We start from the raw sequence: 245,718 nt of genomic DNA, 5'->3' as shown, positions 1-245,718 counted from the left end.
GTCCAAGGGCGTAGTTTTGATTTGATTTGATCAGTGCAGGGTTTGAAGTGTGAAACGTTTAGCGGGGTCCCAGGGCATGGTCCCTCGTGAGATTTATTTGTTTTCTTAATTTATTTTTTGGTATCATCCACACATACAAAGTTGGCTGATAACAGAATGGCAATAAAGTAAAAAACGTATTAACAATTGTTTACATAGGATATATGATATATTTTATATTATTTAAGCACCTAAAACCTTATCAGTTTGACAGAATTTTATAAATACAAAAGTTTCATGGTAGGTCCAACTAACTAAAAATGTTAAATTAAAAATGTTCTTATACTGAAAATCCTCCTCATTACCATGCTAAGGCCAATGTTCATTAATTTTTTTATCAATAGCATATATGAAAAATAGCAACATATACATTTAGAAGCCATAGCTTCAACATGCCACAGTTGTAATATAAATCTTTTTTTTTTTTTTAATTTTTTTTATCTATTCTCTTAACAGATTATCTGTTATAAAATCTTCAAGTCAAAATTTACCACAGTAAATAAAATAGAACGTGATCAATTCTAGTAAAGGTGGTCATGAGTAGTTTACATGAGTAGTAGGATTAACCCCCAACCCCCTCAATAAACTATGTCTCCTGGTAAACAATTTAAATAATACTGTAAACGTGCCATGTTATGAAATATTCACAAATTTCAGCGATCACATTTTTTTAACTAATATTTTACAAACCACAGTGGACCATGCAGTGACAGAAATTGACTTTTCCATTAAGGGATGAAATTTGCTGGATTTTCATTAAAAAACACACAAAAAAAACACTTTATATATAGCCTATATTTTCTGTACTTATTAAATGCGTAATCTTTTATGTCAAATTATTTATTCAATACATTTAATTAGAATAATAAGAAACTATAGGTCTGTTATATTTGCACTGTAGATGTGGCATAGAAGTGGCATTTAGAGGTATTTACAGAGACTCAGAAGAAACTCATTTACACTGCATTACAACAGCATAAATCATTTTATGATTTACAATTTGAAAATAGAAATATGAAATGATGGGTCAAAATTAAAAGATTCTTTCCATTTGGAAACTAAAAATGGCCAGGTGACGGCAAGCCACTGTTCCAATGAGTCTTTGAATCATTCATTCAACCGAATAATTGAAAACGGCTGATTAATTCAGGAATGAAGATGCAAGTGACTGTCTTCATGAATCGTTTGCTCAACTTGTTCATTGAACACAGATTCATTCAGTAACAAAACACCACTGTATTGCTCAGAGATGCTTAAACGTTCTTTTATGCCTTTGTTTGGAGGAAAAACAGACAATATTATCAGATAAAATTGTGTCTAAACTGTAAGTCACTTAATTTTAGATTCTTGTTTATTTGACTATTTTATAAAATAATTTTGTGCTGATCATATTCAGGAAAAAACAGCATGTCCTTCTGTGATGCTTAACTACATGTTATAAATATAAAAAAGAAGAGCGTATACATTTTTCCCAACATAATTTTAGGGGCATTTTAATTCCTTTTGGTGGACCCCACAGCATAATAAATGCAGAGCATCTTCCTTACTTCCAGAAGAGAATAGCAGACATAGAGTATACTAGAGTCATAGTTTATTTCAATTCTATCAACTCTCAGGAAGATTTTTCGCATGGTAATGGATATGACAATGTTAATGTATTTGGTCTCGGCAGAATATATCTGCTACGCTGCTACTGTCGATTATTTCTGTTGTTGTAGATTGCTGCTGCTGCTGATTATTATTATCACTGCTGCTGCTGCAGAGGAAGTACAGTAACTTGCTACTGCCAACACATACACCACACACTGCTGTGAGCATGTAAGACATGCTGCTGCTGCTGCACAAATAACATATATCAATTATCCCATAGCAGATCTATACAGGTGGAGCTGGGGAAGGTGGAGGGTTTTAGATGAACTCTAGAGAATGGTAACCATCCATTTCAATGTTGAGCAGCAAGCTTATTGGCTGCAGATGCAACACGGACCAATCAGCTTGTGCCAAGTAGTTAACGTTGTAAATATCATTAGCTTGTGTTAAGCCTGCGCCATCTAGAGTTTCATGACAGAACTAGCCATTAAAACAGTAATATTGTGAAAGTTTTCTTTTTTTAATCCTGTAATGGTGAATCTGAATGTTCAGCATCATTAATCCAGTTTTCAGTGTCACATGATCCTTCAGAAATCATTCTAATATGCTGATTTGCTGCTCAAGAAACATTTCTTATTATAATCAATTTTGAAAACGGTGTTGCTGCTTAATACTTGTGGACAACTAGATTTTTTTTCAGGATTCTTTGATTAATCGAAAGAAAATCATTTATTTGAATTTTTTGTTACTCCAAAAAATTCTTTACTGTTCCACAAAAAAAGAAAAATAGTCTGAACTTAATCAGAAAAAAGATGTGCATTTAAATGTGGTCATTGGATTTAAGTGTCTAAATGAATAAATAAATGGTGATGCAATTTTAGTGCAAAGGCTAAATTAAAACTTCTTAACAATGCATTCCTGGGTGCTGACTATACTAGCAAACTACTATTAATCCATTCACTTTCCAACACGCACAATTTATTATGTCATTGCAAATGGAATGGATGACATAATTCATCATCTTCTCAACCCACCTCCTCACATCACACACGATCAGCATGATTCATACTTCAAGGTCTCCTGGGTTTTTGTCACAGGATGGAGTGTAATTATAAAGAGATATTAAGATGTATACAAGACCAGCTTCTCAGAAAAAAACGTTCAGAGCTTGATTGACATGGAGGTTTAAAGGTCGAGATGTGAATATAATTAGCTCATCAAGTGAAAACGTGAGGCCATGCCCTCTCCTGTTGTTTTGGCAGCTGCTATAAAGAGCAAGCGGATGTATTAATAATATAATTCTTCATGACTCGCCTGGTTTCCAGGTTACAGCGATATGTAAACTCTGAAAATAAAAACAAGAGAGATAAATCTAGGCTTTTTCTTGAGTCATGAAGCCAAAGTTAGAAGTCTTTGACAGATAGATACAAGAGAGCTTCAACTAATTCTTCTTCTGATCCTGTAATAATTTCGCAAAGGCAGCCAGAAACAGGTGTGGATTTTGAGACAAGAGGATTGGGCATGTATAGCCTTGGCCGATGACCTCACCTTATTGAGAGTGGTCTGCCACACACACACTCAATTTAGCGGATGATGCAACAACATGCACACACTCAAACACACAGAAACACTAAAAAGTGAACAAAACGTGATGTTCTAACGACTCCATTCAGGTGAACGCATAATAGAACATACAATGTAATTTCAGGCTTAGTGAGAGTGACATGCAACAAAAGGTATTTTCACCCAAAGCAACAGTTTGAAATATTAGTGTGTATTTGTAATGCTCATACAGCGTAAATGAACACAGTTGGAACCATTATTGATACGTTTCAAAAAAAAACAAACAGAATGCACAGAATGCTATTCAAAACCTTGAAAAAGACATAAAACAGCCTTTTCTTTAACAAAAACAGGTCGGAACTCCTTAAGTGTCAAGGAATGATGGTTTGAACTTTTTAATTAGCAGGACTCTTACGGAAGAACAGAGAGAAGGGAAACAGTGAGCTGTGAAAAGAGCAGGAAGAACATCAAGAAAACAATCTATTCTCGTAGTTTTCAATGTCATAACTTCTATTGTGTAGTGCAGAATTGACTGCAGATTTGAATGAATATGTAATTTAGGCCTGGTTTCACAGACAGGGCTTAGTTTAAGCCAGGATTAGGCCTTAGTTCAATTAGAACATGCTTTTATTTACATACCTTAGACGAACATATCTTGAGACAAAACAATGGCACTGACATATTTTAAGATATGCCAGTGCAAGTTGCTTTCAGTTAAAACAGCTCAAACTTGTATTTTAGTCATAATGTCAAAACGGACATTGTCATATTTCATATTTCGCTAGAGATTTCTTACCTGGCCATTCTAGTAATGATTCCAGTGTTCTGTCCAGTTGCTGAATTAGGGTCAGGATTGTGAGGGGCATCTAAACAAGGTGTTAGAAAGTCTATAATATTTAAAACCATTACATTTGAGTTCATAAACACTTATTATTTGTAACTAATTATAGACCAATATTGAACACAATTTTATCATGCTGAAATTATCAGCATTGCCCAGTAACTTGTTACATGTTCACCACTTTGTCAGTTACAGATTCTATTGACAGCTTTGTCAGTGCATAATAGTGGATAACAATTTCTGTTGTCATTTTTTTGGTGAATTTGGAGGAAATGTTGAGTGGCGTTGCTAGGTTTTCTGTGCCCCCTGTACATTGGCCCTCCTCGTGGGGCCCTCAGGGGAGATAATTTCCTCCATCTGTCATTGAAAGCCCATATCGGTCGACAACTAATTTTAACTGATTATTTGCTCCCCAAAAGGAGTAAGTAGCGCTTCGATGATGAATAAAAGAGAAAAGATGGGAAATCTAATGACAAAATTCTGCTTGCTTAGCCATTTACTAAATGCATAGGATTTTAAATAATCATTGAAAATTAATAAAGAAAAATTAAAGGGATAGTTCACCCAAAAGTGAAACTTCTGTCATTAATTACTCACCCTCATGTTGTTCCAAACCCACAAATTCATCTTCGGGAACACAAATTAAGATATTTTTGATGAAATCCGAGAGCTCTCTTGACCCCACATAGGCAACAATTTAATTAACACTATCAAAGTATGAAAAAGTTATGGAAGTTTAAATCTACTGTAAATGAAAAATACTGTACTAAATATTTTTTATTTCATATAAAATATATATATTTTACAAAAAAAATGTTTTACTCTAAAATTACTATAAAATCAAAGCCATATGTCTAACCAAGTTGTGTTCCAAATTTGAAGTTGATATCACAAAAATTGAAGTCCCCATGAGATTTTGTTTAGGCGCTATACCAAAAATAGCCACCGGGTGTCATTCAAATTCCATTGATTGTTTTTTTGATGCATTTTCCCGTAAATTTCTGTCCAAATATCACTTCCATCACAAAACAGTCACCAAATATGGACCCTTCCGACAATATGTGGTTTCTCAAGATTGGAAAAGATTTTAATTATAAAGTAGTTAAAATAATTGTTGTAATATGAAACATGACATTGCCCACTAGGGGAGGAGCCCGCTAGAAGAATTTAGAGTACCGTTTCCATGGTAACACAATGTCCGATTTCAAAACGGTTTTCACAGGATGAATTTTGAGTTTGTAAGCTTTCAAATGATACCTAATTTATGATAATTACTTAAATATAATATACGGAAAAAAAGAGCACCAGACGTCCCACCTGTGGGACGGTGACAGTTAAGGGGTGAACCCCTGTAGTCACATGGACTATTGTAACAATGTTTTCCTACCTTTCTGGGCCTTGAAAGTGGTAATTAAATTGCTGTCTATAGAGGGGTCAAAAAGATATAAAAAATATCTTAATTTGTGTTCCGGAGATGAACAAAGGTCTTGTGGGTTAATGACAGAATTTCCATTTTTGGGTGAACTAACCCTTTAATATTAGGAAAGACACTGATATATGCAATTTACCATTATACACATGTGGTGTTGGTAGACAATTGACATCTGAATCAGCATGAATCTACAACAGAAAAGAAACGAGAAAACGATGAAGAAAATACCAGTGATGGATGGTTTCACAAATGAAAAGTACCTGAAACAGGTATTTTATTTTTATCAGCTTCTATAATTAACATCATGGTGTAGTTATGCCACTTGAATGGGCTAATGTGTCAGATTGTGCACCCTGCAGGGACAATTAAAGATGATTAACAATTGAGACAGTGTGTGTGTGAGTGAGTGAGTGATGGACAGAAGAACTGTCTCCCTCCAACACACACATTCATACACTAACCTCACTGCCACAAAACATCGCTTCTGCACCATTGGCCGAGCAAGGGGACTCCCTGAAAAGGAAGACAGGGAGAGAAAGATCTATTGGTTCTCTTTTTTTGACATCTAATTCCTGTTCCCTTTTCCAGCACATTTAACATAAAAACAAAAGACCTGTTGTAGGCAAGTCTGTAAGCGTATCAGCTGGAGGGCTTGTGCACATACACACAAATTCCCAGTGAAAAGCCATCTATTTTCGACACCGCATTAGGTGAGTTGTGTAAACTCCACTGAATTATTGGAGTCCTCGCCAGAATGAACCAACCGTCATTTCCCCATCGCCCACCACAAACAAAATGAGGACACGATGGACTTAAAAGTACATGTCAAATTCTGTTCTCCGCTGGCTTATTGATTTGTGCATCTCCTCCTACGTGGAGGAATTGGATGAGGTGGGATGTTATTTTAACAGCTAAATTATTATGTTCTGCCTCCTGATTGAGTGACAGCCTCATTGAGATGGCGCCCCATGCTCAAGCTCCTCTGCTCTGCTGTTTCATAACTACTGCATCTGACTCAACACCTCATCACTCGGGTCAACAACCTTATTGGCTTATCAACCATCACCGAAAACAAAATGGAAAATCCCACAAATGTCTCCTTTGTTTGTGTCTGTCTGATAGCAAGATCCCATGAAAGGTAGCATACTTATAAACACCCTCCTATAATTGTATGTTATAAATTATCTATTGGTATCTATTTACTGTATGTGAGTCATGAGCTAAAGTTTAGCTCATGATGCTGTTCTGCCATTTTATTTCCATTTATGTCCTACAGTGACACTATGCATTCAGCAAAGACTTTGAGGAAGTACAGATATGAACGTACATGTGGTGTAATAAAAATGATTAAATACACTATGAGAGAGACAGATTTGATCGCCACATACAGCATGCAAAATGCAGCTCATCAACACACTTACTGAAAGCACTGAGAGTTTTCTGTGGTTAGTTTATTCTGCTTGTGTTGGCTCGTAGTGCCCTCTTCTGGATGATCCATTGCAGTGGTTTGGACTGTCCTCATTGGCTCACTAGCACACCGTGGACTTCTCGATATAGACTCCTGAGGGCATTTACATTTACTTTTGTCAGCTTGTGACAATTCTAAGGATTTGAACACCATGCACCATGACAAGAAATTATGTACATGCTCAATTAAGAAATGAACCACAAAATAAGCTCAATATAACTCAAGAAATGAATATTTAATGAGACACTCACCGAAGTGTTCCAGGACTTGGTATGTGTTACTGGTAAACAAGAGACAAAGTTAATTCAGAGCATATGTCAAAGTGTTCAGGAAGTGTACTGTAACTGAGATGCCGCCCACCTGCGCATTGAAAGGCTGGTTCACGATAGTCCACATACAGTGTGATGAGGAAGGGGTACGGAGACAGTTTTACACCCTCCTTCATGAACCTCATTTTGGACACTTGTTCCCATTTACTCTTGTCTGTAAGTGTTGTATGTTGTCAAGGGAATGAATGGTCCAATATTTGTAGAAATTACACTTATCACTTCTACTTTAACTGACCCTGAATGCAACATTTTATTCACAGCAGTTCAGTTTTTCTAATTAAAATAAGTTAAAAGTCAAGGCCCCCTGTAGGTTGAGCTCTTTAATATCTTTAAAGGGGCAGTTCACCCAAAATGAAAATTGTCATCACTAACTTGCATGACTTTCTCTGTTCTGTGGAACACACACAAAAAAGGTCTATTAAAAAAAGTGTTTTTTTAGTGATACAATGATTAGTCCCAAGTCAAAGGCAGTGTTGGGAAGGTTACTTTCGAAATGTAATAGGTTACAGATTGCAAGCTACCCTATTTGAAGTAGTGTAAATATTTAAATTACTTTATTAAAGTAATGTAACTGATTACATTGCATTACTTTTTTCTATTTCCAGCACTGGAACACATTTTTAACACTTGCCATGGTGGCAAGACAGGTTGTAGCCTAAAGCTTCCATCTGCAATGTGGATTGATGTAATTGGCACGTAGTGCGCTGCAAATTCAAACGAGAACCAATCAAAAGCATTAGAATAGCATCACTTTCCTAAACAGCCTTTAAATGGCAGGAGGCATCATGCGCGTCAAAGACAAATTAATATGATTCAACATATCCTAGCTTTTAACAGAAAATATTCAGATGTAATTCCTTTTGTAATCATTAACATTTTCACAAGTAACTAATTTAATTACGCATTTTTCTCAGTAAATGTCACGGATGTCTCTGTTAAATTACGTAATCTAGTTACATGTAACTTACTCCCCAACACAGGTCAATGGTTGCCAAAACTGTGTGGTTACTCACATTCTCCAAAATATCTTCACACAAGTTTGGGACAAAAATAAGGGTGAGTAAATGATGACAGAAGTTTCATTTCTGAGTGATCTATCCCTTTAAAGTTATGTTCAGAAAAGCATACAGGGGAAAATGGTGAAATGCTGGGTTGTGAAGGGGTGAAGACCATCCAGGTTCACAAGTACTGCACGCACAGCATTCTGTGAAGCAAAATCACATCAAGAATCAAATCTTCCCAAAGTTTATGAATCCAAAATTATAATCTTGATCTTAAAAAACCTCCAGCTCCTCAGTGACTAGCATCCCATTCAGCATGTCCTCCTCATCATCAATGCTGTGAATGGCAATATCCAAGTCAAATATTTCTTGAGAAACTATAATTTTCTGTCTGATATCAAGTTTAAATGTATTGTCAAAATAATACTACATACTTTAAACAAATAAAATAACCTTGCATGTTCTTACCTGCTCATTTCTCCCCGTCTTATCTTGAATTTGAAGACATGTTGTCCAGCCTGAAAAAATCTGGTCTCAGGTACAGGGAACGAAAAGGCCTGGATTGACATAGTTACTTGACATATATGAACAGAATCTTCACTGAAAAACAAAAACAAGATACATACAAAAGAAAGTATGTTATAACGTTAGTCTATTTTATAAATGCAATGTTTTATGTTTATGCTTGTTCATAAATGTATAGTGTCCAGAAATCCAACGTTTTACAAACAAAACCTCGAGCTAGCTAGAACAAATGATTAATAAAAGAGGTCCAGTAATTTATATAGCCTATTTAGCCTTTTTAAAATGTACTAAATGGAAATTATATGGTTAATAAACAGCCAGCGGCAAAAGTATAAGTTACCGTAACGCCTCAAGTATTCGGCGCCAAATATGACTGAAAGGCGCGGGACTGTCGAGCTGTCGCGTCCCGCCCCCCAGCTCACGACAACAAACTCTGATTGGTCAAAAGCGTCATCCAGTGAGGCGCGAATCAGCTGCTATCTCTACGGCTCTGGTGACGACGAGAGATCCACAGAAATATGTTCCGCCCCTTTATTGTCACATGATCATGTTAGGTTGAGCAGTTGTAAAACAGCAGCAGACGAAGATAAGACTGTTGCACAAAGTTTATCTCCTATTGTTTACAGATAGTACGTAGATAAATTAGCATTGTTATTGACATGGAACAGTGAGATCATTGGACCTTGACTGTGCTGAAGTCACTGGCGACTGTGTGTCTTCATTTTCAAAAAACCTGCAGGGTGAGTTTGTCTCTGTATCATTTTACCTTGACAGTGCATTTTTAATCTAATAGCTGTTTCATGGCTAATATTTATGCACTTCGGTTTCCATAGTCTCCAAAGCAAGGCTTCCTCCTCTCATAATGACTGACCCTCAGCCATCTGTGCTTCTCAACACTGGGACTCGAATGCCTCTATTGGGACTGGGTACTTTCCGTTTGCAGGGCCAAGAGGACACTTACAATGCTGTAGACACTGCTTTGGCAGCTGGTTACCGTGCCTTTGACACTGCTGCTGTGTACCGTAACGAGGCACATGTAGGTCACGCCCTCCGTTGCCTGCTGCCCAAGCATGGCCTCTCACGAGAAGACGTTTTCATTACTAGCAAACTGGGTCCCAAAGACCAGGGCTCCAAAGCTAGGGACGGTTGCCTGAGGAGCCTGGAGCAGTTGGGATTGGGCTACATTGACCTATATCTTATCCATTGGCCAGGTACGCAGGGGCTGCAAGTCGGGGATAAACAAAATCCTGAAAACCGTGCTGAAAGCTGGAGAGTTTTGGAGGATTTCTACTCAGAAGGAACATTTCGGGCCATTGGGGTGTCGAATTACACAGTAACACACATGCAGGAGCTGCTTAAGAGCTGTAAAGTGCCCCCAGCGGTTCTTCAGGTAGAGTTCCACCCAAAGCTGGTCCAAAAAGACCTGAGGGCACTTTGTAAAGAAAGTGGGGTGTGTTTTCAGGCATACTCCTCTCTTGGAACAGGGCTTCTGATATCAGACCACATGGTTCTGGATTTAGCTAAAGACTATGGGAGGACACCAGCCCAAGTGTTGCTGAGGTGGGCTGTACAACAGAACATTCCAGTGCTGCCCAAATCACGTCAACCAGACCGCGTGGAGGAGAACGGGCGTCTGTTTGACTTTGAGATTAGCGAGAAGGATATGGAGAGGCTCTCCGCACTTGATTGTGGGGAGAAGTTCTGCTGGGATCCAACACAAGTGTCTTAAAGACAACGATTCAGTGACATTCCAAGGTTGTTCAGGTGTAAAAATGTACAGCCCACAGCATAAGCTACATGTCTCTTTATTTAATGCTTAGTGCGACATTGAATTTTTTTGTTTGACAATTCAAAATGTAATTGTAAAAGATGTTCTGATGCAAACAGTATATTAAACCAGACTTGGAAACAAAGATACATAGTGCCAAATACTATTAACATGAAGTACAGTACTTATGTTTTACACTAGTGCTGCTAAGAGCAACCTTTGCTGAAAGTGGTTTATTAGAGTTTTGATTAGACTATACTTGTTACAAACAACAAAATAACATCACAATAATAATAAAAAAATCTAATTAAAAAAAAGTTACAAGGCATTGAAAATTTGTATTTTTCAAGTAATACCAGTTATGATGGTGTCCTCTGTTCTTGTTCTCATGGGTATTCAGACACAGTCTTGTTTTTATGGGCTCTTGTGCTAATTGGTTGAGATGATTCCAAGAGATTTTTATGACTCAGATGGTTATAAAACAGAAGGGCTCTTCTAAGTGGCCAAAGTCCCTTTAAATATTGCTAATCATTTCTTTAACAAATGATGCATTATAAAATATCTTTGACTATTTTTGATGTCCTTTGTTAAAAAGTATTTTATCTGAACCTAAAAGCCGATATGGCAGAGTGACAGAAAGTCTGTGTTTTGAACAAACAGATATCCAACTCACATTCATGGAATTTACTGCATATTATTCCCAGAGCTTAAGAAAAGTCAAAGGAGATTCTCCATTTTTGTCTTCTTTGTGGCATAGCACATGCCAGTGAGATACAGTTCATGCTTTTCAACAGTCAAGGGTCCCAGTGCAGTTCATGGAAAAGGTTTAAAACCAATCAATGGAATTTTTCCTTCTCTTCAAAGCAGTGCATCCTTTTCTCCTGCCATCAATTGTTATGTACAGTAGTCTTCTTTTCCCTCCTCTTCCATCATTCATTCACTGTCTGTCAATCACTCTGCAGGGCGCGACTCAGCTTCAGACTCTTTGTGACTCCAAAGGAAGGCCAACCAGCTGGGGGATTGTCGCATCTGACGTGCTGTTGCTGCACTCTTCGCCCTTTTCATCTGTAAGAGATGAGAAAAAGATTTTAACGATCCATTTTATGGTTAAATAAGTAGGTTTCAGTTTACTCTTTAATAGTCCAAAACCTCCTCTTCTCCTATTATGCCAAATAATTGTTTTCTTACCCCTTTATCAAGGAGGATGTCAAACTCATCACTCATTCTCCTTAGCTGTTGGCCATATTTCTTAGCTGCCCACAAAGCAGGAGGAGCAGAGCGAGATCTAGGCCTGAAATCGCCTTCATCTGCGGACTCGGTCTCCAGCAGATCCTCCTCATTCATTGAGAGATTCCTCTGTCTTCCCAGCTGCTCTCCTACAATGGCATATGATACTGAATGACCCTTGCCTGATCAGATCGGACATCATATTAGAATTACATTTAAAGTATTTCTTCATGTAAAGTGAAATTGTCTTAAAAGGATAGTTCACCCAAAAATTAAAATGACCTCATGATTTACTCACCCTCAAGCCATCCTAGGTTTATATTCTTCTTTCAGATGAATACAATCAAAGTTATATCAAAAAAATGTCCCGGCTAATCCAAGCATTATAATGGCAGCCCAAAATTTGAAGCCCCAAAAAATGCATCCATCCATTATAAAAGTAATCCACACGGCTCTGGGGGTTTATTAAAGGTCTTCTGAAGCGAATTTATGGGTTTTTGTAAGAAATATATCCATATTTAACATGTTATAAAGTAAAATATCTAGCTTTCGATGGGCCGCTTTATGTATTCAACTGAAAGTTTAGTGCCTGTAGTCCATGCTTACGCTACGTCGATGTCATCGCCGCGCCAGTTATGCTTCTTTTGTAAGTTGAATACGGAAGGCTGTCCGCTGGAAGTTAGATATTTTACTTTATAATGTGTTAAATATGTATATTTTTCTTACAAAAACCCATCGATTCGCTTCTTAATGAATGGATACACTATTTTGGGCTGCCATTCACATTATAAAGCTTGGAAGAGCCAGGACATATTTTAATATAAATCTGACTGTATTTGTCTGAAAGAACAATGCCATATACACCTAGGATGGCTTGAGGGTGAGTAAATCATGGGGTAACTTTCTTTTTTGGGTGACTTTCTTTACGTTTGTCTTGTAAATGTGCAGTGAGGTGTATCCAGGATACAGCAGAAATGACGTGTGTTCTTCTAACTATCCCACAGGCCCTTGAGACTGACTCACCTTTCAGCCTATCAGGCACAGTGAGGTGCTTCTTTCTCTGTGGTGATCCACTGTTATGTTTATGTTCTGTCTGTCCAGAGTCCTCACAGTCTTCTGACGTCTCTGACTCATTGTCAGAGATGCTGAACATTTGTGCCATGATTAAACTCTAAGTTAAAGAAAAGAAAAAAGTTGATTTTCATAAATACACGTTTAAGTGTTTTAGTAAATGGAGGCATTGGTTACTGTACTAACATTATTTGTCAAGAAGCCATGACTGTATTATGTGCTATCCCACGTTATGAATGGGGTCTCAAACAGATCAAATAAGAGCACGATTGCTCTTAAGAGTCTTCACGACTGATACAATCAACACTGTTGCGCAGCATCTCACTCACTCATGAGATATCATAAAAAAAAAACAGTGTTATGGTCTGAACTCAGCCAGGCTTTCCCGCCGCGATCGTTTATAGTGTAAACGGACACAGACACATTTCTCAGAGCTGACTTCAGAGAACTAACCTGCTTTATATTACACCTGACCGACAATAAACAACAGTATTATCAATTCCAAGCTTCACAAACACCAAACTAACGTTAGTTGTCGTGTTTGTCGAGTTTCTTACCATGATGGCAACCATAATTACATTTCAATTCCACACGTTCATATATATAAAAAAGGGGGGCCAACGGGAAACTTCTGTTTACATTTTTGAGGCTCAGTGCCACCCAAAACCCTTAAAATGAAGTTATACCGTCCAACGACGGTGAGTTAATAACTTTTTTAAGTTTCCGTTCTGCTTTATAGTAGTTTCAACATCGCTTCTTGCATTAATTAATTCTTAATATTTCAACTATCGAGTGTCTTACCGATTTCTGGCGTCTTACGTAGAGTCTTCCGGGTGATCTGGGTCTCTGGTGTTTGGACAGGCTCTGTTTGGACTCCTGCTTCTCTCCGACACCCGCCCGTGCTGTGCGGAATATAAGCGCAACAGGATTTCACTTTCGACTCAACATAGTGCTAAACACGCACTAAACAATGTAAACAACAATTAAGTCTATAACAAATCAAGGAAATACATAACAAATATATAACGTTGGCTACATAAAACGAACACGGGCATTGCTGTTGCTTAAATGAAAAAGTTTTAGCTATAGAGAAATAAATATGAATCGTTTTAAAATCACGTATAGTCTAGTCAGCCCGGGTCTTGATCACCCTGGGCTATATTTACCAAATAAAGGAATGGATATGAAATACTCTGATGAGTTGATGGTTGAATAATTAGTTTTTGATTCCCGGATGATTGGTCAATTATAGAGCGTTGCTATAGACAACAATCATTATTTATAAATGAATCACCACCGCAGAAACACTGATAATGCTATGGTAAGGATGCAATAAGTACATCAAAAAATAAATTATTACCATGTCATGTTTAATAACTTAATATCCATTAACACAGTGCTGGTTTGTTTGGTACATGAAGCACTAGATGTCACTGTCTTGCAATACAGTTTTTAGTTGACGCTAGAGTTGTAATAATTAGCATTCAAAGTATACAATAAATTCAGTCATTAATGTAAACGTTTTTTAGATACATTTCTCGCTTTATTTTTCTTTAACTATGACAAGTTAAAAAAGTTGTATTTAATTGTTGTATAATTAAAAACAATTACGTTTTAAATTACATGTCTCCTCATTGTCTCCTCATTAAACTATTACAGATAAATACGGATATTACAGATTTTTTGTTCACTCAACAACTTATTTCGCAGTAATTAATAGTTCCAGTACTACCGGAAGTAAAAGGTCCAGTATTTTCCCCCCTCTCTCACTCTGGGCGCTGTGTGTGTTTTCTCGAGCGCGTCGCGAGGATATGGAAGATGGCGAGCGCGGAGACAGCGGCGGAGCACGAGCGAATCCTGCGTGAGATTGAGAGCACAGACACGAACTGCATTGGACCAACGCTCCGGTAAGACTTAATTAACCGTAGAGGAGGCTACCGGGCTCGGGGTGTAATGTGACATTTTGGTTCAAAGGTGCCCGGAGAGCCTGTTCTCCTTGTTCGTTCAACTTCTCACTTCAGAGACTTGCCAGGAAATCTTCCATTCAAGTTGTCAGGCTGGGAAAGTAGGCGCTCAGTAGCGGTTTAGAGAAAGTTTTAGTTAGTATTCCTCTCACACGGTTCCCTGCAGGACTCCCGGAGAGAGCAAGCGGATATTGGACTATAATGAATAATGCTCTTTATTTGAAAACAAACCAAAAGAAGTGTTTACACTGTGTTCTTTTGTTGCTGTCCATTGTATTTAAGGAAGTAACCCAGGCTTTTAACTTCTCCTCAAAACACTGGCTTTTTATTTTTTCTTAAAATGTATTCCGCCAGAGCTTAATGACACATTTGTTTTTAGTAGACATTAGTAGTTATGGGAGAAATTAGTTAAAAGTTGCTTGTGAAGAACAAATTAAGTTGTCAGCAAATGAACAGTTATTTTTTCATGTGGACTTTCTACTTTTTATCCAGCTGGAGCTGAATTTGCAAACCACAGATTTCAGTTAAAGGTCAGCAATTCTCTGTCAGAAGTGGTTGACATTCTGGAAAAGGATGTGTTATGACAGTTTAATGAAATCAACAATCCAGCAGTATTTTCGGTTAGTTAGTTCAGCTTTAGTTTAGCTTTCATTGTGTATGTTTATTCTCATTTAGTTATTTTTAGCCTGTCATACAAATATGACAACATCATCTATGTTATGACTCAACTAAAGCTGTTTATGGTGAAGATCTGCAGTGAATTCAATTACAGTTAGGCTACTTAACCGTCATAATATTCACAATGTCTTGAGCAAGTACACACAATGTAGAGAGCATACTGTGCACAGTCATTTTTCCGCTTACTTTCCTCATAGTTAACCTACAGGTCCAGTACCAATCACCAATTGAATAAATTTCCTGTAACTTAGCGACCAGTTTGTGTTTTACATTGTTGTTTAGATAGTGGAACTGTGTGATGCTAATTTTGGTGCTAGCAGGGTGGTGTGTGGGGCACATTGATAATGGCTTCATATTCTCACACCCTCTGGTGGGACTTTCATTTACAGAATGGACATTGCGAGCACAGCCTAGCTTCCTGGCCGTGGTCATATTTGCATGTTTATTTATGACATTGAAAATCATTGTATGTGGTTCTTTTACACCAGTCCCATAAGACTGCACTTAAAAACACAAGGAGCTGTGTTCTTTAAAGCATGTACAAGACAGGAGAGCTAACCCTTGCTGGCCAACTAAAGAAAAACAGAGAAATGTAGCTTTTTGATTCTTCTTTTTGTGGTGAAAAATGCGCTCAGTGCATGGGCATGGTGAGCTTAATAAAAATGACAATTTTATGATTAAAGCCACAATGTAATGCAAGTAGCAATGCATCTTTTCTTACATATTTTGATGTATGTGTGTGCAAAATGGTTTATCGAAAAATGTAGGGTTCTATCCATCGGTTATTAATTGGATGGAAGCATATCTGAATGCGAGTTTGTATGAAAAAGGATGTTTAAACGAACTAAATTCGCCACCAGAGAAACGTCTGTTGTTTCACCTGGTTTGTCATTTTGATGAAAAAAAAAAAATCATTTTATACTGACTTTAATGTCCAATCCAATGTCAAAAACAAACACTGTCTTCGTTGAATATATCATATTGCTAGGACATTTTCTAGCAGGGAAGAATCAAAAGAAATTTGTTTTATTTTAAAGATTTAAAAAAAAAGAAAATTAAAACCAATTCTAATCCAGTCTACATAAAAATCAGATATTAAAATACTGTATCACAGACTTGAAGTAATATAAATCTAATGAGACAACATTGTAAATAATAGGAATTACAGACCTCTACTGCTGCACGTTATAGTAATGAGAATTTTGAGAGAAAATGTTATGAAAATAATGTCACTGTAAAAAACGGCTTTTTCTTATTTTTCCTCATATTTATTTCTCGTATTTTTCCTCCCATCCATGTCCCTTTAGAGTTTCCGTAGCCCCTCATGTGACCCACAACAAGAACAAACAAATATACATTCAATAAGGGATGCAGTTGTTGCTACTTTTTGACTGGTTAATTTCTGAAGCTTGTGCCAATGTAGTTTATACAGTGATTGTTTGATATGGACAGCTGATTGGGGGATTATTTTATGCTGCCAAATTATTATTTTTTTTTTTTAACTTTACTGTATTGAAAGGCTTAATATGTAGCCTACTGTCTTCTTCTTATTTATTACTTTAACAGTTAAACTAATCAAAAGTAAAATAGAAAAATATATATGCATGTATATATTAGATGATATACTAGGGATGCACCGATATGAACATTTTGGCCGATACCGATAACCGATAATTCTTAATATTTGAAAGCCGATAACCGATATATTGGCCGATAAATCTAAATACAAATTTTAATAAACTCTGAGAGCCTGATTACAAAAACAAAAGGCTCACCATTAAAAGCCATGTCCCAAACACTTCAACATAAATCAAACCTATACACTACAGTAGCCTATTTGAACCAGTGTAAGATTCCTTACCGTTTCAAATTAATTTTACACTCCTATGGCCAAAATTTTTTTTTTAACACTTTACAATAAGGTTTAATTTTTGTTAGTATTAGTTAACCAACAATGAATGAACAATACTTCAACAGGATTTATTAATTTTAGTTCATGTTAATCTCAACATATTCAGACCCAAAGTTGTGTCTTTTAACATTAGGTATGAACTGTGAATGGACTGTTACAAAACACAAACATTTTATTACTAAAAGAAACAAAGGTTATTGCTCTCTGTTTGTTCATGATAGTTAATGCATTAATAAAATGAGACCTTATTTGTAAAATGTTACCAAAAATTATATTGACTAAAAAATAAAAATAATATACCTAAATAATGCAAACAAGTAGCCTAATTGAACAGCATTACTTAGGCTGCATAATAAAGAATCAGAATGCAAGTGCATGAAATAACCTCCGCACAGACGATAAAGAAATGGTTTTAATCAAACCATATTGTTGATGGAAATGATACAAGAACAATAAAAGTGCTAATTATAAAAAATAATGCTTCTGTGTTTTTGAAAAAAAAAATATGTTTAATATTACAGTAATAGTAAACATCTGTAATATTAGTCTAGTCTATTAGGAATAATGTTGCTGTTTGAGAGCGCGCTGAAGCTGGAGAGAATGAACGAACAACCATAAACTGAAGCGCTTAGAAGTTTAATTAACAACTAAACGCATCATATATGAGAACAATCAGATATTTATACAAAATAAATATAATATTACAACATATATTAGCACAAAATCACGCATAGGTGAAGGATTATAACTCCTGTGGATGCTCTTCCCCTGTTTGAGAGCGTGCTGAAACTTAAGATGATCACCGGTACAGTGAAGCACTGCGGGTTATTGACTTAACGAAACACATCCTATATGACTTTAATCAGATGTTTATACTACAAAAACGTAATATTACGACTTACATATGCTTAAAATGACGCGAATGCACAAGCGAACTTGACTGTGCTGGTCAGAATGCGTTGTTGACGCTTCCCACAACAGCGCGCTGAAAAACAACTAAACCCAGAGAATTCACTACGTTTTATAACAGAAATATTCTCATTGCAGTGTTATGTATAGGACAGTCCCAGTAGTTATTAATGCTGTGCATTTCTGTTTGAAATGCGCGCGCCGGTACAATGAAGTGCTTTACTGCATCGTTAATTAACTCAACCAAACGCATCCTATATGGGATTATATACACAAAATAATAAATATAATATTACAACTTAAAATGGCACAAAAGGCTGTGAATGCACAAGCAAACTTTACTGTGCTCGTCATGAAGGTGCAACTCCGTGGGCGCGCGCTGAAGCTAAAGACCGGTACAATGAAGTGCTTTACTGCATCGTTTATTAACTCAACCAAACGCATCCTATATGATATTACATACACAGAATAATAATAAATATAATATTACAACTTACAATGGCACAAAAGGCTGTGAATGCACAAGCGAACTTGACTGTGCTCGTCATGAAGGTGTAACTCCGTGGGCGCGCTCTTCCCTCAACAAACGCGCTGAAACACAACACTCTTTTACAGCCTATTCTATTCTCATTATCATTTTATGTAGATTATAGAAGACTTGCGCTGCACATGTTGCACATAACTGTATTTTCCTTTTCGAAGTGATTCCAAACATATTTAGAGCAATTCAAACCCATCATGGTGGACAGCGCGTCCGTCTCAGCTGAAGGAAATAATACATTATCTATCGGCTTGACTATATCGGTCAAATTTTCTTATTGGACCGATAACGATAACATCAAAAATAATCATTTATCGGCCGATAACGATATGTTGCCGATATATCGTGCATCCCTATGATATACATGTTATATAAACTATAACATTTTAAATCGGATATAAACCAAGACTGGATTTTGAGATCTAATCATTTTGAACAACCCATTTTCAAGCTTTGAATCAATCCGATCAAATCTTGACAATATTCGATTACTTTTCAACAACTGGGCTCAGGTCTTTTTAAAAAAAAATCTATGTTAATCCAATATATACAACTAATATCTCTCCTGCACTGTTGCACTGCACATTAGAAGGACATCAAGTAATGCAGAGACTTCCCATGTATCATATTGTAAGGTCAAGTTGTGTAGTAAAGCATGGGTCACTAAATTTTGCTAGCTAATGTGACTGTGCAGATCTAATGGACTGTGTGTTCTTCTATCTTTGTTTCCTAGTGCTAATTCAAGGACAGTGGAAGGCCTCTCACATTCTGATGTGCTTTTAATGGATGGTATATACACATTATGAGACAACGCTCAATAAAATGTAAACAAGCTAATCGATGACAATTTTTTTTAATGGTTGGCTGAGATTGACTTACTGGCTCCGGAGCACTATCTCTGTCTTTTTTTTCTTCTCTCCTCAATTTAGATGTTTGCTTGAGTTTTTTTTATTGCCATTTTTAAATGCTCCTCATATTAAGCTCGGATGCAGTTGATGGTGTTTTACCTTTATTCTATTGACGTGAGCAGGTTTAAAATCCTTATATTTCTAAATTGGTACCTCTTTCCAAAGACTTCTGCTTTTTGTGGCACAGTTGTCAGCGAATGTGACTTGCTTTCACAAGAACAGTGTGTGTTTTGTTAGTAGATACAGCGTATGCTGGTGTCAGAATTTGTAGCATCCACAGCTGTCTGTGTTATCCATGTGATCTAGTTGATGTCTCATGCAACATGATTTCTTTCCAATGTGTGCAATCGCAGAAGCTTGTAATCAGATAGTATATTTAAATGAGAAGTGCTGACTCTTAAGTGTGTGAGAGAACTATATTTGGCCTTATGAAGATGCTTATAGCAAGACTTCTGGGGGCCTATGTCTGTAATTGTGTGTTTTTAAGAGAGAGAGAGAGAGAGTGAACGCTGAGACGGCCTGGGCTGGTGTGTTTTAGTGAGTCAGTTTCCCCAGACTGTGCTGCCTCCACTCCCACCCAACTCCAACTATAATTACTCGATTATTTTGGTCAGTCTCTTTATGTAAATGGACTGGTTATGGTTTGTATTTCAAATTGCATGATACGTGCCACTGCAGTATGTTATGTAGTGTGCTGTGCAAGTCGTTTTTATCGCTCCATAGAAGAAGTGATTGGCTTTTTCATAATATGCATACACGTCAGGACTTGTGATGACATTCCAATGGTTAAGCCCTGTAGCATAATTCACGCGCATAGAAGAAAAAAAAAAATCAGTCTGCCTTTCCTTGGTCTACTCATCCTTTCCAAGGTATCTAGAAGTTCTATTGTCAGCATGAAATGGAAATCATAAATTTCTAAATTCCTGTAATCAAGTAGTTAATTAATCAATCTTATTGTGAACGATTTATCCATTCATATGATTTTTTTGTAAGGTTGTAATTTTTAATTTTTAAATTTGATAACTTGATGACTTCTCTCTGGCGATGCTGCACTCCAATCATTTAGTCCACTTAATCCCGGCCCTTCATTACAAGCTCACATTCAGATCTGCCTCCAACCTAGGGCTGGGACGATACACCCGATTACTATACTTGAGTGCTGATATGATATGTATTGTGATGTTTAAAAATTGGGATTCCACAAGTATTGCGATTCGATATTGCGTTTTTAAAAAAAAAAATTGTTTTTAACTCCACGGGGCTGGACGTATATCAGTAGATGTTTTTCCGTCCTCCATTTTTCACTTTCTCGTGTCTAGTAAGTAGGGCTGCAACAACTAGTCGATAAAAAGATAATGAAAATCATCGACAACGATTCTTTCTCATTATCGATTAATCGGGTCTGCCCTCTGTGCATGGTAAGCTTCCACCAGTTGCACCAAATTACGTAACTCATTTCAATGGACAAAATGCCTCTAGAAATGGTGGAGTGGAAACAGAGTGAGCTTCTGTGGGAAAGGTACGTGATCCAAGCGCCCAAAACATGAGAATTCTTCATTTTAAGCCTCAAGCGTTTGAAAACGTTTAACATGGGCCTACCTGTCATGCGCTTTGACAGATGCGCCTGAGTCCTCAGTGCAAAACGTTAGATCTATAGAGAACAGTTATATACTTATCTGTAAATGCTGCTAATTCATGTGAGTATTTCGATTTAGCATAAAAGCACATCCTTACAGTCTGCATTAAGCTTCAAACTTCACTAAACAAGCGGCGGTGCGGAGGCCGTGCACATGCGCGTCAAACAGAACGCTGTAGAGAAGGTTTATTGTTGTAAAACCATGTTTTTTGGCATATTGATTACCATTTGTATAACCACACATACCATATAGTTAAACTATGGATTTGAAGCAAAACTATGTTCAATTTGTGGTGGTTACCATTGAATAACCAGTTACCCTGTTATTTATTAGGGGTTCAAGCCTGAAAGGCTGAATATAAGTCGTAAGTCGTAGAGACTTGTTTATTATTATTATTTTAGTTTGTTTTGTTCATTGTAAAACCATGGTTAATTTATGTAATGGTAGATATATTCACCATGTATGTTTCATAGCACTCAGCTGACATGTTTGTTTGAAGGACAGTATTGGGCAGGATGTGGAATAGTGTGTTTTATCAATTAAATAAAAACGGGCCATCTTTAAAAACTCATAGCCATCTTTACCATGCGAGCAAGTTTAGCTGAACTGTAATGTAACCAAACCATACAGTATATTCATAGTGTATTACACTTTCAATTACAACTTGGTAAAATAGTAGGCCTGCATTACTTTCTGTTCTACCCCATTCACTCTTAATCTACGTAAACATTTTTACCTCTGTTGCAGACGCCACAGCATACACTATCCACATGAAATCCCCAGTTAATTAAGTTATCCATATAAACACCCAGATACACCTAAGAACTAGGGGTTGAACGACATTTATGTGATGAAAATCGAGTCGACTAGTCGCTGATGACGTCATTAATGAACAAATGAGCCTGAACCTCAAGCTGAGACGCAGGTTTTTTTTTGTTGTGCACAGCTAATATGACACAGCGCTCCTACATAACAGCTTTTATTTTTAAATTCTTTTGTCTTTGGGTTGTTCTATTTCTCACAGATATCTGCTTGTTCTGAATCAGATACAGATAAAGTAGCACAGTAAAGATTAGGCTATCTATATGAATGCATTAGTGAGAGAGCGATTGCGTGTGAATTAATTCTACCTGGCTTGCTCTCTCTCCTAATAGAGAAGCTGTGAGTTTTAGTTATTAAGAAATATAGGCTAGAACTTTTCAGTTTCTAAGCTATTTTATTTATAAATCACAGAACAGTGTTGACAATACATTTATGTCCTACTGAATGATTTTGTGAGGCGTGCGGGATCTCCATGTGATGTGCGAGCTATATGTGTGCGCATTACAATGCAGCACCGCATTAGTTTAAAACGGTGATTAACTACAATAAGCTGTTGTAATAAGCATTCTGCCGATCAATCTTGAGCATCCAGGTGGCATAACAAAACATGTCTTGTGGAGAGCTCTCTGAGTATGCATTTATTTGTCATTTTAATTGTTGGAAACTCTTGCGCCCTCTATAGGCCAGCGACTAGTCAACGTCATGCTTAAAATGACGATTAGTACAACCCCTAGTAATAACACACTTGTTTAATGGGTATCTTATGAACATATATTGGTGAGTGGTTCCCCACTGACCTCGGTTTAAAAATAATTGAATCAGTTTTTTTAACATTTATAACAAGATGATTAATGTCACACCACTTCACAAAATTCTACCTCTGAATGATGCACAGAAAGATCAGTATTATCATACAAGTGGCTAAGCAAAGCTGTATCATCGGAATATTTCATTATGAGGTTACTAGGATCAGAACTTGTACATTAATTTGTATAGACCCGAATGTGAAGAGAATTGGGGAACTAACGTATGGTTAACCTTAACCTGCTGCGTTTTATTTGTTAATTGGATTAAAAACAGAGCTAAAATCGAGAAATAACAACTGTGCATAGGCTTTTGGATGGCTTTAATAGTGTTAATACCATCCACTGTACCACAACCTTGTCTGTAGGCAAACTGAAATGGGTCTAAAACTAATTTTACCTCTGTCTTCTTTAACAAGAGCACCTGATATCTTTCAAAGCACTTCATGACACATGATGTCAAAGCTAGGGGCCTATAATCATTATTCTTTGGCATCGGAATAACAATGGATTTCTTCCAAATATCAGGGACCTTATGACAATCCACAGATCGTTGGAAAATAGGACACCATGCATCTTGGGAGTACCAGGAATGAGTAGTCAGGTTTCTTATCACATGCTGGGTCACAGTGACTTGAATGCTAGACACTTGTCTGCTTGTTTTTGCAAATACCATCTCAGCTATCACAAACTCTTTCTCTCTGTCTGTCTGTTTGTCTCCTCTCTCTTCTTTCGGTTTATAAGTTTTGTGAAAAAGATATGTCCGTCTTCAGTGTCCTTGCTCTCCTGGACTCTGTGTGGGCAGTTGTTGTCTTGACCCCTGTAGAGTGATTACTACTTCAAAAAGGAAGAGAGGACTGCAGCTTTGGAAACACAGCTCTTTGTTCCAATTATGGCAAGAGGAATGTTGTAAATATTTTGGGCTCTTCTGCGTCCACCTGAGGAATTTCGAACAAACACTTCAGAGCACTTGAGCCAATTATTGTGTAGGAAGTAACGTTTCTCAAGGATTGATTATTTAAAGAACAGAGGCAAAGAATTGTATCAACGTTTCATAGGATTTCCATTTCCAATAATAGCAAAAAAGGCCCAATCCCATTTCTACCCCTTACCCCTTCCCTTTCCTCTACCCCTTCGTTTTGCACATTCGCGTGAAGGGGTAAGGTTTAGAGGTCTAAACGGGTCCAAAAATTCATACCCGAACCCGAAGAGACCCGTAATGTGCTACACGGAACTGACCCGGACCCGTCTATTATTTCAAAAGCTGGACCCGGCCCGTGCAGATCCGAAAAATGTAGTAACCGTAACTGACCTGGATCCATCTATTATTTGATAGCTGGGACCGAACCCGGCGGGAAGACACAGACCCGACTGGACCCGATTGTCTCATATTCCACAATAAACTGCTCTTACCAAGTCAATAAACAATTAAAAAAATATAACTTTTTGTCTCAGCCTACCTAAAGCTGTCGTCTCCCTTCCTTGTACCTGATTGTGATGCATTACAATCCTTGCCAAGAAAAAAGTTCTATCCATGTTATTCCTCTCTTGTTATTCCTAGCATGCTTAATTCACTCATCATTAGCTGTAAATGTCCACTTTATGTCACGGTGACAGATGACAAATGCGACTTTGCAGATTTGCATTTCGACTCGAGTTAACTTGCATAAAAACTTTGACTGTTTGCCCTTTTTAACTAATAACGATGGCTCGTTCGGTGCCATGGTCGCTGACGTTAGCATTATTTATTTGCTATAATCTCTATGAGCCGAGTCTGACCACCAAAACTTTAAGATTAAACAAGACGGTTCAGTCATATTATTTTTAAAGTCATTACAGTCACTGCGGAAGCTCGGGTTGCCATAGAAACATGACACGCGCTTGAGACCGCACATGCGCGTTAGCTGGAGCAACCTGAAATATGTGCGCTTGCATTAAATCTGAACGCTTTGCTTCTAACGGCTGAGAGCGAGGTCGCTCGTGTTTTTTCTCATTTCTCACACTTTTCTTATCCTAATTTTACAATTTGCAAGTTACACAAAACACACAAGCAGTGCTGACTGACTCTGATCACGGCCAGGTGTACTCCGAGTCTGATCGACTCCGGTATAACTCACAATGTTAAACAGACCCGGGACCCGAAGTAATAGATTGGGACCTGACCCGGACCTGGCTGACCATTTTAAAATATAGACCCAAACCCGTACGGGTCCCGGGGCGGGTCCCGGGTCCACAGGTCTCGGGTACTCCGTGAAGACCTCTACTAGGGGTGTCTCAGTTTCTCTTTTGGCTAGAGAGGTAGGGCTAAGGGGAAGAGCCAGATAGCCCTTCAAATTAAGATTTTTCGGGACCACACTTTGAACAAAGGGGAAATTTCCCTGCATACACTGACTACCGGTGCTGCTAGAATGTGTGTTTCCGTGTATGTTCTGTATAATTCTGATACAGTTCTTATCCTTGTAGGAAAGTCGAAGGCTCATATGTTTTCGAATTGAAAACAAGCCATTTTCTTAATTCCAAATACAGAGTAATCTCTTAATCGTGCTTGCACCTGATTTCTGTTAGTTGTGCACTTCATTGCTGTTCATACTGGTTAAATGTTACAGGACACTAATAAAAGAAACTGGATATGATGATGATGTGATGAAGTGTAATGGCGTAGTAGTGGTTACTCCCATTTCTTAGGGGAATATTTTCACCCCTACGCTTTGCCACTCTGTTTCAAGGGACAAGAGGTAGGTTTAGGCTAAGGGGTATAAAATATAATTGGGATTTGGCCTACGTCTAGAGGAATGGTCTGGTCTCTAGACATGACCTGGGTCCCACTTTGTTGGTCTATCATCCACAAAGCAAATAAAAAAAGTAAGTCATATATTGCTTACAACAGTAAAGGCACACATGAGTTGAGATAATTCATATGCAGAACACAATGGTGAGCATGAAAGTTGAGTATAGGGAGTCAGGGATTTAGAACAAAAGTAATATTAAGAGTGATGGTTGCCATAGTCATACATAATCTGGAAGCACAAAAGCACGCACAGTGGACGCAGTTGGAGGTGGGCAATCATTTCACAAACCTCCACCTTCTCCATTTTATTCCATGCACTTGCTGAACAGTGGGGAATCTTTAGATCGGCAACTTATGACCTTTAAAACAGAGCTGCAATCACACTGTTAACCTGCAAACAATACACTTGATGATGAAGGAAATAACTTGCGGACATCCACCTTCAGGGTGCCAGGACTGAGAGAGATGTAGAGATGAGAGCATTAGAATGAGCAGTTTTTCATTATTCTGTTTAGTTTTAATAACAGCTGCAACAATCAGGTACAGCTAAGCAGAGCAGAGTTTTCTGCTATTATTTCCTATGTGTGATATTTTTGCAGCCATAAACCTCAGCAGAGAAGCAGAGACCAACTCACCACAAAGGTGCAGCCAGGTCCACACCCAGCTGAGTCACTGCAAACACACACACACACACACACACACACACACACACACACACACACACACACACACACACACACACACACACACACACACACACACACACACACACACACACACACACACACACACACACACACACACGTTTGTTTTTGTGAAATGTGAGGACATTCCATAGGCGTAATGGTTTTTATACCGTACAAACCGTATTTTCTATCCCCTTACACTGCCCCTGCCCCTAAACCTAGCCCTCACAGGAGACTGTGCAGTTCACTTTCTGTGAAAAAAACCTAATTCTGTGTGATTTATAAGCATTTTGAAAAGTGAGGACATGGGGAACGTCCTCATATTTCACCCTCTTTTTGTAATACCTATGTCATACCCATGTCATTATACACATTTGTGTCCTGATATTTCACGAAAACATGCCCACACACACACATACACACACACACACACACACACACACACACACACGCAAGTTTGCTTACAGGCCCGATGGTACAACTCTTTTGGTTGAAAGATGTTCTTGTCTACACGTTTTGTTTGGTATTAGCAGGGAAGTGTTTCAAAATGTTTTTTTCCTTTTCTCTCCACAGTGGACTTGGTGGTTTACTAGATTAGATCTGTGATAAGCTCTTAATGGCTTCCTCTGTCTCAAAGACTATCATTCTGCCTGTTGTTTTTATTTAGTTGATTGGACTTCAAAAAAATTGAATGGCCTGTACCGGCAAATTAATTACATGTGCACACCAAGTCATTTTTTTTGCTTGTTTGTTTCACTCAATCACTAAATTTGTATTTATTTTTGTAGACATTTTAGCAGTGCTGTTTTAGAAATATTCTGTTCACAGGCATTTTTGTGACCCACAATCAAAAAAGGCTACTACTACCCCCATGAGATGGCAACCACCCCATGTAGAAAACATGTCTTCAACATTGTTTTCATCTCATCTGAGTGTACAACATTTTAGTCATATGTCATCGATGAAAGTTTCTTTGTGCACCTTTATATTCTGTCTCTATTATGACATTAATGTGCCTTTTGCATTGGTAAAATGTGAACAAAACTGCTGTCTAATCAGAATTTTTTTTAGATTTAATATTGACATTTTGAACTCTGCTGTGTGCAAGAAGTACTTGCGACATCTGTAATGTTTGAATTAGACGTTGGGCAACATTCTGTGTTGCTCAGTGCTTTACTTCTGCCATTGCACTGCTAGACACATCATTTATCAGTCTGTCTCAGTATGAGGGGTTTATTTGTCTCTTAGTCTCCAGCTGTTGCACTGTGGCCTGTCTCTGCCCTCACTCTCGCTGCCTTTATTCCCACAGAGGAATTTACTGTTTCTAGATTGCTGCTACCTTTCTCTTCTTTCACTTCCAGTCACTCCCACAAGACCACAGGTTTTTCTGTACCATGCCGTTACTGGTACATGTTTCTGGTTTAGCATATTTGCGTCTGTGTTTTCTCTTATCTGTGATGTTGCTTAGAACCAAGGGTCTTTAGCAATATAGTTTTGTTTAAACAAAATACAGTAAAACAAACTGTAGTATTGTGAAATATTATGGCATTACAACTTAAAAAAAATGTTTCTGTGTTACATTAATATATTTTAAAATGTAACAATGTGATGGCAAAGCTGAATTTTCAGCATCATTACTTCAGTCTTCAGGTCACATGATCCTGTGATGCTTTTTTAATAAAACTTGCTGCAAGCAAACTAAATTCATAAATATTTTTTTCTGAAAAATAATGGCATATTATGCAGAACATTTTAATAAATCACATTCTTACTGTTGTTTTTTTACTGTCACAAGTAATTTTTGCAAATTGATGAACCTTATCTCTGTTAGCCAGCTAAGATTACTTTGTTGCTGCAAATTTTGCTGATTTGTCACCAATGTAGAATATATAACAGACAACCAAACGTCTGCTTAAATGGATGTACAAGATCAATAAACATTTTTTGTGTGTGAATTTTTAGTAGCAATGCAGCAAGTGGCTCAAAACACTCACACTGGCCATGGGCTAGCTGGCCATCCTTATTTTTGAGGCCTGACCATGATATACACTGTATTGCCAAAAGTATTGGGACACCCCTCCAAATCATTGAACTCAGGTGTTCCAATCACTTATATAGCCACAGATAGAATCAAGCACCTAGGCATGCAGACGCTTCTACAAATATTTGTGAAAGAATGGATCGCTCTCAGGAGCATGCACTGAATTTTACCGTGATAGGTTGGCACCTGTGCAATTGAGTCCATTCAAAGACATTTTTATGCGCCCATTGTGTCAAGTGTAAAGTTTGGTGGAGGGGGATTATGGTGTGGGGGTTGTTTTTCAGGGGTTGGCCCCTTAGTTCCAGTGAAAGGAACTCTTAATGCTTCAGCATACCAAGACATTTTTATGCTCCCAACTGTGTGGGAATAGTTTGAGGATGGCCCATTCCTGTTCCAACATGACTGCTCACCAGTGCGCAAAGCAAGGTCCATAAAGACATTGATCAGCGAGTTTGGTGTGGAGGAACTTGACAGGCCTGCACAGAGTCCTGACCTCAACCCGATAGAATGCCTTTGGGATGAATTAGAGCAGAGACTGCGAGCCAGGCCTTCTCGTCCAACATCAGTGCCTGACCTCACAAATGCGCTTCTAGAAGAATGGTCAAAAATTCCCATAAACACACTCCTAAACCTTGTGGAAAGCCTTCCAAGAAGAGTTGAAGCTGTTATAGCTGCAAAGGGTGTGCCAACTCCATATTATACCCTACGGATTAAGAATGGGATGTCATTAAAGTTGACATGTCATTCATGTGCATGTAAAGGCAAGCGTCCCAAAACCTTTGGCAGTATAGCGTATGTAAAATTACCATCTGATAACATCACTGACTGTACCATCGTACTGCAACAGAGTTTGTCTTGGCTGAGCAGCACCATAAACTTGTTTTGTGCTTATCCTGGTGAATTAGAAGGGAATTTTGAGTATCTCGTGCCTTGCTGTCTTTTTTACAGCTAGTAATCACATGTGAACAGTTCGCTCCCATTTGAACAACACAACAGTGTTAGTATGCTAAGAATGATCATGCTAGAATTGTATTGTTAGGTGCTTTGTCATTTAACTTTAATGTCCATATTTCAAATAGTTGTCCTTTCAAATAAATCATAAAAGGTTAATCAAACGAAAGGTTTTTTGAGTACATTGACATGAGACAGTGATTTGAGTCATGAACTGATGTGACTGCAAACTCTTCCCTCTGTTAGACAGAGATCAGATTTCAGTGTTTAGCTAGCGTACTGCACTGAGGCTATTTCCTCTTTTAGAGCTTCTAATGTTACCTTAGAACCTCCAGATGGAGTTCAGCCCTTGCTGTCAGAGGAGGATCTAGTCCAGGGTCAATAAAGTAGGACTTGAGAGCCAAACTTTGTCCCAGACAGTGTTTGCTTTCACCGCCTGTAATATGCCAGCAGGCAGATGTCTCCTGAAATGCAGTTATTGTGCTACAATAAGTCCACGTTTGAGGTTATTTATACAATAAATTATAAATATCTAATTTTTTTTTATCCAGAGATCACCACTGAGATCATAATGGCCTAGTCTTGTTACATCTGTCATAAGAGTGGGCCATATACTGGCAGACATGATAAGCCAGTAGACTAGAAATTTGACAAGTATACATTTTGCTTTATTGTCTTTATTGCAGACCGTTATATACTTTCACAATGCATTTTACTCGCACACTCTTCTGACGTGCTTGTCACAATGCATGAATACTGAATTGAGTTCTTTTTCATGGCTTACAGCTTAAATTGTCAAATTCATGAAAGGTTATGCTAAAATACTGGTCTTGGCGAGTGTTTCTATAAACAGTTATTTGCTAATTGAACATGAACATTTGGAAGAATATTCGGATATGTGAATATATTGGATCTGTGCATTAGGCTTGATCTTAAAGTGACAGCAGCCTAATATTCAGTAATCACTGAAGCCCCGGGTATACTTCACTTTCCGTGCCCGGACACGGCACGCGCACAGCCCTGTCTGCTCGTCTTTCAAAGTATACTACACCACGGATGTGCGCGGATGACACATGCGCAGTACATTTTTTTTTCTATGCTCTACCAGACATTGGAGGGCAGCACTGAGTCCTGTCATCAATGGGACATTAGCTGGGCTGAACACTGTGCTCAATACTGTGCGTATTGCCACCTAGTGGACTCTTCTGTACTGTTGGCGCATGCGCTGTTGCACACGGACTGGGCTGCGCGCGGACGGGGTGTGCGGCCGGCCACGAGCCCTCCACATGACGAAAATTACGTCATGCGGATGGTGCACGAACGTATACCTGGGGCTTAATGGTGCGTTCACACCTGACGCGAATGAAGCAAATAAATCGCACTGTTCGCGCGTTGTTGGAGGCTTAAACATTTTGAGTTTACTCGCTTCATTCGCGTGTGACATTCACTACATAACAGATGCAAATTCGCGTCATGGGAGGGGTTTCTGCTAGCTGGCTCGTCTCGTTGCGAAATGGCTGACTTGGATTGTTTTAAAATATGGTGAATAAGCTCAATTTGCCGGCTTTAACTAGCTTGCAGTATCAAAAGGGTGAATTCAGGGGGATTGGGACACTTTTTACAAGTCATCTCAATGGCAAAAAGTGTCCCAATCAGCCTGAAATCACCCTATATATAGCTCAAATTGAGTAAAGAGCGTTTTTTACAACTTACCAGATTGTCCGACCTCCTCACTCACTTTCTTCCAAGCAAGATCCTTTTTATTCCTGTTTCTATAAAGTACGTAGGCCTACAGCTCCAGGTATCCACATATGATTTTGTGCTCATTGTTGTCACTACTAGAGCAAGTTCCTGATTCGCACTGCGTTAAAAAGTTAAGATTTTTCAACTTGCAGGCTTCGCTCCATTTGCGCAAATCAGACGCTCAATTCACGCCGCAGAATGTCTATTCGCATCTTTGCATTGAGTTAACATGTAAATCTCTTGCGCAAAACGCTTCATTAAATTTTCAGCTTAAATTGTCAAATTCATGAAAGGTTATGCTAAAATACCGGTCTTGGCAAGTGTTTCTATAAACAGTTATTTGCTAATTGTAAAAACGCATTGTAAATAGAAACCCTTGATGTTAAGAGAGCTCTCAAACACAAACCAGAGGCCTCATTTATAAAACTTTCCGTCCCAAAAGTGTATGTATGCACAAAAGCAAGATTTTGCGTATGCACACAAGTTTTCAGATTTATAAAACCATGCGTACGTCATAACCTGCTCAAAAATCCCTTTATAAATCCCAGTCAGCAGAAGATTGTGCGTACGTGCATCTCCACCCCGTCTCCTCCCCGAAATAACCATATATTGAGCTTAAAACGCCTAGTTTTACTATGCTTAACGTCATCTGCATATCATTTGCATACATATTCCCATTCACGTGATACTATGTTTAACACTGTCAAAGTATAAATGCCATTTGTGCCTTAAACATTACATTGCCACCCCTAATCTGCTGTGTATTTGTTGTAACTGTTGAACTACCTGGTACAGTAAGTTTCTAGACATAAATGTGTAGATCAGTAAGTGTGCTATTACATCATAGACAGAAAAAGTGTGCTGCTATTGTTGGTGCTAGGTACTGACGTGTGTTGGTGTGGTGTCTAAGTTTAGATCCTCTGCTCTATTTCCGATCCATTCTGTTTCCCAGCTGCCATTGAGCTATCTCTAGATTTCATTCAGCCAACGGGATATGACATCATAGCACACATAAGCATAGGTTTCCCTTAAGTGGGTTGAGGGTGATGACAGTTTGCAGAGGAAATGTTGTGAAATGGAATGCTGTGTAACAGGTACACACACACACACACACACACACACACACACACACACACACACACACACACACACACACACACAGCTCAAAGCAATGTTGTAATTTCTTCAGACGGGAATAAAGGAATAGATCACCCAAAAATGGAAATTTGCTGTGAATTTACTTGTACCCTCAGGCCATCCAAGAACAGTTGCCAGTAAAGAAAACAGTGGCTAAACCAATGGCTACCATCACATTAAGTGTCAAAAAACATATACAGGAAAAACAAAAGTAATACCTATGGCTCCTGCCTATACACTATAACATTTATATTTAATATTAGTATTATAATATTATAACTTTTTTCTTTTATAATATAATTTTAAAATATAATTTATTCTTATACTGCTCAATAATTTTATGGAAATGTGAATTTTTTATGATTCTTTGATGAATAGAAAGTTCAAAAGAGCAGCATATATCCAAAATGGAAATCTTTTGTAATCTTTGTCACTTTATCAATTTCATGCATCTGTGCATAACAAAAGTATTAATTTCTTTAAAAAAAATGTTTTTGTATATATAAAATTGACCCAAACTTTTGAAGAGTTTTTTTTTGTTTTGTTTTTAGAAATGGCCCTGATGTCTGATTTTCTTTTATGTGACACCTCTGGAGTTAATCTCAGAGCAGTAAAGCACAGTAATTGCAGAGTAATGATCCTTTGATGTTGTGCGACACATTCCTGGACATTATGGCTTTTCAGTTTAGTGGTAGGCATGTTCATCTATTCTCATAATTAAGATTTTTTTTTTCCCAAATGTTAGAGTGTGTGTGTGTGTGAGCTTTTTTTTTCTATCTATTTTTTTTCTCTCTCTCTGTCTCTTATCCTTTATCTGCTTCTTTAGTCTAGGGAGTATTGGGAAATTGTCAGGCGGCAGTTTTTCTCAAGGAGGATATCACATTTCAGTTTTGGGATCTTCAGCATTTGCAAATAGTACTTGTGACTATATGAGAGCCAAAAATGAGGGTCAATCAAGTAAGATTACTTCATGGTTGACCCTTGCTGTGAGTCTTATTTTTTTTTTTAACCTTTTTTTAAAATGTGATTATTCATAAGGAAGAGTCTGCTTATTTATAAAACATTTTTTTTCTGATTAACTGTTTAAAAAGGTGTTCTTGAGTCAGATGCTGTACAGGCTCACACAGCTGGACCACTGCAGCTGTGCTCTTTTCAATTTGTTCAGCTTTTTGTTCCCATCCCTGCACTTGTTTTTGTGACTCTTAGGGAGTTGTGCAACACAGATTAGTGAAGATGACCCTTACTTCCATGATAATTATATATATGTGTATATATTAGGGCTGGGTATTGACATAAATTTCATAATTCCGATTCGATTTGATTCAGTATCGATTATTTTGGATATATCAGGTACAATACATTACAATACATGGCAATTTTCTCAAGGAAAACAAATCATAATGCTGTAAACTATGGGAGTCAGTTGTAGCCTACTGTAATATTGAAAAAACTGATTTGTATACAAACACTTAAATTACACTCAAATATTTTTTTTTATAATAATAATAGTTATATGAAATATTTCTACAAAAATGTTTCTTTAAATCGTGGCTGTCATAAAAACGTGCCAGATTTAATCAAACATAAATATTGAAGAACATTAAAAATGATAATGAATATTTAATATGGTGCATATATTTAGCAAAATACTCCTCTAGAATAAATTTTTCTAGCTGACTAACGAGTTTATGGACACAAAATATGGTTTTTCTGAGGTAAATGTGACCTTACTTACAAGCTGTTTTATTGATGTCTTTCCGCGATTGAAACACTGATTCCATGTGACATGATGCGGATTTCGGTAAGTTGTGCTCATTTGTTTCCTTTATAATAGTAGCAAAGCATAAAGATTACTGCGATTTATTGGATGGGAGGCGCGCTACAATTTCCTGTACAGCCGTTCATTAACTGTAAACAGGATGACTAATCGATTCTTGGGATTTAAGAATCAATATTGTTTCGTAAAAATGAGAATCGATTAAAATCGAGAAATCAATGTTTTTTTACCCAGCCCTAATATATATGTGTGTATGTGTGTATGTGTGTGTGTATGTATGTGTGTTTTTGCCTTTATTTCATAAAACGGTGTTAGCAGTAGGAGGGCGAGCGATATTCAAACTTGGGTCATCTGAAGCATTGTGAGTCCAACATCAAGTCCCCATGAAATCAAAATGGACAGTTCTTATCTTTTTATGGAATGTTGAAGTGTTTATCATAAATTATTCATCTGTGCACATGTTCCCTTATAAATACTCTAAATGTTGGTCAGTATAGAGTATTTTAGGCATTGCATGACTAAATGGAGCATGTCCGCTCATTTGTCTGTCACAGTGTTCACTTTTTCCTGTACACGTCTTGCATTTCCTTCCAGCATCTTCCTCTTACTACAGATCAAAATCCTAATTTCAGTTTGGGAAGTGCTTCTTTCACCTTGCAGCCTTGGATTTGAGGTGTTTACTGTGTTCGAGTGTTTGTTGAAGAAGCGATCAGTGACGTCAAGACTGTGCTAATGGAAAGAGGACATTTCCTGAGCCACAGGAAGGCTGTGCTCAGGTGAAGCCATGTGCTGCTGTGTTTGTGTCCTGAATTAGTCTGTATTTCACTGAACAGGACATCACATGCTTCCCTGACAGTCCTCACTGTGGCTCAGTCTATTAATCAGGGTTAGTTTATATATGATGATGTGATGACATCTATCAGTCAGGGGAATGTGAATTCTAAGCCAATCAGTGGAGTGGATGTCCTGATTCACCCCCAAACCTGCTTCCCTTACTATCTTAAAAGTAAAAAAAATGTATTGTCAATTATCATATTGGCTTACTCACAGGAGGTAAAATTGCTTTGTCAGCATCTGTACTGAACACTATAGAATCGAATTGAATCTAATCTAATTGAATCGTGTGTTGTATTGTCACATGTTCTGGGCATTATTTTTTAACGTAGATACCGTACTTAATTTTACGCAAAAGAAAATGTTATAAAACATTTAGTTTTTTGACAATCTGAATGAAAAAGAAAAAATGAAGGAGTGTTTTTCATGTCTTCTACTGCCATCTAGTGGAGAACACCTAGCGTCAGTGACAATGGATGAAGATTGATTGGCCTTTCCTTCACTCAATTTTAAAGTTGTTTATTATATTAGATAATTTCAAAACAATTAGAGATCACCAAGACACTTCATATATCTCTTGAAAATCTTTTCAATTGTTCGGTTTCATGTATAAATGAGCAGTAATTATATATTTTGTATTTAGCATCAATGTAATGTAGCCTTAGCCTATATCTATTTTTATATAACGTAATTTTGACACTGTTCTTTTATGTTTTCCTGGAAGGTCTGTTTATGATGGACAGGAACATGGACTCTTCATGGAGAAACTGGAGGGGCGGATCCGCAACCACGACCGCGAAATTGAGAAGATGTGCAACCATCACTTCCAGGGCTTTGTGGACTCCATTACGGAGCTGCTCAAAGTGCGCGGGGAAGCCCAGAAACTCAAGGTGCAGAAAGGAAGATGATGGTTTGAGGAAATCCTATAAAACCAGAGAGAAGAAGCATTATAGGGCTAAACTGAAATGATATGAACCACTTATGTGTCATATGCCAGGAAAATCCAGACGTATAGAGTTCCTTTCTGTTTTACTTTCTATATTACTCACTCTCAGATAATTGGTTGTCTTATCTTTCTCAGGGTCAGGTGACTGAGACCAATCAGAAGTTACAAAATGATGGCAAGGAGGTGTGTGTCATGCTTGCTTAGTTTAGTCTTTGGTTCAGAACATGTAACATTTTTAAAGTGACTAATATCAGTAACAAGCATGACTGAAATCAGTGGTTACCTCCCCTGTAGCTCCTGACCTCAATGGATGAACTGAGACAGTGCCGTCTGCAGCAGAGGAATATCGCCACCACCATTGACAAACTCACACACTGCTTACCAGGTACAAACATCAGACCTCTGTTTGAGCTTTTTACATTTTTACTATTTGCTATATTTACACTACCATTCAAAAGCTTGGGGTCAGTGACAATAAAGATATATAATGGAACTAAAGATATCTATTTCAACCTGTGTTTTACTTAAAATTTGCAATCTGGCAACCATGCAATCTCTCTTACTCGCACGGATGATCTGAAAACACCAATAAACAAGCTAAGCTGCATTTTAGAGATCTCATTTGAGATATTTTGATTGTCATTCAGTCATCTGTGTTCTGTTGTGACTCACGAGCAGCTTGTGCTGTTTGTGCGACTACATCTACCATCAAACCTTCTCAGTGATAAACTGTAATAAATCCAAGCATGGATCTCTCTTTATTGAATAACTGCACTTATGCTCTGTGTGACAATACATTAGTTTTTTTGCTGTTGTTTTAATAGAAAAAATTAAAGTAATGTGGAATTTCACTGTTAAATTGTTTTAAAGAAGTCTCTTATTTTTCCATAAGGCCTATATGATAAATGGTCTATAATAAATCATTAAACTAGATGAGGTAAAATAAACCATGCATATGGGTCGACATTCTCTTGATTTGTGCTTAGCCTATAGGTGAAAGTGCAACGATTCTGGTGAAATGTAAAAATTAATTTCTCAAATGACAACAATCGTGAGGTTATAATTTTGAGCAAAATAATCAGGATTATCAATGCAGCATGACGAAAACTAGACGAAAATGCAAGAGGCATTTAGTTGACTAAAACTTGACTAAACAAAAACAGAATATATATATAAGAACTAGGACTTTTTCCTAGTTCTAAGAACTTTTTCACTATTTTGAACTTTCTATTCATCAAAGAGTCTTTAAAAAAAGTATCATGGTTTACCAAAAAAGTTTTCAACTGCGATTTAATAAGAAGTATATTAAAACAGAAACCAGTTATTTTACATTTTAATAATATTTTACAATATTATTTTAATAGCATTTTAATGTGTAACATTAAAAAAAATTAAACCTACCCTAAACTTTTGAAAATTTTTTGTTTTGTTTTGCAAGTGCTTGGAAGCTCACATGCTGTGCTCTTGACTGTATTCCCACAATTCCACATGCTTTTTCCTTGCAGTGTTGGAGATGTACAGCAAACTGCAGGAACAGATGAAGGCTAAAAGGTATGAAGTTTATTCAGATTTCTTTTTGTGTGTGTGTACGCTGCACACAAAAATACCAGCACTAGGTGGCAGTAGAAGTAAACTTATACAGATTGAGCTTAAACAGTTCAGTGCCCACAATTTTTAACACCTTTACTTAAAAAAAGTTAATTTGAGAACAGGACATTGTCAGCTGGGAAAGGGAGAGCAAGGTGTTGATGATTTAAACAGGCCCTTGATCACTGGACGACTGGAGTATCTCATCCAGTCTGATGTGTCTGTGACCAGACAAAGAGAAAGAGAGTTTTTCAGATGTCTGAGATGTCCAAAGCAGCATTTGGCAGCTGTCAGGAGTCGGAGACACAGAGGACACATTTGGACTGGATTTTCTTCGTTTTAGCAGCTGCATACATTGAACCATCCCAAATCTCAGCATTATCAGACATCTTTTCTTATTTATGGGATTTTTGTTTTCATAGTCAAGGATAGTAGACATCTGACAGGAAGATGGAGGGAGAGAGGGGGAACTGGGTGGAGATGCTACAGGATTTTAACCTGCGTCCTCATGAGCACACAGCTCTTACAAGCACATTGCAACCCTCAGGGGGATGTAAGAGGCTTCTGGGGGGGTCTGTAAAAAATCAGAGAGAGAAGTCAACTTAACTGTTAATAAAGTTAATTTGAATGGAAAATGTTTATGCATTTATCATCACTCTAGTAGTGGGTACGAAAGAGATACTTAATAAATAACCAATAATTTGCTTCAATACATCAATAGTATAGGAATAATGAATTTTGCATTGTAAAGTTCTTACAAAATATAAATTAATAGCACAAAGAAAATATATAGCTGCTTTTATATTTTAGAAAGGGGGTTCCCTAACAAATAGTGGAAACCCCTGAAAAAGATAGTCCACCTAAATTCTATTTGAAAGTGGCTATCTAAAGTGCCTGTTTTTGAAGCATAGGTTTTGCTGTCTTGTCATGTCCTTTGTGTGACCTGAAGTTCGGCATGGGTCTGCAACTTTTCCATCCATTTTGTTTTTTATTTATCTCTGCTCTCCGTGTTTCCCTGTCTCTCTCGTGTGCTTGGTTTTGCCATTAGCCTGAAGGTAGCGGCAGGGTCGGCCAAGAGAGACTCTCTCCCCGGCGTCGGGTCTGCTGTGTAATGTTGCGTGACTGTGATGCTGTATAGAGTGTGTGTGTGTGTGTGTGTGTGTGCGATGAGCATAGCTCATCTCTGAGATCATCTTGATTGCGTTAAATTGTTATCATGCTGAGATCTAAGTCTTTTACATGTGCAAGGCTCAACAATTAGGATGTCCTGGGGAGAGCTTTTAGAGTTTTGGGTCAGTTGACGAGACTGTCATTTGCCTTCCAGTTTGGAGCAACTATAAATTATATTTTAAATTGATTAATTTTAAATGTCTTTACATTCAAAAAAAAGTTTTTGCTTTGTGGCCATTGAAAACGGTGACAGTAAAACTCTGAACTTCTGTCTAAAGTTTGCCAGCAGAAAAAAAGTGTATTGTTGAGCCCTTGCATTTGTGCTCATTAATAGTGGGAAAGTTTTTGAAGTAGCAGATATATGCAACATTTCCTGTATCCATCATTTCTGACCCTGTCGTATGCTACCCAGATACTACCCAGCTTTACGAACTCTGGAACAGTTGGAGGAGAGCTGTTTGCCTCAAGCGGGATCATATCGTTTCTGCACCATCATGGCAGAGAATATCCCACGCCTACGCACGCTCATCAGAGACGTCTCCATGTCTGACCTCAAAGACTTCCTGGAGAGCATCCGCAAGCATTCGGATAAGATCGGAGAGACTGCCATGAAACAGGTGTGTGTGCTTGAGAGAGAGCAAACGAGCGCTCATGTCTGAATAATGCCTGGAGGTGTATCCAAACTATTCTTTGACAGCTGCCTCATGTGCTCACCTCTGACCTGACGGTCACAGCGGAGTTTCAACATGAGGTCACAGAGGGAAGGACAAGGGCCTTGTTCTTTTGTGCTTTTCCCCATTTTTCCTTTCTTCTTATCTCTGACCATCTAGTCATCTAGTCTGGAGGAAAGAGAGCCACCAATCTGTTCTGAATCAAAGATCATTTTAGGTCGCTTTTGTTTATGCCAGAGGAGTCGTGGAACACTGTGTATGGACACTGCTTCAAGGACAGTGCACGGAGACACGGAGAAGACTCAGGGAACACATATGAGAGAAATTGAGTGGATTTTTTCGTTGGAATGCAGAAAAGTCCTCTGCTTTCTTTTACAGTTATTAGACCAAGATGGGGTGAGGAGTGCATTAGAATATGAAACGCCAAGTAGACATTAAGATCTCCCAAGCACCATAAAAATCTGGCCTCACTTTTTTCCCTCTCTTTAACATATTTTTCTTTACTTTCTTCCTTGTCCTTATTCATAGACGAATGAAACTGATCATGATTGAGGTTATTGTGCGAAAGCTTCATTGGAGATGTTTTCTAAGGCATCACTATTGCACATACTTACTAAGTTTGTGACATTTTCGTATTTATAAGTATTAAAATGTTCGTGCAACTCATCCTGCACTGTTTGTGCTACAGACATGAATGACATTTCAAATGTGGTGGCTTGAAGTAATAATTTTCTAAGCAATCAGACTTTTAGAGTAAAAACACACTTACAATGGTGACCATATCTTGGTACCATTATATTATAGAGCAGTTGGCCATATTCAAAATAAGATAAAACAAGCATTACAATAAGCTCAAATCTAGATATTTCTTATTTTAATTAACTTCTTCAACAAATGTTTTTTTTCTTCTATGAAGATCCAGGATTCCCACTGTCTAGATATGGCTATTGATATGATTTTTTTTATTTTTATTATTATTATTTTTTTTTACAAATTGTAATCCTTAATACAGTAAATCACAAACAAAAGTCATGAGGTTTTTGAATGTTGTTAGGACAGTAGTGGAACTTGGAGAGGTTGAGAACGCTTCGGTTACTAACGTAACCTCGGTTCCCTGAGAAGAGGGAACGAGTATTGCGTTTGCTAAACGCTATGGGGGAATTCCTTTCCTCGAGATATTGAAGCAAATTTTTATCCTAAAAATACCATATAACACGCAGTGCAGCTGCACAGCTCTCAGCAAGAAGCTGCTGCGTGCTGATTGGCTGTGCCGCTGCAACTGCAGCAACCTATGGCGAGACCACTGGGCGGGACGGACCAATCAGGTCTTTCTATATTCCCGCCACAAGGGGCAACAGAATTTGCATAGCCAAGGGTATATAAGACCCTGTCTCGCCAGGTTAGTCAGGTTAATCGACTGAAGCGACTTCTGAGCAAGCGAAGCACGGCAAGCAAATGCAATACTCGTTCCCTCTTCTCAGGGAACCGAGGTTACGTTAGTAACCGAAGCGTTCCCTTTCGAGAGTACTCTCGTATTGCGTTTGCTAAACGCTATGGGGGACCAATGCAAAACGCTGTGCTTGCTTAACGGCTCTGAAGCCCGGAGACACCATACCCAAGCCGACCTAAGTGGGCCCGTAATATGACATCATGAAGTCCCAATATGAGCCAGACCTGAGTCGGGCCATTTAATGAGAATAACACACAAGATACATATATATATATATATATATATATATATACACGCACGCACGCACGCACACACACCAGACATAGTCGGGCCAAAGAATAATGAATGACCAGATAATTTGAGTCGTATAAGGAATGTGCTTATGACTTATACAAATACTTAACCCAGACCAGACTATCGAGCCTTAAGGGGTTAAATGTATTACACAGCAAGAAGCCCAGCCTGTAAGGCAGGAACGTCTAAATTTTAAAACCTGATAAAAGTGGACGGGGAGGCCCAGCCTGCCGCCGCACAGATATCATTCAGAGAAATGCCAGTAGACCAAGCCCACGAAGAGGCCATGCCTCTAGTAGAATGGGCTTTGACGCCTATAGGGCAGCTGAGATCTTTAGACTCATAAGCCAGCGAGATAGCATCCACTATCCATCGTGGGTGCAGCTGCCAAATAGCTGTTCAGTTTGCCTAAAAGCAGCGTAACACACTATGTATATTCTCAGCGCTCTGACAGGACAGAGCAAATTAGCATTTTCTTCATCTGACGATGATGAAAGTGCTGAAAGTGAAATGACCTGTGCTCTGAACGGAGTTGAAAGTACTTTAGGTACATATCCATGTCTTGGTTTGAGGACGACTTTAGAATCGTTTGGCCCAAATTCCTGACAAGAGGCGTGACTCACTGAGAGCACGTGCAGGTCACCCACTCGCTTAACTGATGCAATCGCTAGCAGAAAAGCGGTCTTTAGTAACAGGAGCTTTAAGCTCACCGAATGCAGAGGCTCAAATGTAGAGCCTTTCATGGCATCCAGGACCGTGGACAGGTCCCATATAGGGACTGAAGGGGGGCAAGGTGGGGGAAGCCTTCTAGCCCCTTTAAGGAAGCGCACGATAAGATCGTTCTTTCCCAGTGACAGTCCATTCACTTGAATGTGGTGCGCTGCTATAGCGGCCACATAAACTTTGAGCGTGGAGGGGGAACGACCCGCATCCAGCAGCTCTTGTAAAAAAGTGAGCACTTCTGACACTTCACAATTATGTGGGGTCAGGCTTCGTGCTTTACACCAGTCCGTAAAGACTGACCATTTGCCTGAATAGAGCCGCCTGGTTGCGGGGGCTCTAGCTTCAGAAATGGTGTTTTAATACATTTTCAGAGAGGTTCTCATGTACCCGTTGATGGGCCAGACATGAAGCGCCCATAGATCGGAATGGGGATGCCAGATCTGCCGTTTCGCCTGCATGAGGAGGTCTCTCCTCAGCGGAATCGGCCACGGAGCTGTATCTGACATCTGACTCAGTAGTGAGAACCATGGTTGATTTCTCCTAAGCGGGGCTATTAAAAGCACAGCGCACTTGCTCTCCCTGATCCTCTCTATGACCTGAGGTAACATTGAGATTGGGGGAAAAGCATAAAGAGGAAGGTTGGGCCATTCATGGGCCAACGCATCCTTGTGCTTGGAGAAATCTATTCGGCATTGAGCATTGTCTTGTGAGGCGAAAAGATCCAATTTTGCCTCTCCAAACCTGCCCCAAATTGTCTGAATCGTATGTGGGTGAAGAGACCACTCTGCTGGGGACACTTTGCCCCTGGACATCATGTCCGGACCCAAATTCAGAATGCCTGGCACATGAGTCGCTCTCAGCGAACTCAGATTGTGCTCTGCCCATATTAGGATTTTTCCCACCATTGTGTGCAGATCGATAGATCTTAGACGCCCTGGCGATTTATATAGGCTACCACTGACCTGCTGTCCGTTCGGACCAGGACATGGTGGTGCTTTATGTACGGAAGGAAAGCTCTTAACGATAGCGTGACCGCTTTCATCTCTAGACAGTTTATGTGAAGGCTCTTCTCAGAGTCTGGCCAGAGGCCGGAGACTGGCCTGCCCTCGTGAAGGACTCCCCAACCTAGGTTGGATGCATCTGTCGAGATAACTTTCCACTTTGTAACAGTGCCCAAGCTCACACCCATCTGATACCAGACGGGATTTTTCCAAGGAGCCAGAGCCAACACACAGCTGTGGTCTACCTTGATTTGTAATCGGCCCGAGAGCATAGTTGCCAAGTCCGCGTATAACACGTGACTTTGGGCTTCTTTTTTTGGCAAGTCGCGTTCAAAAATCACGAGTCGCGGGTTGCGGTTTTTTGGGCTTATTTTAAAAAATGTGGTTGCTTGTTAGGAAAATATAAGCAACTTCGTTTCTTTACATTTATGGTCACTGTTTTGTCCAAAACATTGCCTGACACGGTCTTCTCACAGCTAATAGCCATTCAGTGCAACGATACAAGTGCTATAGTAATCAGTCCTCATACATCCCGCCTCCTTCTCCCCCTCATTGAAGAGAAATCGCGTTCAACGTGCAGGCATGTGACGTTAGAAATGCACGTAATGATAGTTAGTAGACTTAAATAGACGTATACATTTTTACAAACCATGCCACCAGCAGAGATGTACAGAGATGGAGAGGAAACAGGGAGCACCTAATTTAATTTTAAAAAATATTTTTGTAATGTATTTAAAATTACAGGCTATTATTAAAAAAACAAGTATACTAATAATAACAGTAGGTAGTCTATGGTTCGAATTTATTTTATTATAAATATGTGGCTATATTGCAGCGCTCCCTTAGTGCTTGTCTGTGTCCCAGTGTGCATAATATCAAACGTATAGTAATAAATAGTATGTGTCATTAGTAATTTTCAATACTATTTAGGGCAGATAGTATATGCACATTGAGATGTAGGGCTTATCTTTTACAAGGTTTTGCAGTGTGTGTTCACTATTTACTGCCCATAATATGTGTGCACTTACTCCGACTATGGGTTACCATAATTGGCCTTCTTGTCACTTTTTCTCTTTTTCCATCACCAAACCTCTTCTGTTCACAGCTGATCGGAGGATATTGAGTGTCCTTATTGCAATTTGATATTTTTTGTAAAATAACATCTGTTTTTGCTTTTCAAACTCCGAAAGGTTTCAGTGTAATATGTTGCAGGCCCATTTATTGATAAAAAAATATTTATTATAAATAATATTGATGATAATGAATAATTTAATAATTTTGGGCTTGTTCTTGAAGCTGCGGTTGCTTATTTGTCTCGCGAGAGTTGGCAACACTGCCCGAGAGCCATGCGTGAGCTGGAACACGGCGATTCAGCCAGCGCTGTAGGGGGCGCATGTGTAACAGACGTAGTCTGAGAACTGGCGCCGCCGAGGCCATGAGACCCAACATCCTCTGAAAGTGTTTGAGAGGAGTGTATGCACCGGAGTGGTGGTCTGCGAGCAAACTGTAGCGAGTAACCTTGTTCTATTATGTTCAACACCCATTTTGAAATGCCTGGAATGGCCTGCCAGGCCTCGGCCTTTGAAGCCAGGGGCTGAATTAATTTGTGGGGCGAGTTGCTGAGTAACAGGGACTCGGTGGCCCGATTAATGGTGCGTTAAGGTGGCGCTTATGAGGGAATTGTTTCCCGCCGCCTGAGTGCAGGGGGCCGGGGGACATAGAATATTGGTGCTTGTGTACAGGCGAGCGCGTTTGAGCACGGCTCTCTGACTGTGAGGATAGTGTTTCCAGCCACCTGAGTGCAGGGGGCTGGGGAACATGGGGGAGTGATTGAGTCTAGGGGTACATGCTTTAATGCTGGCACACTGCCTACAGAGAAAAAACTCTTTTTGTGACTCATATGGGTCGCTGTGAAAACGGCGTTTGTGTACAGGCGAGCGCGCTTGCTTGCGGGCTTGTTGGCTGTGTATGTGATGTTCCCAACCACCTGATTGAAGGGAGCTGGGGAACGTTTTGGAAGAGAGCGAGGTTGTAAACCGGCCGGAGCAGGTGTTATACACCTTCTCTTTGTGCCTCTGGCTAGGATGGCTTCGGCGGCTCAGGTATCGACACATTGCTGGGTCGGGGACCTCGACGCTCCGGCGGTCTACTGCGGCCCGTAGAGCGGGAACGCTGTCCGGGCTTAGAAGCCGCTCGAGGCTGGTGAGCTGGTGGCGCCGCCTTGGTGGGCTGGGCTGGTCCAGCTTTAGCGTGACGGCTAGCAGAAGAGCTGGAACGCTTGGGCAGGAAATGTCGCATTGCCTGCGAAGCCTTTTGCGCCTCGGTGAAGCGTTCCGTGAACCCAACCATGGAGGGACCGAATAGTCCTGAAGGCGACATGGGCGCGTCCAGGAAAGCGGTCTTGTCCGAGTCTTTCATTTCAGTTAGGTTGAGCCACAAATGGCACTCCAACACTGTCAAGTTGGCCATGCATCTGCCGATCGCCTGAGCATTGGCCTTGGTGGCGCGCAGGGCCAGGTCAGTGGCGCCGCGCAGATCCTTCAGAGCCTCGTTATCAGGGACAGACTCATCCAGGGAACGGAGGAGTTTGGCCTGGAAGACCTGATGCACCGCCATGGAGTGTAGCGCTGAGGCCGCCGGAGACGTATGCTCGACCGGCGAGGCTGGAAGTGGTGCGGCAGGCCTTGGAAGCGTGCACAGCTTTTGACTGCCATCCTCTGGCGGAGGGCGGGCAAAAGTGTGCAGCGACGGCTTCCTCGAGGGGAGGAAGAGCTTGGTATCCTTTTTTCTGGGGGCCATCGACCACCGAGAGCGCTGGAGAAAAAGAGGATTTGGCGCGAGACGAAAATGGCGCCTTCCACGATTTAGCTAGTTCCTCGTGGACTTCTGGGAAGAAGGGAGCGGGCTTTTGAGCGGTCGGTTGGCGACGGTTCTCGAAAAACCACTCGTCCAGTCTGCTTCTCGTGGGCTCCTCGGGTTGAGACCAGTCAATGCCGAGGTCGTCCACGGCCTTCGTGAGCAGGCGCATAAGCTCAGCGTCCACTGAGGTTTTGCCGCCGCTGACAGTCCGCGTCAAAGTTGCGTGCTCCGAGACGGTATCCGACCACCCGCTTTCGGATGCAGCAAGAGAAAGGCTGTCATCCTCCTCCTCCTCCGGTCCGCCGAAGGAAACTGTAGCAGCCGCCAGACGAGGGGAGCTGTGCTGTTCCTCGGCGAACGTGACAGGCGATGGCGAGGCACGCGGGGAAATGCCCGGCATGTGCTTGTCAGAGCGCTCCGAGGGCCTCTGGTCGCGACGTTTCTTTTTCCGTGGCTCGAGAGGCTGAGAGCAAGGGACGGGATTCGGGTCGAAACTGGCGAGCCGAGCCCGAAGGGTCTGCAGCGTCAGTTCGTCGCACTCCGGGCAGCCGCCCTGATTGAGTGCAGCCTGCGCGTGGTCTCGTCTGAGACATGAGACGCAGAGGATGTGCCGATCCTCGTCCGAGAGAAAACCTCTACACGAGGCACAGGAACGAGACATTGGAAACAACGTCTCGGCTCTGTGTAAGCAAACACACGGAATGGTAATATAAAGGATATGTGCCGGATGGCGCATCTGGAAGGCAGGCTGAAGGCGGAGAGTCTGGCGTCCTCAGGCTGCAGAGTTCCGCTGGGTGCGTGTCGACGGCAGGCTTCGATCCAGAGCTCAGCGAGGTGAGTCGCTGAAGAATAATTAATCTGACTAACCTGGGGAGACAGGGTCTTATATACCCTTGGCTATGCAAATTCTGTTGCCCCTTGTGGCGGGAATATAGAAGGACCTGATTGGTCCGTCCCGTCCTGCGGTCTCGCCATAGGTTGCTGCAGTTGCAGAGGCACAGCCAATCAGCACGCAGCAGCTTCCTGCTGAGAGCTGTGCAGCTGCACTGCGTGTTATATGGTATTTTTAGGATAAAAATTTGCTTCAATATCTCGAGGAAAGGAATTTCCCCATAGCGTTTAGCAAACGCAATACGAGAGTACTCTCGAAAGGGAACCACTGTCATAGACACTTGGCCAGTAAGCAACCACCAGAACACCCTAACGTCATTAAGTATAATTTTGCAGTCGTCACCATCCCATTGTCTTCAGAAAGTTCTCCACTCTTCTAATCACTTCCAGTTCCTCTCAATACGGATCAGTTGCTGATCCTAATTAAGAAACAGTGGAGAGCAAAAGTAGCCAAAAGAGATGTCATGGAAGAGTTCAGATATTCCTCCCTGAAAAAGACAAAAGCCATGCGTGGGTGTGTGCATGTGATGGTGTGCTAGAACGTGTTCTTTTTTTACTGTGCGAAAATTTTTTTGTTACATCCAGACACTTTCAAGAACACAAACGTAGTGAAACTACTAACTTAACATTTATCAGTAGTTCAAAGTTTTTTTCCAAATAGTGTATAGCTTTTCCAGGTGTAGCGCAACAATACATGGCTGGTTTTTATGTCACGTTTTATTGTGCATGCAGCTTTACAGTCAAGCAAGCTGAGGAGCTCTCCTAAACGGTCATTTCTCTTATATGAAGCATTGGAAATTTGATCTATTCTTCTTTTTGTCCAGGCGGTTTAAATTAAATGATTCAAGAAATGATTCACCCGTTTGAGTCGCATTGCAGAAGTGTGGCATTTTTTAGTTTTTTTGTTCATTGAAATATTTAGTTAAATGCTGCTGATGTTTCCAGCTAAATACTTAGATGCATTCTATTTTTAAGGAGAGTGCAAATTTTAAGATGCATTCAAGTTCATAAACCCATTTTTTTAAATAAAAATTTCAATATACTTTTATGAAATGTTTAATTACTGTATATAGTCATGTAGTTTTATATATAAAGACCGATATTTTTTCCCCAGCTTCAATGTAATAATGAATGTGGCTGCTTTTTTGCTTTTAAGTCTTGTAATTTACTTTTTCTCAAAAGAAGCTTTACTGTAATTGAATCACTTTCAATTATGAGTAGCGTGTAGCTTGGAAAGCTAGAGTTTCAAAGTTACTTCAATTACGCTGGTTCTTGGAAAGTTAATTTTGTCTCTGACCATGTTGAAGAAGAGAAGTTGGACAATGAAACAATATGTGTATTCATTCAGGTAGGCAGAACTGAGGTAGATGTGTATTCTACCAGCAGGTTTTAATGCATTCGCTGTCTGACATGAGCAAATGCATGTGGACACCATGAGCTGTAATCAGAGATACCCATTTCTTCTGTTGCTGGTCTGCTTCCAGTTGCCCCAGCCCAGCCTTTCGTTCCACTTTGTCCCTTTTCCCCTCTCCTCATCAGCCTGTGCCCTTGTCCATAGTTTGAACAAACTGTTGGCTCCTGGAGCTCCAGAACTTGGTGAGTTTCCACCAGTCCAATCTGGATGATGGGACTGTTTGGTTTGAACTCTCTGCTGGTCTGCTTTGAGTCTGATCTTCTGCTTTGTTTATCAAAGGGCATACACGTCTATTAGATTGTGTTATCATTCGTTGGGTTATTAATTTAATGAATAACATTGTTACTCGTTACACATGAAAAGCAGTTTATCCATAAATGTAAAGTTTATCCTTTTTCTATTTTGGTTTGGTAAGTATTATTACAATAGCTGAATATCACACATTGCACTACAGGGAGTCACATTTCTGTAAAGTGATGATTTAATTTGACTTATCTGAGTGAAGAAAAATTGTTTCAGTAACATGCAGAGCAGTAGGCGAGCGCAGGGCACAACCAAACGCGGGGTTAGTTGTAACACGCATTTTTAACCCTTTCCACAAATGCCAGGATGATGAAACTTAGTGTATTTACTAGTTGCCACATCAACATTATTTAGAGAAAAAATAGCGCCAAAATTAAAAAATCTCTGGAATATATTACTGAACATGTATTTAACCAAAGCAAAAGTAAATTTCTTACTTAAGTATAGTTGTCATCTCAGTTTTTTGTGTTTATTTAAAATAAGACAAATCCGATATTATTTTAATCTTATATCTGTTATTTAACAGTTGAGATTGTTCTTTAATGCTGATCTTACCAGCAGAAGACACGAGCCAAGATTTAAATCCCAGTTGCGCAGGTGGGGTGCGTTGTAACTGCGTTACAATGAGCCCCTATTAGAAATATGCCATTATATTCTATACTTTTATTAATTCTTCTGAGAAACCATAAGAAAAGGGTGAATAATGACAGAGTCAGTGTTCAGAAATTATTAATTATGTTTTTAACTATGCTGTTTAGCTGTATTTAGCGACGTGTTTGTTGTCAAACTCAAAAATGTGCATATTTTTAATTATAAATTATATATATTGTATTTTATTGACACAATATTTTAGTTTGTCTTGGATATTTTTTTGTTTATATCAGATAACATTTTAAGCTGTCGTTTGGTCATGTTACAATGTACCACACCTATGGGGCATGTTGTCACATTTCACTTCCATTCTTTCGGGGTAAATCAAGAAAAAAGTATACACTGTATTAATGAAACAAAACCACATAATTGTACTAGAAATGTGTGCAATTAATGTGGGAAAAAAGAAATACTGTCTGAACGCCAAGTGGATTTACACAAACTGAGAAAGTCAAAAAGCGTTAGGTTGTGCCCCGCTCTCCCCTATACTAGATTTAGAGGAGTTGTCCTGAAAAGCTCTACACATACAATAACTGTATAACTTTAACAGTAGTAGTTTAAACTGTAGTGTATGTAGTTTAGGTTAAAATGGTGAAAACACTTGTATTTGTTGCAACTCTTCAACTAGCCCACCTCTTGGGCCTCTTGGTGATTGGATTTTGAGACCTCCTGGTGTAGTTGGTCATCTGTATTCAGTATTGGGATTTATTGAAGGGATTCTGGGAATAGAGAAGAAGGGAATCATGTAACCGGGTGAAAGGTATATTGCACAAGATGAAGTCAAATTGGGAACAATCAGTGAATATCCCTCTTTTTGTCTGCAAATTTCTACTGACCGTAACAAAACCCCATAGAGGGCCATGCAGATGCGCAAATACGCTCTTGTGCCATTTTAAACCATTTACATAAGCTGTAAGGATTAATCCCTGTGTGTAATATTGGTTGGATGTAAGGTGGACGAGATTGCCAAAAAGATAATGAAACACACTGGCTCATGTGATTTTGGTTATGTGTTTTCTTGGGTGCCTGTCCTACCCTTCCAGTGGCCTCTGGCGTAGAACAGCTAATTGTACTGAACGGTGTTCAAACTCTTGAACCACACAATTTGCAGCATGCACAACCATCCAGGAAAATGCACACACACTTATGTCAACATCACCATGTGGTGTCCTAACCATGCGTGGCTGTTTGGGTTCAAAACGTGGTTAACTGCTCTTCCTCCTACCCTAGCGTCCTCTCATCTTCCATCATCTCCTATCACAAACTTCCTTTTGACCCAGATTCTGCTCATGCTTACGCGATCCATGTCTGACCCAGTCTTGGCCACTGACTTCAGCTACTGCTTGAGTCTTTGAGATAAACCTTGATCCGGGGCACGGCTGGAGCTGATCTTCAGCGACTCCCTTTTGGGAACACACTGTTTGAATGAATCAATCTTCCCTGGAGCCTGACTTTGTATCCCCAGGTTTATCTTCTAATAAAAGAGAGAAAGGAAGTGTGTTTTAAAAGTTTTGGTGGAAAATAAAAAGGAACCTTGAATGGGGGAAATATTTTTTTTTTTTGCTGTGGTACTTGATAAGGTTAGTCTCACGTAGTCAGACCTTCAGACTCTGGACTCTATCGCAGCTTTCATTGGTAAAGGATAGCCCAAGAGGACGTTTGACTAACATGTAACACAACCAATCCCAGTTCGTTTTGTTCCGTGTCATGTTTAGGGGCGGTAAAATTCGAAGTCGATGTCCCTGCAACAACAGACTGGCATGCATCTATAAATTATTCATTCAAGAACGTTGTGCAAGTTTACTGCAACAATGGAGTCGTAAGCTTCACATATGTTTTGAAAATCTAGTGTTTAGTTGTTCCTGGCAAGCGCTCATTGTCACAGTTGTAGATACAACAGCTTTCTTCCATGAGGGAGTTTGGCGTCACGGCATTTGTTTCTAGGCGGACTGTAAAAGAACGCAACTCACACGTCTCACAGACATCCTGTAGAATTCAACCAATCAGATGACTACTTTGAAACTCCTGAAGTGTTTCCAGATAAGTGTACCATATGCATCAGACGTTCAGCCACCGGTCCGTGGGCATGACATCTGCGGCTGAGACTATTGTTGTTCAAAACCACACATACCAACATTTTGGCATTGTGTAAGCAGGTTTTGCATCACTTGCTTTTTTCTTCAGAAAATGTCAACATTTTCCCCCTTAATTATCGGCTTGTAAACCAGCCAAAACACTTTTAATCTCATGTAATTTTTCCAGCAGTGCTCTCCATCATGTAGTTCCATTTGAATCCACCAGGTGGCAGCAGAGGTCATCTCTGATTCTGCCCATCTCCGCCGCTCTGTAACATCTCCTGCAGAAGTGGAATGTTGGTGTAGAGTTAAACCAATATTCAAACTTCAGTAACCTTTGAACAAAGTGACCGTCCAGCCAGCACTTGCCAAAGCCTCACATTCCTCCTATTAAAGTTTGTTTTCTTGCATGTCTTTAAGTCCTGTAAGATTTGTCTTCTTGGCGCGCGTTCATGTGCGTGTGTGTTTTGGCTGTAACCCGGCAGGCCGGCACGTGCTGATTAGAGTAAAGCTATGGAGTTGTTCCTCAAAAGTAAACCAAGTGAACGATAAATCAAGCTCTAATGTCACCTTGCACAAGCTTTCTGTTAACTCGGAGAATCAATCTGTAACACTCTCTTATTCTTGATTGCTGACACAGACGCTGGCTCCTGGTTCTGACCTGCGACTTCTCGCTAGCAGATGTGACTGCTCTGCTTACATGTTGGCGCTCGTTGTGGCCTTTTTGCTGCTTCAGTAGTGGTTTCTGCTGTTAAATACAGAAGGGTGCCGTCGCTCTTTCTACTTTTTTGTGGGTTTCTGTTCCAGTGGTTTTGTGGTCGAGTGACGTTGGAGACATTCTGACTGTAGAAGCTGGAGAAGAATGGATCGGTTGCTCTTTGCTGACTGATGAAGAACAGAGTGCCTTTTCCACCCATCTTTTATATTTCTCTTCTGTTCAGGGATTTCATTTTTTTCTCTTTTGACCCTGGATTTGCCCACTTCTTAGTCATTTTTGCCCGTCCATCTCTGCATATTATGGTCACATTGTTAATGTTGTATGGAGAAATACTTGAAGTTTCCACATTCTTTAGGCTGACGTCACAAGACCGATGGCATCACTACCACCGCCAAATACCTTTGGGCAATAAATCGGTTGTTTCAGGGTAAGACCCTCAACCTCAAGTGGATCCACTTCCATTTCCACAGCAGAGATGGCTTCTCTTGAGCTTTGGATGTCTCTCATTCCCTCCTTCCCGCTCCATTCTTCCATCCCCAACTCCAGAGGAGCGAGAAGGCTCACGAGCGAACCACTAATAACAGCAGGCTATTTGTCTAGGGGCTCTGTGATCCAGACTTGCAGACTGGTTCCAATTCCACTGGAAATTAGGCCCAGTCTCTGTGAGCCTGTGATTGTTTTAATTCCACTAACAAATTATCTGAAAATAAATATATTGGGAGATCCAGTGCTGTAATAATGGCTCCATTGTAAGCAGTCGAGCACAGAGTCTGTGTGTATGTTGAGTAGAGAAGCGGTTAGTCAAAGATTTTGTTATAGACCTCAAGCTTGAATTAGAATTTTCTTTTGAACCCCCACCCCCTGCCACTTTTGTTCTGTCAGTCACTTCTATTTCATAGCCTAATTTTATTTCAGTTTTGTTACATTTTACTCCTCTTTGTGTATTTTCTCTGAAGGAGCAGGTTTGTACAATGAAATTACATCTTCAGAATCACTCTGACGTCTGCTTTTGTTGTCTTCTGCTTTGTATTTTAGGAAGAGGTTGGTTATATCTAGTTATTTGGAAATCACCTTTTACCAAACACCATTGTTCGCCACAGACAATCATACGAATGTTAAAAACTCTGGTCAGGACTATTAGTAAATTGTGAATGATTGAACCTTTAACAAAGCTTCAGTGTTTGGGAAACCTGCTTAAAATAGTCCTGTTTTAGCAGTCTTGGCTTCTTAAAGGTAGGGTAGGCAATTTCAGAAAAGGCTAGCAATAGCAAGCTAGCTTTGAAAATATTAGATCACACCCTCCATTCAGAGCACTTCTCAAAGCCACACCTCCTCAAAAACACATGAAGGCATGCAGCCAGAGCAGAGCGTTACTTTGCCTCATGTCTCAAAGCACATAACTTACTGTGCTCTGACTTGTACCACCTTGCTGCTTCAGATTAAATTTGGTGTTGATAGTGTTGCCATAGAAAGGCATAAATCCGAGTCTGAGGACGTGAACAGCTCCGGGTAGAACGTCACAGGTTGCCATCTTGTAATTACGGTGGTTATGGCGTGAACGCAGCATATAGCATATTGTAACATAGTTTGTTCGTGTGGGAAGAAGGAGGCGGGAACCGGCGAACATTAAAAAGACTTTAATAAAATAAATAACATAACTGGCGGCAGCCCCTCACGGACGACTGCCTACGTACAAACAAACATAAACAAAACACAACATAAAATCCAGGCCTGGTCCTCTCGTCGCTCCTCCTTTATACTCCCGTCACTCCTCTGTGAGACACCGGGCTGATTCGGCACACAGCTGGCGCTCATCATCTTAAATTACCCATTTAGGGGAGGAGCCTCGTCCCGCTCTCACGGTCCCTCAGCCTCGCTGCTCACCACATACACTCAACGCCCTTCGCAGGCCAGGGGGTACTCCCACCTGGGGGTAAGGACAGAGAGGTGAGAGAACGGAGCCGGAAGCACAAGGAGCAACAGAGACGAGAGAGTGGAGAGAGGAGAAAAGAAAAATAATTCTGGTCCGGTTCCCGGACACACTGCCGCTCACTCCTCAGCCAGCCGCGAGGCTCTTCCTCGCGGTGCCATGCGATGGCACTGGACGCTTGGTGGACGGCTCGATCCTCCTCCGCCCCCTGGCGGCTGGCGGTGAATCCTCCTACTGAGGGAGCCGGCAGCGAGTCCCGTGCTCCCTGCTCCTCCCCTAAATGGCAGACTGCAAACGCCGGCGACTCCTTCGCTCCCTCTCGGACGGCAGCCACCCCATCTCGACCCAGGGGCACGGCAGCGAGCTCTCCGTCCCACCGGATCTTCACTCGCTCCAGCACCACCACCTCGGGCAGCCCCTCGCGGTCTTCATCTATCCGCGCTGCCCGACCTCCTCAGCACCGCAATCCCCCTCAGCAGCATGGGCTCTTCAACAGCATGTCCCTCCTTCCTCCCGGGTTTCGGCACCAATGTAACGTAGTTAGTTCGTGTGGGAAGAAGGAGGCAGGAACCGGCGTACGTTTAACAACTTTTAATCAAATAACAAACACAAAATGAAAGTAAAAGCAGCAGCCCCTCACGTACGACTGCCGCACACACACATAACCAAACGTAAACAAAATACAACATAAATTCCAGGCCTGGTCCTCTCTCGTCCTTCACCGGTGTCGCTCATCCTTATATGCCTCTGTGCTCCCTCATGAGAGGACTCGAGACTGGTGTGCCTCACAGGTGACGCTCATTCTCAATCACGCACACCGATCTCGCTCGCTCCCCCCATGTCTCTCGCTCATCCACCTTGTCACACATATATCAACCAGTATAATAAAAAAGTGTTTATGAGAAACATTGCCTACCCGACCTTAAGTTTTTCATTCTTTTACTCCAACGGAATATTCATTGAAAACCGAAGAAAAAGGTACCAGCACTGTGTAGGTTTTGGACTATACAGATGGGCTGTATAGTCCAAAACCTACACAGTGCTGGTACCTTGTTGGTAAGCAAATTACTTAACTGAATGAAAATACAATCGTACAACATAAAGCTACTGATGTATAGATATTCATTATAAGTATAATAATCTGTTTGAGGTAGTTTAAAAAAAATAAAAAATGTATGTTTTTTACAGAAAGCAGTAGCAAAAGTAAAAATATTAATCGCAAAATAATCAAATTATTATTTCAAGTTGTTTGAGACTATAGACCGATTTGATTTACATAATTTGCAATGCTTCATGGGAGTGGGAGTTCGTGGGAAGTTCTACAGAAGCATAGGTCACTTAACAATTTGAAAGCTCATGCTAAGTGGATGGGATTTTTACTTCTGTTACACTCTATTCACAATTACAAATATTTCTGTAGGGAACAAGTGCTGTACAACATACTTGCATAACATCTTATCAACTAATGAGCTTTTTATATTTCATTTTTCAAAAGGAATAATCTTTTTCCTCTCTTATTTGGTCTGTTCCTTCACTGCATTAACAAAGTCACTGCACTGCAGCTGTGGCTAACTAATGACATATGTCTTTCATTGTAAAAATTCAGAAGTTCTTAATAATGGAGCCCTTCAGGTGGCTCCTGAAGGAAAGGAATTTTTCAGTGTTTGTTTGTTTCTTTTTGTTTGCGATCCCATACCCCATCACTCTGACGCTAATGCCTCTACTTAAGATGAGAGGACCGACCTGGACGAGTGGGACGTAACAGCCAATGAAGCACAATAGACAACACACTACTGTAGCCTGCTGCATCCGATACACCCTCGCTATGACGCACATGCCTCTACTAGAGATTAGAAGAGGACTAGAACTTCAGACATGTCTAAAGAAATAAGTGGAGCACAATTCTATGATGAATACAATGACAACGCTCAATCTTTACATAGTCCAATTAGTGCGTTTAGACCCATCTCGTTCTCAGAGAAGAAGAATTAGAATTAACAGTGTTGTCTTGAATCCTTTTTGTGAAAATATCAAGCAGCCACAACATCCACCTTGCATCATATTATCACTATTTGGTTTCAATTCTTTTGTTCTCGTGGTGTTGAAGTTTTTTCTCTATTGCCTTTTTGCTTTTTGTCTATAAATAGGCCTCGTTTTGTCTGCTTAAAGAGACTGGATTTAAATGTTCACAACATTTCCTGTAACAGTCCTTTAATTCTGCTCTTAATGGGAAGAAATTCTTGAGTTGCAAAGGTCTCTTCATGTGCCATCGTCCGATACATCCTCGCTATGACGCACGACTACTAGAGAGCTCAATCTTTGCGTAGTCCAATAAGTGCATTTGGAACTTCCTTTTTGTGGAGCCACCATGCAGACAACATCCCCCTTTGTATCCCATTGTTGCTGCTTGGTTTCTGTTCTCTTGTCCTCATGGTGTTTTGGAGTTCTGGAATTTTCTCTCATTCCCTTTTTGTTTAGTTTTTTCTTCAATAAAGAGGCAGTTTTTGTTGTCTGCTTCAAGAGCCCTCCATGCCCGAATCTTGCTCCCCACTAAATAACTTGAGAGGCCTGTAAGGAGAAGGTTGCACGAGCATTGAACTTAGTCTTGACGTCAGACGCTGTTAGTTAAAGAAAAGTGTTCTATTGAGGAAATCTCATCTGAACTGCTTATGGGAAATCCTTTTTCACAGGTGCCTTTTCCTTTGTTGGTACTAATGGGAAAAGACGTACTTTGTCAGTAGCACAGTATCGCTATTGAGTTAGAATGTCACAGGGAAAATGATTGACATAAGTTTTTCCTTTTTCCATCAGTCTTTGTTCCTTCTTGAATACATGTGGGATACTAATATACTCGTTCTCGCTCTCTCGCTCTCTCGCTCTCTCTCTCGCTCTCTCGCTCTCTCTCTCTCGCTTCAATTCAATTCAATTGTGCTTTATTGGCATGACAATTGTTACAATGTATTGCCAAAGCATTTATAATTTTACAAATAATCAACATACATGTACATACATTAAATAAAAGAATTATAAAAAAGATAAAATCCAAAAAAATAAATAAATAATAATAATAGCAATAAGTTGATTATTGCTCTCTCTCTCTCTTTCTCCCCCATGGTTTATTGGATTGGTTGTATAAATTTAGTTTTTCATTGTTATATAATTAAGTATTTTAAAGTAGTTTTGCAGAAATTGGTATGGTCACAAGAATTTATTTTTTTATGTATAGAATCAGTGTTTTTTTATTTGTAATTTAATTTAAAATGTATTCAAATTTCACTTGGCTTGTTTTAAAATCCAAACAATTGTTATCCATCCTATCCAGTCGTCCTATTCATCATTCCATCGATCGATCGTTCTATCTTTTTTTAGGCCAAAAAAATGAAAGTCCTTCCATATGTTCCTGTTCATGTGTAGCTGTGTGTTTGTTTTCCAGGCACAAGTGCAGATCGCTCGTGACAATGCCGTGACATCACAGCAGCGGTCAGCAAGTGGACGGAGGATATGGAAGGAGGCTTGCTCGGGCACAGAGGTGGACAGAACTGAAAACAACCCCTTCACTGAACAGGATTCTGGGATATTGGATGTGGAGGATGAAGAGGAAGAGGTGAGCGAGGAAAGATTCACCTCAGCAGTCAAGCATTTAAAATAATTTTAAGCCTTTAGCAATTTGTTTTTAGTCTATTTTTTTTGTGCACAGGTGCCTTATGAACCCAGAAAAAAGAGAAATCTTCTTTTTAAATGTAACTTTGGGTATTATTTTCTTTTTTCTTGCTCTTTTTTTCCTTCTGTGTCAGTCCTTCTTGTTGGTGGGAATTATAAGAAATCTTACTATTCTTATTCTGGTTTTGATTCCTATTAGTGATTCCGCTAATTCTTTGAATAGGTTTGATATGGATATTTTTTATTAAAAATTTTTTTTTTTTTTTTTTTTTAACACGCTTTCAAATTAACCACGTGATGAAATTAATCACTCAATAAGTGAGTCAGGTTCATTCAGTAACCACTCCTACTGATTCAGTATTTTTTTTATCAATAACAGACTTGGTATCTGGAATCTGGAAAACGCTGTCACAGTTTTTAGCACAGTGTTCTGTCCACATTGAAAATCATTTAGTTCATGATTTAATTTTTTTTTTTTTAATGGAACCATTTCTGAATATTGACTTTAAATCCCAGTTTCTCTGTCTGTTTCCATCCCTCTCCATCAGTCCCTTTCTCCTGCTTTACTTTAATATCCCCATGGACTTGCTGTTGGGCCGCCTGCCCAGTCCAGGATCTCCACCCTTTCTTAATGGAGCGTCTCAGCTCTGCAGTCGTTTAGTGTCATTAGGGCTGCCCTGCTCCTCTGAGGCAGCAATGTGAGACGTGTGGGGCATGCAAGACGTGCTTCCCAGCTGTAGCTACCAGCATGGAGCGAAAGGATGATCCTCACTTAGTTCCTGAGAGACAAATTAAGCTGACGCAGTCAAGACCGTCAGCGTTCGTTCTGTTGTTCACGTTGATTTTATTTTGACGTGCTCAGATAAGCGTTGTTTGTATTGTGTGACTTCTTTGCTTGTTTTGACATGGTGTTTTCCCTTGCTCAAACTGAAGCAACGCAAGATTGACACTTGTTGTGTTTGTACCAAAGCACTGGTGATGGACTGTTGTTTTCTGTTTGCGTTATGCTAAGCAGATACTTTCGTATCAAAGCAGCTAACAAAAAGTTACTTGCTAAATAAACGTTAATGTAATTTTTGAAGTTACCATCTTTAAATAACGTCTTCTCCAATTCTATGATGGTGCAACATTGTTAACTATACTATTTTGAAGTCTTTTTGATCAGCATCAAAATTTCCACAATAGTTCCATAATAAGTGAAAATCTTACCTTCAACTGACCCTTGTAAGGTTATTGCTTTTTGCCCTCTTATTTGACCTTTCCCCCTTCCCTTCCCTCCATGCTTCAATCAGTCTGTGCGTCATCATGTTTTCCTCTTCTGGGTCCTGGCTCCTAAGAAGAACTGCTTGTGCCAGGCTTTAATCTGCTTGAATCTCTGTGCTCAGGGGCTTCCTGAGAAACGGTCGTATCCAAAGATGCAGATCAGTGCCCGTTTAATGACCCCTTGCCACCTGAGCGATGTCCCCTTGCGCTCCTTTGTCCTGTCTGTACACTGTTTGTAGGGGAGAATGTTGGTGTGAACACGCCATCCTTGAACCGGGCAGACATTTCCAGCACTGTCCCAGTGGTGCATCAAGACTGAATTGTTTTTTCCACATTCTCTGGGTTATTGTTGGTGGTGCCACGAAGTAGTCGGGTTTGAATGTCCCTGGTTGCTAATTTGCGGGCACCAGATCAAAGCTGGTATTGTTTAGTTGGCCATTTGGCACTTACGTTGGGGAAAAAGAGTCTTTCCTATACTGGTAAGGTCAAGGGTGGCTTAAGTTAAAGGGAAATAAAGAGAATGTGATGTTAAATCTTGTGTGATGTTAAACACTACATTCATTTTCCATGACCCTTTGAAAAATAAATTCTAGTTGAAAAATATCTTGTTGACTTTCCCTATTGACATCCAGCTTTAGTTCTGCTTATCTGTATTAGTGATGTGTCTCTCATTGACTCGTATTTTATTGCAGATTCCTGGTGCGCATGACTTGGTGGACTTCTCTCCTGTGTATCGCTGTTTACACATCTACACTGTATTGGTGAGTTTTCATTCTGTTTTATTTCAGATTTGACTTGTCTGATATTTTTAATCAGAATATGATCTCTATGTTGGCCCTCACGCTTGCACATTTAACCCTCGCTTCGTTCCCCAAGGTCTTTTTTTTTCTCCAATGTGTAATTCTCAGGGAGAGAATGTCTTGTGTGTTTTTAGCATATGTTTCCTGGAAATGTGTGTGTATTTTAGTTTGTGTAAGAGAGGTTGGTCTACAATTTCATGTTAATGTTATCGAGTGAGTGTTTTATACTACCGTTCAAAAGTTAGGGGTCAGCAAGAATGCATACATAATTATCCATTTTTATGACAGTAAAGACTTCTATGTTGTTACAAAAATCCTATTTCAAATAAATATTGCTCTTTTTAACTTTCTATTCATCAAATAATCTTAAAAAATGTATCACCGTTTCCAACTGTTTTCAACGTTGATAATAAGAAATGTTTCTAGAGCACAAAATCAGCATATGAGAATATTTTTAAATACATTATAATAGAAAACAGTCATTTTAAACTGTACTAATATTTTACAATATTACCGTTTTTACAGTTGTTGTTCAAATAAGTTCAACCTTGATGAGAACCCTCTTTTGAAAGCATTAAAAAACATTACTGACCCCAAACTTTTGAATGATAATGTATAAATATTTTTGATTTGTTGTACAGTATAGCTGCATGATTAAGTGAAATACAATTTAAATCCCAAGGGTTAAAACATAACTCAATATGAAGTCAAAAAAGATCACTTTCACATGTGTAGTTCTTGTTAAACCTGGCAAATTACTTTCATTGTGAAGGTTTAATTGCTGTAATATCTTGATAGATGTTTATAATATCACAAAATCACAGTATTTGTCAAAATAATCTCAATATTTATTTTCAAAATCATACAGCCCTACATTGATTTATATATGTTTTTTTATAAATGCATCTGTTAATCCGTGGCTAGTCATTTTGAAACTAAGCGACTAGCACCAGTTGTTTGTTGATGACTTGCGGAAATATGCCAGTGGAAACGGCTCCATAGTTTACCAGCAAAAGTATCCTGGAATATTTCCTGCACAAACAAATATTTAATTTGACGCAGTCACAAGTAATAAAAAAAAAAATGCATGTGTTTGTTTATTTTACTTTTAACTTGCTAGACACGTATTTATGGAGTCAAGAGTCTTTAAACTATTTGCTTGTAGCTTCAAAATATGATCAAGAATTTGGTGTAGGTCTACGTGCTTTGGGTGGGTACGTCTGTTTTGTTTTTTTTACACAAGTACGCACGTGTTTGTTTTCGGAGTGTACGTGCTGACAGCTCCTCATGAAGACTCTTGAATTGTTTGAGTTGGTGGAATGTCACTTTTATGACCCTCCGGCCTGTAAATTTCATGTGCAAGCAGATGGACTGTCATTACTACAATAGTCTTTGTAATGGAAGCTGGGGAAAATGGCATGCTGGGGATTTGGGATAGAGAGGAAACTTTTAGAGTTCACATCTTGCCCTTTTTTTGACCAGTCCAAAGCTGATCTGGAGACCAGGTCTAGGAGCCGTCTGAGGACGCAAAGGAAAGGGAGGAAAAGTAAAGGACGAGATTTGTTTTAAAGTGACCAGGGAGTTATAGACGGAAGGTACACACTGTTTTAAGGTTATAGAAAAAAAAGCAAACAAATGATTTCTGTTTTAAAGAGGAATGTTCAAGTTTTTGTGTTTCCTTTCCCTGGTGACCCTTGAGTCACCTCAGACCCTGGGAAATCACACTGCTTACTTATACAAAAACAATCAGAATTGCACTTTATATGTCCCTGAAGGACTTTTTTTGTTTAAATGTTGAGCTAACTCATGAACACCGTGTTTCAATGCGCCTATGGCAGATACTTCCCATTCACTGTATATTCAGTGTCCTGAACGCGCCTACAGGAAGGAAGTTGTTGAGACTGTTGTATGTTTATATGGCGATTGGCCTTAGTGACATCACTCCAGATAATTTAAACAAACATCATGTAAACACCGCTACACGCTACTGTAAAGAGTGAGAGGGACAGAGAAACGTGTATGAAGGGAGGGTCAAATATAGAATCTGTTCGTGACTTTGGTCCTGTAGATGTACAATGGTGCTTTTTTTGGTTCTGCTCTGACTCCTGAGCTGGCTGCACTCCAGATGGCAGGAGACGCTGAGTGGGTTCACCTGGGTTTCCTTCATACCAGGGGGTCGTGACCCGGCCACGGTATCCCTCCGCTTTTTTTTGCGCATGTGTGCGAGACCGAATGGCTGTTGGGCCTGGAACTATAAGTGTGGAGCTGCTGCGGAGGGAAAGGAAGTTGAACTCTGGTTAGAAAGTCAAGCCGAGGGATGGAAAGAATAAGGATGTTGAAAGACAAAGAGGTCAGAGTGCCCGTTGGAGGGTACAGCCTTTTGTCAAGTTTGGCTGAAAGCCTTAAATGGAAGACAATGTGTTTTAAGTTTTTCTTCACACTGCCATCAAACAATTGACATTTTTATGAATCCGAAGAAAATAAAGTTCAAACGGACTGAGGAAAAAGATTATCCCTCTGGAGTGGTAGAATTAAAAGAGAACAGCGGACTGCAATAGAATGGAAAGCAGAGAAAAGAGGAAGTGTGATACTTGAGTTTAGCTGTTGAAAGTGTGACCTCTCTGCCTTAAGGTCTTGCACTTACCATAAACTCTTATTGTTTTTACATTGCCAGAACACAGTCAAAATGAATTGGCATTTTTCTCCTTTAAACCCGTATGACCTCAATTGCAGACATTGAGCTTTAGTGGTGCTACTGTGAGAGATCAGAGGCTGGTGTTACCTCTGTTTGCTCCATATTTCTTTTGAATTCTTTCTGTCATCTATTATTTCATTTTGGGATCATTTTTAATAGAATGTATTGGTTGATGTAGCATAGACATGAAATTTGTACATGTATAAAAGAAGGTGATTTTTAGATGGTTTATTAAAAACATTTTAGAATATAATAGATTCTACAGTACTCTGAATTTTTTCTAGCAATCTCAAAACAAACAAATAATAAAAACAAAAAGTTAACTACTCCCAGTGTTTTTTCCCGTTATACATTACCGTTCAACATTTTGGGGTCAGTGTACAATATTTTAATTAATTTAGTTTTTCAAGCGTTGATCAAAAATGAAATTAAATACTTTTATAATGTAATGAAAAAAATATATTTCAAGTAAATGCTGCTTATTTGATCTGTCTGTTCATCAAAGAATCCTAAAATAAATGTTTCATGGTTTTCAAAAGAAATATTAATGATCAACATTGATAATAATAAGAAATGTTATTAGAATGATTTTTGAAGGATCATGTGACGGTATTGGCTGCTGAAAATTCAGCTTTGAAATCACAGGAATAAATAAAATAAATATTTAAATATACTAAAATAAAAAAGTTATTTTAAATTGTGAAATAACATTTTACAGTTTTTACTGTATTTTGATTAAATAAATGCAGCCTTGGTGAGCATCTTTCAAAAACCTTCTGTTAAATCTTACCAACCCCAAATTTTTGAACTGTAGCGTAAAATGGTCATAGATCTATTCTATTCTATTCGGCTTTTGTCCTGTTACTCTCCTGTACTGACTTCCAGCTCAAACCCCTCCTCTTTGCTCCTGATGGAACTCAAAGTCTGAACAGTGTCTCAGTTCTCTGACAGTTCTGGTCTGTGTTCAGATCAGTAAAAACACACACTGGTTGAGATGGGCCAGCTGCAGCGGGAAACCCTTGAGATGGAGAACCGCAGAGCAGGCCTCCATCCTACTTCTCTGACCCAGAGAACCACACCCAGGCATCTGAGGCACTAGACCTTTGTGTAGGGAAGTTCTGCAGTACTTTAGCGTGAATCTTTCCACGATGGCTGCTGTTGGCACTGTTCTCCTTTTGATTTTGACTGTTTAGGTTAAGGAACATCGATATGAGATGGAGCGTTTGGACGCGATTAACTGGGTTTAGACTGTAGTTGGTAGACCTGCTCTTCTCAGTCTAGTAACCACACAAGAGTTTGTATTGCCAACAGGATGGACACACTCAGTTAAATTCCCTTCACACAGAACACAGCATCCTTCCCTAACATCCTTTTTTCCTTCTCCAAAATTTCTTTTTAAGGATTCCGAGGTAATATACATCCTGTTCCAAAGAGTCTGTGTGTCATCAATGACTATATATTGTGCAGGAGTCATTTGCCCCAGGAGTCATTTGTCATTTGGACTGTTCAGTTTTGGGGAAGCTACTTTGAACCTGCAGCTTGTCAAACTGTAAGCTGCTCATAATTTAAAGCGAGTGGTTATGAATCATTGAATCCATATTATTTTAAATAAGTTGATGAATGAACCAACTTAGTAAAATGAATCAGACTTCCCAACACTTTTTGTGAGTGAAAAGGGTTTTTGTGTGTGTCGTTGCACTTTATGTTGAGCAAGTTACTTTATACTTTCTTTTCGTGTTCCTCACTAAATTGTTCCAACTTCTGTCTTTCATCGTACTCTGAAGGCCTTTGTGGTCAAAGCAGAGTATCTGTTTGATCCCTGCTGTTATTAAAGCTTTAAGGTTGTTCTGAAGTAATTTGAAATTTGTATAATGATTTTCCATTTCTGTGCTTCTCCTTCAATTCTTATTTCTCAAACCTTATTCTTCCCCACACATCATTACATCTGGGTGGTCTTGGGGTGGTGTAGCCTAGTTGTAAACTATTTGGTCTTGGTAACCGAATGATTGCAAGTTCAAACCCTCAAGGGTCTCAGTATCACTATTGTGCCCTTAGTCAAGACTCTGTCATTTAGCTCATGCTTCGATCTACAGCATACTTATTTTGTCAAAGTTGTAGTAGCCCAGTGAGCTTTTTTCATAGACTACATTTTAGTCGTCATAAGCTCTCCCATATGAAGGCCTGTCCAAAGATTGGGACAGATGAATTGTAATACATTATTTTGGCCACAATTGAAGTTAGCATCGCTGAATAAAGTCCTGGCTAATCCAAGCATTATAATGGCAGTTGTATTTAAAGTCCATAAAAGTGCATCAGTCTGTCATATTACTGCTCCACACGGCCCTGGGGGGTTAATAAAGGCCTTCTGAAGCGAATCGATGCGTTTGTGTAAGAAAAATATCCATATTTATATTTACTTTATAAAGTAAATTACCTAGCATCCGGCCGATCACCTTCCGTATTCCACTTACAGAAAAAGTGTAGCGCCTCTGGCAGTTCAAAATGTCTGACGACATTGCACACCAGTTACACTCATCAGATGTAGCGCAAGCATTTTTTAAGCAGTGCACAGGGTCATACACAGAAAGACAAAACACCATCAGGGTGAAATGCATGACACTAAAATAATAACTAAATAACAAAAAAATATACCACAAAACACCCTAATGCACATTACAGATAACAAAAATAATAAGAAACCAAATTATTGTGACATATTTCATGTCACACAATGATTTTTTGGAATGTCCTTTGACTGTTTTACACTGTAGTATTTCCTTGCATAAAACAAACTTAGTAATTTATAGTAAAACATTTCTGTGTGGTCAAGTCTTGTCCTGTTGTTATCCTTTTATAAAAGTTCCAGTCACCCGCTCTGCCTAGATAAATTCAGAGGCACTTGACCGGGAGTAGTGATAAGTCCGACCGTACTGCCTCTGTTCTTCTGTCTTTATCTCTGTCTCTCTGTGCTTTCTGTGTTGTTCTGCTCTCTTTTCTGACTGGGACGTGTGTCCTTATAGACTTTGATATAGCAGCCTGTGTGAGGTGGACAGGAACTGCGCTCTGGGACTCTGGGAAAAGGGTCAAGTCTTTAAGCGCTGAATGAGGGCCTTTGTTTTTAGACCACAAGCCTCTGCTGCACTGTATTCTGAGTCGTACTTTGAGATTAGAAGAGAGAGTACCTGATATGATCTTTTTTGATGTTTAGCTCGGTCTCTACAAGTGGGAATCTGTTTTCCTGTGTCAACTGCTTCTCTCAGTCATCACCTTCCCGCTCTTGTTTCTTTTGCTGGTCATCTTCAGCTTTTATGGTATAAACGCAAGTCTTAAATGACTGATGCTCATTGGTCACAGAGCAGTTTACACAAATTGAGAGCCATATTCTCACTCAGGTGCTTAGAATGTGTATCTGCCTTACCCAGGGTGCCCGGGACACGTTTGAAAACTACTACAGGAAGCAGCGGCGGAAACAGGCCAGACTTGTGCTGCAACCTCACTCTAACATGGTACGCCCTTACACCGCCTGAGCACATGCCTTGTCGGACACCCTCCAATCATATTCACTGCACCACCCCAATCACTAACATCACTTGACAAACTCTCAGGAACTGTGAGGTGGTAAGTCATAAGTGCTATATAACATACAGATGTATGCTTAGATGACATGGATGCATACAAGGAACTAGACACCAAGGTATAGTTTTTTTAGGGCCTGAAAATTCATATGTAGCGAAGCTGAATTGGACATATTTTCCAAATTTCATTAATTTCAGTTTTTTTTATATTACTGTGCAAAATAATGTTGATGTCATTTCAAAATACTTAAGGTATACACTACCATTCAAGAGATTGAGGTTAGTAAGATTTTTGTTGTTGCTAGGAAATTCATAATTGTATTCAGCAAGGACCAATATGAATTGATCAAAAGTGAAAGTAAAGACATGTTTATGGTAATGTAACAAAAGATTTCTGTTTAGAATAAATTCTGTCCTTTTGAACTTTCTATTCAAAGAATCTTCAAAAAAAAAAAAAAAAAGATTCTTCAAATAAATGTGTCACGGTTTTCTAAAAAATAGGAAGCGGTTATATTAAGCGACTGTTTTTAACATTGCTAATAAGAAAAAAATGTTTCTTGAGCACCAAATCAGCATATTGAAAGGATTTCTGAAGGATCATGTGACACCTGAAGACTGGAGAAATGATGCTGAAAATTCAGTTAGATTTTAAAATAAATAAAAATGGAAAACTGTTCTGTTTTACTGTATTTTTGAATCTGTGAGCATAAGAGATTTCTTTCAAAAACATAAAAAAAAAATCTTACTAACCCCAAATTTGACTGGTAGTGTTGCTGAATGTGATTGTACAGGTATGTTATTTGATCAAAAAATATAACTTATTATTGAGGTAATAGAGGTAACATTCTTTCAAAGAAATAACAAATTCTGAGGTAAATTAAATCTAGGTTATTTCATGAATAATATAAAATAAAAACTGTTATAGTACACTGTTTAATTGACTGATGTTCATAAACTCTTCTTCCTCTCTCCTTTGGTCTCCAGCACGAAACGTTAGAGGGATACAGACGCTACTTCAATCAAATTGTTGGGTAAGTGCAGTGCACATTTTATTTTGAATGGCCAAATTAACTGAAAATCAATTATACAGGCTTACGACGTTAATTTTTAATATAGGAGAGAATAAAAACAGCTGAATCCTTTTTTGGCTCAGCGTTCAGACCCTTCCTTTAGCCAAATGCTCCCCTTCCTCTGGCCCTTCCTGATTCTCCATCCCAGTGCTGCTGAAAAACACTGAGCTTTAGAATTTATGGTTTTGGAGATGTGGAGTGGCAGATTGGTGTTTTTCTGAGTGTCTGAATGGGAATATCGGGATGGCTGGTGTCTGGATTGGAGTCTTTTGCAAACATCCGAAATGGCACAAAAAAGGCTCAGGGCACTCACACAGTGGGATGTCTGGGATTTTTGGGGCAATATTGTTGGGATGTTTGATGACTTTGGGTGCTGGAAAGCTTCGGTGTGACCATTTGGGATATTACTGATGTAGTTTAATTAAATGTTTTCATATAATGTTGTCAAGTACTCCATGTTTCTCTTTCATACCCTTTCCAACATTCATTGATTTGTTCCTGTATTTCTTTGTATATGTCCTATAGTTTTTTTGTAGTGGAGGACCATATCTTGCACACAACGCAGGGCCTGGTAAACAGGGCTTATGTGGAAGAATTGTGGGAGCTGGCTCTTTCCAAGACCATTGCAGCCTTGCGTACACATTCAGTATGTCTGCACACTACACTCTCAACACACACTGAGCAAGACAAGCCAACAGACAAGTAGTAAAGCTGTTCAGTCCGGGCATCAATTTGAAGGCTAATTCACCACGAATTCCCTCTGGAATTTCTGATGGGTTCTTAGGATATTGGTTTTCTAGTACAATAAGGTGGTTACCATTACTTGAAGACACTGTACTTTCACATTTTGTTGTACAACATAGACTACCACTCAAAAGTTTGCAGAGTAGAAATGTAGACGAGTACTCTGAAGTGACTCCCATCGTTCATTAAAACAGTGATCACTAGAGTGAATGCACATACATGATGCATTCACTCTAGCTGGAGCTAGCGAGGCAGCACACACAGATACAGGGCGTATTCACTCTAGAGAGAGTGCAAAAAGACAGAGCGCAAATGAATGGAAAAGACCGCTGCCTCATCTTGAGACAGGCTCGTTTAATAACTAATAACTCATTTAAAATAACTATTGTAACTTTACACTTTGCACTGAGTGATTAACTCCCTTCAAGCCAGTCATAAAAATATATATACTGCATGCTTGTAATGATAACTACGTTAATAAATGAGCTTTGAGGTGTTTTTCATTCTTTGAGGTGTTTTTCAACAAGCGAGTCTTTAGCAATACCTGCCTTTCATTTTATTCTTAAGCAAATATTTGAGAACTTCTTAAGAATAGCACTTAGGAACATTTAAAAAATTCCGAATTTCTTAACTTCTTTCCATGAAGATTTTTGTGAATCTGGCTCCTGTTTTCTATTTTAGTATATTTAAAAAAAAAAAAATGTCCCTGTGATTTCTTCCTGAATTTTCAGCAGCCATTACGCTAGTGTTCAGTGTTGCATGATCCATCAGAAATATTTTTTTTTCATGAATCTTTTATGAATAGTAACTTCAAAATAACTTTTTAACTAATTAATTTTACGAACCCGATGAATAAAAGTAATAATTTCTCCCCTACCCATAAGAATCCTACTGACTCCAAACTTTTGAACAGAGTAAATCACCTCAAATGTGCTTTAAAAATGTAAGTTGCAAGTTCCTGCAAAAGGACTGCCATGGTTGTCCTCGTAAGTTTACTCTTATTCTTGTAGTATTTTTTGACCTTAGGTAGTTAGAAAACTACAGACCTTATTTTACTCATAAATTGATGTAAAGCACTTTTCTAAAACATATTAAAATTCTGAGGGAACCTATGGCTCAAAAAGACCAACTCTCCTTTGGGGTTTAAGACTACAAACCGAAAAGCTCTAATGCCAGATACTCTTAGCAATCGTCAGATACTATGTTAGCATTTATATGAAGTAATCTAAATCCCTGTGCCTTTCTTCCTCTGCTTCTGCTGTAATCCATCACTCTCTCTTGTGTCTCCGTAGTCTTATTGTACTGATCCAGACCTGGTTTTAGATCTGAAGAATCTCATAGTGCTGTTTGCAGACACACTGCAGGTGAGATGGGATAGTACCCGACCCGATAGTACATCAAGACAGCTGTTGTGGTCTTGTTTAGATGGACCACGTCTAAGAACTAGGGGTGTCAAATGATTCAAAATTTTTTTTTAAATCAAGTTAAAAAATATTTTTTTTTAAATAATCATATATAACAATACTTTTTTTGTGAAAAGAAAATAATTTAAAGACAATATTTTGACAAACAAATACAGCATTGACTAAACATTATTCAGTATATCGTTTTTTCCATTGATTTCATGTATCATGTCACTAGCCTACAGTCCATGCAATGCAGTGTCAAGTTAAAAGTAATGTGTCGAGATCCATGCGTTTTCATTGTCTTTTGAATGCAAGTATGTGTTCTGAGTGAACGACAAAAACAAATACCTTTAGGTACGTTTTCAAGCTTGAATTATTTAGATGATAGGAGAATATCTTTATGTATTTATTAATTGACACTCTTCATGTGTTTTGGGGATATGATTAAATGCGTTCTTTTGTTGTTGCAAGAAATAAGTTGGGACAAATGCAAATGTATAAACACCATTTCATTCTGATTTCTGCTGAGACTTGCATGCATTGCTTTTCTTCCTGTTTTCAACTGAGATGGGTATTACCCCCCCCCCCCCCTCTCTCTCTTTGCAGGGTTATGGATTTCCAGTAAACCAGTTGTTTGACATGTTGCTGGAGATGAGGGATCAATATGGGGAGATACTGCTGAAAAAGTGGAACCAGTCCTTCAGGTGCTTTCTGCCTCTCTTTTTCTCTCTCCCTTTCCTCTGTTTTCTTCATCCCAATCTCTTGTTTTTTCATTTGAGTAAGGATAATGATGATTTGGTTATCACCTTATGACCCTTGAGAAATCCATACTGAAGGAATTACACTAATAGGGTTATGCCCAAATGTAAGGCGTGTTCAACTTAAATCAGATTATGTTTACTGTACATCATTTTGTCTGTTCTGCAATTCAATACTTGGTAACCGTACATCAATTTTTTTTTATGAAATATACATTTTTAATGCTGTGTATCAAAGTACCATTTAAGGAAATTGCCTGAATCTGATACCTGTAATGCTCAGAGATTTATGTTTGCAGAGGCTGTGCATTACAAGACAGTTGAAGGACAGGGAAATTTTGTCAGGCCAAACTAATAAACTAAAATCACTGATCAAATTACACCCATATGACTAAATCATATTGCTTCAAGGAAAAATAGTTTCTTTTTTGTGCTGGGGTTTCTTTTAAAGAGCATTTAATACAAAAAATGTCAATTCGTTGTTGAAAAGAATTGTGTAGAGGCTCCTTGGAGGGGATAGTTACGATTTGTTCGGCTGAATCTTGAGAGCTGATGACATGGAAAGGTTGTTGTAACCTTGCTGGAGTCGTTTTTCGATCCCTGTCAGAGACACTTGACTCACTCCATAAAAGAATGATGCTCTGGAGTCTTTGAATGACTTTTACTGTGGGAACAGGCATTCAAAGAGATGTGTTGTGTGTGTGTGTGTGTGTTAGCCTTGACTGAGTTACACAAATACACACTCAGACAGACACACTGCTCATGAGTCCAGTTAATGGTTTTTAGATTATTTAGTCTTCTTAAATATCCTGCTGTTGTCCTATGATCAGTTCATCTGTGAAGTCGGGTCTTTTTTCCCTCACACTTATTCTGTTGTTTAGGCAAATCTTGGATCAGGACAACTACAGCCCCATTCCCGTGGCGTCCCCTGAGGAGTACCAGCAGATCGCAGGCCAATTCCCCTTCCAGGATCCAGAGCTCGACAAGGTGAGCATTAGGCACATAAGAAAGCTTTTATCCTAGAGATTTTTCTCACAGATTCGATCGGTTACACACCCTCCAGTCTCCACAAATGCATAAATATCCTCCTGCTGTCCAAGAAGTTGATTACTAACATGCGCATCCTCTGAAGCACTTGAACTAAACCATACATTTGAATTCTCCCTTTGACGTCAACAAGAACTACTGCCCAATACTGTTGTAGTAATCAAAGGATGCTACCATTCTTGGTGATGCATGCACTTGCAGCTGTTCTTTTTCATGCAGTTAGACTGCCTTTGGGTTCTCTTTATAAAGGGAAATTCCTGGTGTGCTCTATCAACAGCATTAGTTTCAAATTGTCAATATTTTTTTTTATTTCGAGCACAAATTATGATTATTTAAAGCACTTACAATGGAAGTACACAATGCAAGGCAGCTGTTAAAATACATCCCAGGGCCTGTATTAAAGAAATCTTAATTCTTGACTTCTTGACTATTTCTTAAGTGAAACTACCATGGTTTTTAAAGAGATATGATTGGATTAAAACATTTTGTTATACAGCCCAAGAACCAGAAATGTCCACATAGAAAAGCAGTCCCAAATCAAATGAATTATTTAGACAACTTTATAGCTCAAATAAACATTTAAAGAATACTTTTAGTTCACATTTCTGTCCTCCAGAACAATTGCTCTATGTACTGGGATTTTTTTTGTGATTTATTCATTTACTCATTGTTTTTTATTTTTATAAACAGATGCCTTTTCCGAAGAAGCTGCCATTTTCTGAATTTGTGCCTAAAGTATACTCACAACTCAAAGAATTCATCTACGCCTGCCTGAAATACTCCGAGGACTTGCACCTTAGGTACGAGCGTGCAAACACACTTTAATCTGTTTTACACCTGCATATATAACCCCTCCGTCCAAATGTTCTCATTAGCAAATCATGCTGCCTGGATGCCAGTTTACATACCTATTTTTGAACTGCCTTTTTGTTTCACCTTTCATTCTTCTGTTATATCACCAAACCCACCCCATTGTCTTTGTCTATCCCCTAGAGTAGCCGCTGAACCTCAGAGAGGAAGTTCTGTCTGCACCAAACAGTTTCTGTGTGTTTTCCTAATTAATTGCGTGCCTGGTGCTAGTGGGTGTTATTTCAAGGAATTTCTCCCAGTGTTGACTGATCTCTGGTCAGTTTATGAGTTCTTAGAATTACTGATGAGGTTGCCAGATGCGCCGAGCTGTTTAGTGTGGCCTACCCTGAATTCCCAGTCTGCAGACTGTTGGACAGAATAAATGGCTCTGTGAAATGTTGTTTCGGTATGATCTCCCTTTATGATATTTCTCAGAAGAGAAATGGAGAAGTCCATTTCACAAGTGTAGAAAACAAACAGTTGTGAAAACAGCAGCACTTGTGGATTTCCTAATAAAAGACCTGCTTAGCAACTTGTTATATAATGTTCGAGTAAGTTTATGGCAAATTATTGATCATAATACTTAGGAAACCCTATGTATTAAACTTGACTTGCTCATTCCAATCAATTTGTGCTATGGAGATGAATGATGCGTCAAATAGTGTGGTGATTTTGACTACGTGATCAGACTTACAATTTTCATCCGGTGGGGGACAAACAGTGAAAATGTATAATTGAATATGGGATTCAGAGTGTATTTAGGGAGCAGACTTTGGGACTTGCACCAGTGTAATCTAGTTATTCAATTATCAGTTAAGGCTCGTTCACACCAAGAACAAAACCTGTATCCATTACATTTTTAAAATGCTCTAACTCTTAGGATAGTGGAGTCCACAATTATAACTGCATAGCCAATCAAAATCCATCCAACTTTAAAGCATGCGCTGCAATTACTCTACCATATTTTTGTTTTGTTTTGAAATAAGTTAATATTTTTTATTCAGTAAGGACACATTAAGTTGATCAAATGTGCCATTAAAGACACATTTCTATTTCAAATAAATGCTGTTCTTTGAACTTTCTATTAATCAAAGAAATGATAATGTAACAATGAAGACTAGAGTAATGGCTTCTGAAAATGTTGCTTTTCTATCACATAAATAAATTGCATTTTAAAATGTATTCAAATAATAGAAAAGAGTTATTTTAAATTGTAATAATATTAGACAATATTACAATGTGTACTGTATTTTTGATAGACACCCAAAAACAGTAAATAAAAACATTTAAAAATCAAAAACAATCAAAAAAATCTTACGAACCCCAAACATTTAAACAATAGTGTATGTTTAGAGAGTATTTAGAATAAACACAAGATCTATCGTCTGTTGGTGTGGGCATGGCTGTAACCAGGGTTTGAAAATTAGTGAGGTTAAGGGTGGGGTTTTAAGAATTGTGCTATAACAAACACACTAATGTATTTCGTCAGAGCCTTTTTGCCATTCTACACATTCTACACTCTCTCTGTTCTGTCTGTGTTGGGGGATGGACATTGTTAAATTACACCTAGTTCATTGCTTCACAATTTGTTAATACTTTACTATAGGCTAGGTAATTGTATTATTTGTTTATTATTCATGCAACAATACTTATTACTGTAATAGTTTTCATTAATAAGCAGCATTGCTGTATGAATAAGTAATAAGAACTTTATGTGCTCTTACAGTATGAATGGTTTTAGTATGACTTTGTGAAAGTTTAAATAGCATATTGTAAAATAGCATATAGCATTCTTCATGGCCAGTGTTTGCATATTTGGCATATTTCATTCTTTAACCTTCTTGTTCTACAGTTCTGTTTATTAGTGTTATGACGCTACTGTTTTTGATAGCGTTGATACCGTTTATTACAGATAATATCATGATGATCATTGCATTTGTCTTACCGGATGTGGTATCCTGTCACCAATATCCTGCCCACACCGATGTTTGGAATTCAGTGGCCTCACAGCTGGCTATGGCCAAGGGTGTGGACACTAATATAGTTATCATTGTAGTTATCGTTATAATATTTGTTCGTGGGCCTTCATTTCACAAATTATTTTAGACATGTCTTTATGTTGGACATATAGTTTACATCACCTTTGACGCTATTATCCAATTTTTTTTTTTTTCCATAGTGCACCTTAAGATAGTAAAAAATGTAATACTTCCTTTTTTAGCCCCCTTTTGCCCCTTATGTAAGTGCTTTACTCAAGCAGATTTCATTGCCTGGTCACCTCTGTTTAGGATCAAACTTTTGACCTTTTGTATTAAAATCTTTAAGCATTCATCTCCCAACCACCCCCTAACCTCAGTCACGTTGTGTTGCGATCTGATATCTCATCCCTTCTCCTAATCTCCTGAACGGAACAGTAGGTTAAGGGGTCAAGGCTAAAGGTCACTGTCTGTAGAGCTATCGTTGGCATTTCCGTCTGCCTCCTTCTGATTGAGCTATGTACTAAGACGAGTCCTCTCAATTGTGATCGTTTGATGTTCCCTGTCTCTGGCTCTTTCTTTGAGCGCCTCGTCAGGTCTGGTTACTTTAGAAGCGGATGTCTCTGTTGGGTATCCTAATCCTTGTGTGCATGTTTGTGTAGTTGTTGCAGTTTAGAGGTTTTCTAAAGGAAATGAGGGAACATGTTTCAGGACAGAGAACACGTAGAAGCCTGCATCCTACCAAATTACTACTCCATTATCATCATTAGTGATTAGTGTCTGAGACACTGTCTAGCCAACCAGACACTCTTAACAGTGTCGCTTGTGTAGTGGTCCAATAGAAGATGCCCATTATAACAGTAGAAAAGACTTAAGTGAATGTATTTCCCGGCTCATTGGCTTAATTTCAAGCAATGATTGCCTGTCCAGGACTACCTGTGCTGTGAAAGTATTGTTTTTGGAGATACATTCTACAATCACTGCAAGAATGACTTTAAATGAGCAATAATACCCTTTTCCTGTCTGATGGAGTCTGTGCATGCTAAATTCTTCTAGACTGTCCAGATCCTGTAGAGAATGTAGCTGCTCTGGACATTGAGGGTAACTGCTTGGTTTATGTCAGAGGTGTCAAAGTATTTGGCCTAGTCCATTCCTGCCTGCAGGATGATTTAAGAGAAAAAATATGCTAAAAACATTTGCCTCTATTAATTATATGAGTATTATTCTCATATATTATTATTATTATTCTATTTTAGGGTGTTTTCAGACCTGTAGATTGTTTGCTTAGTTACGAAACAGGGACTTAATTTGTTACAATGTTGCATTTTCTTCTTCTTCTTCAATGTCGCTTTCATAAAGAAACATTTCAAAGCCTACCAAATGTGTTTATGCAAGTCACATACGAGTAAAACTGTCCTCTTATTGAGTTAACCTGTTTTTGTTCCTCTGCGTCAAGATGGATTGACAAGTTTGCTCTGCGGTTTTAATGCGACTTTTATCTGTATCTGTTGAGAGCCAAAGCGTTTTGATCGCCCCCAAGTGACTGGATGCAGTATAGGTCATAAACGCCGTCCTCTCCATGAAATGTTATAGGACAATGACAAACTAAACAATCAAATTACACTTCAAATAAATTTTTTCCAACGATGCTTTGTCATTTTAGGCTGTTTTTATTACGCTGATGTTAGATCAAGTGTTAGTTCTTTAAATAAGTTTGGTTTTAGTTAGTTATTTGATGCTATATATATATATATATATATATATATATATATATACAGTGGGGAGAACAAGTATTTGATACACTGCCGATTTTGCCGGTTTTCCTATTTACAAAGCATGTAGAGGTCTGTCATTTTTATCATAGGTACACTTCAACTGTGAGAGACGGAATCTAAAAAATCCAGAAAATCACATTGTATGATTTTTAAATAATTAATTTGCATTTTATTGCATGACATAAGTATTTGATCACCTACCAACCAGGAATTCTGCTCTCACAGACCTGTTAGTTTTTCTTTAAGAAGCCCTCCTGTTCTCCACTCATTACCTGTATTAACTGCACCTGTTTGAACACTCGTCCACTCGTTACCTGTATAAAAGACACCTGTCCACACACTCAATCAAACAGACTCCAACCTCTCCACAATGGCCAAGACCAGAGAGCTGTGTAAGGACATCAGGGATAAAATTGTAGACCTGCACAAGGCTGGGATGGGCTACAGGACAATAGGCAAGCAGCTTGGTGAGAAGGCAACAACTTTTGGCGCAATTATTAGAAAATGGAAGAAGTTCAAGATGATGGTCAATCCTCCTCGGTCTGGGGCACCATGCAAGATCTCACCTCGTGGGGCATCAATGATCATGAGGAAGGTGAGGGATCAGCCCAGAACTACACGGCAGGACCTGGTCAATGACCTGAAGAGAGCTGGGACCACAGTCTCAAAGAAAACTATTAGTATCACACTACGCCGTCATGGATTAAAATCCTGCAGCGCACGCAAGGTCCCCTGCTAAAGCCAGTGCATGTCCAGGCCCGTCTGAAGTTTGCCAATGACCATCTGGATGATCCAGAGGAGTCATGGGAGAAAGTCATGTGGTCAGATGAGACCAAAATAGAACTTTTTGGTCATAATTCCACTAAACGTGTTTGGAGGAAGAAGAATGATGAGTACCATCCCAAGAACACCATCCCTACTGTGAAGCATGGAGGTGGTAGCATCATGCTTTGGGGGTGGTTTTCTGCACATCACATGGGACAGGGCGACTGCACTGTATTAAGGAGAGGATGACCGGGGCCATGTATTGCGAGATTTTGGGGAACAACCTCCTTCCCTCAGTGGCAGGCCAGAAACCTGACTGATCTGGAGAAGGTCTGTATGCAGGAGTGGGCCAAAATCCCTCCTGCAGTGTGTGCAAACCTGGTGAAAAACTACAGGAAACGTTTGACCTCTGTAATTGCAAACAAAGGCGACTGTACCAAATATTAGATTTTCTCAGGTGTTCAAATACTTATTTGCAGCTGTATCATACAAATAAATAGTTAAAAAATCATGCATTGTGATTTCTGGATTCTTTTTTTTTAGATTATTTCTCTCACAGTGGACATGCACCTACGATGACAATTTCAGACCCCTCCATGATTCCTAAGTGGGAGAACTTGCAAAATAGCAGGGTGTTCAAATACTTATTTTCCTCACTGTATATATATATATATTAGATTGGAGCTTTAACTTTAAAATCTACACATTTCCATAACTGTTTATTTCACAAAAAGTTATTGATTAGGCAGGAGTGTGGGCGGGACCTTTTTATCGCGGCTCAACTTCGCGCTCACTACTGCAGACTCAGGCTCAAAGTTGCTACTGTGCAGACTCAAGACCCAAGATGTCAGCGCCATATTTAAACACTGGCGGCTTCACTTAGGTCAATGGAAGAGCGTGAATGGCGCGTCGTCCATCTTTTTTTTTTACAGTCTATGGTTGACACACGTACAAACACTTATATGAATGTCGCCTTGATTCCCGCTCTGAATGATAAATTATATATGTTTAATTATATTTATATACTGTATTTGTATTTCCAGTTATAAATTATGAAATTATGAAACATACCGCTTGGTTCGTTGGTCTGTTGGGTCGGATTGCTTTCTCACCTCAACCAAATCACTGCAGAGTTTGTTTTCAATCGGGCCGAGACCACGATTGAGTGATTGTTTTGGTGCGGATCCAAGCGTGATTGCCGTGTTCATATATGCCTTAACGAATCGAACTAAGGGAGAAAACGTGCCAGGTTCCAAAACAAACGCTCCAAACGAGCCCTTAGTGTTATTCTATGTTTAGTGGTATTATTCTATTTTTAGTACAGCAGAGCAGATTAACTTTATTTGTTGTGTTGCATGTTAAAACTTGCATCGGAAAGTGGTAGAACCTTTCTTTTAATTATGTACAGCATTGGCACAATGTTTGAATGTAATCTAAATGTAAGTTTATGATTATAGGCATGTACAAGTAAAAATATTAGAAGTAATTAGGAGTTATGTTCAATTTTTGTTAATAATCAGAAATAGGTTATTAAGTATAGCGTTATTCAGCCAAGAGCAGTGGTATTCTCTTTTTCTTGTCAATATTAATTGTTTGGTTAAATCTCCTAATTACTAATTTCATGTAATTAGTTAATCTACAGTTATTCACACTGGTAAGTGAAATTAGTAAATCACTAAGTTCCGTAAGCTTGCCTGCACACAGTAAGGCATAATTTTGTCCAATCTGGTCCTCGGTTATAAATGATACACCCTTGAATTAGATGGAAAAATATACAGAACATAATCAAGAATAATTTATTACACGGTTCTCTAGAATGTCTGATCAGTTTTGGCATTCTCCAGTCAAATATTTTTGTATAATGATCCCTTACTTAGTGGTAAAATCCAAACATTGGCTTTTAAACACTGTGGGAATAGTACTCAAAAAGGAGCATTTTTGGATTTAGCATTTGTATTGTGTTTTAAAGGTGTCTGTGTCACATATAATACTGTATGTATGTTCCTTGGCAGAGAAAGCTGTCTCACTTTTATTGGGACCCCTGTCAAGACTTTGGCTACTCACTGCCTCCTCACATCCACCAGTCATGTCCTATGTGGTTTTAAGAACGTGGCCGGTCCCCACGCTCAAATGTCAGTTAAAATTCAACAATAAACATTTGACCTCTTTTGGCTGCGCTCGCAGGAGTCCGTGCCTCGGCGTGTGGGGTCCAAGGGCTCCAGATCAAGCCAAAATCCCCCATACACACAGCTAATTTTCGAATACTGTCAAATAATGGCTCGACTCGCTGGATCTTTTCGTATTTGACACATTTATATAAATGGATCCCTATTAGCACAAGTGCGATTGAGTAAGAGGGCAAGAGGCGGCCAGATGGCGTTCAACCAGAGGTCTTAGATGGCGGGGTCAGGATGCTGGGTATGTGTGTAGTGTATGTATTTATGGTAGGGTGTAGAGAAAAAAAAGCCTGTTGCTATTGGTAACGAAAACCTTTGATTGGCACACCAAAGGAGCAAAGGAACAACTCTGCATATTACCCAGACTAGTCCACCGGAGGCAATTAGTCCTTGTGGTCTCCCTCCACTAATATTGAGATGAGATGTGGTCAGAGGGGGAGGTAAGGGGCTCAAGTCCATGTGCAGGTGCCTGGAGACCAGACGTCAGGAATGCATGTGACTCCCCCAATGCATGTCCGGCAAACAAAAAAAGACCTCCCTCTTGAGAGCCGCTTTACAAATGCGCATTTACCTTATTAACCTGAAGTTACCCTTGAGTTAAACCTAGCCGTAACGTTACTCTTTGTGATGGTTGAATAGCTAATAAACATACGTTCTGTGCTAACCGATGGGAGCCGTATCTGTCTTGCGTTCTTCTTCTGTTTAGTTTCTCTTTTTCCAATGAAGTTAATTGGACATTTTCAGTCTCCGTTGGTTCCCTTCTCATCTGTTTCTCTCAGATCATTGTTTATCAGACCAAACCCCCACCCTAATTTTCACTGAATAAGTGAGAGAGTTGAATGGATGAATAAATCAAACGTAAATGCCAGTAAAACGTCTGTGTTTAATCAGACTACAATTTCTCTTTCTGTATTGCAGCCCCCTCCCTCTTAAAATGAGGAATAGCCAGAGGCCTTTGGATTCATCCAGACACTGTCAGTTTCCAGATCGTCACAAAAGACCAATGCCTTGCTTTCAGTCCTCAATTTTAAGCCAGACCTTTCTCTAGTTGAGGTTCAACACTATATTAGGAACCTTTCCATATTGTAATGTTCTGGATCAGAGCTGTTTTATGCTATTCAACATCCGTAAACTGATGAATGTAACCTAACTTGCCTTTTGCTGAAATGTGAAAATAATTCAAACAGAACCAACACTAAAAATATCCATGCTTTTGCAGCTACACAATCTGATGCTAATATTATAATCTGTATGTTGGTCTGTAAGCAACTTCTTATCATCTTGTGGTTGAATAGCACCTCCTTTTCTCCCTTTTTTTTTTGTCCTCCATCGCTCTGCTCCGTTCAGCTCTCCTGTTTGCCAAGTCAGCGGAGAGAGCTCAGAGTTTTTTCCCCCGCTGAGAAGACGAACGTTTTTCAAATTCCTCCTCTGCTTTTCTCAGCACAATGAGAGACGATTTAGTAATTTGCAGGAATGCGTTTGTTGCCCAGATCGGGGGGGAAAACTATTGCACCCTGGGCCTCGGCTTATATTGATGGACACGTTTGAGACGCATTGTCCCTTTCTTTTTACTCTCTTTTTAATTATTTGCGAACCAGTCTGTGGGGGAAGTGGAGGTAGATGCAGCTGCAGCCGTACTAACGAGCACAGGGCCACTGGCTGACAAAATTAGCCCCTTTACTCCTCCCCACCCCCATCGTTGAAAAGAAGAATAAAGAAAAGTGATATCCCCCTTTTTCCCTCATGTTGATTTAAACCGTAATATCTCTGTGTGGTTGTTCTCTGGTTTTTGGAACATGCGTTACTGAAACCCAGAGGGTGTTATTGGGCCCTGATGAGTGGTTTTAAATCCCGCCCATGTCTGTGAGTGTTCATGTGTGTCTTGCATCTATTTGGTTCCATATTGTGCCTTTTCTCTCTCAGAGGAGGTGGAGTGGAGCACAAGGCTGAGATTAGAGCACATAGGACACTCACAAACATCTTGCTTGTGATTTTGCGCTCCTTATGTTGGGTAAGAAAGAAAATCGTTCACACTGCTACACAAGAGTTCAATAGCCGCGTTTCCACTGTCGGGCCAAAAGCAGATGTGCTGCGTTTTCACTGTCACTTCCGGTGAAAGAGGTCTCTTATGCTCACCAAGGCTACATTCATTTGATAAAAATACAGGAAAAAATTATATTATTACAAATTTAAAATGCCTATTTTCTATTTTAATGTACTGTTAAGTGTAATTTTCTGATTTCAAAGCCGAATTTTCACCAGCCATTACATGGTCCTTTAGAAGTCATTTTAATATGCTTATTTTGTTAATTTCCTATCGTTTTGTGGGAAAAGTGAGACATTTTTTTGGGATTGTTTTATAATTACAAATTTCTAAAGAACAGCGTTTATTTGAAATGGGAAAACTTCTGTAACAGTAAAACAATGTCTTTACTTAGTTTCCTGATCAATTTGCATTCTTGCTGATTAAAAAAATCCCTACTGACCCCAAACTTTTGAACAGTAGTGTATGTAATTTAAGTTCCATATGCACTTTAGACATGTTTCAGGTACTTAAGAAAAAAAGTAAGATATTGTGTATCATATATATAAAAAAAAAAGGATATAAGGTATGGTGTTGGTGGGGCAAGACACAACCCCATAATGTTACACTTGGTACACACTGGTCCACTTTGTCTACATTGTCCCTCCAATCCTGAAAATGTGATAATGGATTTGCATTATAGACATAAATATGCACTTATAATTGTATTCCTAATTAGATGAATTTTCATGTTCAGCTCCACAGAAATTGATGATATGATCCGTAAATCTACAAATCTCTTGCTCACACGAACCCTTAGCCACTGTCTACAGTATGCCATCAAGAAGAAAAACGTAGGACTGGCAGAGGTGAGCTTCTTTAATTTTTCTTCCATTTGTGTCTGTGTTTATTTGCACACATCCATGTTGTTCTTCATTGATGTCCTTTGCTGTCTCTGTATCAATCGAACCTCAACAGAGAGTCTCTGTCTGAACTCTTTGTTTTCAAGATGCTAGACCGTACTGGAAATCTATTCTTGAATGATAAGATTATATCACTCTCCACGTCTTGTAAATAGACCCCTTTAGTACCATTCCTCTCTCACTCAGGATGGGAAACAACTGTAAAGTTTTGGTGCATACCATATATATATATATATATATATATATATATATATATATATATATATATATATATATATATATATATATATATATATATATATATATATATATATATATATATATAATAAAAAATAATATAAAATAAAAATAATAATAATATAATATAAATAATAATATAAATAATAATAATATAAAATCCGAAGGACAAGCGTGTGAACAGGCTTAATGTCGAGTCCTGAGATAGATATATATATATATTTCATGTTTATGGAAATTAAATCAGTGTCATTTTCAGTCGTGATGGTATTCAGGAAAACAACACTCTTGTTAGTGTAATGTTGCTTAACTGTATCATATGTTATAAATATAAAAACTACACAATTTTAACCGTGTATGTTAACGGAGTTTCTTTGTATGAGTGGTGCTCATTTGTTTTCGATTTTCTCCTCGAGAGGCTGCGCGAGCCTCAACAGCCCAACCTTGTCAGTTCGTTTTATATTATTATCCACTATCGATCTCCACTTACACTAACTGAATGCAGAATCATTATTGCACTTTGGTGATTCCCTAGTTATTTTTTGTTTTGACGTTTTAACCAGGACACTTGTCCGTCGGGCAAGTAAAATTATTTTTCACTTGCCCCTTCAAAAAATCCACTTGTTAATGTCGAGCCCTGGATATATATATATAAAATCTCTTTAATTTCCCAACTGGGATCAATAAAGTAGTAGTACTACTACTACTACGACGACTACTACTACTACTAAATAGAAGCATTACATTTTACTCTTTGCAAGCTATAGCATGTTATTCTCTTATCCAGACTATTGACTGCCTGAAAAGAAACGCTCACAAATAAGACCAACTACAATGACGATCCGAATCAGCAGCTTTTCATTATTAGCATTATTTCTTTGTTATATCTAAGCACCATTTCATGTCAAAGCCCAATCTGAGATGGATTGTTCGCTACAGGGACAGGCAGATAAAATTACCTGCCACTGGCTGGTAGCATGTCATTTTTTTCCCCCCACTTTGCTCTCACTCCATCCCTGCTTTACTCTCCAAGTATTTGTCACTCAAATGTGGTTAGTTTCTCTGATCTGCTGATTCTGCTTGCAGTCAGGTCTGTGTATAACACCTCAAATCCAGATGTGTTCTGTTCAGATCAGTGCCACTGATGAGAAAATGATGAAAGAATAGCAGAGTAAGAAAGAAAGACATTCAGTGTTGTATTTTGAAAAAGCAAAGGCTTTATTATTGGTTTCAGGTAGTCAAAGTCTAGTCTTACTATTACCAATTACGTACGTACATCACACACACACACACACACACACACACACACACACACACACACACACACACACACACACACACACACACACACACACACACACACGATCAGATATCAAGCTCCTTCCTCCCCCTCTCCTACCCCGGATCTGGTGGAGGTGCGGAAGTGTGACCGGGGCTCTGCATCAGGCTTCCCTCCCTGCGCGGTGCACCATGACTGGAGAGAGGGAGGGAAGAGAGGGTCCAAGCTAAAGGTCTGGGCTCAATTAGCACCAATGTGCATCAGCGCCTTGCTGCTGACAGCCCTGCCCTGCCTGTGGACCTCGAACTCTGCACCACAGACCAGCTAACTGAACGTAGAGCAGCTCCAGGTCTGCTTCCCACAGACAAACCCTCTCTGTCCCTTTAACCATACCCTTGGCTTCCTCTTTGTACCCTTTCCCCTTTAGAATTACTCCCACTTGGTGTTTTTGCTAGTTATTACTTATACCTCTATAATCTTTTCCCCAAACACTGCTTTTCTTTTTGATGACTATATGCGATTTTACAAAGTTCAGATGAAAAAGTTGCATTATTACTAAAAGAAAAAAGCTCTTTGATGTAAAAATTTTAATATATCAATGTAACTGTTTAAATTGTTTACAAAGTGATACCACTCAAAAGTTTGGACGTTTTTGAAAGGAGTCTCTTAAGCTCACCAACGCTGCATTTATTTTAACAAAAAAATACAGTAAAAACAGTAATATCTTGAAAACTTTTTAATATATATTAATATAATTAATTTGTCATTTATAATACAAGTAATTTATTGCTGTAATGGCAAAGCTGAATTTTCAGCAGCCATTACTCAAATCAAGTCGTGTTACATGATCCTTGATTAGAATAATCTTCAAATTTCATTTGTCACTAATGATACATTTAATGCATCTTTGCTGAAATTTTTTTTCAATTTCCTTCCCCAAAAAAAGGTACTTACCTAAACTTTTAAAACGGTAATGTACACTGTACAATGTTTTTTTTTGGAGGATGTAAATGGAGGGTATGCACATGATGTCACTGCGGTTACACCTACTGAGTGGCAGCATTGCTGTTCAACTTGAGTTTTGTATTTCATTTAATTAATTTTTTTAGAGCTTCTCAGTACACTTTGTTTCCAAGCACCTTTACAGAAAGTCATAATGTTATGTCTATAATGCCATACTCCAGGTTTACACATACTCCTTTTGCAGTGCGTATGCAGTGCATATTTTTTTCCGAGCCCTTGTTAACAGGTTAGAGCGCTCACACTGCATATGGATGCTGTCAGGCAATGCATTCCAGGAGCGACTGCTGCGCTGCACGCGCTGAATTAAAGTGACATTTTTCACATAAAAATAAACATGGATTGACACAAACATTTAGCAATTTTACCATAAATGAGTAAATGAGTGAGTGAATGAATGAATGTGTTTATTATAAATGCATATAATTAAACTCTACTGTGATTCACAGTAAACATATGGATTTTTGCAAATGGAAAAGCAAACAAACTGCAACACGTTCTGCATACACACTGCAAATGGAGTATGTGTGAACCTGGCGTTAATGCTTTAACAAGTTTTAGGGCTGAGTGAAATGACCATATATAACAATGATATAAGTGGTCATCTGGATTTAGATGCACCTATTTTGTATTTATAGTGTTGTCTAGCAGATACAGCGTTCACAGGCTTTGCTTTATGTATTTCCCCGGCATTGAAATCAGGAACATAAAAATGTTAGGAAACCTGATTCCTGGCCACATGTCAATGTCCACGGGCCACTGGTTCTTTGTTGAGTAGTAAAGATCACTGTTGAGTCCAACTGCCTTTTATTTAAGCAGATAATAATTTGTTTAACTCCTGTTTTCGTAATTTCCCCTGCTAAAGCCTGTCATGTTGCAGGATGTTTTGCCACTCCGGCTGAGGGGGCATGTCCCGGCGGGAAAATGACATCAATGCATACCCTCTATAAAACAAAGATTATTGGAATAGGTTTCACAAGAAAATTCTATTTCAGTCTTTCTACTTCAAAATTTCACATCGAGTTACTTGCCATTTCTTTGTAATTTCTTTGTGAAATTTACTAGCAATTTCTGAGTGAAATTCTTTCCAAGTAAATCATTCACCTTTTTTCAGCGTAGTTCTCAGTCTGGTAGTTATAAAACAAACATTTTTACGCAAGTAACTAATTGCGCTGTATCAGTCAAACATGGATTAGTCTTAATTTGAATCACATTTGATTCCCAAAGTTGGTTCAGATCATCATCAACACCACTCATCTGGAGCAGTCCTGTCACTACCTAGAAGAGTTCATCTCCAACATAACCAAAGTGCCTCCTGACACCATTAATGCCACCAAACTCTATGGAACCTCAACCTTCAAGGTAGGAATCTGTAGCTTGTGGTGTCATTCCCTTCGTCCAATGGATTGTATGAATCATCTAGCATTTTTAACTTGCATGTTGTTCCTGGTTAGGATTCTCTAACCATTCTCTGCCATTATTTGCGTTTCTTTCTATAGGATGCAAGGCATGCTGCTGAAGAAGAGATCTACACTAACCTGAATCAAAAGATTGACCAGTTTCTGCAGCTGGCTGATTATGATTGGACGGCAGCACAAGGAGGCGGACAGGCCAGTGACTACCTGAGTGACCTCATTGCTTTCCTCTGTAGCACCTTTGCAGTGTTCACTCACCTGCCTGTGAGTATTTCGTCCACATTTTTTATTCTTAAGATAATTGCATATTATTTGTACCTAGCCAAGGAGAGTTTATGGTTCTGTGAGGATCCTGGGCACCATCTTAAACTCAACTTGGAAACTTGGAAAGGATGGGCGTAAAGCAGCTTGTTTTAGAGAGTGTGCAATACAAGAACTTAAAGAAGTTTTCAGGGGGTTAAGATGTTATTCAATCTTATAATAGTGGCTTTAAATTCTGCAATTTCAACATGGAATTTCACTTATCGCAGTGACGGCAAGGCAGTTTCTTTTTTTGCAAGCAGCTCTCAGACACGCACTGCGATTCTCTGTTGCTTATTTGCATCAGCTTTAAATACATCAATAAATTAATAATAATTTAAGGCCCTATTGGGCTGGGACATAATCCATCCTTGTACCTAGCATGCTCTGACTGAGCTTGCAGTGATCTACCCTATTTTACTCAATCACTTTAAAGAAGATTGTACTCGCAGTACACTTGAACTTTAACAGAAAGCTAAGTAGGGTCGCAGCAAGTAAGAGGATTGGAGTGTTCTGGGCTGTGTGGCTCAGCTGACATGGAGTTAAAGAGATTGTGTGGCGTGACCTTAGGTCTCAGCTTTAGTGAAGGAAGTCTAGCACTGGCACAGCCCGGCCCTGACCCCTGTCATGAGGGATTTCTGACAATCAAAGAATTTAAGAGCTTTCCCTCCTACGGGCCTCAACCAAACACCTTTCCGTGTCGGCATGACTGGCTGGGATTGTCTCTGATCCAGGGCTGGTGGCAGTAATGCTGCTTCCTGCGCTCCTGTAATCTCTTAAATTCCTGACTGCCCTTTTTCTAAGCTTTCAGTAACAGAGAAGTACGACCCTTTCAGCCCACTGCAAAACAGCCCTCACATTGTTGGCTGAATTTCACCAACAGGGGGCAATGTTTGTACGACCCCAGGTCGGGTTACGGTCAGGCTGAATGTCTCACTTTCTCCAGCTACACATAGCGAACCACAGATGTACAGTCAAACGATCCTGTTCTCTTGCAGATATGTTGCTTATATTATTGTGTTTGCACATTCCAGCTCTGCATGTGAACATAGTGCATCCTGATTCACTCAGCCCCATCTGTGCAACCTCACCATGTCCCTGCTTCACACTCCTGATGGTTTTCAGGAAAGGTCAAGAACTGACCGTTTGTGTGTGTGGAAGCGACCCTGCCATCAACTTCATAGCCAAAAACTCTGATAATGACTCCAAAGCCACAGTCCCATCAGTCACACTCGCTTGCTCTGCCTCTCTCACCCGACCACAAACCATCTTTGACACTCAGAGGGACTTTCAGTGTCGATCGTAAACCATTCGGCCAAGTTGATACGGGAGAGTGCGGTTGACCGACTTCACATTTGAACCCAGGGGGAGTCATAAACTCAACCTTTGACCTAAATTTTGTCTTTATCTATCTTCTGTAGGGCAATTCTATAGAGCACGCCACGCTACCGGTGAGTATGTTTGCAGTGTGGTCTAACTTCAGCCATAACCTTGGCCATTTCTCGTCACAGTACTTCCGCATGCTGCCTTGGTGTTCATCTGACCCACTCATATATGTTTGGATGCATTTTTTATGCTTGTTATGGAACAAAAAATGAGGCGTCTGAAACTGTGACAGTAGTGTTTTTTTGTCCCTTGTATTTGTTTGTAGACTTTTACCATACCCTGCACCGATAATGTTAACTTGCGTAGATTTATATGCAAAGTAAACAAGTCTCTTAAAGTGCGACAGTAGATGTTTGTATAAAACTGTGTACTGACAACTTAAAGCATCATGTGATGGCGATTTACTGTGGCAAGTATGTTAAGGCCTGTATTAAACACACAAGGCCCACTCGTATATGCTTAAGAACAGAGAGAACGACAGGTACCAGTCAGGATCCTGTCAGAGTCCCTGGAAAGAGATCTTGGCTTAACATTGTGGTTTTACAAAAGGGTTGAGCCAAAAACGCACACTTTTGTAATATCATGATGTCAACTCTTTCCTGAAGTTGGTGGTTTTCGGTGGTTTTCTTGATGGAACTGAATGATTGGCAGGGCACTTTTGGATTGTGGAGCCTTTTTTGTGCCATAACATTCTGTTTCTACATGGTGGTCTGTTCGCAGACTGACATCCTTCGGCAGACATTTTGAGTGTTTTTGCTGTCTGATCCATAAAACTTTTGTGTGCAAGCTTAATGTTCAATGTGTCTCTGCTGCATTAACTTGTCATTATTGAGCTCATGCTGGCAAAATGCTCTGAAAATGTGGCCGCTCATATGAGGAGCTTTATCTTGTAGTGTCTGATGCAGCCACAACATAGACGTCCTCCCTATCTGCTAGTACTGTTGGGGTTTATTTAATTTGGAAGTGGTTTTGTTTCAAAGTCTTGAATGTTGCAGATTGAAAGTATGATGCTCTCCCATTTGTAGTCGCTGTTGAGCTTCATTGCATCATCAATTGTTGCCATTGCTCGTGTTGCCTTACATCACCAACATTGAATATCAGCGACTTGCGCTACCGTTCAAAAGTTTGGAATCAGTAAGTTTTTTTTTTGAAGAAGAAGAAGAAGAAGAAATTAATACTTTTATTGTGCAAGGACACATTAAATTGATCAAAAGTGACACTAAAGACTTTTATAATGCAACCAAAGATTTTTATTTCAAATAAATGCTGTTCTTTGCAGCATTCTATTCATTAAAGAATCCTGAAAAAATGTATCACGGTTTCCACACAATATTAGGCAGCACAACTGTTATCAATATCATCATTGATAATAATAATAATAATAAATATTTCTTGAGCACCAAATCAGACTATTAGAATGATTTCTGAAAGATCATGTGACACTGAAGAGTGGATTAATGGCTGCTGAAAATTCAGCTTTGCCATAACAGGATTAAATTAAAATGTTAAATATATTAAAATAGAAAAGTTATTTTAAATTGTAACAATATTTAATAATATGACTGTTTATAAATGAGCATAGAAAACTTCTCTTAAAAATAATTTTTTTTTTAAATCTTACCACAAACTTTTGAACATTAGTGTATGATTTCTTTGTTGCTGCAAATCACTATCATTTTGTGTTTTTCCATCTAAGTTTCATTCTGAATTTAATTTGATTTAAATTATACATTTTCATTTTAAAAATCGCAAAAACTTTTTGTATAAAGCATTCTTTCCATCTCATCTTTCAGGTAAACAAAATCTAATTTCTTCATACAGAATAAACCATTTATCCACCTCAGATTTTTTTTTTTAATGCAAATTTTGGAAATGTAATTATCATTTAGTGTGTCGATCCAGCATTTTTAATGCTGTATTCCAACATTTGCATTTACAAATAATTGTGTAAATGAGGGGATTTAATCAAGCTGGTAATCTTTGAAAAGCCTTCCAAAAAGTGGGAGCCACAACTGCTGTTAAAATTTTGATCGCACACAGTATCGTCCATTTTTGTGAACATTTTACCTGGCTTTGATTAAAACCTTTACAACAGCTCTTTTATTCATTTCCAAAGCAAGGTGTTAAAATATTTGTTGGATTTCTGATTTGCTTCCTGGCCCTCTGTACTGTAGCTGTGGATACCCTGAGGTAACAGAAAGGCCTTCCATATCAATATCATCAAGCACCTTGTAAGGGGAACACTATTTGTCATTATTTACTTAACCTGCTTTGAGCTCCAAACTCATTGGCTGCTGTCTTTGTTTTCCCTTTGTGTTTGTGAAATGCTGGAACAGTGCAGCATGGTGTCGGGAAGTTCGACACATATTATCACCCTTCCTCCGAACATAGCGTAATCAGCACAGACAGGCATCGTTTTTCCTCAAACAATAGTCTCTGCTTCTCGTTAGGATGTCGCGAGTGTACATTCGTTGTTTTTACAAACAGGGATCGGTGTGTGTTGCATAAATAAGCGGACACGTTTGAAATATGAGCGCATTGAGAGAGCCTACACACTCCATGCTGAGTTTTCTCAGGGGTCCTCCGCATGTGGTGCGTGTTGGGGTTGTTTGTAGAAGTGTTGTGACGTTTCAAACATACTATTATTATTATGAAATCTATCCTTGGCCTAGTGTCCAGAACCCCTTGTTCTTGTATTCCTCCTCCTCTTTATCTCTCTTTCTTGCTTTATTATTTTTTCTCTTTCTGTCTCACTGTACCGTGTGTTCTGTTTATTTTGACAGCCAATTGCTGTTGAGTAGCTTTTAATGAGGGCTTTGATGAGCCTTTGTTTAATTAACTGGAGACTGGAGAGGAGGAGTGCAAGCGGCGTCTAACCGTTCACTCATTTCAGCCTTTTCTACTTTCTTCCCTTTTTTGATTTTCGAGCCCCTGAGCTAATTGTTAACATCCCACTGCCCTGAACTTTAAAACAAATGTGCTACTGTGAGAGGGGTGTGCCATATGAAGCAGAACTGTTTAAATCAGACCTTAAACATGCATATCTTTGAACGAAAGCTACAGCGTTTAAGTGTTGAAAGTAGCTAATCTGTTCAGATTGATACATGTATGGTTGAAGCCTGGATTCAACCATACAACTATTGATTTTGTTTTAGTGAAAATGGCCGAATGGAAGGAGCTGTCCTCTGCAACCAAGGAGGAAATTGTTAAAATGGTTAAATATGGTCAATAGTTTTTGGATGTTGCTCGTGCTGGTTGTGAATGGTCACAATGTCTACAGGATTATTTCAAAGCAAGTAAGACCACTACCATGCAGAATATAAAGTGCTGTGTGAAGGATGAAAATCACCTAAATGTAGGACCACCTCAAAACAGCTTCTAAAGACGTGCAATTGTGAGGAACCTCCGAATTTCATCTTAAACTTTAAGTCAACAGCTACAAGAGGCTGGATTGAGAGGTTGTGTAACAGTAAATAAAACATTTATTAGTTTTATCAATTGAAAAAAAACACCTTATATTTGACAAATTGGAGCCGTGTTCTGCAGTCCGACAAGTCAAAATGTAACATCCTAGCATTGTATGGTGTCAGGTATTGTCGTAGGAGACTACTAGAGTGTTTTAATACCAAATGCATGCATGGCGCACGGCAGGGGAAACATAATGCTATTGGGATCATGTCTGCAGCAGGTGTTGGAAGAATATACAAAGTTGCTGGGACTTGCTGGGAAAATTGGAACACTACTTGGGAATCCTGCTGAACACAATGTAGCCAAGTATGGAAGATCTGTTTGGAGACCAAATATGTATTTTCTAACATGATAATGATCCCAAACACACCACGAATGAGAATAAGGGCTTTATGCTGGTTAATACGTTTTCTTGCTCCGCATTCTGAAGTCTTCAAGTGGCCTTGGTTTTCTGAAAACTTTGCAAAAATTATAAACCTGAATTGTGATGAGTCATGCAGGTCTTCCAATGAAGCTCAACATTGAGAAGAATTTAAGGAGGATTGGAAAGAACTTAAGCACAACATGCGCAGAGTTTAGTGAGTAAATACCCAGGAGAATAGCTGCTGTAAAATATGAATAACTGATTACATTCAATGTATGCTATATTTTCTGTTGTCCTTTTTCCCCCTATGTATTAATACTGTAAAACCCATATTCCACGAGATGCTGGAGATTGTCTTTCTTGCTAAATAATTTTATCATTTTAATACCTTAACCAAGTTAAGTCTATTTTTCTTCCCAATATATCATACTTCTCATTTTGTGATTGGTTAATTAAAACTGAAGAGTCATTAAAAGCAAATATTGTATAAACATTTAAACATTAAAAACAAGAGACCAAACCTGTCAGTGAGTGTTTCCACTCTTCTTTAGAGATCTCAGTTGAAATTTGGTATGGTAGCACTACTTGTTTTCTTGTATTATTATTGTAAAATGTAGTGCTATGAGTTCCTTTGGTTAAAAACTAAATGATCAATATCATTTTTATGCTTCTTCAATTGAACAGCAGAAATATGAATGCACGTATAAATTAATACAGATATATCAATATAAAGAAATAGAGAATCTATTCACCCCTGCCCAGATTGCAATCCTTGCTTATGAAAAAAATTTCACCACATTTATAAACGCCTCACTCCAATCAGAACAAATGACTTGTGAGTGATTAGAATGTCCCCAGTAGGAGACAGGTACCCGTACCGCGTCTTCATTCCACCAAGAGGAACAGAAACAGCCCTTACTACTTTGGCCTCTGTGATTTATTATGGCTATTAAACATACAGAGACAGGAGTCCGGAAAACAAGTGTGTTTATTTTTTAATCACTGCAGTGCAGTGCATGCACTCTAATCATCTATAATCACCTAGTTAGTGCTTCAGCCTGATTAGTGGCGGACTGAATATGACTGCAATGTGTGTGCATATGTATAGTTGTGCTACGTTATTTAAGAGTCACATTGAACGCTCAAAACAGTTTTCTACTCATTATATCTATGTCAACTGTAGATTAACACATACGACCATAGGTATTTCGGAAGCTGGTGGAGATGGATTATAGCAATTTCACATGGGGCCTGACCCCACACAGAACACAATCACACTCCTCCATCCTCTTTTTTGGAGTGAGAGAGGAGGGGAAAGCTTTTCCTGTTGACCCCACCTGACCTGAATCATTCAGGGCTTTGTCGGTCAGGTGTTTGTGTGTACTTTATACTTAATATGACTGTGTACAAAGAAGCTTTTGGCTATGTGAAGGTCACAGCCATATGGCCAACTGATGTTATGGTGACGCCAACCCTCCCCAGTCCTTGCCCTCTGATTCTGTAAGAACAACCTTATGTCGAACAACCTGTGTTTCTGCAAGTTAGCTCTTGTGCTCACAACGTACAGTGACCCTGAAAGGTATTTAAAACTTATTAAAACTCTAGAAGTAATTGCATTAGATATCTTAATATATAGCCAAGTGCCATTCATTTTGTAACGAAATATTGCAAAACATGTCACTTAGTGAAAAGTGTCCATAGTTTATGTAATGAACAACCTTGGAATAGTTGTATAGATGTGGCTCAGAAATGTGCAGTTAGTTGAGAATTGGTCTAGGTTTTATATAATTAAATTTATTTTTAGATTTGTATTTATTTATTTTATTTTATTAAATTTGAAAAATCCATTTAAAAGTCCTCTTGTCCCCACTACAGTCTTTAAGGGTTTTAAGCTGTCAGAGACCAAACCTGAACATTTGTTAGTTAGTTCATGCTATTGGCTTATAATTTATGAAATGTCTACTGTGGGATTTCCATGGGAGATGGAGAGAAACAGAGGAAGAGGAGGAAAGGATGAGATGACTCTGAAGCAAAGAGGGCATTGTCTTGCTTTCTGTTTTTCCTTCCATTCGCTACCCATCTCACATGGACAGACCTCTCATTCTCTCTTATATGGATTTACTGTGTATGCATCCCTCATTTCACTAGATTTATTGCCCAAGTTTTTCCAATGTGCAGGAAGTCCTCTTGTATAATGGTGTTTTGTTTTTATTTTTTGACCCCATCAGATAAAAATCCTGCATAGACTCTTGGTCCTCCAGTCTGCTGTTTTCTTTCAGGTTTAGTGTCATATTAATAGCTTTGGATCTCCCCTGAAGTATTAGCCTGATTGTCAGGAAGGCGCTGGACGGCAGACAAGGGCATATTTGAGGTTTTCGGCTTGGAGCTTGAATTGTGTGTGTATCTGCGTGTGTGACGGTGAACGTGTGTTGATGTTTAAACAGCACTGTGGTTTTCCCGGCATAAATATACACCAGAGTGCTGCTAAGCTCCGCTCTTTATGTTTGCGAGATTGCATGTAAGCATTCACTTTTGAGGTTGTAAATACAATATGAAAAATGTTTCTTGTTCTTTTAGAGATGAGAAGGCAGCATAATCTGACAATTGAGAGAATGACAGTAGTGTCAGATGATATTCAGTTGGACAGGGATAAAAACGAGGGGAGAAACATGTAAACAATTCAAATAAATGTCCATAGTTTTACCACCTACTGAAGAGGGTTATACTGTGTGAAAGATAATCAGTAGGTGAACCTCACATTTTTTTGTTTTTCTCACTCATCTGTCCTTTTTCTCTAGGGTAAGGTGGCTCAGACGGCATGCATGTCAGCCTGTAAACACCTTTCCACCTCCCTGCTGCTGCTTCTGTTGGAGGCTGATGTCAGGCAAGTGTCTATGGGAGCCCTGCAGCAGTTCAACGTGGACGTCAAAGAGTGCGAAAGTAAGTTTGAGCAAAAGCTCAGTGACCATTCATAAGCCTCCTTAAACCTGATTGCGTGATTGTGCTTCATCCTGGTGTGGCCCAATTTAAAATTTCCTGAATCGCACTTGAGACTTTTAATTATGCCACAATGCTGTGTCCACTGTAACTAACTTATTTGGCACTCATGTGATGTTCTGAAACACTGAGCTGAAAGTTAGAGTAAAAGGTGAGAAGAGAAGATTATGCATATTCTATGTACTGTGTATATATAGTATGTACCTAGTATTTGAGATTTTTTGCTTGGCCCATCTCGCCTCAAGGATTTGCGTGTAACCACAGCTAAAACTGCCTTTGAGCGCCTAACCCCGTATGGTTAATAGATTTCCCGTGATCCTCAGCCAGCGCACGCTATCGCTATCACAGACAGAGAGAAAAAAGGACCCCAGTCATAAAACGGTCACATCAGTCACACCGTATGCAACCTTTACATTTGAGTTTACATTTTTTGGAAGTTTCAAGGTTAGGTCTTAGGAAATAATACAAAACTAAAATAACTTCTTAAAGATGTAACCACTTGAATGCACAGACGATGCGTTCGTGGTTCGTTCTATGAACAGTTTGCACGTGTCTGCACTGTGGGACAGAGAGGGAGGGAGATATGAACATACAAATAAATGAGGACAGTTATGTGAGAACGCTCAGAACTCATGATTAAATAAATGTTAATATGGACTGCATATTTCACTACACAGCGGCAGCAAAAAAAAAAACTGCACCTTGCCTTATAATACTCAAATGTAGTTTGGTGCTCAGGAGTTAGGGCCGGTTCACACGGAAAGCAGAAACTGAATGCAAAAAAAAGCAAAAATGCATGACACGGGCAGTGAAATGGGGAAAAAACGAAAGGTCTCGTTTTCGAACGCTGTGTTATGCTGGAGACTGCAAAAGATGCGAGACGCGAGCGCAGCGGTTAAACATGTCCGAAAAGTAGCACAGTATTATAATGGAATAGAAAAACGCATTCTGTGTGAGCCCCTAATGCAGATGAATGCTTTAATCTCTATATTTAGTTTTTCACCAATGTCTGCATGAACATGCATAGGCTTGCTCAACCAATGTAGTTATATCACTCAAGATCGGCATACAAGATCGGCATTTGAAAAAGCCAATATTAGTCATAAAACCATATTCAACAACATATAAAAACTAGATCATCTTTAGAGTAATTTTATGAATAAAGGTGGAAAATTAAAAACATGTTGAAAAACAAAAATGTATGTCATTTTAAATTCCAAAGTAGTGAAACAGCTGTGTGCAGGGGGGGCTGCAGCACCCTCAGCACACCTAGTTCCTGCGGCCATGCCTAAAACATGCACATTAGTACCTTGGAGTAATAATATTTTCCCTTAAAGTACTACTTTAAACCTTTAAGGTGTTAGTAAGGACAAAACTGCCCATTGTGAGTGTAGAGTGTAGTGCACCAGTGACAAGCTGCGGTACCCCTAAATGGAGGGGGTGTTATATAATATGTTACCCATATTATCGAGGGAGGTATAAGGCAGTTTTAGCATTCTAAGTTGAGAAAGGGGTCTAACAAGAATATATAAAGCGTTTTCTCCAGTCTTAGCAGGGTTTCATTTAACAATAGTAGGTACTTCCGGGTACAGTTGGACATATTATAGACTAGAATGCTTCCTAATCACTTTTCTCAATTAAAGGTTATCGGTCATCATACCACTGCATTATTATCTCGAGCCCGCAAGAGGCTCTGTTAAGCTGAGATTGGCCTCTCTCGTGTCTGCTGTGCCTCCTGTACAACACCAGGAGCGAGCGATGGGACATTCAAAGGGAGAGGGTGTCAAGAGTTGCTTCCTGTTCAGTTCAGTTGGTTTTGGGGAGCATAAAGGTCTTGACAGAATTTCCTTGCTTATCCCTCGAGAGTTTTCTTAGCGTAGTCACTAACAGGGCTTTATGCTGGTATGTGGCAGTTAGGTGAAAGCCTAGAGGTCCCTGTTCTTGAATCTTGATGAGATGTGCTCTGACACGCGTCACGTAAACCATGCCGTTTTTGTCGCAGGTCTCTCTCCTGTAAAAAGGCGAGTGGGGAAGTTCGCAAAATCGACAGAGTCTCGGCAACAAAAGCGCGGGGGTAAGCAGTCGCTGGCTCAGCGTTTGCGGGGGTCAGAAATAAAGATGGCAGGCGTGTAATTTGCGTGAGAGGCAAGAAAGGCACGCAGCATCACAAGGTGAAAGGGATTTCTTCTTGCCCCAGCTTGTTTTGTCTCCGCGTGTCAAATGTTCCGTTTTTCAGAATGGCGAAGCTGCTTGTTTACGGGTTCCCGTCCAAAGGCACAGAAAGGTCCAATGGCCCTCAGAAACCTCTACAACTCTTGCACTCCCCACACACCCCCAGCCCATTGGCTTTTCACAAGTGTTGTCGGCCCCTTCGCTAAGTACCACGCCACTGGTCTGGGAGAGCGGCCTCATGGGAAACGGCGTCAGGCTTCAGGTTACGGGGTAAAAGCAGCCCCCTCATCCCCACAGCCCCTCTATCTGGCTTGTCAGATCAACGTTGGGGAGAATTAATGAGAGTTTGATGATTTTTTTTTTTTTCCTCGAATGGGCCGCACAAAGCCGGTGGCAGACCTAGAGACATGACTCTGCTCTGAACCACCCAACTAACCCTCCACCCCCTCTGCTAGCACCCCCAAAACCTTCAAAGCCCCCTTCCATTTCACCTCCCCCGCCCCCACTGAACCTCCCCCTGTCCTCCCCTTGTCCCGGCTGTCATCCGTCTGCCAATCTCCCGCTCCATGGCGAATTCCCTGCTCTCTTTATCCCTCTCTCTTTCCCACAGGGTTTGCCAGGGCCGGCCCGGTGCCTGGCTTCCAGGGGGACACTCTGCTGCTCGCCTTCATCGACTTGAGACAAGTAAGTCTTTGTTTTTTTCCACTCCTTTTTCTTTTCTTTCATTCTTCTTTCCCCTTTCTTCTGTTTTCTCCTGTTTACCCCTCAACATCCCCCCCTTCTTTCTCTTATTTTCCCCTCTACTGTCAAACCCAACCCCCTAAACCTCCACGCTAGCCTTAGTTTTGTTTGAAGGTTTCTTTCCTCCAATGTGTGAGTCTGTGTGTGTTTGTATTCATATCTGTGGTCTCAAGGCCCGACTTGATATTCACCTTTGTATTTACCATTGTGGTACCGAGGTGGCCTCAAGATCTCCTCCTGGTTTAAAGTAAGATTTTTTAGATGGTTCTTTACGGGTCATCTTATCCCATTTGCACCTCTGCACACTTGAACATTGCGGAACTGGAGTCGCTGATAGGAAACGTTGGCCTCTGGCTTGAAAAACACAAACTGAAACACACTGAGAAGAACATCAAGGTGATTTTGCAATCAGAAAGGCAAAAGTCCAAGGCATTATTCTTTCATCCCAATTATTGTTTTTGGAGGACATTTTGGTTGCACAGAGTCGATTTTGTTACTGCAGTTAATTTGAACGTTCAATATTATGTTGTCCGAGATGTAGGCTAGCAGTTAACATGCATACTTCAAGTTCAGACCCAGAGCATGTGCCTGTATGTTGTGGCTACCTGTAAGCACCTCACAATTCAATTCTGATTCAGGAATGATCCAATTAAATTCTGATTGAGGGTGTTTACAATCCTTTTCCAGCAAAACATTGCAACTTTACAGAGTTATGACTAGATCTCTTATGTTTATGGGTTGGCTCAACTATGGTCTGATTGCCGTAACTACAAAATTCACCCTAAAACCATATTGGTCTAGTTACTGCATGTAGGGCAGTAAAAAAATTAGAAACACTTATTCCCCATTGATTTTCTTGTACATTACATAACATATATTACGTGTCTCTTTAAATTCAACATGAACAAGCTACAAACAAAAGCTTGGAATATTCTTTATGTTGAAGGTTGTTATTTTGTAACATTGTGGCTTTTTATGAAAAGTCCTGCGTGGCAGGTCTTCCATGTCTTGCATTCTGCAAACAACAGCTAAGCGATCGAGTTAGTGTTTGTGCATCTAACTGAAGTTAGCTAAATAAGTTCTTAAGTTTTGAAAAAAAGGCCGTTAAGAAGTATGTAGCGTATGTGTGTTTGTGAATTCTGAGATCTGGAGAGGATGGGAAACAATAATAGTGGGGGTATAAGGGTCCATATTTGGGACCCCCTCCCTTGTTGCCGAAGTGGCCAACCTGGGCGGGTGTCACGGACTGAGAGGGGATGACGGATGGGCTGGATGCTCAGGGAGTACTGGATGAATGAGCTGACAGACAGTGACGGATAGCTCTTTCTTCCACTAAAACAATTCCGTTTTGTCCCGCCTGCCATCATGATGCAGTGCCACTTGTTTTCCATTTAGTTTTTTTTTTCCGTTTTTTTAAACCTGACTTCACCATGAAGGCGCTTGTGTGGTTTTGCTTTGTTGTTTTTTTTAAGAGAGGAGAAAAGAGGATGCTGAAGAAAAGAATGAACAAAATAGCCATTTTGCTTTTTTTAATGTCATGTTTTGCTTTTGAGCTGTCATGATGCATGACTCTCTACAAAGATATCTTTCATTATTAATACCGTTATTGTTAGTATAATTTCAAAAGCATCCGAAGTCGGTAGAGGTGCAGTCTTCTCTCAAGAGGTGGCTTTAAAGGGGTTGTTCTGGTGATCAGAGACGTCAGAACTGTTCTGTCCCCCTGCGTGCCTGGCCCTGAATACGCCCGATAAATCAACCTGAAGGGCCCGTTTGTGTCCCGGTCTCCCGGGTCCTGGGATGGGGCTGCGGGTCAATCCTTATGGAGATAGACAACGAAAAGGTCCGGAAGCCCTGGGAGGGGTTTTGGTGAGAGGCTGGAACCTGGATTCACTCTCCTATCTGAAAAGACAAGAATACAAAAAGAAAAGAAGGATATCCAAATTCTGCTTCAAAGCGCTTTAGACAGAGAGGAATAAGAGGATGGATGGAGGATGACGTGACGAACGACTTAATTCTCAGACCTTCTCAATCATTATTGTATTAATCTGTACTTTTCAGCTACATTCACATAGCGGGGAGATATAGTTGACAGTGCTGTTTGGAGTGCTAAATATAGTTGTTTGGTTACAATTCTTCAACCAAAATAACTACCTGAAATTTTAAGGTGTCACGGCAGGTGTCATTTCCAGAGCGAGTTCACCTTTTATATGCAAAATGAATGTACATATAGCATGAAGAATGCTTGGCTACATTCATACACATTATTATACAAGTGAAAATAATGGTTTTGTGGTCTGAGAGGAAGATAACTCTTCAGTTTAATGTTGAGAAGATAAGAACTGGACTTAAGCAACTTCAGACACAATCGGTTGTCAATCTCAAACACTGTGTGTAAGTGGCCTTCCTGTAAATGACGTTTCAAAATATGAAGAATATGTGAAAAGAAAGACAAAAGACAGAGATAGAACTTTTCTGTGTTTGACTTGTAAAACCGGCTAAAAAAGACTGGAATACAAGATTTTACAAGACAAAAAAAAAAACAACAGATAAAAATTGGACAGTCAGGAATCAGAAGTAGGCATTATTATAAATGGTATGCTCCAGGCTGCAGTTCTATATTTAGGAGTCTTATATTAGCAGATTATATTAGGGAGGGTTTGTGGCGATGGGAACCCTTGGCTGGCCTTGGTGTGGGAGGCCTGCTGGCCTCTGTGGCGAAGCTGGCCCCCCAGCAGTGCACGTTTTCGGGGTTGCCGCATGCCTCAACTCTTGCGCTGGATCTTCTGCCTTCCCAAATTCCTAAGGGGGTGGGGGTGGAAAGAGCCAGCAGCCAGGGTTTGGTTGATGCGGAGGCCCTGATGGCCTTACAGAACTGTTTTAGTATATGAGGGGGTGGTCTAAATAGAGTTTGGCTAAATTTGATTAATTTGATGGTTAATTACATATGGTTTTTGTCTGACTGTCTCTTTGAATATGTATTTATTCTTCTGTGTGTCAGTTAATTCTATGTCCGAATAACCTTCAAACTTAAATCTGTTTTGTTTTTACAAATCTTTCAAACAAGACTTTTTCATGTTGACATTCGAAGATTGCCTTTACAAAAAAAAATGTTTCCAGGTAAAAATGAGTTAAATTTCAGTTCATTCTATATTCTAATTCTATATCACATTAAATTTCGATATTGTTATTCTGCATTCATATTCATTGCAAATTTAGTCTACATTTAGGAACTTTACTTTAGGAACCATGAGGCTGCTAAGCATTCCTGTGGCCTGCCCACAGGCATTATCCTAGAATTCCTGGAACGTTGTTAAAAGGATTCAATGTAAAATGCTTTTCCCCTCTCTAACCCCTTCCATTCCTTTCTCTTAGTCCTTGGCGGTGAAAGCCTAACACCAGTGACACCACTAGAGACTTGTGCTTGCATCCTTCTGAACCTTATGGGCACCTTCTTAGTGTCCATATGATTCTAGCTAGCCAACTGCAGCTGTGTCTGATTTCTTTAACCTCTTTTACCTCTATGCCCTTGTACTCTTTTCTACTGTGATTGTGATTAACTCTGTGTTCTGGGGTGAAATTTTGCTGTCAAAGTTGGTTATGTTGGTTTAAGTGTGATTTGATGCTTGCACAGAAACGAATGATTGAAAAGTAATCTGTATAATGTTCTGGCACCATCCGAGGATTTAATACTCCTCAGGGTTATTTTGGAGTTCCTTTGTTTTTGTGTGTGTGTGTGTTTGGTAATCGCTAAACAAACTCAGAGTCCGCTAGTGACCCATAGTGAAAAAATGTTGTTCCGGCAACAGGGTGCAAGGCGGGGACATGTTGGTGGGCCAGAAACTTGAACACCCCCTACCCCACCCTGAAAGGAGTTCACTGCGGTTTAATAAAATTTGCTGCTTGCTCCCAGTTCTCAGTCAGCAAACTCCTCTAGAGAGTCAGGGAATCTGGAGAATGTTCCCTCAGTTATAAAGACTTCTCGTAACAAAATGAGACATTTTTTTTTTTCTTCTAAAACTTTTTAACGTTTTTTTTAAAGGTACACTATTTAACTTTTTTGTAAAAAATGTACAACTTTTATATAATGAATCCATCTTCAAAAGTGTGTTTTTGGTTTATCCTGAATCACAACAGTACGCCTATATTCTGAGTAGGATGCCAACCTCTGCGAACTGGCCCAGTTCCTGTGTGTCTCGTTATATACGTAAACCGAGAGAAGTAGCTCTGGCTACAATGTTCTTCCGTAAGATGCATGCAGTTTTGCTTATTAACCGCTAGATCGCGTAGTAATATACATAGTGTACCTTTAAGTACCGGTCAAAAGTTGGGAAATATTAAGATTTTTTTATTGTTTTTGAAAGTAGTCTCTTAATCTCACCGTTCAAAAGTTTGGGGTCTTTTTTCAAAGTGTTTTTGAAAGTCTTATTCTCACCAAAGCTGCATTTATTTGATAAGTTCAATAAAAACAGCAATATTGTGAAATATTACAATTTAAAATAGCTGGTTTATGTTGTAATATATGTCAAATGTAAAATTTACTCTATTCTTCACGGTCACATAATCCTTTATAAATTCCTCTAATATGCATATGATTTGGTGCTCAAGAAACATTCCCTTCCGAAAATGAACCATTGTTTTATTATAGTAAAAGTGAAGTAACCATGTTTTTTTGGCTAATTAATTACCATTTATATAACCACAGTTTTACCACTAATACCATGGTTAAACTATGGTTATATTTTGTGGTTACCATGGCTTTACTATAATAACCATGGTTCATTTTCGTAAGGGTTTATTTATTGTTATGAATGTTGAAAATAGTTGTGCTGTTATTTTTGTGGTAACTGTGATTCATTTTTTTTTAGGATTCTTTGATTAGAAAGTTCAAAAGAAAATATATATTTTTTTGTAACAATGTGAAAGTATTTACAGTAACTTTTGAGATCGAGATTGACAATCGATTGGGTCTGAAGTTGCTGAAGTCCAGTTCTTATGTCAATTTTTTTTTCTAGGTTTCTCAACATTAAACTGAAGTGTTATCTTGCTCTCAGACCACAATCAATAAGATACAGAAATGCAACCTTGCACAATAAAATGTATGGTAACACTTTACAATAAGGTTGTATTAGTTAACTTTATTTAATGCATTAGTTAACATAAACTAACCATGAACAACACTTCTGTTCAGCATTAGTTAATCTTTGTTAACGTTCGTTAATAAAAATACAATTAATGTTAGTTCACAGTGCATTAACTAATGTTAACAAGATTTTAATAATGCATTAGTAAATGTTAAAATTAACATTAACAAAGATAAATAAATGCTTTATAAGTGCAGTTCATTATTAGTTCAAGTTAACTAATGTTAACTAATGAACCTTATTGTAAAGTGTTACCAAATTTATAATTTTGTTCAAAACAATAACAAAAACCATATTACCCAAAACTTCTGTGGAACAGTAGTGGATATTACCCCATTGTAGTTTATTATGCGTTGTGTTTTTTTTTGTACTCTCGTAATTTTTTTTTCCGATTTGTGACACTATAATTAATCTTCATATTGTTTGTGGTATAGGAGGAAGTTCACAGGTTCAGAGAAATGACTAACGGGAGTGTCCCATTCAAGGAACACTTACAGTATTAATGTACCATTTGTTTCAGACAGTTGCACAACATGTGCCAACATGCAGGCTTTGGGGAAAAAATTGATCTCTTTCTGACAGCTTTCTATTAACAGTTTCTAGTTGAGTAATAGTGAAAGGCTATGACCTTGCACTTTGAAAAGTCAAAATGAAAGCGAACTATCTTTGAACATTAATTAATAACGAGAGTACGAGGCACAATGTTATCATTATTGAACAAGTGGAAATTCTGGCTAATAGATGAGGGAGCATATGGTGCATATAAATGTTACGTTGGAAATCGAAACCGAACTTGATGTGGGATTTCCAGCCGTTTCCAAAATTGCCATTTGGGATTTCCCTGTCAAACATACGCCTTTGGGAGATTGAATCCCTGCAGTAAAGTGTCCATCTGCCACCTTCTTCTCTTGTACAGTCAATGTCTCTACAGTCAACACTGTTATGAGATTTCACCCAAAAAGGAAAAAATCATAACAATATTGGTCCCATTATGTAGACTAAAAAGAGACTATTTTTAAAATATCTTCTTTTGTGTTCCAGAGAAGAAAGAAAATCACACACATTTAGAACAACATGAGCGTGAGTGAATGACAGAATTTTCTTTGTCTTATTTATTTATTTATTTATTTTTTTTCTTAAATTTTGCTTATTTCGAGCTCTGGTAGACATATTGTCACCTTTATTTATTTAGTGCTTATATAGTTCATTTCAATCTATAAAGCAGTTCTGGAAAAACAATGATGTCATCGTCCAGCTCAGTTCAGTTATCATACAGTCAGATCAATAATCTTGTTGAATATTAAGCCATGGTGCTCATGTGGATGATGCAAATCCAATTTCCTACCATGTCTCCACTAACAAAAGAGGCAAAAATGCCTAAATTAAGATTATTTTTTCCTTAAGGACATTCTATGTCACAGTTAAGAATAATTCCAGACAGTTTCTTGTCATCCACTGACAGTTTAGTGACCATGAAGCTGATCTGTAAGGTTATTTCCCACCTTTGGAGGGTGGATGAGACCACCTCTGTCCCACATTCTCTTTTAGGGATGTCAGTAGGTTAAACCGGAGCCTGAGTGTGTGTTTGTGTTTTTAATGGAGCCTCTCTGTCAACCGCAGTCTCCCTGAACCTTAACCTGCCTGGTTCAGTAGCTGAGGTCAGGCAGTGAAGGTGCGCAGGAAAGAAGAGAGATTGAGGATGAAACCATATGGGCTGTGCTCTTCTCCTCACCCCGTTCAACTACAGCCTCCCACAGATCCGCTCTTTGTGTGGTTCCTTCAGGGAGAGATAGAAAGTTTGAAAGAACAAAGACTGCCACTGAATCTCGATTGTACAAGCAAACCAGCTCTCCTAGATTTTCCTGTCTTTGCTTATGGAAAATATGTGAAAACGAATGAGAAGGAGTGGAAATGTAGGAAGGAGAAAGAAAAGGAAACGGCACAGGCAGTGCTCTCCTCAGACCATTTCTCCATAGTATCCCTAAACAAGCCAGTGACAGGTGTCACAGTTTAATCGTCCCCCATTTGCTTCCTCTCAATGCCCAGTGAGTGTGTCACGCTTAAATCCATCCCCCCTGCTCTTTCTCAATGGTGTGCTGGTGTGTGTCAGTGAAAGGCCTGTTTGAGGCGCTGTCATAGGTCTCCAGGGGTCAGATGGATGAGCTGCCCTGCTTGTATGGAGTCAGTGAGGGAGCAGATATTCTCCAAGCAGGGGGTTGACATCTCTCTTTGCGGTAGGGTCCCATTCAGCCCTATGAGGATGGCACTGACGTGAATCTTCTCTCTCAGTCCAGCATGAACACAAACTGTCAACTGATTGCTTCTCCAGCATACCCTTTTCTTTCTTTCTCTCTCGAATGCTTAAAAAGGATATTTCACCCAAAAATGAAAGTTCTGTCATCATTCACTTACCTACGTCAATTCAAACCTGTATGTTTTTTCTTCTGTGGAACACAAAAGAAGATCTCTTTTGGCTTATTATGAAAGTCAACAGGATCCAGATTTTTCGAAGTCCAAAAAGGAGATAAAGGTACCGTGAAATTGGGTACCAAACTCTGTACTTTTAAGGGTACCGACCGAATTACGTTGGTACTACCGATTCACATTAAATCAATCTGTGCCAAATTTCGGTACCTGAGAATGCATCTCGTGATATAGACTTGTGTCTGTGAATATTGATCTGCAAAAATACGAATCCTGCATGTCTCTGTGCGAATGAATGGCGGAATCGCGCAGTTTAATTTACCTCACACACACACACTGAATTGCACCTGACAGTCACGTGTTTCCATCTCTGCCGTCTCATACGAGGACATGAATGCATGAATGTCATCTCCAGAGCCGCTCTGAGTTTTATTTGAGAAAAACTACCGTCATGTCATAAACACACAGAAATTCAAAGGTCTGTACAGTAGAATTTAGATGCACGCCTCAATGTAATAATAATACTAACACTAATGTAATAATAATAAATTATCAGAACTTTATTTTTTGAGTAATAAACTCTTTCATATTTTGATTTTAACAGTATAAAGCTCAGTTGTGCAGCACTTTGACAACATTTTTAAATTTAAATTACATTTCTGGTAAATTTGACCAGAAAATACACAACACAGAATTTGTGCAAAATATTTTCATAGAAATAAAATTACAAAAATAAAAAATATTAAAATTATTGTTTTCATGAATTAAATTAATTAAGTAGCTAGTAGCTTACTATTTACTTTTAAATATTACAGTATACAAACATCACAGACAATGGCAGACAGCGACCAAGGCAGCTCTGGCATAATGTCAATAACACTTCTATAAATTACTTCGTTTCTTTGCAGTTATTGAGGTAAACATCCCTAAAGTACCGAAAAAAAGGTACTGTTAGGTACCGGCATTGAATTTCAGGTACCGGTACAAGTTAAAATGTGCGGTACCCAACCCTACGTGAAATTAATTCATACAACTGGTATATCTGGTTACATGATAACATTGTATAATGCGTATGCAGACTATATCAAATATGGGAACACAAAAGTCAAGATGAGCCAAATGATAGTGTTTCTTCAAAAGTTGAGTCGTATGGATTAGTTTAGTCTTTTTAGGAACATAAATATTTTTTGGACCGCATTAACTTTCATTTTATGGACAAAACGAGCTGAAATATCTTCTACTGTGTTCCACGGAAAGGTTTGGAACAACATGAGGGTGAGTAAATTATTTCCTTTTTTGGGGAACTATCCCTTTAAGTTGGAATCCGCTCCAGTTCAAAACAGGGCTTCCCGTTGTCCAGCTGCTGGACTGGAGCTCCAACATTTTTTGTGTGTGTGTGTGTGTGTGTGTGTGTGTGTGTGTGTGTGTGTGTGGATATAGGGGTCATTTATGGGACCCACATATTTGTGGTTTTCCTTCAGTTCTGACCCTTGGTTCTGGTAACTTACACTGCAGGAGCACTGTTTTAGTCAGTTGTGCCTTATGTTCCATTGTTGAAAAGCATATTTTTATATTCTGTTTGTCACACTATTTAATTTTCTTGTTCTGTGGATTTCAGTAAAGCTTGACATTGTGGTTTATGTGGTTATGTAGTGTACAGTGCTGGTCTGGAAGTTGCACCCTTCCAAGAAGAAAGGGTTTGTCATAGATTTATAAGCAACGGTAGCTTTGACTTCTGGTTTCTAAATGAGGCAATAATTGGAGAACAAAAAACAATATCAGGGTTACATGAATAACTGCAGGTATAGAGACAGGTAGATGTTTGTTTTTATTTGTGTTTTTTCTCCCTATTTATAAGTTTTTGCTCCTTAACACAGTATGTCACAAAAACAAATCAATCAATTGTTTTATATATATATATATATATATATATATATATCTCAATAATATATAAATAATATATATAAATCATTTTTTGTTATTGTGACATACTGTGTTAAAAACTCAAAGATTGGTGATTCCCTGCAGCTTCCCTGCTTCAGAAGTTGTTTTTCGATGGATGGATGATTGAAATCCCATCTATAGAATGTTCTATTTAGTTTCTATATTTCCCAGTATGAAGCTGAATTTCTTTGAATCCTTCAACTTCTAAATTGTACTCAACCCTGATCAACATAGCATATTATAGGTATTAAAATATGTTGGTTACATTTGTTTGGTTCATTTGCACTTGTCTTGTTTGGTTTTGTTAGAATATAATGGTGATTTGGTTTTTAAAAACAATATATTCTGTGTATAGGTTATGCTTTAGTTTTTGAAATGTCTCACTTTTTTTTTTTTTGAGCAGATGCTTTTATCCAAAGCAACTTGCGCATGATTAACGTCTCAAGAAACATAAGCATTTTTAATGTAATTCCATGATGGAACACTTCTACATATTTGAACTACAGAACGAAAGCCGTGCTCTCTTTTTCTGGGTTAAGATGCACATAGAATCATCCTTTTTAATGCACATTTTAACTTTCATGCACATAATACTATTCAGCAAATGTATTGTGTGTAGTCAAGTTAATGTGCACAAATGGCTGTTTTTTTATGCATGCTTGCTACAAACTTCACCCATTGTATTATGTAGAGCACACAGCTGACAACTCTAAGTGATGAGGAAAGAGAACGGGGGAGCGAGTGGGGAGATGCATGAATGTGACGTTTTGGACAGTGAACTCATCCTGGCCCTGGCGCACGCTGGCTGACCTTCCTCTAGTTAACAGCCAGAACTAGACCAGGTGTAATCACTTTCTCCAGCCTTCCGCCTGTCTTTCCGTCCAAGGGAGAGTAAGCGAGTAGGGGGTGGGCCAGTCGAGTGGCCTCCGGCCGACCCTGCTCGCATTCCCTCGGAGCCAGCGGACGATAAGCCTGACGTGCTATCTGTCTCGCTCTTTTTCCCTCTTCGTCTCTCACAGGCTCAGTTAGTATTGGCAGGTCGAGGAGGGTTTGTATGGTAAAGCAGAAAGTCTGTGTTATGCATGTTATACATGCTGGAATCGGGACAGAGAGGGGGGAACTGACCCTCCAGTAACCTTGGCTTTGGTCCATTCAGGGAGTCAGGCAGGATCCAAAGTCTGAGCCCATCACCCTCTACCACTTTAGATCAGCCCCGCGCCAGGGGCTATGCCCTCACGGGAGAGCCTGGGTAACAGGGGTACAGAAAAGAGAGACTGGTATTATTTTCCCTTTTACTCCTTTTTTTCTCTTCCCACCCCCTGTTTCTTTTTCCTCTATTTTTCTTTCCTTATTTTCTCATTCTCCTCCCTCTGTGAATTTCTACTTAAAGGCTTGACAGAAAGGTTGATTTACCGGTCTTGCCTCTTTAGCAACCTCCATCTCAACCCTCATCACCTTTTTACCGGAAAGCACAATGTGTTGTAGGTCATTTACAAATGCCAATTTGTTTGTCATTTAGTAAGGTAAATAGGATTTGGTAAATTCCGTTGGGATAACAAGCACCAACCTGACCCTTAGTTTCATTTTGTTTTGTTTCTTTTCTTTGGCAGCTGTTTATCTGTTTGTCTTTATGCTGTGGTGATCATGAGTAAGCAGTATTCAGTCTGTAGCCTCTCTTTGACCTTGATCATGAGGGCTATCAGAGTTCACGTCCATAGAGACAGCACCACGGCATCACCCCCAAAAAAACTTTTATCAGATTATATCGTTATTCATGCCCTGTGAAAGGGGTAGGAGTTCTGTAATGCTGGTTTATTGTCTGTCACCACACCACACGCACACAGATCCGCATTCCATCTTCATTTTTCTCGAGCAGCTGTAAGAGTAGTTTTGATTCGTCCATTTCCTGTAAGCCTTAAAAAGGCTCTTTTCTTATAAATGTGAACAATGAGACACCCTTGGCATAAATATGATTTCTGGAAACCGCTTTAACAAAAGACACTGTGTGTGTCGTGCTGTTAATAAAGCTGTTTTGAATTTTCTTTTCATATTTGAATATTCCACTGCATTTCATCTTTTTACCACATTTTGGAATAGAGAGCAAAAGTCAATTTCTGGAAGTAAAATTCCCATATTTTCTCCATTGGGGAATTGACTTTAAGACAGACTTAAATAACTAAAAGAAGTTTTTTCAATAAATTGTTTTAAATTGTGTTTAATAGCACAATTCCTGATCAAAAACTGCACTACCCATCCTGTGTGTGTGTGTGTGTGTGTGTGTGTGTGTGTGTGTGTGTGTGTGTGTGTGTGTGTGTGTGTGTGTGTGTGTGTGTGTTTGTGTGTGTGTGTGTGTGTGTGTGTGTGTGTGTGTGTGTGTGTGTGTGTGTATACATACATTACTGTTCAATCTTTTTATTTTATTTTATGAAAGTGTCTAATGCTCACCAAGGCTGCTTTTATTTGATAAGTACAGTACAAAGCAGTAATATTATGAAATATTATTTCAATTTAAATTCCTGTTTTCTATTTTAATATATTTTGAAAAATATTATTTATTCCTGTGATGGCAAAGCTCAATTTTCAGCTGTCATTACTTCAAACTTCTGTGATACATTATCCTTCAGAAATTATTCTAATATGCTGATTTGGGCTCAAGAAATATTTTCTTATTTTTATCAATGTTGCAAACCCGCTGTGCTGCTTAAAACATTTATGGAAATCATGATACATTTTTCTTCAGGATTATTTAATGAATAGAAAGTTGAAAAGAACAGCTATTACAATTTAAACCTTTTTTTTTGTTTTTGTTTTTGACCCCAAAATCTTGAACAGTAATGTTCATATAAATGTGTGCATATAAATCGGATCATGTCTATGAACAGTCACTTTTGTGCTTTATTGTGGCCTGTTACATCATTTGATTTTCCCTGTGATGCATGAAGGCACAAATCTATTGTGTAAATCTTCGTGGTCCTTTTACTTAAATATTTTCCTGTTCCTATTTATAACTGTCATTTATGTCTATATGAGTAATTAGATTACATGCATAGATCAGGCATAGTACATTATTCTTACCACATGTATTTACAAATGTTAAAACCTCTAGTAATTATTTCAATGTCATACCTTTTTCTGTTCTGTGTTCCTTTCAGCCTCTTTTAGATGCTTGCTACTGGCTCAGCTCTGACCATTCTGTCACACTTCTTCCCCAGCAATAACTAACCTTGTTGGAATAGACAGGAAGGTAAAAGGGAGGTCATGTCTTCCCCAGCCCAGTGCCAAGTTCTTGAGTTCAACCGTTATTAATGACCACCAGCAACTCCTTTAAAACGGGTTGTGTGGAGAAATGGACAGTGAAAATGAGCTCATCCTCCAACTGCAAAATCTTTCTGTTCGCACATAGATATTGCTAATTTATTTATTAACACTCAGTCTTAGTTGAACTGCTCTGCATTGGACTGAAAGGGCTTGTGACTGTTTTGTTGTCATATTGACCTGGCGATAACTCTCTTTTCTGAATGGACAGGAAGTTGAAAGTGAGGCCACCTCTTCCCCTAGGCTAACGTAAACGGTCAAACGTCCATTAATTACAGACTGTAACTCTATTAAAATAAGTGTCAAAACAAGTCAACCAGAAGGTCACAGAGAGTATACTGAGGGACCTGCCTAAATCATCTGTTATGTGACCCAAAGACTTTGAAGCACCTTATAATTTTATGTAATATAATTTTTATTTATTTATTTTATTGTCTTTTTACATTTATTTTGAAACTTTTGGTAAATTTTTTAATAATACTTCAGTCATAGTTTGTGATCAGATTTTTCGGTCATCTGAGATTTCAATGAACCAGGTTTTAATAAGGTTCACTTACCCAGCCATTTGAAATCTTTAGATGTTTCAGAAATGGGACTGTTTTGCATTCTGTGGGATTTAGCCACTCTCCTCAGGTCTCGATGACCGCTTCACCACACCATAACCCCCGAGATAACTCTTCCTTGTCTGAAGAGGACAGGAAGGTAAGTTTGAGGCCAAGTCTTCCCCAGACTATGGCTCCTTAGACGTTGCGGCCTCAGGAAGAGGGCTGTTTTTACTTGTCCCTGATGTGGCTTGCTAACGGAGCGAACAGAACTGATAACCGAACAGTGACCCGAGTAGGGTTCAGCTTAGAGGCAGTGTATCGGCCACCGCAACTATCTCCATCTTGACCACCTACTGACCCCAACCTCCCTCATGCTTTTAGGACATGCTTAGTTCCCTCAGTAAAGTTTGCAGTTAGAGATTAGCAGTGCCCTGTAGCGACTTGTACGATACACACCCAGCAAGAGAATCTCTGTTTCAATTAAGTATTGTCATTGAGTTGAAAAGGTGGAGAATTAATCTCCTGAACTCTTTGTGTCCTGCGGCCTGTGACAGCAATGTTTGTACCCTTTTTAATCAGGTTACGGCTGTCAGAATACTTGGGGATGGAGCTCCTGCTCTGCTGAGATCCTCTGAAGCCCTCTTGAGACTTCTGGCCAGTCTTAATCATTTACTGTAGGTCTCTGCTTCTACTAATGTGATTATATGAGCCACTCAGTTGTGGCACAGCCTCACCAGCATCCTAGCAGAGCAGACCAATGGTAAGTGGTCATTGTTCATTTTTACACTCACTCTGATTTCCCTCTGTTCAGAGTTCAGTGCAGGGTGAATTCTATTTGAATGACAGCATCACTATGTCCTACTCACTCTGGAGTACTCTGAAGGGTACAGGTAATTTGTACCTCTTTTTGGTACACTCATAAGTCACTGGCATTTTATTTTGTTAACATGATGATATAGCAGCAAAATTTAAATTCTGTTATCACTTATTCACCGTCATGTTGTTCCTGTATGACTTGCTTGCTTGAACGTTGAAGTCCAAACAAGATTGGAACTCACGGACTTTCATGGTATGAAAAAATACTGAGATATTCTTTAAAATATCTTCTTTTGAGTTTATTTTTGATTGATTTATACCTTTAATATTGTGTTAGGATTGTTACTTTTGTGTCTCAGTAACACTTAAGATTTCATACACACACATTGTCTATTTTGTATGTTGTGCATTTTTATATTTTTATTTATTTTTATTATCTGTCTTGTCGCTGTCCTTCTGTCAGTGCTGTGGAAGCTTCAGTATGTGTAAACATACTTGGCAATAAAGCTAATTCTGATTTTGATTAATTTGTTATCAGCATTAGATATCATAAATTTAACACTGACTAATACCTAGTCAGTTTTAATCAATATGACATAACTTGATCTTGATCATGCTGGATTTATCCAATCATTTAGTCATCTCAAACCCCAACCCTTTCTTACAATCAACTGCAAGTTTAATTCACTTACAACAAAGTCCCCACCCTGTATTTTGTCTTTTTGAGAATACAATTTACTTGGGTGTATGTCACAACAGGAAGAAAATATCTGTTGCTACTTGTTACATTGCAACTTTAATATTGACCTAGATTAATAAATGCAATAAAAGTTTTTTCTTTCATTTGTTATCTATATACCTGTATTAACTAAAGATGAGTTATTGTAAAGTGCTGAACATGTATTCCCTCGATTTGACCTGTCTCATTTGAGCCCTGCACAATAATCTGAGGCAGCGGAGGGAGAGCAAGAGAAGAAGAGGGAGTTTCTTCTTATCCTGCTCTCCCTCTGCTCCCTCCTTTTCCTTTCCCTCTCCATCATTTTTCTCTTCCTCCTCCACATCATCTTTTTTCCGTTATGGACCCCTTTGTTTTCTTTTTGTCTGTCTTGTCTCTTATTCCTCTTCTCCACTTTCTCTCGTTTTGATTGACAGTTGCTGTCATTTCCAGCACTGGTGCTTCTAGGACGTTTTAAAGTTTTTTTTTTCACAGACAGAGAAAGCAAACATTCATCATTGTTAATCTTTGCTGATTGACATATATTTTCCCTGCGGTTAAGAGCATGTTTGTTTGCATAGACTTGTGTTTGAGTGTCTCATGCTCACTGCTTCGCTGGACACTTTAGCGTAGATGGAGTTTAGACCAGGATAACCTCTATGGATAACCTCTGACCTCTTGTGTGCTACTGCTATGTGGAATGAAATATGGCTTTAGAAACAGGGAGCCACTTTTCCTTTTTTTTCAGTACTCAGATACTGCTTATCATTTTCCTCCCGGTGGACTTTGACTGATGTTGAATGATGTTTTAGTTGCTCCTCCTTCCCTTTTTTCTTTCCGCTCCTCTCTCTACATTCACATGGTCCCGAGCCATGGATAGCTGAGCTAAGTGTTTTCGATTCAGACCTCTCTGTTGATTATCTTTGCAGGTTAATGTTAAGATAAAAACCTGACCTTTCTCACTAGCGTTAACAGATTTCCCACAGAAACTTCTAGAAATGACCATAAACGGTGAATGTATGAGGATTAGAATGAACGTTAACTAGGCACATTTAGAGTTGAGTTCAAAACTACCGACTGGGGATTGGGGATCATAATTGTTAGTCATTCCAGCCCACCATCTGATTTTTCACCAGTATTTTTTATTTACCATTAACCCAACAAATTTGCTCTGATCCAAACGTTTTGAATGTTTAATTGATCACCTTTTATTAATGAAAATGTTTTACTCATTCTCATGTCATTACAAACGCATAAGACTTTTGTTCATTTTCGAAACACAAATGAAAAAAGTTTTCTTTTTTTTGTTTCGAAGATGATCCAAAGTCTTATGGATTTGAACAACATAAGGTTGAGCAATGATGACAATGATCAACTATCCCTTAAAACTAAAAGAATTGTTGCTTTTTTTACTGACTACATCAGAGAATACACTAAGCACTTAAAGGGGTTTTGGATCTCATGTTCATATTTGCTCCCAGCGGAGGTTTACTGCTGCTGTATCTGTATCGGATTTACTTGTCGTTCACATTTATGACTGTGCACTTGAGCCCTATTTGCTGCGGTTCAAACCACAACTCGCATACCAGCCCATTCTGACTCATCCCATGTTTAGAAGACATTTTTTTATCAACTCCGCAGATAACTGCATAGGCCTTTTTAAATATGGGTCAGACCATCGGTATATTTCACTATAGATACTTTGGCCTCTTTTTCTCTCTACCCCCCTACTAGTTTGTTTTAGCAAAGTGGGGTTATCGATATTTCTTTCTTTACTAGGCTGATCTCTCTTCTCTGTGCTGGTTATTATCAATGTTATCATTATTCAGGCTTAAGCTCAACTGACTTTGGCCTGCATGAGCCTCTGGGGCTGACGGCCCAATTCCAGAACGCACTAAACAACACTGAGAGCCAGAGGGCAGCCAGAGGTGAGAATAGAGCTAACGAGAAAAGGAGTGCAAGGAGAAGGCATGGATGAATTGATAGTGGCAGTGATGGCACAAAGAGAATAAAACACTAGAGAACACAAAACTAACAGACTTCAAGGTTAAGAACGTTATTTTTTCTTCTTTTTCATAGCAGCTCATTCGCATTACTTCATTAAGTCATAATGAATAATTATGCCTTATCGGCTGGTTATTCACAAGCCGTTTGGAGGTGGCTACTATGTTACTAGGGCATAGGTGATCATTACATAACAAACTCCCTACTAGAGCATTTTTAGATTGATTGCATGAGTAAAGTGGCAAATCAAACCTTGTTTTTCCAGAACACTGCCAGAAAGTGCAACAAGTCTAAGGGAACAAAAGAATAACACGGCAGTCAATTCCCAACACCCCCAGGCTATTAACGAGAATAGCTATTCCTGCTGCGTTCCAAACAAACAAGTACGACGGTCGGAATAACCGTTATAAGCCCTTATCCAAGCGGCCCAGAGCTGAGAGAGAAACAGGGGTGACACTGTGGCTGTGAGGGAAACGAGAGCAACACATCAATGTGCAACGTCATGTTTTCTTTCTTTTTTTTGCTCCCTTTCTCTCCATCATTCTTTCTTTTAGAAGAATGAGAGGAAGTGATAATCCAGCGCCCGCCCGCCCCCATGCCCCAGCTCCTCTCTAGCGTGGCCCTCTGTTTGTTCAGAAAGGGGCCGATAACACTGTCGGGGGTCACGCCGAGGTCAAAGAGAGAGACCGAGTGGAAGTTCATTGGGAGGTGAAGGCGGGGCGGAGAGGCAGAGCGGAAAGGTGAAACCCAGGTCATGGACGAGTTTGACACACTAGCTAGCGCTACGTGGAATGCAAGTGCATTCAGATTACAAATGACAGCGGCAAAACCTGGCCTCTTTTTCTCTCTCCCTCTCCTCTCAGCCTTCCTCCCTTTGCGGGTCTGTACAGACCATGTTAACGGGAAGAAGAGAAAGGAAAAAACAAGATATGAATGCAAATCCAAAAATGACTTATCTCACGCAGGTGCTTATCTGCCATCGCAAGGGGTGTGTATGTGCATGGTTTCATGAGAGGTTTTGTTTGAAAAAGCTGATGGTTGAATTTGTTGTTTGTTAAAAGTTTGATTTCAGATGGACTCAAACAATAATTTTCCTTTTGCAAAGTCGATATTAAGCTGCGGTCACATTTACTGTTGTTCACCGAATTTTCACTATCATTTCAATAGTAATCCACACAATCTGGAATTCTTTGAAAGATTTCCCCGTGCAGATTGTGCTATGGGTTCAAGTTGCTCACGCATATTGACCCAACAGAAAGTTGTTTGGTTTGAAAGAGACTCTATGTGTGTTTACGGTTGAATACAGAGGTTGTTGTATAGTCATTTGCTTTTTTTTTTTTCTCTTGGCAAGTTTGATGACATGTTTGATTGTGTTTGTTTGCATTCCCAGCACTGAATCTGCGTCTAAATGTGTGTGTTTGTGCGAGTGGGTTTGTTTGGGAGGGAGGAATGTGCTCTGTTGTTTATTGAGCCAGTGCTGAGTGGTGCATTTTTGGCCAGGCTCCAGCAAGGTCAGTAGCTGGCCGGGTCAATCACGGGTCATTACCGGCCTATTATTGGGTCAGGTCCGGGTCAGAAAGAGCCCTGCATTCAGGGTGAAACAGTGTAAATGGCTGTTCTCTCTTTAACCTCTCTCCATTCTCCTCTAATCCCCTGCTTTGTCATGTTGCTTTCCCCTGTGTCTCCTCTATAATCTCATTTAAGAGGCCCTGCTCACTTATGTAACATTGGGAGAAGTGAACTGGCCTGATCTAACAAGGGCCAGCGATGGTGTTTAATGAACTTTAATGATCTCTCTTTGTCTTTTCTTCCCCGCACCACCACCATCCTGTTTTTAGTTGCTGGATCTCTTCACTCAGTGGGACTGGTCCACGTATCTTGCTGACTACGGCCGCCCCACCTGCAAGTACCTGCGAGTCAATCCTCACACGGCTCTGGCCCTCCTCGAGAAGTGAGTCTCACACTGTCCTCTTTCTTCTCTCTTCTCCCCCATTCATCAAACCAAATGCACTTACTTTAAGACATCTGATCAGATGCAAAATGTTTTTTTCTTTCTCTCTCATCTCTCATCTCTCATCTTATATGTTACTCATGAGTAGGATTTCTCGTTCGTAAGTATTCTGCATTTTGCTGATGTGCCTTTAACATTGGTAATTTTCATGAAATGTCCATACCTCTATCCAAAAAAAAAGAATAGGAAACAATATTTTACATAATGAAAATAAACACACACACGTTTTCTTGTTTTATGGAGACATTGCATAGACATGATTTTTATACTGTTCAAACTATATATTCTATCCCCTAACCCTAAACCTACCCATCACAGAAAAGATTTTTTAGATTTTCAAAAAACCTCACTTTAGGGCTGTTAAATGATTAATCGCATCCAAAATAAATGTTTGTGTTTACATAATATATCTGTTTGTGCTGTGTATAATTATTATGTATATTTGAATGCACACGCATACATGTAACAATTTCTTAAATGTATACATGTATATACTGTATACATATTTATATAATTTATATTATATATAAATATTTTATATATAAATATAAAAAAAGTCTTAAATATACACGTGTGTGTGTGTGTGTGTGTGTGTGTGTGTGTGTGTGTGTGTGTGTGTGTGTGTGTGTGTGTGTGTGTGTGTGTGTGTGTGTGTGTGTGTGTGTGTGTGTGTGTGTGTGTGTGTGTGTGTGTGTGTGTGTGTGTGTGTGTGTGTGTGTGTGTGTGTGTGTGTGTGTGTGTGTGTGTGTGTTTATATACACATAATAATTATACACAGCACACACACATATATTATGTAAACACAAACTTTTATTTTGGATTAATCGCAAAAATGTCCCCACAAGGACTTCGGACATTGCCATAACGTAGGGAAAATCCGGAACCACACACACACACACACACACACACACAACAATAATAGTAATATATTATATATGTTTTATTTTGTTTTATTTCTTTTGATTTTGGGGTAAAATACGACCTGGACATTTCTTAAAAGTTTTTTTAATATTCACTCACATGATCAGTGTTTATGTTTGTAAGGTTTGGTTCACTTTATGATTTTTTGCTGTGCATTATGTACAAGAGTGAGTGTTAATGTCAGTGTTTTGCATGCTGTTCATTAAAACTCAGTACATGTTTGCAGAATGCATGCATTCCTCCGTGTTGTGTACGTGTATTTGCTAGACTTGTGACCCTTGCGATCCCTTAGCTTTCCTCTGTCACTCTCTTTTTCTTTCCCTCCCTCCTTCCCTCCTCTGGCTGTCCTCTTGTATCTGTGATATAAAGCAGCAGCGGATTGGCATTACACACACATACACACACACACACACACACACACACACACACACACACACACACACACACACACACACACACACACACACACACACACACACACACGTACCCGCCTGATCCCATTTGAGCTGCACTTACCTCAGCCTTACCCTCTTGCCCCTCTGTCTCAGTGAAAGTGATCTGTATTATTAAGCCTGGCGAGAGTTAGCACACTACTAAACACGTGTGTGTGTGTGTGTGTATGCCTCGAATCAGAGCATGACCTGCTCGTTCAGGAGAAAAGCTTTCCTTTATTGGAGTGTTCTTAAAAAGAAAATACTTTTTAGTTACTTAGAGAGGGGAAATGAAGATTAAATATAAGGATATGAGTTTTAGTTTGTTTAAAAAACTCTTTCAATAAAATCATGATGTTTGTAAGTGGAGGAAGCATCTGAACTGAGAAAGTGAAGTCTGACCAGCAGTGATGTGGTTGTGTATCACCTCATTGCAGGGATGGGCAATATTTCTCTGGTACTGGTTGCATGTCCCATTTTTGTACATTCAGACAAGGAAAAATATAATATAGAAATGCACTAAACTCAGTCATAAAACTTTGAAGCAGTTTTGGTTTTAAATGCATGTGGCCGGTGATCTTTATTATAGTGGTTCTCAACTGGTGGGACTTGACCCAGAAATGTGCTACAGGTCTGTTCTGATGGGGTCATGGACAGCAGGGAAAAAATGCTTTAAAAAAGCACTTTAACATGGGGGTAGAGCGACACAGTCTTCTACTAGTGCACGATAAATCGAAATTAAACCGCATGCGATTTGGCAAAGGCTGCATTTATTTTATGTGCAGATTGTCAGTGAAGCATGGCTCTGATCAGTAGTAAATGCTGCTCCATCTGAAAGCCAGAGGGCACTCTCACGTAGAAACTCCAAATATGCCCTGCAGAAGTACGATAGTGCACGTTGTTCCAGGAAATCCCTATGGGCATCATACTATCGCTGTATCTGAATAAACAGAAGATTGAAACGCTTTGATTTAAACATGAAGAATAAACGCACAACTACAACAATATATGGTTCTTCAAGCCTTCTCGGGTATTTTCAAGATATTAAAGTATATTTATACTTAAATGCTAATCGACATAGCCTTTATCACTGTATAGAATACTTAAATATGTGACCCTGGACCACAAAACCAGTCATAAGTCGCACAGGTATATTTGTGGCAATAGCAACAATACATTGTATGGGTCAAAATTATAGATTTTTCTTTAATGCCAAAAATCATTAGGATATTAAGTAAAGATCATGTTCCATGGAGATATTTTTGTAAATTTTCTACCATAAATATATATAAAAATGTATTATTAGTTGTAATATGCATTGTTAAGGACAACTTTAAAGGCGATTTTCCTCAATATTTAGATTTTTTTGCAACCACAGATTTCAGATTTTCAAATAGTTCCATCTCAGCCAAAATGTACTATCCTAACGAACCATACATCAATGGAAAGCTTATTTATTCAGATGATGTATATATCTCAATTTTAAAAAGTGGACCCTTATGACAGTTTTTTCGGTCCAGGGTCACATATGTTCTGTGAGCCTTATTCTGTGTCAGCTTCACTGACAAGCTGCGCATAAAAATAATCACAGCCTTTGCAATTTCATAATCGTAATAAGCCAAATCGGTTTAAGAACGATTTCAGGTGAATTGCAATTAATCGTGCAGCCCTAGTTGCTTAATAAAAATGCATTTTAAAAGTTGCATGTTGCAATTTTAATTAGGTTTTTACTACATTTTTAAATATAAAAATTCATAGACTGTTGTGAATATCAATTTTTTGATGCTGCACTTCTAGTTCTCCATAGCAGCTATCCACATTAATCCAGTGCCCTCATCTTCAAAAACTAAATAAGGGTTCACTTGCAGTTAGATGGTTTGTGGCGACTACATTTTGAGCAGTGAGTTATCGAGAGCATTAATCCATCAAAACTCAGGAAACATTTTAAACCCAAACACTCAAACTATACAGACAAGTCTGTGGTTTTAATTATTTTAGTATACAATAAACAATTTAGCTTTTTGGTCAGGTTGATGGCTAATCTCTAATGTAAAATCCTTCCCTGAAGCAAAACCAGTTGAGAATCACTTTTGTCCGCCTCCATCCCCACTTTTGTTTGTTGAACTCCAGAAGCGAGTCACAAACTCTCATGCTCAACAAAGCAAGCATTCCGCACTAGGCGGTGGTGATTCTTATCACCATGGTAATCACAGGCGGCTCTCTGTAAAAATGCAGTGATGCATTTCACCATGGCAATACAGTCATGCGTCCGTGGCGATGGCTATCTCGCCTAATAACTTTTAGCGAATAAGATTCGCAGGATGAGTTGATTAAAAAAAGAGTGATTGGATTTGTGGCTGGTGGTGATAATGAAATTGCTTCTGTAACAGATTGACTCTCTCTCTCACAATATTTGTAACTTGAATTTTGTATTTGAATGGCCCATATTCTAGAATTTGTAGTATTTTATGGTTTCCCTGAAGTCTGTAAATGTTCATTAAATGGTTTCTTACAACAAAGTTTATTTTATTTAATTTTTTTTACCATTTTCTACCCACTGGCTGTTTTTTTCTAATGTACCTTTAACATTTTTAAATGTACACCACCGTTCAATATATATATATTTTTTTTTTCAGCAAGGATGCATTAAATTGATCAAAAATGACAGTAGGACATGTATAAGGTTTTAAAATATTTTAAAATATAGCATATTGCTATATATAATATATCCGCATATTGGAATGATTTCTCAAGTATCATGTGAAACTGAAGACTGGAGTAATGATGCTGAAAATTCAGCTTTTCCATCAAAGGAATAAATGACATTTTAAAATGTATTAAAATAGCGAACAACTATTTTAAGTTGGAATAATATTTGACAATATTACAGTTGACTGTGATCAAATAAATGCAGCCTTGGTGAACATTAGAGACTTCTTTCAGAAGCATTAAAAAATCTTTTGAACGGTAGGGTAAATGGTGTCTGTTCACGTTTTGTTTTTATTGATGATTAGCTGCATTTTTCAGTATCAAACGAGCAAGGAAAAACCATAATATGCCTTTAAATTCTGAGGACTATAGACTATGCAGAATAGACGAATGTGGGTTTTTTTCAAGGTCTTAATGATGACGGGGCCACTTCAGTATTTTGTCAAACTCTGGTGCCTAACTCTGCCACGGTTTGGCCGGTTGCGAATGAGAGGAATGTGCATGCATTGGCTCTGTAATCTCCAGGCTACTGAGAGGGAGTGTTTGGCACAAATGGCAGGAAAGTGAGCAGGATCATTAGAACCTCCATGCAAGGTTCCTGCATGGAAGTACCATTTAGAGTGTCTTTCTTGACCACACAGTGGTAGTCTGTGCCCTTCTTTGAGTTCTTTTGTGGTATAGCACCCTGTTACCAACATGATATGAGTTTAAGTGGCCCCCTCGTTCTCATCATATTCTCATCAGTTGTAGTGAAGCTATCCTACTCTTTAATTCTCTGTTTGCCCTCTCTTCGTTCTGATTTATGGGCATTTCATACTGAGCATCTTCCTTTTTTTCTGTGTTTTTTTTAATCTAATGATCTGATATGCTTTTTTTTCCATTGTGTGCAGGATGAAGGACACCAGCCGCAAGAACAACATGTTCGCTCAATTCCGTAAAAACGAACGGGACAAGCAGAAGCTTATAGACACTGTTGTCAAACAGCTGAAAAATCTCATCGCCACCAACCAAGCCTGAGAAAGCCAACGCATCAGCAGACGGCCCACGTCCATCAGTGTGTGTAGACTGCGCTTGCACACCTTCATTAGTTGGACATATTGTTCCTTTAACACAAAGACACTTGGACTGACGCAGACATATTAATGCACCTCTCTGAAAGGTGCACCTGCTAAACCATCCCGTGCCTGTGTGATATGGTGTCCATGTCTTCCTTTGTGACTACCTGAACACATTAAGGACACACAATCACATTTTTGTTCTTTAAAACCGTTTTATTCTCTTGTTCTTTTGTCACACTAACTTCCTGTCGCACAATTTGAATTGCCTTTTCAATAGTTCTAAAATATTATTTATCTCATTTTTGAATTTGACAACTACAGTTACACTGTAATGTGGATATAATGTTAATTGCTGCAAAGTAAAGAAGAAAAAAAATGGAACACTAACTAGGCTTAAATATTGCTGTCATAATTTGTCAAGGGATAGTCCACCCCAAAATTAAAGTTCTGTCATTATTTACTTCTTTTGTTCCAGACATGTATGTATGACTGACTGACTTCTGTGGAACACTAAAGAAGATACTTTGAGAAATGTCTCCGTATTTTTTTTTTCTTTTCTATGGGAATGAAAAACAAACTGTTTGGTTACCAACCATCTTTAAAATATTTTCTTCTGTGTTCTGCAGAAGGGTCGGAACAGCATGATGGTATGTAATAATTGACAACAGAATTTTAATTTTGGGTGAACTATCCCTTTAATATCTGTGAGAATATAAATTAATATTCTCACAGATGGGTCAAGGGTTCATTTGAGTGCTGATCATAATGAGGGATATTTTTTTGGAATCCAGTTACTGCCCTTGTTAAATATTTAATGCATAGTAATTATATACTAGACATACTCCAGCTTTAGTCTGTTACAACCAAGACGTAGATTATATTAATACCTTAAAGAATGACAGTTGTGTGGCAGCTTTTGAGACGATTAGTTCACCAGGTTGATCAGGTTAAGATTAAGATGATGTTTCTGGACTTCCAATATGCAGAATAGAGGCGTATGTCTCTTGTATTCATTGATTGCAAATAGCATTCAACGCGAGAACTGACTGAAGATGTGTAAGGTCGGGGAACCTACTATAATGTCATAGAAATAAATGATACAAGAGCAGGCTAATTTCAGCTCATTCAAGCAGTCATCTGAGTTTATGTACACTGCTGTACATTAAAACCAATATAAATGGCTTTTAGTATTTAAACAGTGTCTTGCCATAACTTTGATATTTTCCCTGATAGGAATGAGGGTGCAATATTATATATTATTTTTATTTTCAAATTGAACTGAGGGATTTTTTTTTTTTTTTTTTTTTAAGGGAGTTTTGTTTAAAGATGTATGTTTGAAGCCTGTCCCTTACAGTAGATGCAAAATCATTCAACCATAAAGGGAATTCTTCAAATTTAGGGACAGAACCAGCACCATGAGCAGTTTTCTGGATTCTGCTCTTCTTGTCTGTGCCTTGACTTTTCTTTCCATGCCAATATTTGATTCATGTGTTTTCTGCACAGCACCTGGCCTTGGACGTGTGACCAGGGAATGGATGTGCACTGGTGTGTGACAGTGAGCGTGCATGAGAACTTTCGGCCTTAGCAGACAGCTCTGATTGTAGAGAACGAGAACGAGAGAGAGAGAGAGAGAAAAAGAGAGATGCACTGTACAGATTATGTTAAACCACTAATGAATATTACAATACTAATAAATTCTGCAAATGCCAACAAATACATAATAAATTGAGATTGTGTACTTTTATTTTGCATCTGCACATCAATTGCCGCAGAATTGCAGTATGGAAACATGCAACATGGTGTGTTCCGCAAGCGGACCTTGCCTATGTATGAACGGTTTTATTTTAGTATTATTTATATACTATTATAGTAGGCTATTTATTAATATTTTCAAGCGGCTTTTATTTTTATATTTTCAGTTTTCTTTTTAGTTTAAGCTTCAGTAAATGTATGTTGTTTAATAATATTAATAGGGTTTTTTTTTTTTTATATCTGTACTTAGCTTGATATCTATTCCAGTTTTAGTAATTTTAGTATTTTAACTTATTTGTATTTTTTTATTTATTATTTTCTTATTTCAGTTCGTTGCCAAGGGAACATTTCAAATTTTTAAGTTTCTCCATCTAATATTTATATTTTATTTCATTTAAATTAATGAAAACTATTTTTAATAATTTAGTTTTAGTTAACAAAATGACGCTGGTCCAGATGTGCAGATCTGATATATGTTTTAGACTTGTTTGACTTAACAGTGACGAATCTGATAATGGACTTTTGCAATGATGCAAAACTCACTAAAGTATTTATTTTGAGTTTAGATTGTCACTCTTGACTCTTGAGTCAAATTCTTTTTTAGTATGGTGAAATATGAAAGTGGTAAAGTGGAGCGTTATGGTGGTCATTGACTCAGATTAGACCTTATATGACCTAGAACCATTTGAAGTACACGACACACGCGCAACTCTTCTCACTCATTTCCTCCCACTCTTACTCCATCTTCCGCCTTTTCATTATGGCACAAAACCTGCCTTATCCAATATTGTGCAATCACTGTCCCATCATGCAGTGAGAGAAGCCCCCTGCTACCACCATTTATGTCTGTGTGTGGAAAACGTTACTGAACTGTGACCACACCACAAACACATTTTCCTTTTCCGCTTCTTCATCCTCTGGGATGAGACACCGTGGCCCTCCGGGTCTGTTGATCCCCCACATGTTTTGATCGAGTCGGGCAAAACAAATCTTTTGGGGCTCACTTGAGCGCGACAGGCTTTTTGTTGGGGTTCAGGAACCGAGCAGTGCCAGCTTATAACCGGATGATGAGTCCTGCCTCCTACTGCCCGTCTCAGCGCTCGTCTCCCTCCCTCACGGTCCGGGACCGATTTCGGAAGTTCTGGCAGCTATGGCCCTGTTGAGCCAAATGTAAAACTGAAGATGAATTGTTTAATCTTATGACCCAAGATAAAGGACTTGCTTGAATGACTTATACTTTTGTCATATAACCCATGGTGAGGGAATTTTGTAATCCAGTCCTCTTGGAAAGCTTTCTTTAACACTTCAATAGGCTGTAATTTTATGCTAGATGTCCAGGGACAATGGTGACTTCAAGATGACTTGAAGTTACATTCACTGATTTAACCCTTTCCAGGAAAAGGACCACTCATGTATAGATAAATGAAGCAGGGACCCCATATATGTTAAACCTGAGTGTTTAATTTAAGCCGGACCTATAATAACACGCATATTGTACCAAATAAAGTACATACACTACCATTCAAAAGTTTGGGGTCAGTAAATTTTTTTTTTTTTTTTTCCAAGGACATAATATTGATTAGAGACGGTTACATATCAATGTTTCCATTAAAATATTAAGCAGCACTGTTTGGAACATTGATAATAATAACCTTTTCTACCAAGTCAGCATTGTAGAAGGATTTCTAAAGGATTATGTAGTTGTAATATTTCACAATATTATGATTTTACTGCATTTTAGATAAAATAAAAGCAGTGGGGAGCATAAGAGACTTCTTTCAAAACCCTTTTTTAAAAAGACATTACCAGCCTAAAACTTTTAATGTACGTTTTCATTATATTTATATTGCAAAGTCAGTAATTGTTGTTATTGATGATTTATGCATCATATGCTTGTTTCCTAATTTTACTTACTATTAAGCATTTTACTTTAAGTTCGGCATCGGTTAACTTTTGCACTTTTGTTTAATACATATTTAATTTTTTTTCCACAAAAATAGTTTGAGATCAAACTATAATTTTACATTAATTCACTAGTACAAAAGCTGGTGAAAGTCAAGAATTCGTTGACAAAGATCTGCTGAAAGAGCAAAGGACACATTCAGGTGTAGAAAAGAAATATAGCAAGTAAACTTATTGTCTTGCACAGCGTGATTGTCCCAACATGTGTTCGTATATTGATATGTCCTTATCCTCTCCTGACCACATGTATCCTAACAGCAGTGTGTAGTTGAATGATTTGTGTAGTTTTGAGCTTTGTGTGCATGTTAGAGAGAAGGAAGGAGATGACAGAGATGATGTGATCAAGATCAGGCTTCACATTTGCATGTTGTTTTTAGCAGAACAAAAAGATTGACTTGTGTCCTCAAATGGGCCATTATAAAGAAAAAGAAGAGGGATGATCTGACAGAAACAGATGTATCTCTTGCTTCAACAGATGTTGTGATCTCCCGGGTAGTCCTACAAAAACACATCAGGATGAAAGAGATGAATAATGTGTTTTTCAAGACATTGAGAAAATCGTTACAGATCAAGATCAAGATCTTCTTCATGCACATTTATTTAAAGAATGATTGACAATGTACAGTTAAATGATTGAAAATTAATTTAACTTAATAAATTAATGCACACCCAAGGTGAAAATATAACAAAAAAATATATATATCAATCAACTATACACTATATTGCCAAAAGTATCCAACGCTTTGCATTGCACTTGGTGATGTAAGGCTTGGATGCAGCTGCTCGGCCATGGAAACCCATTCTATGAAGCTCTACACACTGTTCTTGAGCTAATCTGAAGGCCACACAAAGTTTGGAGGTCTGTAGCTATTGGCGACTTCAGCGCACTGTGCGCCTCAGCATTCGCTGACCCCGCTCTGTGATTTTATGTGGCCTACCACTTTGTGGCTGTTGTTCCCAATTGCTTCCACTTTGTTATAATACCTCTAACAGTTGATCGTGGGATTTGTAGTAGTGAGGAAATTTCACGAATGGACTTAACTGCTCAGGTGGCAACCTATCACGGTAGAAATCACTGAGCTCCCGAGAGCGAACCATTCTTTCACAAATGTTGGTAGAAGCGTCTGCATAGGTTCTTGATTATATCTGTGGCCATGGAAGTGATTGGAACACCTGAATTCAATGATTTGAAAGGGGTGTCCCAATACTTTTGGCAATATAGTGTACTATGCGCATTTTATTATTATTTCAGGAGCTGCTTAATTCCACATTACCGATATCACTATACAATTAAATGCTGAGAGAAACATCCAGAGTTAGTGAATTAAGTTATTTTAATGCACACTTTTTTGCTTGTAATTTTCTAAGGAGTAAAAATTTCTAATTAAAGTGACCCTATTATGGTTTTTCAAATATTACCCTTTCATGCAGTGTGTAATAGCTGTTTGCAAAGTTTTAAAAATCAATGTGTGCGACAAATATAGTTATTGTCTCCTAAAAGAAAGAATCCACTCTGAACAGCTGAAGTGATAATTCCAGTCTTACATGTGGTTCCAGGGCCGGCTCTGTAAATCTGGGGGCCCTAAGCAGGATAATTTTGGGGCCCTGCCTTGCAGTGAATAATGGAGTATTGCACTGCAAACCAGCAACTGTATACAATCTAACACTTACATATTTCATCTGTATATCTTTTAACATGATTGCCTACAATTAGTTTACTGCTTATTAAAGTACACTCACTGAAACTGTAAAAGTAAAGATTATAGATTTGCAAATTTAAGGTCAATTTGTTGTAAACAAATAAATATTAATAATTTAGCATTAACAATATATAGCTAACTTACAACATTAGCCATAGTGGTATGCGGCTCGCTATGCTCTACTGAAGCAGCAGTAGAGTCACCTCCTCCAGCTGTTGAGATTACAATATAATTAATAATAAATACAGTATGCAGAGTAGATAAAACACATTAATTTTTAAATTAATATTAAAGTACAATTAGACAACATAGTGAATTGTGATTATAAAACTAAATTTTTTATTGGCAAGAGGAGAAATTAGCTATGTTGAATTTGCGCCCAAAACTATTCAAAAGAAAGGCAGTGGGAAATATTTACTTGTGTCAGCCTCCTGAAATGTTTCTCCACGACCACCAAAATATTTAAGAATGGCTCCTCCTGAGAAAGTGACATTTAGTTTTTTACAATGATGTTAAGGGTAAATTAAAAGAAATCCAATGTTAAATTATATTATTTAATTATTGGTTGATTAATTCTTACATACTGTTCATATTTTAAACCTTCACAGCATGGAGTGAGATATTTTTTACCTTTTATGATTACATACAGTAATACATTCACTGTAAAAAAAAAATCAGGTGCCCAATTGAAAATTTTCTAGTGAGCGATCACATCTAAAATTTTCAGTTGGCCAAATTTAATTTCTTGAAATTTAATTGAATTTAAATGCATCAATTCACATTAATTCAATTTGGCCAACTGAAAAATTTAGATGTGATCGCTCACTAGAAAATTTTCAATTGGGGACCTGCTTTTTTTTACAGTGTTCTTTACTAAAATTTACCACAAATCCATTTTGCTTTTAGGTGTCTTGTATCGATCATCATTCAATAATGTTTCAGAGAGGACACTGTGTTTTCTTTAGGTTTAAATGGTCTGGGCGATTTAGCTTAACAATAGCCTATATAAAATATTTCATAATAGTATATAGATTAATATTTATTAATAATCTTTAATTGCCTATTCAATTAAGACCATAAGAAAAAGCTTGTATTTAACCGCTTTATTTTAAACTTCATTTTGATTTTGACTGTCAAATGATTGCTCTTTCTCTTCCTATTACTTTCTTTCTCTCGAATGTTCTTAAACTATTTTTTTATTGTAATAAGCGTCTATTGAGATGGTTTTTTCTTTCCCAGAACTAGTGTAGGTCATGTAACGTTAACTGTTAAAAAGAAAATACATTCATAGGAGGTGGGTCTGTCTCTACGCGGTCTGTAGCCCAGAGCTGGGGCCGACGGCTGGACCATAGCGCAAGCAATGTTGATTCAGCATAATCGACGGACAGCTAATGTTATGCTGCGTTCACACCAAACGCAAATAGAGTGTCTGGCGCGAGTGATTTGATTTCAATGTTAAGTCAATGGAAAGGCGCGTTGACGCGCGTCTAGAGGTCCCGCGGCGCGGAAGGCGCTTTTCGCGCGGTGCGAATGACGCGAATTGAGCGTCTTGCGTGATAAACTGCGGCGACGCTGGCGAGTGCAATCTGTAGTTAGGGGGCCCCCTAGTGGCGGCGGGGCCCTAAGCAGCCGCTTAGTTCGCTTATAGGGAGAGCCGGCTCTGTGTGGTTCCATACCTATGTAACAATATAATACATTTGCATAATACCCGCCTATGGTTTTCATTGGCTGCCCATCGTCTACTTTGACCCGCCCTCAAACACTGTAGTTGTAGCTGTGGCTTGAAGAGTTTGGTTTGTGTTTGGTTTGCCGTTTTCAGCGCTGCAGTTTTTTTTCTTCAGAGAGCTCCTCTATTAGCAATGGGAATGTCACACTGTATATGCTTGTGTCTGTTAGATGTACAAACATTTCACGAGGCAGACCTAGAGTTTATAAACACCACTGTGGGAACTTCAGTATTAGCTTAAAAAACTCTTTAAATGTTACAACCTTGACAACAATCCAAGATGGGATGTAATGCTGTGTGATAATGAATGTCATAGCAAAGATATTGAATGCATCTAGAAAAAAAGTGTCCATGTTTCGTGTGCCAGAGCAGCAGAGGTCAGGTGAGGTCACTATCTCACTCCTGTCTCAATATCCAGAGAGAAAGACAACATAGCGTGCAGTGGAGCTTAGAATAAACATTTGCTGAGAGCAGAAAGGAAGAAAAAAAGAAATTAAACAGATAAAAGCAGTTTGTCGGAAAAAGCCGAAGAGGAAAGAACAGTGCTGGAGTGTTTGCATAGTGTCTGCCACGGCTTCATATCAGACTGATTATGGAAATATGGTGATCTGTGAACTAATCTTAGTCTGTCTCTCTCTCTTTACGCCGCAGTTTATCTATTCCCTACTAGGACAGTGATACACAATCACTTGATCAACTGATCAAAGCGGCATTTGATGTTGACAGCACTTATTTTTGCACTGGGATGGCTGAATCCCAACGCAAAAATAAGACTGATTAATAAACTAATTGTGCTTAAAAATCAACTGTGTGCCATATAAACACCTAAAACTTTATTCTGTATTCAGGGAAACTTGAGTGATTTATGAAAATCCATGGATCGGACTTTGTTTGTTCAGCACATCCCACAGATGCTCGATTGGATTGAGTTCTGGAGAATTTGGAGGCCAAGTCAACACCTCAAACTCGTTGTTGTGCTCCTCAAACCATTCCTAAACCATTTTCGCTTTGTGGCAGGGCACATTCTCCTGCTGAAAGAGGACACAGCCACTAGGGAATATCGTTTCTATGAAAGGGTGCACATGGTCTGCAACAATGCTTAGGTAGGTGGTAGGTGTCAAAGTAACATCCACATGGATGGCAGGACCCAAGGTTTCCCAGCAGAAAATTGCTCAAAGCATCACACTGCCTCTGCCGGATTGTTTTCTTCTCATAGTGCATCCTGGTGCCATGTGTTCCCCAGGTAAGCAATGCACACACACCGGGCCATCCACGTGATGTAAAAGAAAAGTTGATTCATCAGACAAGGCCACCTTCTTCCATTGCTCCGTGGTCCAGTTCTGATGCTCACGTGCCCACTGTTGCCATTTTCAGAGGTGGACAGGGTTCAGCATGGGCACCCTGACTGGTCTGTGGCTATGCAGCCCCATATGCAACAAACTGCAATGCACTGTGTATTCTGACACCTTTCTATCAGAAGCAGCATTAACTTCCTGAGCAATTTGAGCTACAGTAGCTCGTCTGTTTGATTGTGCATCAATGAGCCTTGGCCGCCCATGACCCTGTCGCCGGTTCACCACTGTTCCTTCCTTGGACCACTTTTGATAGATACTGACCCCTGCAGACCGGGAACACCCCACAAGAGCTGCAGTTTTGGAGATGCTCTGACCCAGCAATCACAATTTGGCCCTTGTCAAACTCACTCAAATCCTTACGCTTGCCCATTTTTCCTGCTTCTAACGCATCAACTTTGAGGACAAAATGTTTACTTGCTGCCTAATACACTCACCTAAAGGGATTATTAGGAACACCATACTAATACTGTGTTTGAACTGCCTTAATTCTACGTGGCATTGATTCAACAAGGTGCTGAAAGCATTCTTTAGAAATGTTGGCCCATATTGATAGGATAGCATCTTACCAGGGCACGAAGCTCCCGTTCCACCACATCCCAAAGATGCTCTATTGGGTTAAGCTCTGGTGACTGTGGGGGCCATTTTTGTACAGTGAACCCATTGTCATGTTCAAGAAACCAATTTGAAATGATTCGAGCTTTGTGACATGGTGCATTATCCTGCTGGAAGTAGCCATCAGAGGATGGGTTCATAGTGGTCATAAAGGGATGGACATGGTCAGAAACAATGCTCAGGTAGGCCGTGGCATTTAAACGATGCCCAATTGGCACTAAGGGGCCTAAAGTGTGCCAAGAAAACATCCCCCACACCATTACACCACCCCCACCAGCCTGCACAGTGGTAACAAGGCATGATGTATCCATGTTCTCATTCTGTTAACGCCAAATTCTGACTCTACCATCTGAATGTCTCAACTGAAATCGAGACTCATCAGACCAGGCAACATTTTTCCAGTCTTCAACTGTCCAATTTTGGTGGGCTCGTGCAAATTGTAGCCTCTTTTTCCTATTTGTAGTGGAGATGAGTGGTACCCGGTGGGGTCTTCTGCTGTTGTAGCCCATTCGCTTCAAGGTTGTGCGTGTTGTGGCTTCACAAAATCTTTGCTGCATACCTCGGTTGTAACGAGTGGTTATTTCAGTCAAAGTTGCTCTTCTATCAGCTTGAATCAGTCGGCCCATTCTCCTCTGACCTCTAGCATCAACAAGGCATTTTCGCCCACAAGACTGCCGCATACTGGATGTTTTTCCCTTTTCACACCATTCTTTGTAAACCCTAGAAATGGTTGTGCGTGAAAATCCCAGTAACTGAGCAGATTGTGAAATACTCAGACCGGCCCGTCTGGCACCAACAACCATGCCATGCTCAAAATTGCTTAAATCACCTTTCTTTCCCATTCTGACATTCAGTTTGGAGTTCAGGAGATTGTCTTGACCAGGACCACACCCCTAAATGCATTGAAGCAACTGCCATGTGATTGGTTGATTAGATAATTGCATTAATGAGAAATTGAACAGGTGTTCCTAATAATCCTTTAGGTGAGTGTATATCCCACTCACTAACAGGTGCCGTGATGAAGAGATAATCAGTGTTATTCACTTCACCCGTCATAATGTTATGCCTGATCGGTGTATACAACCATTAAGTTTTGGTCAGTAAGGTTTTCTTTAAAGAAATTTATACTTTTATTCTGTAAGAATGCATTAAATTGATCAAATGTAAGCACAACTGTTTACAACCAAATCAGCATATTAAAATGATTTCTGAAGGATCATATGACACTGAAGACTAAAGTGAGATGCTGAAAATTCAGCGTTGCAATCCCAGGAATAAATTAAATTATTTTAAATTGAAAACCGTTAATTTAAATTGCAACGATATTTCACAATATTACTGTTTTTACTGTATTCTTGGTCAAATAAATTAAGTCTTGGTGAGTTCTTTCAACAACATAAAAAAAATCTTTCTGACCCCAAACTTTTGAACGCTAGTGTATATAAACCTTATTTGTCATAGTTTTCAGTGCTTTATTATTCACGCAAATATGAACCCTTTAAATATTTTTAGAAGTAGAAATGACCCTAGATTGACAGACTATTTTAATTGCTTCGGTTAAAATCCTAACTTGGACAATTTGTGGATCTGATTTCTTGTACATCAACATGGAGTTTCACAGGAGACAAACCGAATGTTAGGAGGGAGAACTGACAGACAAAAGGTTGTGAGTGAAAGTGAAGTGAGAGTGTGGGAGAAGATGGAGTGATAGGGGAAGAGAGGAGAGACAGCGAGCGCACGTTCTCCTCTCCTCCAATGAAGATGGATGGCAGCCCACCCTCCCTCTCTCTGTGCTGCTGGGAGGTTATTGATGGGCTTCAGGAGTCAAAGGTTACAGAAACAAAACTCGGGCTTCCTCTGTGTGCGCTCTGTGTGTCCTCCCCTTCAGTCAAGGTGTTTGGGAGGGATTCTGGGAGGGACTGGGTTTTTAATTTGAACACTGACAGCGACACACACCCCGGTTCCTACACAGGCCTGAAGGGGCCCATCCATCATTGCTGTGAAGCACTGAGGGTGTGCGTGAGTTTGTGTGTGTGTGGGATTGGCGATTTATTGTTACATGGACATGCTAATAGCACTGGCCCCCACAAAGCCAGTGGGTAGTGGGGGTTATCATTGAACCATCCATCTCCATCCACACAGCGCTCAATCACTCCATATTTTCCTCTTAGTTAACACTGTTTGTGGTAAATCTCCATCAGTCATCAACAATATGGTCATAAATAATACTTTGTCTATTTAGAATCAACTTACTGACCAAACAATTTAATTTAAGATTATATGAGAATCAAAAGATGACACTTACTTCGGAGGCTCTAACACGTTCTGTGCTTTAGCATCTTCACATATGGCCACTTGCGCTTTTCATCATAGCATTGTCATGCCTCTGCATTTTGTTCAGTAATGCTTATTTCCTTCAAAAACATATTTTGTCATGTTTAAAGGGATAGTTCACCCAAAAATACAAATTCTGTCATCATTTACTCACCCTTGTGTCGTTCCAAACCCATAAGACTTTCGTTCATCTTCGGAACACAAATGAAAATCTTTTGAATAAAATCGGAGAGATTTCTGTCCCTCCATTGACAGCTACGCAACTGACACCTTGACATTTCAAAAAGTTAATCAAGAGATTGTAAAACTAATCCATATGAATTGAGCGGTTTAGTCCAAATTTTCTGAAGAGACACGATCGCTCAATGTGATGCACAGATTGAATTTAGGCTTTTATTCACATATAAATGTTCATCAACGCACACATCATTTGGGGTAAATGGAAGCTCAAGCATACTTGTTTGACTCGAGATAACCAATGAGGTTCAGTCTCGTATGTTACACAGCACGTTTGAGCTTCCTCAACAACCAAAGAGATTCATTCTCAAGTGTTACATAGAACGTTTGAGATTCCTCAACAACCAATGAGGTTCATTCTCGTGTAAAGCAGGTTCGTTTGAGATTCTGCTTATGTTTAAGCTCAAGCTTAAATTCAATCTGATCATCATATAAAGTGATTGTGTCTCTTTAGAAAATTTGGACTAAACCAGTCAATTCATATGGATTAGTTTTAGAATCTCTTTATGAACTTTTTGAAGCATTGCAGTGGTAGTTGCGTAGAATATCAATGGAGGGACAGAAATCTCTTAGATTTCTTTACAAATATCTTCATTTGTGTTCCGAAGATGAACGAAAGTCTTACAGGTTTGGAACGACATGAGGGTGAGTAAATGAAGACAGAATTATCATTTTGGGTGAACTTACCCTTTAACAGTTGCTTTCCTAGATAAGTGACTTTTAATAAAGCAGGGGGTAACTGAGGAACCTGTTTAGTTGTGAGTGTAATACCTAAACCACACATTATTCATTACAGCTCATACAAAAGGCCTGGCATTTTGATTCTTCCCTCTTTTAGACAAAATTGGTTAGACAAAATCGGATTGAATGACTGCTTTGGAATGTAGTTGCTGGAATTTAGGTTAGATTAGATTTGGACTCCCTTGGTTGTCAGATTCTTTTGGGTCCTGTTACTGTCCAAATGCTGATATCTCTATTTTAAACATTTGCCCTGAAATCAAAACCTCTTCTCTTATAAATAATGTGATTTAGGGTTTCAACAATGATTTTGATTCAGAGATTTCATGCCAAAGCTGAAAGGTAAAATGTCAAAATAAAGTGCTCTTTTAACTTTAAACTGTTATTTATAACAAAATTACTCAATGATCTGGTATGTGCACTACCATGTAAAAGTCTGGGGTCAGTATTTAAAAAAAAAAAAAGAAATTGGCTGCTGAATATATTCGATTTTAAAATATATTAAAATAGAAAACAGTTATTTTAAACTGTAATAAATAAAAATTACAAGAGCAGAAGAGAATTCTTCCAAAATCTTACCAACCCCAAACTTTTGAAAAGCAGTGTTTACCAAAATGACTTAAAATGTTCTTACTCTTATTTATTTATTTTTATTTGATTGTTTAGTTAACAGGGACAATGCACATTAATAAAACATTTCTGTAAATGCACCAGAATTAGCCTAAAGGCTATTTTTCATCTGTAGTCCCTGGACAGAATATTACAAGTCACCCTAAAAAATACAAATACAGGTAAAATACATAACACACTACATAAAAACCATCTCAATATAAAATAAGAAATAAGAAACAATAAATGTACAGCAAGCAGATATAAATTCAATGTTGACAGACCTGATTATTAATAAACCATTTCTTCACATGAACTCTAAATAATTGATATGTATCTAATTCTCTTATAGTTGCTGGAATAGCGTTCCATTGCTGTGCAGCTTTAACAGAGAAAGCAGACTGACTAAAATTACTCCGCCGGAGTGGTATAATGCAATCTCCTCTTAACGCACCTCTTGTGGAGCGATAAGCAGTTGTTCTGATGGTAACTAATTGGCTGAGAGGGGGAGAAGTTAAACCATAGATAATTTTATACATCAAGCACACATTGGCATATTTAATCATATTTTCCCAACTCAGCAAATTATATTTTTTCAATATTGTACAATGATGAAAATATACAGACTTCCTATCTAGAACTTTGAGTGTACGTTTATATAAAGCCTCTAATGGTTTTAGAGTCACTGAACTTGCCTGAGACCAGGTTGTTAAACAATAAATAATATGAGTAATAACCATAGAATGCATAAACATCTTAGCAGCCTCTAGTGACATACAATCTCTAGTGAGCTTAAAATTATAAAAATTGCATTTAACCTGCTTGCAGACCTTTTTTACCTGAGCTTTAAATGTAAGTTTAGAATCAATCAATACTCCAAGGTATTTATATTGCGAAACTACCTGCAACCTCACCCCAGACACAAAAACATCTGGCTCATTTCCAATTCTGTTTGACTTAGAAAAAAACATGCATACTGTTTCAGACACATTCAGTTGTAAACAATTTTCCTTTAACCATGCTGATACATTTGCCATAGAGATTGTAAGTTCATTAGAAACTTGTGACAAAGTATTACCATGTAAATAAATAACAGTTTATAGCTTAAGCAAACCATCCTTGCCACCTTTCTGCATTTCATTCCCATCGTAATTCTCCATCCCCATTGTTAATGTATCAAGGTTGTATTTTTTAAATATCATTTCAAAGCTTATATGAAGTTGAAGTTCTTATAGAGATATACAGATGTTTGCTTTCAAGAATTATACTTTCTTTGGTTCACAATATGGCCTCCCTTGGTGAAGACACAATGTTTGGAATGATTTGCCCATATAGGTCATGTTGCTGGTTCAGCATCCTTGTTGATCCTGGAACATCATTGCAGCAACATTTCTAAGCATTTCTCTCTGATATTTATTGGTATGTTAGGTGTCAGGTTTAGGGTTATGGATGTTGTTCCAGGACCATGTCCTACTTGGGTCACTTTTGTGTTGTGTGTGTGTGTGTGTGTGTGTGTGTGTGTGTGTGTGTGTGCGCGCGCATGTTTTTCTATCCTGGGGACTTCAACCTGAATGCACACTCACCGTGGAGACATAAATTGAGGTCCCCATGAGGACACAAGCTTGTGAATTATACATAATGAGTTTTTTTTTTTTTTTTGGAAAATTAAAAAAATGCAGAACGTTTTCTGTGCATTCTAAAACAAGTGCTGGTTTTTTTTTTATTTTTTATAGGGTTATGGGTAGCCTAGGTTCAGGGGTAGTGTAAGGGGATAGAATAAAAGTGTGTAGCCTACAGTGTAAAAACCATTACGTCAATGGAGAGTTCTGATGAAACATCTCATTAACATTTTTACATTATAAAGGCTTTTTTTCTAATTTTGTAAATGTAAGCAATTCATTTGGACAAACGCAAACTGGGTGCTGATAATACCGGTAGACGTAGTAGACGTACCTGCTCGGACAGAGTCGCCTCAAAGTCGTGCGTCTTCAGAAGCGGAGCCTCGCGCAAAGTTAGCAAAAAATGCCATGCACACCGCGATTACGCCATTTTCGCCGCGCGCGACTGGGCGCTCAATGCAGACGCGGCGAAACCAGGTTTGAGGCCTTGACTCTTCTTTGGAACTGTGCACTCCATATGTGTGCCCACTTCAGAGTCAGTTCAGTTACACGTAGATTTCACACAGATGTTTGCAAGGCAGGTGATTTGACAGGGAACAAAACAACATTTGTTGGGTAAATTAAGTAAAGCAAACAATGACGAAGCATGTTCAATATTTGTTCTGACATCCTGAAATTATTAAATATTACTTGTGCTGTTACACAGTTAGTAGCTGTTATTTTGTATTTATTTATTTAGGCCTATATCTTTTTGTTGTTGTTGTGGATGCCTTTATTGTACAGTTGAGATTGGGACATGATCATTTTGGCCTATAATAATTATTTTAATAATTGTCAATTAGGTTGTTACAATATAACTTTTAATAATATCTATATAAACATCACAGGCTAATTTGATTAGCATAAGCCATGAGAGGCATTTTAGTGCATTTGTTTCCGTCTTAGACATAGGCGAGCCTCACAAAAGTGAGGGGGTTTCCACGAGAACAGTCATTTCTTCCTCATCTGGTTCTTCTCTCCTCCATCTGTTTTGAGGAACAGGAATGTGTTTGTTGTTGAGTAGCAGGTCACAAATGTTCTTGGTTTCTCGAAGTGAGGAGCTGCGCCGAATTTCTGGATTTCACAACATATCTTGTCAAAGAATTGCTAATATCAGCGTGTAGGCCAATAATCATTAACAAGAAAAAGAACTTACAACTTACACCACTTTCAAGTTTAGCAGGTATTGTGGATTGTTCTCTAGTATTACACTGTCACAAAATGTGACATTTCTGATGAAATAGCTTACGGTTGGTGATCGATAGCCTTTGATTCAGACTAATGGAAGCAGCTTTCACTGAGCGATCACTGAAAAGAGAAAATTCTCATACAAGTAAATTTTTTTTTTTAACCACAGCTGCCAGGTTTTAAATTTTTTTTATTACTGTAAATTTCTCTTTCTCGTGTAACCTTTAACATACTTGCTTGTAACCACCTCATTTTACCTTGTCTTTTAACTTTCATCAGTAAATCATTGCGCCTCTACTCCTGGCATATGGACTGCTTCTCCCTTGGAAACTCTTAGAAGACGTCACCTTGAGTAAGACTTCCTGCTACACCAGAACCTAAACAGAAAATTATGCAATTCTCTGGTATTAGATTTGATCTCAGATAGGAGACCAAAAAAACTTCATGCACAGATCTCACCCTGACCCAAAATCCGATTCTGGAATCTTTTCAACATTTTACATATAAACCATTTTCCCAATTTCCATTTGAGCCTCAGGCACATCCACCACTGTGTTTAAGATTTACTCTTATTTAAGTATGTGTTAGCCAACTTCTCCCAAAGCAAACTACCAGGCCAGCTTTAAAGCCCCCATGAAATCAAAATAGGATATTCTTACTTTTTTCCTTTTTCTTTTTTTTATTTATTTATGAAATATTGCATTATATGTACCCTCATTATCTTTAATCAAAATAACTTCCCCTCCAACAGGCCTGACCTGTTGAGGCAAGGACTCCACTAGACCCCTGAAGATGTTAGTCGCAGATCCTTTAAGTCCTGTAAGTTGCGAGGTGGGGTCTCCATGAATCGGACTTGTTTGTTCAGCACATCCCACAGATGCTTGATTGGATTGAGATCAGTTCTGATGTTCACATGCCCATTTTTGGCGATTTTGGCGGTGGATAGGGGTCAGCATGATCACCAAACTGTGATGCACTGTGTATTCTGACACCTTTCTATCAGAACCAGCATTAACTTCTTGAACAATTTGAGCTACAGTAGCTCATCTGTTTGATCGGACCACACGGGCCAGCCTTCACTCCCCACGTGCATCAATGAGCCTTGGCCGCCCATGACCCTGTCGCCGGTTCACCACTGTTCCTTCCTTGGACCACTTTTGATAGATTCTGACCACTGCAGACCGGAAACACCCCAAAAGAGCTGCAGTTTTAGAGATGCTCTAGCCATCACAATTTGGCCCTTGTCAAACTCGCTCAAATCCTTACTCATGCCCACTTTTCCTGCTTCTAACACATCAACTTCCAGGACAAAATGTTCACTTGCTGCCTAATATATCCCACCCACTAACAGGTGCCGTGATGAAGAGATAGTCAGTGTTATTCACTTCATAATGTTATGCCTGATGATCGGTGTACGTCACAATGAGGAAGAAAAGACAATCCCAACTTCCTTTTCATACCGTCTTTAACAAGCTGGCTTCAAATTATACATTCACGTTTTCAAATTCATTTTAGAGGGCAAAGAACAAAGTAACTCAGCATCCCCAAAACAGACTCAGGGTGACAGAAGGACATGAGAAACAGTTTGACAGTGTTAATTTGAAACACACTTTCTGCATTTTGTTGTTGAATTGACCCCAGATGGACCTAAAGGCAACCTTGGTTTTGAGTTAGAGTGGGGCACACATGTCCTTTTGAACTGAACTTGTGACTTATGATTTTGCAGTTGTGTAACAAACATGTTCCAATAGTTTTTATCCCCAGCGATTTTTGGTTTCAAGATTTTTATGTGCAGTTCCTGTTATGTTGCACAGAGATCTGGGTCCATGTGTCTTTATGATTCTCTGGCTTTTGTGCCTAATTGTGTTTACTCAGTTGACACCAGGACACCAAAATAAATCGTTAACCTCTTTACTGAGTTCATTGATTCGTTCTGACAGACTCTACGCTGCTGCATAAGCAAGACATTTATTACAATTATTGTACAATGCTATTAAAACCATAAAAGTGTCAAACATTTTGTCCATATAACTCATGCTCTACTGTATATTCCAAGTTACATTCTGAAGCAATACAGTGTAATAGTACACTAGAAGTGAATATTATCAGTTTAAGTTTTAAATATAGTGCACAAGTTGTATGGACCACATTTATGATTTTTTGCTTTATTTTTGTAAAGAGTGACAACGACTTTTTTGTTCTCCACAGACAAAAGAAAGGCATATGGGTTTCATGTGACAAGGGTGAGTAAATGATGACAGAATATTCATTTTTAGTTAACCTATACCACTTTTGGCCTTTACTCAGAATTATCCTGTTCAGTTGTTCCCATTTTTTGTCTTGTACTATGATCAGTCATGCTTTAACACTTGAATACACTACATGACTTTTAAAATCGAAACAGATTTTATAACACTAGGTCTCATACAAAAAACAAAACAAAACGGCATCATACACTAAACAACTGAGGATCACACACTTGCAGATTTTCAAGTAATTCCGTACACCATAAACACACATGTGCCTCATTGCTAAAAGAGACATGACAAATTAAAATACATTTTGTTTTAAAATCAGCACAAAATACCAAACATGTTTGATATCCTCTGACTGGATGGAAGTCTAATACTAATACTAAAACACTGGGTCTGTGCCTGTCATAAACTACGCTATTTTCATTTAAATCTGCCATTTCCGACAGCCCAAAATCTGCCGACTGGCTCTGACTTTCATGTAGTGAAATGTGAAATTCATAGTGTATTATAACATTTATTCAGAAGCTCTTTGTTGGTGATGTTCTTCTGATAGCAAGTTCACTAGAGGACAGTAAATAATGATTTCTGTCATGAATCAATTGTGCAAGTACAAAATATATATATATATATACAAAAAAGAGCTAGCATTTCAGCATGCAAATATGATGAGCTCATCACTGTTACATTGTGAATGCTACATTTGAATTTAAAATCAATTTTCACTTTATATAAAGCTATGTCTAAATGCCATCTGTATGCTAAGGGGCTCTGCCTGAATAAATTGGTTTAGTACTTCTGTCCAGATGAGTGTCTATGAGCAGGCTTTTATGGAAACCACAGTGTAAAATTTCTGTAACCCTTAATCCAAGCTAATCCATTTACTATACAATTGGACTGACATTCTCAGTTGCCCTCAGTTGCGTATCTTGGTCTGACTGTGATGATGATCCCTCTGTCCGTCCCATTAAAAGAGAGATGCCATGTGCCTCTTCTCACTAACGGAAGGGAAAGAACAGGATTAACAGACGATTTCATTGAGTGACAACGCCAGGGGAACTCGCTTGTTCTCTTACACTCTGATTCACCTGGTCTCTTTAAGCCCTTGCTAATGTTCTATTGGTTCCAGGGCCACGGTTTGATGAGGTTTGGTTACATTTATACATGCTACAAGGTCTTAAATGGGCTTTGGAAACAGTGGAAATGACCTGGCTTGATTTTTATAGGCAAAACACAATGATTCATCCTCTATCAGGTAATGTACTGTAAACTGTTGTGGCTAAACTGCATCCACTAGCTGTAATGCAAACCAGATTAGCGGCTGAAAGCCATCAGACCTCCCGGTGACCCTTATATTCCGGCTGTGGTCTGTGTAATCAAAGTGAATTGGGATATGCTGATGATTTTCAGATAACAATCTACCTACTATCTAGTATCTGTCATATATAACTCGATTTGAGGGATCATGAGCTCTGCAGTGACAGCTGATAATGCTCAGTCGTTGTCCAATGATTCATCAGAGCTTGGTTTTCTCAAGAATTGTTTATATTGGTAAATAGGTATGAGCAATGTTAATGGCTTTATGGAAAAGTGGATTATTAGTAATTATTTCTGGGATATGTGTCTGTGGAAACATTCCCTTTAACGGTTTTATTTGTAAATGATTTGAAAACGTGTGGGTTTGATTTATCCTTTAATCGTGTGTGTGTGTGGCCCTAATGCCGATTAGTCACTGTACCCTTATTTCCACTGTCATTTCCTTCAGCTTCATCACCGTTAGTCAACTCATAATGGATTCTTTGTGTATAAGTAGCACTGGTGAGTCATGTTACACTGACAGAACGTGCTCCTCGGTGCGTCCTTTATGCACTTCCTGTAGAACCAGAAGTGAAAATTGTATAATGTAGAATCCTCAGATAGTACAAGTTTGTGTGTATGACTTTCGTAGGTATATAACATGATCTCCCCCTGTGACCTCAGTTGGAAAAGGTGTTAGCGTTGTTTTTGTTATTTAAGAGCTTTGGTCTAACATTGATGATGGTGTGTATATACGTATGTAAGCCTACTTTGAATTATATAATGCTTATACAAGGGCATAATGCTGTGTCACAAGGTCTCAGGGTCATGGAGTATCAGATTCATGTTATAGACCTGGTGTTTAAATCGCAAACTAAAAATCATAAACGCATCTATTATTTGATAGGTGTTCCTTCACGCTTTAATTGTGATAAGTTTAGTTCAACAAGTCTGGTGTATTTCAACCTATATTCAGAGGCTTTTTGTTGGTGGTTCTGATTGCAAGTCCACTAGAGGACAGTAAATAATGATTTCTGTCACAAATCAACAGCGCAAATAGAAAAGAAGAGAGCAAGGTTGCTTCTAAAACAGTGTACTTACTATATAGTAGACAAAAAACAGTATAGTGACAAAATAAATATGTCTGAATTCATAGTATTCATGAAAGAGTAGGTAAAAAGTACCCAGATGACCTACTACTTCTGCAAGATTCTGCAGTGTGCATACAGGGAGTGCAGAATTATTAGGCACGTTGATTTTCTGATCATATTTTTTTTCCAGGCACATTTGACCAATTCCAAACCACAGTAATCCTAATAACTACTATTGATTTAGTATTTAATAATGTATAAGTGATATATAATTGTTCATGAAGGCTGTAAATGAAAATCACCTTATATGCAGGTGTGCAGAATTATTAGGCATGTTTTCTTTTACAGATAAATTGAGCCAAAAAAGAGATTTAACTCAGACTGAAAAGTCAAAAAGTATTAAATGCCCATGAGAAGGATGCAATACTAATGCAATACTAGACATTGCAGTTAAGGCATGACCATTGGACAGTGAAATGCTCGTTGGGTCAGCAGGGTCAGACAAAAACATGTGGCGGAGAAAAGACACCTGTTAACCGCAAAAGAATTAAGAATTAAGGTGAAGAATTAAGGGTGAAACCATCAGGAACCCTTTAGTCTCCAGCGCCACCATTTTCCAGAGCTGCAACCTACCTGGAGTCTCCAGAAGTGCAAGGTGTCAGGATCTCAGAGACTTCAGTTAGGTAAAGAATCCTAAAAAATGACCCCCACTAGATAAGAATCACAAGCTGAAGTGTTGTAAAATACATGAAGAAGGTTTTTTTATAGGCTTTATGGACAGATAGGTTGAGAGTGACTCTTGAAGGACCAGCACCACATCCTCTAGTACCACTGTTTGAAGAATTCATCTTCCAGAATCTGGCAGTACGTTTTGGGAGTTCATTTTTAGTCCATCTCTGCAAAACGGACTTCAGGATGGACTAAAATGAACTCCCAAAACGTACTGCCAGATTCTGGAAGATGAATTCTTCAAACAGTGGTACTAGAGGATGTGGTGCTGGTCCTTCAAGAGTCATTCTCAACCTATAAAACCTATAAAGCCTGTAAAAAAGCAGGCTTCATGTATTTTACAACACTTCAGCTTGTGATTCTTATCTAGTGGGGGTCATTTTTTAGGATTCTTTACCTAACTGAAGTCTCTGAGATCCTGACACCTTGCACTTCTGGAGACTCCAGGTAGGTTGCAGCTCTGGAAAATGGTGGCGCTGGAGACTAAAGGGTTCCTGATGGTTTCACCCTTAATTCTTCACCTTAATTCTTAATTCTTTTGCGGTTAACAGGTGTCTTTTCTTCACCACCTGTTTTTGTCAGATCCTGCTGACCCAACGAGCATTTCACTGTCCAATGGTCATGCCTTAACTGCAATGTCTAGTATTGCATTAGTATTGCATCCTTCTCATGGGCATTTAATACTTTTTGACTTTTCAGTCTGAGTTAAATCTCTTTTTTGGCTCAATTTATCTGTAAAAGAAAACATGCCTAATAATTCTGCACACCTGAATATAAGGTGATTTTCATTTCCAGCCTTCATGAACAATTATATATCACTTATACATTATTAAATACTAAATGAATAGTAGTTATTAGGATTACTGTGGTTTGGAATTGGTCAAATGTGCCTGGAAAAAAAATATGATCAGAAAATCAATCCCTGTATGATGGACACTTTACTATCCCACGAGGCCACAGGAGAGGATTTGTGAATGGTAGTGACGCAACTGAAGCTGGTAGGTCACGTGATAATGACAACATGGTGAATATGTCTGGATTAAATTAAAACTTAAATTTAAAATTTCTTTGAAAAAAAAGTATAATAGAGCTGGACTGATTAATTTTAATTTGCAAGCTAAAATTATAAACATGTTCCTTCATACTTCAATTGTGATAAGTTTAGTTTCAAGCTTTAAAGTCAACATTTTTCCTATTTACTTTCTAAATGCATATTCCTGGTCTTATTTTAAAAAATAAAGATAAATCATTGTTGGATATTTTTCCAAAGAAAAAAATGGTTGTCTACGTAAACTTTAATTAAAAACTTCCTCTTCCTCTTCCTCTGAAAATTATTTTCCAATAACTAGCAACTAGCAAAAAAAAAGCAAAATTATTTCATGAATCATCCAGCACCTTCAACCCATCCGCTTTAATAGGCTTCTGGAATAAATCTGGTAATTCCAGCCCCCTCAGGACCTTGCGTCACTGCTAATTCTCTCACATCAAACATGAGTTCATCAAGATGTGAACTTGCTTACTCTAAGCTGCAAGGCTGTGCCCATTAAGCACATATTTCCTGGGAGAAACAGTGAAACACACAATATTAACTATGTATCAGAGTTATGTAGTTTAATAGATACAAATGATTTTCTTCAGAACTACACCTGTGGTAAAATGATAAAGCTTGAGCGAAGAAAAGCGCTTTTACAGTAATATGCTGTAATAATAGTTCATTTTATTTGATATTCAAAAGGCAATATTTCCATCTTATTTTCATCCCACTATGAAAACATGGTAAATAACACCTATCACCTACACGCTAGATGTATGACAGCATGCGCTGGAATCAGAAGTTCCCTCTGTCTCCGCCAGGCGGCAGTGTGTAGTTGAAAGACGCATCCAGTTGTTTGACAGCGGCAGACAGCGTGCGCGAAAGAATGTCTTAGGAAAATATCATTAAAGACAGAAATCCCTTGCCTTTCACAGTGCAAACTCGGGACAGGTTTACTCTGGCTTAGAAAAAAGATTTTTACAAAAGTAAAAGAGAATGCGCAAGCTTGCAGAGGTCGCGCTATTTCAAACATAGACGAAATGAATGGATGGTTTTAATGTAGGCTATAAACACGCGCTCTCTCGACCTCTTCGCATTCATCTTTTAAACCAAAAGTTCGTTAAATAACTTACTATTATTTAAATGCGTTCTTTTGAATAGTATGAGACTTGAGGCGTTTCAAACACGTCAACAGAATATCATATATCGAGCATCTTTCGTCTCTGCCTGTCCCGCTGTCTGTCTCATCCTGCGCATCATCAAGCGCGCGCCCCGGGGAAGCAGACGTTAAGAGGGTGAGCGAAACAGCTGGAGCTCTGCAATGGTCGTCTCATATGCTGAGAATCATTACATAACTGCCCTTGATTGTGATTGTGATCATAAGGTGACCGTAACTGAAACCACCTCCCAGCTGTAATAGATGACACCCACACAAATCGGTCACTGATCGGTGCTCTGGTTTTAGCAGTGTCTGTTCAACACAGGCAGGGGCATTTATTTGACATATTAGACAGACAGACAGACAGACAGACAGACAGACAGATAGATAGATAGATAGATAGATAGATAGATAGATAGATAGATAGATAGATAGATAGATAGATAGATAGATAGATAGATAGATAGATAGATAGATAGATAGATAGATAGATAGATAGATAGATAGATAGATAGATAGCAACAGTTGGCAACATCAACACTTTGCGTTTATAATTAACAATATCATTTTGTAAAGATTAGTTAAATGTGTGCGCCAAAAGACCGCTATTAGGGTTAACAGGTCCTCGCCCCGAGAATTTCCTAATTTTCATAGAAATTATTTAAAAAACGTTGACAATGTGGTGTTCATTGAATAAAACCAGACACTTGAGAGTTATAGATAGAAAGAAAACAAATAACGAATGAATGAGTCAATATATGAATCACTGTGTATGAATATAAATATTCACTGAACTATTATCGCGCACTACAGATGCGCATCTGAACAGTCAAGACATTTGAAGTCATAAAACATGTCTATGGTGTGGTAGGCTACTGAATCCGTATAAGATCAGGTAACTTTTTTTTGTTTAACTTATTTTTTTTTTAGAACCCCGGGTTTAATTCCATGCTGCATAATCAAGGTGTGAGCGCATGATTAAGCGCGTATGATATAGGCTAACCATATTCCGCGAGCGGCAGGTGATCTCTCTCTCTCTCTCTCTCTCTCTCTCTCTCTCTCTCTCTCTCTCTCTCTCTCTCTCTCTCTCTCTCTCTCTCTCTCTCTCTCTCTCTCTCTCTCTCATCTCTCTCTCTCTCTCTCTCTCTCTCTCTCTCTCTCTCTCTCTCTTTGGGCTCTCTTCCAGGTCCCGCACGCTCCAGCGCCCGGCCCGTTCACTTTTCACCCCGCCTCAGTTCGGTGGGGTGGGGTAAGGGGGGAGCCGCTTGCACCCTGGCCGAATGCCGCCTCACTGCCTCCGCTATATAAACACACATTGGAAGCTCGCTGTGCGACTCGAACTCACATTGAGAAACTGTATGTGAAGAGAGAGAGAGCTAGAGCGCAAGAGAGAGGTAGAGCGTGAAACCGCATCAGAAAAAGGGCTAGCGAGACGCACTACAGTCATCTGAAGATTTTACTGCTCATAGGCATCAAACTTCGGAGGATTATTTCTTTCATTTATTTCTGCGTCTTCCTTATGACCATTACTTGAAATTGAGTGCATTTAAAGAGATTATATCGAGTTTTCCTGTAAGATATTTTAAATATTATTCTTTTTTCAGAAAGTAACTAAAAGAGTTTGAAAATTAAAACAAAATTTCCAACTCAAGTTTGACAAGTTCACTCCAAATTTACATTTTGAAATTGTACATTTCAAATTCAGACAATATTGGACAGCGATTTGCAAAATTTAAAATGATATACAAACATTTAAGATCGATTTGTAACATCCAGCATTCTGTTAATTAAACACTTAATTGTATTCATTACAGAACTTTGTTGCGTTGCCTTTTGGTGAGAGAATCTGCTCAACAATTTTTGCCTTTGAGAATAATTGTAACAGCAAATCATATCTAACACAGCAAGTCACTCATATACTCCTGAGAACCTGAGAAGGCTTAACCACTGTAGTGCTCATCACTCCAAAGAGATATTTGAAAGCAGCCCCGGACGTTCACAGCCATGCTCTTCGAGAGTTTTGACCTGGTCTCGGCGCTGGCGACGCTGGCTGCGTGTTTAGTGTCCATGGCACTTCTTCTGGCCGTGTCCCAGCAGCTCTGGCAGCTGAGATGGACCGCAACACGGGACAAGAGCTGCAAGCTGCCCATGCCCAAGGGCTCCATGGGGTTCCCCATCATTGGAGAAACATGCCACTGGTTCTTTCAGGTAAGAGCTCCATCTCCTTGTGTCTTTCCAAGTTTCCAGTCGCCTTGCTGCCGCACGCACACCGCGGGTTCGTGCGTTCACCAGTGCATATAGTTTCCATGTAGGTAACTGGATTGTTAAAGACACATAAAGAGTAGGATAACGTCCACTAATGCTTTTCGCACGTGTGTGCTCGTGCGTAATATTGCGCGTTAAAACGAGAACAGCCTGCAGGTTAGTTAGTGTGTGCTCGTGCGTAATATTGCGCGTTAAAACGAGAACAGCCTGCAGGTTAGTTATTCCCACGTGTGCAATTTCATCCGTGCCATATTTCCATGGTGTTAATAAGCTGTCTGTTTTAGAAAGCCGTCAGTTTTTGTTTCATACAGCCAGTTCTCAATCCACGTGGAACAACCTGTTTGCAGCTGCCAAGAAAGTCGCGCTCCGTTCCAGAAATATTGTAGTCCTTGGCTTCCGATGCGCGCGAGAACACAGCTACTGAGCCCCGCTTATCAAAGCGCGCATAAACTGTCCTGGGCGCGCGGGATGAGATTGATTGCGAGGGCAGGTAGTGTCGCGTTTTCATTGAGCTTCTGTGTAATTACGCGCGCCGGTTACTCTAGAAGAGCCCGCGTGTTGTGAATGATGCCGTGCCGTTCTGTCATAATACCCAGAGAGCGCGGAGTGCGCATACAGTATGGAGGGGATCTAAAAATCAGCCCAGTGGCGATAATGTGTGTGTGTGTGTTTTAAAGTAGTTTATTAGACGACCCTAAGCTGTAAAAACAAAGAAAGTAAAAATGATGAATAAATGTCTTTCTATATTAAATCCGTGGTGCGCACTGAGATGTTTCTGGACCATTGGCTTGCAGTAGCTGGAGTGGGCTGCTTTAAACTGAGATTTGCTGAGATTCAATGAGGAGGAATGTCCTGGTCTGAGTGGTGTACAGATCAAATTCTCTGGTCAGGAATAGATTCTCCAAACTTGCTGGAAACCCAGAAGAGAATTTCCGTGCAGTTGGCAGGCTCTCTACAAAAACAAACAGGCTTGACTGCGTCTCAGAGTTATACATTTAAAATCGATAGCCAAATTGGACTGGTCCATTTGTGGCAAACTTGTGTTATTCCTTATTTCTATAGTTCAAGGCATGCAGGACTGTGAGTCTGACTTGTTGATATCTCTCTTTATTGTGTTTCTGAATGCATGCACTGCTTTTACACTGTCTGTGTATATCAAAACATCCAAGACTTTGTCGGTTAGTCCCTTCTGTGGTCCATATATCTCTCTGTCTCCTTAAGACTTCGCGAAGCAGCAGCTGAACCATAAGTGGGTCAAATCTGTGATTGACATAGATTTATGGACTCAAAGGAGTTTCGTTTTTTTGTTATGCATACTCTTGCGGCGTGTCTGCCATTATGAATTATGAAATGATTTTGTATTTTGTCTGTGTATGAATTTTTTCAGTTGACCACAAAAAATATCTGGTCAGAACTTTTTCTTTGTCCCCTTCTCAACTGTGCTCCAAGTTTTGGCTGAAATTGAGCATAAACTTAACCATGACAATGCCAGGGCCACTTTTTTGTGGGTTCATCAATTATGGTGAGTTCCGATTGAACAACAAGATATGATAACTATGAATTCCTTAATTAAATATGCATGGGTTTTCAATTGTAGCAATAACTCCTTGATATTGCACAGTTCACCCAGTGGGCAACCCTCCCTTACCCCTACCCCTACCCCACGTCTCCACCTTGACCCAAATCGCTCCAGTCTGGGTGGCAATAAAGCCGCCCACCAGGGGGTCAAAAACACACCCTCACCCTGGGACAAAGACTACATGGCTTGGGGCTCTGATCAGAATTCCAGAGAGCATGGCCTATACAGACCTGGGGGATTTAGGAACAGTCTTCCAGCATCCCCTCTCTCTCGCTTTCTGGCTCTCTCCTGGGGTTTGTCGGGATTAGCGAGCATGAAACGGGCATGACTGGCACCAGTGCGGTGTGGCCCCTTTTTCACCTCTGGAACGCACCACCAACCCCTCAAACAGCCTCTTGTCTTTAGGAACAGGGGACGGGGGGTGAAAGCGGAGGGGGCTTGGCAGCAGTAGTGGGAGGAGGAGGAAGGTAGGGGATAGAAAAGAGAAGAAAAGGGGGTCCCCGGGGTGAGCGCTCACACTGCACTGAACAACCATAATCTCTCTCCACAAAGTGTTTCCAGGTCAAAGGGGAGCCCATTCTCTCAGCTCGCCACATTTAGGTTCTTTGCGCTTAATTGTCTCGTGGGCTTTGCCGTTCGTTCGGCATTAAGCTAAATCATTTCTCTCTGGTGCCGATTGCTGATTCCAACAGTATTGCCGGAAATTCACATATCCCATATCCTTTATGCATAGTCATGTGTCTCCAAGCACACCCTCTTTGGCGGGTACACCCAAGGGTGACTGATGGCCAAATAATGGGACCTCAAGTCCTACTGCTTCTGCTCGCTCTCCCCGCCCTCTCTTTGCAGAAATGCTGTCTATACCCCAATGGAGACGGGCCAATGCACACATCCTGAGAGATTCCAACGGGCTATTTCAGTAAATGGACATATTATCTTTATTTACGCTGTGACTGTGGGTCAACGCACGGAGAACTCCCCCCGCGCAGTTACCTGCCGCTCTGAACCAATAAACACAGCAGCTCCCAGACTAAGCCATGCAGACATATACATACACACACACACACACACACACACACACACATGCATATATACAGAAGGATCTGAGGACAAGGGTCAGAATAATGAATGATAGAAATAAAGAGCACGGAGCAAAACGATGTGCCAAGCAAAACTTGCCGTACACTTTTCGAATCCCCCTGCTCCATCTATCTTTCTTTTCTTCTCGTCTTTCTTTATGGCGGTCGTACGCTGAAGAAACACATCGGGGGGATTCAAACTGCGTATGAAATTGCACCCCCCCAGTCCCTCGCGTAGCACCCCCTGTGTTTAGGTCAACCGTCGCTGATCTGAATAAATATAATTAAAAGGGTTTTTTGTGATTTTAATAAAGGGGTCATTTGTATAACATTTCCACTGGCACACAAAGGCTACATTTATGTAGAAGGAGGCTCGACTGGTGTCCAATTTACACAGAAATTTGTATTTTTAGTCCTGCGCACTCTGTGTGGAATGGGCCAGTGGAAAAAAGCGGTCCTCTTTATTGCGCCCCCTTGTAAAATATCTGATAAATTTCTTTTCAAAATAAAAGAAACTATTGAACGTGGCGAGTTAACCCGTTCACCGCCAGAGGCATAGAACAGGCATGTTTTGTGTGAGGTCAAAGATCACATAACTGAACACACGTAAACACATCTGATTTGTTCAAATGTTTTGAAATACAAGCATCTGTTATTTGTTCTATTGTCTATTTCATTCAGATTCTAAGGCTTTAAATACATTATAAGGATAAAAACTATGCGGCTGCATGAGCTTCTGACACAGATGTTCTCCTCCCAAGAGCCCATTATCGTCTTCAAGTGACGTTTAACATGTGTTTCGCGGTCCAAATGACTGTGGAAAGCTTTTGGGTCTTATCGCCGAAGATCATCTAACCTCAACCTCTAACGGAGTTCTTGAACCCAATCTGACTTGGCTCAAAACAAACAGGCTTTAATTTGAGTGACAGCCGATTTCACTTGGTTTGTATGAAAACGAGCTCGGAGCAACAAAGTGACTGTAACCGTGCATGCGTGCAGAAGTGGACGGACGCACCGAGCACATTCGTGCGTTTGACAGCAACGTGCAAGCAAGCTGCAGATTATTACCTCATTGCTTTTCCAGGGTGTGTGGAGATTTTGTGCGTCAGTGACCCTTTTGGGTTTTTTGTTTTATTTTCGTTCTCTGCACGTCTGAGCTTCTGTGGCCTTGTGAAATGAGGGAGGACATTTCTCACCTTCTAGCCAAATGACATCTGCGCGGCCAAGCCCAGCGCGTTTGTCTCCACATTTTGCCTCACGACCTGTTCTGCTATTTCCAGCCCGCCCAGTCACTTTTCTATAAAGTAGACTGCGACCATTAAACCATTCTAATCACATTTTCTTACGCTCACCTCACTGTCAATCACTTCCAAGTAAGAAAACCATGACCTTTTCCCACCTTCGTTCTGTCTTTTGTACTTTTCACTTGTACTACACAGGTCAGGACTGGATCCTTTCTGGCTGCCCTTCTGTGTACACTTGTTTAAGAGGGAACCGTTGGCCCCTACATGTGTAAATACACACATGTAGATGTGAGAAATGTACATGTATATGTGTTTTTGGTGATGTAGTGTGTGACCATACATTGCACAGTTTCACTACTCCTGGAGAGGTGGAAAAAAGGCCCTGGCCTTGTAGGGATGACAGCATGTGGTGTTTAAAATGAATGTTCTTGTTCCTAGAATGATCAAACACACCAAGTTCACACAGGTTACACATGCCGTCAAAATAGAAATCGTCTGAAGGGGAAATATGACAGAACAAAGACCATAAACAAACATAATATAATACAAATTACAAGTTCACTTGTGCATAAATGTGTTTATACACAGAAATCAACAGAGAGAGAAAGAGAGAGAGAGAGAGAGAGAGAGAGTTAGCCAGTGCCCTTATGTTGGGCATGTGTGAAAGACGGCCTTGTCCTGGGTCTGTCAGGTTGAAAACGGCTTCTTTCTCTTTCTCATACTGAATGGTCCCACTGCTGAGAGGTGAGCACACACATACATACACACAATCATCCATCATCACACACACTCAGTTCTCACCATGTGGTGAAAGATACTGCATTTATTTTCCCCCCTCTTCCCCTGCATTGCTTTTGGATGTGTGTGTGTGCATGTGGTTGTTCATGTCAGCATTACCTCTTGCCCTCACACTCACCTGATATGTGAAATCCTCAGTGTCTTTAAGTATAGCCTGGCTGTGAGCTGGCCAGCGACTATTTCTCTCACCCCACACACTGTTCATGCAGCGGCTGTGCCCCCTGTCTAACACCTGGCGAGGTCCCGGGATGCCATGTGTCTGTTTGGCCATGGTCAGAGTTTCTTTGGGGGAAACTCCGGTCATACTGTTTTAGAAAAACAACCTAAAACCGTTTCTTACTGTCTAAAACTTGTTTTTCCGATTGTTACGATTGGTCGGTTATGACTCTAGAATCTGGAATTCTTTCACCTCTTACTGATGAGGAACCAAAAAAGGCTTTGTATAAGATATAATCCCGCCAAAACTATAAAACCCAAAACAGTCATTTGCTGGAAAAATTGTGAAAACTGAGAAAGAGAAGTGTGAAAGTGTGAAATATGGTTTAAGTTGTCCACTACTGCAGAATTTACAGCCATATTTTCTCCCACATGTTCAGCCAGGTCTGGTTCAACTTTGGCAGTTGAACAAGGGAGACTTAATCCCCTTTTGTCTGACCTTGTCTAACCTCAGTGTGCATATATCTTGTTAGTTTGATTTTATAATCTCACTATTTAATTAACCGATAATTTGTTATAGGATTTTAGCGGGGGATGTGCGGATCATAAGACATTAGCAGTCACGACAGCCAGTCATGAGCTAAGGTTGTCATTTAAGGCCTCTGACAATATGGAGGTGTTAGCTGAGTAAGTCAGCCAAGGTCAAAGGTGAGCAGAGAGCATAAGAGCATGAGTAAGATCAAGCAAGTAAAGTGAAAACGGAGAACTCAAGCGTCCGCTGTCAGATGCTAGGATGACATCTGACAGACGTTTTGTGCGTTATTAGACGTTTGGAAAAAATAATTTGAATGCAATGCATTTCAGATGATGCACATAAATGTAGGCTCTTTATTATTTGCCTGCAAATGTTATAAAATAGTTCCAAAGACAAAAAAGGCCAAGACATCATTCATGAACTAATCTGTTTATTTGTTTATATATATATAGAAGTGAGAAACCCAGCCTCAGACCACAAATAAACAAAAAGGGGTGGAATGCTTATTTGCCCATCTCAAAAGAGATTGGTTACTGACTGATGGCACACAGGAAGTATGTTGGGAAGTGCTTGCCCTCAGAGTTCAACCAGCAATATGCACAGGGCTTGTCCCTTAAATTTGAGACCAGGAAATGGTGGGAAAGTGAGTGTGACATGAGCTTCTCTGTCCATACATATATTCTGAAGAGGGTATAAAACCTCCCGGAAATATGCAGTTTGTATTTCACCATCTTTGCCTATGGGTTCTCAGTTCTGAACATAAGTAATATTATCATCTGAATGTTAAATGTCATAAAAGCCCTCCATATGGAAATCTGTCAATGGTAAAAAAAAAAAAAAAAACCCCATCAGAATACACACAGCTACTTTTGAATGGCCATTAATGTAGAAAGCAGAAAGATGCCTTTTGCTTGCAAAATGGTGTAGTTACGACATCTACCAGCAGAGGCTAACTGGATTCTTGCATTAACTCTAATCTTTTTTCCTCTGTGATAGCTACTGGAATGAATTTACTTGTTGTTTAACCCCATGTCAGTTGTTTTAGTGTTTTTGGTTTGAATACCCTTGTTAGCTATTCGTTTCATAGTTGGACTGAACAGGCATTAACACACAGAAGCATGCATAGCATGCTGAGGTGGTGTATCAGACTAGTTTCTCTCAGCCAAACAGGAAAAAAACCCTTGCATGCTGCTAAATTTATCCATGAAAATAAGAGTGCGAGTGTTGGAGTGTGCTTGATGAAAATGGTCACAAAATTTGGTAAGGGGAGGGGGAAGGGTGGCAAGGGGAGCAAACAGCTCTACTGCCACTTCCTGCCATGGGGTCAGTATGTGTGTGTGAGGCTGAGAGGTTACAGGCCGTCTTTATGTGCTCAGTAGAAGTCTTGAGGGCTAGAGACAATTACTGTGTGTGTTATAACTTATATGGAGCAACTCACTCCAAAGCTGTAAGAGTTTGTATCATGTTTGTAACTGAACTGAAGATGAATGTGCATAATGACTATAGATTAGTTTTACTTTAGTATTGTGTAAAATAATGCATTTCATTATATACATACAGCATCAATGTTGCAACGTTGTAACATTTCAGTCAGGCGGATGTTATGGTTACACTTGGGCATGAGATGCCATTCAGGTTCATGTCTCCTGCCCTGAGAAAGCCTGAAGTGTTTTGCTGTAACACTTAAACGTCCCATTCAGATGTGTGGGGGAATCACTCTGCTTGTTCTTAAACTGTAGAGGTTAATGGATCAAAGGTGAAAGTTTGCAGTATATGTACTGGATTCCTTGATGATTAGCACATTCAGACATGGCAACATCTCAGAGCTAATGGCTGCGCTCATATACTCATTAGATCACTTTTCTCTGATCCTGAAGGCTAAGCCTGAGCCCTTTCTTAGCTAAAGCTAACCCAACTGTATAAAGAATGCTGTGAACGGGACCCATATGCCCTTACAATACAAAAACAAACAAGAGGGCTAATCCCACAAGGCTAACACCCTTCATTCCAAATACCTATTAGCCCTAACACCTCATTAAATCTGTAATATTCAGACGGAATCCCCTTAGCCTGCAGTGTTGTGTTCAATTTTAAGAGTTATTACTAGGCTAAAGGTTAATCATTCAATTGGATTCATAGAGGTAAAAATGCTTTTCAGTTTGTGATAGAAAACGGACAGCTGTGTTTGGCAGAAAAAGTGCAGTGACAATGTTTTGGGTATGCTGGTGACACCATCTTTTTCATTATTTTTTAACAAAAAAAAAATCATAATATTAACAATATTGTCCAGTACTGAACAGTATTGTCTTAAAATGAATTAAAAGGTAATTTATACTCTTGATATCTGTCTGCTCCACTGTTCATTGCCTATGAATATGTGCAGCTAATGTCTTTTCTTCTTTTTCCATCTGCTTCTCTTTTTCAGGGTGCAGGTTTCCATGCATCAAGGAGGCAGAAGTATGGGAACGTATTCAAGACCCACCTGCTCGGGCGGCCGCTGATCCGGGTGACGGGGGCAGAGAACGTGCGTAAGGTTCTGATGGGAGAGCACAGCCTGGTCACTGTGGACTGGCCTCAAAGCACCAGCACTCTACTGGGTCCCAACAGTCTGGCCAACTCTATAGGAGACATCCACCGCAAAAGGAGAAAGGTCCATATTCAGCTGCTTACTACTCAAATGTAGTTTTATTATGTGTGGGAACCATCCTTATCTCATAATGGATGGTTTTTGTGTGCTCCATTTCCCTGCCTTGCCAATGGAAATGTTTTGAATTAGTGAAAGGACAAAACAGAGAGTAAGAACGAGAGATGGACTGAAAGAAACTAGATAGAACGTCAAATAGAAATCTCTGCCAAAAGTCTACCATCCATAGGTCCAGATTTGGAGACAGATACCCACAATGCCTTGCCCCTCTGTTACGCATAACAGTCTGCTCACAATGACCACATGGAGGATTACGCTCATAACTAGCTTCTCCTCAAACCCAACCCATTGTTCTGGGACAAAATGGCTTTTTTGTAGACCCAGGTCCTCTTCAGTCACTTGGAGGCTTGAGTTTCACCCCACACACCTGTTCCATTGAAGGGTCAGCGGGGTGTAATCAGTCTGGTTAATCCTCCAGGTCCAGGGCCTCATGCAAACTCCCTAATGACTGCTAATTAGTCAGCCTGCTTCAGACGGACAAAGACCGCCTTATGGACCCCCTCCAACCAGGTTCCAATGTCCCGCTTTGCACACTAATGTCATAAGTGTATTTTCATTTGTTTTCCAACCTCTCTGGAGATTCTGGAGTCTATATTTTTGACTGGATGGGTACTTTCATCAACAAGCCATGTTCTGTCCCAAAGTCCTCTGGGACGTCCCGTTCTAGTATTCACTGTAAAACGCCTCTTTGAAGAGAAAGATACTGAGTGCAAGCATAGGATCCAAATGGCTCAAAGAGCTCCGGATGTAGCTAGTGATATAATTTCCTAGAATATGACACCTTATATTTGACGTTAAACAGGCTTTGTGTCACTAACAAGATGCAGAACAGTTGACGGAGTAATATTAGATACTACCAAATCAGACAGAGCAGAAGACCTATCAAGCAGTGAATTTGGTAAGGGATTGAATTTATTAGGTTGGCCAGTAGAGGGCACAGGATCTTAATTCTGCACTCACCTGCTTACACAAAGTGCTCTCCCTGTGAATGAGAGATTTTGTTTTAGTCAGCGGGGCAGAGAGAGAGAGAGAGAAAAGAGAGAGAGATTGGAAAAGTAGAGAGAAGTGTAAAGAAAGTGAATGGTTTGGGGGAGAGAATAAAGAGGTCTTTACATTCTGGTCAAAGCAGCAGCTTTGAGCAGTTTCATATAATTTAAGACATATGGAAATTATTAGGGTGGGGGAGTTTTAAAAGGCTGTGTGTGTATGTGTGTGGAAAGTGCAGTACAAGAAGTCACGTTTTGTAATGAAGACAGGCGGCTGTTTTTTTTCCAGTAGTGTTCTAAATCCTGTATAATGGGGACTGGCATTAGTGGAGCTTGACTGACGTCTGTCTACTACGCAAAGAATCGCAATAGGAAAATAGTAACCTTCAAAAAATCCCTAACCAATAAGCAGTATAAATATGGTGTAGTATTTCTATATTAGTGTATGGGTAGTAGCTAAGAGAGATGTGTGAGGCAAACATGCTTGTAGCCACTATGTAGTCGCTATGACGTACCAGAAGAGATGTTAGTAATGTATAGTGGCATGGACAGATCACTGGAGGTTTTATATAAAGGGGGAAGGACCAAGTGTAAATAGGTGAAATAGGATTTTAATAACTAAATGATACATAGCAAGTTAATTGTTAGAGTTAGAGATGAATAAGTGTGTCTGAGAAGAACAGCACAGAAAGGAGACATGGAGAAATGGACCTTGGCAAGAGAAAGTCAGACGTGAGGAGAGACAGGAGGAGGACACACAAGTCTCCGCCCCCTTCCCTTTACTACTGGAAAAAAGCGGGGCGGAGACGAGGAATTTGGAATGAGATGGCATATAAAAAGTGCTATTGTTAGTCGTGGAACATGGATGTTATTTCACTAAACAAACCAGCACAACTGAGGCACATTAGAAATGCGCTGCCGCAGCCAGGAAAATCTTACCTTCGCCTTTCACCCTCACTGCTGATGCAGAGGGAAACTCTCTCAGATATTCTGAGAGAGAGGTGGAGGTAGGTGAGTGGCAGTTAAGAGTATGAGAAGGTCAAAAATAGTGAGGACTTCAGGATTAATGAGAATGTTTCATGCTTCATACTATTAGACAAATAAGCTTGGCCTTTAAGTCTCGACTGTGGCTTCAGGATAATATTTTCTTGACATTTCTTGCCTGTAGAGCACAGATGTGCTGTTTTGTGACAGGTGATGTGATTCATGGACCAGCTGCATTATGGGAGGTGTAGTTCAACAATGTAGGTTCGTAAGCCTGAGTCAAAAGCAAATGTTTAGAGCTAGTGTCACATATCTGGACAGGATCATAAACCTGCATGTTTTTGGAAGCAGATTGCTTCCATTGCTCCCTTGGGCCAATTAGATCATTGTCTAAGTATCTTTGGTAAAATCCATCCTTCTTATGATCAGATCCAGATCAGATCTAAAACGGGACTTATATACCTATAATGTTATAAAAACAACAACTGATTGCAAAACTATTTATCATGTCATATTTGTTCTCTATCACATTTGGCAAAACAGCAGACTGACCTCACTTTCAATTGTGTTTCTCAGATCTTTGCTAAAGTCTTCAGCCATGAGGCTCTGGAGAGCTACTTGCCCAAGATCCAGCTGGTCATACAGGAAAACCTGCGGGTGTGGAGCTCCAATCCTGAGCCCATCAACGTGTACCGTGAGTCCCAGCGGCTCTCCTTCCACATGGCGGTGCGTGTGCTCCTGGGCTTCCGAGTCGCTGAAGAGGAGATGCGCTGTCTTTTCCACACTTTCCAGGATTTTGTGGAGAATGTTTTTAGCCTTCCCATCGACTTGCCGTTTAGTGGTTATAGGAAGGTAAATGGTCAATATGTATTGTCTAAGTCACTTGAAAATTGAGGAATGGATTAGATTGTCTCTGTGTATTAGGCACACAGCGATAGATCAGTACTAATACACTTCAACTAATGAACTTGTTTTGTGTGTGTTTCCAGGGTATTCGTGCAAGAGACTCACTCCAGAAAAGCATAGAAAAAGCCATCAGAGAGAAACCACTCCACGCACAGGGGAAAGATTACACCGATGCTCTTGATGTGCTTCTAGAAAGCGCCAAAGAGAACAACACAGAGCTTACGATGCAGGAGCTGAAGGTGAGCGAAGCACCATTAGCTATGTTTCCATCCACCTAGTTTTATGTGCGTTTTGGGAAAAGGAAAGATGAGCATAAATTCTAAAAATACGCTTAAAAAACGTATTGGCTCATTTGAGGCAGATACATTTTTTTAATCCGATAAGAAGACATGCACATAAACTACAATGGAAACACATTTACCAAATAAATCCCTCGATGCGCAACAAAAAAAACTCATGTGAATGTTTTGGATCAATTCACTCAGCCGAAGCGTCTCACATGATCACATTCCCAAACTCCAGGCAACCATACGCAAGCCAACATGGTGGTGTTTCGTCTGCACACTTTTAGATGAAGGAAAAAACAGCCACAGTGGCTTCCTCGATTGCAGTCATTTTTTGCAGCAATTTCCGCAAAGTGACGATTTTGCTCTCTTGAACACATGGGATGGAAACGCTGCTGTATTCGCAAACGTTTTATGCAATATTCCAAAGTTAAATCTACAACTTTGGATAGAAAAATAGCTACCGAAACACTTCAGCTTTTTCCCCAAAACATAATTTTAGGGCCTCATATGCACACTTTCCTTTGAGAAGGCTGTTTCAAACTGTAATCAACAAAATTACTACAAATCAGAAAATTTAAAACAAGCAGTGAAAACAACTCATCAATTCTCATCAATAATCAATTACTGTGAAACGAGAGAAATGTTGATTATAAATGTTCAGCATTATGATACTGCAACCTCAGATTGTTGATGTTTTTTGTCATTAGCTTAGCAGCATACTAATGTCAAATTCCATTAGAGTCAAATTTGAGCTCCTCTTGTACACTTTGCCTACTGAACGCTATTTGTGTGAGCGACTGTTAAAATGGTTGTAGTGCAATGGTTGTAGGGTGTTACAAATCAGTCACTAAAGAGTTTCAGAATGCTTTCTCAGAAGGTAGCAGCCTAGGTAGGCACTAGAAAGCAAGGCAAGTCACTAGATACTGAAAAAGAGTAGCTGCCTAGTCTGCATTATAGTGGACTTCTTTGACACAATGTCCTGTCCTTCTAAAACAGAGATATTATATCACCAAACAGAGACGCATTTCATGACAATTTGAGTTTTCATGTCTATTTAATGCTATAGATTACATATCCATAATACTGTTAATGGATTTCACCACACAGTATTTTTCTACTGATCATTTTCTTTGCACCAGATGATTTTGTTTTCAGTGTGAGGTCAACTTGTGATTACTTGATTACATAGTAAAGCAAAAAAGGAAGTCAACACTTTGATTTTGAGAGGCCAACAGTGACTCTCTGACAGCACACTTTACCCACTGACTGCTCTCTGTATTTTTCGTCTCTCTCTCCTGCTCAGTTCTCTTGTGTCATTCCCAAACCAGGACGAGAGACATTTAATGACACAGTTAATAGTCAATAAATGCTTCCCTGTAGGCTATTGTTGCCTGGTTATTCCACTCTGCTCAGAGTTTTTAGCGTTTTTCTTTTCTAAGGTACATGTGTAGTCTCCTCAGACAGTGGCGGCAGGAGTGGCTCCCAGGCCTGTCAACACCAACTCACTGGCAAGCAGTTAAAAAAGGGAGGGAGAGAGAGAAAAAGAAACCTGTGTAAGATGGCTGCCAAACCTCAAAGAAAAAAGAAGAGCGAAGGAAAGAAAAGAAATAAAGAAGCTCCATCCTAAGAATTCAGAAAAGTCAGACTGCGGTGAAGTAGCTGCATGACTAGAGACAATATTATATATACTGTATATATATATATAGTAACACTTTAGATTAAGGAACACGCATTCACTATTAACTAGGAGTTTTCCCTCAATAAACTCCTAATTAGTGCTTATTGTAGTTTCTGCAAAATTTTACAACAGGAATCAAACACAAATCATCAGTAACAGATGTCAATGTGCCAGAGGAGTCAAATATCTTCTAATAATGTCCAAATATCAGTGTCATTGAGTTGAGTTACATCAACTTCCCTCTTTCTTCCTCAGGAGTCCACAATTGAACTGATCTTCGCTGCTTTTGCCACAACAGCCAGCGCCAGCACGTCTCTGATCATGCAACTGTTGAAACACCCTCCGGTGCTGGAGAAGCTGCGCGAGGAGCTGCGGAGTTGCGGCCTGCTGCATGATGGTTGTCTGTGCCAGGGTGAACTGCGCTTGGACAGCATCGTTAGCCTCAAGTACCTGGACTGCGTGATCAAAGAGGTCCTGCGTCTCTTTGCCCCCGTGTCCGGAGGTTATCGCATTGCAACGCAGACCTTTGAGCTGGATGTGAGTTGTTGTGGATTTGCAGCTACTTTTACCCCCCCAAAAAAATTCTCTCATCATTTATCCATATGTCTTTCCAAACATGTATGACTTTCTTCAGTGGGAAACACAAAAAAAAATCTTTTGAAAAATGTCTCAGTGGTTTGGGAACATACAATGAAAGTCCAGTGTTGTTTGGATCACAGCGTTCTTTAAAATATCAGAGAAGTCGTCATACAGGTTTAGAACGACATGAGGATGAGTAATTGATGTCAGAATTTACTTTTTTGGGTGAACAATGCTTTTAAAATGTTGTATTGTTGTTTATCTAATCAATGCTCTATTTTTATCATTCTAACCATTGTTATTTTAGTATTATTTTTAAACTATTATAGTATTTATTAGTGCTGTCAAATTGATTAATTTCAAGTAATTGCATCAAAAAAGTTTGTGAATATATATATACAGTATATTAGTGCTGTCAAATGATTAATCACGTTTACATAATATGTGTGTACTGTGTATAATTATGTATATATATATATATATACAGTGTATATATATATATATATATATATATAAAAATACAATTTTTTTTTCTTAAATATATACATTCATTTGTGTGTATGTATATATACATAATAATTATACACAGAAGTTTGACAATACTAATATGTGTGTAATATATATATATATATATATATGTATATATATATATAAAAAATTCAATAGTTGTAGTTTTAGTTAACAATAACAACACTGCTTATAACCTACGTTTTGTCTGTCTCTCAGGGTGTACAGGTACCTAAAGGTTGGAGTGTCATGTACAGCATCCGCGACACCCACGACACCTCAGCTGTGTTCAAGGACGTGGAGGCCTTCGACCCAGACCGGTTCAGCCCAGAGCGTAGTGAGGATCGCGAGGGCCGCTTCCACTACCTGCCCTTTGGTGGCGGCGTTCGCTCCTGCCTCGGCAAGCAGCTGGCCACTCTTTTCCTCAAACTCCTGGCCGTGGAGCTGGCTGGAGGCAGTCGCTTCGAGCTGGCCACGCGGACATTCCCACGCTTGATTTCGGTCCCCGTGGTACACCCCACCGATGGCCTTCGTGTAAAATTCTTCGGCCTCGACTCCAACCAGAACCAGATCATGGCCAAGCCGAATGACATGCTGGATGCCACCGTGTGACAGACTGAGGAGAAGCAACAGACTTCATATTTTAAGCTGTCACCTGAAGTTCTGTAAAAGACTCTCATTTGCCAAAAATGTATAGTCTATCATTTGTAAAGAAGTATATCATAAATATATAAATTTAACTGAACGTATTGCTACATCAGGAGAGCACAAGAGGAAGGTTTCAGAAAAGAAGACAGCTCCGGAGGGTTAAAGGAACAGTCATATAAGCCGATGTAGATTTCACAGGGTATGGCCAGTTCTGCTTTAACCAGCGCAGGACGGCTCTGGAGGAATCAGTCTTGAAATCGTTTGAAATGAGTAGTTTTGTGTGAGTGTCTGGATGGTGAGTTCATTTATATGTATATACAGTATGTGTGTGTGTGTGTGTGTAAATACACGGTATGTTTTCTCGTGCAAATGTGTGCGTGTCCCTGTTTGCGTGCGTGGACAGGTTGTTATTCAGCTAAGGTATTAGCAGTTAGCGTAGGCAGTGTAAACTAGAATGAATGGGAGGACTGTGTAATTTACTCAGGTGTGTTAGCAGTACAGAAGGAGCTTTCAGACTAACCCAGTACTTGTTATACATGCTCTGTACATAAGAGACAATTCATAATATTCTTTTTAAGAGAGCGTGAAAAGGAGGCGAGAGACGAAGAGAGATATATAACTAGACAGAGACTATGAGAGAAAATGAACCTGTGCAGGCTCTCAAAACAAGCTATAGAGGGAATGAGGGACTCATTCCTGCTGCAAATTTTATATCTGAAGACATTTATGAAAAAAAGCAAAGATTAAAAAGTCTGTCGTAAACTGTCGTATATGCTGCTTTGGGAGTCGCTTTTTATTTATATGATGGAGCAGAGTGCCAACTGACCTCTGCTGCTCCACATCAATATATGAGGAAATTATACTGAACATACAGTAGATTATGGTGGAACGGAGTGGACAATCATCAGTCATTCACTCCATAAACCTCTTTCTTGAGACGCCTCTGAAGGGACTTTAAAGGAGTTTGAGTGAGAGGCAATAGGACTCTGGTTGAAACGAGCGACCCAGTGCGGGTTCTTCTTTCACTTCCTCTACAGGCCATGAAAAGGACTTTTCTTTGAGAAAATATGCCACTGATCTTTTTTTTAAACGAACTAATGAATGGATGAATAAAATAACGTCTGCTGCTTTCAGTGTACCATTTTCTAACAGAGAGTAGATCGCTACCTTCAAGCTACAGTTTTGCTATTTCTAAGCAAATGTTGTGAGTGCAAGAGGAATTTCACCTATTAGAAAGCCATGGGTAAAGCATATTTGCATTGTCTAATATCCTAATATTCTTGCTATTAATATTATTATTGTAATAAATCTTATTTTAAGTGCTATTTTTGTTATATTTCAGAATAGAGTTCTAGTATAAGTAAAGTCTGTTGGTAAATACTGTTCTATTTAGAATGATATGGATTTCAGTTAAACTATATTGTACACTGTGTTTAAATGTTAATATGGTTTTATGTTATTGTAATAATTATAATTTTTGGTTATCATTATTATCATTGCATTTAGTTAATATTAATAAACAGAAGCACTTGCGAGGTATGTTTATTTTGAGTGCCATTTTACTACATGTTCTGATTGTTGAGTTTGTCTGTACATATATTTTATTCCTTTTTACAAATCCACATTTCACTTAGTTCAAATATGAATGTTTTCCCCTTCTTTTTTGTTACAGTGATTCTTAAATGTACTTGGTAATTTTATAAACAATTGTAATAAACTATAATGTGAAAATCAATCATTCAGTCCTATGATCTCGCTTCATTCTGCTTAACAACATTAACAACTTCCTTTGCCACTTAGTCTCAAGGGTATCTGGATGTGTTTTGAACATGATTTCTAAAATGATGGCCAAATATTTTAATTGTTAACCACATGCAAGTCTGTTTTACATCACCTAGGAACCACAGTATACCCCTTTGATGTTTGCAGTCATATTCTGTGAAGGAAAAAGAAAGCTGATCTCTTTGATGTTCTCCCTTTTTTTTGATGTGTTGATTCTTGATGCTCAGACCTTTGTGTTTGTATATATACACGGTAAATATACGATGAAGTAACAAAACTATACACTGAAAAGTGACCACATACATCCTCAAGTTTCCACCAATACTTACAGTAGTGATATGGAGACACACATGCACACTGCAGACAATTCAACAAACAACAGCTTTATTCAATAGACGCCAGATGTGTTGACCAGCATACACATCAAAGAGCTGCCTTAGCACACAAACAACCATCCTCACCATGCATGTTCTCCTTTTTTGCTTTGGAGTTTTGCTTATTCATTTATGGCTTTATTTTTCAAAAATGCTGTTTAGTTATAAAAATCATCCAAGTATGCCATAACAGCATTCTGGAAGTTGTTATTAGAAAGGGTGCACGGAAGGGTAATGCCTTAATTTCAATATGTCTTCCATATGGACAATCACAGATTTTCTTTGAATAGAGCTTAATGAATTTTTAATGACAATGATCCATGTTTTAAGTGAAAGCAGGACCACAAGAAAGCTTATCTATGCCATCACTATCTGGTTTCTCATTAGAGATCACTAATGGGGTCACTTCCTTTAACCTTTGTCTGATAACTTAATCAATACTGGAATTCAGATCAATGTTGATGATGATATTTACCCCATGACATGTAAAAAGCAAAAAGGTCAGAGTTCCATCCATCCATCCATCCATCCATCCATCCATCCATCCATCCATCCATCCATCCATCCATCCATCCATCCATCCATCCATCCATCCATCCATCCATCCATCCATCCATCATCTTCCGCTTATCCGGGGCCGGGTCGCGGGGGCAACAGTCTAAGCAGAGATGCCCAGACTTCCCTCTCCCTAGCCACTTCCTCCAGCTCTTCCGGGGGAACCTTGAGGCATTCCCAGGCCAGCCGGGAGACATAATCCCTCCAGCGTGTCCTAGGTCTTCCCCGGGGCTTCCTCCCGGTGGGATGTGCCTGGAACACCTCCCTGGGAAGGCGTCCAGGAGGCTTCCAAAATAAATGCCCGAGCCACCTCAGCTGGCTCCTCTCGAAGTGTAGGAGCAACGGCTCTACTCTGAGCTCCTCCCAAGTGACCAAGCTTCTCACCCTATCTCTAAGGGAGCGCCCAGCCACCCTACGGAGAAAGCTCATTTTGGCCGCCTGTATCCGGGATCTTGTCCTTTCGCAACCCACAGCTCATGACCATAGGTGAGAGTAGGAACGTAGATCGACCGGTAAATCGAGAGCTTTGCCTTACAGCTCAGCTCCTTCTTTACCACAACAGACCGGTGCATCGACTGCATTACTGCAGAAGCTGCACTGATCCGTCTGTCAATCTCCCGTTCCATCCTTCCCTCACTTGTGAACAAGACCCCAAGATACCCTAACTCCTCCACCTGAGGCAGGAACTCTCCACCAACCTGAAGTGGGCAATCCACCCTTTTCCGACTGAGAACCATGGCCTAGGACTTGGAGGTGCTGATTCTCATCCCAGCCGCTTCACACTTGGCTGCAAACCGCCCCAGTGCACGCTGAAGGTCCTGGTCTGACGAGGCCAACACGACAACATCATCCGCAAAAAGCAGCGACAAAATCGTATGGTCCCCAAACCGGACACTCTCCGGCCCTTGGCTGAGCCTAGAAATTCTGTCCGTAAAAATTATGAACAGAACCGGTGACAAAGGGCAGCCCTGCCGGAGTCCAACATGCACCGGGAACAGGTCTGACTTACTGCTGGCAATGCGAACCAAGCTCTTGCTCCGGTCGTACAGGGACCGAACAGCCCTAAGCAGGGGGCCGCCGACCCCATACTCCCAGAGCACCCTCCACAGGATGCCACGAGGAACACAGTCGAATGCCTTCTCCAAATCCACAAAACACATGTGAACTGGTTCGGCAAACTCCCATGAACCCTCCAGCACCCTGGAAAGGGTATAGAGCTGGTTCAGTGTTCCACGACCGGGACGAAAACCACACTGTTCCTCCTGAATCCGAGGTTCCACTATCGGCCGAATTCTCCTCTCCAGTTCCCTGGCATAGACTTTCCCGGGGAGGCTGAGAAGTGTGATCCCCCTATAGTTGGAACACACTCTTCGGTCCCCCTTCTTGAAAAGAAGCCACCACCCCTGTCTGCCAGTCCAGAGGTACTGTCCCCAACCGCCATGTGATGTTGCAGAGGCGTGTCAGCCAAGACAGCCCCACAACATCCAGAGACTTGAGGTACTCAGGGCGGATCTCATCCACCCCCGGTGCCTTGCCACCGAGGAGCTTTGTTAACCACCTCGATGACTTCAGCCCGGGGGATGGAAGAGTCCACCCCCAAGTCCTCAGCCACTGCTTCCTCAAGGGCTGCTACCACGAGCCAGCCAGGCCCGATAGGACTCCTTCTTCAGCTTGACGGCATCCCTTACTTCCGGTTTTGCCACCTTGACAGGCACCGGAGACCTTACGGCCACAGCTCTGAGCGGCCGCATTGACATTGGAGGTGGAGAACATGGTCCACTCGGACTCAATATCTCCAGACTCCCTCGGGATCCGGTCGAAGCTCTGCCGGAGGTGGGAGTTGAAGATCTCTCTGACAGGGGGCTAGGCCAAACGTTCCCAACAGACCCTCACAGTACGTTTGGGTCTGCCGAGTCTGTCCAGCTTCCTCCCTCGCCATCGGATTCAACTCACCACCAGGTGGTGATCAGTTGACAGCTCCGCCCCTCTCTTCACCCGAGTGTCCAAGACATATGGCCGAAGGTCTGATGACACGACCACAAAGTCGATCATCGACCTCCGGTCTAGGGTGTCCTGGTGCCACGTGCACTGATGGACACCCTTATGCTTGAACATGGTGTTCGTTATGGACAAACCGTGGCTAGCACAGAAATCCAATAACAGAACACCGCTCGGGTTCAGATCAGGGGGGCCGTTCCTCCCAATCACGCCCCTCCAGGTGTCACTGTCACTGCCCACAAGGGGGTTGAAGTCCCCCTGTAGAACGACGGAGTCTCCAGTCGGAACACTTTCCAGCACCCCTCCCACAGACTCCAAGAGGGCCGGGTACTCCGCACTGCCGTTCGGCCCGTAGGCACACACGACAGTGAGAGACCTATCCCTGACTCGAAGGCGCAGGGAAGCGACTCTCTCATTCACCGGGGTGAACTCCAACACATGGCGGCTGAGCTGGGGGGGCTATAAGCAAACCCACTCCAGCTCTCCGCCTCTCACCATGGGCAACTCCAGAGTGGTAGAGAGTCCAGCCTCTCTCAAGAAGTGTGGTTCCAGAGCCCAAGCTGTGCGTGGAGGTGAGCCCGACTATCTCTAGTGGTACCTCTCGACCTCCCGCACAAGCTCCGGCTCCTTCACCGCTAACGAGGTGACATTCCACGTCCCTAAAGCCAGATTCCGTGTCCAGAGATCGGGTCGTCGGGGGCCTCGCCTTCGACTGTCGCCCGATCCACTATGCACCGGCCCCTTATGCTCCCTCCTGCAGGTGGTGAGCCCACAGGAGGGCGGCCCCATGTCACTCCTTCGGGCTGAGCCATGGGAGGATGCCCGGCCACCAGGCACTCGCATACGAGCCCCAACTCCGGGCCTGGCTCCAGGGTGGGGCCCCGGCTGCGCCATGCCGGGCGACATCTCGGTCCTTGATGTAATTGTAGTCATAAAGGGTTTGTGAACTGTTCTTAGTCTGGCCCGTCACCAAGGACCTGTTTGCTTTGGGAGACCCTACCAGGGCCATATAGCCCCAGACAACATAGCTCCCAGGATCATTCGGGCACTCAAACCTCTCCACCACGATAAGGTGACAGTTCAAGGAGAGGGGTCAGAGTTTCATATGACATTAATAGATAATTTTTATTCATGCAAATATTCTGAGCATGCTTACCCCTAAAGCAATTTATTGTAGTTTGAGCCAAATAGTCCTGGTGGCCATTGACCATTCACCTACTGTAGACAGGTGTTGTGTGATGTGATCTTTGAAGGGACCATATGCTTTTCTCACATCTTAATATTTATTTCCCCACCATTCCCCTTTCTACAGATATCGATGTGACTAAAGGCACCCACACACTACAAGATACAAGATAATGATTCTCCCCTTTCGACAATCCTAAATTCCTGATTATCTTGATGGTTCTACATATTATTTTAGCACACATCACACCACAGGAGAATATGATAAGTGTGACTGAATCTACTCGGAAGAACGTCAGGTTCGCACCAATCTCAAATCGTAAATATCAAACATGAATATTGCTGTGTGGAGGGAACCCTGAGGAGAAACACGCATGCACTCTGTAGATTGTGACGTGGAACGAAACAATACCAAATCAAAAAGCGAGCTGACGGAAGACGGAAGCATAATCACAACTTCATCCAAACCTTCATCCGACCTTTCTGTAAAAAGCAGTCCAAACACTATTATCACCATTTCTTCTTGCCTGTCATCTGCCATGTTTGTTTACTCTAAAGTCATGTTTGACCGCGAGAGATTTTGCAAGATTTCCTGTGTTCACAGTCGGGACTGTGGTTGTTTGTGAATGGAATCTGTTAGTGTGCGACGTGCTGTCTTGCAGTGGCGGCGTTTCACAAAAACCTGTGGCATGATTCCTTCTGGCCATACAACAACGACATTCCCAATTAATCATATTATATCTACACAAAATGTGGAAAAAAATCCACCATACTAAAAGAATGTGATCGTAATGCATATACGAAATTATTGCAAGTTCTGAAACTGCCCTATAAGCCTACACTGTGTCCTAACCATAGACTGTAAAAATGATGGACCTTCACTCTCTACCATTGTAGAAAAGGGAAGCCGCCAATTTCCAAATATGGTGCTGACATCTTGGAGCCTGAATCTGCATAGTGGTGAGTGTGAAGTGGAGCCGCAGTATCAAGGCCTTGCCCACACTCCCGCAGAATCGGTTTGTACGGTTTACTGCAGAACAACTCATTATGTCGGTGTGCCATACTGCCATAATCTGCCATACGTAAACTTGGTCACATTGCAAAACTCCACACACTATAGGAACAAAACTGATTAATCTATGCTTGTTTTTGTTTTTTATCATCATGTTTGTGGTCCCTAACATTTTGAAAATCTGATAAGATTTAAAAAAAAATTCTTAGTGTGGGCCAAACTTTACCTTCTTTGTCTTATCTGCTCTGATGCAGAACAATAGGTTCTTTTCAGTTTTCCACCCCCCCCCCTTTCCCAACCCTCCAAGGAATCCACATTTCCAACCACAATGTCTGTGAATACGCCTGGAAGCAGATATTTCGAGGACAGGAAGATGCTTCCAGGATTCTTGGGCTCTCTCATTGTCCTCAATCGAGAACACTCTGAGACATCTGTGAGACTGCTCTGAGCTAACCATCCTTCTTCTCCACAACATTCTTGATGAGCACTCAGATGTTTCCATTCCGCTTGCACATTTTCATGGATGAAACAGACAAAGGTCACGCTTAATGCACTAAAAAATCCAAGGACATTAAAACAGCTTCAACAAGCAGATTTGGACTACATTTGGGAACTGTGACATTTGGAAAAGCACATGTCTGGTGTTCACACACAGACACTGAGCAGATTTGGTTTTCAGACGCTGTCCGGATTGAATCTTTTGTTAACTGTAGACGACAGAACAATTACTATAATAAAGTTGACCATTGCACATTTTCAGCATTGCCAATATAGGCAAACATTAAAGATAAGACTTGAAGTGCAAGTGGACACGGGATGTGTGTTAAAACACTTTTCATAAATGATTCTTACATCACAACATTACATTAAGTTATTCGTTTTCAGATACGTTTCTCTTTCATTCTGGCCATCTCTATGTTCATGGCAAGAGAGCTCATGCTTTTACATTTTTGTGGTTGTTTAGCATCAGATTTGTGATGGGAATAACCCCTGGCTTGCCAAAGAAGTACACCAACAGTGGGAGCAACGAGTACCGTTACAAAGTCACGGCGATGCACGCTTTCAATTTGTGGGTAATTGCTACAAGCTGATTTGGGGTTTAAAACTTTCAGCTGGGAAGGCAGGATGGAGTGATGACAGGACATGTTTGGTCCACGTTTGGTCACAGAACTACAATCAAGCCAAAACCCGCAAAAACAACAGGCATTCGGTGGGGTTGGACCAAGGTAAGTATACTTGCGCATTGGAGGAGATCCACATCTCTTCAGGAGAAACACTATATGAGATCATACACCTGACTAGCTTGAACAGCAAATTTGATTTGGCTGAAGAAGTTTGGGACAGCTGAATCAGATGTGGTTTGGAGAATCAAAATGTAATTCAGAACAGCATCCGTCAAGTAGGGAGATTAAATGTGGGGTATTCCTTTAATACAAGTGGTTCAATCTTTCATCTTTTGTTGTTTGATTCTTTAAACCAAACCATATTAACTTCCTTTCTAATTTTCAGTCTGAATTCACAAAGCCCTCATTGTGCTCTGGGTCTGGCTGACAGAATGTAGATCCAGAGAGTGTGTACATGTCGGTGTGTGACTGCATTTAGACTTTCATTCTGGCTTGTTTATGAACAATGACCTTTCTGGAGTGTGCTTCACACCATGTCCAGACGTTCCAGTGAATGGCCATCTATGTGTCTGTTCAATCTGGTACAGTTTTTTTGGGAATAATGATTGGAAATTCACAGCATGATTCATTGACACAGCAGGGTCAAGCTGGAGACTAAAATAAACTCCGGTCTGACACTGCTTAGATATTCCAGATTAAAATAACACTCAAGTCTTTCCCATAAGCACATTTTCCTCTTCAGGTATAAAGCAGGACGATGGTGACATTCAAAGAGTTTTGCAAGAGGTGTAGGTGTGTAGTTCTGACATAAACATACGGGTGGAAATGGAGCAACTTTCTAAAGGTTAGATCTGGATGATTGCATTGATCACTGTTCTAGGAAAAAAACACTCACAGGTAAGGAATGAAATCCATATCATACACGTCTAGACTTTAAAATGACGCTGTTTCAATTCTTGGACCCCAAGGCACTGAAAATGAATGAGGAAATATAAAACCATGATAATGTAGAAGAATAAAATGACTGGTTAGAAGAGAAGGACATCTTAAGACCACAATGTAAAAGAAAATGCTATGAGGTTCCATCATCTTCAATAACCACAGGATTCAAATTTGTTCCATATGAAAATTATTCAGCTCATTACATAATTTTATTTGTCTGCTGCTTCAGATTATTTGTGGCTCAAATTGGTTTCTGAGATTCTATTTCATGCAAATCTATTTAAAAAGAACTGTCATACACAATGTTTACAGCACAGTCAAGTAGGAACATACTAATATTTCAGCCATATTTAGAGCAGTATGCCATTTCATTTGAATATTTTCTTTTTTAAGTAATGCAGCCAAAAAATGTCTGTTTCGATCTCTAAACGTCACTGTGTTTGCTTCACTGCGTCACTCTCAGTTCCGCAGTGTTCCTGTAGAATAAACAAAATCTCTTCTCGGGACATGTCTGTTCATATCAACTTGTTTATTTTCCACTGTCTGTTTGTACCTTTTATATTTCAAGAATTTTGCGTTAAGTTTGTCAAAAACCACATAAGACAAAATCTGTGGGCAAATGTTGCAGATGTATGGTCCAAGCTGGAGGAGATCTAAAGCATGGACTGCCAGCGAAATGAAAACGTTGAAAGAGGGTTGCTTTATTTTTCAGTCTCAAATTACGTTGCAGCTTTGAGTGGAAATCAATCTTTAATTTTTTTTCTCAATAGTTAGTCACTGGAAAAAAATGACCAATGAGAAGCATAATTCTGAAAAAACGATATTAAAAGATGAAAAGATATTGCAGATTTTTTGAATTTTATTTTATTTTATTTGAGGGATACACACACACACACACACACACACACAATGTCATGGTTAAAAATAAAACACTGGCACAGTTCAATGCATTCGAACCCAAAACATCTCTCTAGGGGTTCACAGTGACTCATTTGTACCACTTTGCTAATACAGTTGTTCTATTTGTTCCCACATTGTTCTCCACAAGTTAACATATCACTGATGTTTTAAGAAAGAGGATAATTGTGTAAAATTAATGGTTAATTTGGGTCATTTCACCATTGCTTCACTGTAAACCCCAATAAGCTTTGAGAAGCTTGATGTGGCCGGATATAACATCAGTTATATCAAAAAAGTTTTTACACACTTCATCTTTGCGTTTAATGACTTTCTATTCATTTTTAGCATTTGAGCTGAATGAGTACAATCTGAACACTGTCTCTGTAGAGCCTAAAGTCTCTGACAAACTGCATGATGAGTCACAAAATTGTCAAGCGTCCAGAATTCAATTAGCACATCACAGCAACATATTCCTGCCTTCCCTATCAAATAAAGCTCGTCCAAGTGACACCACACCCTGTTTGAGCTGCTTCTAAACACGCGTTTGATCTCCAGTCTCAACACAACACGCTAAATGACACATTAAGGTCACTGACAGTTTAATGAGAGTTCAGCACTCTTTTGTGGTGGCGTATCTGTCAAACTGTTTTGTCTTGGTGGACACAAACTGGCCACTAATGTTCGGACAAAGCCCAGGTCTGCAGGTTCATTCATTTGCTGGAGTGTCACGTCAGGTCACAACCCCTAAATCATCAGGACTCCAAATCGCAAAAGCATTATCTGGAATAGATTTACACTGAAATAAACTTCAGATGTGTGCACCTCTCTTTGCTTCCATTCATCCTCTCTTAACCGCTTGCAATTTCTTAACTGAGACATTCAGACGCGTTTCTGGATGGGCGCTTTTTTTCTGGACGGGCCCAGCAGAGCTTTTGCTAATGTGAATTGGCTGAGTGAACCAAAGTCCCTCATCCTGTGTTTTCATTGACTTTCTCTCCAGCCCCAGGAGTACGAGAGCTAAGCTAATTAGTGCACCGCTGGTCTTTCTTCTCCTGCTCAAGTACAGATATCTGAGGTTTCATTTCTCATCTGGCTCGTTCTGTGGCCATCGCAATCAGTTGGAGCATTTAAACCTCCCAGTGTCATTGGGAAAAACAGTGCCGGGAATGAAACTTTTTTTTATCCTTAAAGCCAAATGCCCAGTCACGCTAACCTAAACCACCCTGGAAATCAAATGCAGTTAAAAAAAACCTAATATGTAAATGTGAATCTCAGAGACTGGTAATAATATTGCAGTGTAGACATGAATGCTTTTCCTATAAACTGCATTTATTCAAAATATAAAGGGAAGAACAAACATCTACAGAAAATGAAGCATTGTATTGCTTGGTTATTGCAAAAGCTCATTGCTGAAGAAAATATATATTTAAAATTTTGGGGAAAAGACAAAATTTCCTTTTTAAAATGGCCAATATATGGCCAAAATATATGATGATTTTTTTTATTTAAATCAATATTTGGGGACATTTTTGCAACCTTTTAAATATACACTCACCTAAAGGATTATTAGGAACACCATACTAATATTATGTTTGACCCCCTTTCGCCTTCAGAACTGCCTTAATTCTACGTGGCATTGATTCAACAAGGTGCTGAAAGCATTCTTTAGAAATGTTGGCCCATATTGATAGGATAGCATCTTGCAGTTGATGGAGATTTGTGGGATGCACATCCAGGGAACGAAGTTCCCGTTCCACCACATCCCAAAGATGCTCTATTGGTTTGAGATCTGGTGACTGTGGGGGCCATTTTAGTACAGTGAACTCATTGTCATGTTCAAGAAACCAATTTGAAATGATTCGAGCTTTGTGACATGGTGCATTATCCTGCTGGAAGTAGCCATCAGAGGATGGGTACATGGTGGTCATAAAGGGATGGACATCGTCAGAAACAATGCTCAGGTTGGCCGTGGCATTTAAACGATGCCCAATTGGCACTAAGGGGCCTAAAGTGTGCCAAGAAAACATCCCCCACACCATTACACCACCACCAGCAGCCTGCACAGTGATAACAAGGCATGATGTATCCATGTTCTCATTCTGTTTACGCCAAATTCTGACTCTACCATCTGAATGTCTCAACTGAAATCGAGACTCATCAGACCAGGCAACATTTTTCCAGTCTTCAACTGTCCAATTTTGGTGAGCTTGTGCAAATTGTAACCTCTTTTTCCTGTTTGTAGTGGAGATGAGTGGTACCCGGTGGGGTCTTCTGCTGTTGTAGCCCATCCGCCTCAAGGTTGTGCGTGTTGTGGCTTCACAAATGCTTTGCTGCATACCTTGGTTGTAACGAGTGGTTATTTCAGTCAAAGTTGCTCTTCTATCAGCTTGAATCAGTCGGCCCATTCTCCTCTGACCTCTAGCATCAACAAGGCATTTTCGCCCACAGGACTGCCGCATACAGGATGTTTTTCACTTTTCATACCATTCTTTGTAAACCCTAAAAATGGTTGTGCGTGAAAATCCCAGTAACTGAGCAGATTGTGAAATACTCAGACCGGCCCCTCTGGCACCAACAACCATGCCACGCTAAAAATTGCTTAAATCACCTTTCTTTCCCATTCTGACATTCAGTTTGGAGTTCAGGAGATTGTCTTGACCAGGACCACACCCCTAAATGCATTGAAGCAACTGCCATGTGATTGGTTGATTAGATAATTGCATTAATGAGAAATTGAACAGGTTGAGAAATTGAGATTTATACATCATCTGAAAGTATGAAGTATGAATAAATAAGCTTTCCATTGATGTATTTTTTGCTAGGATATGACAATATTTAGTAGCGATACAACTATTTGAAAATCTGGAATCTGAGGGTGTAAAAAAATCGAAATATTGAGAAAATCCCCTTTAAAGTTGTCCAAATAAAGTCCTTAGCAATGCCTATTACTACTACTAATAATTTTTGATATATTTACAGTAGGAAATGTGACAAAATATCTTAATGGAACATGGTCTTTACTTAATATCCTATGATTTTTGGCATAAAAGAAAAATCTATAATTTTGACCCTTACAATGTATTTTTGGCTTATTGCCACAAATATACCTGTGCGACTTATGACTGGTTTTGTGGTCCTGTGGATATGATGTTTGAAACTAGTTTTCTTGCATGGTGCCTTCTTACACAAAACACTGACCGGGCAATCATGCAGTAAGAGGTCTGGCTTCAGTCTCAGACGCAGCTATTATCACTGCAGGAACATTGATTTCTCAATCAAGTCAGCTTGAGGAGGGATTCACAAGTTTTTGGTTCTCTCTATCTGTCCAACAAAAGATAAACACGCTATGATGTCTTTGTGTAAAGATGCATGTGCAGGACAATACTTCTTCTGTGTCATTTAAAAAGATCATTAAACTGCAGGGAGACTAGATGGTTTAATCGCAACGCACTCAGTGTGTCGATGTCACAGTTTAGCGCCACATGTAGCACATTAAGGGGTCAGCGAATGAACTTTGATTAACTTTTACAAACCCCACTGTCGGCTGTTTCGCTGATGACCTCACACGCTCATTCACACAAATGCGCTCGCACACCGAACATAAGTCAAGATGAGTTCATCTGTAAAGTTCACACCAATAAATTACGCAGTACAGCAATAAGTGAAGCTTTTGGTCGTGGCGCTGACAGACAAAAAAATGATGTCATTTTTTTTATTTATATCTAAAAACTGAAACACACAAGATACTAAATGGAATAGCTGTTATGAAGCAGGATGAAAATCTAATTTACTGTCTTTAATAAACCGGTGTGGTTTCATCTCCATTGTGGTTTACTGGTTAACTTATCAGGGTGCAGCATTAAACCATAAAAGGGAAAGATTTCTTAATGTAGACTCATATTTAACACAAAACGTCTGGAGTTTACCCCAGGGTGGGTTCACCCTAAAAGTGGATCTGAAAGACCGTTCTCTACCAACGACTAAAAATTATGGTCATGTAAGTTAAATATAAACCCTGAAAGGCTAATGGAATCATACTTCATTTCCATACTCATGGTGGAAGCTGTTTTAGGCTGCCATTAATGCAGTCGTCTCCTCTGCTGGCAGGTGTCTCTTAATAGATGGGCTTTTCTTCCATTATACTGGAAACACATGTTTCATATCCATATTCTCCAATGCAGTTGTGGTTCAGCGAAGCAGCCAAAACATTCTGCAGCGAAAGAGTGACACGAGTGCTTTGTCTACATGCAGGAACCTCAAAGACACAAACAGAGGCGAAGGGAAAAAAGAAGTTGAAGAGGTAAGGGGAAAAGAGGAGAGATGTGAGAAGATAATGAAAAACAGAAGAAGTGGATGGAGTGTATTAGCACCGAAGAAAAAGGGAGAGAGGGAATGAAGAGTCTAAAGTAAAAACCTTGGGTATTTTATCCAGCCATCTTGGTAAAGGCCGGTCTGGAGTCGGTAATTGGATTCATATTTCTGGACGTGCGATGGGGTGATAGGGATCTACAAGAAGCCCCCCTGCCAACTCCGCAAATCAACACACGTGAAGCGGTGGAGTCGCTGTTAAAATAACAGATTTATAAAAGAAAAATCAGAAGTTTGCATTACCATTTTGTATTATCATATACATTGACTTGCTTTCCATGATGTATGGCTCCACTCAAAGCTCAAAAAATTTAATTAGAACTGAATTTTGGAGATGTAAACACTGTTACTCATTTTGCTAACATCCACTTTTTTTCTAACCACGCCTTTTTCTTCAAAACCTCCAAAAACGTTAGCAAACTCAAACACACAAACAGGGAGCAATTCAGATGAAATTCAGCCTTAATATGAGCGGTCTCTCTTTCCTTTTGTTTAGCCTAAAGCGTTTCTGTCAGCTACCTCAATCGGAGGCCTGTCCACACAAACACACGCACAACATGGACACACACACACACACACACACACACACACACACACACACACACGTGCCTCTGGCCTTTCAAAATAAGAGCTATAGAGAATTGAATCCAGATGATGGGTGAAGAAACTGATAGATGAAGGATTCGAGGTCAGATCTGATGGAATTAGACTCACAAGTCAAGGGCCATGCTTGTCACCATATTTTGAGAATACATGGTGACAAACATGTCCTGCTATTTTACAGTGATGAAAATGATTTAAAATAGTCATTAAACTCTAAATAAAAGGTAACATTCAATTACATGATAAACATTTAATTAAATAATGAGAAATATTTTGACTCTGTATACGGAAGCCCATTTTAAATCATAATCACGATATAAAAATGAATAATTACTCAATGAAAAGTTTATTATGATGGAGTCATAATTATGAGAATAAGTCATAAATATGGCATTTTTTGGCTTTTTAATGTCATAATTTACAAAAATTATGGGAAATGTATCAAAGTGTCTGAAAAACCTCTTGCATCCATCACACCACTTCTGTGAAATGTAAAATGATTTAATAATAATTACATTTAAAATATTTTGCTTTCCTGGGCCTTGCATTAAAGGATTAGTTCACTTTTAAATAAACTTTTGCTGATAATTTACTCACCCCCATGTCATCCAAGATGTCCATGTCTTTCTTTCTGCAGTCGAAAAGAAATTAAGGTTTTTGATGAAAACATTCCAGGATTTTTCACCATATAATGGACTTCAATGGGCTCCAAATGGTTCAAGGTCCAAATGACAGTTTCAGTGAAGCTTCAAAGGGCTTTAAACGATACCAGACGATGAATAAGGGTCATATCTAGCGAAACAATGAGTTTCTGCGAGAAACCGAGCAGTATTTATGCTATTATTTTACCTCTTATCAGACGAACATGAACATCTCTGAGCTCAGCCATAACTTCCGCTAAGTGAGGGCAAAATACAAGCTTGGTCATAGATATATCGATCGTAGATGCCTCATTCTACTGATCCGTGCAGGCGCTAATGAGGCATCTACGTATACATTTATGACCACGGTCGTATTTTGACCTCACTTAGCGCAAGTTATGGCGGAGCTCAGCGATGATCACGTCCGCCTTGAACCGTTTGGAGCCCATTGAAGTCCATTATATGGAGAAAAATCCCTAGAATATTTTCATCAAAAACCTTAATTTATTTTTGACTGCAGAAAGAAAGACATGGACATCTTGGATGACATGGGGGTGAGTAAATGATCAGCAAAAGTTTATTTAAAAGTGAACTAATCCTTTAATGCAAGGACTAACAATGGTGTGCAAAAAGCAAAACAAATAGATTATAAATTATATATAATAAACAGAAATTGGAAAAACACTTGCTCCTTGGTTTTATTTTGAAATTTTAAAACATACAACCCCAAATCAGAAAAAGTTGGGACAGTATGGAAAACGCAAATAAAACAAAATTTTTTTTTTCTAAATTTACTTGGACTTGTATTTCATTGCAGACAATATGAACACAGAATATTTCATGTTTTGTCTGGTCAAAATTCATGTAATTTGTAAATATGCATCCTTTCCTGTCATTCAGACCTGCAACACATTTCAAAAAAAGTTGGGACAGGAGCAATTTAGGGCTAGTAATGAGGTAAAATGGTTAAATAATGATGTGATTTGAAACAGGTGATGTCAATAGGTGATTGTAATTATGATTTGGTACAAAAGCAGCATCCAAGAAAGGTCTAATCCTTTAGGAGCAAAGATGGGCCGAGGATCGCCAGTTTGCCAACAAATAAGTGAGAAAATTATTGAAATGTTTAAAAACAATGTTCCTCAAAGAAAGATAGGAAGAGATGTGGATATTTCACATTCAACAGTGCATAACATAATTAAAAGATTCAAGGAATCTGGAGGAATTTCAGTGCGTAAAGGACAAGGGCGCAAGCCTAAGCTGAACAACCGTGATCTCCGATCCCTCAGGCGGCACTGCATCAAGAATCGTCATTCATCTATAAGCGATATCACCACATGGGCTCAGGACTACTTTGGCAAACCTTTGTCAAGTACCACAATACGTAGTTACATCAACAAATGCCAGTTAAAACTGTACTGTGCCAAAAGGAAGCCCTATGTTAACAGTGTCCAGAAGCGCCGTCGACTTCTCTGGGTTCGGAGGCATCTGGGATGGACCATCACACAGTGGAAACGTGTACTGTGGTCAGATGAATCATTATTTGAGGTATTTTTTGGGAGGAATGGACGCTGTGTGCTCCGGACCAAAGAAGAAAAGGATCATCCAGACTGTTAGCAGCAACAAGTCCAAAAGCCAGGGTCTGTCATGGTATGGGGTTGTGTCAGTGCCCTTGGCAAAGGTAACTTGCACTTCTGTGAAGGCACCATTAATGCTGAAATGTACATAGAGACTTTGGAGCATAAAATGCTGCTTTCAAGAAGACATCTTTTCCAGGGACGTCCATGCATATTTCAACAAGACAATGCAAAACCACATTCGGCACACATTACAAAGTCCTGGCTGCGGAGGAAGAGGGTACGGGTACTTGACTGGCCTGCCTGCAGTCCCGACCTGTCTCCAATAGAGAATGCGTGGCGCATTTTGAAGCGCAGAATGCGACAACGAAGGTGGTACTGTTGCCCACCTTAAGACTTGTTTGCAGGAAGAATGGGACAATGGGACAAGAAGTTACACCTGAAACACTTCATCACTTGGTGTCTTCAGTCCCTAAACGTCTTTTAAGTGTTGTGAAAAGGAATGGCAACATTACAAAGTGGTAAATGCAAATGTGTTGCAGGTCTGAATGACAGGAAAGGATGCATATTTACAAATGACATGAAGTTGACCAGACAAAACGTGAAATATTTTGTGTTCATATTGTCTGCAAGGAAATACAAGTCAAAGAAAATTTACAAATTACTTTTTTTTTTTTTTTTGCATTTTCCATACTGTCCCAACTTTTTCTGATTTGGGGTTGTATATAAAAGTACTTCAAAGTTCAAAGTAAGAGAATGTGATTCATATATTTCTTTCTCAATTCATTTAAATGTATCATTGGTGTTATTGCTTGTGTTAAAGAACACAAAATCTTTTAGTTATTTTGATATAATATTGACATGTTTTATGAGAATCTGTCACTGGTGTATAGTAGGTTGTAATACAATAAAGTCAACAAAAGTGAAGTTTTCCTTTTAGCTTCATAATGATGTCAAAAAATACCAACAACATTTAAGAATGAGCTATGCGCATACACTTCTACTCACGTGTGCTTTGTTTCTTCTGGGCAGCCACATTTAAAACACTCATTATAGCGTCTTGTCATCACACGCACTTGACATGTTTGATTTACTGCTGTCAATGTGCAGTTCCAGTCTATAATATGGAGCAGCATATCAAATGACCACATATTTTCTTTTCAGTGGCCGAGAACATAATGTCTTACCCTCTGAATGACCTTTGTGTTGTCTGACTGAGAAAAGAGAGGAAATGGGATCAGCTTTAAAGTGGGCTCCTTGAGAAGATGGGTGTTGGCATGCTTATCAGCAGTGGGTGTTAGCAGGAACGGATATGGGACACAACAACACACTGCAAAGATGTACAGATATGCAGTGCTGAAGCACTGTACACCTTTATGAGGAAGCTGCGATGATGATCCGTGTCCTCCGCGTAACCCGGTCACCGCTGGAGATCCACCATCTGGCTGGAAGCTGCTTTGCTCTCCACTGCTTTATAACACGCTGTCTGTATCAGCCCAATTTGCTTTTATCTCCACACACTCATTACATCATCCAGTGCTCTCCTAGTGTGTGTTTCTGTTTCTATCACTCACGCTTTGTTTTAGATCTGGCTTGTTTTACTCACTCACACACACCCCTCACCGTCTGACTGTAATAACAATGACTTTGTCAATAAAATACATTATGCTCTTCTCTCTCTCTGTGGACCTAAGAACATCTTTGAGGTTCTCTCTCTCTCTCTCTCTCTCTCTCTCTCTCTCTCTCTCTCTCTCTCTCTCTCTCTCTCTCTCTCTCTCTCTCTCTCTCTCTCTCTCTCTCTCTCTCTCTCTCTCTCACAATGGACTCTGATGTAGTTGTCCAAGCAGCGCTGTGAGAAATTGCATCAGTGTGCCACAAGATATGAGTCACTCTATTTTACACTGTGCTGGCATTTAGAAGAACGCCACTACATCCGTTGGAGTTAAATGTCATTGACTTTAAAGAGCATCTATTTAAAAACACAAGATCTGTGATGCCTCGTATGAGGTTATCAATACACAACCAAAATTAAGCAGCACTGATGATTTTTTCTCTCTTGTGAGACTTGAGAAACCCTGAGAAAACTAACATGCTGAATTATACGCAGTGCTCACAACAAAAACACATGCATCCTCCTATCGTTTTGAAAACGGCATCTCTCACCTTAGTGTTGTTCGCTCACTGAGTTCGATCTAGGACAGCAGCAGAAAAATAGCCATGATAACTTGTTAACGGAGAAATGGCAGAACACATGCTGATGCCAGTGTGAGCTCATATCCACACAAATGGAGAGAATGTGGTGCTTTAATTGAAGACCGTTCTATGAAACAGGATCATTGGAAAAAACACACCTCTACCTAAAAGTTTGCAAAAGCGTGAAAATGTACATAAAATTCACTTGAACATTTAACTAATACATTGTTACATTTGCATCACATAACCGTATGGCCCTTCTGACATAGTAAACTTGCTCAGTAGCTCTCTTGATACAGCAGTGCACTTGCTTGTTCAAAAACGTGTAAAATCAAACTAAAATGGCATGGTTTCTTCAGCCAATGAATTTGTATCTCACATTTGCTTTTGTTAACACTATTTATTAGGTAAAAGGTAGGATTTATTGTATTGTACATCATTTTTTAAACACGACAGAGCATTAACCTTTTAGCATCACAACAACACATTTAATTTACGAACTGCTGCAATATGTACAATAAGCACCATTCACTGCACTTTTCACTCGCTGTAAAACATACAAGAAGCAAAGTAATATAATTAGCATATAATTGGGGGGGGGGGACTATTGCTATAGTAACATCCGATTGAAAGCTAAACAGCGCATTCTTATTTCAGTGTTGTTGTTAACATTATGGTTAAGCAGACAGTTTGCGTCGTACATTCGGTTTAAAGGGGTCATATAATGCCATTTTGTACAAGTTAAGATGATTCATTAGTGTCTAAATGAAAAGTTTGTAATATACTTTAATTAAAAATTCTCATTAGTATTGTAAGAAAACACAAATTTTACCTGGTCAAAAACAGCTCTGTTTTCAGCAAGCCATTTCAGTGCATGTGACTTTAAATGATAATGAGCTTTGCTCACCCCGCCCCTCTGTTCTGTGGGGTTCGACACAACACACGTGGAGTGTTGCCTCGACAACAGTTGAGGGTATATTTTGGATTAAGAATGGCAACGGTCTCTGAGTGCAACCATATCAATTTGAACCGGAGTCGGACCCGGAACAAGATGACGGCCCCAACGAAGTTCGACAATTAAGGTTTCTGACGTTTATAACATTTCTGAATGGTTGGTTAACTTAATGTCACTTTTATCTATCTTTGTATGTAACGTTACTGGCAGGGTAGCGTAGTGAGATACGAATGCTATGTGTTTACTGATGTATACGTTAGTTAATTGACAGATTGTAGTGTTACCACGTTAACTTGATCACCAGCGTACACAGTTTGTAATAATACAATAGAAAGCAACAGACATAGAAAGCATGCCGTAATGTAACTTACCCTGTAAACTTTATCCGCACTCATCGTGAAGCGTGCAAGCGATTTGCAAAGATTAATATAAAGGTTAATAAAATGTTATACTCACTTCTTCTGGAGGTGCAGCAGGAACACGAATAGTTGGTAGCGATCCTTTTTTCAGGAGCAGCTTCTTAGCAAAACCTGCTTTATACTGACCCTCGTTTAGAAAGCAGTCTGCTGAGAAATGATTCGCGCAAACATGAAAGCATTGATGTTGATCGGGGGGAACATTCCCTTCAAAAACAAAAATCAGCCACTGCGTCTTAGGCGGTTCCGATTTAGGAACATCAAAATGACTGCTGTGTTCATTATTACACCCAAGAACAGAACACCACAATCGCTTAGACGCCATTCTGCTCCAGCGTATCAACAATGGCGGAGGGCGGGTCTGTGTTGAAACGCTGCTGTCAATTAACAATCGTGGGAGGGGCGTACACCGTGGGACGTCACACGGTCAGACGGCTCGATTTGAGGCAGGGGAAAACATATAAGGAGATAAAAATAAAAAAAACTGGATGGATTTTTATCATTATAGGATGGTTGTGTACAGGCACTGCCAACACACATTTCCGTACAATCAACTTGTAAAAGTGCATGTAACATTATATGACCCCTTTAACAGCATATCAAGCCAAAGAGGGTTTCAGTTTCAACTGAACTATGCATTTGAAACACTTACATTATGTTCTTTCTCCATCCATGCACATTCTTAAATGAGCAAAGTTTTCTATATAGAAATATAGCTATATAGCTATAGTATTGTATTCATATTTACTTCACATTTAGGTAAATGAAGACATATAGATACACTTAACGTAATTTACACCCTTATGACACGCAAATATTTCTGCCCGTTTTAGCTTGTGATTGTCAGCCTCTGCTTTTCCTCTACAGACTGAAGCCACACTCGTGAATGTAAAACTGTTACCTTCAGCTAATAAAACAAAAATACAGCATTTCTGGTGTTATTTTATGATGGATTGGGGCATTCCACAGCCCTTCATCAAACTTCTCAACACACAGCCCGCCTCAGATTGCTTTTGTAAAAAAGAAAAAATAATTGATTAATGCTATCTTTGCCTAAATTCTGATTGGGTGGCCCATGAGCTGGCCCTGGTCCATCGGTGTTTTGTTATATGGCAAAAACAGTTGAAACAATATTCAAAATATCTCGCATTTTCAGAACAATATATGTTTAGAATGACATGAGGGTGAGTAAATGATGATACAGTTTTTATCTTTAGGCTAATTCTATACCAAGTCAAAGTTAAACTGTATAACCAAACACACAAATGGCTGATTTTCTGAAGCTCATGGGGAGCTTTCATTGTTCATTAGAAGCCCTGCTCTCTCTGTTCTCCCACAGGGTTTTCTCAGATGAGGAACGTACAGCATCCCTGGTTTTCATCTCCCCTCAATCCCTCAACAACTACTAGTTGTGCTCCGTTTGGTGCAGATGTTAAAGAGGGAAACACATTCTGAAAGCTTATATCCTGTTTGCATGTTTTCAATTACCAAATAAATAAATATATTTCTTTGCACATGTCACAGGCACAATGGACCAAGAATCATGTTGGAATCTATCCGATCTGATTATCTCCCAAACAGATTGTCTCCATTGGTTTCGGGGCCTGAATACAAGCCTGCAATTGCGAGCCCTAGAGAACTAGCACTATAAACAATGTCTGACTTGATATGATTTTGACAACAACTGTGTAATGTGTATTGTTCATATTAGGTCACTAATATGAATAATTAATGCCATTTTACTTACAAGAGTGAGGGATATTACTGGCGAGTGTAAAGCACAAAGAAGAAACACAACTGCAGCACAAAATGAGAAGAAAATGAAAAGTTCAAAAAGCAACTTATATTTGCTTTATTTGGTTTGTATTCTTAGTCTTTAAATGGACTTTAAAATGTATCTTTTCTCTCTTTATCATGTCTATGTAAATAACTATTGTGTATGCATTGTACTACATAAATAAACTAGTTGGTCACCATGGTTACATTTTCCTTCATTAGATCTGAACTACACAATGCGCACTCCATATAAAAGCAGAGAGACATAGATCTAAGGAAAACAAAAGAAAGACAGCGAGGAATAGTTTAGGATGGAAAGCTGATGAGTAAATCATTTGTTACAGTGCTGGTGTGGTTTATCCACTTCTCTTTTTTTTAATCCAGTCTAGCCGTAGTGAGGCAACACTGAGTGAAAGGATTTCTTAGAAGACAGAGGGCAATTGGAAAAAGACTATAGAGAGGAAAGAAAGAATACGTGAAAATACATGTATTAAGACATCAACATTACTTTATCAACACCCTTCCAAATCAATCACTGTTCTCAATTCATTCCTTTTTCCCTTTCACCAAAGTTTGAACCATGTAACAGAAAAATCATTGTCGAAGGTAGTGACATGACATCATAGTCATACTGACGTCAAATAAGTGGCAGGCACAGCTGAAGTCTAATGTGTCCAACTGCACTATTGAGAAACTAATAGAGGCATCCAGTCAAGTATAAGAGTGAGTTAAGGGACAGATTACTCACACTAGGGAGTGAAAGTGTGCACAAGGTGCTGGCTGCAGACCCATGTCCAGCTTCTCATCACTTTTTCCATGATGATTTTCAACGAACTGGTCACTGTCCATCCTTTCCTAATTGAAACAATAGAAGGGCTTTTTGTGTTTGCACATTGACAATTCAATTCACTGCTGTGTGTGGGAGATTTACTTTACAGCTAAAAGTGACCTAAACCACCTTATCTCTGCTTTTAGGATTTTATGAACATTTATAGATCACATATCTCTATATTAATACATTTTGACGCTCTCGCACTGATCCAGACACATGCAAAATGACTCTCTTCCAATAAAACACATGCTCTGAACTCTGTAATCAAATTCATTTTCAGATGATCTTCAGAAATGACGTGTAAACTTACGGGTAAGGTTTTGCGGTCGGCGTAAGGTTTGCTGTGCTTCCTCCTTCTTTTCATCCTCCATCCTTTCATTTCCATGTGACAAGCCATTAATCATACAGATGAAGAGAAAATAATTACAGTCATGGTCAAATTTCTTCAAGTGATGTGGTTCGGAACCCAGAGAAATACATATTTTACATCTCCAGAAACACTGATTCATGGTTTAGACATTGTGAAAGCAAATTGTGCATAGGCTCAAATGCTTTTAGCTTTCGTAATGGTCACAGTGGCCAAGTCTAGTGATAAACAGCCATGACAAGTGTTTTAAGTGGTCGAAAGTATGATTTCAGGGGGCTTGTCGTATAACGCCGCAGAAATGTGCTGACATCATAGACCTTAAATTTAATCTGCTTTAAACCATACTGAAGTTTATCGGAGTAAAAATCCCTAGTTGGCTTGGAAAGGTGCCTGTGATGGCACAAGACCGTCTGGCTTTGATGATGTCACCGCCGATGCAGAGGACCGTTTTGACCTCTGATGTCATGCCTATGATGATCCAGACACTTAAAGAGCCATCAGTCAAACGGGCTCAGCCACACAGGCGGGCGGAGAGACAGAGGAATGAAATAGTGTGGAAGAGAAAAAGAATATTTTCCATTTGAATTAATGGAAATTTATGAATGTGCCTGTATTCCATGCAAACCTGAGGCAATAGGAAAGGAAGGTCACTATGTGTGTCAGACATTCTTGGAAGGCGCTGGAAACCTCTGCGGCCTGGGGAGAGAGGTTTATGGACGGGTTGTGAAATATGGCAGCAAGGTCACAGAAAGGGTGACAACTTGGGTCATCAGAATTACACCGAGCCCCCAAAGTGCTGGATTACCCAGCAGCCCCTTTTTAAAAAAAAAAAAAACTTTAATTACACTCTCCCGCAGTGTCTTCGGGGAGATTTGTAACATGGAGGCACCTGCGTCAGAGAACAGTGTGAACAAACAAATAAGGTCAAACGGAGTTGGCAATTCCTTGATGACTCCCACACTTTCAAATCTCTTAATTGCGTTCAGTATACACATCTATGCACCTCTTCGACGGCCCCTGCAAAAATAAACACACACACACGCTAACTCCAGCACATCTGTTGCAGGAAATCTGTGAGTTTAACCTTACAAGCAGCCTGGGATTAACTAAACCCAGAGCTAACCCCCACCAGGGACAGATAAATCCTCTTCTCACCTCTGCTAGAGAGCGATGAGCTACCTACACATCCTCCATGGGGCTCCCCTCGCACTTAAAAACCTACAGCTGATCCTGATTCAACATGAGAGAGGTTAAAAGTTTAGCCCGGGAGAGTTTTAAGGGCTCAGGGCAACGGTGTTCGGTCTGCAATCCCAGCTTGAACTCAATAAACAGGCTAGTTAGCTATGCTGTTGAAACACTACAGTGTACATAGATACATAGATAGTTGCAATAAAAAAGGAATGCACTATATATCTGTACCATATTGGTTATTTATTATTCAAGATTTTTTATCGTATTGGTCGATATTGGGTTATTCTTTAAAAACACAAATAATGCAATAAAACAGTTAAATACAATCTTTTGCAAATCTCAAAATGAATGTCCATTTCCTATCTCCCACTTCAACAGGGTGTCGAATACTGACACTATAGGGTCATACTTGGGAGCCCCAAACACCTCTGATGCTTCAGAAAAGGCCAATGAGAATTGGCGGGTGAAATTTGCATGCACCACTCTACCGTACATACAGTTATAAAAGAAGCTGCTGTGCATCACTCATTCTGATTTGTTCTTTGGAGCTAAGTGGAAGTCATTATAGACTGATGCTACAGACTGCGCATTCTCATTAACCTCATTGCTGAAAGATTTGCCGCATTGCAGTGGTCTCTCCACCCCACGCATAGCTAAAAGTAGCGAGAGCTTCCTGTAGGGGATTTTACAGTTAAGACCCAAGGACCAGATATGATGAATGAAGACCAGGAGTCAGAGATGCAGTCAACTGAAGAAAATTTTACAGCAAGAAGTTCGTAGGCCACACTGCTGTATAGACTTATTACAGCAGCAATTATTGCTCTCAGAGCAACAAAAGACATTGTCCACATTAGTGGTCCAGGAACGCCACCTCTAGCTAAACCTTACAGAGATGAGGGAGGTCGACAAAGTGCGCTCTCGCAGGGTGGCCTCTTTGGCAACACTGTCAAGGACTTTGCCCAGCAGTTCTCAGCAGTAAAAAAGCAGATAGAGGCAACACATCTTGCCTTCGCGTGATGCCAACAGGCTGCCGAGGTCACACTCGTCATCTGCTCGTCTCTGAGGGGGTCCACAATTATCTCAACGAATTGCTGACTCGAGATTTATAGTGTGCACATAGGGACCTGGCCCTCAGGTACCTCAGCCGATAGACTTCAGGTCAACTAGGAAAAGAGCAAGCTCTCTCCAGTTCACAGCATCTCTTTTCTCGGGATGGAGTTGGACTATGACGGTGTGTCTCATGAACAAGAGCACCCACAAACTCACGAACAAGTGCTGAATTGCCTGAATTCATTCAGAGGAAAAACAGCAGTCCCACTGAAGCAATTTCAGAGGCTCCTGGGGCATATTGTGTCCTCGCCGGCAGTAACGCAGCTTGGGTGGATGCATATGAAACCACTTCAGCACTGGCTTCAGACTTGAGTCCTGAGATGGGAATGGTACTGTGATACGCATTGCGTGGCTATCGCAGCGACAGTTGCATACATAAACCACTAGGGCAGTTTACATTCACGTCACATGTCAAAACTTGCCCACCATCTCCTAGTCTGGGGTCAGCAGCAAAGTCACTGCTGTCCACTCACATCCCAGGCAAGCTCCATCGTGCAGCGGACGCACTGTCATTACAAGTGACACTCCAAAGAGAGTGGAGACTCCACCCCGAGGCGGTCTAGCTGATCTGGAATCGATTTGGTGAAGCACATGTAGATCTGTTCACTTCCCAGTCTATGCAAGGTCAGAGAGGACAAATAACAGGTTGCACCTTATTAGCCCACACGGATTTGGTCCTCGGAGATCATGCTCCTGACGACAGCCCATACCTGGAGGATGCCTCTGAGGAAGGACCTCCTTTCTCAGGGACTGGGGCACAATTAGGCACCCACACCTAGACCTCTGGAACCTCCCCGTCTGGCCCCTGGACAGGAAGCAGAAAACTTGAGTGGGCTATCACCAGCAGTGATTGACACCATCACTCAGGCTAGAGCCCCCTCTATGTGGCAGGATTATGCTTTGAAGTGGAGTCTGTTTGCTAACTGGTGTGCTTCCCAAGGGGAAGGACCACAGAGATGCGCAGTCGGGTCATTGATTCCCTTCCTGCAGGAAAGGTAGGAGGGTCAGCTGTCCCTCTCCACCCTGAAAATGTATGTGGCCGCCATAGCAGCACATCACGATGCAGTGGATTGTAAGTCATTAGGGAAGCACAACCTGATCATCAGATTCCTTAGAGGTGCCAGGAGCTTGAAGCCTCCTAGGCCACGCCTTATTCCCTCATGGGACCTTTTTGTTGTCTTGCTGGGCCTGTCGAGCTAAGGGCCCTCTCCTTGAAGTTCACGCTCCCGACCATGCTCACTTCCATCAAGAGGGTGGGGGACCTTATTTTTGCGTCTCCAGTACGCACCCTGTGTATTTACTTGAACCGCACGCAGAGCTTTAGAGACTCTGAGCAGCTCTTTCTCTGTTATAGGGACAGCAGAAGGGGAAGGCTCTCTCCAAACAGAGGTGGGTCCACTGAATAATGGTTGCTATTGCCTTGGCATATCAGGCACAGGGGAACATGCCGTGCCCCTTCGGAGTTTGAGCGCACTCCACAAGGAGTCTACAATCTCCAGGTTTAGCCAGTTTCGTCCTGTGTATTGTCCGACTAGGAAACTGTCCAACTGTTTTCAACTTAAATATATTTTAAAATGCCTATGTATATTAAAATGTGTATAAAATGCAAAAGGTGGACAATATGCAAGTTATGATATGGTTTGCAGCACTTTGTGAAATCCAATTTTGTAATTTGTGTTTGTATGGTTGATGAAGAGAAAACACAAGACAGAATAACTGGTGAAAGCCAGTGAAAGCTGTTGCTCAATTCACCTCACATGAATTTTTAAATGCAACAACTAGACAATGTCTGCTGCACACTGAAAAGTGCAGAAGAATGCTCACAGATCACATTTTATGACTGTTTATGTCACATTTACAGTTCTACAGACACTTTATGACAGAAACTATAGTGAGTTGAGAAACACTAACACTAAAGAGCAGGGCAGAAATCTATAAAAAGTTACCAGAAAATCTTTGGCATCCCATTCCTTGACAAAACAAAAATGAAATGTGTTGACTCAAAATGTTTGTGTTTCATTAAGGCAGTTAAAGCACAACAAACTCCTTTTGAACTCCACAGCTAAAACAGCACCAATCCAGAGGCCAGAGAGCATTTATGTAACTCTCTCAACTTCGACCCGCACTGCCTCTGATGACCTTTTGTCATCTATGTGACACGTCACTTAGGTGCTTCTAGAAAAGTTTGTTTTGCTGCCCTGATTTCACCCTTTCGTCCTCTGCCCTCTCACTCTCCCTTTCACTTGTTTTCTTCTTCTCTGCTTGTCCGTGACCAAACATTCTCCCTCCATTATTTACTTTTCCCTTTGTTTCTCTTTTCTACAGGACAACAATCACAATGTTCGATTCTGGTGAGCGCATGAGGGTGCACTAGGGCCAAACCGCAAATGTGGTCTGGATAAGCATGTATTTGTGTGGGGCTTGTGCCCTGTGACTCTCCTCATCCCCAAACAAGGACACTAATTCAACCATGAATCATAATAGAGTCCAGTTGTGGCTTGTCGCTTGTTTGTTTCTTCCCCTGAAAGATTTACCCATGCACGTCCCGAAGGATCATATCTGGCTCATTTGTTCTCTCTTTCTTCCTCTGTCATGTTTTTTTTTTCATCACAGCACATACACAGCACAGTTAGTGAAAGAATGAGGAGATAGAGACTGTAAAAGCGACTGCCTTGGCAGGAGAACTTAGATAACGGTACGATAATCAGATAACTGGGAAGTATGATAAGAGCTGTTTATGTCAACCTATCATATCGCGTTTCCACCTTCCATATTTGGACAATACTTCAAGTGTACATATCTCCTGCTTCTTAATTTCCTCACAATATTTGTTATTAGCTATCATCATTCAACAACAATCCGTTAGCAAATAATGTGTCAAATATTTAGTATAAATTTGTATAAATAATTCTATACAATTTAATATATTTTAAAATGTATTTCAGTCCTTAGATGGCAAAGCTAAATTTGCAGCATCATTACTCCAGTCTTCACTCTTCAGTGTCACATGACCCTTCAGAAATCATTCCAATATGCTGATTTGGTGCTCAAGAAACATTTCTTATTATTATCAATGTTGAAAATAAGTTGTGTTGCTTAATATTTTTGTGAAAACCGGGATAATTTTTTTTCAGGATATAAAGTTCAAAAGAATAGCATTCATTTTAAATAGAAATCTTTTGTAACATTTTTTACTGTCATTTACTGTTGTGATTAATTTAATGCATTCTTGTGGCAAGAGCTTGACTTTTTTCATAAATGTCTTGCGTTGATGATAAAAAGTTGGGACCTTGCTGTATATTTTAAAATTAACCTCTTCCTTTTGTCAGGACATGTGGTAATTGAAGTAATGTTACTTTGAAAGATACATGCTTATATTTCTGATAGGGGTAGTAAGTGATAATGTAATGTCATAATTGAAAAAATAAATAAAGTGAAAATCACATGTTGAAGAGATGGAAATTTTAAATCTTAAATACAAATGGGATGTAAAGTTGTTGCACAAGTTTTGTCTCGTGTCAGGAATCAGTGATGTGTGCCTGATTGTGTGAAGATGCTTGTGTGTCTGTCTGGATGTGCACTTTTAACCACTGAAGTTACTGACTGTGATGAACTTGAAGTACGATTACAGGAAAGTCAGGCCACACGCTCTTGCTGCCCACGCAGGTGCCATTACGTGATAGGAATCAACTCAACTACTGATAATGAATCACAGGTAGTGTGATGAAAAAAAAAGAAACAGGTCAACAAAAAGCATTGTTGTTTTGAAAAGAACATGACTTGCTGTACATGACCAAACAAATATCCCATAAAGCACAGGACACATTCATCAATAGAAGGTCATCAATTCACATCTAAACTAATAATCAAACCAATAGCATTTCTACATTTTACACATCTGGTTCAGAAATAATTGTTTGGACTTTTTGCTTTTTAAATGTGCTCAATTTAAATGCTATTAATGTGAGAGGATACATATATTCTAATTAGACCCGGCTCTTAGATAAAAAATTAGACAAATAGATTAAACATTGAGTTAATTACCAAAAATCTGTGTGATCTATTCTATTAAAAACATCTAAATCTATTATGCATGTGTGTGTGTGTGTGTACACACACACACACACACACACACACACACACACACACACACACACACACACACACACACACACACACACACACACACACACACACACACACACACACACACACATACACTCACCTAAAGGATTATTAGGAACACAAGTTCAATTTCTCATTAATACAATTATCTAATCAACCAATCATATGGCAGTTGCTTCAATGCATTTAGGGGTGTGGTCCTGGTCAAGACAATCTCCTGAACTCCAAACTGAATGTCAGAATGGGAAAGAAAAGTTATTTAAGCAATTTTGAGCGTGGCATGGTTGTTGGTGCCAGAGGGGCCGGTCTGAGTATTTCACAATCTGCTCAGTTACTGGGATTTTCACGCACAACCATTTCTAGGGTTTACAAAGAATGGTGTGAAAAGGGAAAAACATCCAGTATGCGGCAGTCTTGTGGGCGAAAATGCCTTGTTGATGCTAGAGGTCAGAGGAGAATGGGCCGACTGATTCAAGCTGATAGAAGAGCAACTTTGACTGAAATAACCACTCGTTACAACCGAGGTATGCAGCAAAGCATTTGTGAAGCCACAACACGCACAACCTTGAGGCGGATGGGCTACAACAGCAGAAGACCCCACCGGGTACCACTCATCTCCACTACAAATAGGAAAAAGAGGCTACAATTTGCACGAGCCCACCAAAATTGGACAGTTGAAGACAGGAAAAATGTTGCCTGGTCTGATGAGTCTCGATTTCAGTTGAGACATTCAGATGGTAGAGTCAGAATTTGGCGTAAACAGAATGAGAACATGGATCTATCATGCCTTGTTACCACTGTGCAGGCTGGTGGTGGTGGTGTAATGGTGTGGGGGATGTTTTCTTGGCACACTTTTGGCCCCTTAGTTCCAATTGGGCATCGTTTAAATGCCACGGCCTTCCTGAGCATTGTTTCTGACCATGTCCATCCCTTTATGACCACTATGAACCCATCCTCTGATGGCTACTTCCAGCAGGATAATACACCATGTCACAAAGCTCGAATCATTTCAAATTGGTTTCTTGAACATGACAATGAGTTCACTGTACTAAAATGGCCCCCACAGTCACCAGATCTCAACCCAATAGAGCATCTTTGGGATGTGGTGGAGTGGGAACTTCGTGCCCTGGATGTGCATCCCACAAATCTCCATCAACTGCAAGATGCTATCCTATCAATATGGGCCAACATTTCTAAAGAATGCTTTCAGCACCTTGTTGAATCAATGCCACGTAGAATTAAGGCAGTTCTGAAGACGAAAGGGGGTCAAACACAGTATTAGTATGGTGTTCCTAATAATCCTTTAGGTGAATGTATATATACACACACACACATATATATACACATGCATACAAAGATTTAGATTTTTAAAAAATATATATTTAATCTCTTCTGAAGAGCCCAGGTCCAATTAGAATTTTTGTATCCACTCAGATTATTGCATATTATTGCCTTATACAGTTGGAAGAAAAAGTATGTGAACCGCTTGCAAATTCTTCAGTTTTCCAGCATCTTTTGCATATTTGAACCCTTTCCAGCAGGGACTGTATGATTTTGACATCCATCTTTTCACATTGAGGACAATTGAGGGACTCAAACACAACTACAAAAAAAGGTTGAAACATTCACTGATGCTCCAGAAGGAAACACGATGCATTAAGAACCGGGGGTGAAAACTTAGGTAAATTGTACTTAATTTGTCTTCCGGGAAACATGTAAGTATCTTCTGTTGCTTCCGAAGGGTAGCACTAAATGAAAAAAAATTATATTTGAACAAAATTAAAAAAATTGGACATTTTCATCCTGTTCAAAAGTTTTCACCTCCAGCTCTTAATACATCTTGTTTCCTTCTGGAGCATCAGTGAATGTTTCAACCTTTTTTAATAGTTATGTTTGAGTCTCTCGATTGTCCTCAATGTGAAAATATGGATCTCAAAATCATACAGTAACTGCTGGAAAGGGTTCAAATATGCAAAAGATGCTGGAAAACGGAAGAATTTGCAGGATCTAGAGGATTTTTATGAAGAATATTTGTCAGTTTAACTGCTCAAAACAAACAAGAGATTCATCAACCATCACAAAACCAAAAAAACAGCTGTGGATCATCCAGGTAACCACACAGTATTAAGAATCAATGGTTCATAAACTTTTGAACAGGGTCATTTTTATAAATGTAGCTATTTTTGGAGTAAATGTTAACATTTTTTATGTAAAATATCTTATTCAGGAGAGCACTAAATAAAAAATAAAACATTTTGTAGGATCTCTCTTATTTTGTTAAAATTATTCACTTTTCACAGATTCTACAAGCGGTTCACATACTTTTTCTTGCAACTGTATATAATATATATATGGGTTTTTGACGTGACATGGCATTTTCACTCTCACACAAGATAAACATTTATATAATTAGTATTGTCATCATTTAAAATGCATTAAATTGTTTAACATTTCTTTGTCTTACATGGACCTGTTGATATAAAAACTGTTTTTTTTTTTTAGCCAAATTTCAACATTTTCCTATGGTGTGACTGTCTCAAGCGTGTTTCAATAAATTACAACTTTTATAAATTAAAAAGAAAAGAATACAAAAGTTAATAATACCTCAGGCATAATTTTACAAGTGTCTATTTCAGTAAATGACAACAATTTTCTTCATCCATATATTTATAAAAGCGTAGGAACTTGATACATTTTGTCACTGAAAACCATGTCCTCAGGTGTGACACCATTTACTGATTTTAAATCAGGAAATTCCACTAGTTTAGTTACAAGTTTAATTAATTGAAAGATTCAAGATAATGTTACTGCGAAGCCCATGACGTGCACATGTTAAGACTTTGTCTCAGAATTGTTCAAATATTTAATATCAAATATTTTGGGAACCACTATAAAAGTGTTCATTTCTGTTGTCCTTTGGTGCGACACCCCTATATTCGTAATTGTTTCTATGTCACACCATAGGACACATTTTAGTAAAAAAAAACAAAAAAACAACTGTACGAATTGACAAAGTTTGACACCGTATATTTTCTCAAACATCAGACTTATCCATTTCTTCTTCAAAAGTGGTATTTTACAACAAACAGTTTTTTACTGCTTATTTGTCAACTACCCATATATATATATATATATATATATATATATATATATATATATATATATATATATATATATATATATATATATATATATATATATATATATATATATATATATATATATATATATATATGGCAATCATCTGTATTCAAAGAAAAGATTGACACTAATTGGCCTATTATATTTTTGATTATCTCTGTCTGCTCTGACATTTTGACAAAGCCAAAATCTAGAAGCTTGTCTTTCTCCGTGTGCTTTGGAATGTCTCTCAGAGCTTATGGAAAAGTGCTGGTAAAGAAAACAGTTTGGGTCACATTTCATTGCTCTAGGACCAATATAGCAAGGGATTTCAGACCTCAGTGGTTTTTGGAGCACAGCAGTCCTTCCCTAAGCCAATAAAACAACATTATCTACAACAAGCCCAACACATATTTAGGTAATGTAGACTTATTAGATTTGACTCCTCATTCAAACTCAGCTATAATATCCCCCTGAACTATACCCAGAACTGTCATTTAAGCCAAAACTCAAAATAAAGGTGATTGGTGGAAATGGCATGCCAAAGCGAATTGAACAGATGGAAAAATGTGGATGTGCTGTCAGAGAGTGAAAGTTGTGTTGAATTGAAGCTGATTATAGCCCCTCACTGTGGTGAGATTAAACTGAGCTTCAGAGAACTGCAACAAACGCTCTCCTGCAGCATCCTAGTTTAGCCACAACCCTCGTCTCTTTCATTCTTCATTGCTTCTTTTTTCATTCCTTACCTTTTCTTTCCATTCCAAGACAAACAAGCACACACCCACCCAACCACCCACAAACGCACAAGCTCACTCATGCACACACACGTTTTACAACTGAGAGCTGTCCAAGGTGCTGATCTATCCCGATATGGCATGTGTAACACACTCAGGAAGTCTTTAATATATTTGGATAAACAAATGTAGCAGGTTTATTCCACATTACATATCTCTTCTTTTAAGCTGAAGTGTACGTTTAGGATCTTTCTCACTGTCTAGATCTGAAGTCAATCGCATCATAATATCCTCAGTAGCCGCTCACCATCTCTATCACAGCCCGATTACCCCAGAGGGATGTTTTCATTCTCGCCTGGCCGAAGTTTGAATGATGTGTGTTGTGACTGCTCCAGCTGTGGCAGACACCTTGGAGCACCATGGGTGTAATATGGCTACTTTACATTTAATGTTCCCTCGCCCCATTGAGTGAGAGTGCGAATCACGACACCGGCGTGTCTACCCACTCCCTTCCTCATCCACCTTGAAAAACGATTCCCCCAACTTTCCTTTTTTCCCCTCCAATCTGTTTTCACAGCTGTCTGAAATGTGTGTACTCTGCTGACTTTGCCGTTGCTTTCTGAAAGCGAGAGAGAGAGAGAGAGAGAGAGAGCAGGAGAAAGAAAGAGAGAATGAGGACAAAAAATGTGTTTGACAATTATTCCTTTGTTAACGCTGAGGCCCTGCTCTTATTTCACAATAACAGTGCAGTGATGGAGAGCGACTGTGTACATGAGCGCGTGTGTGTAAGCTCTGCTGGAGCGGAACGCAGAAAAGTGCTCAGGTCGAATTGAGGTGGGCCAGCGCAATACAAATATATAGACTGAAATAATCCATCATCTCAGAAAGTTGATTAATGGGAGCTTGTGTTTATGTGTGTTTTTCTGTGAGTGTGTATGAGCACATGAAAGAGTGTGAAAAAAGGAGCAAGTTGATATTGGGTCAAGATGATACATTCTTGCTGAGTGAGAGTCAAAATGGCATACATATTTGTGAGTATAATATGTGTGTGAGCTGCCTACACAGGAAGCATCTTAACTGGAACAGAACCTTGTAAGTGACCGATTTGGAACGCTCTATACAGACAGACATTCTGTGCTTTACACAGTGTGATTAACATTTTAATGAACATTTCCATATAGGCTACATGAGAGGAATGATGATTTAGATATAAATATGTATATTGAATACACTACCGTTCAAAAGTTTGGAGTCAGTACTTAAAAAAAGAAGAAGAAATTAATACTTTTATTCAGCAAGGATGCACTAAAGACATCTACATTGTAACAACAAAAATAAATAAATAAATACTGTTTCTTTTGAACTTTCTAGTCATCAAAAATCCTGAAAAAATATTTATAACGGGTTCCACAAAAGCAGCACAACTTCAGACGGGAGTAATGGCTGCTGAAAATTCAGCTTTGCCATCACAGGGAAAAATACAATTTTAAAATATATTAAAATAGAAAAGAGCTATAATAATATTTCACAACTGTACTGTTTTAACTGTGTTTCTGATCAAATAAATTTAGCCTCAGTGAGCATAAGAGACTTCTTTCAAAAACATTTTAAAAATGTTTACAGAGATAATTTAAAACAATTTTCATCTATATAATTCATTCAGTATTCAAAAATAATTGTATTTATAATCAACATTTCAAGAATGCACAATATATCAGGTTCATTTAATTTAAAAACATTTTCCTCATGTTTACATTAAAAAAACCCTGGCCATCATCTTACACACACACCAATAAACTTGTAGCATTTAAAACAATTAATTTGACATTTTATAAAATGTATGAAACAAAACAAAAATTTTTTTTTATTTTTAAGATCAGAAGTTCTTCACTCTGCCCTTGAGGTCCACTTTCCTGCAGAGTTTAGCTCCAACCGTGTTCAAACTCACCTAGCTATCAACCCTTTTTCATCACAATTTGTGCAAATTATGGGAGTAACTTGCGTTAAACTGCTGTATCCTGATTACATTGCTCTCTAATAAGAATGTTCAAAAACTGGGTACAATGAGATGACATTATTCTGCTCACCCTTCAACCATCCAACATTAAAAGGACATTTAAAAGTGTAAAAGCATTAACAAATGACTACAACAGACCATGAATAACCCCCAATTATGTTGCCTTAATCAAAAATGTTCAGTAACTGGAACATTGAGCGATAATATTTCAAAGTGATTTCCGTCATTTTGACAGACAATACATATTGTATTTACCTGCTTTAGAAACATTCCAGTAAACACTGTTAATGAGATTAGATGTGAAAAGGGAAGATGATTGCATTTTAAAGCATCCGTGTGAAAACAAACCTGGAAAGAGACGTGAGGATTTTGGGAGAAAACAAGAAATTTTTTTGTGCACTCCAGTAAACTATTAATGGGATATATTGTAATTCAATTCAGGAGATTTTTTGTGCATTCCAGTAAATTATTAATGGGATATATTGTAAATTAATTCAGGAGAGCAAACCACAAATGCACAGTATATGATGTCCTTTTTCATACTGTTACAGTGAAAAAAAGAAAATAATCAGGAGGAAAAAATGAGACTGAAAAGAGCTCTTGTCATAGATATTCTTGTTGTCACATTAAAATACCAAGCATTATTTCAATCTTCTGAAGTATGAAAACAGAATATGAAGGACATTTTACAGCTACTTCAGTCAAAGTGATAGACATAAGGATTATTTGTAGCGCAACCTTATGATTTGAAATAATTAGTTTCAGCCTTTTTGACTGGAACTTCCCCAAACCAGAAGTGCATCCCATAATCTAAAATACAGTAGGCTCGTTAGAAAAAAGGTGGGTAACTTTCTAGTAATCATGAAGACCTTGATTAGCTTGTTCAGGTGTATTTTATTAGGTTTGGAGCTAAACTCTGCAGGACAGTGGACTTCGAGAACACCTGATTCAAACAGTGCCTCCTCCATTAGGGTTACACGTGATATTTGCATAACTAATATTGATGTCTTATAATGCAGCCTAAAATAGGCAGCTCAATAGGTTTTGCAACAAGTGTGTATGAGGTTGTTTCAGTCAATGTTGCTCTCCATGACCTCCAAGCACTGTGTTTCATACCTCTCTATGGGTGTGGGTGGTCCAGTGGATCCTTTATGAGCTTCCCCTAGTTATGCCCTTCTGCCTAGTGCAGAAGAAACCTCAATAATCACCATCATTTGCGTTAGCTATTACCTCTGAATGACCACATCCATCCATCACCACCTCTCAGCTCGGATATGTGTCTCCAACCCACTTTACCCACTCTGAGTCAACATGACCACCTCTGGCCATACTACAACCTGGCACCAACTGAGAATCGGCCCATCCCACACAACAATAAATTCAATCCAACCTACAGAGTCTTTGAACCGATGCCTCGTACTTCTCTTTGGACAATAATGGCCACAGAGGAGCAGCAGAGCCGTGCGCCCACCGTCATGGCAGTGAGAAGTGTGTGTATGTTGGTAGACGCGGCCGCCACTCACCCGTACCTGACCAGGACGGGAGGTGAGTCATTATGTCTACCTCTGGCTGCTCCCTGTGAGAACTGCAATTGTCCTGCACTCACACACACACATACACACACAGCTGCCATGTTTACTTTTCCTTTCCCAGTAAAATAATCAGAAAGCTCCAGAGTGGTGGCGGCTGAGAGGAGGAGGAGAGAAAACTGTGAAATGACTGCAGACCTTTACACACACACACACACACACACACACACACACACACACACACACACACACACACACACACACACACACACACACACACACACACACACACACACACACACACACACACACACACACACACACACACACACACACACACACACACACACACACACACACACACACACACACACACACACACACACACACACACACACACACACACTGGCCAGCTTCTGGGACCTGGGACTTATTCATGGTAACCATTGTCCTCCTTCCAGGAAGCTCTTTTCTTCTCACCCGTGTTGTTTTTACGAGCTTATGTTTTCAACGCATAGGGCAAAACCGCAACATAGCAAGGCTACTACATCATACCGCTAAAGCAGAGGTTTGAAATTAGACCCAGGGTTCAGATGGCCACAGGGCGAAGCCACCAGAAACTGTTTAAAGTTCAAACAATGGCCCTGAACTTCATGCGAATAACAATGCTGTGAAGGACAAGTGGCTGTTTGAGGAAGCCAGAGAAAACACAGAGGCACGAGCACACATGCCAAGACTTAAATCTTTCACTCCACCCCTGTTTAATGCCCTTTCGTGGACGTACTGTACATGCTTTTAATGAGACTGCTTTGAATAAACTTGGGCAAAAACAAATTTGGCCATTAACACCTTATAAACACCAGTCATTTCCCTCTTAAAGCTTTTGAAAGGGAGGGGAATATCTGCCCACAGAAAGGGATATTATAAAATACATTAATGTGGGAACATAAGCAGAATGCTGAAGAACAGTCTGCGGAAAACACAAAAGCACAATCTAGTATTACTGACCCTATTACTAAGTAATGTTTTGTTGTATAGTAGGTGTTTCTTCAACGTTGGACACTTTCATGTTTCAGGAGGATATTTTTTTTGCTGTAGCAAGTCGCAATAAAACTGACCTTGAAACTATTTTTGCAACATTTAAAATCACTTTTATGTTTAGATTTTATTGCTTTACTCTTGTCACAGACCCTTCCTTCCTTCCTTCCTTCCTTCCTTCCTTCCTTCCATCCATCCTTATTCCACATAGCTTATCCTATATAGGTTTGCATCTTGGGCCGCAGGCAGGAAAACACCAAAGTGGCCAGTTCAATCCTAAAATATGACTATCCTTAAAAATATAAATCATTACACGTTTAAAACTATAGTCTAAATAAATAGTGAAATAACAAACAACAACAACAAAAAACACTTCAATATTGTATCAAAGTGATTTATGTCAATCTTATAAAAGATTATGACTGTCCGACCCACACAATTGTGGCATAATTTCCACCCCACCGAACAATTTTGTTCCAAATAAAGTTAGGGTGAGGAGAAATCAGTGTCAGAAAATACATTTTTGAAAATTCTCAAAATATGGGATGTGAAGAAATCAAGATAAATAGTACTTCACACTATGAAATAAATGTTTTTCTCCATTTTGATGTTTGTTTTTGGATCACTGTCCTGTTGGAAGATCCAAACATTATAAGATTTCTAGGCTGTCAGGTTTTGATTTTTTATCTGTTGGTATTTGATCGAATCCATGATGCCAAGATGTCCAGGACCTCTAGCAGAAAATTAGGCCCACAGCATTAAAGATACAGCAGAGTATTTCATTTTACACACGGGGTACTTTTTTATCCCTGTGTGCACCAAACCCATCTTAAGTGTTTGCTGCCAAAAAGGTCCTGGACATCTTGTTGAGATACATGGCATCATGGATTCGATCAAATACTAACAGATAAAAAATCTAAACCTGACAGCCTGTGCTAGAAATCTTATAATGGGCCATGTTTGGATCTTCCAACAGGACAGTGATCCAAAAACAAAAATCAAAATCAAAACAAAAATGGGTCACTGAGCACAAAACCAAGCATCTGCAATGGCCTTCCCAGTCCCTGGCCTGAACCCTATAGAAAATGAGTGGGCTGAACTGAAGAGAAGAAGCGCTAACATGGATCTGGGAATCTGAAGAATCTGGAGAGATTCTGTTTGGAGGAATGGTCTCTGATCTTGCAGGTGTTCTCCAAACTCATCAGGCCTTATAGGAGAAGACTGAGAGCTGTTATCTTGGAAAAAGGAGGTTGCAAAAAGTATTTAATAAAAGGGGGCAAATGATTTTTCCCAACGTGTTTTGGAGAAACACATTTATTTCATAATGTGATTTCCCCCCACTTTCAATTCTTTTACTTCAATGAAAGGTTAGATTTTTGCTGTTTAAAAAAAAAAATATATATCAAAAGGATTAACAATGCAAGCAATTTATCTTTTACAGACATCTTTGATCATATTTAACAAGGTGACAAACACTTTTTCACACCACTGTAATTATTTAATAATTTGATACATTTATATAGCGCTTTTCTAGGCACTCAAAGTGCTTTACATAGAAGGGGGGAATTTCCTCATCCACCACCAATGTGCAGCATCCACCTGGATGATGCAACGGCAGCCATATTGTGCCAGAACGCCCACCACACACCAGATGATTGGTGGAGAGGAGACAGAGTGATGAAGCCAATCGTATATATATATACACAGGGATGATTAGGAGGCCATGATGGACAGGGGCCAATGGGCAAATTTGGCCAGGATGCCGGGGTTACACCCCTACTCTTTATCGAAGGACATCCTGGGATGTTTAATGACCACAGAGAGTCAGGACCTTGGTTTAAAGTCTCATCCGAAGGACGGAGAACTGTAACTGTATGTTACATGTACTTACCATGATAACGTAATTACAGTAAATTATGCATAATTACATGCAACTAACCCTCAACTAAACCCTAATGGTACCATAACCCTATAATAAGTACATGTTGTTAATTAATATTACTCAGTGCTTAAATATATAAATACACTGTAAAATAAAGTGTAACCAAAATCTCTCTTACATTACAGAATGCTATCGAACACAAGACACCTTTAAACATGTAGTGGAAATGACACCGTGATGGACATTTTCAGTACTTTCAGAAAAAAAAAAGTACTGTTAGCGTTCACTTTTAGTGGTAAAATAATCAAGCATTATGCGTTAGTTCAGGCAGGCCATGTAGTCAAGCTCCGCTGTCAGCTGACATCAGCTCATTATAAGGACAGGGAATTTAGAACAGAGCCATATCGCCAAATGAAACTTTTGCAAATGATGCCAATAAAAAGTTGACTAAAAGTTTAACATGTACCTTTATCCTCTGGGTCAACTTTTAAGATCACTCGGTCTCAGCTTTCACTTTTATGCAGATGACACTCAGGTTTATATACATTCAAAACCTGATGTTAATGTGGCTGTGTCCTATCTTTCTTCATGTATCTCTGAGGTAAAAAAATGGATGTCTAGTAATTTTCTATCTCTGAATAGTGACAAGACGGAAGTAATGCTCGTTGGTTCGCCCCACCAGCTACGTAAGGCTGGGTCTCCAGCTTTAAGCGTAGAGGGTTCTACACTTCAGTTTCAAACAAAATTAAAAAATTTGGGAGTAATATTTGATAGTTCCCTTACATTTGATCCTCATGTTCAGAGCACTGTCAAGACATCTTTTTTTCATCTGAGAAATATTGCCACATTGCGTCCCATGCTGTCACTACCTGTGGCTGAAAAGCTAATTAACATCTTTGTATTTTCAAGAATTGATTACTGTAATGCTTTGCTGGCCGGGGTCCCAAAAGCTACCCTTAACAAACTACAGTTGGTGACAGAATGCAGCCACTCGAATTCTGTCTGGAACCCGGACAGGGGATCACGTTTCCCCTGTACTTGAATCCTTACACTGGCTCCCTGTTAGATTCCGTGTTGATTTTAAAATTCTAATGCTTACCTACAAGGCTTTGCATGGTCTTACACCTCTCTATATCACTGAGCTTTTAACCCCATACAAACCACTACGTGAACTTCGCTCCTCTGAAGCTGGCCTTTTAATTGTTCCCAAAACTAAACTTAAATCCATGGGTGATAGGGCCTTTTCATCAAATGCTCCAAAACTCTGGAACTCCCTGCCTATGGAGATTAGGCAAGCGGAATCACTTAGTGTTTTTAAATCTTCCCTGAAAACGTATTTGTTTCGGGTAGCTTTCATGTAAATTTTTTATAATTGTCGTATTATTGTTATTTAATACTACATTTCATAATGTTTGTATTTTTGTATTTTATTATATTTTTTGCATGTTTTATGTTTTGTGAAGCGCTTTGAGATGCATTTTAAAGGCGCTATATAAAATAAAGTCTATTATTATTATTATTATTATAAAAGTTTGTCTATGGTGTTTTTGACTTAAGTGGTCCTGACTGAAATAAAATAAACTATTTTGTGCAAAGTGTTTTAAGAGACTTTATTTTTTTAAAGTCCACAAGGCCAAAAGTGCCCATAGATGAAGACACAGTCATACATATGTGAATGTATGTTCTGTGTGACCTCATTCTCCAGGGGTACTTGATGAGATGGGGAAGTGGAGTACAGTGACTGAAATCTGATCTGGTTTGCCCATTCAGACCCACACCAGTTCTCCTCAAGCCTCTGTTGACTATTGGATTGACCCCAGACTGACCTAAGAAAAAGTCGTTTGGGGAAACGGTAAATGAAAGCCTAATGACTGTGTGGTAGGGACAGAGGTATTGAGTGGACCAACAGGGGAATTGCCGACTGAGGGTTTGAGTTCCATCTATCTCACATTAAGTGCTAGTTGCAGCTGCTCTATACATGTGTGTTACTGACACACTTTCTTCTGAGGTTCAGTTTTAGTGGATTAAGTTATAGAGTTTGTGCCCTTTTAAAGAAAAATACAGTCAATATTTGCTAACATTTGCGTGTTACACACAAGCCATTACAAGATGACATGGCACAGCTGATGAGATGGTTGAGAAATTTCTACTCTCAATATTTTTGTGCAATTCTTTTGATTTCAGAAACCAAATAAACTGGCGAGCGATGCGGAAAGTTTTCTCCATATGTGTTTATGTCTTTTTGTTAGAGAGATTTGGGGTCGGCTTGAGTTGCTTGGCAGCCATGACGCTTTAAAAGCTGTATGTGTCGGCCATTAAAAGCTTTTATGCAGATAAAATAAATCAATTTGAGTGAGCTACGTATGAAGTTACAAAGAAAATGTGAGATGTTTTATGAATATGAATCTATATTAGCTCGGAGGCTTTCCGAACTTTGCTTTGTTTGTATAGACTTTGTGTTTAGGCCTCTGACTACACCCAAACCATCAGCATGATTACAGTGTTTCGCTAATGAACTCTTTCCGTTTGTTTGTTCTTCTGTCTCATGTTCGTTAGAATGCAAAGATTGTTCATTTTATTCCAAGAGCTTGAAAAGAACTATGTAAGTAGCATAGGTCATATGTTATTGTAACAGAAGCATAAAATGTCTTTTCTCTACAGTAGCGTCTGAGATAGCTCTCACTGGCAATAGAAGTTTCTATGCTTGCCTCTCCCCATCCAAGTTATTTTCAGGAACGAAGGCCCTCTCTGCCTGTTTGAAAAACTGTGGTCGGAAGTGGGTGCTGAGGCACAACCAGATGCTCTGGTTTTGGGGACTCTGGGATGTGATGGGATGGGAGGGGATTGGTTGAATTCCACCAACAATAAAGGAGAAAAGGGAGGGAAGATACCAAGACACAACATGAATCTTATGTCACACAAGAACCACATAATTTAAATGAGAGGCTCTTCAATAGAAAATGTCAAAGGTCATACAATAGCATGGAAAAAAGTTTTAATTAAAAAAATATATAGAAACTTTGACTTACAATTGTTTCTGAAAAAAAAAAAAATATTGTAAAACATATTTAAATACATTTATTAAAATAAATCAGGAAAGAAAATATTTTGTTTTAGCTCTGCCATCTGCATCCTATAGTAAAATAAAGGGCAAGAAGATAAAACTTGAAAAACAAAATATTAATATGAATTTGTATATATGATTATATGTGGTTGGATTTGCTCACTTTATTTAGAATAAATGTGTAAACTAATAATATAAAACTGAAATGTAGATACATTTTGTTCAGTCAACTTTAAAAAAAAAGATAAAATGATAAAAACATTTAAAAAAATTCAAAATATCACATAGTTGTCAAGCAATCAGAAACATTTAGTCATCATAAATCATTTTTAAATTATACAAATAAAATAATGCAGTAAAATTTGACAAATCTGTTTTCATATTTAAACTTTAAAAAACTCATAAACAAAACATTACCCTTTCCACCTCATTCTCTCACTCTCGACTCTAGGAAAGTTTTTGTTGCTTGGCTGTGCCACACACCATTACGAATAGGCTATTATGAAATACTTATATATTTTGGTGCTTGGTGTTAAGTCATTTCGTACTATATTACTGATCTCCAGTGTTTGGAGTTTATTCATGGTTCTGTTTTTAATGATCTGCTGAATTAATTTCCCATGTGTGGGTTATAAAGACAGAAACCTGGGAAAAATATGAATAAAACATTTTAAGTGCTTATTTCTTTCATAAGGAACCAACATTCTAAGGGCCATTATTAGATTTTTTTTCTCAGACTATGTAATTGGATTTAGGTATTGGAGACATACTGGTATGACGGACTAAAACGCAGACTGGAGACATAAACATGATCCCCTCTCAAAGAGAATGGCAATGAGAGAAACATGGACGAAAGACAAAGTGGGCAAAAAATGAAAGTGAGACTTTAAACAGAGTTTTGAAAGAGTGAAAGGCGGAAAAGAGCATGTTTGCAGGAAAGAGGAAAGGAATGGTGTAAACAAACACCTTAGTCATACCTTTGGTCTTCACCACTGGCCTGTAAGGCCACAGATGACCAAAAGATGCTGGAAAGCCACATGTGGCAGTTTGCCCCAAAAGTGAGTCATCAGACAAAACTTTAAGAGATATTTGAAACAGAACAAATGCATTGGCTCAACAGTGTTGTATAACAAAGACAATAGGTGAGTGTGTGTATATTTATAAAAGAGAGAAAGAAAAAAGGAATAAACAGATTGGTGGAAGAAAGAGACAGGGGAGAGGGAAAGCACAGAGTAACACACAGGGTGTTTACCAGACTGTGATCTGGAACAACGCAGTGTTTAATTTCTGAATTACGAAGTTCCGGAAGAAAGAACCAGCAGGATTGAACAGGCTATGGGAGGCTTGTTTTGTAGGGGTGGGCATAAAATAAAGAGTGTGTTCCGATCAAAACCTTCAAGCGAGTATGTTGTTACACGACACTGGAAAACTACATGAATCCCATTCCCATGAACCAAATGTTGTGGTGGAACAAATCTAGTTTTGGTTTTGTTTGTAGCATATGGGAGACATAGTGTTGCTGCAAGAGTTGTGTGTCTTTCAGAACAGAATTTAGAATTTATTTTGCAAACAGCATGTACAATAGCAATTAAAATTTAAATGTAAAAAAAAATGGTAAAAATCTGAATCTTGACAAAGCCTTCTGGAAAAAAAGTGCTAAAGTCTTGAAACGTATAAGCCTTAAAGACAGGCAGATAAATATAGAGCTTGATGGATAGATGGATATCACTGTAAGTGATATTCAAAGTTGTTACTGTGATAAATTGCAAGGCATTACAGAAACAAATGTGCAAGCGTGTCATGAATATGGGTCTGTGTGTGTGTGTGAGAGAGAAAGAGAGAGACAGACAGTGAGAAGATGAGGCCCACAGGACTGATGTGATGTATCAGCTTGGCTGAGGTTGCTCAGGGACTCAGGGAAAGAGACAGAGACACAAACAGCATTTTCCACCTGTAACACCGAGCAAGGGGACAGCCAGAGGTTAGAGTGTACCGAGAAAACAGCCAGCGTGGATAAACATGTCAGCACAGGCAAAATAAAGACACAGAAACACATCAGTAGGACCGCACCAAGAAAGAAAAACACATGCCTGGGCAGAAGTGAGCACACCCTTTGAGGACATCTCTCACAATGCCATGCATTTATATTGTATGTAAATATATAAGGATAATTAAACAAATTGGCCATGTCAGATTTTTCTTTATGTTAAGTTCATGGAAGGGTGAAATATGTGTGTTGTTACTGTCAGAAATCCCACATGTCAACTGATTTTCAGTAACAACCAAATTGCTTCCAGCTCGGTAGCTAGCAGAGGGAGAGAATGAGGATATCTGTGGGAGATGGAGAAACACTTTCCACTGCAGGCTGTGAACTTTTTAAGACCTCTCGTTTTGGCCTCCTCTCTCTCTCTCTCTCTCTCTCTCTCTCTCTCTCTCTCTCTCTCTCTCTCTCTCTCTCTCTCTCTCTCTCTCTCTCTCTCTCTCTCTCACACACACACACACACACAGACAGACACACACGTATACAATTTGCAACATCCCTTAAAACAGAGGTAAAATCCTCGTAATGTGACACTTCTGCAACATCTGCACTTTGGAAAGTATGCTGGAAAAAAAGCTAAGTGTTTGTCTTTGGGCTTTCACCGAAGGGCTCTGAAATGCTGCTATTGAATGCTTGGGCTTGCGGTAAAAATGTCAACCTGCTATTCATAGAAACCCTCAATTTATCATGAAGCCACTTTTAGAGGCAAAGTGGATGAGTGTGTTTGTGTGTGTGTGTGTGTGTGTGTGTGTGTGTGTGTGTGTGTGTGTATTTATGTACATGTACTACAGAAAAGTAATCATGATAGTGGAAAAATGCACAGATATCCTCTGGATTTTGAAGCAGTGCCCATATCAGGAATGCTGTTTCATAAATGTATCCTGGAATTCACAAACCAGGGCTCAACATGAGCTTGACCTGACAACACTTTAACTGTCCCACAAAATAAAATTTATAAATTTTATTTTTAACATAGTTTTATATGTGACAGAAAAATTAGACTGTTTTAATTTACCATATGAATCCGAGCACAAGTCCGACGATGAAACATTGTAAGGACTAGTTATTCAACCCGAAACTCCATCGCAAGGACGACTTGAGCAAGACGTTTCTCAGTGATAAGCTACTCCTTTTGAGGTACATTATGAGATGTTTCAACTGTAATTCCTCACCATCAGCATTAACAAGAGCATGTCCATCAACAAACTGATGTGTATATTTCGAATTTATTGCGGTGCACATGCAGAAACTGTATTAACTGTCTCAATAACCGAGCACTAATGTAAATGACTGATGTAACATTAAAGTTTGCAAAACAAATCTTGACCCATCCTTTATCTTTATTCAAAGTAAGAATGACAGACAATCTGCCTCAATAGACACAGTTTTAGGTTATAGTGAAGCAGCCATCAGTAAAATGACAGGTTTGAAGACGGGATAAGTTGTTCGTGGACGGTCAACGTACAACATAGGCGGGCATTATGCATATGTCTTTTCTAGTGATGTAGAAACGTCACAGTGGGATTCGAAACACAAATGTCTCGTCAAGGCAGTTCAGAGTTGATTCTTTCTTTTGGGAGACAATAACTTTATTTATCATGCACTTTCAACTTTACAACTTTGCAAAATTTTTACATTCACAATCAGCTCTATTACACACTACATGAAATAGAACATTTAAAAAACCATAATAGGGCCACTTTAAAACATTCTAAATTATGTTTATCACATACATGAATAAATACAACTTATCGCACCTTAACCTTTAAAAGCATACATCGGGTCTTTAGTGACCCGGTACATCATTCACCCCCCTCCTCATTCATTTTTTTTTAAGACATCAGCCTTCTTAGTATTCCTCAATCAATTCATTCTAAACAATATAATTTTTTTTGTTTGTATTTACAACAGGCAGAAAACAAAAGAATAAGAAGTATCATCAGCAAAACTTGAAACGGCTCGGCAATTTAATGCAGAGCAAGTACTGAACGCAATCAAATATTAGTGTCACGGTCACTTGATGGTGGATCTAATGAAGAAGCTTTCAGCGATCAAAATATTGATTTTGAAGATGTTGAAAATTATAGTTTTGAGAATATATTTGAGATTGAGAATATGAGACAGATGCTGAATGTTCTGGGAAATGAGCTCTGATGAGGACAGTGATGATGGTAAAACATCTGCTCAAACTGAACCCTTCCAAGCTCCAAAAGGTAACAAAATATGCTTTATTTTATCCTTCTGTAATTGTTACTCTAATATCAGTAGAGCTTTATATTATTGCAACAAGTAGAGATCCATCCATGTTAGATAAAGATCTGTGTCGCTTAAGAACCGAATATGTAATAATTATTTGGCGAAACATTCATGCATTTAATAGTTAATGATATTAAAATTATTAATCTATCCATTCAACTATCCATCCATCTATCTGTCTTTGTATCCATCCATCTATCTATCTCTGTCCTTTATGAATGTTTGAGTAACATCAACCTACCCAGTCGAGAGAGCAGCACCTTTCATGAAGGACTGTACAGTTTCCTCTAGAGGAAGCATTGGAAGTATTCTACATTAACGCACCGTGATAGAAACAGTCCTCCATCATCAGAGAGTATGATGGCTGAAAGCTTTGCGAAACACATGCAGAGTTTGTTTATTGGAGTTGAAAGTAAGGTCACCATGCATGGGGTTCTACTTCAATCAGTGCTAAACAATCAATGCAAGAGTAATCAATGCTGAAACACAGGAACCCCTCCATCTGCACAAGTTTAACAACACATTCTGCGGTGTGACTCCTTTCCCAGAAAAATCATAAATAATAAACACACAGCGAGAGGCCAAATCACATGTTGTATAACCGTGTATGGATTATCAGCCTATTAGGGCGCAAGGGCTTGAGCGGAGCTCGTGAAAACGGTTCCCAGATGAAGACAGGCACAGCTGCAGTCAGCATGTCTGCCGGGTATAGATGGCCTGTGATTGAAGAAAATCTCCTCCAGTCTCCCTCTGTTCTGATGTAACCAACTAATGACAATGTGGTTTAACAGCACTTTCAGACATTCTCGGCTTCAGAAAAGAAAGGCAGAAAGAAAAAATCTTGGGAACGTTGAGGTCCCTGCACATTGTGCGAGTGCGCTTTAGACTGCACACTTCCCTCATGAGAAGATATGAGAGAAGAAAGAGTTTCAAAAGAAGAAGAAGAATTGTAATCAAAAGAAGGTGAGGCCTGTGGATCTGGAGACACTAATTGAATTTCATGGTAGTGGACTTCTGGTCCCCAGACACAAATATGACTGTGATGCGTAGCAAAAAAAAAAAACATTTAGAGAGAAAAACAGAGAAAGTACGGATAACTGCTCTATGGCAAGACGAGTCCGTTCGTCCTCTGTCCATAAGCACAAAATAGATTTTTTTCTTGTTTTGTGCTAACAAAAAAGCTTTTGTTCTCCATTCTCGTTCATGAACATGCCTTACCATTTAGCCAGCAGATTAAACAGGGCATCAGTCTTTGAGTAATTCCTGCTGCCAAAATATGCGTTTTTGTGCTTTACCAGCTTGTGTTACTACAGGGGAACTTAATTGACTATACTCCAATTTGCCACTAGATTGGACATTTATAATAGCTGTGGAAAATAACTGTGGAAAAGTTATGGCTCAGGGAAGGAGGAGGGAGGAGGCAGGAACCAGCAAACGTTTTACGTAACTTTAATATCAAATTAAACAAACAACAAAACGAAAGTAACGCGGTGGCCCCTCATGGACGACTGTTGCGTATAAAAATAATAAACCATAAAACACAACAGAAATAGTCCAGGCCTGGTCCTTTCTCGTCTTGAGTGTCATCACTCCTCCTTTTATCCTAGTGTTTAATAGTTATTCGAATTATTAATAATATTTTTATAGTATTACTAATTATTAGCCTTACTAATAATATTTTTTTGTATTAACTTTTGATTTTTTAAATGTTTTTACATGAGTAATATCCATATGGCCAGTCCAGCAGACAACAGTGTGGACATCAGGCAACAGTACTCAAAAATATTTCCACATCTAGTAAGTTTAAGTAAAAAGTTTAATAACTTATACAAATTTAGGCACTGGCATTAAATGAGTTTGTTAATTTACCAGTGAACACCGCTGTTTACTGCTGTTGAATGCACAGTTTGTAATGGCGCTTTGGCACTTTTTTGGTGTAAATCTTTAGAGATCCACTAGATGATTGTCATGGAACAGAAGGATGCAGACAGGTAAATCGTGATAACACAGAGTTTATTGAACAGAGGCACAGATAGTGACAGGAATGCAGACTGGTGAGAGAATGATCAGGATATACATATACTTGGCTGGCAGTAACGGAAATGTCTTTATATGGCAGATGAATGAAGAGGAAGCCAGAGACGGGCAGATGACGAATGACAGAAGACTGAAGACAAAGATGGATTCCTAGCAGCAGGTAGGTAGGTAGGTAGCAGGTAGGTAACGGGTCGAGTCTTGTGGTGTTCGTAAAGGACGAGACCAGACAAGGGAGAGCAGGAGAAGTGTCTCTTTATAGTGATTGCTGATGATGAGGTGCAGTGAATCAGAATGAGTGGGCGGAGCATGCTGATCTGGTGACGATGGAATGATCTGTGATGGTTGTGACTCTGTGTCAATGATGCCCTTTATTGTATTGTAAAAAAAATAACCGATTCAGTAGAATAGTCAACAATATTTGTATGTGATCTCTGATTGTGATCTAAAACCAGCATATGCATGTACATACATGTGTGGAAATGCACTCGGTAACACTTTACAATACGTGTGCACTAAAATGCATTAATTCATGCTAAACTAATGCACAGATAATCATGAGTTAATGTATGACCCATTTATTAATGATTACTGCATCAGCAACTGATGAACATTATACAGTGGGGAGAACAAGTATTTGATACACTGCCGATTTTGCAGGTTTGCCCACTTACAAAGCATGTAGAGGTCTGTCATTTTTTTATCATAGGTACACTTCAACTGTGAGTGACGGAATCTAAAATCCAGAAAATCACATTGTATGATTTTTAAGTAATTAATTTGCATTTTATTGCAAGACATAAGTATTTGATACATCAGAAAAGCAGAACTTAATTTTTGGTACAGAAACCTTTGTTTGCAATTACAGAGATCAAACGTTTCCTGTAGTTCTTGACCAGGTTTGCACACACTGCAGCTGGGATTTTGGCCCACTCCTGCATCCCACACCTTCTCCAGATCCTTCAGGTTTCGGGGCTGTCGCTGGGAAATACGGATTTTCAGCTCCCTCTAAAAGATTTTCTATTGGGTTCAGGTCTGGAGACTGGCTAGGCCACTCCAGGACCTTGAGATGTTTCTTACGGAGCCACTCCTTAGTTGCCCTGGCTGTGTTTCAGGTCGTTGTCATGCTGGAAGACCCAGCCACGACCCATCTTCAATGCTCTTACTGAGGGAAGGAAGTTGTTGCCCAATATCTCGCGATACATGGCCCCATCCGTCCTGTCCCCTTTGCAGAAAAGCATCCCCAAAGAATGATGTTTCCACCTCCATGTTTCACGGTTGGGATGGTGTTCTTGGGGTTCTACTCATCCTTCTTCTTCCTCCAAACACGGCAAGTGGAGTTTTGACCAAAAAGCTCTATATTTGTCTCATCAGACCACATGACCTTCTCCCATTCCTCCTCTGGATCATCCAGATGGTCATTGACAAACTTCAGACGGGCCTGGACATGCACTGGCTTGAGCAGGGGACCTTGTGTGCGCTTCAAGATTTTAATCCATGACGGCGTAGTGTGATACTAATGGTTTTCTTTGAGACTGTGGTCCCAGCTCTCTTCAGGTCATTGTCCAGGTCCTGCCGTGTAGTTCTGGGCTGATCCCTCACCTTCCTCATGATCATTGATGCTCCACGAGGTGAGCTATTGCATGGAGCCCCAGACTGAGGGAGATTGACGTCATCTTGAACTTCTTCCATTTTCTACTAATTGCGCCAAAAGTTGTTGCCTTCTCACCAAGCTGCTTGACTATTGTCCTGTAGCCCATCCCATCCTTGTGCCGGTCTACAATTTTATCCCTGATGTCCTTACACAGCTCTCTGGTCTTGGCCATTGTGGAGAGGTTGGAGTCTGTTTGATTGAGTGTGTGAACAGGTGTCTTTTATACAGGTAATGAGTTCAAACAGGTGCAGTTAATACAGGTAATGAGTGGAGAACAGGAGGGCTTCTTAAAAAAAAAACCTAACAGGTCTGTGAGAGCCGGAATTCTTACTGGTTGGTAGGTGATCAAATACTTATGTCATGCAATAAAATGCTAATTAATTATTTAAAAATCATAATGTGATTTTCTGGATGTTTGTTTTAGATTCCGTCACTCACAGTTGAAGTGTACCTATGATAAAAATGACAGACCTCTACATGCTTTGTAAGTAGGAAAACCTACAAAATCGGCAGTGTATCAAATACTTGTTCTCCCCACTGTATATGATTAATAGATTAAGTAATCATTAAATTGTTATTAGTTAAATTTGTCATATTGTATTAATTCCCTTATAACATATTATATTAACTAATAACGTAAATTCATATATTAATGACCAAAATGGTCAAAACTATGTACTTCAACTTTCAGTTTCCTGCTTTAATTAATCATTAGCTAATGATTTGCAAAGGTATCATTATGTTATGACTTTACTTGTTGAGGCACATGACTGTTAACTAATTGTTAAGTAATATGTCATTGTGGTTATGGGTTTAGTATTAATTTGGAATTAGTTAACAGTCATGTGCCTCAACAAGTAAAGTCATAACATAATGATACTTTTACAAATCATTAACTAATGGTTAATTAAAGCAGAAAACTGGAAGTTGAAATGCATGGCTTCGGCCCATTGTGGTAATTAACACATTAATTAACATTATTAGTTAATATAATATGCTATTAGGGAATTAACACATTATGACACATTTAACTAATAACAATTCATAAATTTCTTAATCTATGAATCATATAGAATGTTCATTAGTTGCTGATGCAGTAATCCTTAATAAATGGTTTTGTTCTTCACGAGTCATACATTAACTCATGATTATCAGTGCATTAGTTAAGCATGAATTAATGCATATTAGTGTACATATAATGCATGTCTATTAAAAAAACATGATTTGTATAATTTTTTTTAATTGCATTTAAATTTGTTTTTGCAAATATAAACATTTAAACGATTTATTCGAATATAACATTGAAGAATAGGTTAAATAAAAAGAATGAATATGTAATATAGTGCATATATTTGGCAAAATCCTCCTCTAGAGTTGATTTTTATAACTAAATATCCAGCTATGGAATTTTTTTTTCTGAGGTAAATGTAATGTTATGTGACATATTGTTTACAAGCTGTTTTATTGACATTATTATTATTATCATCAGTGTTGAAAACAGTTGTGCTGAACAGAAACCATGATACATTTATTGAGGAACGGAATGTTCAAAAGAAAAGCATTTGAAATGAAAGTCTTTTGTAACAATGTAAAAGTCTTTACTGTCACTTTTGATCAATTATTGCATCCATGTTGAAAAAATAAAATGACCCCAAACTTTTGAGCGAGAACAGTGGTATACTAGACTGGATAAACCCAACCTGATCTGCCGGCGATTTGATTTCGCCCTGCAGCTCAGTCTGGAAACCTGTACATTAATTTCTACTGCTTCTGTTACACTTTTGCGGGAGCCAATCACAGACTGGTTTATCCACCTGGCACGCTATTGGCGGGTTTAACACGATGACGGATACACTCAAAAAAATATTTTGGTCTAAATATAAGTTTTATGTATTTGAATTACATTACAATTTTCCATCCATTTGGACTACATAGTTTTAACATAAACAAACAAATAAACTTAATGTGATTCATATTTGTCAGTCAAACGTAAATTAAATAGGTAAGTTTTATGTAATGGTACACAGAAAAATGCCCATGATAAATTAACACAGCCTAGTGCACACTACTGAGATAAAGTACCATTGAAGCAGTGTTCAAGTTAATGAGATAATTGAGTGATGATTGAGAATTAATGATGAACACCTGATAATAATGAGCAGAATCACTGACGGAAAGAGAAACACAAGAACTACAACTGACTTCAGCCACAGCCTTAGATGAAATCAACTGAAGATAAAAGAAGACATTAAATCTGAAGATCTTGGCAGAAGAGGATTAAACAACTCCACAAACAGCATTACCAGCTTCACGCATTATTAATCAGACTGACTTTATTTCTGTAATTTTCTGTTTATAGTTTTGTTTGAAGTCACCATGCTGGAGATCAGTGTCTGCTTTAGTTGGGCTCTTAACTCTTTAACTTTTTCTCTAGCTCCTTTAACTGTGTGTTTATAAAGCACATTTGTTATGGCAAGGGAATCCAAGAGAATATCTGGTGATGTTGGCTATTTATATATTGTTAATGACATCGTGTGGCTAAACTGATCTCATTCAGAGTCTAATACTCTGGTTATTGTGGTACTGTGTTAATAGTTTTGTTTTATTAATAATAGTTGCCATGCGATTCTACAGCACGAGTTACAGCACTGTTGTGGTATTCGAATAATATGCAGGATTTAAATCTATGGCAGTGCTTAGATATACACAGACATCAAGAATCAATGTATGAATCTCAACAATGGTGACAATCAATTAAAATCTTCAAGCTGCAGTGCATGTTGGGTATCACCAATCAACCCCCCCCCCATGTGTCCCAGCATGCATTGCGGCATGAATAAATTATGCATCTGAATTGACAAATTTTCTTTGATACTTACTAATTGCTTTTACTTTTACTTTTGCTGTTTTTGTCGTGACATTTTAGTTGCTTGTTTTATGTTCAAAGTTGATCCGTTTTATCTAAATTTTTTTTGATTGTCACCATTGTAGAGATTCAAACGCTGATTCATGATGTATGTGTGTGTCTAAGTAATGCCGTAGATTAAAACCTTTTGTGCACTTTTTTTTCGTTTTTATCTGGATATTATTCAATTAACACAACCGTCCTGTATCTTGTGCTGCATAATCACATGGCTAATACTATGAATACAACACAATTAATAACACATTACCTCTATAACCAGCAAATTAGCCTCTAAATTAGAGCAGTGATTCAGGCCAAAACAAATAGCCATCATCACCTGATAATATTTTCTCTTGGATTCCCTTGAAATAACAAATGTGCTTTATAAACACAGAGTTAAAGGAGCCAGAGAAAAACTAAAGCTAAAAAAATGAAGGGTTAGGAGCCCAACTAAAGCAGACACATCTCCAGTATGGTGACTTCCATACTATGAAACTATTATTTTCATTCAAACAGAAATTACAGATATAAAGTCAGTCTGGTTAGTAATGCGTGAAGCTGATAATGCTGTTTGTGAAGTTGTTTAATCCTCATCTACTGATATCTTCAGAGATTTAATGTCTTATTTTATCTTCAGTTGATTTCATCTAAGGCTATGGCTAAAGTCAGTTGTAGTTCTTGTGTTTCTCTTTCCGTCAGTGATTCTGCTCATTATCATCAGGTGTTCATCATTAATTCTCAATCATCACTCAATTATCTCATTAACTTGAACACTGCTTCAATGGTACTTTATCTCAGTAGTGTGCACTAGGCTGTGTTAATTTATCATGGGCATTTTTCTGTGTACCATTACATAAAACTTACCTATTTCATTTACGTTTGACTGACAAATATGAATCACATTAAGTTTATTTGTTTATTTATGTTAAAACTATGTAGTCCAAATGGATGGAAAATTGTAATGTAATTCAAATACATAAAACTTATATATAGACCAAAATATTTTTTTGAGTGTAGAGAAGTGATGGATCGATGCTAGTTGATCACGCCTCTTGTGGTATGATTGGTTGAAGGACTATCCAATTGCGTACAGAGTCATTTGAATTATGCTAGTTTATCACGCCTCTTGTGCAGTAGAAAATACATAGCAGACTCCCCAGAACAATGTTCAATCTTAAATTGAGCTCGGTCTGGTGATAGCCAGACAAGTGGTATACTGTATATTCAGATGATTTTCATTAACATTGCTTGATTATAGGTCACATAGTATATTTCACCGCAAGCACTGTCATGCTGATGCCAGACTGTGACTGAAAAACCACACCTGCAAGAACAGGAGGATTATGGTTAAGAGGAAAATGGTTAGTCAGCCTCTGATTACAAATGAGGCTGAAATAGCATATGTGCAAGACTTGATATAGTCCGTCCTTGGTATTCTCTGAGTACCCAACAGCCTGGGGGTTAGACAGAGTTAGACAGACTAATGAATCACTTTACAGTGTAACCAGAGTCTGGATGACAAGCTGCCGACTCTTTCTGCGGGCTCACCCCTCTGCCGGGAAGTGAACACCATAACAGATCTTTCTCCAACAGAGCCAAGTCAGAGGAGCCAGGAGACAACAACAATTAAACAACTACCGCAAGTCATGCTTCGCTCTAAAGAGCCCCTGAAAGATCTCAAACAAATGTCAAAGACTGTAGTTCTTACTCTGAGGAAAAAACATTTGACTGTGCTGAGTGGTCAACATTATTGCTCATGCAACAGTATATGATTGAGCAAATGCAAGCAGCTTTGACATTAAGCTCTCTCATCTCAAAATGAAAATCGTCCTCAGTCGTTCCAAACCTGTTTGACTTTCTTTGTCCTGTGAAACACAAAAGAAGATATTTTGATGAATGTTTCAACTGCTTTGGCCCATACAAAGAACGTCAGTGAGGTTTATAACATGAGGCCCCATTGACTTTTATTGTATCTTATTTTGTGTTCTACAGAAGAAAGTCAGGCAAGTTTTGGAGTATGATGATGTGAAAATTAAATGATGAAAGAAGGTTTTTCAGTTACCTATCCATTTAATCTGTACATGTATATGTGCATCATAGAGGACATACAGTATGAAAACTTTAGGACCTCATATGCACAATATTTGAAGATGTTTCCTCATAAGCAAAACTGGGAGAGAAGCAAAAGACCGTCATGTGTTAAATCAGCGGAGCCTTTTTCAATCCCAGTCGTGTTCTTGTAACATCAACTTTCTGCCAGTCTAGACATTTTTGGGGTCTCAGGAAGAAAACATTTGCATTTCAGTCCTGCCAAGAAAGATTTCGGTAGAGTGCACGCAGTCGCAGACATTCATGAGACATTCCTTTTGTTTTGGGGTGTACTGTTACTATTTAGGGACGCCAAAATTGTTGGATAACCTCGTGTAAGCGATAGTGATTTGGAAACCTTACTCTAAGATAATATGATTTCTGAAACAGATGTATTTGACTTGAAATTTAAATAAACAGAGGCAATGCCTGATCCAAAATGCTGAGGGGTTGACTGGAATTGGACAATTTCTCTCTCAGTTCTTCTGTTCCAGCCAATGTGGCTGCCTCTTCTGTCAGTAGGTGGTCAGTCTCGATTAGTATAATGTGGGCCTGCATCTCTGCCATGTGAAAATGATACAATCGGCTTCATGTGCTGCCAGTAAAACATGATGAAACCACTGCCATAGTGTGACTTTGTTATATTCCAGTTCTTTATTGAGTGCTCTGTAAATAAATATGCAATTATCAAAGCTTTTTTCCTCATCACCAAACCTTAAGTCCTGGCATCCGACTCGAATCCACCTCCAGCAGTAATTATGAACATGGGGATGCTACAAGGAAGTTAAGCCTCAGAGTTCTCCAGCACAGATCACACTTGTCAAAAGATGGCCAAACTTTCCCTCTTGTGAAGTTCTTGGGGTCATCGCTTTGGAGGCAGACCACTGGGAATGCGGACTCTCCATGTCTCTTTGACTGTGATTAGAGCTTCTCAAATTCGTCACTCTGCGGTGTGGGCTTGGAGCCGTTTCCCTGCCTCAGAATTGAATTCTTGAAATAACTGTGACTGTGCCATTCTTTCTTCCATTCCTTCTCTCGGAACTATTTCACAAGCCTGACTAAGCTGTTCCCCAGAGCCTGCGTTTGCGGTAGATCCAACCAACTGTCAGGTGCTGACAGCAATTTAAAATGCCCCGCTTTATTTTTGCCAAGGCATTCCTCTTTTCAACTTCACTCATTTCATCTTTCTCTGCTTTTTTCTTGCGCGGACTTCAGATCACATGGTCCGTGACTGAGAATCCCCTGAATCCGCCTGTCCTGTTGAGGTGTAGAGTACTCCCTCGTTATCGTCATCCTGACCAGTGTTCAAAGGCCTAAGGAACGCAAGCTACAACTAAGTAAATGTGGTTTTCCATCTGCCCATAATTGTAGTCCGGGACTTCTGCGAAAGCAATTACATACACACTGAAAAATAAAGTTAAATACCCAAAGATCTGGAGTTTTCCATGAGTTTATGAAATCCACACTTATTGTCGGGCAAATTTAACTTGATTGGATGAGGATTTGTCATCCTAATGAAGCAATAAATTAAACCAAGAGCAGTTAATTCTAGGGGAATTAGCCTTGCTATATCCTGTTGAGACAGCCTGGAAAAGCCTATGAAAGTTGTGGTGTTCTAAATCCGAGATAAAAATCCAACTGGCCAGATTCTAGGGCTGTGTGATTAATTGAAATTGAGTTTTATTTCGATTTTAGCTTCCAACGATTAAGAAAATATGATAATCGAAATAAAACGATTATTGTGCTCCATTCCGTTGCTTTTGCTCCTTCTTAAAAGCCCAAACTTAATGTGCAAGTTAGTAAAATCATGCAAGGTGACGTTCATAAAATGGGACATGTTTGGTATTAAAAAGATTTATTAAAAGTGTGAAAGAGAACTCCTGCTGTTCCCCAGGCGGCTCTCTGTGAGCTCAGAAAAAGAGCAGAACTAGGGACGTCACGATACCAAAATTACAGTAGTCAGTACCAATACCATTACAATTTGACGGTTCTCTGTACCAATTTTGGTAAAATCAGTTGGAACTATTTTACTATTTTATTTAACTATTTGAAAAAAATATTAAATAAAATTCAATGAGTTTATTATTTATGATGATAATTATTATTAGTAAATAATACACATAAACATTTAAAGTCTACATGCTGTTTATAAGTAAACATTGTTTATAAAAAGATCAAGTGAAAAATAGCAACCCCCTAGGCACCTAATAATAATTATTACTATTATTATTATTATTGTAGCAGTAGTATTACATCAAGCTAAATCTACTGTACAACAGTAGCCTAATATATTTCTGTCAATTTCATTAATTTAAACCAAACTTTTATTTTTACGGGTTGCCGTGAAGTGTGTAAATGACGTGTTTCTGTGTGTATATGACGATAGATTTCTCAAATTAAACGGTAAATGCTTATGAAGTGACATGAAGTGCTCAGAGCGGCTCTTGAGATGAGGTTCATGTTTTCATGTGTTCATGTCCTCATATAGTGACATGGCAGAGGCTAAAAAGACAGCGAGTGTTGTGCGTGCGTGCTCGTGTGTGGCAAATGAAACTGCGTGTCACAGAGATGCAAAACATGCAGGATTCATATTTAAATAGTCTTTTGCAGTGTAATATTTACAGACACTAGCAAATATTCGGAAACAGTCGGGAGCCTTGCGCTCAGATAAACACGGAAGTGACTGAAAGCAGCTGCCTATTATTGGGTATCGAATATACTCTGTACTACCGGTACTACAGAAATGCTGGTATCGTCACATTTTCAAAAATGAAGTACCACGAAGTATAGGTACTTGTGACATCCCTAAGCAGAACACGGACAGGCAAAGGGAACTTTGAGCTTCGACTGAAAGCCAAAACAGTCAAATACTCACAAAATATGGCAAAATGCTGGGCTTGGCGAGTATTCACGTAAACCCAGTCGGTAATGTCTTTCACGGGTTCACACTTACATGCGTATTTGGCATGCTGTACGGGGGGAGAACTCCGAGCTCAGAGTATAAGATCAGATAAGAGTGAAGAGTTGGGGTGGAGGAGAGATGCTCCTCCAACTGTTATGGGACAGAGGTAAGTCGGCTATTTATATATAGGCCTCCTCGTGCTGATTGGGTAGAATATCTGAATGTGCTTCTCCCGAACTTTGTTAATAAAACAGAAAACAGAGTGTGTAACAATATATTGGATCTGTGCATTCGGTCTTAAAGTGACAGCAGCCAAACAAACCTGCTGCGGTCTGTGTCCTTAATGTTAATCAAACAACAAAATATAAAGAGAAAATAACTCACTGCTCTTGACTGAATGACGTGTCTTTAGTAGCTTTAATGCTGTGTTTTATTTTATTTTGATAATTCAATTTCTGTTGTAGGTTGTTAACTGAATACTTAGACTTAAAGCACTGTTTGTTTCATTTGTAAAAACATTCTACTGTGTCTGTGATTTGCTTTTTTGTTTTTATTGCATTACTGACTGTTTATGTTCAATAATTTGAGGACTTATTTTATTTACATTTAACATTACAGTTAACCTAGTATTCGCTGTGGTTGTTGATATTGAGAATTGTGAAATTTTATCAAAATTGTATCTAAAATATATACTTGATATATATCATTATTGTTAAATAAATTACTCATAAGGTTTTGGTCATATGGACCACTCATAATTGTGTTAAATAATTGTGATAACAATATTGGCCAAAATAATCGTGATTATGATTTTTGCAATAATCGAGCAGCCCTACCAGGTACCTTTGAAGAGCGTTTTTCAAACTGTGGGTTATGCAAAGTGTGAGAATGGTGGTACATTTCATTTGTGACATCAGAAATGAAAAAATATAAGTTCTAAAATTGAATGAACAAGTTACATTTATTTGTCCTCACAAGATGCAACACAAGTAGGATGCAGTCAGTTGACAGCAGATCTATTTTTATCGAGTTTGACAGAAGACAGAATAGCTGTTCTCAGAGGTTTGACAACAGCTGGTGTGCCAGACAAGCACCACGGCGCACACAAATGGCACAGTCTCATTCCTCATTCAAGGATGCTCCACCGAGGAAGCAGAACCCCAGGGGCTCAGGCCCCCATGGAGGCAAAGCGTAGCAATACAGGAGGAGTTGCTGGAATCTTTTCCCAGCTATGCCTGGACAGCTGGGAGAACAAAACAAAACAAAACAAACAAAAAAAATATTGCAGATCATTGGGTACTCACTATAATAAAAAATAAAGAAAACGGAACCCAGAATCCAGTTTCTGCGACCAATGACGACCTCCCCCGTTTTCATGTATCCACAAGACTCTGGTCAAGGATCCAGTCCAGGCACAAATTTTATCCACAGAAATTGCAACCCTTCTGAGGAGGAAGGAAATTTCTCAGCTAAAACCCAACAAACAGCACACTGGGTTTTATTTGAACTATTTCCAAAAAAGATGGTGCTTAGACCATCTTAGACCTAATGAGACAGAATGAGTACATAAAAGTGTTTGCGATCCAAGATGCTGACCACTGCAAAGCGCACAAATCTTGGAGGTTAAAGAACCAAATTAGTGGTTTATAGACCTCAAGATGCTTACTTTCATGTGCCTATTCATCCAGATGACAAAAATTGTGTTTAATTTGCCTTTCAAGGCCAAGGATATATAATTCGATGTCCACCCCTTCGTCTTTTCCCTCTTCCCTTGTGTCTTTACCAGGGTGGTGTCAGTCTTCAAGCTGTGGGTATAAAGATCCTTTCATGCTTGGATGACTGATTGATCTGTTGACTCAGGCCGTTACCAGGTCTTGAGAGATACAGAGACCGTTATCAACCACATACGAGACATTGGGGTCCGCATGAAATGCGAAAAGAGCAAAATTTAAACCACAGCAACAGGTAGTATTTGTCGGGTTAGTTTTGAACACTAAGATTAGGGTTATTTTTTTCCCATTCAAACGTGAAGCGAATCTTTTCAAAGTTTGCAAAAAACAAATTGTTTCCATCAAGTTGTTCAAGCGGATGACAGTGGCATTGGTAACCTAGTAACCAACAGTAAATAAAACAAGGCACGCATACACTGAAAAAAAAATCAAAAAGTAAAATGTAATTTTCTTTTGCAAGTTTTTGCATGCATATTTTTTAAGTAAATTTCACATATGCAATTAAGTAAACTCTACTTAACTAAGTTAAGTAAAATTAACAACGGAAATAAGTAATTTTAACTTGGCCAGTAAAGGGTTCAGTTATTTCTACTTAGTTGAAGTTTCCTTTGCAATACTTTTTACTCAAACAATATAGCACTGAATTAAACCATGCTTTTTTAAATGTATACTTTACTAAGACACAACAAAGTAAATAAAACAGTAGATATTGGGTAGATGCCTTATCTACATAATAGTAAACTCAGTACCTATACCCGATCGCAGAGACCTCAATACTTGGTACACAATACACGTTTTTGAGTATAAATGTGTCATTTTGAGTAGAAAAGTAACCAAATGTCACAAAATGGCAAGTTACTAAACCCAACAATAAAAGCAATGATAAAACCGTGTAAATAGAGCTGGAAACCGGCGAAAAATCAATCTTATTATTTATTCAAGCCCCAGTGCATGATGGGAACGCCAGGATCCGAAAAGTTTAGTAGTTTTACTTAATTTTATAATGTTGATATTTATGCTTTAATTTCTACAATAATTAATTGAGTACTAATATAGAATTTACTTTTGTTTTTTTAATTCTTGCCTGAACTAACTTTTTCATGTAGAAATTACATTTGTTTTTTTTTCCACCATTGTTGTTATTAATTCCACCATAGAAGAAAATGGAGACATGACTGCTAATGGTTAAGATTGGGCAAGTTATACATTTACTAGCAGTGCAGCTTGCAATCTGCAAATTGAATGCTATGCACAGAATGCAGATTTTTTTGATGAAGGTTGTCACAGGTTCAGGGTGTGACACCGGCTCTTCCTGCTGTTTGTCCTGTCATTTTCCTGCAGCTCGTGATTGGATTAGCAGTTTGATCACAAGCTGATATCCCGCACCTGTCACTCATTCCCTTTACCCTTTATATGCCCAGCTGTATCTACCTCTTGTTGTCAGTTGATCACTTCACGTCGCGTGGATGTTCCATGTATGCACTGTGTTCCGTGTCTTACCTGTTTTCTTGACTTTGTGCTCAGGACCCTTAGACGAGGAGTTGTAGCAAGCCCTGTTTCCCTTGCTAGCTCGGTATCGTCTACCTCTGGGTCATCCAGCCTCCTGTGTTTTCCCGGTGGTCTCTCCTACCTGTGTGTCTGCCGTGTTGCGTGCGGATACAGTGGGAGCCACCATACAGTTTCCTCAAACTGTCACCAGTCACTTTTGTTTTGTTTGTTTATGTCTCAGGTTGGCCCTGAATAAACTTGCTTTCTGTTCTCACCGCAACTTGAGTCCTCCTTTAATCCACAGTCCCGACAGAATCAACTGACCCTGATGGACTCAGCGGGCGAACTAGAGTTGCGTCGAGCTATCGCTCAACAGGGCATTCTTTTAGGAAGGCAACAGGAGGAGTTGTCCGCTTCTCATCAGGCCTTGACAGAGATGGCAGGCCAGCTAGCCGAGATTACCCAGCGACTCGAACAGCTACAGCCGGAACCTGCCGCGGTTCCCACACCGAGTCAACCTGACTCTGAGAGAGTGAATGGTCGCCAGTCTGAACCTCGTCTGAACCCACCTGCTCCATATTCTGGTGAACCCAACTCATGTCGTTCATTCCTTTCCCAGTGCTCATTAACTTTCTCACTACAGCCATCCTGCTTCACGACGGAGAGGTCTAAGGTGGCTTTCGTAATCATGCACCTGGCTGGGCTTGCGAGAGAGTGGGGGACGGCAATGTGGGACAATGAGCATGGTTGCTGCGATACATTCGAGGACTTCTCAGCGGAGCTGCGCAAGGTATTTGATCGTTCGGCACTGGGCACCGAGGCGGCGCGGGCATTGTCGCTATTACAGCAGGGTGTCCTGTCCGTATCAGAGTACTCTATCGAGTTCCGTACACTCGCAGCATCCTGTGGGTGGAATGCTAAGGCTCAGTGGGACCATTTTCTCCATGGCTTAGCTGAGCACATTAAGGATGAGATTTACTCACTGGAGTTACCCTCTTCACTTGACGGTCTGGTGGACCTCGCTATCCGGGTTGATAACCGGATTTCCCTTCGTTCCCGGCATCGGGGGGCGGGGCTTTCTCACCGGTTCGTCAGCAACCCACAGAGCACGGGAATGGCTACGTCACAGCAGTTCGGCCCACATGAGGAGGAACCCATGCAGATCGGGAGAACCCATCTGACGGTTGCTGAACGACGTCACCGCCTCACCAACAACTTGTGCCTCTACTGCGGAGAGGCGGGGCACCTGGCGGCGGTTTGTCCCTTAAAGGGGCGACGCGCATCCTTCAGAGGACGACGCATGGTGAGCGTTACCAACACGCTACTGCCATCTGGTGGTCGTTCCACACTCCCGGCCTTACTGCAGTACGGGGAGGCTGCTCATCGAGTATCAGCTTTGATTGATTCTGGGGCAGAGGGGGATTTTATGGATATTGCACTGGCTGAGCACTTGGGCATTTCCAGCTCTCCGTTGGCTGAGCCGATTTCGGCCAGAACACTTTGTGGCACACCTCTCACAAGGATCACTCACACCACCAGGCTTGTTGGTCTCCCCATCTCTGGGAATCATTCGGAGAGGATTCGCTTCCTATTAATTAATTCTCCCTCTGCTCCAGTGGTTTTGGGACACACATGGTTGACAAAGCATAACCCACACATTGACTGGATTCAAAGCTCCATATTAGCGTGGAGTCCATTCTGTTCGTCTCAGTGTTTGGTGTCTGCTTCTTCCCCCTTAATGTCTGCTTCTGTGTTGCAGGAGGAACCGGTGAACCTGGCGGATGTACCAGAGGTTTACCATGACTTAGGAGCTGTGTTCAGTAAGTCCCGAGCCTTATCTCTCCCTCTGCACCGCCCGTACGACTGTGCGATAGAGTTATTACCTGGCACTTCTCCACCTAAGGGGCGTCTTTATTCGCTCTCCGGTCCTGAGAGGGAGGCCATGGAGAGATACATCAACGATTCTCTCTTGGCCGGTATTATACGTCCTTCTTCCTCTCCGGCCGGGGCGGGGTTCTTCTTCGTGGGGAAGAAGGATGGTTCTTTGCGTCCCTGCATAGATTATCGAGGGCTGAATGACATCACGGTAAAGAATAGCCACCCTTTGCCGTTGATGTCCTCAGCGTTCGAACTCTTGCAGGGAGCAACCATCTTAACGAAGTTAGACCTACGCAATGCTTACCACCTGGTTCGGATTAGGCAGGGGGACGAATGGAAGACCGCGTTTAATACCCCGACAGGTCACTTTGAATATTTGGTCATGCCCTTTGGACTCTCAAACTCCCCAGCGGTCTTCCAGGCACTTGTCAACGACGTGCTCAGAGACATGGTCGACCGGTTTGTATTTTTTTACCTCAACGACATCCTGATCTTCTCCCAGAACGAGCGCGACCATGTTCAGCATGTCAGGCGGGTGTTACAGCGGCTACTTGAGAATCGTTTGTTCGCTAAGGTGGAGAAGTGCGAGTTTCACGCACGGTCGGTTCCGTTCCTGGGTTTTGTTCTGTCGCCCGAAGGCATCCGAATGGATCCTGGGAAGGTAAAAGCGGTTGCTGATTGGCCTACCCCGGATAGTCGTAAGGCGGTCCAGCGATTTCTGGGGTTTGCCAATTTTTACCGTCGATTCATTCGGAACTTTAGCCAGGTCGCCCTACCACTGACGAATCTCACCTCCACACGAATTTGTTTCTGTTGGTCAACGCAGGCTCAGGAGGCGTTTGAAAAACTAAAGAGCCGCTTTGTTTCGGCGGCAATTATTACCAACCCAGACCCGTCTTGTCAATTCATTGTGGAGGTGGATGCGTCAGAGGTAGGAGTGGGAGCGATTTTGTCTCAGAGGGCACCTTCGGACGACAGAATACACCCATGCGCGTTTTTTTCTCATTGTCTCACTCCTTCGGAACGGAATTATGACATTGGGAATAGGGAGTTACTGGCTGTAAAGTTGGCCTTGGAGGAGTGGCGTCACTGGTTAGAGGGCGCGGGGGTTCCATTCTTAGTTTGGACCGATCACAAGAATTTAGAATATATTCAGTCCGCTAAGAGGCTAAATTCTCGGCAGGCTCGCTGGGCACTATTCTTCGGCAGTTTTGATTTTAACATCTCATATCGCCCCGGAAGTAAGAACGGTAAGCCCGATGCGCTCTCACGGATTTTTGAGGCTGAGGCTAGTCCCACTTCCCCGGTGACCATTGTGGCCCCCAGCCAGGTGGTCGCGGCGGTTACTTGGGGAGTGGAGTCCAGGGTCCGTGAAGCGTTACGCGACGTCACATCTCCTGCGGGGTGCCCAGTGGGTCTGCTGTTCGTGCAGGAGTCGGTCCAAACTGCCGTTCTTCAGTGGGGTCACTCATCCGGTCTAGCTTGCCACCCGGGAGCGGCTCGAACATGTGCGTTGATCAGGCAGCGGTTCTGGTGGCCTTCGCTGGTGCAGGATACTCGGGAGTTCGTATCGGCCTGTCCGGCGTGTGCGGTGGGTAAGGGCTCTAATCGACCCTCGGCAGGGCTACTCCGACCGTTGTCAATCCCTTCGAGACCCTGGTCACACATAGTCATGGACTTTGTCACAGGTCTACCCCCATCCAGTGGCAATACCGTGGTCCTTACGGTGGTGGACAGGTTCTCGAAGGCGGTTCATTTTATTCCCCTCCCCAAACTACCTTCAGCGAGGGAGACAGCGGCCATTGTCTTAGACCACGTTTTTCGCATTCATGGCCTCCCGGTGGACGTGGTTTCTGACAGAGGTCCCCAATTTGGGTCTAAATTTTGGGCAGAGTTCTGTCGACAACTGGGGGCGACGGCGAGCCTATCCTCCGGCTATCACCCGCAGACGAACGGTCAGGCTGAGCGAGCAAACCAGGACTTGGAGAGAGTCCTGCGCTGTGTGGCATCGGCAGAGCCGTCGACTTGGAGTTCCAGGTTAACCATGGTCGAGTACGCCCATAACTCACTCCCGGTCTCATCTACGGGATTATCACCCTTCCAGTGCTGCTTAGGCTACCAGCCCCCATTATTTCCCTCCCAAGAATCCGACACCATTGTTCCGTCCGCGCAGTCGTTCATCCAGAGGTGCCTTCGTACGTGGAGGCTCGCCAGAGAAGCCCTTTCCCGGACTGGCGAAAGGAACAAGGTGTCGGCGGACCGTCACCGTTCTAAGCCCCCACTTTACGTGTGTGGTCAAAAGGTTTGGCCAGGAGGCGTCCCTGAGGGGGGGGGTTCTGTCACAGGTTCAGGGTGTGACACCGGCTCTTCCTGCTGTTTGTCCTGTCATTTTCCTGCAGCTCGTGATTGGATTAGCAGTTTGATCACGAGCTGATATCCCGCACCTGTCACTCATTCCCTTTACCCTTTATATGCCCAGCTGTATCTACCTCTTGTTGTCAGTTGATCACTTCACGTCGCATGGATGTTCCATGTATGCACTGTGTTCCGTGTCTTACCTGTTTTCTTGACTTTGTGCTCAGGACCCTTAGACGAGTAGTTGTAGCAAGCCCTGTTTCCCTTGCTAGCTCGGTATCGTCTACCTCTGGGTCATCCAGCCTCCTGTGTTTTCCCGGTGGTCTCTCCTACCTGTGTGTCTGCCGTGTTGCGTGCGGATACAGCGGGAGCCACCATACAGTTTCCTCAAACTGTCACCAGTCACTTTTGTGTTGTTTGTTTATGTCTCAGGTTGGCCCTGAATAAACTTGCTTTCTGTTCTCACTGCAACTTGAGTCCTCCTTTAATCCACAGTCCCGACAAAGGTACTAGTAGCAAGGTCATTACGACAAGTCGAGCCCCATACATATGGGAAAGACAACGTCAGCAGGATTTTTGTGAGGTCGTCGTGACCAGACATTTTACTCACAACCTTTGACTAAGACATTTCAGAATGTCAGAGGCCACATTTGAAATGTTACGCAATATTATTGACACCACCAGCGGAAGCAGCCGATTAGTCACGTTGGTTTGTTTGCTCCGTCAGAATTTATTTGCCAAATGCGTTTCCATCTTCCATAATGCGCATCAACTCTTTTTTGTTCAAAAGTCAAAAACCCCATTCAAGCGTGCACAAAAAAACGTTTTTGTAAAAATGTTTTTCTTTAATTGATGTTTCCATCACTCGTTTCTGAGTTTGTCACACCACAGAAAATGTGTTATTAACCACCCAGACAAATTTGAATGATTTAAAAAACCGCCAAATGAAATAAGTGATACAAATCTTGAAAAATAAGCAGTATTCTCTGCTCTCAAACGCTAGTGGCATGTCCACTGTCGGCGCTGAAACCACGCCCACTCGCGAGAAAGAAGCCGTCTCTCTTAAATTACTTGTCTAATGAGTCATATGCATATAAACAAAAGAATCTCCTTAGAAGGTTGCACAATTTTGAGTTACTGTGGACTACCTACTAATTATAACATAAGCAAACAAGGCAACTTACACTCATTGATGGGCACGTACTGCCGACTATGGTACCAGATGTCAGCAGGACGGGAGGATGAAGGCCGGGATGCGAGATAGTCGGTTCAGCCACATTCACCAGTAACAGAGGATTATCAGTGAATTCCAGTTGTCTGGAAAACTATCCGGTGTAAAATGATCATTGCAGAGGCGTTTTGTATACTATCGCAAACAGGTAATATGCATTTACGTGATGAAGGCATAGCTAACTAGCAAAATGTATGGTGTAGTAACTAACGGTGATAACAGTAACTCTCGATTGAACGGGCGAACCACTGATGCTAATATAGTGGCTGTAGTTATTATAGTGTTAGGCCCCTGCCCCCAAAAAACTAAACACAGTGTAGCAACAATGAGTTTCGGGGAATAATTAATTCAAATGGTATGAATATTCATGAGTCTATGACTATGATTTGCTTGTTGTACAGACAAATATTAACGTATAACGGAACCTTTAATCATTTAAAAGTAACCTTTATCCAAATTGATTTCTTCATCAATTATCAATCTTACAAACCTTAAGAAACATTAATCTGCTTGATCAGGACAAATAATATTTCTTATGTTTGTACAATTTGTATTACTGAAGTAGTAACACAGGAAAATCAAGCTTAAATGGGTAGCTAAAATCTTAACGTAAGATGCTGTGACGTGTTATCTGGTATCTGCTATCGCTCCCCTGCTATCGCACCAGATAACACGTCACAGCGTCTTACGTCAGCAGCATCACTGTGGCGCGTGAGCGAGGATTCCAACATAACCGGAAGAGAAGACAATGCTTCATAAAGTCTTAGTTTTTGTTATTTTTGGACCAAAATGTATTGTCGACGCTTCAAAAGAGTCTAACGAACCAAATGATGTCACATATGGACTACTTTGATGATGTTTTCATTACCTTTCTGGACGTGGACAGCAAAGTGTGCTTAGACTTACATTCAAAGGACTGAAAGCCCTCGGACTAAATCTAAAATATCTTAAACTGTGTTGGAGGATGAACGGAGGTCTTACGGGTGTGGAACAACATTGGGGTGAGTCATTAATGGAAGAAATTTCATTTTTGGGTGAACTAACCCTTTAACAATTGTAATGTCTAGTGCAGTGGTTCCCAACCACGTTCCTGGAGGCCCCCTAACAGTGCACATTTTGAATGTCCCAAAATGACCAAGGTTCCCACTTCAAGTCTGGTACAAGGCTGTACATGGCTACGACCAATTAGAGCAGACCTTCTCTCTCAAGTGGAGGGTCAGATCTGGCACCCTGCTCAGCCCCTCTCTCATGAGCTAAATGGGGCAGTAGTGAAAACCATAAACAATGCCAAAGCACTTTCAACTTGGAATTATTACTCAAACAGATGCTGTGTCTTCTCTAACTGGTATCAGGACAGAAATCTGGACCCCACTAATTGTGGCCTTGACTTTATTTTATGCTTTGTTCAGTCACTTTTAGACTTTTGACTATTATTTTATATTGCAGCTATTTCTCATTTCCACAATATTGTGGAAGGCTTATCAATTGGTAAGCACATTTTGGTGTCTTAGTTTCCGGAAAGAAGTTAAGATTCCCATTCTGGGATCGTCCCATGGTTCTACAGTCATTGACCAAAGCCCCATTTGAACAATTGGGGCCAGGCAGATCTTAAATCACTAATATGGAAAATAGTTTTTCTTGCTATCTGTTCAGCAAAAAGTGAGGACTGTCTGAGGTGGAAAGCAGATTATTGAGGGGTCTCTCTTTGGCCGCACTCTGCTTTCCTGCCTAAAGTTCTTAATCCTTGCACGATTAATCATGTAATCAAACTTGCAGCGTTTTAACCCGACCCAGATCTCTTAAGTAGAGGGCCTGACCTTGTGTGTTGACCACTTCACGCATACTTTGAGCACATAGTCGTTGCGACATTCACACATTAAGCTGTTTGTGTGTTTTGAAAAGTATTGGACAACCAGCCTTGAAACAGCGTCTATCACATTGATTAGTAGACACTATTGCACAAGCATATTCCAACTAGAGCTTGCCAGTTACAGGGAACCTGGTGGCTCATTCTACCAGGAGTCTGGCCACAGCCTGGGCAGCACTTACGGACATATGCGCAGCAGCCTCCTGGAGCTCACCTTGTACCTATGCACAACCAAGTATTACAGGGTCAATGTGGCGGACCCAATTATTCTTGGTTCTACAATCCTGCTCTCGGCCGCTAAGCAGGGATGTAATGAAGGAGGGGCTTCCGTCCCTCTAAATAGATTGTTTTAGTTATGACTATAACTATGGATCTATATTTAAATAAATATTTCACTAAAACATTTTTTTGTTGGGTCTCAAGATGGATTGTACCCCTAGGATTGGTCTTAGCAATAAAACGTTAGGGAATTCCTTTGTGGTTCACTGTAGTGGATCAGATTGATATGCACAAATATCCAAACAGAAATAGTAGCCTACATCGATATATTCTCGTTCAAAGTTACTTTTTAGTCTTGTCGCCCCTGTTCCTCCTTCAGACTTTAAACTGATTTCCACACCTTTTTTCTCTCTCAAGCCTTTATGTATTTTTCACAATGCTTTTAACAATGTTTTTTTTCTCCAACAAAGCATGGACAAGGGAGGACATAAAATGGAGACAATGATGATGTTATCAGTTGGATTCTTCATTAGCATTCCTGTCTCCTGTGGCCTATTTGGAGTGTATGTGAGTGACAGTAGAGAGATGCAAGAAGAGAATGCTGTCCTAAGACGTCTCCTTAATGCTAAACACATGGCCAGGAGCAGGACTCGTCTGCAGACTTTTGGCCTGGAATTCTCCCCACTCAATTTCCTTTGTTGGCTCCTGAATTTTATACACAAAGCAATAATGAAACAATACTAGCACTGCTATGAATATGTCTGTCACCTTCGTGTGAATATTAATAGAACTGACTTGTCACGATTAGCACATTCTTACACTATGAATCTAGGTTTGAGGTAAGACAGTGCTCTTAAATTAATTTTTCAAACTGATGAGAATACACAAAATCCCATTAGTCTAAATAATGCTGATTCCATATGAATAAGAAATGTTTGTGTTTATGAATTAATTAATTAATGGACAATTTAGTATATATATATATATATATATATATATATATATATATATATATATATATATATATATATATATATATATATATATATATATATATATATATATATATATATATATATATATATATATATATATATATTATATGATCACACTCTTATTCATGCAAATGCTTTTAAATAATTTTGTGACAAGACAAAAGAGAATGCACTGTCTGTGACTGTCTTGACTCTCATAAGAGTAGTCTTAAATGAGTTAAATAAAGTCTTAAATGAACTTAAAGAGTTGTGAGAAAATGAGATGCGCGTGACAGCATCATGTTCGGCAAAAGTGACAGCAGCCTAATAAACCAGTTGCTGCGATGTCTGTCATTGTTAATCATAGAACAAAGGTAACAGAGAAAATTGTAGCTTTAATAAGGAATAATCCATATTTAATTTATAATTTATGGAGTTAAGAAAGGTGTTTGATAAGTTTATTCAATTTCTGTATATGTCTAACAGGTAGGAAGGCCAAATGTAAATATGACATTTATTATAATGGATTTATGTGAAGATTGTTGCACGTAAAAAAGCCTAATAAATTTTGAAATTGATAGCTTTCAATTATACTGTAATGTTGAATATCTATCAGTAATGTTTAAAATAAAATCATAGAGACATCACAGTATCAGCTATTACAACATATATTGAAAATATACTGTCTTTAAGTTGTTTCTACATTAATTACATTAATTTGGAGAGTAACTGTGAAACATTACAACATAAAAATATTAAAACTCCAATGTTAACAAAAAAAGTGCAATTAATTATTTATTTTTTAATCGATTGACAGCATTAATATATATATATATATATATATATATATATATATATATATATATATATATATATATATATATATATATATATATATATATATATATATATATATATATATATATGTATATATATATATATGTATATATATATATGTATATATATATATATATGTATATATACATATATATATATTAGTGCTGGGCATCGATTAAAAAAAATAACTAATTAATCACACTTTTTTCTGTAATTAATCGCGATTAATCGCAAGTTTTTAATATTTTACGTTTTTAATATTTTACGTTTTTAATATTTTGATATTGTAATCATTTCAGTTAGTCTCCAAATGAATGTATAAACAATTTAAAGACAGCATATTTTAAATATGTGTTGTATTGTCATATTTTTATGAATGAAGGCCAGTCTCACTGATACTAAAGTGTCTATGAAACATTAATGACGTTACATTACAGTATAACTGAAAGCTCCCAATTTCAACATTTATTAGGCTTTAAAAAAAACAACAATCTTATGTAAACAATCTTTACATAAACCCAAAATAATAAATGTTATATTTACCCATGGCCTTCCCTGTTATACATACACAGAAATGTAATAGTTATCTTTCTTAACTGCATAAATAATAAATTAAATATAGATGAATCATCATTAAAGCTAAAATTTTTCGCGGATCTCACGCGCTGTCCCGCGCATCTCATTTCCTCACAACTCTTTAAGTTCATTTAAGACGTTATTTAACTAATTTAAGACTCCTAATATGAGAATACTCAAAATCCTCTGTGTTATTGTTTGTTCAAGAGCAAAAGAGAACTCGATGTGAGCAGGAAACTGACGCGAGTCTATCTATGCGTCGAGTGTGTGTGTGTGTGTGTACACAGACAGGACACTGGCATACAGCGCGTTCGTGTCTTGTCACGCTTGGAAGCATTTACATGAATAAGAGCGTGATGATCATGTAACGCTAAGCAAAAATGGATATAAAAACGGACGCTGCGTTATTTGCGTTAAATATTTTTAATGCGTTAAGCTGAAAAAAATTAATCGCCCGCGTTAACGCGTTTATTTGCCCAGCCCTAATATATATATATATATATATATATATATATATATATATATATATATATATATATATATATATATAGGCCTATATATATGAAGAAATTAATACTGTTATTCAACAAGTATAATAAATTAATCAAAACATGACAGTATGACCTTTACTTTGTTACTCTATATAAAATAAATTATGTTCTTTTGAACTTTCTATTCATTAAAGAATCCTGTAAAAATGTATTCACAAAAAATATTAAGCAGCACAACTTTTTACAACTGTAGTAATAATAAGACACTGAATCAGCATAGAATGATTTTTGAAGGATCATGTGAAACTGAAGTAATGGTGCTGAAAATTCCATCACAAGAATGAATTACTTTTTTAAAAACATAGTTCAATCATGACAACTCTCAGAGTGAAATAGATTCAACCAGCATTTTATTAGCATAGAGCATGGAATGTACATAGGCTTGATTATGGCGGACGAGATCTGATACGCTGCTGCTGCTGCTGCTGCTGCTGAGCAAATACATAATGTTCAGCTTAGTCAAAATAACAACAAGGAAGGCTGCTACGGAATGATGAAACCCCAAGCAGATCTCTACAGGTGGCGCTGGGGAGGAGGTGGGATTATCTGAGTTCTCATAATTGCGCAGCATGCGGATAGCTGCTAGGATACGGTATAAGTAAAGCCACGTAAATGAGGAAGTACCTCCGATTGGTTGGTGTCGTAGAACTGAAAGTTCTTTCAGAGTTTCATGACTGAACTTTGTATTTATATTAAATTGTAATAATATTTCACAATATTAATGTTTTCACTATATTTTTGATCAAATAAATGCAGCATAAGAGACTTACAACATAAAAAATTCATACTGCCTTTCAGATACTCAGATCTACAACCACAAGGCTAAGCCAATTTAATGTCACAACAAGATACCTGAATTACAGTGAAAGTGAGACAATGTCAAAGGATTTTATGATTTAAGATCTACAGTATGAGTGTTTTTTATTCATTTAAAATATGTCAACAAAATCTTTTTTTTTTTTAAATCATACACTTTTATCCAGTCAGTCAAGTAAAACATTTTTGATTTTTTTTACTCATATTAAACCTGTTCAGTAACGACACAATATATGCCAAGCAAGTATGAATGAGTGCCATTAGATGGCTATATATTTATAGGAAGGAAATATTTTTGTCCTTCACTAGATCCTTTAAAATGAACAGTATTTGTAACTGAAAGGCCAAAAGAGCAAATGAATGAGAGGTATGCAAGCTAAACAATCATCGGCAAATACTCGCACACACAAATGCCACAAACTTGTGGGACTCTAACACAAACTCTTCATGGCCTTCTTTCTTAATGTCATTATACATTCTTTCCTAAACCTGTGGTTATTAAAACAATTATTGTAACTGTTTATTTTAAACATTGTCCTTTGCTTTCATGCATATCCAGGCCTCTTTTCTCCATTGAGCAAAACCATAGCACATGGAGCAGACTGGAGCTTGGAGATCCAAAGAGTTTCCACTATGTGGACAGCAAAGGTTTTTTTCTTTTTTTTCTTTCTGGGGGCCGGGGGAGCAGAGGGTAACTATCGGCTAATGGACTACGCAGGCAGTAGGGGTAAGACAGTTAAAAAAGACAAGAGGCTTATTGCATGTCTGCAGTGCAGAAAAAGCACTTGGATGGAGCTCTGCTGGTGAAGGTCCAAATAAAGACTATTGTGATTTAATCCTAACTGCTTTATCATTCTAACAGAGATGCTATGACCACTGTGACTAAAAATAGTAAAAGAAATGCAACAAAAAGTGCATCGATTAAAAAAATGCTGGCTGACACAATAAGCTGATAATTACAGTGTTATGAATGATATGACAGATCACTGCAATTCAATATTGTTATGTCTAAATATACCAAAAAAACACCCCTTTTTATGAACTCTTTTTAACAAAATTATAATGTGGAGTATGAAAATGGATATTCATTTTACGATTTGCTTAAGATCACATTATAAAATTACTTTTTTAAAGATTTAAGAGAGAGTTTTAAGTGAGTGTTACATGACAGCAAAAGATTATCTAAATGTAAATGAGCATGCAAAGTAAAATATCAAATATTAACTCGCACTTCAATAATGTTTCATACAGGAGCGATTCAATGTTTGAAAGGAAAAAAAATCTGTGTTTCGGCAGCAGTAGTCATGGACACAAAACCACCAGGTTGTTGGAAAGATGTGTTCCTGTTCATAGTAACCCAGGGAGATGTAAAACAAAAATGTTTTTGACTCTGTGCCCTATTTTTGTGATGATGCGTTATATGTGATTGAAGCCTTGAATAGACTCTCGGTGGATACATGGGTGGCCCGACATTGAAATGGCTTATAAAATTTGCACCATTTTTGAACTGAGCCTTGTCATTTGTAGGAATTTGGAGAAGGGGTATCGAATTTAAAGACCAGAGTGTATAATAAATGTTTAAAATATCATGTTTAAACATTTCTGCAACATTTGGTTCGTTGCCCTTTTTCAGAAGTGTGAAGTCTCAAGGAGAGATATCACAGGAATACTGTTTTTGGACCCGAAATAGCGAGCTCACCTCAACTCTGCTGATAAATGGCTATGATCGTTCCAAGTCTCCAAGTCTCCAAGTCTCTTTGTCGAATTGTAAAGTCCTGCTTTTTTTTAATCAAGACCGCCCAGGGTGCATCACACTCAACCTTTATTTTTGATATCAAAAATGTGGGAAGGGTTTGCATGCACATGCAGGAAATAAATAAATAACAGCAGGCTTATACTTTACTTATGCTTGATCTAAAGGATGTCAAAACATAAAATGCATGCTAACATTAGTCTATAGACAACCCATTCCACACTACCACTGCCCTGCCCCCCAAATCACCTCATGCTTCTCCACAATCTCCTGGCCTCCTTCCCTCGTAAAAATATATGTCATAACCTGCAAATTTGCAAAGGCTCCCCTCTAGAAGGAAGTCTTTTATTAGGCATTATGTTTTCTTTTGCCGCAGGCGGCAGACAAAATAAACCCGACCTGAGATTTATTTCTTGTTCCTCTTGGCAGCGTGGCATCCAAGAATCACACGGCGCTCTGGGTTCACCGCGAGAAAAGAATCTTAATCATAACAATGGGTTCGACGACGGCAAGAGACAACGGAGCGCAAGATGCTATGCGCTGAAGTGGAGAGGAGGGAGAGGGAAAACGAAAAACATAATGTGTTTCATTGTACCACTGAGAGAATAAGTAGAGCAACTGTTGATTTAGTCTTTGTTTCAGTGTTTTCATTCATTCCCCCTAGAAGACCAGGTTGAATATTCAGCTCACCGCTCCCAGGGACTCCAAGGCAAACAGGAGTCTCGCAGCGAGTGACCCTTACTCCACATCTCTGGGCGAGACTGAGCCAAAGAGAGGATGGAGGGAAAGTTTAGCAGGCAGGAAATTGCAGCGCTCTGCTGCAGAGAACTCGAATGAAGAGAGTTATCGAAGGAAGGGCTACTGTTGGGCCTGTGTGAATCTGGAGCATTGCAGGGAAAATGCATGTCTTATGGGCAACATGGAAAATTGTTTTCACCCAAACTTACAACCATGCCTTCAATCATTCTAGACTCAAAGCAGAGGTCCTCTAGATCAGGAAAAAGCAACTTCGGTTCGGTTCTACTATCTGCCATCTCAGGACAGTGTAGACAGCATCACTGATTATAATGGGTTCAACTTACTTTTGTCACGTTGCAATGCACTGCTTGGGTCTGATGTATAGACGCAGCGTTACTTTTTCACCAGAGCTTCACAGTGCAAAAATATGGAATATCAAACAAACAATTATCCACACCATAAACTGACAAAACTCATCCCTTCCAAACACCTTACTACCTACCATCTGCTTCAAACCATTTCTTCTACAGCGGTGCCTGCACTCACACACATCATCAACACCTCTCTTCACACTGGTACCTTTCCCACAGCATTCAAGCAGGCACGGATAACCCTACTGTTTAAGAAACACACTTTAAATCCAGCACATACAGACAAGACACTTGAGCGAATTATGTTCAACCAAGTCTCTACTTTTCTCACACAGAACAACCTCCTGTGGCCTGTTGCATGAAGCCGGTTTCTGTTGCAGGTAAGCTCGAGACTAGTTTCAACAAACTGGTTTTTCGGGTTCAAGAATGGATGGATTGGTTTTTAACGGGTTTCATCGTCATGGTAACTTACGCTACACGGCTAACCTGCTCCAGAGTAGGTTTTATTCTTGGTTAGAGATACCAGACCCAAACTGGACCAATCAGCTGATCTGCTCCAAATTAATGCAGTTTAAAGAATTTGAGACTATTTTTTTTTATATTCATGTTATATAAATTATAATAAATAATAATAATATATTGTATAAATCATATAATTGTCACAGACACGCCAGGTTCCACCCTCCACCAATCACAGCGCACTCCATCCCCAGAGTACTGATCACTATCACCTGCACCTCATCATGGCACTCATCACCAGCACTATAAGAAGCACACGCACACAGCACTCCACGTCCGGTCTCGTTCGCATATATACGTCTACCTATGCTTACCTCAAGGACTCTACTATCGATACTACCTGTCTCCAGCGTGTCTCCTTCCTTCCGTGTTCCCTGTCTGCTGTGTGGGTGTGTTCCTGTCCGTCCCTCTGTCCTCCAGCGATCTCCAGTCTCCAGCGATCTCCAGTCTCCAGCGATCTCCAGTCTCCAGAAACCTCCAGGCTCCAGCGTCATTCCACCTTCAATACAAAAGACAGTAACTCTCTCTCTCATATCACCATCCTATCTACCATCAACCGGTTTACTCACTTCCCATGCTCTACTGTGGTCAAATAAACTACCATACCTGTTAACATCTGTGTCTGCCTCCTGTCTACTTGTAACAATAATATATTCATACAATTATTATATTAATTCACAATTAATATTAAACTTTGCTTATAAATAAATATATACAGTCCCTGACAAAAGTCTTGTCGCTTATCTATTTTGTAAAAACACTTGCTATTAACCTGACTTTTAATTAATCAATTGGTGTTAGAAATAGCTCATATGAAAAGCTAAAACCCTCCCAAATGATGTTTAATGCACTGAAATAAATTAGTTTCACTGAAAAAAGATTTATCATTTAATCAAGACAGAAAGGTCAAATTTTGGCAAGACAAAAGTTTTGTCGCCTATACAGAAATTTAACAAATTTACTGCAAATACAAAAATTTTGTGAGATCCAAATGTAATATCTTGAAGGACTGCATCCATGCGGTTTGGCAAGGATTCATACAATTTATTGATGAAGTCATCAGGAATAGCAAAGAAATCAGTCTTGCATGCCTCCCCGTCTTCCATGCTTCCTCTTTCATCCTACCCCACATATGCCCAATGATGTTAATGTCTGGTGACTGGGCTGGCCAATCCTGGAGCATCTTGATCTTCTTCGCCTTGAGGAACTTTGATGTGGAGATGGAAGTATGCGATGGAGCACCATCCTGCTGCAGAATTGGGCCTCTTTTATGGTTGGGAATATAAGAGGTAGCTAAGATTTCTTGGTATTTTAGACTATTGATGTTGCCTTCCACCCTGCAGATCTCTCGCACACCCCCATACTGGATGTAACCCCAGACCATGATTTTTCCGCCACCAAACTTCACTGTTTTCTGGGTGAATCTCGGATCCATGCGGGCTCCAGTAGGTCTCCTGCAATATTTGCAGCGACTGTGGTGTAATTCAACAGAAGATTCATCTGAAAAATCCACCTTCTGCCACTTTTCCAGCGTCCATCCTTTTTGCAGGCTGTGGGCCTTGGCAAAGGCCACACGGTTTTTCAATTGTCTTTTGTTTAGTGCCGGCTTCTGGGCACTGATTCGACCATGGAGGCCATTTCGAGACAGAATCCGACAAACTGTTCTGGTTGACACAGGGACTTCAGGTGACCAGGTCTCGTGGAGCTCTGCTGCAGTGGAAAATGGGCTGGCCTTGGATTTTCGAGCCAACAAACGGTCCTCTCGAGCAGTTGTCTTGCGGGGTCTGCCTGACCTGGGCTTGTCAAAAACGTCTCCAGTCTCTTCAAATCTTTTTTTTATCCTCTGTACTTGATGCTGAGACACATTGAGACCAACTTGGAGACCTGGGCATCAACACTTCAATGTGTAACTGGATTTTGGACTTCCTAACTGACAGACCCCAGAATGTTCGTTCAGGATTCACCTGCTCCACATCCATCACACTCAACACTGGTGTACCACAGGGCTGTGTGCTAAGCCCGTTTCTCTACTCCCTCTTCACCGCCGACTGCAAGCCTGTGTATGGATCTAATTCTATCGTCAAGTTTGCGGACGACACTACGGTGATCGGGCTCATCAGCAACAACGATGAGACTGCCTACAGGGAAGAGATCCAGCACCTGGCCACATGGTGCGCTGATAATAACCTGCTCCTCAACACCACCAAAACGAAGGAGCTCATCGTGGACTTCAGGAAGGAGTCAAGAGGCACACACGACACCATCCACATCAATGGAATGGCTGTTGAGCGTGTCTCCAGTTTCAAGTTCCTGGGGATCCACATCTCGGCGGACATGTCGTGGACGACCAACACCTCCAGCCTGGTCAAGAAGGCTCACCAGCGCCTCTTCTTCCTGAGGACACTGAGGAAGAATCAGCTCTCCTCGGCTATCCTGGTGAACTTCTATCGCTGCGCAATAGAAAGCATCCTGACCAACTGTGTGGCAGCGTGGTATGGGAGCTGCTCTGTTGCGGAGCGCAAGGCACTGCAGCGGGTGGTGAAAACTGCCCAGCGCATCACAGGGACTCCACTGCCTGCCATCGAGCACATCCAGAGGAAACGCTGTCTGCATCGAGCTCGCAGCATCCTCAAGGACTCCTCTCACCCAGCCCACAGACTGTTTTCTCTCCTGCCCTCCGGCAGGCGTTTCAGGATCCACCGGACCAGGACCAGCAGACTAAAGAACAGTTTTTTCCCCAGAGCTGTCTCTTTATTGAACTCAAACCCCCGTTGATCCACTTCCCTCATAAACTGATAACTCTCCTACCTCACATCTTCCTTCACTTTGTTATTTGCACTACCGACTGTTTATCACAGTACCAACTGTTTACATATGCATCTTGCACTGCCATATCTTAACTGGATTATGCTCATTTGCACTGCCGACTGTATTTATAGTACCAATGTTTACATTTGCATTTTTGCACTGTACTTCTAAATGTAATATGCAACCACTTTCCACTGCACTTTACACTTTTTTTTCCCGGATAGCTCTGTCCATAATTTATTGCACTACCCTAATCCACTGCTATTCCTCATATTAGCCTAACATATTATTGTATACCTCTATCTGTAAAATTCTGTTTATAGTAATAGCCATCTGTATATTGTATTCATAGTACATATTCACCTGTAAATTCTGTTTATAGTAATAGCCATCTGTATATTTATTCACTGTACATATTCACCTGTAAATTCAGTTCTGTTTATAGTAATAACGTCTCTCTATTTATACATATTCAGTACATATCCATGTCCTGCACTTACGCATCCATTGTATATCCTGCACTTGCTGCTATTGCACTTCTGGTTAGACCTAAACTGCATTTCGTTGCCTTGTACTTGTACTTGTACTTGTGTAATGACAATAAAGTTGAATCTAATCTAATCTAATCTAATCTAAACATTGAAGGTGTCTGCCACATCAGCAGTGGATCTGGTCTTCAGCCTCTTGATAATCAAAAAGTCTCAGGGTGAATCTTAGGCATGTTTGCAGAGGTTTAGTTGCAGTTGATGTGAAGGTCTAGTGTACTGGGGTTCTTTTTATACACACCTGTGACCTAATTGATCCATTATTAGTCACTGGTGAAGCTCATATGACAAGGCGACAACACTCAATGGGCTTTACCAAGCTGTGAATATTAGAATACTTTTTGACAGTTTTGTTTTGCACTGAAACATTATTACAAATGCTGTTGGGATTAAAATAAGCCATTTCTTGAAGAAAAATCTTTCAGCAGCACTTCAGGTTAATTTGTACACAAGCGACAAGACTTTTGTCAGGGACTGTAAATAATTGTAAATGCAAGCTTTAATATAAGATTTCAAAAAGATTAAGCGTACGTGTATTCTTTTGAGCTCTTTGTGAAATAAACTATATAAATTATAAGGCCTATTTGTTTGATTCACTTGTATTGATATAGTCAGATATTTTATTTCAGCTGCCTTCTCAAACTTTTAAGTTGTTGCCGTGGGTAAAATTTTTTCCCCATAAGTACAATTTCGGTGGTCCAACACACCCAAAAACACCCCCCAGACATACAAATTCAGCAGAGAATTCGGCCTCCCCGATGGACAAAATCACATTGGGATATTTTTGGGCTACTTTTGACTGGCCATTGGGCTACTATTGTTGCACAGACCTGGCAACCCTTGCAGCAGCAGTGTTTATTCCTGCCTGTAACTTTATGATATTTTTTCATAACAATCTCTTAATCTTCAGCAGAGAAGTGAATTGTGCCGGCTCTCTTGCAAGAAGTGAATCAAACTGATGCTCTCCACGTTCTGTGTGATTGGCTGTTTGCTGCACGTATCACACTTTCATGTGCACACGCATCAGATTTAATCGTAAACTCTGGATGTTGATCGTAAACCCTGAGTTGACAGAGTACGTTTATACTGAGCATTGTCAGCCCGTTGAACCTAAACGAAACCAGGTTGGATTTATATGGATTTGTCAACTCTAAACCTACTCTGAAGCTCAGTTTGTTCAACTAGCTTCATGCAACAGGTCTCAACAACCTGTCTGGCTTCAAAAGCGACCACTCAACCTAGACTGCCCTGCTCTTGGTTATTGAAGCTCCGAGACTGGCAAGAGCAGCTTCTAAATCATTAGAACTAATCTTGTTGGATCTGTCTGCTGCTTCTGACACAGTTAACCGCCAGATCCTCCTGTCAACCCTCATGACGAAGGGCTTCTCCGGAACTGCACTCCAGTGGTACAAGTCTTACTTTAGGGTGTCTTGAAGGGTTGAGGTATCTAATGCTGCCTTCACGTGCTCTCTGAATTATCGTAAATACGAGTTTCCTAGGTGAAAATTGCACATGAACACCCTCCCATTTCAGCTTTTACAGCTCGTAATCACGACTTCCGAACTGGGAATTATAACATTTCCGATAGCATGTGAAGGCAGCATATTTAAGAGAATTTTACAGAATATTTAACCTGGGCTAAATTCAATATGAACTGTTGTGATTGAACTGCTGAAGTATGCACATCATGTTCTGCCAATCAGGCAAACAAAATAATCAAATGCATATGAGAAGTACAGACTGTGAAGGCAAAAAGAAATTGCCAATAAAAAAAGAATGTATATATCCTTTGACAGATATTGGTTTTATACATACTTCTATCCACTAGAAATGAAATAAAAACAAATAATTTTTAGTATATTTATTTCACTAAATTCCAGGACATCTGGAATCTAATCTAATCTAATTTCAGCAAAAGTCAAATTCATTTTTATAGCACTTTTTACAATACACATTGCTTCAAAGCAGCTTTACAGAAAATCATGATGTTAAGGTTTAGAATATATTAATATCTTAAAGGGATTGTTCACCCAAAAAAAAAAATTCAGACATTAATTACTCAACCTCATGCCGTTCCAAGTCCGTAAGACCTTCGTTCATCTTCGGAACACAAATTAAGATATTTTTGATGAAATCCAAGAGCTCTCTGGCCCCTCCGTAGACAGCTATTTAATTAACACTTTCAAGGTTGTTAAAATAAAACCTTAAAGGTGAACTATGTAAGATTTTTGCAGTAAAATATCCAAAAACTACTAGGCCAGTGCTATATATTTTGTTCGGTTGAGTACTTAGAATATCCCAAATGTTTCCAACTATTTGTAAATCGTGAGAAATTGCTATTTTAACCAAGGAACCGGGACGTGTGAGCTATGCGTTTGAGGGAGTCGATTGTGTTATATCTGCATTACCCTCGGTTTCCGGTTTTATTTAGCAGAAACGCTTTACTCTCACTGCAGTGTGAACAAGTGTCATAGCAGCTGCCGAGTGAACGTCATAACTTCCTTTTCAACACACTCAGATATATCTAATACGATAAACAGAGTTGCGTTACCTCATACTCATGACTGGAAAAGAGGAAGTGGCGCCGGCGACTATGCCATAATAACAGTCCCGCTCTTCAATCGCTCCTGCGGCCTTGCTCAGCTGTACAACACTCGGTCCTGCTCTGCTTCATACGATTATCTCTTCCTTGTAGTTCATTGATAAGCATGAAATAAACATGAATGAACACTAAAAGAAATGTTGTTTCAACCAGGGAAAGATGTCAGTAGGCCTACACATCGTTTTTTCAAGTTCAAGTCCACCAACATTATCTACTAATGCTGCGTTCCAGGCAGGGTTTTGAGCCCGTAAATTACAACTTCAAACCACGACTCTAGTGTTTGTAGTGTTCCAGGCAAAGTCACGCCAAACTGCCTAGCGCAAGGAATTGTGTGGTAGTTTGATGTAAATAAAAGCATTGCGGACCGTACGGGGTGTATGCTCATTTACAATCATTTCTATCGCCAAAGGTGCTTACTCCTTGCTTATTTGAGGGAAACGGAGGAGAAAAACAGCGCAGACGGCAAGAAAAGCTGTTATACCTTTTATTTTGCGTTATTTGTATATTTGTTTCATAAACACTGCACCCGTAGGGGCTGCCATTGTTGCTTTGCGGGTAGGGGTGTAACGATTCATCTACTACATCGATGTATCGATTTATTTTCTTATGATCTAACTACATCGATCTGTGCTCGGAGAGTTGGCCTTCCGGGCGACATAAATCGATCTAACATCGTTTTAAAAGGTAATCAATCGATTGTATCGATCATAGAAAATAACGCATTGGATTTAAGCACGTCAGACTTTATATGGATGTTTTTTCTTAGCACTTTTAATGATAAAGGCGTTAAACGTTACTCGATTCAGTCTGCCTATCTGTGACATCATCGCAACGCACCAGCAGCAGCGCTCATTGAAATGAATGGGATTGTGTCGCTTTGTCGCTGCGTGTCGCTGGCGGTGTGAACGGGGCTTGAGAAAACAAAACATAGCATGGCGCATGGCAGAGGAGAAGCCAACGAGCGAGAAATTATCAAGCCACCAAGAGAAAGAGCTACCTGTACTTTCAACCCTTGCTTGTTACCTGTGCATTCCTGGCACCAGTGTGCCAGCAGAGCGAGTTTTTAGTACTGCTGGCGACATAGTGAACGCACAGAGAAGTGTTCTGCGGTCAGATCATGTTGATATTGTTGAAAAAGAAATCTGTAGAGTCATTGAAGAGTAGTTGGTTACATTTTATCTTTTGTTAAATATTGTTTGTTTATTAAACTGAGAGTAGTAGCAGGTTCAGCCAGTTTATTCAACCTGAAGAAATGTTGGTTGCACTTTATTTTTGATATTAAAATTGTATTTGCATTATTTTAATGTTGAAAAAACAACAGCAAAAGTAGCAGGTAAACCTACTATTAATTAAATCTGAAGAGAAGTTAGTTGCACTTTATTTTTGATATTAATATTGTATTTGTATTATTTTAATGTTGAAAAACAACAGCAAAAGTAACAGGTAAACCTACTATTAATTAAACCTGAAGAGAAGTTAGTTGCACTTTATTTTTGATATTAATATTGTAATATTATTATGTTGGATAACAAAAGCAGAAGTAGCAGGTTAACCTACTGTTGAAATGTTGGTTGCACTTACTGTGCTTTTATTGAAAATGTATTGAATATTGAAAAT

At 39.4% G+C, this 245,718-nt stretch overlaps 4 protein-coding genes across 13 annotated transcripts; 3 read left to right on the top strand and 1 right to left on the bottom strand.

Moving 5' to 3' along the window:
• The first annotated feature begins 9,321 nt into the window (after positions 1 to 9,321).
• Positions 9,322 to 10,865, top strand: LOC307122635 (glyoxal reductase). The gene is made up of 2 exons (XM_079810774.1): positions 9,322 to 9,528; positions 9,622 to 10,865. The coding sequence occupies exon 2, from the start codon at positions 9,651 to 9,653 to the stop codon at positions 10,515 to 10,517; it is 867 nt and encodes a 288-aa protein (XP_079666900.1). The 5' UTR covers positions 9,322 to 9,528; positions 9,622 to 9,650; the 3' UTR covers positions 10,518 to 10,865.
• On the bottom strand, positions 10,579 to 14,989 carry badb (BCL2 associated agonist of cell death b). 2 transcript variants are annotated; one of them, XM_079810776.1, is made up of 5 exons: positions 14,587 to 14,989; positions 13,656 to 13,756; positions 12,807 to 12,954; positions 11,745 to 11,932; positions 10,579 to 11,621 (listed from the first exon to the last, which is right to left on the bottom strand). In XM_079810776.1, the coding sequence occupies exons 3-5, from the start codon at positions 12,943 to 12,945 to the stop codon at positions 11,508 to 11,510; spliced, it is 441 nt and encodes a 146-aa protein (XP_079666902.1). In that variant the 5' UTR covers positions 12,946 to 12,954; positions 13,656 to 13,756; positions 14,587 to 14,989; the 3' UTR covers positions 10,579 to 11,507. The 2 variants fall into 2 exon arrangements, with proteins under 2 accessions (XP_079666902.1, XP_079666901.1); XM_079810775.1 differs by lacking the exon at positions 14,587 to 14,989 and having other exon boundaries at positions 11,745 to 11,965; positions 13,656 to 13,743.
• exoc6b (exocyst complex component 6B) lies at positions 14,616 to 122,330 on the top strand. 9 transcript variants are annotated; one of them, XM_079810764.1, is made up of 24 exons: positions 14,616 to 14,761; positions 35,710 to 35,875; positions 36,067 to 36,114; positions 36,226 to 36,316; positions 37,437 to 37,482; positions 39,101 to 39,305; positions 57,102 to 57,272; positions 59,284 to 59,352; positions 65,509 to 65,592; positions 66,646 to 66,692; positions 67,257 to 67,377; positions 68,768 to 68,839; positions 69,488 to 69,585; positions 70,521 to 70,626; positions 71,377 to 71,486; positions 81,009 to 81,120; positions 84,938 to 85,072; positions 85,210 to 85,389; positions 86,847 to 86,876; positions 93,442 to 93,583; positions 96,423 to 96,496; positions 115,296 to 115,408; positions 115,491 to 115,568; positions 120,420 to 122,330. In XM_079810764.1, the coding sequence occupies exons 1-24, from the start codon at positions 14,673 to 14,675 to the stop codon at positions 120,544 to 120,546; spliced, it is 2,514 nt and encodes an 837-aa protein (XP_079666890.1). In that variant the 5' UTR covers positions 14,616 to 14,672; the 3' UTR covers positions 120,547 to 122,330. The 9 variants fall into 9 exon arrangements, with proteins under 9 accessions (XP_079666890.1, XP_079666892.1, XP_079666897.1 ...); XM_079810766.1 differs by having other exon boundaries at positions 115,557 to 115,568; positions 120,420 to 122,324; XM_079810771.1 differs by lacking the exon at positions 115,491 to 115,568 and having other exon boundaries at positions 115,296 to 115,422.
• Positions 122,331 to 145,350: 23,020 nt separating this feature from the next.
• cyp26b1 (cytochrome P450, family 26, subfamily b, polypeptide 1) lies at positions 145,351 to 162,690 on the top strand. The gene is made up of 7 exons (XM_079811165.1): positions 145,351 to 145,590; positions 145,833 to 146,226; positions 154,100 to 154,324; positions 156,925 to 157,200; positions 157,338 to 157,493; positions 159,475 to 159,756; positions 160,525 to 162,690. Exons 2-7 carry the CDS (start codon positions 146,023 to 146,025, stop codon positions 160,915 to 160,917), a joined length of 1,536 nt encoding a protein of 511 aa, XP_079667291.1. The 5' UTR covers positions 145,351 to 145,590; positions 145,833 to 146,022; the 3' UTR covers positions 160,918 to 162,690.
• The last annotated feature ends 83,028 nt before the right edge of the window (positions 162,691 to 245,718 follow it).

This window comes from Gobio gobio, assembly GCF_949357685.1.
Source record: "Gobio gobio genome assembly, chromosome: 2".
Classification (NCBI taxonomy): domain Eukaryota; kingdom Metazoa; phylum Chordata; class Actinopteri; order Cypriniformes; family Gobionidae; genus Gobio; species Gobio gobio.
Note: the sequence above shows the minus strand (reverse complement) of the source record. Positions and strands in the feature narration are given on the sequence as shown.

Coding starts and splice junctions, on each gene's coding strand:
- LOC307122635 (XM_079810774.1), top strand. CDS start 9,651: ATGACTGACCCTCAGCCATCTGTGCTTCTCAACACTGGGACTCGAATG.
- badb (XM_079810775.1), bottom strand. CDS start 12,945: ATGGCACAAATGTTCAGCATCTCTGACAATGAGTCAGAGACGTCAGAA. Junction 11,966..12,806: donor TGTGCCTGATAGGCTGAAAG/GTGAGTCAGTCT, acceptor CGATCTGATCAG/GCAAGGGTCATTCAGTATCA. Junction 11,622..11,744: donor ACATCCTCCTTGATAAAGGG/GTAAGAAAACAA, acceptor CATCTCTTACAG/ATGAAAAGGGCGAAGAGTGC.
- exoc6b (XM_079810764.1), top strand. CDS start 14,673: ATGGCGAGCGCGGAGACAGCGGCGGAGCACGAGCGAATCCTGCGTGAG. Junction 37,483..39,100: donor GAACAGATGAAGGCTAAAAG/GTATGAAGTTTA, acceptor TATGCTACCCAG/ATACTACCCAGCTTTACGAA. Junction 115,569..120,419: donor ATGAGTAGGATTTCTCGTTC/GTAAGTATTCTG, acceptor CATTGTGTGCAG/GATGAAGGACACCAGCCGCA.
- cyp26b1 (XM_079811165.1), top strand. CDS start 146,023: ATGCTCTTCGAGAGTTTTGACCTGGTCTCGGCGCTGGCGACGCTGGCT. Junction 157,494..159,474: donor TTACGATGCAGGAGCTGAAG/GTGAGCGAAGCA, acceptor TTTCTTCCTCAG/GAGTCCACAATTGAACTGAT. Junction 159,757..160,524: donor CGCAGACCTTTGAGCTGGAT/GTGAGTTGTTGT, acceptor TCTGTCTCTCAG/GGTGTACAGGTACCTAAAGG.